Below are 288,358 nucleotides of genomic sequence, written 5' to 3' on the forward strand. Positions count from 1 at the left end.
TTTTTCTGTGTGTGTGTAGTGTGTATTTGTGTTTATGTGTACATGCATCTGTGTATATGTGTTTGTGTGAATGTGTTTATGTGTATTTGTTTCTATGTATGTCTGTGTGTATGTGTGCTTATGTGTAATGCATGTGTGTATGTGTGTTTGTGTGACTGTGTTTATGTATTTGTTTCTATGTCTGTGGGTCTGTGTGTAATGTGTTTGTGTGTATGCGTGTGTTTCCATATATATGTATGTGTGTGTATAAATGTGTTTATGCACATTTGTTTCTATGTCTGTGTAGTGTGTATGTATGTGTGTTTATGTGTAATGCATGTGTGTATGTGTGTGTGTGACTGTTTATGTGTATTTGTTTTCATGTATGTGTGTATGTGTGTTTGTGTGTAATGCATGTGTGTATGTGTGTTTGTGTGACTGTGTTTATGTATTTGTTTCTATGTGGGTCTGTGTGTAGTGTGTGTGTATGTGTGTGTTTCTGTATGTGTGTGTGTGTGAATGTGTTAATGCACATTTGTTTCTATGTGTGTAGTGTGTTTGTATGTGTGTTTATGTGTAATGCATGTGTGTATGTGTGTGTCTGTGTGACTTTGTTTATGTGTATTTGTTTCTATGTCTGTGTGTCTGTAGTGTGGGTCCGTGTGTATGTGTGTGTTTCTGTGTGTACATGTATGTGTGTGTGTATGTGTATTTGTGTTTCTGTGTATGTCTGTGTGTGAAACGTCTCCAGTTTCCTTAGGGACATCCGGACAGTTTTCTCTCTTGGCTGCCCTGCAGGCTTCTGATGAAATGCCTGGTGTTAGACCATGCTCCTTCACTTATCTGAGCACATGGGGTGCCCTTTCAATCTAGAAACAAGCTTTCCATGCCTGGGAGATTTTCCGAGGTCACTCCTGCCTGCCCCTGTGGTGACCTTGGGTGGTCCCTCCCCTGGGTGTGGGCCGGGCTTTAGTGACTCACTTCTGATGAGTAGAATACAGCAAAATGGCAGGTGTCACGGTTGAGTTTAGGTCATAGAAAGACTGTGGCTTCTGTCTTGGGTGCTTTTCCTGCTTGCTGTTGGGCCTCTTGGCTTGGGGGAAGCCAGCGGCTATCTGGGAGGCAATGCTATGGCAAGGCCACATGGTGAGGGACAAGGCCTCAGGAGTGCCCACCCCGTCAGGCCCTGGGACAAGAGCACAGCCTCAGTCACTGTGTGAGCTGCCTGGAGCCAGAGGATCCACAGGAGCTACACCTGTTCCCCGCCCACAGAAACTCAGATAATAATGCCTGTTTTTTTCAGGTAATAAATGCCTGTTTTTGGGGTAATTTGTGACACAGAAAAATGTAACTGATGCAGAGATTGGTACCTGGAAGTGAGGTGCTGCCAAGACGACCCCTACAATATAAAAGAACCTTTGAAACCAGGGAGTAGGTGGAAGGTGAGGAATTGGAGGAATTCTGGGGAGTGTACTGGTGAGAGCTGAGACCCCTGCACACACTCTTCATGGAATTCTGGACTTCCAAGAGGCAGCAGGAGGAAGCTTTCAGGAAAGTCAGGGAACTCTTATTTTTCTGGAGAAAGGGGGGCCTGGTTAACAAGTGGCAGACGTTCAGCGACAGCGCTGCCTGCTGCTGCATGGGATTAGAAAACAGGCAGAGTCACTTTGGTATGCCGAGGCGGGTGGATCACCTGGGGTCAGGAGTCTGAGACCAAACTGGCCAACATGGTAACACCTCGTCTCTACTAAAAATACAAAAATTAGCTGGGTGTGCTGATGGGCACCTGTAATCCCAGCTACTCCAGAGGCTGCAGCAGGAGAATCACCTGAGCCTGGCAGGCAGAGGTTGCAGTGAGCTGAGATCACGCCATTGCACTCCAGCCTGGGCAACAGAGTGAGACTCCATCTCAAAAAACAAAAAAACAAGAAAACCCCCCAAAAGACAAAAAAGAAAACAGGCAGAGTGTTGACAACTGACAATAGGGCTGCAGCTAAGGAGCCCTCCAGGAATGTGGAGTGTGCCTGCTTTGTTATCTGGCTTGGGGGCTGCAGCTAAGGAGGCCTCCAGGAGTGTGGAGTGTGCCCGCTTTGTTAACTGGCTTGGCTGGAGGATGAGGTTTCTTTCTCATTCGTCTCTCTCCTTTCTTGGGGAAGGCATGTTGGATGGAACTGGCTGCTCTGCAGGAAGGGTTCTGAGTGGAAAGGTGAGTGCCACTCTTGATCTGGCTTAGGGTTTTGACTTTTCATATTTCTTTCAAAGTCGGTGATAGTTTCATTGTTTTTTCTCTTGAGCAGCACCATCCAAGGACCCGATATTTCCAGGAAGCCTTTGGAACACCTAACCCCTAGCTGTCCCCTCTCTTCTCTTCGGAACCCCTAGCTGTCCCCTCTCTTCTCTTCGGAACCCCTAGCTGTCCCCCTCTCTTCTCTTCGGAACTCCTGTCCCCTCTCTTCTCTTCGGAACCCCTAACTGTCCCCTCTCTTCTCTTTGGAACCCCTAGCTGTCACCTCTCTTCTCTTTGGAACCCCTACCTGTCCCCTCTTCTCTTCGGAACGCCTAGCTGTCCCCCTCTCTTCTCTTCGGAACCCCTAGCTGTCACCCTGTCTTCTCTTTGGAACCCCTACCTGTCCCCTCTCTTCTCTTCGGAACCCCTAGCTGTCCCCCTCTCTTCTCTTCGGAACTCCTGTCCCCTCTCTTCTCTTCGGAACCCCTAACTGTCCCCTCTCTTCTCTTTGGAACCCCTAGCTGTCACCTCTCTTCTCTTTGGAACCCCTACCTGTCCCCTCTTCTCTTCGGAACGCCTAGCTGTCCCCCTCTCTTCTCTTCGGAACCCCTAGCTGTCACCCTGTCTTCTCTTTGGAACCCCTACCTGTCCCCTCTCTTCTCTTCGGAACGCCTAGCTGTCCCCCTCTCTTCTCTTAGGAACCCCTAACTGTCCCCTCTCTTCACTTTGCTCTCTGCCCCGTCCACTCTGGGGAAGCCTCAGCTTCCTTCTTTTCTCTTCAGGTCCCCACTCCCTTTTGGGCCTGCCTGGTGAGGGGGATGGGCAGAGCTGGAGGAGGAGCAGGAGGGAGGAGGGAGGCTGCCTCTCCTGTCCTCCTTCCGGCAGGCTTGCTCCTGTGCACACTAGGGCTCCCTCCCCAGTCTCTGGCTTCTTGGGTCTGCTTGAGTCTTTGCCTCTCGCAGGAGAGGCTGTCCTCAAATGTCTGGTGACTGCTGGTGTGTGCTCCTACGTAAGGGAGACAAGATGCCGCTGCTTGGTGGCTCTAAGTGTGTGGCGAGGTTTGTGGACCGAGGTCTTGCCATCGAGGAGCCTGGCTGCAGCGTCCTTTTGGGAATCCCATTGTCACCATCTTCACCCTGATCCTTTTGTGCCAGCTGGACCCGAGGAGCCTGGCTGCAGCGTCCTTTTGGGAATCCCATTGTCATCATCTTCACCCTGATCCTTTTGTGCCAGCTGGACCCGACCGCATCTTGGATTTTCCCTCTGCTATCTAAGTCGCTTCCTACTGCCTGTCTGCTTTCCAACTTGTGGAATTTTCTTGCACATTGTCTCCTTGTCTTTTTCCTTTTTCCTTTTTCCTTGTCCCTTTTTGCCTTTAAAGCCTCCTCACACTTGCTTCGCAGGCATGTTGCAGGGGAGGAAGGTTTGCACCCACCTCTCATCATTGCTGGGAGAAATCTCAATGTGATTTAGGTTCTTCTTTTGTTTCTCTTTAATTTTTTGATTGTTTTGTGTTTCTATTTGGCTTTGTGGGGGTTTAGTGAATACACATTTTTCTTATTTTGAACAAAAATAATAAACTGAGATATAAAACAAGCCCACTACTAGCTATTACCATTGTTCCAACTGCAGAGAGCACACATTTCCAATTTTCTGAATTAAAACATGCTCATTTCTCTCGATATTTTAGCACCTCTGAGGTGAGGGTGACTTAAAGACACTTGCAAGAAAGTATTGAGTCATAATTTAACTGGAGGTATTTTTTTCTTTTTGTACTGCTAGATAAAATAATGGCATTCCTACAGATTTTTCATGTATAGTCCAATATTTTACAGGTGGAAAATGAATTTGGAAAAAAACAGTCACAAAATGACCTGACAAATTCTTAAAATAATAACATAATTCTAAAAATGAATAAAGGGCTGAAAATTGCCTCCGATGATCCAAATTACCAGTACCGAATAATACACAAAAAACAAAATATCCCAATTATTTTGGCTACATAGTTCCAACCACACTTTCCTGTAGACCAGCATTGCAAATTATATGCAGTCAGAAGGGCCAAGCCTTCATGCAACCTGAGTCCCTGAATTTAACATGAAGCTGAGGAATAGACTGCAAAGATAATTGCATTGTCTAGTGTAAGCACAAATTTCTTTGCTATCCTTGAACTAAGCTGCCTCCTTCCAGGTAACAGAATCGAAACAGTCATGATTTTCTTTGCTCCTAGTGAGTCAAGGCATGCTTGCATGGAAGTCCTTCTCGGCTTTTTTTTTTTTTGAGACGGAGTCTCGCTCTGTTGCCCAGGCTGGAGTGCAGTGGTGTGATCTCGGCTCACTGCAAGCTCTGCCTCCTGGGTTCACACCATTCTCCTGCCTTCTTGGCTTTTTAATCACCTTTCCATGTGTCATGTGTTTTGCTGTATTGTATGTGGTACAGTGGTGTGATTATTAAACTTGGTTCTGTTGTTCAAAAAAGCACTTGGAGATGCTCAAGCATGTACAGGAATGAATAATGACTTAGGAGATAGAGGAAAGAGGTTCCAAGTGCTCAAACAAAGAGACTTACTGAGGGCAGTTAAGCCAGGAAGCAGCAGACAGGTGCTGTGTAATTTTCCACCTTCCCCTCTGCCAGCACCTCCAGCCATGCAGGGCCTGGCACGCCTGCACCTTCCTGTCCAGGGCCCCTGTGGCACAGACATGCTGCTCACCCCCCAGCCGTGCACATCCTACGTGCACCCTTGTGAGCTGTGGACACGTAGTGGGCATCTGGCGTAGCCAAGGATGCCCCTCTGTGAGCTACAGGAGAGGAGCCTGTGTGCACGGCATCCCTGGAGCTGGCCTCTGCAGAAACACCATTAGCTTCAGTGCTCTTGTGGCTAAATTACTTTACAGGCATCAAAGAATAAATCCGATTTTATTTGGGCAAGCATCTGGACATATAGAAATAGTAATAAAATGTCCAAAATAATGTAACTGAATCTCCACCTTAGGGCACTGTTTTATAGAGAGGAAAGGAACTAAGGAATTTGCCCAGGATGGGGGCAAAACTAGCCAAGACCAAGGAGATGATGGCTTCCCATGTGAAAGCCAGAGGAGGCTGCTGGGATTAAGAGGAAGCAAAGTCAGTTGATGATGGATGATGGTTCCACGAAGGATATAAAATCCAGTTGGCGCTGTAAGGTCAAGGGACAAATGTCTTTTTTGTTGCTGTTTCCATTGCTACGTAGCCCAGACACTGTGCTATTTGTCTGAAATACCTAAGGATTTTTTTCTTTGTATGATTCATTTTAATACTCAGCTTAGGGCTGAGGGAGGAGGGCAGAAGTGAAGGGTTAATGGCATGCCGTCCTGTCCTGTGTGTTGTGCTAGGGAAGAGAGGCAAGAGGAGGAAAAACTGCTGAAGGTGATCAAAGCTTTCTTTATTGGAGAATCTTCTTACGTTGCTTTCTGCCGGTATAAATTGTACCTGTGTGGTCCATACTGCCCCAGAGTATTCCTGGCAAGCTTTCTGTTGCCATTTTAAAACTTTTTTTTCTTTAAAGGTGGTCTCACACGAAGAAAGGAGGAAAGGATCCCTAGACTGACTTAACAAGGAGCAAAAATTCAAACATAGTTTAGATCATCTGAGTTTAGAATAAGATGCCTCCTATAAATTTTACCAGATCTCCTTCTCTTTCCATGAGCACATCTTGTGCCTTAATGAGCCTTGGCAGTGGTCAGCCTTTATTAGCTCTGCAGCTGATAGATTCTGCAAGTTCCATATGCTAATGAAAGTTGTTTCCTGAGTGGAAAGGCTAACATGGCCTCTGGATATTATTACAAATAGACTTCAATAAACTTGGGCTATGTATAACAGCAGTGGCAACACGTTTTGACCTGAGGTAAGATTGGTTATTTAGATAGACCATATCTCCAACACCAGAACTACATCCTTTCAGAATAGCACAAGCATCTCCCGTCAACTTTACAGGGACAGTTTTCACTGTAAATGTAGCAGTCTTGTGTCTGGCTTTGTGAAAAAGAGCTTTCTTTGGAAACATTATCTTGGGATTGAAGCATTACCAATAAGTCAGAACCAGCTGTGAAGGGCTTTCTCCTTTGGTCTGGTGGTGGATCTTAAACACTATGCAGAAGGCTGAGTTAGTGAATGAGTGTGTGTTTCTGTACATGTGCACACACACATTTCTTAGTGAAATGGCCCATGGTTTTCATCATACCTCAAAAAGGTATATGGTTTCAAAAAGTTTAAGAACTGATTATCTTGACATCAGGCAGGAGATTCTGGACCCTAAACTTTTTCTCACTCTAGTTCACGATTCTTCAATAGTTTCCGAGATGGAGAATATTGGAGGGTAGAGATCCTGGACACCAAACTGAAAACTGAGTTGAATTCTGCTCCTACCGCTTCCTAGCTGTGTAAATCCGGGCAAGTTCTGTAATCTCCCAGGATCTTATTACCCATCTGTAAAATAACCATTCTGTAGAGTTTCCATGAAAGTTAATTAGATAATGTGTATAAAACACCCATCACATTCCAACCATTTATTAAAAATTTCCATAAAGTGGAGACATCATATTACCTGACTTCCAACTATATTATAAGGCTACAGTAACCCAAAGAGTATAGTACTGTCACAAAAACAGATACATAGACCAAGGTACAAAATAGAGGACCCAAAAATACAGCTGCATACCTTCAACCATCTGATCTTCAACAAAGTCAACAAAAATAAGCAATGGAGAAAGGATTCCCTATTCAATAAGTGGTAGAATAGCTGGCTACCCATGTGTAGAAGATTAACACTCGACCCCGACCTTCACCGTATACAAAAGTTAACTCAAGATGGATTAAATATTTAAATGAAAGACCTCAAACTATAAAAATCCTAGGAGAAAATATAGGAAACACCATCCTGGATATCAGTCTTGGCATAGAATGTGTTACTAAGTCCTCAAAAGCAATTGCAACGAAAACAAAAATTGACAAGTGGGACCTAATTAAACTAAAGAGCTTCTGCACGCAAAAGAAACGATCAACAGAGTGGACAGACAACCCACAGAATGGGAGAAAATATTTGCAAACTATGCATGGGACAAAGCTCTAATATCCAGAATCTGAAGGCACTGAAACAACTCAATAAGCAAAAGAACAACCCCACTAAAAAGTGGGCAAAGGACATGAACAGACACTTCTCAAAAGAAGACATGCGAGAAGCCAACAAACATATTAAAAAATGCTCAGCATCACTGATCATCAGAGAAATGCAAATCAAAACCACAATGAGATACCATCTCCCACCAGTCAGAATGGCTATTATTAAAAAGTCAAAAAGCAACAGATCCTGCTGAGGCAGCAGAGAAAATGGAATATTTATACACTGTAGGTGGGAATGTAAATTATTTCAGCCACTGTGGGAAGAAGTTTGGGGATTTCTCAAAGAACTAAAAATAGAACTCCCATTCGACCCAGCAGTCCCATTACTGGGTATGTATCCAAAGGAAAATAAACTATCTACAAAAAAGACACAAGCACTTGTATGTTAATTGCATCACCAGTGACAATTGCAAAGACATGGAATTAACCTAGGTGCCCATCAGCAGCGGACTGGACAAGGAAAATGTAGCACATAGACACCACGGAATACTACGCAGCCACAAAAGAATGCAGCGTGTCCTTTGCAGCAACCTAGATGCAACTGGAGGCCATGATCCTAAGTGAATTAATGCAGGAACAGACGTGCAAATACTGGATGTTCTCAGTCCTAAGTGGGAGCTAGACACTGGGTATGCGTTGAGATAAAGAAGAAACGAGACACTGGGTACACAAGGAGATAAAGAAGGAACAATAGACACCAGGGCCTGCTAGAGAGGCAGGCCAGGAAACAAGGGCTGAAAGAACTGCTTATTGGGTACTACCCGCACCCTCTGGGTCTTTCATACCCCAAACCTCAGCATCACACAATATATCCATGTCACAAACCTGCACGTGTACCCCCGAGTCTAAAATAAAAGCTGAAATTATTTTTTAAAAATTTTCCACAAAGTGCCTGAAAAGTATTATCATAAAAATTGTCCTCAGGCATCTTAAGAAGGAAGAAGAGGCCGGGCTTGGTGGCTCACGCCTGTAATCCTAGCACTTTGGGAGGCTGAGGCGGGCAGATCACGAGGTCAGGAGATCGAGACCATCCTGGCTAACACGGTGAAACCCCGTCCCTACTAAAAATACAAAAAATTAGCCAGGTGCGGTGGCGGGCGCCTGTAGTCCCAGCTATTTGAGAGGCTGAGGCAGAAGAATGGTGTGAACCCAGGAGGGGGAGCTTGCAGTGAGCCGAGATGGTGCCACTGCACTCCAGCCTGGGCAACAGAGCGAGACTCCGTCTCAAAAAAAAAAAAAAAAAAAAGGAAGAAGAAACTTGTTTAATTATTTTGTTGAGCACAAAGTCCAAATTCTCTGTTACTTAAATATATCAAAATAGGAAGAAAGCCGTTGAGTCAGGCCCGAGGATCAAACACACAACTCTACTGTCCACTTTTCAATGTGGTGTGTCAATGCTGGCCCCATCCTGCAGCCGCCGTGACGGTGAGCTCGGCGGTGCTCTCTTCTGATTTTGTCAACTCTGCCGACGTGGTTTCCTTTCTATATGGCTCACAGGTTTGTGAAGCTGCAGAACTTGGGCTAAAAACCTGGGATTAATGTGGGGATCGTGCATCATTTTTCCATGGGTCCAAGGGAACAAGTTAAAAGGAAGATGCAAGCCGTCAGAATGAACAAGCCAACAAGAGGACAGAGACTCCAGAAACCTGGGGAACTACAGATTCTTGGGTCCAGCCTGGGGGTAGTCTAAAAGGAAAATCACACAGAACTTACCTAAGAAAGTCCAGGTGAACGGTGAAAACTCCTGCTCCCATGATTAAGTAGAAACTAGGAGAAAACATTAATAAAACAAGTGACTGGCAGGTGACTGATGATGTGGGGTGATTCTCAGAGTATGAACAGTGACCTGAGTTCAGTCCCAGATGATACTCAGAGTGATGGCAGAGGGGATTTCTGGAAGCCGCTGCATCAACAAAGAGATATTTGACTAAACTTATGCTTTGCATATTGAGATGGGAAAATAGCCGACAAAAAGTTTTCTGGCTAAACATGAATTAGCCAGAAATAATAACTAAATTATATCATGTCTATAATGAAAATAAAATCCTTTTGCAGTTTTAGCATAGTAAAATAAATAAAAAGGAAGCCAATTTGGCATTCAGGACACATGAGCTCCTCCAGATTTGAAAGGGGTTTCAAAGGCTCCAACCCTGCCTCATCTGTCAGAGTTTTGGACAAATGCATTTCATTTATCTTCCTAGAGTTCCCAGAGGATTCTGGAGTTGCTACATGAAAGACGTGTTGAGATTCTTGAATACAAGGCACGGAGGACCAAGGATTTTCTTCTGTTCTCCATATTGCCAGAGGAAGTGAAGTGGATTTGCCAGTATTGCAGGTTTTAACATCTGCATTCTGTTTCTGATTTTGCTGCTTAGGAGATCTGGCTAAGACATTTGGCCCCTTTGACTTTTGTTCCTCATCTGTAAAATGGGAATAATTAAGTCTACTTCTTATCTGCCATTCTCGCAGAGGATGATGGTGGATAAATGAACATGCTTTCAAACTTTTGAGTTCTGATGAGCAGTACTCAACAAAGTGGAAAGTGAAAAACAGGTTCTTTAGTAGCCAATACTTCTTAAAGGAAGTATGTCAGCTTCGAGTGTAAATTTTATTCTTTGGATAATCTTAGAATTAGTGGTATGTAGTGTTTATTTTCTTTTTACTTTAATTTTCACTGCAGTTCCCTAACAGTGATTCCTATTTACTTAATCATTTGCAGCTGCTCTGCTCACCTGTTTTTCTGGACCCAGGAGCAGTCCCTCGAGTTTTATTATAATTTCCTTCTAAGTCCTTAAACCAGGAGGAATGTGTTTAAGTACTTAATAGATTCCCTGGGCTTTGGAATTTGAAGGAGAATTCTGAGAGTAGCCCTCCTTCAGGAAAAGGTGCATTTCTTTCCCGTCTTTCCGTGGCCCAACGGACATCACTTTCCTGATAAAATTGTGTGGGAAAGGTTGCAATAGCATTGCCTTTGCCTCAGCAGCCAGTCCCAGAACTTGCTGATACAGCCCGCTCCCCCAAAGTTCATGGACAAAAGCAGTGGGCTAGACATCGGATGAAACCTCAGATTTGGATTTTCTGTGTTTTGTACTTTTCCCAATGCCCCTGACAAGTCAATCGATTCATTGTTCTTGAACAAATCTTCACTTTTCTGGCTTTCTGTGTGAGACAGAATTAGGGCTTTTTCCTGTAAAGTTATAAGCCAAGGCTAAACTATTTCAGCAATGTTGTCTGCGATGGATATTATCCAGAGTCTGGGTGTGTAAAATTTCCTTGGTTTCCAACGTAGTCGCCATGGGTGAGTTTACAACCTCCACGAGCCCTGTGCTCCCCGCATAAACACCTGAAATGCTTTGACAGAGCTGTTTAAAAACAGCCACATGTGTCTCTGAATGACGCCCAACCACATGCTCCCCCCACTTGCAGAAGATCAAGGCTACAGCCCAGGTCAGACCCCAGATCTTTAGGACCTAAATTCCCCGATCCCTGCAGTGGATAACCCGGTATAAAGACGCTAAAGGCGGGCTGCCCCGGGCGCAGCCTTTTCTGGACATGTGTTCCCAGCTGCCTTTGCTGGAGCGCAGCTGATCCTTCAGCACCTCTGAGAGGCGATGTTCTGGGCCGGACCAGGGGGCCTTAGAGGGCGGAGGTCAAGGAGAACCCCGGAGTCTGGGGACTGGCCAAGGCTTGGCGTTAACCCTTGTGGATGAAAAGGCCCGCTGGGCTGATCCTGCGCGGACCGGGCCTGGAACCTGGGGCGTGAAGAGGGCGCGGTGCGTCCCGTGGTTGTGCTTGGAAGCTCCCCGAGGGTGCGCGCGCGTGGGTATGAGTGCGTGCGTGTGCCTGGGTGTGCTTTTGTGTAAGTGTGCACGTGTGTGTGTGAGTGTGCGCGCGCGGGGAAGGAGGCACAGAGACAGTCCGGACAGGCCACCGCGCAGCCCTGGTGGCCGCCGCTCCACCTCTCGCTCCGCAGACCCGCGGCAGGGAGGCCTCTGGGCCGGAGCGGGCACCGGAGCGGAGCGGAGCGGGCGCGGCAGCGGGCGCTGGGAGGTGGGGCTGGGGGAGGAGAGGGGGAGGGAGAGAGGCGGGCGGGAGGGGAGGATCCGGGAAGCTCCGGGGTATTTGACAGGAGCGAGGGCGGACGCAAAGGACGCGGAGGACCTCTGGGTGCCTGCAGCGGAGCTGCTCCAGCCGGGCCGCCGGGAGCGGTGGAGAGAGCATCGCGGAGCCGCCCCTCCACGCGCCCGCCCGGCCGCGCTCGCCCACTGGGCTCTCCCAGCTGCAGTGCCAGGGCTCAGGGCGCGGCTGATCTCCCGCCCCCGCCACCTCCGCCACCATGCTGCTCCCCCAGCTCTGCTGGCTGCCGCTGCTTGCTGGGCTGCTCCCGCCGGTGCCCGCGCAGAAGTTCTCGGCGCTCACGGTAAGCCCGGGCCCGCGGGACCTGGCGCTCAAGTGGTGCCGCCTCTTGCAGCCGGCCGGGTTCGGGTCCCCGCGCCCGGCTCCAGGCCCAGGCGCCCGGGCACGGGGAGCAGGTGGCCCCGGGGGCCGTGGAGCCTTCGCCTGCCCGCGGGGCTGGAGCAGGTAGGACGCAGCGTGCGCGCCTGGGACCCGGCCGGGATGGGCAGGACCCTGCCCTCCGGGGTCCTGCCGCGGTTGCGACGGGCTCCTCGGGTTCCACCCGGCTGGGACCCCACCTGCCTCGGGGTCTCTGACCCGGCTGTGAGAGGATCCTGGGGTCCTGCAGACCCCGGACAAGTGGGAGCTGCGGGTGCGCTCGGGTGTCCCGCACTCACTGCTGGGCCTGAGCCTGCGGGGAACCAGGTCTGGGAGCGCCGGCGCCGCCCCGCGGACTGTCCCAAGGCCAAGACAGATCCGCCGGGACTGGGCGCCCACCTCGCCCACGGGGACCCGGCCTGGAGCGCGTTCTCCCGGCCGCTTTGGGCTTGTGCACCGCGCGGATTCCGGGCCTCTCGCCGAGTGAAGGGGCTGCCAGTTGTGGGCCCCACTCGTGGGTCTGACTCTCCCAGAGACCCTCGTAAGTGAGCCGAGGAAGAAGCAGATGAGGTTACATATGATTCTTCACGGGCCTGAGTGTTATTAGAGAAGCGCTTTCTTCCTTTCTCAGGACAGAACTGGAGGGAGGCGGCGGCTCCCCGCTCTGTGGGGCCTCTGGGTTCTTCCTCGTGGCAGGGATGCTGCGCTCCTGAGCGCGAGGGTCACCGCGGTTGACCGCTGTGTGTTTTTCTTTCTGAGCTGCAACTTCTATGCGACAGCCTTGGCCCGGCCAAGGCACACGGTGCCAAACGGGGAGCTATGTAGAGGGGGCCGAGCCAAGCCCCCACCGGCCAAGCCAACCCGCGGCGGCTGCTAGGCCAAGGCCGCGTGTCTGCAGCCCCCAGCTCCAGCCGACCTCGTGGGCTTGCAGGGTTTGCAAACCCATCATTAATGCAATCGCCAGAAACGAAAACATTCCACTTAAATGTGTTTTTGAACAAGTGCTTGAGAAAACACGAAGGTAGCGAGAACGCCTCTGGTGGACAGCCGTCTTTTTTAAGTGGCCGGGGACTTGTCCTAAAGGTGTTTATTGTATTGAAAATAAAGATGGTTGAAATAAGCTGTGGTCGGTTCTGCCTTTCAGCAAATTTAAAACAGTCATGTGGGCATCTTTTCTTTTTCTTTTACTTTTTCTTCATCTTCTTTCTTTTGCGTTTTAGCAGTGTGAAGGATGGTTTGTGAGTTCATTGCTCATACCTAAAATTCTTCTGCAGCAGCCCGGGGTCCCTGCCTTGTGTCTCACAAATGACTTGTAGATTAGAAACTGCTAACTGGGGCTCCAAGGAGGTTTTCACACACTCAGGCTTTCCCTGAAGATCCTTTATCTCCCCAGAGGGGGCCCTCAGAGGACACTCACTGGAGGCATTCATGTATATGCACATCTGTACATGCATCTAGACATAAATATACTCACGTATACACTCACAAACAGACCCTCCACACACTCTTAAAGCACACTAGAGGAGACAGAGAAACTAAGGCCAATTCTCCAAAGGAGATCATAGCATTTTCTTCCAGGACTGTAGCAGCAGGTACCTACAGTTGCCTCGGATTTTCAGATTTTCTGAAAGTGCAAAAAGTAGAGACTGCCATCTGCCTGCTACCCTGGGTGTGTGGGGGTGGGGTTGGGCCTGTTGGTCCCCCCCTGGAAGAGCAGAATCAAGGTAGTTAGTAATTAGAACAGTTTAAGACTCGGCAGGTTTTCTCATCTTCTCTCCCCTTTCTCATCTAACTGTTTACTTGAACCCTCTTACCCTTTGCTTCCTTGAGGTTGCCCCAAGGATGTCTTGGGTTGTGGTGAGACCCACTGCATGTGGGGTCTCTGTGCAGGAGCTGATACCCCACGTGGGCTTTGCCCTGTTGGCTGCATTCCCCAAGGACAGTTTGCCTGAAATTTACATTTGCAAATAAAATCAGTATCCCAAAGAAAAGATTAAAGCCATAACACATTTTGGCACACTTCTTCTCACCCCACCCCCAGTCTAGAAAATCAAGAAGTAGTTGAGTTACAAAGTAACTGAGGCAGGCCTGAGATCTGACTGGGCACTGGGAGATGTGAGATGTGCAGGATTTTTCAGTGTGCTGATCTCTTTTCCAATTGCCTTCCGGTTTTTGGAAATCTCTTTTGTCTCCAGAGGCCCTCATTCAAAGAAGGGCCTTCTCTCCCTACGACTTGCATCCTACCTACTTTAATAAATCAGAGGCAGGGTCAGTCCATGCAGTGGGTGGGACCCACAGCTTAGGGTCTCGCTGGATGTGTGACTTCAGGCAAGTTACTTAATTTCATAATCTTCAGTCCCCTTATCTGTAAAATGAGAATACATAATATCTTTCAAGCGTGTCATGAGGATTAAAGGTAGGGCTTTTAATGCGCCTACTATATGTGAGTTCTCCAGCTAACATTGTTTTGATGGTGCCCATGCCTTGGGTCCGTATAAGAGAGTGTTATCAATTGATACCATAATTATCAATGCATATAGCGTGGTGGCATTAAGGTGTGTGTGGATTCAACTTTGCAGTATTTTCGCCAGCCACAGATCCTCAGAGCACACCACTTGGCTCTGGGTGTGTATGTGGACTTTGTGGGAGTAGCCATGTGGGACTCTATAGACCAGGGAGGAAAGCTTGCCTGTCTGCTGCCTCCTACTCCATTCATTTCTTCTCATCTAGAAGCAGGGAAATGTGTCAGCCTCTCTGGGGCTTTCAGTTTGCCATACCTGGCTTCTCAGGACCATGCATTTGTCTTCCCCACCTATGGTGAGTGCGCTTTCTTGGTGGGCCCAGCATCGCTGGTGTGCTCACCTCTGCTACTTTATGTTTAAGATTGAGAGAATCCACTTTGCCTGGTAATGATCTCTCTTTTTTCCACCAAAGTCGTTCTTTAGAAATGGCACCATGAGGCCCTTCTGTGTCTCATTGTGACTTTCTGATGGCTTTGCACAACTTCCTGGTTATTGCTCAGACCCTCTCACCTCCAGTCAACAATGGCATTCTTAAGTGTGTCCAATGTGCCCTAATTTGGATGCAGGTCAATTTCTTCCTTGGAGAAGGAGGTACATTGAATGCCACACAGTGCCCATTTTCCTTTTTATTTCTGTGAATGACTGAGTTGAGGGAATGATCTCTAGTATAAATGATTTTTATTACACATAATTCTGTTTTCAAAGAGCAAACAGGCGTGATCACAATTACTCAACTTTATCATGGTTGTCATTATATGAATTTTGATGGACTGATCCGTAAGCCCATACCTAGGTGATTTCTTTAAAGGCAGAGAGAAGAACAATATTGCCTGGGACCCCCTTCCCAGAAGTTTTTGGTTAGAGCCAAAGTATTCATTCCCATGTTGACTAAATCATATTTTGCTCACACTTAGTATGTTGAAGTCACATTACCATCCTTCTCAGACTTCTCTTACTGCCAATACCTAACGCTCCCCTAAGGTCATACGCACGGCTTTGTTAAAGGTACCATTGTCTCCACATTCTAGAGATGAGGAAACTGAAGTTTTGAGAGACTCTGAAGGGCCCCTGGTCACTAAGCAGATCCGAATATTTCTCAAGTCATCCTGCCATTATTTTTCTTTCTTTGGGGGAGTTCCCTGCACTGTTTTTGCACTGTCTTCAGGAACTTTACAATTCCACACTGCCGTTTCACCTCTCAGACTGTAGTTGACTTTCACCCTGAATCCTTGTCTTCTCACAGAGGGTCTGGCACCTGGGAAATGCCTCTTACTGGTCTTGTGGAATGGATGACCACAGACCTGCAACAGTTATTTCCCACTCCTATTTGTGTTTATTTGCTTTGAAAGAGAAGAAAGGTGATAAGAAAACAATATTTACCCGTGTGTAATTTTTTTAAAGTTTCATTAGCAAGTTCATGAGATGATTTAATATTGATTTTGCTGAAACAGCCAAAATAAAAATGCTATTCCATTTCTGAGCAGTTGTGGTTTGGAATGCCTACCTCGTCCTGTTTTGATATAGTTCTCACTCAGCCTTGGATCTTCAAGCGAATTACTGTGATTTTTTTTCCTTTCTTCTTCCATTGCGAATGCCTTGAGTCCATTTCATGCTCTGGGAGGGCTTCTACTGCATTCCCCAGTAGAAGACGGACCACGAAGGTGGTTAAGGAGGAGAGAACTAAACATAATCAAAATTTTCCAACTTGGAAGCCCATTTACATGGCGTCTAAAAACCCAAACATCTGGAAGAATCACTTTAATTTTGCTGTGAAATCAAGACCGTAAATAACACTATAAGCAATTGCAGGCCCTAACAAGACCATGCAGCCAATGGGCATGGATGTAACATCAGTTGCAATGGCTCAGAACCGAACAGATTTCTCAGTAATTCTATACCAAAATAAGCCTTCTTGCCAATCCAGGATCTTAGAATGGGGATTGTTATTAAGATTGTCAGCAGAACATTGGTTTGGAGGTCAAAGGTAACATTTATATATTTTTGAATTAGAAGATAAACCGGGCCAGGCGCAGTGGCTCACGCCTATAATCCCAACACTTTGGGAAGCCAAGGTGGGCGGATCATCTGAGGTCAGGAGTTCAAGACCAGCCTGACCAACATGGTGAAACCCCATCTCTACAAAAAATACAAAAATTCGCTGGGTGTGGTGACATGCACCTGTAGTCCCAGCTACTTGGGAGGCTGAGACAGGAGAATTCATTGAACCCAGGAGGTGGAGGTTGCAGTGAGCCGAGATCGTGCCATTGTACTCCAGCCTGGGCGACAGAGTGAGACTCGTCTCAGAAACAAACAAAAACAAAAGATAAACTGTTCTACACATACAACACACAAACTTAGAATGATGAATTTCCAGTAGGATTTTGAAGTTAGAGGAGAAAATTTAAGAAATACTCTTTAGAACTGCCAGCCCTTACGTTTCTCCAATTGGTGGCATTGAGTAATAGAGTAAGATCCCAGCATTAGTCACTGTGTGTCTGTAAAGCATGTACAACAGTTAATATATTGGATATTTAACTGTAGGTCACAAGAGGGAAGATTTATAATATGAATTAATATTTTGTTGATTCCTAGTTTCCTATGGGCTAAAAAGAAATTGCTCTGAAAGTGAAAATAACAGACATTCTTATGTGGTTTTGCAGTTTCAGGCCAGATATCAAATAGCAAAGATTGTAATAAAACAAAGAGAACCAAGTAAAATATTAAATCACATTTATATGTTTAGGGTTAAAAAAATTACAAATGAAAATTTTATAATATCTGGCTTAATTTAATTAGATTTTTCAACACAGAGACAGTCTCAGAATGACTTCCTTTTGATGAACCACAATTTTATTTTGATTTTTATTATGTATGACATAATGTGGCATATCCACCAATTAAACTGTCACTAAAGAGAAGGCAGATGTCAATATAGCATGCCCAGGCTGTGTTCTCCTTCAGCACGTATCTCTGCCCACTTTATAGTCTTCTTCCCCCTGGTCATCTGTTTGTTTTCTTTTTTGAAACAGGGTCTTGCTCTGTCCCATAGGCTGGAGTGCAGTGGTGCGCTCTTGGCTCACTGTAACCTCTGCCTCCTGGGCTCAAGCGATTCCCCTGCCTCAGCCTCCGGAGGAGCTGGGACTATAGGCACATGCTACCACACCTGGCTAATTTTTTGTATTTTTTTTTAGAAAGGTTTCGCCATGGTGTCCAGGCTGGTCTTGAACTCCTGAGCTCAAGTGATCCACCCGCTGTGGCTGGTCATCGATTTTCTTTCTCTTTTATGCTTCTGCCCAAATTAGAAGAAACTTCCTTTGCTTCTCCTTTTACCAAGATACTGACCATGGATGCTGCTATTTCTATTTTAGCACCGGCTGAGACTCCCTGAAGGGTTTTCTAGTTTCTGTTCCTCACACTCCTTCCTTCTGCTAAAGTGTGGGTGCCCTGGGCCCTGCCCTGGAGCCAGCTGCAGCATCTCTCACTGTTCCTATCCCTGCCCGAGCCCCCAGCTGAGGGCAGACACTTTTGGGGGCAAAGGGGTAGGCAAACTCAACATTTGAGGTTCTTAGCAAAGAGTCTTCCAATAATAACAAAGTTTCTGAAGGTGGAAGAATTGTAGGTAAACACGATGGCCTGTGGTGTGTTTGATCAGGGCTTCAGAGCCCTTGAGCACAGGTCACCATTAGGCCCATCTGATTTTTGATACTGAGTCTGTTGGATTTTAGTCACTTCTTAAAGGACAAGTTCACCAGTTTGTTGGCAAAAAAAAAAAAAAAAAAAATGCTGTGGTATGTAAGTTGACCTTGCCTGAGTCAGGGTGTTTTGTTTATCTCTTACTCTATTCAGTAATCAATCAAGGCGCTAGAATCAAATAAATCCACCCTGCACACCAGCTGGCTGCCACCATGGACGTTTGATTTCTTCTTGGGATTAGGGACATTGTCTGACTCCTGAAGGCTTTCCCTGCCCAGGTCAGGGCTGTCCCATGTGTCAGCCCACAGTGGACCAGGAAGATGGTAGGCATTCTCCCAGATCAGGCCCAAACCGACCTGGGATTTGTGACTAGGATTAGTGGTGAGTTGATGATACTGAGGGCTGAGTTGTGAAACAGGAAAATCCTCCCGTGGAAGAGACTCTTTCGAATTCTCTGCCATGAAAGCAACATTGTGCTGGACTTGAGCAGCCCTCCTGGTGGTGACCTGGGCTTTCAGGAGCAGAGCAGAAGGTTTGGGGCCACTCCCAGGAGGCTAGGGAGGAGGACGGCAGTGGGGAGGACGGAGATGGGGGGGAGGACGGTGATGGGGAGGAGGATGGCGTTGGGGAGGAGGACGGCGATGGGGAGGAGGATGGCGATGGGGAGAACGGAGATGGGGAGGAGGATGGCGATGGGGAGGACGGTGATGGGGAGAAGGATGAGGATGGGGAGGAGGACGGAGATGGCAAGGAAGATGGGGATTTGGAGGAGGACGGGGATGGGGAGGACGGTGATGGGGAGGAGGACGAGGATGGGGAGGAGGACAGAACTGGGGAGGATGATGGCGATGGGGAGGACGATGATAGGGAGGAGGATGGTGCTGGCTACCCTCTCTCCAGTGAGGCTTATGCACATCTTTTGCTAAACTCCCTCTTCCTACCACGAGCCTCGTGATACATATTTACGTTTTAAAGTAAAGTACTAATTAACATATTCATAGCACTTTGAGCAAGGATGGAAACGTGTTGTTGGAGGGAGTAGACTAATAATTCTGATGTCTTTGGGCACGTTTTCAGTTTTAGAATGGTAGGGTTGATATTACCTTAATGGGGTCCCTGTGTTGGGCAGACACGTATCACCAAATATTTTCCAATTTTACCATTTTATGAGCCCTGCTTGCATTTGGTGTTGTGGGTCTAATGTGCCACTCAAAATCTAACCCCCATGTGCAGTTTTTTTTTACACCTAATTACCTTGTTTTTTCTTTCTTTGCTCACATGGAACCACATTTGTGGCCCATCGCCCGTCTTCAGAAGTGAACGCAGACCTGCCTGTGGCTCCCTGTGTCCAGCTTCTGTTGTCTGATTCCCAGTGTCTGTGCAGATTGATTCGTCTTCACATGAATCCACCCACACGCTTGCCCCCTTATTCCTCTGCCACGGCGTTTCTTATAATGTTGAGAAAAAAACGTAAATCTAAAGTCGTATCTCAGAACCATTGTGTACAAACTTTCCTCACATTTATAGCGGTCACTGTAATATTCTTCCTGACATTAGCAATCGAATTGAGGGAAAATGACTTCATAAAATATAGTCATCTTTTAAATAAGAGAATTACTTTTAAATAGGAGATAGAAATTTCAGATAACAAAGGAAATTCCATATGTACTTGTAATTTTAAAAATAATTTGAGAGATCTGAATGAAAAAGAATCAGGCCAACTTTAGGGTATATTTTTAGTTTTGGTTGTATATTAATTCATGCCACATGGGTTGTGGGTCTATGTAATCAAGAATTTTTTTTAAGTACAATTAAAACTAACCTAAAATGTACCTTGGAAAAAAGAAGTTAGTATCCTTTCATTTTGCGGTAGCTGGCAGCTTGGGACTGTCAGAGAAACCGTGCATGGCCATTCTTCGGCATTAAGGTTCTGGGCGGTCCAGCTCCCTGTGTGTGACAAGCACTTCCGGACCCTCTAGAAGGTTTCATTACCTTCAATGAAGCATAAAATAAACACGTGCTTTTCCGTCATCCCTTCATTTCAAAGGACAATTGAGTTAAATTTTGTAACATACATATCTTTAGAGGGACAGTCATATTCTTCACTGTGAAATGGCCGCATCGAAGAAGAAGCAGTTAGCAGCTTATCAAATCCCATTCCGACCCTGGTCAGGACTGCACCCTGCGGTCCTACATTCCCAAGGACAGTGAGTTTCAATCAGGATCCTGTCATTGCTGCTTCCTTGAGATGTGCTTATCCATCAGGAGGAGGAGAAAGAGAAGAGAGAGAAGAGAAAAAAGAAAACGAAGCAGAGAGAAAAGATGAAGGTAGCTTTTACTGGTGAATCAGTCTGGATAATATGACATTATGGCCCTTTCAAAGACAGTCTAGGCCTCTGTCTTTGGAATACAAATGTACATAAAGTTTTGAACACTAAGCAAGAAAGATAATGTGAGCATTCTGGTGACCTGCTGTCATGCCAGTCACCATAGAGCGAAATTTGTTCTAAGGGGAATTCCTCTTGGATCCTATATAAGAAGTTGTCAACTAGGAATGCTGAAAGGGTTTGTGTTTGAATGAAGGCTGAGAGTTGTGTAATCTTTAAACATTTGTCTCTTAATGAATCAACAGGAACGGACATCATCTATTTTCCAGGGCCCCTTATTTAAGTATTTAAACAAGATGCTTAGGTTGTCAGCAGATGGGACCCCTTCCCAGCCGGTCCTTCTCTTCCCTGTTCCTCTACCCCTTTCTTCTCAGGCCCTGGGTTCTCTCTTCCAGTATTTGGGGTGTTTGTGTAGACTAAATGAGATATTCATGTTGAAGTGCTGGATGCATGTAGTAGATGCTGCTTCCCAGGATGTAAAAGAATGATCTCGGGCCCTGACACTTTCAGTTCCTTTTCTCCACCGGATTCTGTTTGGAGCTTTGGTTCATTGATATCCTTTTAAGAATGTGGTCCCAACACCAGATATACTCTTGCACAAGCAGTTGGTCACTTAAACCCGAATCGTGACCTTGTGAGGCGGCACTAGTTGGTGATCGGATAATAATCCTAAGTGTCTCTAAATTTAAGATTCTGCTAAACCAGTTTCCACCACTCATTGTTTTTTGAATTTTTTGGCACCCCCACATGACACTTTACATATTATTTTTATTAAAACTAGATTTTCATCTTGATTCCATTATCCTAGGTTGGAAATACAGCCACCAGTTGATGCAAATGTGTTACATGGTCCTGTTTCTTCCTGTGAATGGGTTGGCCTTAATTCTCCCAAGCAATGGGTGTGGCTAGAGCTCACTCCCTCAGGCTACCTTTCCATTTGCTGCACTGATTTATTCCCCAGGGGAAAGCCCAGGAGAGCTGAATACTGAGCTTTCCCTCCCTCGGGTCGCCCTTGCCCACAGCCGGGGTCTTAGAAATCATCAGTAAAATGCTGAATTGAACTCCCAAGTACATGTAACTGGAAATGTTACTCTAAAAACTTACACTACTCCAATAATTGACACTTTGTGAAAAACGTTGTCCCATGAGCTCTGAATAGTCATAACAGCATGTTTTCTGCCTCATTCTACCACATACAAAGGCTATTTTCTGGAAACCTGGATACCTTCTCCAGAAACAGGATGAAAGCATCTGAAACATGGGATTAAGGTGCCTGTAAGAATAAAAAACCCACTTTACACTCTGTACCCTTCTCTCCTAAAACATGACAGAGCCCTCTGTGCCCTACAGACATGATCTCCAGTGTCCTCACAGAATCCCTGCCAGGCAGCTCGCGCTCTCTCTCTGTCTCTCTCTGTCTCTGTCTCTCTCTCTCTCTCTCTCTCTCCCTCTCTGGGTGTATATATTCTAGGTTTTTGTAAACATCTTTGGCTAAGGAAACTGAGCAATCTCTCTGACCTGAACATACACGTCCGTTAAGTTCTTTCTTTGTAGGATACGCAGATCTGTGAGTATGCTAATCAGTTCTCCATTCTTAAAAGATTCTCTTTTGGAGAGAGTTGCCAAAGATAGATCATTCTTTTCATTTAGAGATAAAATCCAGGTGGAGTCATAACTTCTTTTTTTGTACTCTTGGCATCTCTCCCACCTTCTACACCCTGCTGGAAACATCCAGGTGCAATCACCCAGCTGGTGTGAGGGGAAGCCCCTCTCCTTTTTTGGAAGAGGTGGAAGAGGTTGTCTCCCAGGTTCCCTGGTTCCAAGAATCCACCACAGGAGGGAGCCCCAGAACGGCTGAGCTCTGTCTTTTAGGGGACGGTCCCACGGTGGGGTCTGGGGTTACCACCACCAGCAAAGTTTCTGCCACCTTGCCTGCAAAAATACCCCATGGGCCTGCTGCCTCACGTGAGTTCAACTTTCCAGCTTTAAAGAATTGGCTCATGATGCAAAATGCTAAATTAGGGAATTAAAAAGCAGGGACGTTTTAGCCTGATGTTTCTACTGACTTTATTTAGAAGTCTAGGATATGCATGTTACATTCAGTATTACTACCCACATATCAGATAAGAGTATCATGTTATTGAAGCAGAATTTTGGTTTTAAAATAACCAGAGTGAGCGGGGGGAGTGTGAGGCGGGCTGCCTGCCTGGGGCCTGGACTGGCTAAATAGGGTGCTATTTTCTTTCTGCTATGAGGTCAGTCCACTTTGTGAGTCGGGTTTTATTTAAAGCAATCGCTTAACTTATTTTATTTGCTAAATGAATATTATATTTCAGTGTTCTCCAGTGATAGGATTCTCAGACATGTGATTTTCATGAGGGATTTTAACCCAAAAGAACAGTAAGTGCAGCAAATCAAAATTTCTGTGCTCATTATTCAAAACAGCACTTGCATTTTTTTGTACCCCAAAATCTGAAGGAAATTTAGAAAATCATTAGCAGCTGTCATTTAGATTCGTACACCGTTCCTAGTCCCTTCCCTCATTTCTACTACCTTTTTCTTTCTGTTTTGTTTTGTTAAATTCCAAACATATCTGTAGGTTGTCTGGCCAACTTTATTCTAGAAGGCAGCAGGAAGGAGGGCAGCCCGCCAGGCCGAGGCTTCTGTCCCACTCTGCTCCCTGGAGGCTGACACGAGGCTGACTCCCAGACCATGCTTCGTCAATTTCTGGGGCTTCCTCTGGGCTCCACGCAGGACGCCCTCCTCCCAGTGGTTCTGACAGCAGGGGCAGGACGCCCTCCTCCCAGTGGCTGTGACAGCAGGGCCGGGGGCAGAGTTCCCTGGAAGTCGGTCTTGGGAGGACACAGCCTCTGTTTCTGCACCAGAGTCCCCAGGGCCTTGGCAGGACGCTCAGGGCGATCCGCCCTGAGGAATTCAGGGCAGTGTGGCTTGAATCTGCTGTCGGACGCAGGCAGGTGCAGGCTGTTCTAGAGTGTGCTCAGGATGGCCTGACAAATGCGGGCGGGGGTGGGGGAGGAACTTGGGACCCAGGGCTGTGCCCCAAGAGGGTGTGGGCAGCCAGGGGGTGCGGTGGCCTCAAGGCTCCGTCACCCTGCGGCCCTGTCATTTTGGGCTGTGCCTTTGTCTCCGGGTCTCCTCCTCACTCTTCTCAGTCTACCCTGGAGTTCAACAAAAAGGAGAAAAGAATTTCCCTGGCAAAGCCAAGTGGAGAGTTAGAGGCTAGGCTGTCTCTTTCTCTCTGTGTGTGTCTCTCAGTTCTGTCTCTCAGTTTCTGCCATTCTCTCTCTCTCTTTTTTGTCTCTCTGTCTCTCTCTGTCTCTTTCTGTCTCTCTCTGTCTCTCTGTGTCTCACTGATTCTCTCTCTCAGTTTCTGCCATTTGCTCTCTCTTTCTGTCTCTGTCTCTTTGTCTCTCTGTCTCTCTCTGTCTCTTCCTGTCTCTTTCTGTCTCTGTCTCTCTAATTCTATTGATCTCTGCCATTCTACATACGACATCTCTGTCTCTCTATCTCTGTCTCTCTGTCTCCCTCTTTCTCTGTCTCTCTGATTCTATCTCTTGGTCTCTGTCATTCTCCATCTCTGTCCTCTATCTCTCTCCGTCTCTGTTTGTCTCTCTTATTCTTTCTCTGGATCTCTGCCATTCTCCATCTCTGTCTCTCTATGTCTCTTTCTCTCTGTCTCCCTCTCTCTCTGTCTCTCTGATTCTATCTTTGGTCTCTGCCATTCTCCCTCTGTTTTGTCTGTCCCTCTTTCTTTGCCCCTCTATTTCTGTCTCCATCTCTCTCTCTGTCCTTGTCTCTGTGTGTCTTGTTCTGTCTTTCTGTCCATCTCTGCACTATCTCTGTGTCTCTCTTACACTATTCATCTTTCTATTTCCCTATCTTTATTCATCTCTCTGTCTTTGTTACTCCCAGGCTCCACCCAGTCCATGATGCCTGCAGGGGGTCACTCTGTGTCCTCCTGTGACTCTGCCCTGTGGCCGTCTCTCCTGTTGGGCTGCCTCTGGGCTCTGTGTGTCCGGGCTCCCCCAGGAAGAATGAGGAGGCCTGAGGGCTCTGTGGCTCTGAGAGCTGAGGCATCGTTTGTGAAGAAGAATTGAACTAACCCAGAACTAACCTCAGCCAAAATGGGCTTTTTTTTTTTTTTCATCACACATTTTCTTCACCCTTTCTTCTTTAGATGCTTTCTGGGTTTTCCAGGTTCATTCAGAACTGAAAATAGCCCCTCGTAACTTCACAGCACGAAACCCAGAGCTCTCAGGACACGCACCCCCAACTCATCTCCCCGTCCGGGGTAGGGCTAGACTGCGGCTCTGACAGGTTCTGCAGGTGGGAGGCACCTGGGCGGTGAGACCAGGTGTTTGCAGGTAGACTGTTTGCCCTTCAGCCGATGCTTGATCAGATTGTTCTTGGGATTTTCTAAACACACATTCTAGGGAACAGAGGAGGCTTTGATGAAGAAAGGGAAAAGAAAACCCACTAAAATATGTGAAAAAAATCGTACCACAGCACTCAGGGTGTGTCTTGAGCTGGAGGTGAGCTTGTGACTTTTCCATGGGATGCATCCTAAAGCTACACCTGTACCGGCCATGTGCTGAAGACGCTGTTGGGGACAGGTTGTGCGTGGCCAGTGTTCCAGCAGATGCTACAGGTGCACGTCCTGTGACCGGGGTCCCTGTGGCCAGGGTCCCAGTTTGAGACTGGATAATGGTGTGGGGCAGAGGGTCGGCACTGGCCCAAAGGTGGCTCTCAAGCTGACTCTGGAGGGTCTTGGTGGCCGGGGTCTCAGACGGGATCTGTGTGTATTGGGTTCAGGGAACCCAGGTCAGGAGGGGAGGGCTCATTAGGGTCCCCTGCAGGGTGCCGGGGCAGAGTGAGGACGGGCTGCCATAAAGGGACTTGGGAGGAACTGGGGCTTTGTCCAAGAACCGGGCCAGCTTGAGGTGCAGCCCAGGGGTGCTGAGGAGAGCCTGGCTCTGACCCTTTAGTTGGCCCCAGACAGGACCAGGGGAGGGCAGCCGACTTGGGGTCTGGTCTATGAGTTTTCTTCTTTAAGATATAAAAGAATTAAATGGTGAACTTTGTAATCAACTCAGCATTTTCCCATGTTGTGTCTTGTCCCAATCGTGGTTTTCTCTAAGCAGAATCAGAAATGATGGATTTAGAGAGAGGGGCAGGAAGGACGCTGGCTCGGTGTTCACCAAGCCTGGGCTGGCCTGGCAGCTGGCTGTGGTGGGCGGCCCTCAAGTCCTGGCTTTGAGAGGCTGGGCGCTTTTCTTTCCTCATTCTCTCCTACTTAAAAATGTTCATGTTTATACTTGTTTATTGTTCCCTTCTTAAAATGAACTTTCTGAAGAACACTTGATACTTCTTCACCTTATAAAGGTTACACAGATTTTATAAAATGTAAAGAAAAAGGTACAGATTTCATTATTATCTCTGGGGTGTCACTCACAATTACTGATGTTGAATGTCACAGAAAGGGCATAGAATGAGCCGTTATATCCTGGAGGTCCGAAACCTTGGACTTAGAGGAAGACCTGAGGGGTTTAAAACAAACCGAACAACTTAGCCTCACTTTATACAAATGGGCAGCTCTGGGGAGAAAATTGCAAGTGACAGAATCAACGTGGATTCAAAACCTCGTATCTCAACAGCATTAGAGGACTAGGGTGACCCCCTCCATGAATCCATGCAAACGTCTGGGTGGAGTCTTCACCTCACTTCCCGATTTCCCGGTCTGTTCCTGTGAAAGGGCACGGCACTCAGGCCGGGGTGGAGATGTCCACAGCCCAGCCTCTGACTACAGACGCCTCGTACCAGGGCCACCCCAAAGCCCAGGGAGGGCAGAGTGGGCATGCAGGCACAGGCCTGCTGGGAAGGAGTCACCGCTCGGAGCTGGACGTGTGGGCCGACGTGTCTTCCCTGAGCTCTGCAAAGTCACTTCATCTGCTTCTGGTTCAATTGCTAGATAGTCTAAAAGAGGGTCCCACACACATCGTTCCCTAATGACGCAGCCTGGCTGTCGCCGTTGATGACTGCGATTAGCTGTGCAGGGGCAAGAGCAAGGCTCTGGGTTTTTGCAAGACTGAGGCAGGGTGGGTGGGGCGTAGAGGGGCTGCAGGGCTGGCAGGTGGCCGCGGCCATTCCCAGGCCATGGGTCTGCCCTTGAGTTAACCTCAACCAGGTCGGGCGGCATTGAAGCAGGCCACAAAGAGAAGCCTCACAGTGGGTTCCGTTCACACCAGGTACCTTCGGTGCTGCGAGACCCTCACGGCGCCCCAGCAGGGTCTCTCACGGAGACCCCCTGGTGCCACTTGGTGGCCACAGTGACTCTCCCACGTGGAGCTTTCCTCTTTCGGCAACCCCAGTGCCGAAGCTTGAGAAGGGAAGTGGCCTTCCCACGAGAACGTTCTGGCTAGTGCTGGATTTCAAAACACGCCCCAGGTCAGGCTGATCTCAGAGAAGGCTCGTTACATTTTTAGGAGGCTGCTTCCGGATTGTGGGACATCAGGTACTGTTAACAGGAGGAGAAGGTGGGATTTCCTGGAGAGGACTCTGGATGCATCGCTTTTGGTGGCAAGCAAAAGGCTTGTCAGTGTGAGGGCAGGAAGAAGCCTGGGCTGCCCCATGTGCATGACGGGCAGGTCGTCGTGTCCATCGAGGTGAATGAGTTCAGTCTTCATCCCTCTGCCTGTGAGGCATGAGCTCAGGGGAAAAGCAACAACAACAAGACTGGGGCTGCAGGGTTTTGAAGAAGCTGCTCAGGACAAGCATGCACACGCTCATGTGAAACGGCAACTCTTCCGCGTCGTGCTCCATTTTCTCCTTCTGGCAAACTGTGCACAACCTGGGAGAGATGGCAAAGCCCTGTGTCCTCACACTGCCTCAGGCACAGCGCGTCCGCCACGCCCCTCTTCAGCTCTCCCTTCCACGGTCACCTGGAGATGGCAGCTCCTCTGGACCGTCCACGAGGGCTGCCAGGAGGAACGTGCATTTAGACACTTTCAACAAAAACAAAGTGCGGCTTCCAGTGAGTGCCGTTCCACTGTCTGCAACAGAGGAGTCAGAACCCAGTTGAAAAGCTGCCCCAGCACCCCAGCGTGATGCCAGCCACGGGGATGCCACCCGTCCAACCCCACCTTCAACACAAGCAGTGCCCAAGGGGCTGGCTGACTGTGATGGACTCAGTGACAAATGGCACCCACCGACCCTGCACTGGAGCTGTAATGACTTCATCGCCTCGTTTTTCCTGTCGGGTGCCCAGTAATCACAAAGTGGCCTGGAGTCACCGTTTGTAAATACACAGGAGCCTGCACTGATCATATGTATGCGGCAGAGTAATCCTCCCAGAACATGAGCCCCGCGTCACGTCCTTCCAGCCGTGCTTGTGATCACTGCCAGGGTGGGAGCCTGGCCTCGTGCTCGCTGCAGCCCCGGCCCAGGCCCACCCTCCCCACGCCCTCGAGTGCATGTGGCACCACCTCCTCTCTGGGGCTGGTCCTAATGGAAATCAGCCTGACCCTGCTGAGCAGGATGGCAGGCCCAGCTCAGCGAAGCCTTGGAATTTTTCCAAGCCTGTTTTGTTCTCTCTCTTCCCTTCTCTTTCTAATGAGTCTAATGGAAACATTCCAGTTCTGTTTCTTTTTTCATGGTGGTATTTCGTGGTCAATTCAAGGTGGGGGGCTCTTGCAGCCTGTGTGCCATCATCTTCTGGCGAGGGGGACAGCACAGGGAGTGGCCAGTCTTTCCCACCTGCCACAAAGATGGGCCCTGAAGATCCTGCTGCACAACACACTCTCATGTGGAATCAACGCAACCTGGGCCTCTTGGGCTTACTCCAAAACAATTAAGCTCCTAGGAAGGCTGGGGGGACATCATGATAACATAATCCTGCAGTGTGACCCAGAGGCCGGGCTGTGGTGAGGCTTCAGGGTGTGGGGACAGTTCCCCTGGGGCCACCAATGTACCGGCTCATCAGCGAGAACTGGGATGCAGCAGCCTCTCTGGGAGGGAGACGGTCTCACCCTGCCCCTCCGGGGGCATCCTGCTGCCTGCCTTGGGGGTCCTGGGCTTTGGCGTCACTTACTGTTGTGAGTCCTGGATTCCCATTCCCCATGGGTTTGGACCAGCTTCTGAGTCTCAGTCTTTCATGCTGTAAAATGGGGAGTGCAGCCTCTTTGGAGTGCAGTATTTTGAGTTGTGTGTGATCTTGCTGTGTCCTTGACAACACCCTTTGCCTTCATTGCTAACGAAAGGGGCCCAGGCTCCTTAGGGGAGAAATGAAGGCTCCCGGGGCCTGGGCCAGCTTGCACCCCTGTCCAGGCTGTCTTCAGACTCGAGATGCGAAGTGCTTGTTCTGTCACGCCCCCCTGCCCTGCAGTTGTGTTTGTGCCATATTGCTGTGTGCCTCACACCCCCAGCTCTCCTTCTAGGAACACTTTCTGCACCCTGCAGTGGTCTAAATGCCCACTCCTCGGTGTAAAGGAAGCAGAGAGCAGGAAGATGTTTGCTTATACTAATTCTCATTGTATAATAATTAAAGCTAATTCATTGTATTAAGTGTGTGTTGGAAAATAGCGTAACATGGAAGTTTAATTTATGGACATTAAGTACTCCCTCTGTTGTCATCAACAGTGTGGAAACATGGTCATAATTATGAATAATGCTTACTATATCCAGGGCCTTGTTCAAAATGATTTACCCAAATAAACTCTATTCCCCACGACACCGTCGATGTGGTGGGTACTCTAATTTTTCCCATTTTGCAGATGAGGAACTTGAGACACAGATGGACGAGGTAATGTGATAGATTTAGGTCATAGGCCTGAGAAAGTTCCTGGAGCAAACGGTTTGACAGGAGTGATGTCATCAGTGCAAGTTCTGTCAACCTGAAGCTCAAAGCCGGGGTGTGGGCCTCGTGCTATGCGAGCATCTAGGGCTTCGTAGGTGTGTTTTGATGGAGGTTACAGACACGCCTGGGTCCATGCTGGAGAATCTGGGCCATCGGCAGGAAGCGTGACATTGAGGACAAGCCGGAAAGGGGGCATCTGCCGCATCGGGAAGGGGATTCTCCTGATGGGAGGAAGATGAGTTCCTTCGGTCATGCCTGGGTGATCCAAGTGAGTTGATGAAACAGGATCCTGGCACCCTCACGTGTGAAAATGAAATAGAACTTGGGTCTGTAGCTAGAACCCCGGGGTGGGTGAGCCCTGGGGTGGTGAGCACTGGAGTGGGTGGGCCCTGGGCTGGGTGAGCTGGGCTGGGTGAGCCGGGGTGGGTGAGCACTGGAGTGGGTGGGCCCTGGGGTGGGTGAGCACTGGAGTGGGTGAGCCCTGGAGGGGGTGAGCCCTGGGGTGGGTGAGCACTGGGGTGGGTGAGCCCTGGGGTGGGTGAGCCCTGGGGTGGGTGAGCACTGGGGTGGGTGAGCCCGGGGGTGGGTGAGCCCTGGAGGAGGTGAGCCCTGGGCTGGGTGAGCCCGGGGGTGGGTGAGACCTTGGTGAGAAGAGTCCCCAAGGCCGTGTGGTTGACACTGGCCCGATTCATTTTCTCTGTGCTTTGGTTTCCTCATCGCTCAATCACACGTTTCCTTCAAGTTATAGGCTTCAAATATCTTCCCTGATCAATGTTTCTCTCACTAGAATTTTGAACTCTTTGGAAACCTTTCAAAGATAATGTTTAATTTATTGTAAACAGGATAAAATTTGCTTTGATTGACTGATACCCCAAAAGATATTCTTGGTGCACTGCATTTGCTCACTTACATGGCTACACTCACACCACAATTAGCACACTTAAGACCTATGTATTTAAATGACCGCAAAACTCCTCAAATGAAATCCCCTAGACCCCAGTCCTCCAAGCAGTTGCTTAGAAAGAAATTATGGATTATCCTTCTAAGGTAATTAAAGGAATTCTACAAGCAATGTAACAACATAATAGACACTTTGAAAAGTAGTGATGTTCCTCCACAGTGGTACTACCCAACAACTTTGGGGCCTTTTCAAGACTTTCCTCACATGACTTTCTTAGAACATTGTTATAATGAGGACATAAACATTTTACGTCTGTCTTACTTAATAATATTTAGGGGTAGAATATTGTAAAGAAAATCAGTCTATTTTCCATTTACCTCCCTCACTTGAGCATTAGGAGGGGTTTGGAGGTCTGCCCACCCAGACCCTGAATTTTATAATAGGGCATCTGAACCGTGGGAAGCTTCAGGAACCCGGTGTGGGGCCAGGTGTCTTGTCTCAGCTTCACAACTTCCTGTCACACTCCTTTGCTGGCTTGACATTTAAAGGTGAATTAATGCCACGTTTTAACATTGAAGTTGATCATGATCTCTGTATCCAAACCCTCAAAGTATCTTACATCCATTGTGAAGAACTCATTTTGGTGGAAATGTGTTAAGAGACAAAAGCATCACTTGTGAGAACCAAAGATGCAAAATAATGTCAACATATTGTAGATATTCTTTGATTTAAATGCTTGTTTGATAATGAGTAATGATCTATGCACTGGGTCAGTGTGAGGGAGGGCTACAGGAAATCCTTGGACCTCAGCTCTAAACACAGAGGTTCTTGCCTGTGTCTGCAGAAGTGCCCAGGCTTTAGGCAGTATTTTGGTTGAAAGGTGTATTAGTCTGTTTTTACACTGCTGATAAAGGCATATCCAATACTGGCAATTTACAAAAGAAAGAAGTTCAATGGGCTTACAGTTCCATGTGGGTGGGGAAGCTTCAGGAGGAGCAAGTCCCGTCTTACATGGATGGCAGGAGGCAAAGAGAGCTTCTGCAGGGGGACTCCCATTTTTAAAACCATCAGATCTCGTGAGACGTATTCACTATCACCAGAACAGCATGGGAAAGACCTGCCTCCATGATTCAATCATCTCCCACAACATGTGGGAAGTATGGGGGCTACAAGATGAGATTTGAGTGGGGACACAGAGCCAAACCATATCAAAATCGTAAGAAAAATTTACTTCATTTTTCAATTGTGTTGGGTACACTCTGAATTGCAAGTGAATCACTTGCAAAATTTTGTTGGGCACCTTTTAGAGAACACCTAAAAATGAACTTTTATGACAGCTTTTTAGGTTTTCACCCTTTCAATTGAACCAGACTAAGGTTTAATCTTTTAGTAGTTTTCATTTGATTTCATGTTGATTTTCTTAACTTTTTCATTTAATATTTAGTAAGAGTCTGATACTAAGTTTTACTGCACTTAAAAGCATTCCAGATGTTAATTAAAATCTTGACTCTAGTAGCACATTCAATCGGGTCAAGCCTCACTATTTGACATAAATGGAGACATCTGGCTGTCACCCAAGTTTGGTAAGCTGACATATCCATGCAGATGAGGCGGCCGTGCTAGAAACACCACTCTATTACGTCCAGTGGCATTTCCCTACCCGTATTGTTACAATGGTGCTCATGTCCTATGAATTTTTTTTCAGGGCTGCTATTATTTGAGAAGCTGTGATATTTTAAGTCAAGGATGCGATGTGCATCACTAGGCTCACCTGGCAATGGGACGATGCCTTAGTGTTTTAGCCCGTCTGACTGTCACCAACACATTCTCTCCCCTTCTCACAGTTTCTACTGGAGGAGGGCTCTTTATTTTTTTATTTTTTATTTATCAATTGTTTTTGGAGGAGGGCTCTTTATGGTGGGCCTCCTTGTCCAGATCAACTGAGAGTAATGAGCTGTGCTCTTTCCCCGGCCTGCCCATGCTCTGATTTCTTCCCTTAATTTTGAGGCACACTTTTTCATTGCTGAGTGATTTAGATCCCTAGAACCCATCAATTTAGCTTGCTTTTAGGACACAGGGATTTCAATTCTGTGAAGTGTAATGAAGACTATGTCCATATTCTGAAGTTCATGCTAAGCTATGACAAATTGTCCTGGGGGAAGTTTGACTTTTGCAATGAAGCTGCAATGAGGTTGTAAACATGTCCTTGTTGGAATTGCTTGAGTCTGTATGTTGAATTATCCTTTCCTGGCACCCTGCTGGGGCTCGGCCTCCCTATCTTCCCAGGTCATTCCAGCTCAGCCCCCTCTTTAAAGTTTTCCCAGCTCTCGAAGGTCCGGCTGCTGCTCTAGGAGGGTGGTCCCCTGTCCTCCCAGCGGGTCCCATATGACCAAGACCTCGTCTCTGTGGTGCTGGAATTCCCAGACGTCTCATGGGCCCATTGGTTGCTCTCCAGTGGTGGCTTATGATGAATGACACAAGGTCACATGACTGGAATGTTCCTCAGCAATTCAGGCTGCAAACTTTGCAGAGATATTTAGGGAGGAAGAATAGTGACTTCGGAGGACTCAGGGAGAAAAAGGGTTTGCGCTGAGAGTCTCCATGTGTCGAGGTGGTGCATCTCTTTAGGAAGTGACTAACCTCAGGCACTTTGAGTTTGCTTTGCCAATTCTCTATGTAGAGCTGTGTGATTTAGTGAGAGGTGGAAGGCAGGACGGAGCCTTGGGAAAGGTGCTAAGTGGATGATCAGATGGTGAGAGGAGCTGATATTACTGTAGTTTCTAAGATTCAAATGACCTCTATAAATGTGGAAATTAATAATAATACACTAAAACTCTCCCAGTAGGAAGGTTTCCACATTTATTTGAGGACAATCTTTGAATCAAAAAGCGGTCCCATTCCCACAGGGAAGTTGGAGCCTGGCTTTCATGGAGCACTTGCTCAGCGAGCCGTGGTGTGACAGGGGCCCTGCTCCCACCGGGAGCTCAGGCTCACTGAACTTCAAATGCACTGAACAAAATGAAACACAGAAGATATTAAAGTGCAGAATTGTCTTCCTAATATTAAGTAATAGACCCCCTTTTCCCGTACTTACCCCAAGGAGAATCTCATTCTCAGAAGTAGAAAACACTGGCTGTGACGAAATCAAGGCGTTAGAAGATGATGCCTCTAGAAAGCTATCCTGAAACAGTGTCAGTAGCTGAGCTGGCACCAGTTGCTGGCGTATGTGCTGAAATATACGAGGCTCATTCCCCAGTGAGGCCTGGGAAGAAACAGTTATTTTGAGGGGTTTGAGAGGTTACTAAAATCTGCTAGTTTTACATTTTTCAAGTAATGCATGTCAACATTTAAGGGAATTTGATAGTCAGAATATGGAGGAATGTGAAGATGTGGGGAGTGACGTATCCCCAGGAGCCAGGCGAGTGTGAGAAAATGAAGTGAGATGTCTGGAAATGTAAGAAGGAAGATTAAGGTGCGGCTGGGTAACATCCTGTGCTTACAGAGAGCATCGTCCTGAGAGAAACCCTGTGCTTACAGAGAGCATCATCCTGAGAGAAGACTCTCCTAACACTTCCGGACTCCTCTTCAGAGGCAAGGTGCAGGCCCAGGTGCGTTGCTCAGGCATCATCTCTACGGGGGCACACTCCTAGGTGGGAAGAGGATTGCCCTGTAGAGACATCGGCTGAGATGATGTCTGGAGAACTTGGATAGACTTCTCCCTTTTATCACATTTTATCAGCAGGATTTGAAATCTGGCCAAGTGAGGTGGCTCACACCTGTAATCCCAACACTTTGGGAGGCCTAGGCGGGTGGATCACTTAAGCCCAGGAGTTCTAAACCAGCCTGGTCAACATGGTGAATCCCCGTCTCTACTAAAAATACAAAAATTAGCCAGGTGTGGTGGTGTACGCCTATAATCCCAGCTACTTGGGAGGCTGAGGCACAAGAATCACTCGAACCTGGGAGGCGGAGGCTGCAGTGTGCTGAGATCATGCCACTGCACTCCAGCCTGGGCAACAGAGCAAGCCTCTGTCAAAAAAAAAAGGAAGGAAGAAAGAAAGGAAGGAAGAAAGGAAGGAAGGACGGACGGACGGAAGGAAGGGAATCTCCTTCCACTTGGCTACTTGGATAATAGCTCTGGAGACTGGCTTTCTGATGACGCTCCATAACAGTTAGCTGACAGTGACGCTGTGCCATCACTATCTGCCAGGAGGGCAGCCTGTCCAGTGCCATTCCCGGATGTATTATTTCCACTGTGAAAGGGTAGACAAGTTCTCCAATAAGAAAAAAACATTTTGGGATCAAGTGATTGGTTCAGTTATAATCAGTTTCATGAATATTCAGTTAGGATTTTCATTTTTTTAAAACATATTTTCTGCATCTAAGGCTCAGAAACCAAAATGCCAGAATCAACTATGGTAGTATTTCCACTAACCCACAAATGGATAACTCCAAACATATCATGTGCCACAGCCTTTTAAACATTTTTATCGTTGAACGTGTAAATAGTAATGTTTTGAAGGTTTCCAGATTTCTCTCCAGATTGTATTAGTTAACTTCATTCTGCCATCATAGAAAAATTAAACAGAAGCATTTGGGAGAGGAATAAAAAAAGTGCCAGGGAGGAATATTGTAAGTCAGATGGCAGGTGCAGAAGTGCCCTGGAAACCTGAGGCAGAAATTCACCTGGCCACACAGTGCCTGGGCCTTCCAGGAGTGGCTCCAGGTGGATGGAAGCACCAGTGTCTGAGAAGCTCCGGTGGCTCCATAGACCGCAGGGCAGCCCTGCCCCAAACAGTGAGTGACTTACGTCCAGGAACGGCCCCACCTTGCCCCACACAGACCTTCTCGACCAGAGTTGGCGCCTGCCCCATGGAAGGAAGGGAACCTGCCCAGCGCTTGTCTGCTGCCTTGTTTAATCCGTCACTGGTTGCCAAGGCTTCAACACACACATTCCTTTCTTTTTTTAACAACAAAATGAATCTCTTTGTTTTTGTTTCTGTATTTTTCACTCAGTGGAATAGGCCTCCATCCTGCCGCTGCTTTCTGTGGTCTTTTCTTTCTTTTTAAACCCTTGGTTATAGATAGAATGTTGTCCTTTACACTTAAGCTATACATGATAAGAGAGCAAACTTAAGGCACTTTCGTTTCCTCCAAAATTTCTGGGCTCTTCATGAAGAGATTTTTCTCGAATGGTCAAGATTTAGATGAAATGTAGGGACATGCAGTTCTCTGCTAACAAGCCATCAGATCAGCCAGAAAAAAAAAGAAAGACTTCTAGAAATTGCTGTGTAAGACAGTAGGAATCATTCTGGGTGTATGTGGACAAATTACTGTATTTGTGATTGTTAAAAATGCGACTTCTTTTTTTTTGCCAAGGGATTTTACGAAAGTGACATATTTTGTGAAAGCCAAATAGGGAATCACATGAAACTGGGGAGCTCTGGATGAAGCGAGGTGCTGCTCTTAGAGCTGGCACTGGGGATCTCTGAGTGAGTTGAAGCGCTGCTTTGAAAGCTGGAACTGGGGAGCTCTGGATGAAGCGAGGTGCTGCTCTGAGAGCTGGAACTGGGGTGCTCTGGATGAAGCGAGGTGCTGCTCTGAGAGCTGGAACTGGGGGGCTCTGGATGAAGCGAGGTGCTCTGAGAGCTGGAACTGGGGGGCTCTGGATGAAGCGAGGTGCTGCTCTGAGAGCTGGAACTGGGGAGCTCTGGATGAAGCGAGGTGCTCTGAGAGCTAGAACATTGGGGGCTCTGAATGAATTGAAGCGCTGCTTTGAAAGCTGAAACTGGGGTGCTCTGAATGAAGCAAGGTGCTGCTCTGAGAGCTGGAACTGGGGGGCTCTGAGTGAGTTGAAGCGCTGCTTTGAATGCTGAAACTGGGGTGCTCTGGATGAAGCCAGGTGCTGCTCTGAGAGCTGGAACTAGGGTGCTCTGGATGAAGCCAGGTGCTGCTCCCACAGCTGGAGTCCTGCTCTTGTGCCCTGCTCCAGGGGTTCCTCTAGGGCAGATCAGCAGCTTCTGTGGGTTGGTGGTGGGGGAAGGGTTGAGAGGCACTTGGGCAGCATTGGAGGGGGCATTCATTGTCGGGCCACTGCCTGTTGGATCAGGAGATGAGGAGGTCACTTCCAACTTTCTCCCTTTGCTCTTCTCAGTTGTAGTGAGTTTCCAAAAATCTTATGAAAAAAAGCATATTTGTCATAGTATTTGTGCATGCGCTTTGTCTGGGCTTTCGGCATCTGTCCCAGAGGATGAATTCTTCAAAACCCCAGCTCCACGAAGGGCGCACCTGCAACATGTTTATTTCCATGTCAGCCAAGGCCGGTGGAGGGAGGAAGTGGGATGGGGAGAAACGCCAAAAGTCAAAGTCATCCTGGATGCTTGGTTTCTCCCGGGTGTTTCAGCGGGGCCAAGAAATGGTGCATAGCGCGGTGGGGCGGTAAATCCCAAGCCGCTCCTCCAACATTCCTTTTGGAAAAGGGAGCTGCGTCTTCCATTCCTTTGTCTACTCTGAGCTCTGCCCACAGGATGCTGGGCAGGGCTGCGCCATCGCAGCCACATCCTGCGGTCAGGCGAAAGGACGGGCTCCCCACAAGCAGCACCATGCTGGTCATTTCCTGGGTGGGAACCCCACGTTTTGGGAGTTGCGGCACTTCTGCCATCCTGACTGCAGTGGGAATGTGATTAACAATCAAATCAATGCTCTCTCTCTCTCTCACACACACACACGTTTATTTTGAGACAGGGTCCTGCTCTGTTGCTCAGGCTGGAGTGCACTGGCGGCAAAACAGCTCACTGTAGCCTTGAACTCTTGGGCTCAACACTTAGGGGACAGGCACCACCACACCCTGCTAAGGTTTTTTTTTCAGAGACGGAGTCTCGCTCTGTCGCCCAGGCCGGAGTGTAGTGGAGCGATCTCGTCTCACTGCAACCTCCACCTCCTGGGTTCAAGCGATTCTCCTGCCTCAGCCTCCTGAATAGCTGGGACTACAGGCGCACACCACCACACCCGGCTAATTTTTTTGTATTTTTAATAGAGATGGGGTTTCATCATGTTAGCCAAGATGGTCTTGATCTCCTGACCTCGTGATCCACCCGCCTTGGCCTCCCAAAGTGCTGGCATTACAGGCATGAGCCACTGCTTCTGGCCCACCCTGCTAATTTTTAAAAATGTTTTTGTAGAGATGGGATCTTACTATGTTGCCCAGGCGGTTCTCAAACTCCTGGGCTCAGGCAGTCTTCCCCCTAAAAATTACATTTTTGACCAGGGTGAATTTTATGATATGTGAAATAGATTTCACTAAAGCCATACCAAATTATATTTTTATATGAGATGTCCTACTGAGTTTATTTGGTTACTTTTCCTGTTGATCAATGATTATTTTCCTTTTGATACTCCTAGCATGCTATCCTTATATAGATTTTTAAAAATTTAATGTATTATTTGTTATGCAAAAGGATTTACAATATATGTACATATTGTATAGTTTCATATACTATAAAACTATAGCAAAAAGTTATCTGCAAATCTATCTACATTTCTCAGAAAGTACCAAGTGTTGTTTTGTTTTTAAAAAATAATGGATGCATTTCACTGATAATTACCCTGTAATAAAAGTAACTCAGTGGGGCTCTGAGGTTTGTACTCTTCTTTTCTCCTTGGCTCAACGAAGGCTTTCTTGTTGAGTCAGTGTCAACAATGAGCACCATGAGGAGCTGGAGACAGACTATCCTGCTGTGCACACATGAGTTTATATCGAGGGACACAGGGAGCTGCGGGTTCTTTGCTTCCCACGGTGATCGCAGCAGGTGAGGAATGTGTATGGTCAGGGCTCTGCCAGCCTTGCTGGAATTCCGGAAGCACGTGTTCTAAAGTGTTGGCAGGACTTTCAGGTCAGTGATTTTCAAAACTTTGGAGCCAAGGGAATCCCCCCATTCAGAATGTGCAGATGTTCCTTAAGGAAAACCTATAACCACTCCTGCCACTGCCCCCCCCCACCCCGTCCCCCACCGACTGCCTTCTCCCTGCCATGGGCAGTGGGCACCATTTAGAAATTCTTCTGAATGCTGGTCTTGACAATGAAGGTTTTTTGTTTTTTGAGACTGAGTTTCGCTCTACCGCCCAGGCTGGAGTGCAGTGGCACGAACTCTGCACACAGCAACCTCCGCCTCCCGGGTTCAAGTGATTCTCATGCCTCAGCCTCCCGAGTAGCTGGGATTACAGGAGCTTGCCACCACACCTGGCCAATTTTTGTATTTTTGTAGAGGCAGGGTTTCACCCTGTTGGCCAGGCTGGTCTCGAACTCCTGACCCCAGATAATCTGCCCACCTCAGCCTCCGAAAGTGCTGGGATTACAGACCTAAGCCACCACACCCGGAGGATTATGAAGGTTTTATTTGTAAAACTAATTTCTGCAACTCTCAGTAATGTCTTTAAATAGTAGTTTAATACATTAAGCAGTTTTATCCATAATTCTGTTTCTTTTGGTCTCAAGAAGAAACTCTAGAAGCAGTACACCTGCAGACATCAGGTGATACAAGCTGGCATTTTGGGATTACTTATCTAAGGCAGGTCTGGCTAACCTTGGCTGATGGATCCAATGGTGTTTCTCTCACAGTCACTTCTTCCTGTTCTTGTTTCTAATGGGTCAGACCCAGCTGTGGCACCAGCCAACATGGCCCTTCTGTTACTCCAAGAGTCCTTGCCCTGATGAAAGGGGCTGGTTCTCGTCAGGCCCCTCACTGGTAAAAAGAGATAAGAGCCAGTCCTTCCAGGGCCTTGCCACTGCTCCCTGAAGGAAACCTGTTGGGAAGGAGCGGTTTCAGTCATGGTGGAACCCCCGGAGGTTCTCAGATTCTTACTCTTTACAACTTCCCAACTGAGCAGTGCTTTCGCCCCAGGAAAGTTTGGCAAAACTGAAAGGAGGGACAGGCTTTGCTAGGGGTAATTTAGTGTGTTTTGTAAATGGATAGGAGTTCACTAGTTTATATAAACATGCAGACTTGGTTGGTTGAACTTCAGGGATCAATAGAATTCAGAGGCTTAGGGTTTGAATACAGAAGCAATTTTGTAAATCTTTCTGTTCGTAAATGGTGTCCTGAAATCAATAAACTTTAGCAATTCAAATCATTGTGCAAACCCAGGCTTGTACAGAAAGCCAAATCACAAGCCTCTGTGGTGAAACAAGCAAAGCCTCTGCTTCTCCAGAGCTGGTCGGAGCTGATGACATTTGCAGAGATTGACCACAAGGCCAGTAGTGCCAAGAGGTCCCACGTGCAGCCTCGTTAGGAGTGCTTCCTCACCGCTGCAGCCTCGTTGGGAGTGCTTCCTCACCGCTTCAAGATGTCCAGTGGAAATTTCCACTCCCTTCGGTGGTATTGTGCATTTGTCTTTCTTGTTGTCTTGGGCTGGAAGACTAAATTAGAAACAATAATTTTCTCTAAGTTTTATCTGCTCACAGAAAATACATATGAAATTTAAAATATATTCATTTTCCCAGAATTGGCCTTATATAAGTGACTGTGTGCTTCAGTGCAGAATTTCTTCTGCTGTGAGCCAAGGCTAATCTCCATCACAATTGCACACAGGGCTGGATAAAAGTGCGATTTGGATCCTCTCTTGACACCCTGCTCCAAAATCTACAGGGCGGAGCCAGAACATGCTTTGTTCTAAAGTGTGGCTTTGTGGTGATCCTCCTGCACTTCGAAGTCTCAGAATCACAGTCTCAGTGTTACTGTCAGTATCAGTCTCTGCTGTGAGGCCTTTTGGACACAGTTTCCTACTCTTTCCGTTATAAAGCGTCTTCACATTTTAATAAAAAAAGACCTGTTGGTTAAGCTATTTTGTGGTATATATTTGTAATAATTCATTTTCTTAAAAAACCCAGTTTTAAAACTGGGTCTCCTGGTCAGGTGCAGTGGCTCATGCCTGTAATCCCAGCAGTTTGAGAGGCCGAGTTGGTGGGCTGCTTGAGCTCAAGAGTTTGAGAACAGCCTGGGCAACATGATGAAACCCTGTCTCTACCAAAAATACAAAAAATTAACCAGGTGTTAGTGGCTCCTGTCTGTAGTCCTAGCAACTTAGGAGGCTGAGGTGGGAGGATCACTTGAACCCAGGAGGCTGAGGTTGCAGTGAGCTGAGATAGTGCCCCTGCACTCCAGTCTGCGTGACAGAGCAGGACTCCATCTGAAAAAAATAAAATTAAATAAAAATAAAATTAAATTAAATAAACTGGGTCTCCTGTGACATTGTTGTATGTTTAAACAAGGATAATTATGTTTTTAAAAAAGGATTTCTATTCCAGGGTTCCATGGAATAGAAATTTGTTTCTTAATGAAGTCACATTTGACACATCCAATGCCACAGATGCCAAAACATTGATAATTAAAGAGAAGTATAGATTTTCTCCACTGTCATTTGAGGCATTTCCAGAATAACTTTTACCCAAACATGAAACAAATAAGGAATATCAAATGTGAGATGCTGAGAGTTTATTACATATAAATTTTATTATGTCTGCTAAATTTTGTAATATTGTTGTAATTCATTAAATATTTTTAATTGAAGTAAAATACACATACAGTTTATCATCTTAACCATTTTAAAAAATCTTAAGTATTTTAAGTGTGTGGCTGAGTTCTGTTTTAAGGAGGTATAACTGTCTTACAACCAATATCCACAACTTTTTCAACTTGCAAAACCGAAACTTGACCCATTTCTCTCAGCCCAGCCCCTAGTAGCCACCATTCTACCTTCTGTCTCTATCAGTTTGCCCCAAGAATTCTATCAATCTGTCTTTATGAATTCTGCTCTAAGTACCTTGTATACGTAGAATCATGCAGTAGTGGTCTTTTTGTGACAGGCTTACTTCACCTGGCATAATGGCCTCAAGGTTCATCCATGCAGTAACATAGTTCAGCATTTCCTTCTTTTACAAGGCTGAGTAATATTCCATTGTATGCATACACCACCTTTAGCTTATGCCTTCATCTGTCCATGGATACTTGGGCTAATGCTGCTATGGACATGAGTATCTCTTCAACACCTTGCTTTCAGTTCTCACGGATATATACATGGAAGTTGAATTGCTGGATCAAATGGTTACTTTTACTTTTTCAAGAAACCACTGTATTATTTTCCATAGTGCCTATATCAGTTTATATTCCCACCAGAATGTACAAGGACTCAGTTTTCTTCACATTCTCACCAACACTTGTTATTTCTGTGTTTCTCTCTTTTTTCTTTTTTTTTTTTTGTTTATATATGTATGTATTTATTTTTGGATAGTGCCATCCTGATGGGTTGGGTGTGATCACTCATCGGAAGGTTTTCATCTCCCTAATGAGTAATGATGTTGAGCATCTTTTCGTATTCAAGTCCTTTGCCCATTTTTCAATTGGGTTATTTTTGTTGTTGTTGACTTGTATAAGTTCTTTGCGTATTCTGGACAGCAGTCGCTTTTCAGATACATGATTTGCAAGTATTTTCTCCCACTCCGTGTGTGCGTTTCCACTCTGATGACGGTGTCGTTTGATGCACAGAAGTTTTACATTTTGATGCAGTCCGCTCTATCCATTTTTCCTGCTGTGGCTTGTGCTTTTGGTGTCATAGCCAGGAAATCATTGCCAAAGCCAATGTCGTGATATTTTCCTCCATGTTTTCTTCTAGGAGTTTTATAGTTTTGAGTCTTAGGTTTAGGTCTTTGATCCATTTTGAGTTAATTTTTGTCTGTGGTGTTAGGTAAGGGTCCAACTTCGTTGTTTCACATGTGGATACCCAGTTTTCCAAATACCACCTGTTGAAGAGACTGTCCCTTCCCCCATTGAATGGTCTTGCCGTCGTTACTGAAAATCATTTGCCTATATATGTAAGAGCTTATTTCTGGCACCTCTACTCTATTCTATTGATGTATATGTTTATTTTTATGCCCTCTTCCACTATCGCATGGCCATTGCCCAACACTGCAATTAACAATTTTTAAATTGCTCCCTTAACAAAAAAATTTTTTTTTAAAGATATTTTTTAAAAAGTATTGGAGATTGTAGGGTGGGCAGCAGACTCCCATCTTTGAATTATGAGTGTAGCTGCTTAAGGTAACAATGTCTCGTGTTTATTCTGATAAGACTTTCCACGTTGCTGCAATATTAAAATGCTATTGCTTTTGGGCATCTTGAGTCTTTAGTAAAATTCTCATTGTCATGCAAATGGATGGGAATACAGGCATTTTTTCCCCTCCAAGGCATAATTAGGACACATTGCAGAAGAAAGTCAGATTTTTTAGAATCAATTTTTTTCTTTTCAAATTATACTAATACTATAGGGGAAATGGGGAAGTCCTATTTCTCATTCAAAAGCACTGCACTGGAGCATCGTGATGTTTCGAAGCTCTCTCCTCACCTCCTCCCACACTGTTTGGTGCTCAGTCTTCTTTCCATCAGAATCATTGCTGATGGGTGCATCTGTGATGCTACAGCACCGGGGAAGGCTCCGATTCACACAAACCCTCTTCCGCTATCGCCTGGCCATTGCCCAACACTGCAAAATCCTTTGTCCTTTGGCTGAGCAGCCCTTTGGTGTGTTAAGATGAAGAGTATGATTGTAAATTCAACCTCCATCCCTGAAGGTGACTACAATTTGGATGCTGCCCCAGGGCAGAATTCCAGTGGACAGAACAGTGAGTGGGATCAGGGCTGAAACCACTGAGGCCTTCCTGGGTGAGGCAGATGCCTGGAGCAGGGTGGCCAGAATGTGGATCCCCCTACATGTTTATAAGACGCTGGCGTTACTGAAGGGTATTGAATGGCTCGAAAGTTCAAGCTCTCCAGGCATAGCAGGGACTGGGGGCACTGCCAGGTGTCATGGCCTGATTGGCATTGCTCTGGTCTCTTGCCTGCAGCACTGCCCTTACCTGCCACCTGTGTGCCCTGTGGTCTTACCTGCCACCTGCGTGCCCTGAGGTGAGCCTTTGAAACAATACTGTTACCTTCTCTCACTTCCTTGATGCCTGTTGCTTCTTCTCTTGAAGGAGCATGGTGCAGGTCTGGATTCTGCCTGAAACGGCTCCGGGTGACTGTGTGGGCAGGACTTTTGGAAATGCGTTGAACTCCAGGTGACAGAGAAGACCAGGGACTGTCTTTGTTAGAAACAGACCAAAACTTGAGAATTCGGTGCAGGCCGTCCTTGTCATTCCTACTTGGGAGAGGAATAGTTAGGGCTGAAACAGGTCACCGTAACTGATGAGGGCACAGTCTATGCAAAGCCAGTGCTGCTATGGAAAGTGTCTTCTCACAAGCAAGACTCCTTCGGCACTAGTGTCTTGTGTGTCTCAGTGGGTGTGAGTGTGTGTGTGAGGAAGGAGGGCAGGGGGCTGCTGCCTGTTGGGACAGCACAGCATGTGTGCTGCGAATTAATGGGATCTGGAGCCTGGAGACAGAGTCTTGTCCCTTCCCGGGTATATGTCGTTAGGCAGATCACTGACCTTACCACATCTCAGTTGCTTCTAAATCCAGGACTTAGCATAACAACCCACTCGCCTCTCCACTTTCCACGCGGGCTTGTGTGAGGGCTCAGTGTAGTGGTGGGATTTTATTCTTTCCCCTGTTCATCCGTGCATTGATCGACTGATTGCTTCATTCAATAGTGAGCATTTAGCACAGGCGGAGAGGCAAGCCCCCCGGGGAAGGAGCACAGACTCGATCCTGGCTTCCTACAGCTCGTAGGTTCCTGCACGTTTTATGGGGGAGGCCGATACTGAGCATCTGCTCTGTGTACCTGCGCATAAGGGGAGGGACGATAAGGGCTGCATTGACCTAGAGCTGCCAGCTGGGCTGGGGCTTCCTGGGGCACCTTTCACAGTGCCCCGCTCCTCCTTCCAGCATCTCCTGCTGCCCTTTGCTGATTCCACCCTCTCGTGATTTTGTTCCACTGATGGGTCCATTTCAGCCTCCTTCCAGGCTCCAGCTCCTGCATCTGAGCTCTCTCTGCTGGTGTGATCTGGCCCCTTGGTTCTGGCCTCTCTGCCCACTCTCTACAAGCTCTCTGTCAGTAATGCCGCTATGTCCCTGCCTTTAAATACTATTTGCGCTTGATAATTTACAAACGTGTCTGTCCACTGAATCCTCCAGAGACATATACAACTCCTTCCTTGATAGCGCCACAGCCAAGACCACCAGGCACAGCTGCGTAGGCTGTGCACTACACAACTCCAGGGGCATCGTTGATACACACGGTAAAGCACAGTGATGAGCCCAGCAGAACAGGGCAGGACACGACAGTTATTGCTGCTGATGTTCTGTGTAGAAAACGTGTAACAAATGACACTTCCTTAACCTTTTGAGGCATTTATATTGCTCTGTATTTGGATACTGAAGTGCCATAAAGAGGTTTTGACTGCTAAACTACAGTTTCATAGTTATGGGGATGCATTTGTGATTCCTTTCTGTTTGTAAGTGATACCATACTGCTGACTACCTAGAAAGCTTCTCATCTAGAACTAAGGATTCCGATACATTTTTGAGGAGAAAGAAGAAAAAAGAATGTAAGGTCGTTGTGGCTGTAGCTTCAGATCAGATCCCTTTATGGTAGGTCAGCACTCATGCCATACACTCTTGTCAGCTGGTTTCTCATTTTAGGAAACCACGGTCTAGTGAGGAGTTTGGAATCGGGAAGATGAGTTCAAATGCCAGCCCTGCTGTGGGTGATCTGGGGCTCGTTGGCCTCACCCTTGCTTTGGAGAAGCTAAACTTTGAAGTGTGTGGAAGGCAGCTTGGATAGTCCTGGCATGTTTGATGGATGCCACATTTCAGTGCCTTTCCTTCCTCTTCTCTGTGGACGTAGATTAAATTCACTCTCATTTATTCCTGAAGCATTTGGAGAGCAGGTGCCAATGTCCCAGGCACAGGTGGAAACACGTGGTGTGTACAACATTGCTCAATTCCTCCCCTACCCCACCAGCTCATGATCCTTGAGGGAAGCATGGTCTCATGCGGGCTCTGAGCAAGACGGGTGAGATGTTCTGTAAACCTGTGGCAGGCTGGGGAGAGGAGGCCATGGCCAGCCTTGCCCTGGGGGGCAGGGCATGAGGGCACATGGGTCTGGAAGGCAGTGTCAGGACTGAGACAGGAGGGTGAGGCCAGAGCGGGGACGGAGGACAAGAACTGAGACCTGGTTCCCACACGTCTGTGGCCCAGGGAGGCCACGTGTGAGACCTGGTGTGGGTCGAGGACACTGCTCCACGTCAGAAGAGGAAGTAGTGAAGGGAAGTATTGGTGGAATAGGCAGGAGAGGGAGACAATGTCTCCAGAGCCAATGGATGGGAGCCGCAGGGCTGGGCAGTGGGCACGGGTGCCAAGGGGAATGGGGTCAGGGTTCTCCAGGCGTGGGCTTCATGGGGGTCTGTGTCCTTAACTGAGGGGCAGGCAGGAGCAGGTGGACCAGGAGGCGTGGAAGGGCTGGGGTTTGCTCACCGTAGTCCACTCGGGACCTTCCCACACGTGGTCTTCCAGAACCATTCCAGTCTCACAGATACAGAGATGAGGTTGCAGAGGTTTTAGTAAGTCACCCAATAACACACAAGCATAAAAAGATACAACTAGGATTTAATATATTGATTTCTGATTCAAACTCTATTTTTATTTTAACTGTCTTCAACTGTACAGAGGAAGTTGGGAAATATATGAAAGTCTTGGCTACACTTTAGATTTGGGAGTTAACAGATATGGCGGAAATAACTATGATGGGAGTGTTTTTGACCCACAATTTTCATGATATATAGTTAATCAATCACTCAGTAGTTAATCACTTAGTAGACGAGAAAGTGATGTCTAAACCTATATGAAGAGAACATGGCAGTTTCTATTTTTCATTGGATGTTTGGTGTATTTACTTTTTGCTATTGTTTTTCTGTAATATCACTACTAAGAGATTAAACATTTAGAGTTTTGCAGTACTGAACAGTTTGCAATCTTTTATCCCGTGTGTGTGTGTGTCTATGTATAGTGTATATAAAATTGGGGTCATATTCTATATTTGTATTTTAAAATATTTTGTTTGAAAATAGATAACAAATATTTTCTATGGTTTTTACATGATTTTAAATGAACTGGTACTTTTATATATATAGATGTGTGTGTGTGTGTATATACATACATATATATTTATAATAATTTATTTAGCCAAACTCTTATTGTTGACTTTTAATTTTAAAATTTACTTTACTACTAAAAATAATATTGCAGAGAACAACATTGTACGTAATAATTTATGTGCATTTCTGATTTTTTCTTCACATATATTTTGGACGTGAAATTGTTGGGTCAAGAGTTATCAACACTTTAAGGGGTTTTAATACATATTATAGAATTAGTCAGAGTTTCTGCATTTATGAAACATTTGGAACTACTTGGAGCATGTCACTCCTTAAAGTTCAGCATCAGCAACTTTATTTTCCTTGGTTCTCAATCTAAGAATCTACATTCATTATAGACTTTTGTGTGCAATAATACCAATGGTTCCAAACCTTTAACCAAAGTTGGACGAAATTAGAATACTTTTGAGTCCCAATTAAGGTTGGTTAACTTTAAAAGCTGCAGTCGATGTAGTTTCATTTTCATGTGGGTCTGCACTTTTCAAACCTTGGTGTCAACTAGGAACAGATGGGCTCAGATCCTGAAAGAACAGCCTTTCCTGTGGACACTCCCGCCCACGCTAAAGACAAAATTGAGAATTGCTCAGATAGATATCCAAACCTCAAGCCTGTGTGAGGACTGCACATTTGAGATCAGCAACCGCAGCCTCATGCCCACGCTGGCTGGCCCTGCTGCATGTCTCTGAGATCCCAAATCTTACTCTTTACCTTTTCAGTTTGCAGAGCATATTTGCAGAGTATATTTGGGCTTGTAACATGGTCCTGAATCATTACATGTGTGTTTAAATGGACTCCTAATTATTTATCTCTTTCTTCTGGAAAGTATGACCAGTTGGTATTTTTTATAACCTCTATTTTCTACTAAGAGAATTGACAAGTACAAAGGAAAGTTCTGGACATATAACAGAGCCCGTTCTCTTTCTTTTGTGGACAATTCAAGTCCTAAAAGGAAAATGATGATGGAGCGAGAGAGATGTGTGATGAAGCAGGGTTGTTTCTCATTGTCTGTGCGCCCTCACTGTTTGCTGTTGTATAACACCTTGGTGTGTGTGTGTTGGGGTGGTGGGTGGTGGGGGGAGTCAGAACAGGAGGTGGGGAAAGTACTTTGGATGCGGTGCTCTAAAGAACCATCCCCTAATGTGCTTGACTTTTAGGGATCTACTGGGGATGAAAGCCAAAAATACATAACAAAAGTAAAGTACAGTTCTGCAGCACTGCATATTCTACAAAGCATGTTCACATTCTGAGACCCACTGGATTCTTCTTACGACCCAGTGAAGGTGGGATTATTGTCCCCAGCTTCTCCAGGAGAAAACTGCTCATAAAAGTCTTCTCCTTACCCTGCTACTTCCCTTTTATCCCCCAGAGGAACCCCTGAGCATGTAGGATATTCATTAGTCTTTGTTGTAAGGACCTAAGGCATGCCATGCTCTGATAGTCCCCTTACCCATGAAGGGAAGTGGGGCCATTTCATCTTGACACCTTAAATGCCAGCTGTGAGCTCATTCCCAAATGTTAGGGTGATGTACAAGAGTCCTGGGCCATAATTCCTGGCCTTAAAGACCTAAAGTCCTCTTGGGAAGGTAAAGCATAGAGACTTGGGACCACAAGAGGACAGTCCAAAATGAATAGTCCAAAATGTCTCCTGGTGTAGCCAAGAAGATGATGGTGGTAGGAATTTGGCTAGAGAAAGAATAATTGTTACTGGAGTGGTAGATGATGGTATACTAGAGGCAGAGTTTTAGGGAAGTCTTTAAATGTATGGAGAATCTGCACCTGTAAGAGGAGGTCAATGTGGGTAAGCACGGCATTGGGAAGTAAGGTTGGAAAATGGTAGTAAAGTAAGTATTCATAAAAAAATAAAATGAGATGAACTGCCTGAAACAAAGATCTCCTTATGCCCAGACTTGCAGCAGGTGAGGTTGACAAGTAAGGGGTTCACTTGAGGTAGAGAAATTTCAACTCAATTTCCTCAAACAGTATAGCTTCCCAGCTTCCTTAGAGTCCCATGTGCTGCCATGGGAGAGAGAGAAGTTGTGCTGGATGTTCCTAATCTCTGTCTCCCCTGTCTCAGGGAAAGGAGTCAGGAACATTGAATGATTTATGGTATCTGGTCTAGAACAGCCCTGGTTGTCAGACCCTGTCCCGGGGAAAGGAGTCAGGAACATTGAATGATTTATGCTGTCTGGTCTAGAACAGCCCTGGTTGTCAGACCGTGTCTCAGGGAAAGGAGTCAGGAACATTGAATGATTTATGGTATCTGGTCTAGAACAGCCCTGGTTGTCGGACCCTGTCTCGGGGAAAGGAGTCAGGAACATTGAATGATTTATGGTATCTGGTCTAGAACAGCCGTGGTTGTCAGACCCTGTCTCGGGGAAAGGAGTCAGGAGCGTTGAATGATTTATGGTATCTGGTCTAGAACAGCCCTGGTTGTTGGACCCTGTCCCGGGGAAAGGAGTCAGGAACATTGAATGATTTATGGTATCTGGTCTAGAACAGCCCTGGTTTACAGACCCTGTCCCGGGGAAAGGAGTCAGGAACATTGAATGATTTATGGTATCTGGTCTAGAACAGCCCTGGTTGTCGGACCCTGTCTCGGGGAAAGGAGTCAGGAACATTGAATGATTTATGGTATCTGGTCTAGAACAGCCCTGGTTGTCAGACCGTGTCTCAGGGAAAGGAGTCAGGAACATTGAATGATTTATGGTATCTGGTCTAGAACAGCCGTGGTTGTCAGACCCTGTCTCGGGGAAAGGAGTCAGGAGCGTTGAATGATTTATGGTATCTGGTCTAGAACAGCCCTGGTTTACAGACCCTGTCCCGGGGAAAGGAGTCAGGAACATTGAATGATTTATGGTATCTGGTCTAGAACAGCCCTGGTTGTTGGACCCTGTCCCAGGGAAAGGAGTCAGGAACATTGAATGATTTATGGTATCTGGTCTAGAACAGCCCTGGTTTACAGAGAATGTTTCTGCTATTGATCAGCAATTTGAGATACAATGTTTGATTTGTACTTGTGAGCAATGGGAAGACTACGTATAGCAGATCTTTTGGAAACCTGTTAAAATGTATGTATAAGCTATATTTATAAGGCATCTCTATTTTACAGCATAAAGGGAATTAAGAAATTAAAAGTGTTAGTAGTTTGGCGGAAATAGTGGAGAAGGAAACATCAGAAATCTATATTCCCACTTAGATAACAGTGGCACTGGCAAAATCTTTCTGATGTAACTATTTTGGATCTCTGGAGTTCATTGAAAGCTTGCAGTTTCTAGATAAAGGCTTGGACAGTAAAGTGTGGTTAATTTGGGTTAATTTCGGCTCTAGCACAGTAGCAGCTACCCACTCTCCACCCCAGCCTTGTGGTGAAAGCTGTACACATGTTCCTGGAACAGCCTGCATGCAGTTTGTGAGAACCAGAGTGGGGAAAAAGACCCTGTTCTTCAAATATGAGGAAGCTGTGCTGTGAATGTTGATTGCAGCTGTTGATAACAGAGGTGCAGACGAAAAGGTGGTGGCTGATACTGTTGCATCTTTCTCATCGTCCCAACCCTTGCCTCCCACCTCCACCAGTGGAAGTGACTTCCAAGGTATTTAAAAGGCTGGCACACTTCACCCAAAACCCTTTATTTTACTTTTTCCTCCTAGGAAGCCAGACATTAAAGACTAGGACACTCAAAAGCAACTTAATATATGGAGAGAATTAGAAAGTGACCACACATGTTCAGGGAAAGATGCAGACTCAGAAAAGACCTGAGAGGACCTTCAGTTTACAGCTCAGTCTCATCCTTGGTACAGAGACAGCCCACAATAAGAAAAAAAAAAAAAAAAAAAAAAAATATATATATATATATATATATATATATATATATATATATAAAAATTAACAACAACAAACCCCAAGCAAACCCTGGGAAAAATGAAGAATCTGATTTCGAGAGTTATCACAGTATTAAATTCAAATGTCCAGTTTTTAACAAGAAGTTACAAGGCATACAGAAAATGAGAAAATGTGGCATATTCAAAGGAAGAAAATGAATCAACAGAAAACTGTCCTTGAAAAAGACCTGATAGCAGATCTACTTGGCAAACATTTGAAAACAACTGTCTCAACGATACTCAAAGAACTAAAGAAAGATGTAGAGAAAGTAAAGAAAATAATATATGAACAAAATGAAAATGTTGATAAAGATGTAGGAAACCTAAAAGAAATTAAAAAATTCTGAAGCTGGAAAGTAAAATAACTGAAATTTAAAAAATTACTGGAGGGATTCAGAGGCATATTTGAGCAGATGGAAGAAAGAATCAGCAAACTTAAAGACAGGAAAATGGAAATCACTGAGTCTGAGAAATAGATTTTTTTTTTAGTGGAAGAAAAGGCAAAAGAGACTCAGGGACCTGTGGGACAGCATCAAGTGGACCAACATACACGTTATGGGAGTCCCAGAAGTAGAAGTGAAAGAGTAAGAGCAGAGAGAATACTTGAAGAAACATGAATGTAAAGATCCAAGAAGCTCAATGTACTCTAAGAAAGTCACACAGAGACATTATGACCAAACTTTCAATAGACAAAGAGAATTTTGAAAGCAGAAAGAGAGAAGTAGCTCTCACATACAAGGATCCTCAGTAAGATTAATAGCAGATTTTTCCTCAGAAACTTTGGAGGCCAGAAAGCAGTGGGCAGATAAATTCAGGGTGCTAAAAGGAAAATCAAAAACAAAACAATCAAACTATCAACTGAGAACTCTATCTCCAGCAAAGCTGTTCTTCAAAAGTAAGGAACAGTTCAAAAATTAAGATATTCCCAGATAAAAGCTAAGGAAGTTTCTTACCACTAAACCTTTCCTGTAAGAAATGCTAAAGGGAGTCCTGTGAGATGAAATAAAAGACACTAAATAGTAACTCAAAGCTGAATAAAGAAATGAAGATCTCAGCAAAGGTAAATACTTGTCAGTTATATAGTATTATTGTAACATGGTTTAAAACTCTACATTTTGTTTCCCACACAATTTGAGACTAACACACTTAAAGAAATTATTACTTAATGCTTCGATGTACAGAATGTATGAAGATGTGATTTTGTAACATAGTAACAGAATGAATAGGGTAAAAAACATGATCTCAAATAGAAATAAAACAACAGTTGAAAGCTAGGAACAGAGCTGCTAAAAGAACAGAGTTTTTGTATGTTATTGAAGTTAAGCTGGTATAAATTTAAATAAAAATGTTCTTATTTTAGGATGTAAAATATAATCCTCATGGTAACTAAAAACACACAAACAGCTGTAGAGTATACATGAAAGGAAGTGAGAAAAAAATTTAAATGTTTCACTACAAATAATTAACTAATCAGAAAACAAGACAAGACATACAGGAAATGAGGGACAAAGTTGTTATAAGATATGTAAGAAATAAATAGAAAAATGACCAAAGTACATCCCTTTTATCAGAAATTAATTTAAATGTAAATAGATTAATCTCTCCAATTAAAAGACAAAGACTGTCAGAATGGATAAAAAATTTAACTATATGATGTCTACAAGAGACTTGTTTTAGATCTTATGTAACTTGTGTCTAAAGACAAAAGTAGCTTGAAAGGAAAGAATGGAGAAAGATATTCCATGCCAAAAATAACCAAAAGAAAGTAACCAAAAACTTAGGAAATGCAGTAAAACTAGTTGTAAGGGAAAAATGTATAGCTATTAATTCTATCCTTTAAAAAAATAAGAAAAACAACCTAACTTTACAACTTGAGGAACTGAAAAATAAGAACAAGCTAAACCTAAAGCTAGCAGAAGGAACTACATAATAAAGATTAAGGCAGAGATAAATGAAATAGAAAATAGAAAAATAATAGAGGAAAATTAGTGAAACCAAAAATTGGTTCTTTGAAAAGATCAATAAAATTGATAACATTTTAGCTACATGGACTAAGAAAAAAAGAGAGGTTTCAAATTACTAAAATAGAAAGTGTGTTTTCCTAAGAAAAAGAAAGAAATAAAAGTGGGAATAGTACTACCAACTCTACAGAAATAAAAATGGATTAACAGAGATTACTAAGAATAATTATATGCTAATACGTAGGATAATCTAGTTAAAATGGACAAATTCCTAGAAAAATAAAACCTACCAAGGCTAACTAATGAAAAACTCTAAGTAAATTTATAACTAATAACGTGATTGAGCCAGTGACCAAAAATCTCTGGACAGAGAAGACCTGTGGACCTCATGGCTTCACTGGTGAATTCTACCAAACTTTAAAAAATGAATACTAATCCTTCTTGAATGATTTAAGAAAAGGAAACACTTTCTGACTCTTTGTATGAGGCCAGCATTATTCTGATTCCAATGCCAGACAAAGACACTCTAAAAAAAGGCAACTAGAGGCCAATATCCCTTATGAACATCAATGCCAAAATCTTCAACAAAATGTAGCAAACTGAATTCAGCAGCGTATTCAAAGGAAGATACACCATGACCATGTGGGATTTATTCCTGGAGTGCAAGGATGACTCAATATATAAAACCAATCGGCGTAATACATCATAGTAACAGAATGAACAGGGTAAAAAACACAATCTCAATAGATGAAGAAAGCTTTTGAGAAAACTTCACACACTTCCATGTCTAAAAACTCTCAATAAACTCAGACTAGAAGGAAACTACCTCAACATAATAAAAGCCATATATGAAAAACAAAACCATTGTAAACATTATATTAAATGGTGAAAGACCGTAAGCTTTTTTCCCTAAGATCAGGAATAAGGCAAGGATGCCTGCTTTCACCACTGCTATTTAACACAGTACTGAAAGTTCTAGCTAGAACAATTAGGCAAGAAAATAAAACAAATTGGAAAGGGAGGCATACACATTGGAAAGGAAGAAGTAAAATTATCTCTGTTTGCAGATGATATGATTTTATGTGTTAAAAAACTCTAACAATGCTGTACACACACATACACACACACACAAAAAAAACTTGTTAGAACCAATAAATGAATTCAGAAAAGTAGCAGGTTATAGAATTAAAACACAATCAATTGCATTTCTGTACACTAATGATGGACACTCTGAAAATGAAATCATAAAAACAATTCTGTTCAAAATAATATTAAAAAGTAAAATGCTTTGGAATAAACAAATAATGTGACAGATTTGTACAATAAAAATTATAAAACATTGCCAAAAGAAGTTAAAAAAGAAGACATCAACAAATGGAAACACATCCCATGTTCATGGATCAGTATTAGTACTGCTAAGTATTAGTATTGTTAAGATGTCCATACTACTCAAAGACACATACAGATTTAACTCAATCCCTATCAAAATTCCAAAAACATTTTTTTGTATAAATAGCAAAATTCATCCTAAAATTCATGTAGAATGTCAAGGGACACTGACTGGACAAAATAATTTTTAAAAAGAACAAAACTGAGTACTCTCGCTTTGTGATTTCAAACCTCATTACAAAGCTACTGTAGTCAAACAGTATGGTACTGGCATAAAGACAGATGTATAGATCAACAGAACAGAGAGCCCAGAAATAAATCATCGCATCTATGGCCAAATGATTTTTGACAAGAGTTCCAAGGCCATTCATTGGAAAGAGGACAGTCTTTTCAACAAACGGCATGAGAAAACCAGATATCTATATGCAAAAGAATGATATTGGACCTTTGCCTAACATCAGATACAATAATTAACTCAAAATGGATTAATGACCTAAAGGTAAGACCTAAAACTGTAAAACTCCAGGAAGAAAGCATAGGACAATAGCTTCACATCATTAGATTTGGCAATTACTTCTTGGATATGTTGTCAAAGGCACAGGCAACACAAGAAAAATTATACAAATTGGACTTTAAGAAAAATTCAAAAATTTGTGTATCAAAAGACGGTATCAACACAGTACAAAGGCATCCATGAAATGAGAGAAAATATTTGTAAGTCATGTATCTGACAAGGGATAAATATACGGAATATATAGAGAACTCTTAAAATTTAACAAATTAAAGAAGATACCTGATGTTTAACTTATGCAAAAGATTTGAATGGATATTTTTTTAAAAAAGATATACAAATAGCCACTAAGGACATACAAATAGCCACTAAGGCAGATATACAAATAGCCACTAAGAAAAACTACAATGAGGTGCCAACCCACACCCATTATAATAGCTACTGTTTTAAAAACAGAAAATAACAAATGTTAGCAAGGATGTGGAGAAATTGGAATGTTTGTGCACTGTTGGTGGTAATATACAATGGTAAAGCTGCTGTGGAAAACAGTATGGTTGTCTCTCAAAGAATTAGAAATAGGATTACTGTATGATCCAGCAATTCCACTTCTGATTATGTACCCAATAGAATTGAAAGCAGGTTCTCAAAGAGATATTTGTATACTCATTTTTATAGCAGCACTATTTACAATAATGAAAACGTGGAAGTAACCCAAGAGGCCACCAGCAGATGAACAGATAAATGAAATGTGGTATATATACATAAAAGGGAATATTATTCATCCTTAAAATGAAGAAAAATAATCCTGACACAGGCAGCAACTTGGATGAACCTTGAGGACATGATGCCGAGTGATAGAAGCCAGTCACTAAAAGGCAAACACCGTGTGATTCCACTTACAAAAGCTACTCAGAGTCAACAAAGTCATAGGGACAAAGTAGAATCTGGTGGCCAGGGGCTGGGGAAGGGGAAATGGGGAGTGAGTGTTTGATGGAGACAGGGGTTGAGCTTTACAAGACGGAAGTGGTTCTGGAGACAGATGGTGGTGATAGTTATACATAACATGATGAGTGTATTTCATATCACTTAACTATGCACTTAAAGATAGTTAAGATGGTAAATTTTATGTTATATGTATTTTACCATAATACAAATAATTGAAAAAAACACAATGAAACAGAATTTCATACGCACTAGAATTAAAAAGTCAGAAAATAGCAAGTATAAACAAGGATATGGAAAAACCCTCATATAGTTTGGAGAGAAATGTAAAATTGTTCAAGTGCTTTGGAAAACAGTTTTCCAAAGTTTAATCAGAGTTCTCGTATGAACCAGTAATTCCTTTCCTAGGTGTATACCAAAAGAATTGAAAGCAAAAGTCCTCAAAAAAAACACGTACATAAATGTTCACAGCAACATTATTCATAACAGCCAAAAGGTGGAATCAACCTGAATATTCATCAGCCAGTGAATGAATAAGTAAAATGCAGCCTAGTCACACAATGGAATGTTATTTGACTATAAAAAGGAATGAAGTGTTGATACATACAACAGCGATGAACCTCAGAAACATTATACTAAGAGTAGTTAGTCACAAAAGACCTCATATCATATGAGTCTCTATATAAAATGCCCAGAATAGGCAAATCTATAGAGAAAGAAAGCAGATTAATCATTTACTAAGGCTGAGGAGGTTGTATGGAAATAGGGGCTGTGACTACTAATAGCTAAGTTTTACTGGGGGGGGGGGGAGATGATGAAAAAAACATTTTAATATTGATTGTGTTAATAGTGTTGTGGAACTCTGAATAAACTTAAAACACTGGATTATACAATTTGAATGGATGAATTGTATGATAGGGGAATTGTATCTCAACATGCATGGATTAGTAATAAATTTCTAAACTCTCCCTTATAGGTTCCTATGACTTCATCAAATTCAAAAGTATTCTGTCTAATAGATTTATTTTGTAATGTTATGAGAAATTGCAAACATTTAACTGAGTCACAGGAAATGATGAGAAATAGGGGCAAGAGTTATGCAATTCCTTCCTCTTCTGCTTCTCTTTTGCACCGATATGTACCCTTCCTACGGTTCCTGTGTGTGGTATCATAATAATTTATCTTCTCTACTTCTTACTGTGGGGACTGTTTGTCTTAGTGTCCCTGGTTCAGCATGGTTTCTGGCTCACTTAATGTCAGCTGAACAAATATTTGTAAGTAAAGGAGTTGCATAGATATATAATATTGTTCCCCAAATCACTGAATACAAAGTCTAGTGGCAGAACTGGAAAAGAAAATGCTAGATGTCTAAATTCTCAAGGCAGCACTTTATCCATCCAACAGCCTTGTAGATTGAGTACTCAACGTCATTTCCTTCTCTACACACTCTACACTGCTTAATGGAAGCTTTGCACTCCAACATTTGCAAAGGACCCACACATTCCCTTGTGCAATTGAACTCGAGAGAAAAGAAATAAAAATCATGAAAGAAATGCACCGTGTCTTCTCTTTGCTACTTCTCCCCCAAAATTTGTAATAAGCCATGCAGCAGAGATAGGAAGTTTGATTTGGCATATTCTTACAGGGAAGAGAGCTGCTCTTTATCACATTAATTTTGGAGTTGGCTCTGATGACCTCCCTTCCCCAAGCCAGCATTGGCTGTGAGCGCATCCAAACCAACTGTGATTCACCAATGGATCAGTAACTGTTTTGGAGGCTGATGATGTGAAAACCTATCTGGCTTATTCTGTTTGTTCATATTCTATTGTGGTTCAATGGCATTTTATAAAAAACAAAAATATTCTTAGTTCCAACTCTCTGCTATCCAAATCCATGTCTTCTGACTTTTCATTACCAAGTAAAAGTCCAGGGTAAGAGCTTAGCCTCTATAGGCTTGTCACTTCTTGGAAGAAAATCATAAACCAATGCATTAGTTATCTTATGCCAAGGGCTGGGCAGCATGCAGAGAGACATACTCCGTCCCCTCACTCTTTAGAAGGGCCTTTGCAACCTCTTGGCGTAATGATGTCTGGCCAGGGAACTGCACATAACACGAGAATTAAGTGACACGGCCCCCGCTGGCCTCTGGGCTCCTCTCCCAGCCTCTCCTCTGCCCTGCGGCCATCTCAGCACTCAAACGTCCCCCTGCTTCTTGTTGCTGGTTGCTCTGAAACCTTGGATTCCAGACAAATCTTTTTCCCAGGCAAAGCTACACCTCCATAGGGCCCCTTAAAATTCTACTTTCCCCCGTGTTCTGATCTCAGCTGCGATGGGGAAAGCGCCAACTTAAATGAACTCACAGTGGACAGGAACGACTGATATTTGGCTTATGAATTAGTCAAGTTGATTGACTGTTCATCAGGGTGATGGGCAAGGCAGTCTTCATTTCAGAATATAAGAGATGCTGTGCCAACAGTATTTGGGAATTGCTTCTATATGGTGTATTTTAGTATTTATTGAGCTATCTCATGCACCGAAAATTATCATATGTAGGAAAGAATTAAATATTGACTTAATTTAAAAATTACCTTTTTTCTTTTTTTGAGACAGATCTCTCTCTGTTGCCCAGGTTCTGGAGTGCAGTGTGCGATCTTGACTCACTGCAACCTCTGTCTCCTGGATTGAAGCGATTCTACTGCCTCAGCCTCCCAAGTAGCTAGGATTACAGATACCCCACCATGCCTGGCTAATTTTTGTGTTTTTAGTAGAGATGGGGCTTCACCATGTTGGCCAGCATGGTCTCAAACTCCTGACTTCAGGTGATCCACCTGCCACAGCCTCCCAAAGTACTGGGATTACAGGCATGAGCCACTGTGCCTAGCCAAAAATTACCTTTTGATTAAAAAACATACATGGCACACAATCTATACATCAATGTAGTTCCCTTTTAAGTTTTTTTTTGGCAATTTACATGCATATTTTATATGTAAAGCAGTAAAATGCTATAATCATTCTGATTGGGGAATTTTATGTGATGGCATAGTTTATTAGTAATGGTGATTTCTAGAGTAATATTTGAGGAGGAGTATTTTACTGCTTTTCTCTCCGGTTATAGAGCAAGGCAATACATCTGCAATAGTTCCTAGGGCTACCCTATCACAGCACTACAAAGGGTAGCTTAAAACAGCAGAAACTTATGCTTTCCCAGTTCAGGAGGCCAGCAGTCCAAAATCTGGGTGATTGCAGGCCTGCACTCTGGGTAAAATCCCACTGGTCTCCTCCGGCCCCCGGTGCCTCGATGCCTCCGGCACTCCTTGGCATTTCTCGGCTTGCAGATGTAGCTGTCTGCTCCCATGGCCGCTTCCCCCCATGTCTTCACATTGTCTTCCCTCTTTTCCATCTGTGCCCATCTGTGTCTGTTTTCTCTTCTTATGAGGGTGCCAGTTGCATGAGTTTGCTGGACTGCTGTAACAACATACCCAGACTGGGTGGCTCAGACAGAAACTCAGTTCTGGAGGGTGCAGGTGTGAGATAGGCTGTCACAGGGCAGCTCCTCCTGAGGCTGTGAAGAGCACCTGTTTCTGGCCTCTCCCCACTCCTGGCAGTCTGTGGGGTGTGTCCATCTGCTGAAAGCCAGGGCACTGTGGGTGGGAGGCAGAGAAAACTGACATTTTCGCAGGAGGCAGAGATCAGGACCCAGGTTCTCAATCAAATCGTCTGGGTCCCCTTGGATCACACTGTTTTAGAGTGAAATATATCGAATCGTCTGGGTCCCCTTGGATCACACTGTTTTAGAGTGAAATATGTCGAATTGTCTGGGTCCCCTTGCATCACACTGTTTTAGAGTGAAATATATCAAATCGTCTGGGTCCCCTTGGATCACAGTTTTAGAGTGAAATATGTCAAATTGTCTGGGTCCCCTTGGATCACACTGTTTTAGAGTGAAATATATCAAATCGTCTGGGTCCCCTTGCATCACACTGCTTTAGAGTGAAATATATCGAATCGTCTGGGTCCCCTTGGATCACACTGTTTCAGAGCGAAATACATCAGGGAGGAAGACAGAGACTGCAGCCATCATTCTTTCTTTGAGGGTCATGATATTTTCTTGTGTCTCGTCAAGGCGCGCAGCATACAAGGCATTGTCACACCAGGTGGGCTCCAGAGGGGACCTTTCACTGGGCAGCTGACTCTCATTCACCCCTTGATGGCCTGCATGCCCACCCATCTTCAGGTTCACAGTGGCATCTCGGAAGCAAAGTGGTGTGCCAAGTGAGATTTCAGGATTTAGCCTTGGTGGGATCTTAGAAATCGCTCCTTGCCAGCCCCTAGGTTTATCAGTGGATTGAGGAGTAGAATTGAGATTTTTTAAATGTCATGTGGACACCTTGGGTGTTTTGAGACAGCAGGTCAGTGCACCCGCCGTGATGCCAGGGCTCAGGGCTCCTTGGAACAACCTTGACATCTGTTGGGACGTCTCCTGTCTTCAACGCCTTCCATCCTGACCACACGCTTGCTGTGGCTGAGTCTGGGCTGAGGCTGCATTTGGGATTTGGATTCCCGCTCAGCACTGAGTGGGGCAGCAGGTGGAGGTGAGCCCTCTGTTGCTGCTCAGGTGTGGCCATGCATGACTTGAGACACGGCAGGGCAGCTGGGGGCAGCGGGGGTGGCTGGTCTCTCTCATTAAAAGGTGACCCTGTAGGACTCTGGAGAGGTCATTCCTCTAATGGCAGGAAATATTTCTGCATCATCTTGTGCAAATCACTGCACACGCTGCTCATGCCAGCCTTGCTCTCATGCTCCTGAGTAATGCCGTGTTTTTGATCTTGGTCTTGTGGAAGCTGGAGAATTTGAACTGTGAGGATGCAAGAGACAGATGATGCTGAACAGACACTAACTTTATTTTTATTAAAATCACAAGTTAATTCTTGCAGGTGAGATTTTGGATGCTAAGATAATGCGAAGATGTTAGTTTCCATAACATCTGAATCGTGGGATGAGAGTCAAGACAAGAATTAGGAAAGGAGGTCTCCAAGACCTCACGGCAGTCTGAGAAGTTTCTGGCGGCTGGAAGGTGAAGACTGCTTGGTTTCATGGTGATGTCACCCATGGAGCATCTTTTAAAATAAGTATTTGGGATCAATTCAGCTGTAAGATCCTCGTGGGCAACTCCCACCAGTCAGCCAGAGCTTCCTGTGCGTATTTAAAGATCAAAAACATTATTGATAATAACAATAAAATATTTAATAAAAATGTAAACCAAAACATTAATTTGATACTCTATTTAAAGTATCTGCATGAGCTGTGGGAATATGTCTAATCTTGTCAGACACAGATACAGAAGAGCCATTGAGTTTACTTAATTGTGATTTTATTTTGTTATTTTTAAAGAGATTGCTTGTTGGCCATATTGTAAGTTAAAATTAAGCGGGAACCTTAACTACAGAAATTATAAACCCCATGGAGAGTGAACTGTGCTGTTCAACATCTTAAGTTGTCTCTGGAATAAGTCTAGGTTTTGCTAACTACATTGAAATATTATTTTTAACCATTTTCGAGCCACCCACACATTCTCCCCCATTCTTCTTTTTGATAAATTTCATTTTCTCACTTTAGAAGGAATTCTCCTAATACTGAATTTCTTTGAACATGGCTCAGTCTTACTGGTCTGCATCTGGCATTACTAATGTGCTTAATTAAACAAAATCATGTCTCCCCAATTTTTTATTCATGGAAGAGAAATTACAGGTTGTATCTGAAGGGAATATTTCTCTTGAAAGCAAAAATATAGGACTTACCTATCTAAATGAGAAAAGTCAGTTGTATTTAAAATGGAAGTTTCAGTTTGCCAAGCACATGAGAATACCGTTGGCTGGCCCCATCCTCTCCAAGATACAAGGCACACACACACATGCATGATGCTCATTTTTAATCCACAAGATACCCACCTACCTTTCCATAGTTTTCAGTTCACCTTCTATTTTCAAAGCAAGAACTATGCAAACATGAAGGAAGCTCTTCCACCTCTCAGCTTGCTAGTCCTAGGCTAAGGGATAAATTCGCACAACAATGGGTTGATCAAATCTGACCAATCTCAACTTGACAAAGTCACTCTTACAGGTGTCACTCAAAACCAACAACTCAGTCCAGTGATAAGGGTGAAAAAGTGTGGCAGAAAATATACACACGAGCATCTGTTACAAATTTCATAGTTATTACCACACGATTAAATAAAACGTAGTGCGAGGTAGGTTTCTCTAAATCGACTTTTCTTTCAGTCTCAAGATGACGTGACCTATGAGGTTGATGACATTTTAGAGAGCACTATCTCACAGGACAAAATGTGGACGGTGACCAGAGGCATATACCTGTCCTGACGCCCTCCCACCACCACAAAATAATTTGTCACTCTGAGCAAGACATTGCGTTTCTCTGGCTTTAATATTGTCATCTATAGAGTATGGAAGTGTGCCTTCTCTTCCTTGTGTGCTAGGTTTGTTAGGATCGAATGGGATCTGTTTCAGCATCACTGCATGATGTCATAAGGCTGACTTTCCTTGAGCTCTCCATACATTGTGAAGAGTTCACAAATTTGAATGAAGACTAAATTGTTAGAGTGTTTAGATATGCTCAAAAGTGATTTTTTTTTTTTTTTGAGACAGAGTCTTACTCTGTTGCCCATGCTGGAGTGCGGTGGCAGGATCTCAGCTCACTGCAACCTCTGCCTCCTGGGTTCAAGTAATTCTCCTGTCTTAGTATCCTGAGTAGCTGGGACTACAGGTGCACGCCGCCACGCCTGGCTAATTTTTGTACTTTTAGTAGAGATGAGGTTTCACCATATTGGTCAGGCTGGTCTCAAACTCCTGATCTCAGGAGATCCACCCGCCTTGGCCTCCCAAGGTGCTGGGATTACAGGTGTGAGCCACCGCACCTGGCCACTAAAGTGATTTATTTAAAGAACGGACTTGAACATTGATCTGCGTAAGTATGGATTTGTTAAAAACTTAATTCCTTTTCCTTCATAATCTTACCTTGTACAAGATCTTCTGTAGCTTTGCATGATGATGAAGGCAAATGTTTTGTGAATGATATATAGACAGCAAAGTAAGTGATAAGTTTCCAGAAGCGAAGGAAAACTGTTACTGTTCAGAAAGTGATGTTCAAAGTACAAAGGCCAAGATATCTTCAGAATGGAAACCACTGTGATAAGATCTGGCTGTCTAATAGTATTGCAACTTAAAATTATATTAATTTGATATATTAATATCAACATTTTAGGGATGTTAAATCCTAGGTAGTTACAATTAGCTTTTGACAAACAAGTTGACATTGCGGACATGATTTTATTTTTCAAAAAAGTGTGTAAGTCCTAGTTTTTCTTTTCTTAGTTAAATGACAGAGAGCCAAGAAAATCAATTTCATCTGAATATTTATTTCATGAGACATATTAGTTTTTAACTGTCTTTATTTTTTCTATTTTAATTGGTTCTTGCTATTCAGTGTCTGCCAAGAATAACTTCCAGAGGAGTTGCTCTTCAAAAAACAAAATTAGATTCTATGTGGTAGCCACCTTTCATAAGTGCATTTGGTAACCTTAAAATATTATGAGTGTGGGATCATTCCGATGCCATTGGAACAATCCTAAATTAAAGTCTTGTCTCTGTTTCCATCATAAACCTCATTGTTTTCTTGGTTTGACATTATTCCAGGCATATTGGTCTGAATCTTGGCAAGTGTATTAGATGGTTATTCCAGATGTTACTAAGAGCAGTTTTCCTTCTACACACTCTGAGTGCAAGCATTCTTTATGACATGGCAAAGCTAAGAGCAGCTTTCCTTCTACACACTCTGAGTGCAAGCGTTCTTTATGACATGGCAAAGTTTTGGTCTGGGCTTAGGTAGCTCAGTGGTAGGGCAGGCATGTGATAAGCTGGTCTCTTTAGGTTTCAGCAGACACGCACCTAATGCGCACCCAACCAGCAAATACGTGAAAAGAGTGAATACTTTGCCTCTCTTCTTCCTTCTCCTCTTTTTCTGAATTTAACACCTAGATAGACTTCTTCTTGGCTTTAGCTGAAACACTTTACTAGGGTTAAAGTGCCCATCAGAATCTTTTTGGATAAATGAACACACACAGCAAACGTTTTCTTCTATGCATTTTCACAGCCAACAAGATAGGGGATCACTTCCTAAGCGCGTTGAAAATGAGCGGGCAGTGCCCCTTGACTTACTCTGCTTAGAGTGTCGCTGATTTCCTGGGAAGCCTGAGACTTGGAGGAGACGTGAATGGAGAAATGCACCTCTCCTCATACTGGGGTTTTGCGATTATTTCCCAAAGGGCTGGGAGTGAGAGTGAGCCCTCGTCTGGAGCAGCCCCATCCCAGCAGCTGAAGGGCAAGGGAGGTGGCTGGGAAGGGCAGGCACCACTTTGCTCCCAGCTGCTGGGATGGAATCACAGCCTGGTCTAAGTGCACTGGGCCTGGGAGGGCTGGGATGGACCATCCTGGCTGAGGCCTCCCTCTGCCTGCAGTTCCTGGGGAACAGGGAACCTCCCTTGGGCTGGGGTGTGCTCACCTCGCTCGGCCTTGCCCCTTCCCTCATGCCTGCATCCTCCAGGCCCCGCCCCTGGCACCTTCCTGAAACCCGCAGGGAACCTGCTCACACCATGACCCTTCTCAGAGGGTCTAAGGTAAGAGCAAAACAGGATGGGCTCAGGACACAGACACCTCCTGGCTCAGAGTGTTTCCGGGAAAGCCATGCTCCTGCGCCCTACGTGGGCTCCTGCAGACCGGGCTTAGTCTTGCTCTGAGTGAGTCAGAAAGGAGGGACCTCTGGCCAACGGAAAGGTTCCTTGTGGCCCAGGTGTAGGTCCCTCTGCGGGTCCACCCCCCTCTAACCGAGGCCCTGTGGAAAGCCCACTGTGGCAGGTGGATCTTCTCACTTCCTCTCTCAGCCACCAGCTGACGCCAGCCAGGGTGACTTTGTCCGCGGTTCCCAGTGCCCACCGCTGGGGTCGCTTCCAGAGCTCCATTTTCCTTGGAAACCTGAGTTTTTAATTCTGTCTCTTTGTCACATTTAATTTTTCTATAAAGTACAGATCGTAGATGTGGGATGCTGTGAGCACCTCCCGAACGATAAATGAGCGTGTGTTTACTGTGGTGACAGCCCTGAAATTCGCAATGCCTGGGAAGCGTTTGGTGAAACTTTAAAGAAAGCCCAGGTGACTCCTCCTGGGGAGCAGGGCTCCTCAAACCCCTCAGGCCTGCGCCTGCCACTCCCACACTGCCTGCCCCTGTTGGCCACAGGACACAGGCGTGGCCCGGGTCACAGGGCTCTGCTAGCTCATGGCTTTACTCACCTGCGCGGTTCCCTAGCAGCCTCACCCACCTGCAGGGTTCACCTTGAGGCTCCACCCACCTGCGCGGTTCCCCATGGTGGCTCCACCCACCTGCGCGGTTCCCCATGTTGGCTCCACCCACCTGCGCGGTTCACCCACCCACACTGCTCGCCCTGCCCTCCTCGGCCTCTTCACCAATGAGCGCTCAGGGCCAGGCCGAGCGGGGAGCTCAGGCCTCAAAGCCTATGGGTGCCCTGCATGCATTTCCTCTCCCCTGCCGCCTCCTCGCTCTTTTCTATTAATGTCTAAAATACCTTTGAAGTCCCTCGAAATCCTCTGTACTCCCTCCACAAAAGTCTCCAAGCTTCTCATCCTCCTGTAATTAAGGTGTTTCTATTTTCTCTGTAATTAAAAGTGTGACTTTCAAGACACTTTTCTGAAGTTACTCTGCTTGGCATTTAGGATTCGTTCGATCGGTCACAGAGCCAGGAAGCTTTTCGGTGTTCATCTTGTTGCAGCTGTTTGTTTCTTGGGCATTTTGTGGAAGACGCTGGGGTTTGGGAAGCCAGGGTGGGGAGTGCTTGCCCTGCAATCCCTGTTTCTAGATAACACTGTCTGGAAGAGCTGTCTGCAGTGATGGAAATGATTTGTGAGCTGCCTTGTCCCAGACAGCAGCCACTAGCACAGGAGGCTGTGAGGATTCAACACATAGCAAATGAGCAACTGTCTTCAGATTTTACTTCATTTTAGTTAATTTAAACGTGAATAGATTCACGCAGCTAATGGTTTGTGTGTTGGACTGTCCAAGCCTGGGGGAAGCCTACCCATGCTCAGGGGTGATGGTGGAGTTGCAGACGGGACCAGTCGCCTATCGACCCAGCCCTCGAGTTCTGTCCCGAGAGGTCCTTTCTTTCTGAGAGGTTTCTTCCTCGGCCAGCACCTGGATGGGGCTGCGGCCTGAGAGGTGTCAGGTGAAGGACTGCAGGAGGCAGCGGCGAGGGCCCCCACCCTGGGGCCTCCCGAGCCCTCCCCTGCCCATCTCCAGGACTGCACTGTGCACCTCAGCGTGGGGACCCTTCTGAGTGGGGTGTGATGGCTTTTCAGCTGTTCCATTTTAGAGGACTGTAGGGAGAATTATCTTGGGAGGATTCCATGTCTGGGCTATAGCATAGTGTAAACAAAGGCTGTCGAAAATTCAAAGAATCTGTTCTAATGCGTGACCCAAGGTGAGAGGGGAACAGGAGCCTGACCGGAGCCCCCACTGCCTCTCCTCCAGGCGAGGGGAAGATGCGGCCCCGGAAAGCATGGGGAAGGCTGAGGAGAGGGCTAGAGGGGGCTCTGTGGCCCAGGCCCGCCTCTTCCTCTCAAAGCCTGTGAGTGTAAAGCTATGCGAGAGCCCTGGGGCTGCCATCCTGGGGAAAGAAGGCCCAGCCCTGGCCCTGTGGTTAAGGGCCCTGGTTGTAATGGAGGGCAGGGCCCGGGCCCCAAGCCCATGACTGGGTTCTCCTTCCCTTGCAGAGGAGCCCGGTGGTCACTGGGAGCCTCAGCTGTTCGTGGTCAAATGAGGTGCTTGGGCTGGCATCTTCGTGTGTTCATGGGTGACCCTGTGAGCACCTCCGTTTAGCCTCCAGCCCTGACAACATCCCTTCCCAAAGGGACAGCCTCTGCACCTGCCCCCAGGTGTGGGCAAAGGGGATCCAGCTCTTTTTATTACAGAGAAAAGATTTCACCCTTCCTTTCACAGATATCTGGGGCCTCCGTGACATGTGGTGGTGAATGTGGATGGAGGTGGGGGTCTTCTTGAGTTCCCTCTCTCCTCCAGGGACCCTCCTGCCCACCCGGGCAATGGGCACACAGATCCCTCAGTGACGGGGGAAGCAGGTTCCTAGGAGTCCTGAGTGGGAGCAAGAGGCCTGCCCCAGGAACGTACCGTCCTCTGGACATTCATGGGACAAATCCCCGTTAGGAGCCCATGGTCTTGTCAGGAAAACCCGGCTCAGATGAAGTGAGAGACAAACTCGGTTTTCGGGTTATTCAGTCATGGCCCTGCATTGGCAACTAAGCATTCTTAGTTTTGAGGTCTCCCTACATCCACGTTTTGACCCCCACAAAGCAAAATAAATGGACACAGTCAGAACTGTGATGATGGGGGGTGCTGAAGGGCTGTGGGTGACATTTAGAATAAAATGAGGTCTCACTGCCTTTAGATGGAGACACAGGGCTGGAGGCTGCCTGGACTTTATGCGGAGATCAGAGGCCCCTGACCTTTACACGCTGGGTCATTTTGTCGTACTTTTAACCCACGGGACTGCACGGCCACTGCCCATGCAGGGGAGCCGTTTCTCTTCACCAGCGTGAGTGGGAGACAGGTGATATGTGGAACTGCCTCTCAGACATATTGTTTCCAGCAAGGATCTGCCTTTCTGTTTCCTATTTTAAATCCTTCAGTTATGCCTCTCAGTGGAAATGATTTCACCGAATAACACAGTCTCCACTGAGGTTTGGCTAAGAAACAAATTATCTGGTATCTCGGCGTTTGGATGCATTTCCCTGGCTTTCCAGGTTACTCTCATATTCTCTAACATGTATTTTAGTGTAATTTGCTCTAAATGCTTTGAAATGAGCAAGAGCCTCAGAAAAGAAACTCTGGCTGAATGCCTTTGAAAATGTCACTTCATCAGCAAACGCATTCGCTATTCCAGGGAACCCTAAGGACAGAGAGGGAAAGGGTGGCTGTCCGGCGGGTAGTTCAGCTGTACCAGAAAATGTCGAGGCTATCAGCGAATTTGTGAATTATATACTGTAATAAAAACAGAGCTACTTTTTCAGTAAAAGAGGTCAGGTCATTGGGGTTGTCTGTGTCCCTGGAATGGCAGGGGAACCGCTCTTTTCTGATCGCCCTTCCTGCTGCGGGCTGAGTGGTCAGAGAGCCGCAACATGTGACTGTGTTTCATGAGGACGGCCAGGGCCCATAGCCTGTTTACTACAAATGGAAACCCTGGGTTCTTCCAGCCCTACGAGTCAGTCTCTGGGGGTGGAGATGGGAGTCCACTGCCCGGGAGATGGTGCTGCACGCCGCCGCTGAGAGCCACTGCCCGGGAGACGGTGCTGCACGCCGCCGCTGAGAGCCACTGCGATTCCGGGTGCCGTTGGGCATGTGGGAACCGCAGTCCAACGTGTGCTTCATACTTATTTTCATGGTTGATTTGTACTTTTATTTTCAGACACTTCTCATTTAACCTCTGTAATCTTGTCACTGGGTAATCACTCCCCAGGTAGCATATTTGCTTTTGCTATCAGTAAAGGTCGGAGTTTATCTGATCTTTTGTGAGTTGCAGCCCAGAGACCGATGAGCTATACATGAGCTATGAAGTGTACCGCAGATGGGGCAGTGATGAGAGTCAAACCTTCAGGTTAGAAGTCAGATCAGTTTTTTCCCTATATGCCTACAGCAGAGAATTCCAACTGTGCGTCGCCTCCCAAAGTTTTAATTGTCTTCTACATGTGAAGGAAATAAGTTTACGTATTTCCAGTGTGTATATTTTTATGTTAATTGGAAACTACTACTTCATATCCAGTTATCATGTAATTTTCCACTGGGAGCCCATGAGGAGCTACACATTTCATTTTTTTAACCAGAACCAATAGGGGACTGTGGAGCAGACTGGGCCCTGGGGTCCCACGCTGACCAGCAGTGCAATCAGGAAGGAGTGAGTTAATTATTCACTCTGTTTCCATGTTCTTCTCTGCACAATTGGACTAATGATAGCATTTAATGCAGAAGATTGTTAGGTTAAAGGTACTAATGCAGTAAAGTGTTTAGAACAATGCCTGGCCTGGGTGCTCAGTGTTCAAGCTGTGAGCAGGGAAAGAGGCTAACAGAGATGAAGTCCATGCCGGGTGCAATGGCTCATGCCTGTAATCCCAGCACTCTGGGGTGCCAAGGCAAGTGGATCACCTGAGCTCAGGAGTTCGAGACCAGCCTGGGCAACATCCCAAAATACAAAAATTAGCTGGGCGTGGTGGCGCCTGTAGTCCCACAGCAACTCGGGAGGCTGAGACAGGAGAATCACTTGAACCCAGGAGGCAGAGGTTGCAGCAAGCCCAGATCGCTCCACTGCACTCCAGCCCAGATGACAGAGTGAAACTCTGTCTCAAAAAAAAAACGAAGAAGAAGAAAGAAAAAGGAAAAAGAGATGACATCCAAAGAGGGTTGAGCCAGAGAAGGGGAGACTGAAGTAGGAGGGGAGGGAACTCTGAATGCTGGAGGTGTTTTGTACTTGGTGTTGGCGGGTCTCCTGTTGACTCGGGTGGAAGGAAGGCGTTCACGCATGGCACCTGACGGGATCCCTCCCGGAGGTGTTCCAGGGTCTCCGCGTGGTCATGCCCCGTGTTCTTGCACTCGTTTTCTCCAACACCTTCTCTCGGCCCTGCTACTTGCCCCGGTGATTCTGTAGGGACCCCGGGTGGCTACGCGAATGTGGCTCTGAAGACAACACTCTTCACTGAGCCGCAGTGCTGGCCAGACACTGCTGGACTCCAAGGCCATGTGGGTTCACAAGCGTCTCTACCCCGGAGGAGGTACCATCCATGGGCTTAGGAGCACTGGGCTTAGAGTCTATGCCCATGCATTCCGCATCTACAAGGGTACTGCTTCACAGGGGCGGCTGAGGACGCACACGAGTGCTTCACACTCATCCAGGGGCATCTTGATTCTCACCAGGACCCTGGATAAGAAGCACTTTTGTAGCTAAAGCAATGAGGATGGTGCCTGAGGCTGCATGAACCCCCTGGAACACTTTTAAGTGACCAAAAGCATGACAAGACTCTCCGATAGAGCGGGCATTGCTTATGAGAGGGGAAGTTCAGCTGTGTTACAGTATTTCATAGGGGACTTGTAGAATCTACCTTGTGCCTCTAAACATCTCTGACCCATAAGAATCGTGGCCGGATGCTAAGAATAATCTTTCGTTGTCATTGCCAGAGATAATTATTGCATTAAGGTAACACCATCCTCATCTTATCTTATTAGGAAGAATTTTAGAATAACAGAGCTCCTACTGAATCTCAAATAAAACTGGATTGGAACAATGAATAACCTAAGAGATTTCTTAAATTGTCTCAAAAATCACTAACAAGGAGGAAAAACATCCATTTTCTTCATTGAAATTAACATGGATGTGGAGACAGGGAAGGAAAATAAACACAAAATAAACGTTTTGGAAAAGGAGAAGAGAGTTGCAGAGCAAAAAGTACAATAAAGCATTGTCCGTCCCTCACTGTGGGGCCAGGAACCTGCATTGTCCATCCCTCACTGCAGGACCAGGAACCTGCATTGTCCATCCCTCATTGCGGGGCCAGGAACCTGCATTGTCCGTCCCTCGCTATGGGGCCAGGAACCCAAAGCCCACCCTGCAGAACGTGAGGTGGGGGGAAGATGGAACCAAGAGCTCTAGGAAATCCTGGGTCAGGGGACCAAAAGCCACTAAAGTGTTGGTAAATGCACTTATAAAAAGTCCCAGGTCCACTAAAAAACAATAAAGGCAGTGTGGTAAACAGAGAAACAACCACGGCCTTGGGTCTCCTGCTTTCCTCTGGGATCTCCGTACCCAACAGCGTCACCCAGGGGTGGCTGGGGTTCAGCCTCGCTTGATTGTGTGTGCATCGTGAGAGGCCCGTCTTGGTTCCCCACAGAAGGTGGAAGCGCCTCCAGGCGTTTGGTCCTGAGAGGGGCTGCCTCGCCCTGGCCATGTCCTCCTGCACATCCCTTGGGTCTTCCCACTGGCTGCAGATACCTCGCTCTGGCAGCTCTGCTGCAGGGCTGAGCCCCTGCCCTCTTTCCTGCATCTGCCTCCATCTTTCCCAGGCTTCCTGAAGAAACCTGCTCTCTCTTCTTGAACTTCTAATTTAGCTCCCTTTTTACTGCACACTTCTCATTTTCTCTTTGAAAATGATCACCAGCAAGAGGGTCCCTTAGTGCTCACACAGTAGAGTTGAAATGGCAAACATACCCTCTATTCATTTAAATGGTAGATAAGCAGGACTTCGCTCCAAGGACTTCTTGCAAATAACATCTTCATATCTTTTCCAGACACTTTCTTGTGCACTATCACATTTTGTTTTCACAATCATCTTTATGAAACAGGAATCATTGTTATCACCTCCATTGGACAAGTGAAGAAACCAGAGCTCACATGGCTCCATACATGTCCCTGGTCACTTTGCTCTGCTGCCATCACCAAGGTCAGCATGTTCCCTTCGACCACAGAGCCTTGCCAGCCCGATGGCCCTTCATGCCCTCATCTGCCCACAGCCACCTTCTGCGTATTTATTGGGTTTGTAGCTGTAATCTAGTCATGCAGATTAAAACAAATTCGTCTCATTCAATCGTCTGCTCTTGGTTTTAAGGTCCGATGGGTACCCAATAAATAGAACAAAACGGCAAAAAGGGGTCAGGAATGCTGATGGGACCTACATTATCACCACTTTCTTAACTCACTGAGTTATTTCACTCAGACTCTTAAACTTACTAAGACAAGCTGCCTTTGAAAAGCTGATGCCCAGTGTCTCTGATTCACACCTCACTTACTTTTTTAATTTTATTTTATTTTATTTTTAGACAGAGTCTCGCTCTGTCACCCAGGCTGGAGTGCAGTGGCACAATCTTGGCTCACTGCAACCTCCACCTCCTGGATTTAAGCGATTCTCCTGCCTCAGCCTCCTGAGTAGCTGGGATTATAGATGCGTGTCACCACGCCTGGCCAATTTTTTGTATTTTTAGTAGAGATGGGGTTTCCCTGTGTTAGCCAGGATGGTCTCGATCTCCTGACCTCATGATCTGCCTGCCTTGGTCTCCTAAAGTGCTGGGATTACAGGTGTGAGCCGTCGTGCCCGGCCTTTTTTTTTTTTTTTTTTTTTTTGGAGACAAAATCTCACTCTTGTTGCCGAGGCTAGAGTGCAGTGGCGCAATCTCTGCTTACTGCAACCTCCGCCTCCTGGGCTCAAGTGATTCTCCTGCCTCAGCCTTCCATGTGGATGGATTACAGGCACCCACCACCACGCCCAGCTAATTTTGGTATTTTTAGTAGAGACGGGGTTTCACCATGTTGGCCAGGCTGGTCTCGAACTCCTGACCTCAGGTGATTTGCTTGCCTCAGCCTTCCAAAATGCTGGGATTACAGGTGTGAGCCACCATGCCTGGCCACTTTGCTTGTTTTCTAAATGAGCAGAGAGCACTTATGTCACATCTCCACAGTGAGCTCCTCCTGGTGAGTCTCTGTGCTCCTGTGAGGCACCTCCGTCAGCAGGGCTGTGCCGAGGCTGGGAAGCAAATGCCCTCCCCGCATGGTGGTTTTCTTCATGGTACTCGTCCACATGTGGAAGAGCTTGTTATTTTATCCTCACAGCTACCTCAAAGGTGACAAGGTATTATTACTCTCATTTACAGATTAGCAAATTGAGTGTCAGAGATCGCACAGGTGGAAAAATGCAGAACCAGCATTAACTCTCCACTGTTGGTGCAGAGCCCAGCGGCACCACCTGATTGTGCTAGGAACATGATGCTGGCTCAGTGTCCCGCAGAGGCTGTGGTGGCCAGAATCCAATGTTAATGCCCCCAAACTGAGCATCTGTGACTCAGTCTAGTGCATCAGGGAGGATCAAAAAAACGCACCACAAAATTGGTGAGATCCTGTGCAGAGTTTGAGTGCTGTGACTCAGTCTAGTGCATCAGAAAGGAATGAAAAACCGCACCACAAAATTGGTGAGATCCTGTGCGGAGTTTGCTCGTTGGCCTCATCTGTGTCATGTTGAGGACAGCACGCTCCTCAGAATCCTCTGCTGGAGGGAGGAGCCCAGCACCTCCTTGTTTTCTGTTTGAACCCTGGTCTCCTCAGGCCCTCAAGTGATGCCAGCGCATTGATTTGAGAGGCACTGGCCACCACGATGACACACGAGGCCTGCTTTCAGTGGCATCCTTTCCGATTTCTTCCTACTGCTGACCTTGACACATCCACGTCTGTGGATTTGCCCTGGGATGCCAGCTCACATGGCTTCTCATCCAGCTTCTCTGGGTTCCTTAGATCAGCGGTCCCCAACCTTTTTGGCATGAGGAAAGTTTGACATTTTTTCCATGAACTGGTGGGTGGGGGATGGTTTCCAGATGATTCAAGCACGTTACATTTATTGTGCACTTTATTTCTATTATTACATTGTAATATATAATGAGATAATGATGCAACTCACCATAATGTAAAATCAGTGGGAGCCCTGAGCTTGTTTTCTGGCAACTAGATGGTCCCATCTGGGGGAGAAGGGAGACAGTGAGAGATCATCAGGCATTAGATTCTCATAAGGAGACCACAGCCTAGACCCCTCACATGCGCGGTTCACAATAGGGTTCACGCTGCTATGAGAATCTAATGGTGCTGCTGATCTGACGGAAGGTGGAGCTCAGGGGGTAATGTGAGCAATGAGGAGTGGCTGTAAATACAGACGAATACAAGGTTGGGGACCTCTGCCTTAGATCATCTTTTAGGAAGCAGCAGATATCCCCCCAAATCAGCTTTGACTGATCTTCCCTCTGAGCCACTCAGGAACCTGTATTCTTCCTTATATAGCATGGTCATTTGTGGATGTATATTTCTGCCTTCTGGATTTTCAGCTTCACTAGGGAAGGCTCTTCTTCAAAATCCCATCCTCCTGGAGGCCGGTAGAATGCCTTTTACAGAGAGGGGTTACTTAGTAACTATTTAATATGTTCAGTTCAAGCTGGGTCTGACTTTTGAGCTAACTGGAAACATGAGGCTTTATTCTTAAAGACTCGGAGCAAGAAGGCAAAGACAATAAAATACTGAAGTTAAGGGTTTCTAAAATACATATAAAGTGGTGCAACTAACTTCCATCAGATGCCAGATGAATAACTGAATGAAATGCCCATCTCTCAGATGCCAGATGAATGAGTGAATGAAATGTCCGTCTCTCAGATGCCAGATGAAGGAGTGAATGAATTGTCTGTCTCTCAGATGCCGGATGAATGAGTGAATGAAATGTCTGTCTCTCAGATGCCAGATGAAGGAGTGAATGAAATGTCTGTCTCTCAGATGCCAGATGAATGAGTGAATGAAATGTCCGTCTCTCAGATATGGGATGAATGAGTGAATGAAATGTCCATCTCTCAGATGCCAGATGAAGGAGTGAATGAAATGTCCGTCTCTCAGATATGGGATGAATGAGTGAATGAAATGTCCATCTCTCAGATGCCAGATGAAGGAGTGAATGAAATGTCCGTCTCTCAGATGCCGGATGAATGAGTGAATGAAATGTCTGTCTCTCAGATATGGGATGAATGAGTGAATGAAATGTCCGTCTCTCAGATATGGGATGAATGAGTGAATGAAATGTCCGTCTCTCAGATGCCGGATGAATGAGTGAATGAAATGTCCGTCTCTCAGAAGCCGGATGAATGAGTGAATGAAATGTCCGTCTCTCAGATGCCGAATGAATAACTGAATGAAATGCCCATCTCTCAGATGCCAGATGAATGAGTGAATGAAATGTCTGCTTCTCAAATGCCAGATGAATGAGTGAATGAAATGTCTGTCTCTCAGATGCCGGATGAATGAGTGAATGAAATGTCTGTCTCTCAGATGCGGGATGAATGAGTGAATGAAATGCCCGTCTCTCAGATGCCGGATGAATGAGTGAATGAAATGTCCGTCTCTGGGAGAAAACGTCCGTGGAAAGTTGTGTTTTCCTTTAGCATTTAAGTTTTGCATTGTGGGCTCTACAACAGGATTTCCATATTTGCTTGGAAGATTTAGGTTCTCTGTTCTAAAAGAGTAGGACCCTGTTTTCTGAAATCTGAGAAAGTCCAGGCTTTAAAATGGAGAAATGATTCTTTAAAACAGGCTTGAGTCTGTAACCCCTCTCCGACCTGTCCCCAGTGACTCAGAATTGTGCAGGCTCTCCACGCACTGGGCCTCATTGCCAGTGCTGCCCTGTCTTCTGTTCAACCTCATTTCTTCCTGTGTGCACCTCCCACTAAGAGAAAGCAAACACGTGGATGCCATCTATTTTCTCTTGGCCTATTATTTAGAAAGTGTGTGCTTTTGAGAATTTTTTTTTTTTGAGACAAGGTCTCACTTGCCCAGGCTGGAGTGCCCTGGTGCACAGTCATAACTCACTGCAACCTCCAGTTACCCGGGCTCAAGTGAGCCTCCCCCTCCTAAGTAGCTGGGTCCACAGGTGCACATTTATTGTGCACTTTATTTTGTTACACCCCCACACCTGGCTAATTTCCCCCCACCCCTGATAGAGACAGAGTCTCACTGTGTGGCCCAGGCTGGTCTCAAACTCTTGGCCTCAGCAGATCCTTCCGCCTTGGCCTCCCAAAGCTCTGGGATTATAGGTGTGAGCCACTGCACCTGGCCTTGCAAGTCTTACAGCTACAGAATTACGTATTTCAGAGGCAAAACTTCCCTAATGTCTTCTCATGCCATGTGTTACCTCATATAGTCAGAGACGTATTTAATCAATATTATAAGGAGAAATTTTAAACATGTTAAGATTTGAAGAGTGCTTTTACCTGTTTTGTAAACAGTTTTTGTTCTAATCTTTTTCTTCTGGCCCAAACCCAGTAATTTATTAAGAAGAAACATAGACTATGACTTTGATCCATTGAGTCTGTCTGACTGGTTTTCTAATGTGTGAGCTACTTGGTGTCCACAAAGACACTTCCTGTGTCCTCCCCCCCTCCCCACTTCCTTACCCCGGGCTCCTTGCACCTGTGCAAATAGCACTGCTTCATGGAAATCAAAAGAAATGAGAAACCCCTGCAATTGTGAGGGTTTTTTTTTTATAAAGTCACTCGATGTCCAATTGATTGCATTCTAAATTTAGCAGAGTACTTTTTATCTTGAATTAGTTTTAAGACTCTCAACTGAGTTCTTTTAACACATAGTGAATTCTTTGGAATAGGAATATTTATTTTTCTTGAATGGGCTGTTTATTAATGAACACAACTTAGTTAAAAGCTTATTTTCTTACATGCACTGTCTCCCCTGAAATTTAATTACTATTAAACAGGAGGAAGGGGAGAAACATGTCCATAACCTATGTGTTCTCTTATCCCTGAGAAAGAACACTTCCATTGTTAGTTCCGCACCAGTACATTATCAAGAATTATGGTCAAATTCCAAATGCCTGGATGCTGGGTGCTTTTATTTGAGAAAAAATGTCGAGGCTGTCTCTTTTCCTTCAGAGAAAATGATAATTACAGTGTCTTACCTAAGTCCTCAGCATCTCCTCACTTAGGGTTTCAGGAAATACATAGAGACCACACCTTAAACATAAAAATGAACAGGATTTAGGTTATTCCATCTTTTCATCTACGGTAGAAGACAGCTATTAATAGGGCCGGCCCCTGTTTGAAACGAAGGCACCTGGGTCTCCTACTGAACACACTGCAGGTTCATGTTTTCTTTCTGTTTTTTTTCCCTCTTTCTCGGGTGCAAAGCTGCGCTGCCCTGGCCAGCTGTGTGCTGCAAGAACGAGGCTGTTGAGATCCTCAAGTGCCTGTGAGGCGAGGAATGACTCGGAAACATTTTATAAGATCCAAGCAGTGTCTCAGCGGCTGGAGGACCTTCCCAAGGCACAGCACCCAAAGGTCATGTCTCCCAGGAGCTGCCTGCCCCTGGGGCGCCCCCCACTGCTGGAAGAGCTCAGTGAATGTGTGTTGGTGACGTGAAAAATGTGCTTGAGGCTCATCTGTGGCAGAATTCAACAGAATGTATTTATGTGCCGGCTCTGCCCTCTTCAAGTAAAAGCATACATATTTGCAAACCCTGAAAGGCAATGATTTGTTTTCACTTGCGTCTTAACTAAAATAAACCTGAATCATTTCAGCAGGTGAGCTTATTCTCAGGAAAATTAGAGCATGCTGTTTGAAATGGAACAATTGTGAAAAATAGCTCCTTCTAAGATGGCAAAGGCCCCATCACCTCTGGGTGCCACTCATCTGTCCCTTGGCTCCAGCCTTCATCCCCACATCTGGGCAAGGCCACTGCCAAGTAGCTTTGTGAGCTCCAAAACACACAGGCTTACCTGTTCTTAGCCACACCTGCCGCTGTCACGGTCCTCAGGTCGGGAGCTCTGAGGACCCCGCCTAGATTTCTGGTGAGGTCTGGGGCTCCCCACGGGCCATCTGGCCCCTACAGCATCTTGTGTGCCCTCCCTGGCTTTGAGTCCAGCTTCAGCTTCTGGCTAATCTCTATTTTTAATTCTTTTATCAGTGTGAAGGTTTAAAAAAATTGTATGTGTAATATTGGGCCAATTATTTAAAGTTGATAAATTTCCATTCAAGAAATCACAGATTATGATTCCTTCCACTGCCCATCAAGGTCACCGTAGTTCCTGCAAAACTTGGGTCAAGATTTGTCTTCAAGATAGCAGAGCAGCCCTTTTTAAAAGAACTGAGACTTAACCCACAGTGGTGCTGACAGCCCTATGTGACAATAATATAAAAGTGAGTGCAATTTCCACGGCCAGCCTTGCCAAGTTAGCTCCACTGACACAACCCACCTGGTGATCCACAGCCAAAGAGGGTTACAATGCTGATTAGCTGGGCAAAGCTAACCTTTAAACAGAGCCAGCTGAGATGCAGACTTCAAGGGGGAAAGTTTTGTTAACTTCTCAAGGAATGCAGCATCCTGAGTTGGTGAATTTCTTTTTCCTCTCTTACTGGTAAAGGAGCATGTAGATGAGGGCCCCCCAGCTTCTGCTGAACCTCAACCCTATTTTCCCCCTGCTCAAACTGGAAGAGGGATTGGAGCAGCGCTCTCTTTATCTCCGCAATGTCCCTGGGTGAACAATGCCACAGAGCCCGGCTCATATGCACACCACGCCCAGAGGGCCACGTACTACCATAGCCTATCCTCTGCCAGCCACAGCTCTGTGCGTTTCTTTCTTTCTTTTTGTTAATGCATTGTCTATGCTCTGAATCAAGGAAAGCACCCCCTGGGGCAGGTGATAGTCCGGGGACCAAAGGCCTCTGACAATCCTGTTTGTCCTGGAGCACAGACGCTTCCTCAGGGTCACTTTGAGCTTCACCTTGGTGTCTGGTGTTTCGTCTGGCCTGATAGAGGCCTGGACAGGACAAGTGGCCGGTCAGGAAGTGGCAGGACACTGATGACTTGTCCAAGGAAAACACGCGGGGCCAGCATGCCCAGATCGGAGGCTTCCCTGGGGTCTGGTGAGCTCTGAAGTGTGTGTCAGGCTGTAAAAGAGCAGGAGGGAGATGAAGGGCCTGGGGCCGCCGTGGGAACTGCGGGGCACACATGGCCATTAGGTGATCTCTTTGGCCTGCGGAGAGGATTCCTGGGCCTTAGGCGTTTTCAGAGAAATACACAAGCTTCCTCTGGGCCATGAGGTTGCTCATTCATTCAACAAACATTTATTCAAAGAATAGTCCAGTTGAGGGCATTCTAGTCCAATTGAATATAGATTTCATCTACATTCTCCAAATGTAGATGAAATTGTGTGGCACCATTTAAATCAGGAAGGATCCCTCCCATTTCCAGACAGTGGACATTCCTGATACTTGTCACTTCCAAAAGAATGGTACAGTGTGGTGAATGTGGAGGCAGATTAGTCAATGAATTCACAAATTAAAAGGAAAACATTGCTACTCAGACTTTTAGGGGTAAACTAGGCACACGTGCATCCCCTTCAAAGATCAATGATTCACATGTTTTTCTGTGTCAGATGGCCGATATTGATGTACAGAACTTCCAAATTACCTAGGCTTTTGAAACAGATGATGGCTAAAATGTTCAGAGGTGCACGTGACGCTTCTGGCAGGGGTGAGAACCGGGTGGTGTTATCCCTCAAGCTTTCATTCCCTGACCGTGAAGTGGCCTGAGGCAGCTTTCTGTTTTCTGCTGCTCTGAAGAATGTGTCTTTAAATTTGTCTGGCTTCTTTTTTTCTCCTTTAAGTTTTTGAGAGTGGATCAAGATAAAGACAAGGATTGTAGCTTGGACTGTGCAGGTTCGCCCCAGAAACCTCTCTGCGCATCTGACGGAAGGACCTTCCTTTCCCGTTGTGAATTTCAACGTGCCAAGTGCAAAGACCCCCAGCTAGAGATTGCATATCGAGGAAACTGCAAAGGTAAGCTGCTGTTTGATCATTCGTCCAAAGATGGGTACATCCATCATGAAAACAAATGCAAACATATTTTCGTACTTGATAACTTTTTACATTTACAAACTCGAGTTTATGTTGACATTTTTTTCACAGCATGTAAGGAAGAAGAGTAATTTCTATGAATTTTAAGAGCAGTCTTTTTTCTACTTGTCTAATATTCTTTTCTTAGAATGCCTCATTCCACCATGAAAGAAATTTATCCAAATATTTCAGTTTCTTTCCCCAAAGTCTTCTAAAATTATTCTCAATAAGATTTCTTTCTTTCTCATTTTTCTTTTTAGCAAGTGGGATGTGTACAATAGCAGTTGTGCAGTTTTCAGCAATTTTTTGGTGTTGATTTTATACTTTCAATTTTCCCAATTTAAGAATTCGATTCAGAGTTAAGAGTCTAATGCTTAGAGCCAAGGATTGAAATGCTTCCTACATCAATGAAGGGTTTGATTCAGCAAAAGATGCTGATGTTTCAGAGTTATTTTCAGAAAGAGATTTACCTTCTTTGTCATAGTATCTAGGAAAAAAGACCACAGAGACTAAAAATCCCTTTGAGATGATGTTCTGCATCATCTGGCAATTAGCTTCAGCAATCCTCTTAAATGAAACAAAACAGCAACCACACTGCAGACCAGCACTGTGAGTGCAGTGTCTAGGTCCGTGCTTACCCAGGTGTTGAATAAGCTTGCTCTTCCTTTCATGATGCAACATAATACCAGGTAAACAGATTTCAGTTACTTTTGCAGACGACAAAGGCAGAATTTTGCCATGTTCTTTAGGCCTGAGAGTTCTTCCTACTGACATTATGAAGACGTTCCTATATACAGTCACAAGGATGTTTTGCTCCATAACAGACCGCATGTCCAACAGTGGTCCCAGAACGTTATAATGGAGCAGATATAGAAACCTGTTGGATGGCGCTTGATATTGGCATTGAGATCAAGTAGGGGAAATGACTGATGTTCAGTAATGATGCTGGGACATTCTGTTTTCCATATGAAAAGATAAGTATATAAACGAAGATGTATCTATCATCTAAGTGTGTGTAAGTACACTCTATGATGTTCACACAATGATGAACTTGCCTAAAGGTGTGTATTAGTTTGTTCTCACACTGCTAATAAAGACATACCCAAGACCGGTATGTTTATAAGGAAGGGGGTTTAATTGACTCCTAGTTCTGCACACCTGGGGAGGCCTCAGGAGACTTACAATCATGGCAGAACGGGAAGCAAACACATCCTTCTTCAAATGATGGCAGGAAGGACAAGTGCCAAGCAAAAGGGGGAAAAGCCCATTATAAAACCATCAGATCTCATGAGAACTCACTATCACGAGAACAACGTAAGGGAAGCCACCCGCATGATTAAGTTACCTCCCACCAGGTCCCTCCCATGACACGTGGGGAACTACAATTCAAGGTGAGATTTGGGTGGGGACAGAGCCAAACCATATTGGGGTGATTTCTCAGAATGCATCCCTGTTATTAAGAAACACGTGACTTTACCCAGATTTAGTGCTCTGAAAACAAGGAACAGCATAAACTCCCTCTGGAGCCTTGGTCTTTGCCTGGTGGCAAACCCAACCCCTATGCATTTATCTGCCAGCGGTGTGCACAGACCCCTGATTTAAAGGCCAGACTCCTGTCCACATGCACCTGTGGCTTAGCCCATGACAAACGGCTATTCATTATCAAGGGTTTTTTTTGTTGTTGTTGTTGTTTTTTTTTTCTGAAATTACAGTTTGTTCAAAGTCAGAGTATTTCAGGATGCAGCATTTAAAGGCTACACAAATGCCAGGTATGGGGCACAGTAGGTAGGCAGGTAGATTCTCCAGTAAGAGTCCCTGGGAAGATGATTTCATTATACATCTGAGGGCACAAGAGAGAATGGTGCTGTGGAGCTTAAAGTCCCGTTCTGGTTTTGCAGTCAGATGCTGTTTCTAAAGTGTTTATCACATGATGGTGTTATCCTCCCCTCATGCTGGGGGAGTCATGAAGACCCCAGGACAGAAGCCCACTCAGAGGGTCCTATGAGGACCGACAGGAGGGCCCAAGAGGGAAGTAGGTGGAGCCGGGCTGGCAGGGCTGAGTGCTGGATCCCGGAGTTTGCACTCTACTGTGGGAAATGGAAAGATACAGGAAGTCGTGGGTAGAACAGGGATGGATGCAAATTGCTGTTCTGCATGGCGCATGCTTCCCTGAGCTCACCAGGCTGCCCCATCTCAGCACCCGCCTTGTGCCTTTGTCCAGGGGTGCCAGGCCCCAGCATCACCAGCACGATTGCAGTGAGTCTTGCTGTGCTGAAGCCCTGGCATGCTTTAGAAAGGACCACAATGGAGGGGTGAGCTACTTTCAAAGGGAAAATGGAACTTTAATTCACTCATTAACCTCAATATACTACTGAGATTGCAAGGAACAAAATGCAGTAAAAAATTATTTGATTCATACTTTAAATAAATGAAGTGCAGTGGCAGTATCATAGCTGAATCCCAAACACAAAGTTTAAAATGCTGACATGAACTTAGTGGGACAGGTTTGGCAACCACAGCGTGTGGCCTGGGATGGTCGCTGCCAGCTCATGGAACCCACCCCAGACCTCAGGATCCATTTCAGAGAGCTGGGCTCTGGACACTCATCTGTTTGAAACAGCTCTCGGGGACTCTGGAAAACCACTTTCTATGGCCTGAGGGAGTGCCAGCCCCTTCTAGAAACAGCTAACATCTGGTGATGATGCCACACATTGACCCTCCAGTGTACCAGTGCGCTGAGACGCTGACTCCATCTAACTTTAGCCCAAATAATAGCTGGTGATGAACGTACACACTGACCCTCCAGTGTACCCGCACACTGAGGAGCTGACTCCATCTAACTTTAGCCCAAATAATAGCTGGTGATGAACGTACCCATTGACCCTCCAGTGTATCCGCACACTGAGGAACTGACTCCAACTAACTTTAGCCCAAATAATAGCTGGTGATGAACGTACCCATTGACCCTCCAGTGTACCTGCACACTGAGGAACTGACTCCAACTAACTTTAGCCCAAATAATAGCTGGTGATGAATATACACACTGACTCTCCAGTGTACCCGCACACTGAGGAGCTGACTCCATCTAACTTTAGCCCAAATAATAGCTGGTGATGAACGTACCCATTGACCCTCCAGTGTACCTGCACACTGAGGAACTGACTCCAACTAACTTTAGCCCAAATAATAGCTGCTGATGAACGTACCCATTGACCCTCCAGTGTACCCGCGTGCTGAGGAGCTGACTCCATCTAACTTTAACCCAAATAGATAACAACAACACTTGGAAAATGTGTGAAAGTGAAAGATCTATATATATACAAATTTCATTGTGTAGAAAAAATAGTTTAAAGTTATTTACAACACAGATGTGAAATATCTTTCTATAAAAAGTCCCCAAAAGTAAAGACAACATGATTAAAATTGAAAGCACTTGACATTCTTTCACTGAATTATATACTTCTATGCACTATTTACATTAAAACACACATTGAAACTTTGACTATAGTAGCAGCAATAGCTGCTCCAGCTTTCTTTGTGGTGCAGGGAAAATAGAATATGCCATTTAAAATAAATGATGTTTTGTAAATGACTGATTTATTTTTTTTCTCTAAGCATCTATTCTTATCTCAAGGAAAAGGAAAATAATTTGTTGAATCGAATGTACCTGAAGTTCTACAGTTCTATATCACTATTTTGTCCTTACAGGTTTTTTTTTCTTAGTAGACATTTAGGTTTCAGTAAACTGTACATTATTTTAGTTTTAATTCCCTTGGTGAAAACTTGGATGAAATATCTTAGATTCATACAATGGGAGACACTCACACACACAAATACACACACATATACACACTCACATAAACACACACAAACTCTTAGTTTATTCAAGTGGACAACTGATATTTACTGAGCAGCTTGGTTCTATGTGATTCTAAAACTTTATGATCAATTTGCTTCAACCTGATTCTTTCAATAAGTCCTGACATTTACTTGATATTAATACATTCGGTAAATTGGCGTTTTCTTCTTACTGAATGATTCCTTGAAGAGCGCTGAGGCTGCGAGTGAGTCCGTGCTGTTCTCCATCAGATAACCTCTCAGGGAGCTCGTCTCTTTATTTGATTCAGTTCAGCACTGGGTGCCCCATAACTCAGGGACTCTGTAAAAATCTTTGTCCCTGGCAGCATCCTCCAGATGGGAACTGACTGGCCTGCTTCTAGCACTGGAAACGGTTTCACATGAGATTTTCAATAGGATCCCGGATGCTCCCAACACCCGGCCTGTCTTCAGACTCTCCTATGAGGTGGACGGCTGGGGCCCTACGGGGTGGCAGGACACCTCCCTCTACACAAGGGCCAGCCATGGGGCACACAGCAGGGTGCACAGGGGGCCCTCATGGGACTTCTCCAGAGCCCGGTGGTGCCTACTTCGTGGGGTCATAAGCACAGGACCCCAAAGTGCTGACCCCACCCAGCTTCCCTAGCCTGCCCCAATGCTGCAAATTTGTTTACTCTGCATCTGAGAAAGAACAAGTCAGTCTGTTTCTTTGGAGACCAGCTACTCCTTTAAGAAGCATCTTTCAGGCTCAAGGACACACGTCACCCACCAAGAACCGTGTGTCTCCTTCCACGTTTTGCCTCCTTCCACTGCTGATACTCTACTGCTAGAAGTCTTGCTTCATTGGCTAGGAAGGACAGTGGTGCCTTGGACAACTGTCCAGGGATAACGTGATTTCCAGCATGCTTCGCCCGGGAAACCGCATGGCCATGGGTTATGGAAAGTCGGCGTGGAGCCAGGTACATGGCTTGAAGGAAGCATGTTCTTCTTTCCTTCGTGTCTGACCGATGTGTGTGAGACTCACACTGGAGAAAGACTCAGGTGTGATTTGATGCCTTGGCTGTAGTTATAAATCTCAGCTATCTGTGCTGAGAACAGAGAAAGAATTTAAGAATAAATTTAAATATCAGATGATGTACTCTTCAGAGAAGTTTTTACCAGTGATTGCCTATGAAGTCTTAGCTTGTGGAAACAAGCGCTATAGAAGTGGGGAGGTCACAGCACCTCATTAAACTTGGAATTTCATGTTCCCTTTCCTTGCTGTGTTCCCTAGATAACTCCAGTCGGATATTCCCTTGAAAGGCTGCGAAGAAGCCTCCGCTTTAGCCGCAGCCTTTGAGATGAGCATGTGAGGGATTTCTTAGACAAAGGAGGGAGGATGGTCGGTCCATCTCTCTGGGTGGAAGCTCGACACCTGTGGTCCTCTCTGGCTCATGGGCTTTTCAGGTGTCTCCCCAGCATGTGACTTCGGATCTTTGCCATACCCAGCTGCAGGGTCACAGTGACATTCTCTTTGGACAGGGAGAACAAATGTCAATTAAACACAGATGTCCTTTTTGGTAATATCCTTGTTAGTTTACTTGTACCTGCATCTAAGCTAATTTTTCTGGATGATTATTTCAATAGGAATTCTCATTTATGTTACTGAAGAAGTTTTATACCATAAATTATGACACACAAACAAATATAAGGGAGAAGTAGGCAAAAATAAAATGTACCTAACCAAAGTAGGTCTCACTTAAATCTAAAGGATTCTATTGGAAAGAATGCACAGACACCTGTAGTCTTCAAAATCTCGTGTGTGTGGTGCTGCAGCTGCCAAGGCAGCAAACGTTAAAATCAGTCTGAGGAGAGTGCTCACCGTGCATTATAGATCTTGAAATAACTGGGTGTCATGGTCCTCTGATAGTCTAGATTTGGATGTGGGGCTGGGCTCGGAGAGGCTCCATCTGCTTTCCGCCCACGTGTTGCCTCCAGTTAAGTCTGTTCCCTGCTGGGGGCTGCCTTTAAAAAGAGGCTCCTGCCTCCCGTCTGCAGTTGGAGTTTTCCTAAAGAAGCAGCCTTGCACCTGCATCCTGGCTTGTGGCGGAAGACGGGCCTTGCCCTGAGGGGCCGACTCCTTCCTAGGCCTCGCCCTGAGGGTCCTGCTCCTTCCTCTAGGCTGTCACACTGTTAGTCACTTACACACTCATCCCAGCATCCAGCTTGTCCCAGTGCTGCAAACGCAGCAGTAGCGGCTCCCGGGGAGCAGGAGCAAAACACTGAGCCCAGGACGGGTGAGAACAGACACGGGGCTTGGTGTCTACTCAGCAAATTGTGCTTCTGTTTCCCTCTAAGAGTATAAATATTGCACATTCCACAACAAAACCCACGTTGAGAATTTTCTTTCCTGAAGGTAAAAGAGGGAGCACAGGATTGTCCCTTTAGATCATTCATGTAATACAAAGAAACCTCCAGGTTTTCTTGACGTGATTCCTGGAGTGGGTGTTGGCTAGTGTAGCACAGTGTCGCCTCAGCACATATGAGCCTGCGTCTGTCTTTAGCATTTTGGGGGCATTTTTACATTTTTGGTGGGTGATAGTTCTATAGGCCTGTCTCTTTTGGATGTACTATTTGGAAACAACAAATAGTTTAGTCCATGTTCGATTAAATTCGATTTAAATGTTTTGCACACTTCACATTGTGATCTAACTGTTGACCTTGAATAGAACTGCAGTGGTTTACACTGATGCATTTTTCTCATATTTTCATAGAAATTAGTGGAGTTTGTGTTTTCAGAACTCTGCACACACATTAATATTTTTCTTTTGATCTGAGACTTTTAGGGCTGTCTTTCTTTTCAACAAAATCTCTGGCATTCCATAGAAAAGCCAAAAAAAAAAAAAAAAAGTCAAATGCCAGGAGAACTTGGAACTATTTTGAGATTTCTGGAAACAGATATTGGACAAAAGCAGCTTCCTTGGAGATCTGAGGACCAAGAGCTTCTGAACAGGCGAGTCCAAGTGAAGGGAACTTGGTGACAAAGGCTCTAACATCCACCCGTCACTCTGGGCATCCGTCTCCGAGGCTGCACAATGACCTCAGCAGCCCTCAGCAAAGCGGGTGGGACTCAGCCAGCATCTGGCACACATGAGGCCCACGGCGCAAGAAGTCCACAGGTATCACAATCAGATTCGAATCTCCACAAGATGAACACACATGCTGTTATTAAGATTATTAGGCGGGCAGATCATGAGGTCAGGAGACCAGCCTGGCCAACATAGTGAAACCCCGTCTCTACTAAAAACACACACACACACACACACACACAATAGCCAGTCGTAGTGGCGGGTGCCTGTAATTCCAGCTACTCAGGAGGCTGAGGCAGAGGAATCCCTTGAACCCGGGAGGTGGAGGTTGCAGTGAACCGAGATCGTGACATTGCCCTCCAGCTTGGCGACAACAGTGACACTCCGTCTAAAAAAAAAAAAAAGGTTACTGCCACGATGAGGTTTAGAGACTGTTCTTTCCGCTGGTGAACCCCTGGAGTGATACACTCAGAAGTTTCCTCCCAAGGCCAGGTGGCGATTGTAACAGGAATCTAACTGTCGGTTTTGGGGCCGCTCATCCAAGTTCTCTGCGCCATGACAAGGCGTTTCGTGTCAGCACTTCCCGGGAAAAGCTCCTTTCTTCAAGATTGCCCCAGACAGTCGGCTGTGAGGCCTGGCCCTGAGGCCTGTCTGCGGCTGTCTCTCCAGCATTCTCTGCAGCTTTTGCAGAGCTGGGGTGGGGTGGGGATCACTCTGCCCCTGTGGCCGGCGGCGCCGTGGCCTGGCTGTGAGGCCCAGCAGGCGTTTGGGGTGGCACCTTCCCAGGTCTTCTCAAGCCTCCTCACGCCTGCTCCTGATGCTTCCAGAGAGGAACAGCGGGCAGGAGTGTCTCCGGGAGGAAAGCCAGGTGGCTTCACGCCTGATGTGGGTCGAGGTGCGGCTCCTTCCACTTCCCAGCGTGGACCTGAGGGGCTGCCCCTGCCGGGGGAGCAGCTTTACCATCCTTTGAATCAGCAGCGAGAGCTCTCGGGCTCCGAGGCCAGGCGCTGCCTAAGAAGCCGGAGCCGTGGGCGTCTCACACTCCAGAGGAACCAGGCCTCCCCGTGGGGCTCCGTCCACGCGCTCTGCTCCTTCTGTTGCAGTTTTCCTGAAAGCACAGCATTAGCCCCTGCGGCCCGCGGCTTCTTCTCAGCACCTGTAGGGAGGAGGACCCTGCCTTTTCCTCAGCTGGGGCTGGGCAGGCTCTGCCGGGTGAGGCGCTGGCAGCACGTGGGAACCCCCTGTGGGGGTGAAATGCAGGGGCCTGGGCGGTGGAGGGGCCTGGGCAGTGGAGGGCGGGCTCTGCAGGTGTCCCGATGCCCAGCCCAGCTCCAGACTCTCAGGGCCACAAGCTGAGGGCGCCGCAGCGCGAGCCCGGGCCAGGGCGCTCTGGCCTCCCGTCTCTAGAACAAGAAGCCGGCTCAGAGAAACCCAAAGAATTCTTTCTCTCTGGAGGTTTTCCCATCACATGAGTGTTTCTGTCGAGCTCTTCCTCGTACTCAGTGGCCTAGAAACAGGCCAGAGAGCTCCGCACCTGCCCGTTCCTCGGAATTCCACGGCCTCGCCTTGGAGGAAGCGGGAGTCGCGACGTCCCCATGAGGCTCCTTCACCCCCGCACAAGCGCCCGGGGCCGGAGTGTCGCCCGGCTATTAGGCAGCATTGACCTGTTCCATTTTCCTCCGAGAGACGGGCATTTCCACGAAGGAAATCTGTGCGGGGGTGTGAGTGTGAAAATGTGAATGTGTGAGAGGGCGTTTCTGTTGCATGTGTGTATGCGTGAGGTGTGTGTGCATGAGTGTGAATGTTCATGTGCCTTGAGTGTGCATGCGTGATTGCGTGTATGCTTGTGTGTGAATGTGTGCATGAGTGTGCATGTGTGACTGTGAGTGTGAATGTGAGTGTATTCATGTGCCTGTGAGTGTACATATGTGTGAGTGTGCATGTGTGTGAATGTGTGTAAATGTGCATGAGTGTGGATGTGTGAGAGCATGTGTATGCTTGTGTGAGTGTGCATGTATGTGACAGTGTGCATGTATGTGTGTGAATGTGTGTTCATGTGTGTGTACATGTATGACTGAGGGTGCATGTATGAGAGTGTGTATGCTTGTGTGGGTGTGTATGTATGGAGAGTGTGCATGTGTGTGAATGTGTGAATGCATGAGCTTGCATGTGTGTTATGCTTGTGTGAGTGTGCATGTGTGTGAGTGTGCATGTATGCGACTGTTCATGTGCATGTGTGCATGTGTGAAAGCATGTGTATGCTTGTGTATGAATGCATGTTTATGTGTGCATGAGTGTGCATGCGCGTGTGTGTCTCCTTGTGTATGAATGTGTTCATGTGTCTGAGCATGTGTGAGTGTGTGTATGCGTGCATGTGAGTGAGCATGAGTGTGTGTATGTGTGCATGTGAGTGAGCATGAGTGTGTGTATGCGTGCATGTGTGTATGCATGCATACATGTGTGAATGAGTGCATGTGTGAGCATGCCTGTGTGTGTATGCGTGCATGTGTGTGTATGCGTACGTGTGTGTACCCATGCGTGCCTGTGTATGCATGCATGTGTGAGCATGTGTGTGTATGTGTGCATGTGAATGTGTGTGAGTGTGTATGCATGCATGTGTGAGCATACATGTATGCATGCATGTGTGAGCATACATGTATGCATGCATGTGTGAACATGTGTGTGAACGTGTGTGTATGTGTGCATGTGTGAGCATGCGTGTGTGCATGTGTGAGTATACGTGTGTGTATGTGTGCATGTGTGTGCATGTGTGTGTATGCATGCATGTGTGAGTGAGAGTGTGTATACGTGCATGTTCATGTGCGTGCATGCATGTGTGAGTGAGCATGAGTGTCCGTGATTCTTTCTGTGCCCTGGGCTCCTGGGCCAGGTGCTTATCCCTGGCTCCACCCTTTCCAGGTTGGATTTCCTTCTTTCCACAGACACGGTTATCAGAAGCAACTTCAATCAGATTTGTGCTTGTGTCTTGCAGAAACTCTACCCAGAGTATGTTTACCTTAACTCACTTACGGTATTTTAACACGTCTGATGTTTGGGAGCACCCTTCCTCACAGGCTGGGGTAGACATAACAGGAGGTTCAGGGCCTTCAGTCTCATGTGCAGCCGTGATCAGAAACACAGCCGGACGTTCCTAGAACATTGCACATCCAAAGGGCCTCTCCTCGGTTTGCTTTAGCGGCACCACCAAACCGAAGGCACCAGCTCATCAGCAGAGCAGGGGCCTCTCCGCACAGCCTAGGGAGCTTCTGCCCTCTGGAAGGTTCTAGTCAGCCTTCCTGCAAAGGATTTAGTGACCATTTACACAATCATCCATTTCGATCTGTTGAAAATCACTGTTATTAATTTTCATAGAGATGGGCATGATCTGTGGTTTCTTGTATAAATATTATAAAGGCTGTCTGAATACTGTAATATAGTCTTGCAATAGTTTGCAGTTTCTCTTAACTTTTCTCTTTACAATTTGGCAATCTCAGTTATATATTTAGGGATTTCCTATATAATTTTGTTTTTGCCTTTATGCATTTAAAAAGAGAATACTTATGTAAAACGAAAATGTTGTTCCTGTCTCCCTTAGCTCTGAAATAGTGTCGTTCTGATCATGGTTGAGGGAAGGTTGGACGGATGCGCTAGTCTATTGCTGCGGGGATGAAAATGTTGTTCCTGTCCCCGTTAGCTCTGAAATAGTGTCGTTCCGGTCATGGTTGAGGGAAGGTTGGACGGATGCACTAGTCTGTTGCTGTGGGGATGAAAATGTCGTTCCTGTCCCCGTTAGCTCTGAAATAGTGTCGTTCTGGTCATGGTTGAGGGAAGGTTGGACAGATGCACTAGTCTGTTGCTGTGGGGATGCATTGTGCTGCTTTTGCTGGCCAAGGGCTGCAGATCACTGGGGTTGGGGGCGCTTATCACAGCACTTCATCTACATTAAGATATCAGGATGGAAAAGAATACTTCAGTTCTGCTGGAGAGTGTTGCAGCACGGCATTCTTAGTTTTTCTGACTCTGGCCTTCAAAATTACGGGTGGGTAAAATACTACAACTTTTAAAACACAGTGTCTGCCTTCATTTGATGCCAAAATCAATAAAAGCCATGCCACTCTGAGGGCTATCATTGCCGTGGCCACTACAAAGGCACCATATGTGTCCTCTGCCTGGCTACCATTTGCTCGTTCAGCCCATGGCGTTCCCACACCAGCCCCGTCCCGGCCAGCCCTGCACTGGGTCATGGGGAGATGGCAGTGCAAGCTGAGCCTGAACCTGAAGAGTTTACATGGCGGTGGCCATAATCACAGCCATTCAGTGACCTTGTGAGATCCAGAGTCAGAGCATCTGTTGACCAGAAACATATCCAGCTAGCTGCTCCTTCCATATCGATGAATGAGACACTACAGTCCTTACCTGTGTCCCAGAGTTCTCTGCCTATTGCAGTAGGAAGCTGAGCAGCATCAGTCTTGAGATACCATCTCTGGTGTAGACCAAAGCATCTTGGAAGACCAACAGGAAGAGTTACTTTGATTCACTTTTGCCTAGCTTAGTGTGTTTATGTTCTTCTATTCTGTTACCGAAAGGAGTCCCTGAGAGAGGAACTCTCTGGGCTTAGGACTACCAAATTCAGCATCACCTGTGAAGATCACTGTTTCATGGCCCTGTTTTGAAAAGTTTTCTCAAAGATCCCTTTTAACTGTTCCTTTTAATTGTTGCTCTCCAGAATTCTCTGTAAAATGTTCAGCAAAGCAGTCTCTGCTGATTCTTGCCTAATCCTGTTTTGAGAGATTCTAGCAAAGTAGGGAATTATTTGCTTTCCGTTTAAAAGAAAACACTCATCATAAGTAACCATTATAAAACACTGCTATTCATTTCTACTGTGTAGTGAGCATCACATTGTAATGGTTTCCATGACATACCTTTTTTTTTTCTTTTAAGACGGAGCCTCGCTTTGTCACCCAGGCTGGAGTATGGTAGCACGATCTCAGCTCACTGCAACCTCCACCTCCCAGGTTCAGGTGATTCTCCTGCCTCAGCCTCCTGAGTAGCTGGGATTACAGGTGCCCACCACCAAGCCTGGCTAATTTTTGTATTTTTAGTAGAGATGGAGTTTCACCATGTTGGCCAGGCTGGTCTCGAACTCCTGACCTCAGGTGAACTACCCGCCTTGGCCTCCCAAAGTGCTGGGATTACAGGCGTAAGCCACTGTGCCCAGTCTCCATGACATATCTTGATACGTAAACAAGCTTGTAATCTGATTGGAGCCTATTTTGTTTTGTAACTGAGAGAGAGGAAATATCGCCCAACAGGTAGAAATAAATTGCTTGCAAAATTAACTATCATTAACCAAAAATTCATCAAAATATTTCTGTTAGGGCTGGGCGTGGGGGCTCATGCCTGTAATCCCAGCATTCTGGGAGGCAGGAGGATTGCTTGACACCAGGAGTTCAAAACAAGCCTGGGCAACAAATCAATACCCCATCTCTACAAAAATTAAAAAATTAGCCAGTCATGGTGGCGCCTGTCTTCCCAGCTACTGGGGAGGCTGAGGTGAGAGGATTCCTTGAGCTCAGGAGGTTGAGGCTGCAGTGAGCTGTGATGGCACCACTGCCCTCCAGCCTGGCTGACAGAGACCCTGTCTCTAAAGCAAAACAAAACCTGTTGTTAGTGATGCCTTGCTAAGCAGTGATGAATTCTTTATTTACAAAGTCCCGGCTCTGCAGGTAAGAGCAAACATTTTCTAAAAATATATGACAAAATTCACATCAGAAAGTTTTTATTTGGTCCAGTAAAAAGTGACTAAATTCTTCAATTAGAAGGAGATTGACAATTTTATTTAAAGTGTTAATATTATAATTTCCAGCTAAGATGTTTTTCTTTGAGGTAGATATTGATTATAGTAATATAATACTATGAGCGAAAGTACTATGAAACCATTTCATCCAAGTCAGATGGTTACAACAATTTAACGAAGACAAAATAAATTCTGAGTGGATGGGGGAATCAAAACGCTTGTCTCTGTTGGCTGGACATACAGCGGTTTAGCACTGTGGCAGACAGCAGGCATTCCCTCCCTAAGTTAAATGCAGAACTGCCATGTGAACCATCATTTCTACTCCATCATTGGCTGGACATACAGCGGTTTAGCACTGTGGCAGACAGCAGGCACTTCCTCCGTAAGTTAAATGCAGAACTGCCATGTGAACCATCATTTCTACTCCATCATTTCTACTTTTTACCCAAAAGACTTGAAAACAAGCGTTCAAACAAAAATTTACATCTGAATGTTTATAACAGCATTATTTACAATAGCCAAAAGATCCTAAGTGTTCATCCACGAGTGAATGAATAAACAAAATATGGTCCATCCATTCAATAGAATATTATTCAGCCATAAAAAGGAACATAGCTCTGAAACATGCTGTAACATACATAAACCTTGACAACATCACGCTAAGTGAAGGAAGCCAGACACAGAAGGATACCTTGTGTGTGATTACATTGATGGTGTAGACATGCATGAACATACGTACATGAACCTTGAAATCAACATGCCAAGTGAAGGAAGTCAGACACAGAAGAATACCTCATGTATGATTACACTGATGCACCATCTCTGGTGTAGACATACATCAGCACACATACATGAACCATGAAAACATCACGCTAAGTGGAGGAAACCAGGCACAGAAGGATACCTCATGTATGATTACACTGATGCACCATCTCTGGTGTAGACATACATCAGCACACATACATGAGCCATGAAAACATCACGCTAAGTAGAGGAAGCCAGGCACAGAAGGATACCTCGTGTGTGATTACATTGACAGGAAATGCCCAGAATAGGCAAATTTGTAGAGACAGAAGGTAGATGGATAGTTCTAGGGGTTGAGGTGAGGGGGAAATGGGGAATGGCAGCTTAATGGGCACAGAGTTTTCTTTTGGGAATGAGGAGAATGTTCTGGAACTAGGCCGAGGTGGCAGTTGCCCAACACTGTGAATGTGCTAAATGCCACTGAATTGTTCACCTTAAAATGGATAAGATGGTAAATTTTATGTTATGTGTAGTCATACAGTAATTGTTTTTTTTTGAGACAGAGTCTTGCTCTGTCCCCAGGCTGGAGTGCAGTGGCGCAATCTCGGCTCACTGCAACTTCTGTCTCCCAGGTTCAAGTGATTCTCCTTCCTCAGCCTCCTGAGTAGCTGGGAACACAGGCGCCTGCCCCTACGCCCGTCTAATTTTTTTTTTTTTTTTGTATTTTTAGTAGAGAAGGGGTTTCACCATGTTAGCCAGGATGGTCTTGATCTCCTGACCTCGTGATGCGCCCACCTCAGCCTCCCAAAGTGCTGGGATTACAGGCATCAACTACCGCACTCAGCCATCGTACAGTAATTTAAAAAATTATGTTGCTTATGTTCTGGGGATTTAATAATCAAACAGTTAAACATAAAGTGTTCAGAGTGGAATCTCAACAAGGCCGTTAAACAGTTAGGGCTCTGCTTAATTTTTAACTCAACCAAAGAATCATACAGAGTAAAAATATGTTAAGGAGAGAAATTTATCATCATCTGTAATAAGTTTTCCAGGGGACAGTGTTGAAGCATCCTATTCCATTCTTTCAAAGCGATTAAAAAGTTGGAAAGTTGGAAATAGTTTAATTTTGAGGGTGTGTTTAATATTTTGATTTTTATAAAGAGGGGCATTTAATTCAGTCTAAGATGTGTCTGTATCAAGCATATAATGGCTTAGAGTGATATTGAGAACACACGGGGGCCATGACTATTTCTGAGCCCTCATTCTCTGGCAATTTTGTGCCTCTCGGTAGAATGGACCTCGTCGGATGCTGTTCAGGCACTTCTCTGTAGTAAAGATCTTGAACCTGATTTAACACGAGATATCCAGAATAAGGAATAGCAAATCTGTGGAATAAGCCGCAACCCTGTAGCAGTTTTACTTCATAAGATGACTGCAGGTTTATTTTGAGTGAGGATTCATGCAGGCCTTGTAATTTCATGCTAAGTCTTAATTGTTTCCTATGACTAAATAGTCTGCCAGAGGCTAGATGTAAACTTGGAATTTAATATTCTATTAAACCCAAGAGCTGCAGATTTCAGAACTATCTGACCAGTGGCAAATGTGAAGTCTTTAAAAGAAGTCCACGCCAAGAATGGAGCCCACAGGAGTTTGGAAAACTTAGCTTTCTTGGCATGTTCCGTGATGGCTCAAATATTAGACCTAATTTATAGCTCCATCTGTACCTCGTGGAGACCTCGCAAGCTGGAACTAATATCACTTTTCCTTTTTAGACAGTCAAAACCACAGGTTATACTAAAAAACGAGGACAGAAGTCCAGCAAAGCAGTGATTTCTCCTCAGCTGAAACACAGACTGCATTAAAACCACATGTTGCTGAGTGCTGGCTGGCCAGGCCAGACTTTAGAATAAAGCTGAAGGCACGAAGCTGGGATGGATGGAGGAGCGTTTGCTCAGATGTGTAGGCCCGTAATGCTCCATGCAGCATGTGGCCGGTGGTTCTGCAAAAGCCAGAGAGGCCCTGGAGCATTGTTAGAGGCAGAGCCTGCAGGAGCCCGCTGTGACGGGGGGAGCCCAGGGCTGGTAATCGGACCGCATTTTGCCATAGCCAGCACTTTAACTACCAGGGAGTCAAAAAGTCACCATCTGAAGACGGAAATGAACAACATTTGAAGAAGAGTCCTTGGAGTCGAGATGGCCTTTGTGCTCTCTCAAGATGTAGGCACTTGTGATTGAAATCTGGAAATACTTTTTTAAAAAAAGGAAAGCCATTTTTTCAAGTTTTAAAATTCAAATGAGCTATATCGTGTGATGGTCCCAAGAAGTAAAGCATGCACGTGTGTTCTGCTTCCGGGTAGGCGGCCCATGGCAGCCAACATGACGTCCTCTCCTGTGGTGGGAGGCTGTTCTTAGGACAAGCCTTTTCCCCCTGGGGGCACCGAAAGATGGGCCTGGTTGGTGCTGGGCTCAACAGCTTTCACTCCCTAGGCTGGAAGGCTGAGAGTAGCTTCAGTAAGCAACCGACTTTTTGGTCCTCACGTGTCTTAACCCGGCCCTGATTGTGCAGGTTAGGGAGAAACAAGGCCTGCTCGTGGCACACACGGATCCTGCATTACTGCCTTTCATGTCTCTGTATTTCCGAATTAGTTTTTTTCCACAGTGAGCTCAGTATGCCTGGAAGTCTAAAGACTTTTCCAGTTTTGCTCATCCTTGGGGTGTCTTCTTAAGTAGTAGCAGTGACATTGCGCCTTCTGTGAAATCTGTGTTGTTGGGACAGTGGGATGTGGAGCATCTGGGGCAGAGGACGAGGCTTTCTAACAAGACCTGACCCTTTTATCCACCTGACAGTCAGATTTCCATGTGAAGATGGAAGAGGCAGGACAGGAAACAGAGAAAAGGGATGAGCCACACTCTCCTCTCAGGCTGGTCTCAGTGGGACTGTGCCCTGGGCTGCAGCTGTGGTTGGAAGTCCCACCCCGTGCGTCCCCTCGGTCAGTTCCCTTTGGTCTGTTTTTAACGGTGGCATCTAGCCCTGCCCACCCTTTGCCCCTGGACTTGATCCTGGTGTGTTCAGGTGGACATCCTTGAATCTGAGGACAGCCTACCTGCGTCCCACCAGACAGCTGGCGTTTTCCCCATTTTCAGGAAGCAGGGGCCACCTGTTTCCCCAGGGATAAGCTAGGAGGCCTTCCTGGGCCTCAGTGTTCTTACTCACTCAATGTGGAGAATGGTCCTGCCCTTCCCGCCCCTGGGCCTCGCATCAGATAGGACCAGGCCTGCATGTGACAGGCACCTGCCCTTCTTCTGAGGCTCCCTTTGCTGAGAGCTCAGCTGCCTACGAAGCCCCTTCCAGCCTCCAGGTCCTCAGCACTCCTGCCTGACTCATGCCTTCACATCTTTCAATGTTCCTATCTGTTCTATCTTCTTCCCGTTGCATAACCGCTCCTCTGCCCTGTTCTTCCCTACAGATGTGTCCAGGTGTGTGGCTGAAAGGAAGTATACCCAGGAGCAAGCCCGGAAGGAGTTTCAGCAAGTGTTCATTCCTGAGTGCAATGACGACGGCACCTACAGTCAGGTTACCAGCCTTGCTTGGGAGGTTCTGCACCTGCGCAATTAGGGAGGGAGATGTGGAGCGGGTGTGGGGAGAAGGCAGGTGAGGGGGAGCCGAACAGAAGAAGCAGCGGGTTTGTTCTCTGGGGAAATCAGCCTTCTGCATTTTAGAAGTTAATTCATAATGAGCCTACTTGGCCTAAATAGACACATAAATGAAGGTGTGTGTTTATTTCTTAGTTGGTGCAGGCATTTATATCATTGCTGCTGTCATTCACACTTTCATTACTATGAATTTAGCACAGGAAGCTTCCTTAGTGAGGCCAATTAGACCATGCTAACCTGGCTTGCAGCTTAGAATTTAATTTTAGTTTGATTTTCATTACGGGGAGCACACACTAAAAGTTGTGTCTGTGCCAAGAGTGAGCTCCTGGATCATTCATTCCAACCTGACGGGCCCACAGACATGGAGCTGAGCCAAGTCAAATTCATGTTGTCAGCCAAAGGCACTGTTGAGAAAGTCAGCCAGCTCTCCGTTTTGAGTGTGTCAATGCTGTTAACTCCTTATTAAGGAAAAACAAAGTACTAACATACAATGCTAACTGGCACAGCAGCAGAAAGAACAGAAAAAACAGCACGGGTTCTGCCCTTTGACATGCCTGGGGCCCATTGGGTGATGATGTTAGTTCTGTGTGTTTACATCATCGTTTGGCCTTTGAGAGACAATGAGGGAGAGAACAAGAGAGAGAGGAACTGGAGCTGAAGGAACAGGCTGTTCTGGCTGTGGTTGCAGGGGGAGCGGGCGGTGCAGGCTGCAGAGTGAACACTAAAGAGGCCAAGGTTGCTCTCCTGGCTCTACAGTGGGGAGCTCCTGACCTTCCCGGGCCTCAGTTTCCCCATTCATAAGATGAGGGCTAGGGCTCCATCTGGAAGGTGGTGAGGATTAGTGACTTCACAGGTAAGGTGTCCAGCACACACTAGCAGTCAGTAAAGTGCTGATTTGGGCCCCTTTTATCTCTAAAACCCTGGGGTCAAGACCTGCACACTTTCTATACCGAGGACTGAAATGCAGCCACAGAAGTAGCTCCGGGTATCCCAGGACCCTGTCTGAGCCACTGCCGCAGAAAGCAGAGTGGGCCTCGCAGCCATGAGGTGCTGCGCCACGGGCCCGGGAGGGCTTACCCGTCCTGTGCTCTCTCGCAGGTCCAGTGTCACAGCTACACGGGATACTGCTGGTGCGTCACGCCCAACGGGAGGCCCATCAGCGGCACCGCCGTGGCCCACAAGACGCCCCGGTGCCCGGGTAGGTCTGACGTGCCTTTCCAAGTGGAAGGCTTGAAGGGAATTGGTTTGCCATTTCTTCTCATCATCTTCCCTGGGTTTACTCATCATTCAGAGGGAAATCCAGTTTGGCCGGCATTGTGAGCCACAATGGGAAGAGATCTCGTCACTGACAAAGCCTACGTTTTAGGGAGCCCTTGTTTTTAAGAGGGGAAGGGCGAAGCTATGTGAATGTATGCATATGGCTGGAGGCCAGCTTACTAAAGGAAGATAGCACTGCGTCTGATCATGATGGGTTATGATGATTCAGGTCCCTTAAGTGTTTAAAATAACCACAAGGACTCGGAGTCACCAGTGGAAATGGCCAAATGTTTTCTTTGGCCAAAAAAGTGAAAATTGCTGGTTTTGTATGCATATGTTTTCAAAGAAAAATGGATCTTTCTTCATAAGTCAATTTCAAAATGGTTTGTGTTATTTTATTACTTGTAAGAGGGCCTGATGTACTAAAAGTAATAAAATTAGAAGTTTAAAAATCTGTAAAATATTCTCTTTCCCATAATTTTTTTTTTGCCAATGGTGCTGTAAATGATTTAGATCATTTTTATTTGAAAATAATCTGCAGCCCAAGTTTGATTAATTTGTGGGGGAGACTTATCAGACCATCTATGAAGAAATGCCATGATCTAGCCCTCCAGATTCCTGGATCATATGTATTAAGATAGTCAAAACACATCATTATAAAGCAATAATAAACTACAAAATGTCTCTCCCTGTTTCTCATGTACAATCTTGAAACATTTGCATTTAGAGTTTACCTTTAGATTTATTTTTCTGTTTAAGGGACAGGTATCTTTTAATCTGGAATTCTGTTTATTATTCAGTTGTTTTTCAAGCTTCCTGAGCCATGGCTCTGGCCAGAACTCATGACCTCTGTGGGTTCCAGGAGAATGAGGGTGTCCACAGTCAGCGATGACATAAGGCCTAATGTTTCCAGTGACTGGCCATGGGGATGCACGATGTGGAATTAAAATACGTTTATTTGTAAAAACTTTTTCGCCAGAGCCTAAATAGTGCTGGAAATATATCTTTAGTTAAGCTAACATGTATACCTAATAGTTCTGTTGCAAACTCATGGAGGAAATGAAACAGAAAAACATCACCAAGATTAACTGGGTCTGTGTGTGTCCCTCTTTGACTTTGAGAGACACTTTCACGTCCTATTTCCTTCATCCACAAGCAGCATTTTGAGGTGAGCCTTGTTTTACGAAGGGGAAAGCAGTGGGTCTATTTCTGTTGCTTTAGTGATATCATCTGATAATTAAGGAGTGTCCCAAAGAACTTTCTTAGAAAACATGTGCAAAATTGGCTGAATTTTGTGCGATCTACAAATAGTGGCTTGTTTCTGGAATCAAATCAGTGTACCATCTACTTATGTTGTTGCTTCCAACTAGGTCTCAGTATCGTTTCACTGTATAGAAATATTCCTTTTTTCTAATTGCCTACGTGGAATGTTTGGTCCAAGGAATGGACTGGGGAAGAAAGTAGACGGCCTTTTGCATATGGAAGTCTGGTGTTTATTGGGCGGCCCATGCTCTGGGCAGGAAGCCAGGCATGCGAGATGAAAAGCTTCGACGCCGAGGGGCAGTTTCCTTGAGAAGACGGTGCTGTCTGTGATGGGGGCAGTGTTTCCATGTTGGGGCAGGGTTCCGCTGGCTGCACCCTTGGTGCTGGCAGGGCAAGCGTCCTTCTACCCCTGGTTCACCTGGTCGGTGCAGCTAGTATATTCCACAGGTCTACAGAGTTATGGAAAAACTCTCTTAATCCCCGGCTGTGTTCCAGGCTTCCCCTCCACACACATGTGGGCACGGCGGAGCCAGTGTCCATGCCAGGGTCACTTTGGAAACTTTATGGAGTCATGGCAAATTGTGGAGAGAATTTTGAAATTGAAGGGAGAATTATGGAGGCGAGAGGTGTTGAGTATACATACCCCCCAAACACAGAGAATTTATCATAAATCTTTTCATACTGGAATTTAACTTCTTCCTGAAAGTTAAATTCTTCCTGAAAGTTAAATAATGCAGAGAAGCAGGGAAGTTAAATAATGCAGAGAAGCAGAGAAGTGGGCATCACTTGTGAGATCGTGGTCAACAGCGTGGGCCACAGCTGGGCAGTGTCTTCATCTGTAGACTCCAGGGAGCTGGACCTCTGGGCACACCCTTGGGGGTTCACGGAGAAATCAGCTCATACACAGAATGGCTAATCTGCAGTACCCACTGTCTGTACGTGGCGGGAGTACTTTTCATCGAGTTTACTAAAATTGGGTAAATTTCAGTATTTAATAAATGTTTTTTGCCCTCAAGTTTATACCGAGGTTACCATAGAAGTCGACTCTATAAAAATTTGAAAATCAGACAATGAGATTTAAAACGAGCCGTAGATAGGAGCTGTTTTTCAGAAAGTGCATGTGTGTGTGCTTATGAATAATACATGCAAACGTAACTTGAGGCCAGCCACAGTGGAGGGAAACGGGGGTCCACTGACTGGCATGATTCCTGGAGAGCAGAGAAAGCCCTTGCCCCAAAGCCTCCTAGCTCTTCAGTTATCTCAGAAAGATCTTTAATAGGAAATGGATTCCTTTATTTCATAATCATGTATTCTTAAAGCCATGAATGCAAAATATCTAAATTCCTATTAATCCATAAATTCCTATTAATCAGATAATATAATGAGACAATCTAGCAGAAAAATGGCCAAAAGTCTCAAGCAGGCAGCATTTTATTTATAAAGGAAAAAATCCTGATGACCAGTAAAGGCAGGAAAAGGTGCCTAGGATCTTCAGTCCCAGGGAACTGCAAATTACAGTCACAATTAAAGTCACAGTGCAGCTCCCCTCCACACCCACTGGTCGGAAATGCAAATTAAAGTCACAGTGCAACCACCCCCCCCCCGCCCCCACACCCACTGCTCTGGCAGAAATGAAAAACCGTGATTCTATGACTTGCTGGTGAGGACAGAGCTGCGGGTGTGGTGGGAACTGGTACTGCCCTTTGCAACATCAGTTTGCCCCTTTGCTTGTGGGTGATTAAGATCCCAGCTCTTCCATTCCAGGAGGGAACCCAGGAGAAATGCATTCACCTGTGTGGGAGGAGACCTGGGAGGGCGTTCCCAGCAGTGTTCACATGAGAACCAAAGCCTGGAAACAGATCTGTGTCCGTTGGCGTCTGACTGGGTGAACGTTGTGGTTCGCTCGGTTCGTCCTATAGAGCAGTGAGCACTGATGAAAAGGTCCAGTGCCTTCCTCAATGGTGCCATGCGCTAATGTCCTCCTGAGTCATGGAGGAGCCCCACATGGAGGCACCCCAACCACAAATCCTCCCACAGCTGAGGGTCAGAAAACTCAGCTCCAGCTCTGAGGGATGCGTCCAGAGGTGGCAAACCATGAAGAGCAGCAGGGAGCGATGGCCACGCACGCAGGGCCGTGGTTGCTTGCGTGCGGTGGAGGGTAAGGGGGTTAATTTTGTGATTGCGGTGGGGGCTGACCTGGGGAGTCCTTTTCCTGCTCTGGAAAATGTCTTCACAGGTTTTGGTTGATAATAATTCATTACGTGTACATTTATCTTTTGTGCACTTTTCTGTACGGGTGTCAATATTTTAGGAATTTAAAATGTTAAAACATGCAACGCCACTGAAAGAGGTAACGCAGGCTGAATTCTCCCCACATGTACACATTTCTCTGGCGTCCTTCCCTGAGGATGTTTACAGAGGGAGTGGGACCAGATGCTTAGGAGCTAGTGGAAGGAGAAGACAGGAAAAGACACATCCCTGAGCCTGAGGGAGGGCTGGGAAGGAGAGACCCAGGGGGGATTTGGGGAACAGGAAAATTAAGGTTTGCCTTTGGGGATGCTCTGGAGAGCTGGAGAGAGCAGGCTGGGCATTGCGGCCCCCCACTTGGCCACGCAGAAGCGCCAGACACAGGCTCACATTCGCCAGGACCGAACACTGGCTTCCTCATAGCAGCCTAAATTGTAGGGGTTAAACCGACTCTTTTACAGGCAAGAAAACTTTCCAAGGTGTCTGTGCTTGGAAGTGGCAGAGCTAGGATGTAAACCTACATCTTTGTCTCCATTACCCATGTTTCTCCCCCAAATACCAAAGTATCAAAATTCTTGGGGCCTTGAATTCCTATTTACACTTGGCTGGAAGTCGGGCATAGGAGAAGGTGGGCAGAGATGGTCAAGGGTTCTGGAGAGTGGGGTGGGGTTGGTGGCAAATGGCGTGGTGCCTTGGATGTGGCAAGGACAAGAAGCTGGCTCTCGGAGACGTATCCAAGTCCACTTCACGTTCTGCGCTGCTGAGAGCAGTTGTTTCTTGCTCACAGTTTAGAGATGTATGTGCTTCTCAGAGCCCTGCTGATGTTGACCTGCGGGGTCTGTAGATAGCTTTATGCTCAGGGAGTGCCCTGCTGCTCCGGTGTTCAAGGAAGGCACAGTAAAGGGCAGGGTTCACACTACATAACAAGCCTCTCCTGTCCTTCGTCCTGGGGTTGGGGGCCGACTCCACGTGTCTCCTGAGAGACAAAGTTGGTTCTTATTTCTTCTGTAGGGATTTTCCTTTTGTTTCTTTCTTTTCTTCCTCACCACCCCCCCCCCCCCGCCCCCACAAAGATTTGAAGCCTAACATTGCTGGGGGCAGGATTAGAGGTTGAAAACAAAGGCCTTTTTGCCAAGAGAGGGTGTTTGTAGCCCATTCTCCAGTATTCGGAAATAGCTTCAGGCTTTTAATCTCGTCTGTCCTCTGTAACTGTGCACCCTGACCAAGAGCTGCTTCCTGGCATGAGTACAAAGTGGGTTAAGATATTGTAAGCTGAACCTACACGCAAGATTTTTTAATATTACAATATTCAAAGAATCTTCATATATAGCTTGGTTGGAGTTATGTGTTTGAAGGAAGCTACAGGTTTCAAGTTAAAGAAGAGGGTAGACACAGCCCATGTGCAGTAGCTGGTGCCCATCTTGAGACCCCCAGCCCACCCCTGCCTTCTAAAGTAGGGACCAGGCCTCATACACTGCAGCCATCGGCCTGTTCCGACAGAGTGGACATCTTCCTGTTCCACCTGACACAGCTGTGTCTGGCGTAGAAGGAGTCCTTTCCCATAGCATGGGGAAGAAGACATCTGTTTCTTCCCATTTATTTCCTAACAAGCTCTGTAACATGCAAATTTATAATTTGGTTTTAATTACTAAAGTCTGTGTGATACCTGCGACAGGCAGGAGTAGGTCAGTGGCCTTCTCTAGGAATTTCCTCTCTGCGGTCTGAATTTCCTCCCTGCTCTAGGAATTTCCTCTCTGCCGTCTGAATTTCCTCCCTGCTCTAGGAGTTTCCTCTCTGTGGTCTGAACATGAATATGCGCCCATCTTCACTGTGGATGCTCATCCCAGAGATTTCTGAATCTGGGTTTGGGGAAGGCCCTGTTATAAATGATGGATGATCTTGGAGTCACATGAATCTCAGTACATGATATACATTAATTTAACTATGACTTCTGCATTTTTCTGCAAGGCCTAAAGTCTTGTCCTCCATCTGAAATGGTGGAATTCCATGTTTGTAGTAGTAGCCTAAATGATTTCAGAAAAAAATACACTTCATAAGCCAAAGCTAACTGAATTTTTAATTTTTCACATGAATTTCCCTGGCACTAAGTTAAGGACCCTACATAGCTGAGGGACTTGAAGGGATCACCCAGAATAATTAAATTCCCAAATCCTGAGATCAACGAGGCAGCTGCGTTTGGTCTCCAATGTCTCTGAAGTGCTTCCTGGTAGAAATCATTCAGGGCCAGTGTGCAGTGGCTCGGTTTGACCTTGGAGAGCTTGTGCCTTGGAGAGAATCCGGCTTGCTGTTTGTCTCCACCTCAAAACGGCTTTTTCTTTAGCCTTCATAGATCTTTTCTTGAAAAGTGAAAGTTATTAAAGTAAAATATTTCAATACTATTGAAAGAAATGTGAAAGAAATTTAAAAGAAAATGTAAAAACAAACAACCTTAAGGAGAAGTAGGAAATGCACCGAAAATTGAGGCCTCTTCCTAGATGGCCGCGAAAACAATGAGAGGTGGTCACTTCAGCAGTCAAGCCGCAATATCAAATTATAAATCTGAATTTTATCTGTTTAAAATACTTGTAGGCAGGGAGTAGTGTCTCATGCTTGTAATCCCAGCACTGTGGGAGGCTGAGGCAGGGGGATCACTTGAGCCCAGGAGTTTGAGACCGACCTGCGCAACAAAAGTGAGACCCCCCACCATCTCTACAAAAAATAAAAATTTAAAAATTTAAAACAATTAAAAACTTGTGAATTTTTTTCAGAGAAAAATATGTTACATTTACTCTGTAACACGTAAATTTATAACACCTTTTATAGTATTGAGGACATTTATTTTACATCCATGATGAGATAAAATAGTAATTTGATACAGGCAACACAAGATTTGTAAAATTTTCAATAAAAGATTCAGATTGAATTCTGAAAGTGTTCAAATGATACTAAATTTAAAAACATGATAATAAATAAAATGTTAAAGAAAAAGACCACAGGGTGTAGGTTTAGTCTGACAAGCAGCTTCAGGCCAGCTTGGGAAGAGTGGGAGGTCCCTGCGTCTGCCAGGATCCCGACTGGAAGTCAGGTTCCTCTGCGTCCTGCCCTGGCCCTTCCCTGGGTGATGACTGCAGAGGCCCTTGGGGCTGAAGCTCCCATCTGGGCCCAGCCTTTCCTCTGATTCACTTTTCTTTTTAAAGTTGGACTTTATGTTGAGTTATTCACAACTCTTCTGATAGACAATATTTTGGTGTAACTTTCTCTATTCAGGAAAAATATTTATTACTTTTAACCTCAGGAAAAAGTACTTTCTGGTGTCTAATACTTGTGTTTTTTAATAATCTGCTCCTCTGTTGTACTTTAGTGTACATTTAATTTGGCAGCTAATTTGTACTGGAGCCTCACATGAGTTGAGAACAGTATCCTGTAAAATGGCCCTTTGTTGCACCTCATCTACAAGTGGCTTTTCTCTCCTATTTTCTAATAGTTAATAAAATGTTCTCAAAGAAATCAAGAGGTCTTTGGAAGTAAATGGCCCCAATTTGTATAGCTCTATTTAAAGAATAACGGCTGTGTGCTTCTAGAGATTATTTATTTATGTATTTATGTATTTATTTATTTATTTATTTATTTTTGAGATGGAGTCTGGCTCTGTCGCCCAGGCTGGAGTGCAGTGGCGCAATCTCGGCTCACTGCAACCTCCGCCTCCCAGGTTCAAGCGATTCTCCTGCTTCAGCCTCCGGAGTAGCTGGGGCTATAGGCACCCGCCACCACGCCCAGCTAATGTTTTGTATTTTTAGTAGAGATGGGGTTTCACACGTGTTAGCCAGGATGGTCTCAATCTCCTGACCTTGTGATCCGCTCACCTCGGCCTCCCAAAGTGCTGGGATTACAGGCAGGAGCCACCGTGCCCGGCCTCCAGAGATATTTTATGTATATAAAAACAAGTATATTATTTTTTCTTCTAATTATTTTTTGGACAAATGCTAATTATTTTACAGCACCTTTTTCACTATATGCAGCTACAACAGTTAAATGTTGTAAAGATTTATGAAACTATTAAAATATTGTGTGGCCCTTTAGCAAGAGTGATACAGCTGTACTCAGACATTTTTCTCCTGCCATTGAATCAGGGTCTCAAATCAGAAATCAGTAAATTCAGAACATTCCTTTTATCAGATGCACCTCAAATCAGGAATCCCAACTGTTTAAAGAATCACTAGGATAGAAAAAGACCCGCGAAGCATAAAAGCCTGTGCCACAAAGTCCTCCGAAACCCTCCTCCAAGTCCATAAATAACATAAAGGTTCACTGAGCAAAAACAAATGGATTGCGTTTGGTTTCTTCATCCACAGAAACACCGAAGTGGCAAAACTGAGGTTGAGCTGGAGGTGAGGATGGCAGGAGAGAGGCGGTGCCGCCGGGGGAAGATGGGAGGGAGACGCATGCGCAGTGACAGTGATCCTGGGGACACATGAGGAATAACGCAGCAGTGATGCAGCTTCACGGCACAGGGCCGCCGCCGGGGGAAGATGGGAGGGAGACGCATGAGCAGTGACAGGGATCCTGGGGACATATGAGGAATAATGCAGCAGCCATGCAGCTTCACGGCACAGGGGCCCGGCTGTTCTCTCTGGATTCTGGCTCGAATTTTCACATGGGCCAGCCTCACTCGGAGGGCCTGATGGGCCCAGGCTGTGCCTGCTCCTGGAGTTTCTGGCCTGGCAGCTCTGCCGTGTGGCCAAAGTTTGCTTTCTGCCGAGTTTCCAGGCAGCGCTGGTGCTCGTGGCTGGCCCCACACTCCAAGCCCTGGGTTGAGGTGAGGGGCCTCACTCCAGAGGAACACAGGCCCACAGGGCAGCCATCCATGACCATCTCAACACGAGATCCTAGGATGGTCAAGGGACCAGTGGGGGAGCCTGTGGCTGCCAGGGCCCCTCCTGATCCCAGGTGAGGGAGGTCTTGCCTGCTTGGGGTCCTGGCCTGGCCATGCAGCTCAAGGCTGAGACGAAGAAGGAGTACTTGGGAGCAGTGCCCTCAGAGGCTGACGGGAGCTGGCGGGTAAGGAGGTGGGTGGGTCCCAGGGCACGGTGCCTGTGACTCTGAATGTCCCGTGTGGGCCAGCGGGTGAAGCTCAGCCTCACAGTGACCCAGGGCCTCCCTGGCATGAGGCAGGAAGGAGATCCTGCCACTTCCAGTCATGTTGTCTTGAGGATTATTTGACCATGGGCACTCAAGAAAATCGAAAATAGGTGATATTCCTCCTGTGCAAATTGCTTCTCCACTAAGCCTCCCCCGGACTCAGTGTGGAGAGAGGGGAGATGAGGTGGGAGGAGCTAAGGGCAGTGTGGACCTGGGCTGTGCCACCCCTGGGGGTACTGTGGACCTGGGCCGTGCTGTCCCTGCTCCAGAATGCCCCCAACAAAGAGTGCGTACAAGTCCTGCTTGGCCCCAACCTGTGGCCACAGTGAGGCTCAGGGATGGGACCCAGTGAAGTCGGATAGAGCAGAGGCATTCCCTGAGTTCTGGCAGCAGGACTGCAGAGGACAGGTGTTGTGTGTGTCTGAAGCCTAGGGTATACAACCTGGCAGGGTCAGGGCGGCAGGGTCGGGGCTCCTGCCAGTGTCAGGACAAGAATGAAAATGAAGGTGGCAGCTCTCAGCGTGCAGGGGAGACAAGCCCGTGGTCACCTCGCTCAGCTGGACAGTGCCGGAATTCTGGCTCATGACAAGGAGACCCCGACTGGTCCAAAGGCCTTGTCTATTTCTTAGCTGTAAGCCGGTCCTATCTAGGGAGAGCAGTGTTCATCCTAATACAGCACTCTGCAGGCTTGAGAAGCACTTGCTTAGCTGAAAGCTGGTCCTGTTTATAGGGAGCAGTGTCTGTCCTAATACAGCACTCTGCAGGCTGTGAGAAGACTTGCTTAGCTGAAAGCTGGTCCTATTTAGAGAGAGCACTGTCCATCCTAATACAGCACTCTGCAGGCTGTGAGAAGACTTGCTTAGCTGAAAGCTGGTCCTATTTAGAGGGAGCAGTGTCTGTTCTAATACAGCACTCTGCAGGCTGTGAGAAGACTTGCTTAGCTGAAAGCTGGTCCTATTTAGAGAGAGCAGTGTCCATCCTAATACAGTGCTCTGCAGGATGTAAGAAGCACGTTCTGTTCTTCGCTAGGACTCACCCCAGGAGGCCGAGTGGCTGGTTGGCTTCTCACAGGCCTGGAGCCCCTAAGAACACAGGATCGCTGCCCTGGGGCCGAGAGACATGTGCCCTCGGTCCTCTGGGAGGACACCCTCCCTGCCACGGCCAGTCTTGCAATCTAAGGAGTGCAGAGGAGTCTCAGGCGGCTGGAGCCCACAGGGTGGATGGATGCAGTTCCGTCAGTACGAAGGGGAAAGGGTCTGGCCTGGAGTTCACCTCCCCTGCCCTCAGAGGGGCACCTGGGGACAGTTTCTCAGCCTTCCCAAGCCCACCTGTGTGACATGGCAGGGAAGCCCAGAGGCACTTCCTCACCCTGGAATCTGGGGAGTGGGGTGAGCTCTGCTGGAATCTGGCGGAGTGGGGTGAGCTCTGCTGGAATCTAGGGGAATGGGGTGACCACTGCTGGAATGTGGGGAAGTGAGGTGACCCCTGCTGGAATGTGGGGGAGTGGAGTGACCGCTGCTGTAATCCGGGGAGTAGGGTGACAGCTGCTGGAATCTGGGATGTGGGGTGACCCCTGCTGGAATCTGGGGAGCGGGGTGACCCCTGCTGGAATCTGGGTAGTGGGGTGACCGCTGCTGAAAACCGGGGGAGTGGAGTGACCCCTGCTGGAATGTGGGGGGCGGGGTGACCCTGCTGGAATGTGGGGGAGTGGGGTGACCCCTGCTGGAATCTGGGGAGTGGGATGACCCCTGCTGGGATGTGGGGGAGTGGGGTGACCGCTGTTGGAATCTGGGGGAGCTGGGTGACCCCTGCTGGAATCTGGGGAGCGGGGTGACCCCTGCTGGAATCTGGGTAGTGGGGTGACCGCTGCTGGAATCCGGGGGAGTGGGGTGACCCCTGCTGGAATGTGGGGGTGGGGTGACCCTGCTGGAATGTGGGGGAGTGGGGTGACCACTGCTGGAATCTGGGGAGTGAGGTGACCCCTGCTGGAATCTGGGGAGCAGAGTGACCCCTGCTGGAATGTGGGGGAGTGGGGTGACCCCTGCTGGAATCTGGGGAGTGGGATGACCCCTGCTGGGATGTGGGGTAGTGGGGTGACCGCTGCTGGAATCTGGGGGAGCTGGGTGACCCCTGCTGGAATCTGGGGAGCGGGGTGACCCCTGCTGGAATCTGGGGAGCGGGGTGACCCCTGCTGGAATCTGGGTAGTGGGGTGACCGCTGCTGGAATCCGGGGGAGTGGGGTGACCCCTGCTGGAATGTGGGGGGGCGGGGTGACCCTGCTGGAATGTGGGGGAGTGGGATGACCACTGCTGGAATCTGGGGAGTGAGGTGACCCCTGCTGGAATCTGGGGAGCAGAGTGAACCCTGCTGGAATGTGGGGGAGTGGGGTGACGTCTGCTGGAATCTGGGGAGTGGGACGACCCCTGCTGGGATGTGGGGGAGTGGGGTGACCGCTGCTGGAATCTAGGGGAGCTGGGTGACCCCTGCTGGAATCTGGGGAGCGGGGTGACCCCTGCTGGAATCTGGGTAGTGGGGTGACCGCTGCTGGAATCCGGGGGAGTGGGGTGACCCCTGCTGGAATGTGGGGGGCAGGGTGACCCTGCTGGAATGTGGGGGAGTGGGGTGACCACTGCTGGAATCTGGGGAGTGAGGTGACCCCTGCTGGAATCTGGGGAGCAGAGTGACCCCTGCTGGAATGTGGGGGAGTGGGGTGACCCCTGCTGGAATCTGGGGAGTGGGATGACCCCTGCTGGGATGTGGGGGAGTGGGGTGACCCCTGCTGGAATCTGGGGAGTGGGATGACCCCTGCTGGAATCTGGGGAGTGGGATGACCCCTGCTGGGATGTGGGGGAGTGGGGTGACCCCTGCTGGAATCTGGGGGAGTGGGGTGACCCCTGCTGGAATCTGGGGAGTGGGGTGACTGCTGCTGGAATCTGGGGAGTGGGGTGACCCCTGCTGGAATGTGGGGGAGTGGGGTGACCCCTGCAGAAGCAGGTGTTTTGGTGCAGATAAAAAGGCCCTTTAGAGGAGAGGGCTGCTGACCACATCCCCGGAGTCCTCAGCAGCAGAGATGAGCCCCAGGGTCAGGTTTTCTGTTGTCCCATCCCAGGTGGTTCAGGGACGCCGGCAGTCAACCCAGGAAAACCACCAGGGGACTGAGTCGCTTCCTCCCTTCGCTTTGGGCAGTGCTCAGTAACTGTGGCTCGTGCTCCCTGACACTGACGGGACCTGGACGGCCACACGAAATGCCTGCATGTCCCCTCTCAGTCTTCATGCTGACTGAAGCATGAGATTGCAAAAAATGTAGATGGCTTCTCTATTTCCTCCCCTGATTTTATATATTCTCAGATCAAAAAACTTAAATTTTATTTATAAACATGAAAGTCACTGTGTGTAGAAAACAATCTCTTGTCTAGCCAGAGAGGCACCTGTTTGAGCTGCCACTGACAGAGATTCCCCACGGGGCTGGCTGGCTTTCTTGAACTCCGACTCCAAGGGCACCTCCATGCCAGCACCCAGACAGGCGGCTCCGTCCCACTGCACCATTTCACACACCACCCTTTTCCACCCTTCTCACCACCCCTTGGTCTGTTCATAACTGGGAAGGGTCCTGAGATCAAATCATGGATCTGATGCCAACCTGTGAGCCCACAAGCCTCACAGGCCACACTGTGCATGGTGTCCAGGTTCCAGGACAGTGGGCTCAGGCCCTCCACACCGGCTCCAGCAGGCTCTGGCCTGAGAGAGCCCTGCCAGGTGGGCAAGCCCAGTGGGGACAGAATGCTCCTAACAGGTGGGGCTTGCAGGGGGCACTTCCAGCATCCGGAGCAGCTGCGCGTCCCTGTGGTGGTGGATGGGCTGTGTGCTGCTCTCTGCCAGCCTGTGCGTGGTCTCCTGGCCCTCCCGGTCCACTCTCCCTTTTTTTCTGGCCCATGCCTACTCACCCCTTCACTCTTCCTCAGAGAGGCCTTTCTGCTCAAAGTCAGCTCTCCTGAGGACTAAAAAAGCAGGCCCTGGATCCTGGCTCTGCCGCTTCCTAAGTGGCCCTGGGCCAGTTACTTACCCCTTTGGTCTCACTTTCCATGTCTGTATAACAGGCATGATGGCAGTCCCACCTCCCAGGGCTGGCATCTACATTAAATGACTTCAAGTCTGTGAAGGACATAGCAGGGATTGGCACACAGAGCTATATAGACATCAGCTGTGTACACAGTTGCAATAGACATTGCTTGAGTAAATTCTGTTTAATGCCCACTTCCCCAAACTGGACTAAAGTGTGTAGTGCTGCGTCCCTGCCATCGTTTCCTGTGGACACATGACGGGTGTGTATGAGGGGGTGAGCCCAGGAATGAATGAATGCACATAAGGTGATGGCGGCGAAGGCCTGAGGGCTGCAGGCCAGTTGGTGCCCTCCTAGAGGCTGCTGTGTTTTGGATGGCTTGGTCTGAGTGGGGAGCATTGCTCTTCCGGAGGGGACCTCTCCCCAGCTGCGTGTCCAGCAGAGCACGTGGAGAGGCAGCTTCTGATGGCGCACACAGCACATCTTTGGTGAATGTTCATTGTGCACTCCTATGTGTGGGTTGCTCTGCTACATCCATTCATCTTTGGTGAACGTCTGTCGTGCACTCCTATGTGTCGGTTGCTCTGCTAGGTCCATTCAGCTGTACTTGGTGGGTTTTCACCACACTGCCCACTCCAGAGATGAAGAAACAGAGGTTTCGAGTGGTGAAGGTGCCTGGCCAGGGGCACAGAGCTAGGAGGGAGGGACGTTTGTTCTGCTGCCCATGCCCTGTCTTCTCCCTGCAGCGCCACATCCTCAGAAATTGGCACCCTCTTTCCTGTCACCCTCATGTTGTCCTGATAAGAGGATGGGAGGGCAGGAACCTTGAGAAAAGCCCGATAGCACAGAGACACCATCTAGACCAGAGAACGCAGCCCTTGCTGTTCCCTTTTCTTTTTCTCTCGCCTCCCTCATCTGATGCTGTAAACCTGCCCCCAGGATGTGAAGTTCTCGGAAGGGGTGAGCCGCAGGCTTGTTTAGCTGCTCTGAAGGAGGACTCCCTGCAGGGAGCTGCCCCCTCACCCCTCTCACGTCTGTGCCACAGACCTCCCTCTCCTCACTCACGTGGGAAGGGCGTCTAGAAGGAGCTTATGCAAACCACTGGCTCCATCAGCATAACACCGTTCCCTCCACTGGGCTGTTCTGGCAACACGTTGTTAAGGCTGAGAGCAGCTGGATTTGAACCAAGTGCTTAGAGCTACAAGACTTAAGAGCTATTATTCCTCCCTTAAACCAGAGACGTTTCCTCACATTGTACTTTGTGGTTTCTTCCACCAGAAATTCATATCCCCATTACCACAAAACCCGCCCCTTTAGAATAGCATTTAGATGGGATGGGATCTCACAAATGGGAGCAATTCAGCTGTGTCCTTTGGAATCCAAGCTGAGGTGGGTCGCTCAGCAACCTCTTTGTGTCTGTGAACAGCAAGCAGATTGGTGAGGTCCAGCCTCCCGCCCAGGGTTCACAAGGTGTTCACCGTCTGCAGACAGTGGGCGTGTCTGTCAACCCTTCTTTCTCAACCCCCTTTCTGCAAGTACAGCCTGCAATCTTGCTTGTTATAAACACTTGGAAGTTCAGCAAATCCTTATCTCCAGAAAAATGCAATGACAGCATCAGAGTTGCTTTCTTGGGTCTGGATTTGTGTGTTTGCATGGCTCTGCTGGCCTGTGGAAATATGTGGAGCTATTTTCCCATCGTGCAGGCCAGGATCTTACAGGAAGGCAGGGGCAGGAAGGTTGGGCGTCATCTTTTCGTCCCAAGGTAGTTAAAAGGTGAAGTCAATGCACTATCAGGATCTCCTCCGATTTCTGTCTTGTAAAATATTTGAGTCATGAATCACAGAGCAGGTTATCAAGGGACACTTGGTTCTGTCTTAAAATTATCTCTTACATGTGAAGAACAAGATCAAATTAATTTTTTGTGGATTTATTTAAGTAAACACTGATTCAATGGAAGGGCCTGATGAGAAAGCCACAGTGCTGGTTGGCTCAGAGACAGAGGCTGTCTGAGGGTAGAGAATGTTTAAATGTTGGATTCTGACCTCAGCCGAAATTTTGAATTTGCAGCCTGTACCGTTCTGTCTGTACAGTGCAAACTATTTTCTTATTTCAATTGAGAAACTCTCTCATGAAAGATATTCTAATTATTAGCATATTTACATTTTCCTTACGATATTAAAACCTGCACAGAAATATTCAGAAATATTATCAAAATATGATCATTTCCCGTCAAAAGTAGAAAATACTTTTTGCCTCTTTCGGGAACACATGATAAAAATAAACTGATGACTAAGAAGCTTAAGCTCTTTAAGAAATGTGGATTTGTAAAGAGATGGTCCAAAAGGGAGAAACAAGCAAAGGAGGATTTTGAGAGCTTCAGGAGGTGGCCACACAGTGAGGTTAGCTTTGTATCCTAGGGGATTCTTACCAAGAAAAACCTTGTGTTGCAAGCCCTGGAAACAATGTAATATGTAACCAAATGGTAACAGTAACAGCTGGGAAAGAGAGAAAGGCTGGCTTTGGCAGATGAACCAGGAGAATTGTGTTCCTTTTTATCCCCTGGGGACACTAAATTCCCAAATGCGTATTATTTAGTTATTTTCAGATATGCAGCCTGCAGGGAAACCGCTGAGAACATTCCCGTGTAAATCCTCATTCAGCTTTCTGAAGTCAGCATTGTCTGATGAGTACCTGTTACAGAGGAGGGTTTGGGGTGGCTGCGCTGTGTTCCTTCATGGGAACCGTTGTCATGTGTTTAGGGGTATCTGGGCACTGCGACCTCGAGGCAGCGTCCGCCGAGAGTGCCAGAGGATGGATGGCGCCTCAAAGTTACTCCGTTTTCTCTGCCATCCAGTGAATTGCTTGTAAATTTCCTGCCACATTACTGTTGCATTTCCCAAAAATAAGATAAACATCCTCAAAATGTCATAAGCTATATTTTTAATGTGAATGTTGGTCTGTATTTCTGCCATACTCAAAATTGAAAGAAAGAAAACAAAAACAAATAATTTCAAGTTCTAAGATGTTTCCGCTGAGGAATTTTACTGGGCATGTGTATGGCTATGGGAATTCCAAGTTAATTCTAAACAGAATATTCAACTGCCAGTAAACTCTGAGAAGAACTATTTTTATTTCTCGAGTAGGTATTCTAATGATGAGGGGGAAGTGGATCCATATAGCGGCTTCAGTCTGTTGGAAGAGAAAGAACTACACTTTCTATTTGTAATATGCGTCTTTCAGCATCATATAAACATTCAAACTTGGTCACACATTAGTTAGTAGATTTTCAATACTCCACCAAAAGGTAGTTAGTTCCTCGCCATTCTCCTCTATAAATCAGAATCAAGCTGAAATCAGGGTTTTTAGTTTTCTTTGGTTGTGTAATGTCTTAAGATTTTAAAAACGTTTCCTTTTTTACCTAATTCACTTCAGTACCCCAACATGGGTATGTATGTTATGGCTATGATGACATTTTTCAGGTTAAGAGACTAATATATTGGGTTTTAAGGTCTTATATACATGTGCAACCCCTTAGCACCAGAAGTAGAAAGTAATCTTTTGTTTCTGAGTCCAGGGTCTGAGTGTTTAGGTGACAGTGTCCCCTCAGGGTACTAGACAGCTTACAGAATTTTGGTAGAACGTGCCAAAGCATGGCAAATTGGTCAAAATGGAGCAAAACTATGTACATAACTTAATTTGTGATGACCATTCAAGAGTCCAAAATAATTTCATTTCACTCCTTATTTTCCTCTTTTAGGTTCCGTAAATGAAAAGTTACCCCAACGCGAAGGCACAGGAAAAACAGGTAACTATCTTAGAATAAACGTCTATGATGATATGTAACATCTAACTTCGTGAAATAACTTCTCAAGTTAAAGTTGAAACATCCACTAGTGATGATTATGAGAGCCGAACCAGTTTGTTACTTCTGTATTCATTCAGCAATGCCATTCACTCACAATCACCAGCTCTGTTGGGCCTGTGTTCCGCTGGGGTTGCTGGTGTTGGGCCTGTGCTCTGTGGCTTGTTTTGGGACCATCAGCAGATGCTGTTAGGACCCCCTGGAGCCTCCCAGTCTGTGACTGTGGAGAGGGCTGAGGCTCAGTATTTTGGCTCCCTGTGGGATTCTAAACCATTGCAGTTATTGGGGACCCTGATAAAGATGCCTCAACTCCTCCCTACAAGGAGGAAGAGGAACAGTTTTTCTACGTACAGCAGTTCCTGCCTCTGAGACTGGTACAAATAAGAGCTGAACAGAACCCTTAACCTTAAACATCATGTCGCAGCCTGCAGATCCTGTTTCGGGTTCTGCGGGGTCTGTCACATGGCCACCATGACCCCCCGGGAAAGTCTCCATCCTCTTCTCTGCCCTTGCCTCGGCCAACAGCCTTCAGTACCAGGACACATTTCTGCTTTTCTCTTACATCAGCCTTTAAAGTCAGACGTTGTTTTCAAGATGAGAAGAAATACTTTAGTACCAAAATTTTAGGTACTTTTCTTTTCTAGTGTAGGTTACAGTGTAATGAACCAGTAACAAACAAAAATAATATAAAGACAGACCAGGCTGAGGCAGGCAGATCACCTGAGGTCAGGAGTTTGAGACCAGCCTGGCCAACATGGTGAAACCCCGTCTGTACTAAAAATACAAAAATTAACCAGGTGTGGTGGCGCATGCCTATAATCCCAGGTACTCAGGAGGCTGAGGCAGGAGAATTGCTTGAGCCCAGGAGATGGAGGTTGCAGTGAGCCGAGATCACACCACTGCACTCCAGCCTGGGCAACGGAGTGATACTCTGTCTCAAAAAAAAAAAAAAAAAAAAAAAAATCGGAGCTTTATTCAACCAATCCCTTCTGCATGTGTGGAAACTGTAGTGGGGCCCATCCCTGCCCTGGAAGATCCTTTGCAAAAAGAGTTCTGTATTACTAGGACACAGGCATTTTGGAGGGACAAGCTGGCATGAAAGTAAATGTCAGGCTTTCTGTCCAGAGGGTGCCTGCCAAGGATGAGGCAGGACTGGCTTCCTGGAAGGGGAAATATGTAACAGGTGTGAGCTGGAACAGACGAAGCCTCACAGTCAAGGAAGATAGCTCATTTTCCAGCTGAAAAATGATGACAGGCATAATGGGGACACTGGGTTGGGGGAGGGTTTATGTTCGGAAAGGAAGGGGTAAAGTTGCATAGAGCAATAGTGTGAGCTGCGTGAACTGAGTAGAGAAGATAAGGGGGTGGGCATGTCGACATTTGTAGAGAAAGGAAGGGACAATCTCATGATTAGAAAAATTAATCAAATGTGGAAAGGGAGAAGGAGATGGATCATCGTCTTTCAGAGGGCATTTCTTAATCCTGTTTATTATGATATTTATTGTACCCACTGTAAAAAAAAAAAAAATCTAGAGGAATTATTACATGGCCATGAAAGTGAGTTAAGGAAAGAACACCCCCCCCACTTTAGGCCCGAATACGCAGAGGGGATACCTGGATTAAGCAACAGAGCTGGTTTCCAGACACAAATAAGACACTTCACACACTCTGATAGAGGGAAAGTAAAAAATGCACAGCTCTTCGAGATTTTTGTTTTATTTCCTTAAGGCTGACTTCAGCAGCCACCAGTGGCCTTGTTTGCTGGGACAGAGCCACCCCATCTGTGAGGGACGGGGGGCATAGAGTAGGGCCTATGATGACCGTGCTGAGGAGGGAAGTGTGGACAGGGCAGGAAGAGGAGTGGCCTCTGGTGCCCAGAATCAGGGCTGGGAGGAGGAATGGCCAGTGGGCCCATTACTCACCCTGTCCTCAGGTCACACCTGCCCTCCCTGCCTGCCATTCAGGCTGAGCTTTCAGACTGGTCTGGCCCCAGTGACTGGGGAACGGGCTGGTGGTCCCCGAGTGGTGACTTGGTGAGGCCTCAGCAAAAACACACAACAGTAATAATGTATTTGATTGTCCTCATTCCAAAAAATTTCAAATATGTTCTTTTAAGACTTTTTGTAGGTTCTTGTGTTTAAAATATGTTTCCCATTTTGTTTTATTTTCTTGGAAGAAGATTGTAAAATATTCAACCACAAAATATTCCTAGTTTATTGTTATTATCAATGTTAGACTTGGATATTTCAAATAACTGATGTTACATTTTTGTCAGTATTTTGATAGCTAGCAAACTGTTTTTGAGAGATTGCTCAATGTTAAATTTTTTTGAAAATCTGTTTTGATTTTCCCCCTAAAAAGTCTTATAAGAAACTTTATTCTTTAGACCACTGGGAAGTTCATGACTTAGTTATCTACATAAGCCTTGTATCTGGCCCTCATCTTTGCCACTTTTTCCTATATTTCAATCCAAAAGTTATTTAACAAAATGGTATAAGCAAGCTTCAGTGAAAAAAAAAAAAGGATGATCCTGAGGGCACCACAGTGCCTTGTGATTGCCTCCTGGGTGGGGCCCTGAGTGTCTGGAGAAGGACTCCTGGCTCACGGGCCCCACCATCCTGCCAGGTCTCTGAGCCATTTAAAACCTCTTTCTTTACCAGGGAGCCCAACGTGTGTGTGTCAATTAATTAAATACAGATTATTCACTTGGAAAATGCGAGTCTATGGGTGGTGCAGGGGCCTGTGACACCCCAGTCCGCCCTTTCCTCTATTTTCCGATCACTTTCGCCCTGTCCCCTCCACCCCGTGCCCCACTCACATCCTTACTTAGATTATTCCATGGCAGCAGTGGAGAGAGGGAGGGCCAGAGGTGTAGAAAGGGGTCCAGGATTCTCCAACCCTTGCCTTTCTCTTGGGGAAAACAGAGGGTGTGTTAAGAGTACAGGGCTCTGCTCAACCCCACCCCAGTCCCTGCCAAGCCCTCTTTTGTAACCTCCAGTGGCCTGAATTTATGACTTCTCTTTCTCAGGGCTAGACTTTCTTTACTCTAATTACTTTGATTCCTTCCTCATCTGCCCTATGGCCTATGATTGGTTCTGATAGTTTAGAACTGATCGGATATTTTCCACGTGGAAGTTAGGTCAGTGTCTAGCCTCGAGCATTTTAAGTAGCAGCTCACTCAAGACTGGTGTAGTCATTTCAGCCGCAGCCGCAGGCAGCGTCGCGTTGGGTCTGTGTGGGGTTGCTGTTGTGGTTGATCTGTGGGGACTGAGTGCAAGTCCTCAGCATCCACCCGTATGCACACTTACTTAACTTACTCTCATAATTGTAGTCTCCTTGCAAATCTTTTCCGTTCTGAATTCAGATGATGCCGCAGCTCCGGCGTTGGAGACTCAGCCTCAAGGAGATGAAGAAGGTGAGCTGGGGCGGGGATTGCACAGTCTGGGTTGGGGAGGAGCGCGAGGGACGTGGAGCTGGGAAGTGGAGCGAGTCATCTTGTTAGAGCTCCGTTCAGTATGGAGTGTAACATGCCAGACACAGAGAGAAAAGACCACATGATCTTACTTATATGTGGAATCTATTTAAAAAAAAACAAACAAAACTCCAACAGTGAGAAGAGGGAAACAGCAAGCCGAAAGGTGCTCACCCAGGGTAGGGTAGGATGGAGAAAATAGAGAGATGAGGTCAGAGGCTGCAAAGCTGCAGTTATGTGGGATGGACAAGTCCACACATCCAGCGTACAGCACGAGGAATCTAGTTAATGATGAAATGACAATGGATGGCATACCATACATCCAGCACATAGCACGAGGAATATACTTAATGATGAAATGGCAACGGATGGCATAGTAAACATTTCCTAGCCACACACCCGTGAAGTAACTGTGAGATGCTGGGAATGTGAATTGCTTGGCTGTAGAAATAATTTCACTGGGTAAATGTGTATCTAAACATCATGATGTTAGACAGGGATAAGAGAGCAACCTCAAGCAGAAACGGATTGTGTGTGGCCATGTCCAGCCTTATGAGGGCACCCACTGTTTTTCCTGATGTCTTTGGAGCGAGGGATTTTCAGATATTGCCATGGCGCATTCTCATGAGGGTTTTGTTAAATACACATTTCTAAGTTGAAATTTTACAGTTTGGATAATATAAAATGTACGGCCATTTTCCCCGTTTACATTTCACGTCTTTACAAGTGGTCATAACAAGGATAGATTTCCTGTTTTTACCTTTAATACATTGTCTTAGGTATTTACCAGTGTATAAAAATTATCAGGTCAAAGGGGACCAGGGTTTAAAGGCAAAGTGTAAGGAACACACAGTATGAATTAACAAAACCTTAAAATGTAGAACTGCATTATGCTTTGCAAATAATAATAATGACTAATGCTGCGTGGTCCTAAGCGCTACACAATGTGTGATCTGCTGCCAGGAGTCCCTGGACCTTCTGAGTGCCCTTCCGCAGATGAGAGCCCTGTGGCAATTGACCCAAGTCCATCTGGGTGTAAATGGCAAATGGCATTCAAACCCAGATGTCTTCTTCAGGGTCTGTGCTTTCAAGCACTAACAGTGACCTGCACTACATTCCTTTTTTTTTTTTTTGTGAGACAGAGTTTTGCTTTTGTTGCCCAGGCTTCTGGAGTACAATGACGTGATCTCAGCTCACTGCAACCTCTGTCTCCTGGGCTCAAGCGATTCTCCTGCCTCAGCCTCAGGAGTAGCTGGGACTACAGGCACTTGCCACCACGCCTGGCTAATTTTTTTTTTTTTTTTTTGTATTATTAGTAGAGACGGGGTTTCACCATGTTGGCCAGGCTGGTCTTGAACACCTGACCTCAGGTGATCCACCTGCCTCGGCCTCCCAAAGCGCTGGGATTACAGGTGTGAGCCACCATGCCCGGCCCATTCAATATTATTTGTTAAACAAGATTACTACAAAATGGGTGTTCCTGAAAAGTTTCAGGCAAAAGTTATACTTCACATATTGCATTTTATAATGAATCTTTCAACTGAGTAAAAACATTGTATGTTATGTGAATAGCCATTTTAACTACACAAGGATATATTTTTGTACACTGGGTATTTTTCTAAAATCTGATTCTTTTAAAGTGAATTCTGTCTAGACCCAAAGAGCTTTTAACTATACTTTTGGATAGAGAGAAGAATGCCAAAAATATTTTAAATGTATATTATGATTTCCTTTAGTCTCAGGCATATAATCATTGTAACTATTTCTTTACAAATGTACAATGTGTGTTATGTTTATTTATTTTGGCTGTTGGACTACTTGCTGCACTATGTAACTAAGGAACATTGTGCTTTCATGATGAATTAAAAATGCTTGTCATTTCATTTTGGTTCATAGATATTGCATCACGTTACCCTACCCTTTGGACTGAACAGGTTAAAAGTCGGCAGAACAAAACCAATAAGAATTCAGGTAAGATGCTGCCTGATGTCACTTTGTAAGGAGTGATTTAATAGATCTAGAAAATGATGGGTTTTTTTGGAGTTAAGTGTATTGTACAGTTGACCCTTGAACAACACGAGGGTGAGGGGTGCAGTCCTGGCACAAACTTCTGAGGATAACTTTCAACTCCTCCCAAAATAATAGCCTCTTGTAGACTGGCAGCCTTACCCATAATACAGTTAGTTAACACATAGTTTGTATGTTATGTGTATTATATACTGTATTCTTACAAAAATAGAGAAAAGAAAATGTTATTAAAAATCATAAGGAATAGAAACTTTATTTTACTATTGATTACATGGAAGGGGATCATCATAAAGGTCTTCGTTCTCCTCATGGTCTTCACGTTGAGTGGGCTGAGGAGGAGGAAGAGGAGGAGGGGCTGGCCTTGCTGTGATGGAGGCAAAGGATAAATCCTTGTAACAGTGGACTCATGACATGAAAACCCTGTTGTTCAAGGGTCAGCTGTAAATATTTTCACTTGGTTACTCAGTCATGAAAATAATTCTTATTATTTGATCACCAGCATATATTTTAAAATTTGGCATTTTAAAATTAAATTTTCTAAATTCTTTAACAGATTTCTCTGTAGATATCAAACAAACTATAGCTTTAGTTAATAAGTAAATAATTATAAATTTGCTTTTGACCTAATTTCAGAGATGTTAAAACACTTTGCTAATTTAGTTTAAAATCCTCCAAATTGTGTGCATTTTGTTCGCTATAAAGCAGTGTTTGAGAGAAGTTTCTCCTTTTAAAGCTTACTATTTTGACATTTTGAAGACCAGTAATGGGTTGCTTCATCTTTGGTTAATGATTTTGACTGTTTTCATGGAAGCGGGTTTGTTCTGTAATTTTCATTTAGGCTTTCAGTTGATTGCTTGTGTGTTTCTCATTGCCTTTTCAAATAAGAATTTCACAGATTCTTACTGAAGGGAAGCAGCTATGTAGGTTTAAAGTAGTTCAGCTGCTGAGGAAATACAGCGTTAGTAACAGCTTGAATTTTCTACGATCAGCTTTGGGTGAAAAAATTGCAAACATTCACAGAGGCTGCTTATGCATTAAAACCTTATCTGTGGTTATGCATCCATATATTCTTCTGCTTACAAAAAAAATCAAAAGGTTTATTAAAGTTCAGGATACTAAGAGTGGTTCGATTCTCCCTTCACCCACCTATGCCTCTTATAGACCCAACCTAAAAAGGACCCTTGAGGGAAGTGCCTGAGTCCCCTTAAGCCAGCAGCCACCTCAGAACCCCATGGCGAGTCTATGGTAGGCCCGTCCACTGATTTTCACCTGCAAAGCTAGCGCGGTGCAATGCCAGATGAGCTGGCACAGGTCCAATGTCTAATTTCTGCCTCATGATGCTCTGAAATCACTGCCTCCAGCCCCGGAGTCTTAGCTGTGTGGCATCTTCTTGTTACTTTACCCTTCTGGGCCGAGATGAGGAAGGGCAAACCCCAAAGGCCCCCCACCATCTACAGGCACACATGGCAAAAACATTTAATACCTATTCATAACATTTTTCTCAGAAATGCTTGTTATAGATGAGTTTTTCCTATTATATGGAAATATTAATCTCTTTACATGTCTCATGAACTTTTGACGCTGGGTTTTGTTCAATTTTGTCACCCCATTTAAAAAAGTTATTTTGATTTATTTCTGTTTCATACAAATTTGTATATGAGAGATTAATTAAAACACTGTATGTTTCAGGTTTACTGGTTGATATGGTTGGGCGTTGTGTCCCCACCCAAATCTTATTTAGAATTGTAATCCCCATAATCTGCACATGTCAATGGAGAGAGCAGGTGGAGATAATTGAATCATGAGGGCGGTTTCCCCCATGCTGTTTTCATGATAGTGAGTGAGTTCTCACGAGATCTGATGGTTTTGTAAGGGGCTCTAACCCCTTCGCTGGGCACTTCTCCTTCCTGCTGGCTTGTGATGAAGGTGCCTTGTTTCCCCTTCTCCTTCTGCCATGATGGTAAGTTTCCTGAGGCCTCCCCAGCAATGCTGAACCATGAGTCCATTAAACCTCTTTCGTTTATAAATTGCCCAGTCTTGGGAAGTTCTTTATAGCAGGTTGAAAATGGACTAATACATTGGTAGATCTTGAAAACCATTGAAGAATAAATATGTTAGCACCTAAACTTAATTTGACATTCTTGTAAATGATTTTACTGGAAATATACTTTATTTTATTTATTTATTTATTTATTTTGAGAGAAAGTCTTGCTCTGTCACCCAGGCTGGAGAGCGGCAGCGCAATCTTGGCTCACTGTAACCTCCGCCTCCCAGGTTCAAGCGATTCTCCTGCCCCAGCCTCCTGAGTAGCTGGGACTACAGGCACCCACCACCACACCCAGCTAATTTTTGTATTTCTAGTAGAGACAGGGTTTCACCATGTTAGCCAGGCTTGTCTCAAACTCCTGACCTCAAGTGATCTGTCTGCCTCAGCCTCCCAAAGTGCTGAGATTATAGGCGTGAGCCACCATGCCAGGCTAAGAAATATAAATATACATTTTTTAAGCCAATGTAACCATTTCAGCCTTCAGCAGATTAAGCTCCATGTAAACCTGTGGAAGAAGAGCATTTCTGTGTCTCACCTCTCACTTGCCACTTGCAGATTTCCAAGACTTCAAGTGACCTGCCAATTATAATTAACCAGTAAAAACTGAGCAGGCTTTTGGTATTTAGTGGGACTGAAAATAATGTTTTAGGAAATTCCAGTTTACAGAAGTTACCCTACACTATAATTTGATTTAAGTCAGCCAAGATGAGTGGAGCATGAAAAGATGGCATTGAGTTGATTTACAGACACGGGGCATGAAGCTACTGGACTATGTTTGTGTTTAATACCAGTTTTCTAGCTACATGTTGTTTCTGAGGGCCTGAAGAAACACCTAGTTGGTATTTTAGGACACTAAAAATAATATTTAATTTATTAAGTTTTAACAATGAAATGACAATCATAGGATATATATAATGACCACTCTTATTGAAATTTCAAATATCAGAAGAGTGTCATTTATACTTAATTTTAATTTTTAAAATACACTTTTACTTGTAATCATCTTTGGTAGACGTAGACACATTTATTTGAGAAAATGTAAATAATTTTTGATAATAATTTGGGTATTTAAAAAAATTTATCTAGCTTGTCAGTACCTTGTCCTGTTTTTTTTATTAAAAAGGCCAAACTGAAAATGCGTTGCTTTTTGTTTCTCTGATGTTTCTTTATATCAGCTAAAAGTAGTATTTTCCCATGAATTTGTATGAAAATAATGTGACTTTTGTTACCGCAGACATAGAATATGGTTGCCGTGCACCCAAATGCCCATGTGCACACTAGCAAGATGTGGTCACATATGCTTTGGAGCATGTAATGATAGTAGTTTTTTAAAAGGGACTATTTTTACAAAGGAAAATAAAATACTTCTACTTTGAAAATTTGCACGTGGTAGCAACACAGTAAAATCATGCCTCCTGTGGGGTTTGAACCAAATTGGGATCTGTAAGTCAGGCAGAATTCCTTCATACCCAGGCCAGATTGGATTTAGATTGGCAAAGACCCCCCTCCACCACCACCAGCCTGTTGCTCACCCCAGGTCCCAGGTCCCAGCAGAGAGCCCACTGAGGGTGGCCCCTCACTGTCCTCTGAGATGCTCTGCAGGAGGTGAGTGAGGGCACTTGAAAACTTGCACATAGTAGCTACACAATAAATATGCATTAAATTAATAAAGATTTGTACCAGCATATGTTCCACGGGCCCTACTGTAGCATCATTACTCTTTTTAAAACAAGCTGAATGAAACAAACAAAATAACCAAATTGATACATAACTGGAAAAGAGAATCTAGGCACCCCTAGAGGTTGCCTATTAGACTTATATTAATTTAAATTTAATAAATATATAAGTCAAACATTCTCTTGGCTCATTTAGTAAGAAAATCATCACTTTCATCATGTGAATCATATACATTAAATAAACGAGTAAAATCTGAAGTCGCCTGTTACTTAAAAGTGCATTACTCAGTTTTTCCCATCAATATAAAATTGTGTTACTTCTTTTACTGTCTCAAATCATCTTTGTTTTATTACTCTTTTCATAGAAGATACATAAACTAGTTACAAGATCTTATCAGATAAGACATTTTGTAAGATACAGTCTTTTAATTATGTAAGATTTAAACAAATGTAAATCAAATTAGTACTCTTCCCTACTGGCATATTAAGTACTTTCTAGATTTCTGCCTGATTTCCTTTAAAACCAATCTAAAATATTGAAGAGGAGACTGCAACTTCTTTTCTTACTTGAGCCAGCTACTAACGTCTTCACAAAATAACAAACACTCTTCATGAATTACAAACACTAAGGTGCTTAGGGTTCCATGACCCATTCATAATAAAACACATCCCCTCTAGACAGAAAAGCATATGATCGTGGCATGTCAAAGCCAAGGAGGGCTCTATCTCTGGGGCAAGGAGGCATCCAGGCTCACGGGACGATTTCCGTATCACGGTTGCCATTTGCCACCATTTGCCATAGTGACGTGACCCATGGGAAAGAGTGCTCAGAAATAATGGGAAGACAGAGAATGTGTGGAAGGCCAGCTGTCTCACATTTTGGTAGGACGATTATTCAATGGGACGAGTCAGTTAAAACTCGCGTTTGAACTGCGTGTGCTGTGCACAGTGCCCCTTCCCCACCAGGTATCAGCTTTTTTCACATTTTGGTAGGAGGATTATTCCATGGGACGAGTCAGTTAAAACTTGCGTTTGAACTGCATGTGCACGGTGCCCCTTCCCCACCAGGTATCCGTGTCTTTCACGCACAGTGAGGCTGCCATCATGTTGTTTTCAGGTGCCATAGTCTCCCACAAGACGGGGGACCAGATAAGCCCCATCATACTATACTTACTCTATGCAGCTTTCTTAAAGTCATGCTGAAAAACTTGTCTTGATTTCCATCAGTTAATTACCACCTTGGGGTATCCTACTACTATTATACAGAGCACTGAAGAGAACATGGAAGAAAGAAGAAATAGGTGCAGGAGCTCAAGAAGCTTCTTTTAAGATTCTGCAGAAACTTTTTTGTACTTAGGAAGTTAGAAGCATTCTGCTGGGCTCCTGGGCTCCTGGGCAGCCTGCTCCTGGAAGGGGTGGGGGTGGAGGGGAGGGGCACGGAGGCCCCCGTCTCAGGCCTGCACAGGCCGTTCTGGGACTGCGTGTCCTGGAAGACCTTTCCTGATTATCAGGACACAAGGCCAGACGTGGGACCACACACAGTCCTCGGAGCTGGCAGCCAGACTTTGTGGCTGGCAATTAAAGGCAATTTGGTGTTCGTGGCCCGCTGGCAAGGTGAATTTGGTTGCTTTCCTTAACACCATGTGCCCAATTCCTGATGGAGCCATGCTGCCACAGGGCTTTGCCACGTGGGGAGACGCTCAGGTCGGCTGCTTATCTACATTCTGTGTTTTGGGGACCTCATTTGGTTCTGAAATGGGTCTCACTTTGCCCAAGATGCCGGGGGCATCTGCTGCTGGGGCCCCTCTCACCACAGGGCGTGTGCTCCCTCGGGCACGAGTTCTCTCTGGCATTTTTGAAAGGCCTTTTACTGTGATATCAGTGAAAATGAAAGCTGAAGCAGTGCCTGATAAAGGGGGGAAGTGGATTTCGCCAAGTGGGCCTAGCTCCTCCCAGCGTTTGCACAGCGCTCGCCTGCAAGCACAGCGCAGGGCTTCCCTGGGCCAGCTCCTGGCTACTCTTGGCCTCGCCCTCAGGTCGGGACTTTCCTTCTTCGGTAACATGTTTCCACCGGGCCTGCAATCATTAGCCAGCCGGGATGAGACTAAGTGGTTAAAGGCTATTTCATGTTGGAGATTTAAAAAAACACATATTGCAAAAGCGGTTCAACACGCGGAGAAATTCACCCACTCTTGTCTCCACCCGTCAGATATCCGGGGTCCTGTGACCTGGGATCCTGGGGTTGGCTGGTTGCGAAGCAGAGTGACGAGGAAGACGGAAGAGCTATGTTACCACGCAGCTCCCACCCCACCAAGCTTCCCACCAGGGGCCAAGCAGGGAAGCCCTTACCTTCCCGTCGCCTGCACAGAGAGGCTGGGTGCTGGCTCAGCCAGCCCAGGGAGCTCCTTCTCCCTCTGCCAGCACCCTGCTCCCCGTGGGATTTGGGATGGACGTATGGAGTCCAGGTCCGCATGTTACAAGGTCCCACTCATAGCTTGCACTGTGTAACCTAAATCATGCCTCTTGCGGGGTTTGAACCAAATTGGGATCTGTAGCTCAGGCCGAATTCCTTCAGACCCAGGCCAGATTGGATTCAGATGGGCAAAGACCTCCCAGCAGCCTGCAGCGGGGAGTGGCCGCCCGGACACACCTTCGCTTTAGAGGAAGGGTGGAGGCCCCTTGAGCTTGATCCTCTCCGCCCTGAGCACCTGTCTCTGTTGACCCCTCTCGGCCCTGAGCCCCTGTCTCCTGCGCGGTCCTCCTAAGGCCGCGGCAGCACCGGGCAGTCCCATACCAGCAGGGTGGGCGGCTGCTGGGTGGGTCGGGTCCAGACACCGCTGGGGGCAGCGTGTGGACGAGGTGGACGCTGAAGTCAGGGCCTCTGAGCGACACCGTCCTCGCTGTGGCGGGGTCCAGGCAGGCCTGGGGCCTCGGGCCATGCGGGTCTCAGCCCGAGGCGTCGTCTTCAAGTCCAGGCCTTCCCCTCCCCACACGGGGACGCTGAAGTGTTCCCGGGGGTCCGCGGCTGTACGGGAGGGAAGGAGGGACTCAGGTGGGAGTCCCAGCTCCGAGGGCGTCCGTGGCCTCTCCCGGCTGGGGTGGGGCTGCCCACAGGACTCTCCCCACGCCCACACTCGAGAACCAGGGGAAGCTGCGGGCTCCTTTCCTCCAGCGTCCTTGAAGCCCGCATGGGGTGCTGGAGCGGCCTCGGGATGATTAGCTTTTAAGGGGAGTCCGGCTCTGCACTCTCGGTCCCCAGCAGCCCACCCTGCGGCCCCCGCGCCTCCCCACGCGGGAAGCTGTTCCTCGTGGCCTCGCAGACTGTGCGGGCCCCGGGCGCTGACGCCTCATCTCCTTTATTTCACATCCCACGCGGGCACTGGAGGCGTCTGTTTCCTGCCTCCTCCAAAGCTCTCCCAAAAGCCCAGGGCTGTTTGAGGCCCCCAAAATGCGCCTTGGGATCTTTTTTTTTTTTTTAAATTATACTTTAAGTTTTAGGGTACATGTGCACAACGTGCAGGTTTGTTACATATGTATACATGTGCCATGTTGTTGTGCTGCACCCATTAACTCGTCATTTAACATTAGATATATCTCCTAATGCTGTCCCTCCCCCCTCCCCCCACCCCACAACAGGCCCCGGTGTGTGATGTTCCCCTTCCTGTGTCCATGTGTTCTCAATGTTATTTATTTATTTATTTATTTATTTATTATTATACTTTAGGTTTTAGGGTACATGTGCGCAATGTGCAGGTTAGTTACATATGTATACATGTGCCATGCTGGTGTGCTGCACCCACTAACTCGTCAACCAGCATTAGGTATATCTCCCAATGCTATGTGTTCTCATTGTTGTGTTAGTTTTTTTTTGTGAGCTGGGGAGAACATAGAGGCCTCCAGTTTTGTCATCTGTGAAATTCCTCCTCCTGCTTGGGAGAAAAATGCCTTCCTCCCTAAACCATTAAAAACAGTTCTGTTCAATGTCCAGGAAGAGCCCTTGATGTTCAGGACGTCCCGCAGTTCATGGAGCCCCTCAGCGGAAATACTTCTTTGCTTTATTTAGGGATGATAATTTTTGTTTTATCGCACATATATTAAAATTAGTGCCAAAAGATAATTATCTTTTGATTCTGCCTTAAATCATGCTAAAATGCATTCCCCATGGGAAAATGATACAAATTATATTTTCTTTTTTTATTTCTAAGTTTTTCATGTTTATTCTGTTTTTCAAATATGACATTACACACACATCAAGACACCAATTAGATTTGTAAGTTATTAATTTTTGGTCATTTGAAGAGATTAAAAAATGCTAAATTAAAGCAAATACCACCTCATAAGTGTAGACTGTAAAGTGTATTGTTTAAAAACATTAATTAACTTACCAAAAATATGCATAACTAAATGTATCCAATTTTCATAGTTATAAAAGGTTTTAATTTCAATCATATTTGATTCTCAGATTTCAATATTCAATCACACTGTGGTTAAGTAATCAGAATGAAGCTTTTCAACGTAAGTACAGAAAGTAGTAATACAAGCAAACCCTATCTGAGTGGTTTGGAAACACACACCAACACGTGTACTTGCAGGCCTTGAGCTCTCACCATGAAAGGAGGGGTATTTGCCTTACTTCGTTTTCTAAATATAAATGACATTCAACTTCTCCTTGAACTATTGAGGTCTGATGTTGACCTCATTAGTGCTCATGGGTCTGATATTGACCTCATATGATGTTCATGAGGTACCAGGCAAAGCACTGTGTGTTCTAATGCATCATAGAAGCTGATTCTTAGAATAGCCATGTGAACTTGGAGCTGCTTGTCTCACAGGAAGTTCATGTTTCAAAATCTCTAAGTGGCTGAGGCCAGGATTTAGCCCAGAGTTGTGATTTCCAACCTCCTCCCTCGGCATGCAGGTTGACAGGCACACTCAGTTCCAGAGCTGCTGGCCTCTGGGGCACCTCTGAGGCTGACAGTCTGGGAGAGGCCCCATGGCACACACCTGTGAATGCTCCCACTCCCAGTGATACTCCACCAGGCAAGGGACGTGGCTTCAGAAGCGATCTCATGGTAAACAGCACCAGCAGAAGCTCTCTCACGCTCACAGATGGGGCCTCCAAAGTGAGAACCAGGAGAGCAGCCGTGTCTCCACCCTGGACCCTGCAGGCAGAGCCGCAACCTTCTCATTTTCTTATTTAGGAGGGACCACGTCAGGCATGGGGAGGAGATGGGAGAGTGGTTGGCGTCATGTACCGTGAAGGTGCATTAGGACACTACCTGCCCTAGGAACCATCTTTTCTGCACGAGGGAACACAGTGGCTGGAGAGATATTAGGTGTGCTCACTCCTCCTCCTGCATGCCGTCAGTCCCCCTGGAACCTTTCTTCCCATCGAAGTTATTGTTGCTGCTGCTTGGAACCTCCCTGGTCCCTGGGAAGGACAGAAGGGGGGCCTGGGCTGGTTCTTGGCCCCCACTGTGTGATCCTGATCAATGCATTTTACCTATCTGGGTTTCAGCATCTCATCTTTAAAATGGTAATGGTCAGACCAACCTCCCAGAAAAGCCCCAGAGCTCAGTCTGGTTGGATGCACCAGTGTCCACTTGGTGTCTAGGAATGGAATTAACTTCCAGGTGTGCACATCGAGCTTGGTACTGGACTCGGCAAATAGGAGGGATTCAGGGCATCTCTTGAGGCTCTTCCCTGAATGTGTGTGTGTTTGTGCGTGTGTGCGCACATGCGGATGTGTGGGTGTGCGTGTGCACATATGTGTGTGCATGTGCGTGTGCGTGTGTGTGCACATGTGTATGCATGTGTGCATGTGCGTGTGCGTGTGTGCGTGCACACATGCGTGTTTACTGTAATAGTAACTAGTTTTTTGAGAAATCAGGTACTGGAAATCGTAATGACAGGATTAATAGGACCAAGATTTACCTGTTGCTATGAAATTTGTGTCTTGTCGTGATTACAGATTTGGCTTGAAGCATAAACTGAGTGAAATATCTCTTTTTGCTGTTCACACTTAAGAACAGTAACTTAGGGCCAGGTGTGGTGTCTCATGCCTGTAATCCCAGCACTTTGGGAGGCCAAGGTGGGTGGATCACCTGAGGTCAGGAGTTCGAGACCAGCCTGGCCAACATGGTGAGACCCCATCTCTACTAAAAATACAAAAATTAGCTGGGCATGGTGGCGGGTGCCTATAATCCCAGATACTCAGGAGGCTGAGGCAGGAGAATCGCTTGAATCCAGTAGGCAGAGGTTGCAGTGAGCTGAGTTTGCGCCACTGCACTCTAGCCTGAGCGACAGAGTGAGACTCTGTCTCAAAAAAAAAAAAAAAAGAAAGAAAGAAAAGAAAAGAAAATAGTAACATAATAGAAGAGATTTCACTGTGATTCTGTTTCCATATGGTCTTCCCATCACTTAGACCCACAGATAATTAATATGGCCCATGAATAATATGACCCTTTGGGAAATGACTCATGTGGTCGCACTAAGATGAGAATTCCTGCCTGCTCTTGCCTGCCAGCCAAGGTGCACCCACCAACAGCGTCTCCTCCAACTGCATCTTGTTCTATCAACAGCAACCCTCTCCCTAGCTGTGAGCAATTAACGATTTATGTCGGGTGACTAGTAAAGAATTTTACCAGCCCCCCTAATATTTTTACCAGTCCATCCTCCTTTGAGAAAGGACAAAGTTCATACAATTAATGAAATCATCTTTCTCTGTAGTCACTCTTATCAAGTGCTGATTGATGAGGACTTGTTTGCCAAGCACGATGCATTACTATAGTTACAATCAAGGCAATGACTGCACTGAGAGTTGAAAAAATGTGAATGCATTTGCTGAGGAATTTTATTCATTCCCCAGGAATGGTGTGGTGCATGAATGTGCACATGTGTATGTGTGTAACCACACATGTACTTCATAATTATTTTTCTCTAAAAAGACAGCTTTATGTTTTTAATAGAGGCAACCTTTTTCCTTACCTCTGTTACTTTATATTTATCATCTTTCCCCTTTTATGTACCTGCAGCCTACATTTGTGTCTCAGATAAAATCTAGTATAGACATGTATCTCTCTGCTTTTGCCTGAAAGTCACATTAGTAACTAATGCCAGAATACGTCACGTCGGGCTATTGTGTTTCAGATGAAAGGGCAAATGAAGAAGTCATTTCAAAAGCATTGTAAAACATCTTCTTCAGTTATATGTTGCATCCGCATCAAAACACAGAACGTTTAAGTGATGTAACAGTTATGTTTACTGACAAACAGTCTTGAAGGTAATATTTATTTTTTAAAACTCTTTCAATAACTGAAGAAGAATGCGTCCTCTGTGCCCACCTTTTTGGCCGTGAGACATGAGGCTTTCACTGCATTCTCGGAGGAGGTGTCATTTTCCTGCCCTGAGACACGAGGCTCTCACTGCATTCTTGGAGGAGGTGTCATTTTCTGGCTCTGAGACGTGAGGCTTTCGCTGCATTCTTGGAGGAGGTGTCATTTTCATACCCTGAGACACGAGGCTCTCACTGCATTCTTGGAGGAGGTGTCATTTTCTGGCTCTGAGACGTGAGGCTTTCGCTGCATTCTTGGAGGAGGTGTCATTTTCATACCCTGAGACATGAGGCTCTCACTGCATTCTTGGAGGAGGTGTTATTTTCCTGCCCTGAGACACGAGGCTCTCACTGCGTTCTTGGAGGTGTCATTTTCATACCCTGAGACACGAGGCTCTCACTATGTTCTCAGAGGAGGTGTCATTTTCATACCCTGAGACACGAGGCTCTCACTGCATTCTTGGAGGAGGTGTCATTTTCTGGCTCTGAGACATGAGGCTCTCACTGTGTTCTTGGAGGAGGTGTCATTTTCATACCCTGAGACATGAGGCTCTCACTGTGTTCTCAGAGGAGGTGTCATTTTCATACCCTGAGACACGAGGCTCTCACTGCATTCTTGGAGGAGGTGTCATTTTCCTGCCCTGAGACACGAGGCTCTCACTGCATTCTTGGAGGAGGTGTCATTTTCTGGCTCTGAGACATGAGGCTCTCACTGTGTTCTTGGAGGAGGTGTCATTTTCATACCCTGAGACATGAGGCTCTCACTGTGTTCTCAGAGGAGGTGTCATTTTCATACCCTGAGACACGAGGCTCTCACTGCATTCTTGGAGGAGGTGTCATTTTCTGGCTCTGAGACATGAGGCTCTCACTGTGTTCTTGGAGGAGGTGTCATTTTCATACCCTGAGACATGAGGCTCTCACTGTGTTCTCAGAGGAGGTGTCATTTTCATACCCTGAGACACGAGGCTCTCACTGCATTCTTGGAGGAGGTGTCATTTTCCTGCCCTGAGACACGAGGCTCTCACTGCATTCTTGGAGGAGGTGTCATTTTCTGGCTCTGAGACATGAGGCTCTCACTGTGTTCTTGGAGGAGGTGTCATTTTCATACCCTGAGACACGAGGCTCTCACTGTGTTCTTGGAGGAGGTGTCATTTTCATACCCTGAGACACGAGGCTGTCACTGCATTCTTGGAGGAGGTGTCATTTTCATACCCTGAGACATGAGGCTCTCACTGTGTTCTCAGAGGAGGTGTCATTTTCATACCCTGAGACATGAGGTTCTCACTGCGTTCTCGGAGGAGGTGTCATTTTCCTGCCCTGAGACACGAGGCTCTCACTGTGTTCTCGGAGAAGGTGTTATTTTCATGCCGTCATCACTTTAGGGATGAGGAGGTACTGTTTTCCTCTTTACATATAAAAAAATGCAGACGTTCACCCAAACAAGAGGCGAGGGCCAGATGACCCGCCTGAGCTTCAGCTTGCCTTGTTTATCATCAGAGGGTGTGTTTCTGATTTACGCATCCGGGGTTATCAGGTAGGGCGGCTTAAAATGGTGAGAGAAATGCACTCACATTTCAGAGGCTCAGCAGGTCGGAAGTGCAGTGTTTTATCACGTGATGGTCCTGCCCTGGGAGAGCGTTGCCCGTGGAGCTGTTTTCCACGTGATCACGCAGGGATCTGGATCCCTCCAGGCCGTATTTTCACAGATGACCGTTTCAGGAGGGGGTGGATCATCAGGAGGAGGCGGAATCTTTCTCCTAAAAGCTCCAGCCTAGAATCGAACCAACCCTGTTCCCTCCATCTCACTGGAGCAAACACAGTCACGTAGGCATGCTCCCCAGAAAGGGGGCTGGGAGTGGAGACTTGCTGTGTGCCTGCCATAATTCCGTCTGCGTCGAGGAAGGGGGCGGCTTGGGAAGCAGCTGGGCACCTCTGCCACAGCCGCCACAGACTCAGCCTCTGCTGTCATTTTAGGAAAAAGCAAGTGTTAATCGCGATCTCTCTACATGAGGAGATCACACTGATCACTTGTTCACTTTTCATTTTACAGCATTCCTGAGCTTAAGCACACACGTGCATTCATACACAATATCGATGTATATATGTATGTGTTTAAGTTTTATGTGTGTGTATATATGTGTGTATGTATATAAAGTTTATATATACGTGTATGTGTGTATATATATGTGTGTATATGTGTACCTGTGTATGTATATAAAGTTTATATGTATTTGTGTGCGTGTATATATATATATATGTATATACACATACACACACAGGTACATAGATACACAGTCATACATACCCACACATACAAACTTTCTTTTTGCTAAAATATTATGTGTGTGTTTCTTGTCTCCCTGCTATGGTCTAAATGTATGTGTGTCCCCAAATTCCTGTGTTGAAATCCTCACCCCCAGGGTGATGGTGTTAGGGGCTTGGGCCTTTGGAAGGTGATGAGGTTATGAGGGCAATGGGATGAGTGCCTTATGAAAAGAGGCCCGGGAGACCCTTGCCCCTCCTGCCACGTGAGCTCAACCAAAAAGGCGCCATCTGTGAACCAGGAAATGGGTCCCCAGCAGATGCTGAATCTGCCAGAACCTTGATCTTGAGCTTCTAGCCTCTCAACTGTGACTAATGAATGCCTGTTGATAAGCCACGGAGCCCACAGCACTTTTGTTACAGCAGCACAGGCCAGCACCAGGTAAGACTCCTCCCAACCGGAGACATCCTCCGTAGAGCAGTCAGAGCTCTGCATCTCGGGGGCTTCATGGGCCTGCAGGGGGCGGGGGCAGGTGCTCACCTGCCTCATCTCACCTCTAGTCCTGGTTAAAGCACACCCTGGAGTAGAACGTCTGGGGTGGGTGGGGCCTTGGAGACGCAATTTAAGCAGCTTCTCAGGTAAATTGTTTTATCTTAAAATGTACAGATCACTGTGATACATGGTAACTATTATCAATAAGGTTTTGTACATATTTTAATTTTTCCCATAATTATGTATGTGCATAAGACAAAACACGAAGTTTCTTGAAGGCATTTGAGTATTAGACTCCATTATGTATTCTACATGAAAGTCCTTACTGGATTTATGATTCACACATATTTTCTTCCACTCTGAGCTGTTCTTTCACTCTCTTGGTGGAGTTCTTCAAAGAAGAGTGCCTATTTTTTGCACTCCCTCTGCATGCCTGGGTGTGTTTATACACCACTGCACAAGTCCCCATACAGTACATGATTCTAGGGCACTGTCTAATCATGTATACTGCATATGAAATATAACAGTTCAGACTTTATGAAAAATCCTTGCAGTAGGTTGTTTGTCTTTAACTTGTATGTATGTGGATTTAATGTATTTTCAGAGGTAAACCTTTTAGCTAAGCTAGAAAGCCTGAAAGGAAGTTTCAGGCTTTATTATGGATATTGTAGCATTTCTAATGCAGAGTTAGACTTTGTAAAGTGTAGTGGATGGCACATTCCGTCATACTGGAAACACACAGTGTTTTTAATTTTGGTAAGGTCCAGTTTACCTATCTTTTCTTTTGTGGCTATGCTTTTGGTGCCATGTCTAAGGAACTAGTGCCTCACCTGAGTCCCCCTTTGTGAGCCAGTGTCAAGCCCATGACAGGAGGCTGATGATGGGCAGCCGCTGCCACCCAGGGTGACACAGGGCTCACTACCCCTAAGGCAGCGGGTCTCACTGCTGTGCAAAAAATGCACTCTGATGCATTCCGCCGACGTAAGGTTAACCCGGACCTGGAGGGTAGGGCTTGAAGTTAATCCCACTGGGTAATTTTCTCCTTCGACCTTGAGCATGTTTTTTTTAAGCTAGTGAAGCTGGTAAAAGTGGCATCAACAGCATCTCTGAATGGGGAAGAATAAAAAGCAATGCTGTTTTAAAAGGTATAAATTTTGCAGGGGATGTTTGTATACCGAAAATTATTCCTTATTTATCTGAAATTCAGATTGAACCTGGCATTTGCATTTTATCTGACAACTCTGCCTGTAAATAAATGCAGTTCCCTTAGTGAATCTGCAGTTAAGGAAATTTCCTTGGGCTTTCTTTAAAAATCAAATGTGAATACAGTGTATTAATCAGCTAGGGCTGCTGTAACAAGTAGCACAGTCTGGTGGTTTGAGCAGCAGGAAGGGCTCCTATCACTGTTCTGAGGGCTGGAAGTCCAGGCCCAAGGTGCTGGCAGGGCTGGCCTGGTGAGGGCTCTCTCTCTGACCGGCCTCCATGTGATCTTCCCTCCGTGGTGTTCCCTCCATGGTCTTCCCTCCATGGTGTTCCCTCCATGGTCTTCCCTCCGTGGTGTTCCCTCCATGGTCTTCCCTCCGTGGTGTTCCCTCCGTGGTCTTCCCTCAGTTCGCTCCTTAGATGTCTCCATCTTCCTGCAGGGACATCAATTATACTGGATCAGGGCCCCACTCTTACGATGACCTCATTTATCCTTGATTAACTTCCTAAAGGCTTTATCTCCAAATACACTCAGATTCAGTTAAGCCTTCATCCATGAATTTTGGATCCATAACAAGCAGGATAGAATTATTTCTGTCAGTGTGGCTTGGATTTGAATTGCTTGCATTGAAAACAAAGCCTATCAATAAAAGGCTCAGCATGGAGCTGAAACTGCCCCTGCTCCGTCCTGAGGTCTATCGATGGCACCACCAATGCCATCACCCTTCTTTCTGCAATCACCTAAGGTCCCAGCTATCTTCCCAGTAAAAAGCCACTTTACAATAGGAATGCTTGTGAAGTCTAGTGAAGAAAAGGGATACTAGTGAAAGAGGTTTGGGAGAGTCTCGCCTGACCTTGATACAAGTTTCCATTGTGAACTGGAGTGAAATTTCTCCCGGTGTGTCAAATATTGGCTGAAGACGAAGTGAGAATTTCCCCCAAATTTATCTTTTGTTTTCATGGCCACAGATATTTTATATAAAATAGTTATTTTCAATTGGTGATTCTTTTTTTACTATTTTTATGGGGACCATCCAAGTATAGTTGAAGTGAACTAAAAAAAAAATCCAAGTCTTTTATGAAGCTACAGCAATGCGTCTGCCACTTTGGCCAGCAGGGAGGTTTCTCTTGAAAGAAACCTCTATGCTATTATTTATCCTAGAATAAATAATTCTATCTTATTCTTTGCGCCGCCCCCCCTGCATGCCTGTGTGTGTTTATATACCACTGCACAAGTCCCTGTATAGTACATGATTCTAGGGCACTGTCTAATCATGTATACTACATATGAAATAGTTCAGACTTTATGACAAATCCTTGCAATAGGTTATTTGTCTTTAACTGGCATGTATGTGGATTTAATGTATTTTCAGAACTAAAATTTTTAGCTAAGCTAAAAAGCCTCAGACCAATTTTCAGGCTTTATTATGAATATTGTAGCACTTCTCTCTTTTTTTTTCTTTTTTTTTTTTTTAGACGAAGTCTTGCTCTGTTGCCCAGGCTGGAGTGCAATGGCGTGATCTCAGCTCACTGCAACCTCCACCTCCCAGGTTCAAGCAATTCTCCTAACTCAGCCTCCAAGTAGCTGGGACTACAGGCACATGCCACCACACCCAGCTAATTTTTTGTATTTTTAGTAGCATTTAGTAGAGAGTAGAGTATTTTGTATTTTTGCGTTAGCCAGGATGGTCTTGATCTCTTGACCTCATGATCTGCCCGTCTCAGCCTCCCAAAGTGCTGGGATTACAGGCGTGAGCCACTGTGCCTGGCCTACTGTAGCACTTCTAATGCAGAGTTAGACTTTGCAAAGTGTAGAGTGGGTGGCACATGATGGAATCATATTCGAAATGCACAGCAGTATTTGGCAAACTGTTTGGAAGACACTATAAAAAAAGACAGGACGATACACGGAAAATAGGAGACAGGCCTGCTATCTTTATTTATAATTAAATCCTGACCACGAAGCATTCTCTCTAACCTCGTGTTTTTACAGCCCATAACTCTTTGAAGTTAACTTGGGAAATAAATTTTCCAAGATTAGTCTCAACTAAAAGGCATTTTCTCTTTTGTTTGGAAACTTGGAAATAAGTTTGTTTTTCTGTTTTGGTATGACTTTGCATCAGAATAAAGAAGGATACTTTAATTGTATAAGTCAATATTTAAAACAAAAAATGAGAAAATTTTCTTAAAAATACTTCTTTGGGAAGAGAGATTTTATTGGCTCAATAATTTTTTTAAATGTTAAGCATTTTCAATCATTATGTTTTCTCATGAATGCTAAAATACTTTATCTAAAGCCATTACTTCAAATTTTTGAAATAGCAATGTGTTACAACCAAAATGTGTAGGAAGTTAAATTATGAGTACATACAAAATTTTAGGTTGAAGCAGATGTTAGTTGATAAATTACTCAAGATATTTCTCTTTGTTTAATGCTTTACCTTTGTGTTTAAAATACTGCCTTTTATTTGTGTGTGTGTGTGTGTCTTTCTATAATTTGTAAAGCCACGTTGAATATCTAGTATATGCTCAATAAAATATTGAACACCTCTGAGTTTTCAATGGTATCTTGTAACATTTTTAGTCATTTTCAGAGGTGGCAAAGCAAATATTTGGAGTCTTGAGCAAATAAAAGGAGAGGGAGAAACCAGAACCATTTCCGAGACTAGAGGTCTTGATTAGGTCCAGAAACGTTATCTGAAGCCCGATGAGGAGGCACAGGCGAAGACCGGATGGTGTGAGTCGGTGTCTCATATTAGAATTTAGTGCGTCTGCTCTTCAGATGAGGAGCCACAGGTGAAGACCGGATGGTGTGAGTCGGTATCTCATATTAGCATTTAGCGCGTCTTCTCACGTCTTCTCCTCAGGGGTGGAACAGTATTTACTTTTTCACAGACTTTATTTTTAGAGCAGTTTTACTTTTAGAGAAAAAAAATTATGCAGAAAGCGCAGAGTTTCCAGGTACCTCCTGAGCACCCACACCTCCACCGCTTTTCCTGGAATGAACATCTTGCATTAGTGTGGTGCATTTGTTATGATTGATGAACAAATATTGATACATTATTATTAACCAGCTTCCATAGTTTACATTAAGGTTCACTCCTGATGTTGGACATTCTATGAGTCATGACAAATGTATAATGACAAGTACCGCCCATCATAGTGTCATACAGAGTTGATTGACTGCCCTGAAAACCTAGAATGACATGTACCCACCATCATGGTATCATACAGAGTTGTTTCACTGCCCTGAAAACCCTCTGAGCTCCACCTACTCATCCCTCTTTCCCCCTCACCCTTGGAAACCACTGATCTTTCTACCATCTCCATAGTGTTGCCTTTTCCAGAATGTCAGAGAGTCTGACTCATACAGTATGCAGCCCTTAAAGACTGGCTTCCTTTGCTTACTGATATTCATTTAAGGTTCCTCCATGTCTTTTCATGACTTGATCACACATTTCTTCTTAGTGCTGAATCGTATTCCATTGTTTGGATGCTCCGTAGTTCATCTGTTTACCACTGGAAAGGCATCTTAGTTGCTTCCAATTTTTGACAATTATAAATAAAGCTGCTAGAAACACTCATATGTAGGTTTTTGTGGACATCAGAGTTCAGCACATTTGGCTGAATACCTAAGAACACGATTGGTGGATGGTACAGTAAAACTCTGTGTGTCTTCATAAGAAACTGCCAAGCTGTCTTCTGTGGTGGTCACGCCATTCTGCAGTCTCAGCCTGCTTTGCAGCCTCCCCAGCAGCTGATGTTGTCAATGTTCTTCTTTTAGGAATTCCAATAGGTTTGCAGTGGTGTCTCATTATTGTTTTAATTGCAATCACCTAATGACACAGGGTATTGAATGCCTTTCATATGCCTATTTGTCATCTGTGTATCTTCTTCGATAGGGTATCGTTTCAGATATTATGCCTGATTTTTAATTAATTGTTTTTTTATTGTTGAATTTTAAGTGTTCTTTGTAGATATATTTTGGACGTAAGTTTTTTGTTCATTTGTTTGTTTTTTTGAGACAGGGCCTCGCTCTGTCACCCAGGCTGGAGTGCAGTACTGCAATCATGGTTCACTGCAACCTCCACTTCCTGGGCTCAAGCCATCCTCCTGCCTCAGCCTCCTGAGTAGCCGGGACCACAGGCGCACATCACCACACCTGGCTAGTTTTTATTTTTATTTTTGTAGAGACAGGGTTTGGCCATGTTGCCCAGGGTGGTCCCCAACTCCTTAGCTCAAGCTATCTACCTGTCTCGGCCTTCCAGAGTGCTGGGATTACAGGTACGAGCCACCATGCCTGGCCTGGACCTAAGTAATTCATCAGATGTGTGTTCTGTAAATATTTTCTCCCCGTCTGCAGCTTGTCTTCTCATTCTCTTAACTGTGTCTTTGCAGAGCGGAAGTTTTCCACTTTGAAGAAGTCCCATTTATCAATGATTTCTTTCATATATTGTGCCTTTGAGGTTGTCTTTAAAGAGTCATCACCGAATCCAAGGTCACCTAGATTTTCTCCTGCATTACCTTCTAGGAGTTGTATAGTTCTGTGTTTTACACGTAGCTCCATGATATATCGGAGTTAATTTATTAAGGGGGTAAGATCTGTGTCTAGATGGCATTTTCTTTGTATGAGGACGTCCCGTCATCCTGGCACCACGCCACCTTGCTTCACTCCTTTGGGAACCATCAGCTGCCTCTGTGGGGGTTGGGGGGGAGGGCTCCTACTCAGCCCTGGAACTGGGTTAAGGTTGAAAAATATTCAGAAATTGGCCATGAGCTGAGCAGCCGAACGGGAATAGAATTAAAAGTGACTAGAAAAAACGTCAAAGAAGTTAGGAAATGAGAGATGTGATGTCGTACGGAAGACAGTGAGAAGATGTGACTTCTCTGTGGGGGTCTCTTCAGGAGCAACCAGAGGAGCCTTGCCAGAATTGTCAGGCTCACGCCCACCACGGGGGCCAACTGTGGGAGGAACGTCCCACCCTAGAAGACTAGGAAAGAATGCTGGAAATAAAAGCACCCGATGGCCCAGGGCGCACTCCTGCTAATTCTCCGCGCTCAGCTAGGAGGGAGCCAGGTTTTCACAGGGCCCTGTGTTGTGTGTGGGATATGTTTCACCTCTTTTGAAAAGTGACCCTCTTTGAAAGCAAATTGGAGGCACTGAAGAAATTCTAAGAGAGTTGGAAGCATCTACAATGGGCCTTGTTTCCAACAAGATATTTGGGACATTTTTCACCCTTAGGAGAGGGATGCTAAATGCTTTTGCGAAGAATTTAAAGAGAAAACTTGAGGAAAGGGAAGAATAGAAGATTACGTAACTTTAATGACTAAGAAGCGAATTTAAACATTCTATGGTAGGTGGAAAATGTAGATGTCTAATTATTTTCAGGAACATCTCTAATCCTTTCCTGCACTTATTTCTGTTTTATTTATTTGTCTGGGGGGCAGTGTATTCTTTAAACATCTTGTTTTCTTTTCTCTCCTCATCCCTTCATCTTTTCCAAGAGCACATAACTCATAGTGAAGTTTTTAACAACCAATGGGGCGTAGCTGTCTGAGCGGTGCAGGATTATCTGAAGGAGTGGAGTTCAGGGTTTCCACGACCCTCTTTGCAGTGACAGTGGCGCATGGCCTGACCTTCGTAACAATGCGTTTTTGTTGTCAACCCCCGAGCATGAACCGCTGTGTGTATTACCTGAGAATTGGTTCTGCTGAGGTACAAGCTTGACTATGTTCAGAATGGCAGTTGAATATATCTTTTTGCTTAGTAAAAAAGGTTTATTGTAGGAGATATTAACAAGCAAGGAAAATAAAGTAAAATATCTTGTGAATTCATAATCCAGTGATGACTGCCTGTGGAAACACCGGTGGGTGTGTGAATACTGTATTCTGTTACGCAGTGCTGCACCTGTGCCGCCGTGCCTGTGCCGTCAGCAAATGTTACTCCACCATGTGCTCCATACATAACCATCTCAGGTTATTGGAAAAATGCATCCTCCGAGCCAGACGTGCCGATGGGACACAGGGATCCTGAACGTGTCTCAGCAATCCCGGTGATTCTTCGGCATGGTCGTGTTTGTGAGGCCCTTTTCCACAGCATGGTGTGTATGGTTCTGTTTAGACGATTGCATGATGGAACATAGTTGACCGAACCGAGTTCTGAGGAATGGATTCGTATACTGTGTTTAGTATTTTGGTATGGACACTTCCATGAGGAATACTTCTCTATGGATACGATTTTCTGTGCTTCTGTGATTGTGTCCAGGGTGGATTTCCTGGGGACTAATGGAGGTGCCCTGCCGAGGGAGACTGATGTTTCCGACGTTGAGTCCTTGTTTGTTTGTTCACTGAACGCAATGTTCATTTCCTCCCCACATCCCCGGGTGCTGGGACCAGGGCTGTGTGCTCCTTGAACGCGATGTTCATTTCCTCCCCACATCCCCGGGTGCTGGGACCAGGGCTGAGTGCTCCCTGAACGCGAAGTTCATTTCCTCCCCGCATCCCCGGGTGCTGGGACCAGGGCTGTGTGCTCCCTGAACGCGATGTTCATTTCCTCCCCGCATCCCCGGGTGCTGGGACCAGGGCTGAGTGCTCCCTGAACGCGAAGTTCATTTCCTCCCCGCATCCCCGGGTGCTGGGACCAGGGCTGTGTGCTCCCTGAACGCGATGTTCATTTCCTCCCCGCATCCCCGGGTGCTGGGACCAGGGCTGCGTGCTCCCTGGGGACTTAGCTGAAAGGCAGCTCTGCTCGGGCTCCCAGGCGAGGCTGCTCCTGGTGTTGCTGGTCCCGCTGTGTCTGTGTGTCCAGCCTGGGAGGAGGCGCAGGGGCTGGAGTAGCCTCTGCCCACACACATGTGCAGGCAGCGAGTGCCTGTGACAGGGCAGAGAGCAGCATGCATGGGGCAGGCAATCTTCCTGGGAACTCCGTGGCCCCTGTGTGCCCTAGTGTCAGCTCCACACCACAGCCTCAGGACCCTGTCTGTCTCCTCACCCTGCAGACTCATCTCACCAGCGTCCTTCTCAGGCAGGTGCCCCCGACGTGGGGGCCCACAGGTTTTGTTGTCCATCCCACTAACGATCCAGTGGAGGTTTTTTGTTTTTGTTTTTAAATAAAAGTCCCAGATCTTATTTCCAGTGATTGTCTTAGGTCACACATCCACCCCTGAACCAATCGCTGTGGCCAGTGGGGTAGGATATGCTCTCTGGCCATGCGGGGCACGTGCCCTTCTCTGGAGGGGGAGGGATGAGAGGACCCGGGCCTTGCGCCCACCGCAGGGGCTGACTGTGGGGAGGAATGTCTTCCCCACCCTAGAAGACGAGGAAAGGAGGCTGGAAACGAGCGCACTCAATATTTCCTGCAGCTGTCTTTTCCCTGCACGTGTGATCTCTGTGGCCAGAGACCCTCCTTTGGGGACTGAGCGGTGCACGGGCACCTGTCGTCCAGCACCGGGAAGACGGGAGTGGTGTGGCAGCACTGGGAGGGGGACCAGGCCCCGAGCATGCTCATGGGCAGGGCAGGTAGGCTGAAGGCTGCTCCAGGGCCCTGCAGGCCTGGCTTCCGCGGGGCAGGTCAGCAGCCATTCTGGAACAGGGCTAAGGCAGCAGGCCGGGAGGAAGCCCCCGTCCTTAGGAATGAGCTTGGAGAATGCTGCGAGGATCCTGTGGGCATCACAGGGGAGAGGTCGCCTGAAGCCCTGGCAATCCCTGGGAGAGTGAACCTTCCCACCAGGCCTTGGGGAGTTGGAGAATATTCTGATACAAGTCACATCACAGAGGTAAAGGGTGCAAGAGCAGCTCTGGAGAAAGATGAGGAGGGAGGTTTGCCTGGAACGTCTGCAGATGTATTTAGAGCTCGGATTTCTCCTGAAGGGCCTGAGCAATTCTGCCTGAGTCAGGAGGGAATCCTGTGCTGTGTGTGTAGGGGGTCCGGTGGGTGACAGCACAGGATGAGGTGCAGACCCATCCCGAACTGCTGGACTCGGCGCCCTGTCTTTCCCGACCTCCCTGAAGACCGGCATATTCCATACTGGTCTCGCTTCAGACAGCCAGGAGGGCCCTCCTTTCTCCAAGTCAAAACAAAAGCACCACGTAGGCACAGAGGGTGACATGGGGGCCGGCCACCGCCCTTTGCATGAACCAGAACAAAATGTTGCCTTATTAGGTGACTTCGTGCCGGGGTGCGGGGGCTGCTTCCTGTGGTGCTGCTGATCTGCAAAAGCTAAACATTTAGACTCTGCTCCACTCGAACACTCCTGCCAAGAAGTCTCGTTAGGTATTCTCTCTTTGTCAGGAAGGGCTTCCAGCTTAGCAGCACCCTCAGTCTGAGAGGCAGGAGGAAGTGTGTCTGTGGGGAAAGGTTTGTGCGAAGCGCTGGGCGGGCGTGGACTGGGTCTGCCTTTAGGAGCTCCACCCCTCCCAGTGTTAATTTTCACAGGGAAGAGCTCTGCACTGAGTGGCTCACTTTTGTTGCTGAACATTTAAGGCTGTTATTCTGTGGCTTAAAATGACAGTAGGTTATAAAGTGAGCACTAAACATGCATTTCTGATGTTTCCTTCAGATATTTTTTCCCTCCTTAGATTCCCCCCCCTTCTTTATAAGCCCTATAAGGATCAATCTCTTACTCTCCTAGCATATCTAGTAAAATATTGTTGGGAAGATAAATGCATGGACAGCCCTTTACTGTAGTGGGTGGGGAGCCCCTGTGAGCAGGGTGTGGGGACCCTGCAAACAGCCAGAATGAGGAGCCTGGACACAGCAGAACCTCCCTTCAGTTCCCTGATGGAGAAGACAGGGAGCTCTTCGCAGGGCGGTGGGTATTTCTGTGAAGTTTGAGGGCGGAGCCATGCGAAGGGTCTGTCTTTACTGTGGGATGCAGAACACAGGCAGAGCCATTTGAACCAGCCAAAAACATCCGAAAAATAAACCATGCTAAACAGCACCCACACTGCTGCAGCTGAGGGACTCGCCCCAGGCTCCCAGCCCCAGCTGTCCCCCTGGCTCTGTCTTATTCAGGTACATGACAGGACACTAGCCAATTCCAGTGGCTGCTCCAGACTCTCTTGGCTCTGCGGTGAAGATGACTGACTTCCTTGATCATCACTCAGTTCTTCTCTCAGGATCATCCTCCGTCATTGTGACTTTACTGACTTGGGTGCCCTCCCAAGCATCCAGCTGAAGGCCAGTGCACCCCTGCCTGTCGGCCACATGCTGGCAGGAGGCAGTCCGCCATGAGACACAGAGGCAGGGTGGCTGGGGTTAGAGGCAGGACCCTGGAGCCTGGTGGCCTGGGTCTGAAACCTGGATGTCCCCTCCCTGCCCTAGCCTTGGTCAGGTTGTGGTTGCTCAGATTTAGTTGTGCCAAGTGGTGAAGACTGGGTGAGGCCATGCTGGGCAGGTGCTCCAGTCAGCCCTGTGTAGGTTTCCTCAACTCTGCTCATTCAAACAGATAAATACATAACACACAACCCTTATTCTCAAATAGCTCAAGTTTATGGCCTAATTCAGCAGCTCCCACACTTTTTTGATATAAAAATTCTTTTGTGCTGTTACAATTTGTCGAGGACCCCAAAAAGCTCTTCTAATCTTGGGCTATAGCTACTGACATCAGTGAACATGTTTGCACTAAGCACGTTGTGATCTGAGACACGTCCAGTCGGGCAGCAGATGGTTGACATCGCAGATCACCTAGGCTCACACGCTTCCAGAGTGCAAGGCCAGAGAACACCTTAGCAGTTTATAAAAGTGGTTCTGACCCCACGGATCTCCTGTGAGGACCTTAGGGAGCCCTGGGGGTCCCTTTAGACCTCGCTCTGAGAATGGCTGGTCTAACAGCAGGGACACCAAATGGACGCATCACAGGCAAACTGGCGGGCCTCGCTCCATGGAGCCCCCAACCATAAGGAGCTCTAAGTGCAGTGGGATTCTCACGCGATCCAAATCCTTGGGGTGGAAGGAATGAGGGAAAGTTTCCCCGAGGAAGCAAGGCAGAAGCAAAGTAGAAGAAAGGTTTTCTGGCAATGTCATGATCGTGTTCAGGGATCACCTGCCAGAGACTCATCCTTGATGTCAACACACATCCCTAAATCTAGTTTACATGCTTAAATTGAGCACTTTGCTCCTCAGTTGCAAACATCTACACACAGGCATTTAGATTTTTCCCTGCAAGCACGCATGAGATTTCCTTTATACCTGGAGAAAGAAGGGCCCATCCTGGAGATTTTCCCAGAAGGAATCCCTAGAAGGTGAAGTCCAGCCACCAAGTCTTGGGTGACACTTGCTGTTTTGAAATGGCCCCTTGCCTGTTGAAAACTATGCACGTTTCAAAAACATCTTAAAACCAAAGTTCCACCAGGATGACTTATTCCATCTAAACACGCTCTCTCTTCTCATCTCTGTAAGACTCTGCTGGACCAGGATGCCTTATTCCATCTAAACACGCTCTCTCTTCTCATCTCTGTAAGACTTTGCTGGACCAGGATGCCTTATTCCATCTAAACATGCTCTCTCTTCTCATCTCTGTAAGACTCTGCTGGACCAGGATGCCTTATTCCATCTAAACACGCGCTCTCTTCTCATCCCTGCAAGACTCTGCTGGACCAGGATGCCATCTAAATATGCTTTCTTCTCATCTCTGTAAGACTCTGCTGGACCAGTATGCCTTATTTCATCTAAACACACACTCTCGTCTCATCTCTGTAAGACTTTGCTGGACCAGGATGCCTGTTCCATCTAAACACGCTCTCTCTTATCTCATCTCTGTAAGACTCTGCTGGCACCTAAACTCTGAGATGTTTGGTTCTTTTTCCTTGACTCAGTTGCAGATGAGGGTTCTGGTTTCCATTATGATGGTCATGTTGCATCCAGTGATCAGGCTGAAGGTACCTGGAAAATAGCAGAATCTCTCCATGTGGCCGGTCTGCATGGGAAATGTTTTATACACATGTCCCAACCTTGCTAAGATCACCAGTGGCTGCTTCTGGGTGACACGCACCCTCATCCTGGACTGGCTGTATCTGGTCCTGCAGCCTCTCCCAGCAGCGATTCATTCACTCCTGTTTCATCTGCATGAGAGTCACGCACTTTCGAATCTGGTTTAGGGACAGGACCCTGCAGTGCTGAGGGCAACACATCGACAGAGCCCTGTTGAGACCTTGGAGGTGATGAGACAGCAACGCATGGGGCCTAGAGGTGGCCACTTGGATGTTCCCTGAGCTGAGTCCAGAACTGAGAGTTTGGCTTTGGAAGAGACCTGCCTTGATCACAACTGATCCCACTGAATCCATCTTTTTCTAAGTTTTGGGCTTCTGAAGAAAATGGAAGTAGCTGCGTTTGACTCTGGAGTTTGAACCCTTGGATTGCATTCTGCTTCTACCATAACTTGTTGCAAAACCTTGGGGAAGTCACCTCACTCTCCTACATCTGTGTCCACAGGGTTAAAACCCAGGTACAATGACACCAGCTTCACAGGGTCCTGGGATTCTGTGAGAACAATCACCATGCATTTGCACGTAGCTGCCCGGCTGCTGTGTGTAGCAGCTCCAGGCAGCAGGAAGCTTGGCCGCGCCCTGCAATCTTCTGTCCTTTCTCCCCTCGTCTGTGAAGTGGGGGTGATGGGAGTCCTTTGCGAGCTGAAAGTCTAAGTAGGTAGCTCATGGAAAGTGACTGGCATTGTGGCTGGCACATCCTAAGCCTCAGGAAGTATTAGCAATTATACTTGAATGAGGTCATGAATGGGAAGTGTTTGGAGCTGGAAAGTGCTGTCAAAATGTTATTGTTTCCTTTAAATTACATTGAAGTAGGAGACGGGGGCAGACAGTCTCTGTCCTTTCTGCTGTCATTGAATTTGAGTTTGTTCATCTCTGAATAATTTCCTTACAAATCTAGCACATGCCTGACCTTCCTTACCCTTGGTGCAAAGGGGATCAGCACTTGTTCAGGGCTGAAGGTCCCCAGGGCTTCACGTAGAGCAACATTTTCTCCTAAGAACAAGCATGGCTTCGTTCTGGGGTTTTCTGAGAAGAGAGAAGAATTCTACCCATGGGCTGAGTTATCTCTTGGGATTATCTAAAATACCAAATGGCAAAGACCTAACGTAGCTGCTTTCTAACCTCATGTCATGAATTTGCTGAGTTCTGGCTCAGCAAAAGTGCCTGTTATGAAGAACTGGACGTGGGTGGTGGAGTTTGGGGCATGACAGTCCAGGGCTTGTGGTATCTTTTCTTCCTTGTGTTGAAGGTTAAGGATTTTCAAGTAGGGATCGCTGCATGGTAAAATGAAATGCAACACTCCTGCCTCTGATGCACGCATCTCTCCTGACCGGCGTTCTGGGCCCTCAAGTCATTTATCTGCACCCTGAAGAAGGGGGCTAACGGCCCTGAGTGCCCACCACGGACAGGTTTCAATTCTCACAGTAATGCAGCACATAGAAGCTGTTATTCTCATCCTACAGATGGGGAAACAGGCTTTAAAAGGTCAACCCGAGAACACACGGCTAGTGAGAATTCAAACCGGGTGACCCTTATCCCCAAGTCACGCCGTGTCCCGCTCCCCTCGGGGTGGACAGTGGCACTGGGTTCCCAAGCATCTGCTGTTTTTATCAAAATGCTATTTTGATGTTTCCTTTTTCTCATCTTAATTTTTTTAAAGCCACTATTTTCTTTTATACACATGAAAAGTGCAGTGTTAAAAAGTGGCCCCCTCTGGCTATTGGCTTATGCCGCCTATCACAGCCTATTTTAAAGTGGGATTGTCAGCGTCGGTTTTATTTGTAATCAGCTGTATTAGATGAAACCACTGGCCCTAAGACAGCACTTTTGGAAAATGGAAAGTATTCTGATTGTTTTTGTAAGGCTTCCAAATATAACATCAGGTGACTTTTATTAACTTCCTTTAAATAGATTCAGTGTCCGAATTCTACAGAATCTTACAGGGAATAAAGTCACATTTCTGTAGCACTTTTCTGGCATAGCTGTGTTTGCACCTGTCCCGAGGGGAGCTGGTGAGGGTGTTATCATTACTGATAACAAAGCATCAAGAAACTTCATGAGTAGCAACCAAGTTCCAGTCCTTGGGGGCATCACGCAGGGAGACTCGCCGTGGCCTTGACTGTGGTGGGTGGAGGCGGCCTTTGCAGCCCTGGGGGTCAGGGCTGGGGACCCGGGGATGGGGGGGAGGGAATTGAGGAAATACCATAGAAACTTAGACTAAACAAGTCCAAGGAGAGAATGGAATCAGGGCTAACACTTGGACTCCGGTTTTCAAAGCTTATGTTGGTGTGATTGTCACTGGTAGAAAAATGTGGAAAGTTGGCCTTTCAACACAGGTAATTCCCCTGCAAATACTGAGGACACCGGGGAGGATACAGAGAGAGGTAGGAGGTTAGTGTGGGAGGCAAATGGGACTTGGGAGGCATTCCCATCAGGGGCCCTGAGATGCGTTCCGAGATGGTCTGTCTTTGTCATGGCTTAAGATGCAGTTTTCCCTCCTCCGCCAGGGCCTAGGTCTCATGTTTCAGAATGGAAATTAACTTACAGGTCTGTGGTTACTTTATGTCTGAGTTTGTTGCTATGGGAAATACATGTGAAAAGAAATAAATCAGAACAGATACCTGTGGTCGTTACTTTCTCTCCAAAGAAACTGGATCCACCCATTTTATCCAAACCCTGTTTTTTAGAACATACATTTGAGTATGAACTTCCTATAGTATCTAATTTTCCTTTTCACGGGTGTTCCTGGAGAGGGCCTGGTCCTCAGACGCCGAGGCTGGGAGAGGCAGGGGTGCCGTTTTTGGGACGGAGGCACCTGTCACTGGTGTGAATTGAATTCCCATGCGGCCTTTCCTGGCTCTGTGATCTTGAGGAAGATAGCAGCTTTTTCTGAGCCTCAGCTTTCTCACTGACAAAACACAGGTTTTGGTTTGTTTCTTTGTTTTCTTTTGAGACAGGGTCTCACTCTGTCACCCAGGCTGGAGGGCAGTGGTACAATCATGACCTCCACCTCCCAGGCTCAAGTGATCCTCCCACGTCAGCCTCCCGAGTAGCTGGGACCGCAGGCACCGATCACCACATCTGGCTGATTTTTTTGTTTTTCATAGTGATGAGGTCTTAGTATGTTGCCCAGGCTGGTCTCAAATTCCTGGGCTTAAGTGATCCTCCTACCTCAGCCTCTCAAAATGTGGGCAAGCCACCATGCCTGGCTTAAAACACCATTTTAATGCATAATTTTAAAACACAATTTTAATGCTCTGTTGTTATGAGGATGAAAGGAGAGCACGCAGAGCACCTACAGTGCATGTAAATGTGATGGCAAGCATCTTGTATTTAATAATTGAAGGTGAGTTTGCAAGTATTCCTTGGGAATTAAAGTATGCAGCCAGTCATAAATGAATGCCTGTCATAAGCACAGCCTTAGCATCTGAATCCCCCCTGGTTTTTATACCAAAAGTAAACATATGAAGAATTTTATTCCAACAGAAGTATAAGTTTCAAGGTCTCCTCCCCCCGCCCCCACACCTGGTCTGCCCTGTCTAGCAAATCACATACTAAAGGGGCACTTTTTAAATTTTATATTTTATTTTATTTGATCATCTTATTTAAATGTTGTATAATTAAAAAGAGAACCACAAAATTTCCATGACTGATGAAGACAACATGCGTAAAAATTAAGTAAAATCAATTCTAAAAAAAAAAATGAAAACCCCCACGGGGACATCTGTGACAGGTGAAAATGTGTGCCTGGAATGGGCATTATCTGGAAACTTGTTAGACAAGAGGATGAAGGAGCTTCGCCCAGACCCGCTGGCCAGGGACCTGCAGCCAAGCTTCTGCCACCTGCAGCTTCAGAAGCCCTGGACGGGTCTGACACTGACGTTTGAGAATCGCTGCCCTAGCCACATTCTTGCTGGGCGCATTTCTTGCCATCACTGAGTTTTGGGCAATGCAATCATTGCACAGCTATTAACAGATGATTATCAATCATTACCTATTAAGAGTTACCAGGAGTGTGAAATTCACTTTTGATGAGAAAGGGAGAACAATTATTAATGTCGGATGTACCTGTGGACACACAAGCTCAAGCCGATGTTTAGGTGGGATGGGTGATGCGAATGATTCCACTGAAAAGCCGCAGACCTGCCTGGGACCCTGCTGCCTCCTGGCAGCCCCCCTCCCCTCCCTTCCTCATTGACCGGGGCTGTGTGCAGGTGTCTTTCCCACACACAGGGCCTGCACTCAGCCGCCTGAACGCTGGCTTCAGCGTCTCCTTCAGCCTCAGCTCTGAAGTCTCCTCCATGCAGAGGCCTTCTCTGACCCCCCTTTCCGAGGTGCTCTGCCCTACCGTCCCCCAAACAATCAGCATTAGCTTGCCTGCTTGCTTCATGGAGTTCTTCTGAGATTATCTGGGTCGTTTGCCCGTTTCCTGGTTTCTTCATTACATCTCAAGCTCCAGTTTGGAGACTTTCTCTGTCAACACAGGACCAGGTTCCAGGCACAGAGCGGGAGCTAAACGCATGGTTATTTTGTTGTAGGGATCCCATGGATGGGTTTTGGAGATGACTTCTTTATGTCACAGCTCTGCAGTCTCAGGCTGAATCCATGGTTATTGTTGAAGGGATCTCATGGATTGGTTTTGGGGTGACTTCTTTGTGTTACAGCTCTGGAGTCTCAGGCGATCCTGCTAACAGCAATCATAGCTGGAGATGTGTGAGACCGTTACTAGCTCTCCCCACTTTGTTGTGAATGGGTGAGTGTGAGTGCGTGTGTGAGCACTGAGCCCTCCTCAGTCCAGAGGGTCCCAGGACAGCAACTGAGGGCTGACGGGTTCTTGGGGTCACTGCTGGGCAGGAGAGGATTAAAGGTAGCAAAGGAGGCGGAGGGAGTGGCAGTGCCCGAAATGCAGGCTGGGGTGGGGCAGAGCCAGAGAGAGTAAGCAGGAAACCAGACAGCTGGAGGCCAGTTGTTGACGATTTTGAATGTGGCCTGGACCAGCTCAGCTGTTGTAGGCACCGGAAGCTTTCTTCAGAGGGTCCACCTGGAGGGACATGTGACTGGAACACCACCGTCGAGAGACGCAGGCTCCCGCCACCTGGGAGGAGTGCGTCACGCGGTGTTTCCACCTGTTTGGAGCATGTCTGACCTGCTGGGAACTCAGAGCTTAGTAACATTCAGAAGACTCAGCTCAAACGAACCGACACGCACAGGGAAGACCCGGGGGCTGAGGGTCTTTCCTGACAGTGGCCTCGCCCCTCCCGGTTTTTATCTTTCTTGAACCCACTCTTTCCACATGGACACTGTGGCGCCCTCTCACCCCCGCCTCCCTCAATCTCCCCCTCCTTCAGGACTCACACCAGACTCATCCAGGATCCGGCCTCCGTCACCTTCGCAGAGGCTGCCCAGTCACAGCTGAAGTCAGTGATTCTGAACTGTTTTGAGCAGGAGGAGCCATGTTACTTACTTAAGAAAAGTTACCATTGCTTGCTTTTTCTCAGTTCAAAAGTAATTGATGCTAGCCATAGAAAATTCAAAAAATACAGGTGGAAGGAAGAAAACTAAATAACCTGCATCCAGGCAGAGCAGCTGAGGTGGAGTCGCTGCCAGTGTGGACTGAGGAGCCCATGCCTGGCTCAGCCCTGCCCTGCCTCACCCCTTCCCAGCTCCACTGGGCTCAGCCGTGCCCTGCCTCACCCCTCCCGGTCTGAAGCTTAGGACAGAATGGCTGTTGTATCGGAAACTATTCCTTCACAGCAGATAAACGCACAATGTTTGTGTATTGGGTGTTTGCTTCTCAGGCATCTGCTGGCCTATAGGCTCTGCTGGGGGCTCCAGACTGCAGGAGTGTGGGTCTGACCCCCTGTCTCTCATCTTCCTTGCACTAATCAGCAAACTGGGGATGTTCTTCTCATAGCAGCAGCAGAGGCACACAAAAGCTGGGGCTCACACACAAGCAAATTTGGAGCCTCCCCCGCCTCTTGCTCCCCAACCTCCTGCTGGCCATGCTAAGTTCACAGGCTTGGGCCCAAAGTCCCAGGTAGGGAAGAGCACTCAGCCTCTATGGGAGCACTGCAGAGACCCTGGCGATACGGAGAGAGTGGCCCCTACTGCAGTCTGTTCTTCCTGGAATAAGGGTGTCATTGTCCTGAGTGAGACAAACTGAAGAAGGGAGGAGGGCAGAGGAGGGTGGAGGAGGGCAGAGGAGGCTGGAGGAGGGCGGGGGCCCTGCAGCCACTCCGTCAGGGTTGAGGCTGTGCACAGGCGAGGAAACCAAGCATTTCCAAAACTTCCAGGCTGTGGTTGCAACAGTAATTGGGACTTGGCAGAGGCCATCAGAGGTAAACAAACTCTAGTCCCTACACGTCAGAGCAGCACAGCAGCAGGCCAGCAAAAAGTGGGGAGCCAGGCCGGCCAATAGTAGCAAGAATTAGGGTGGGCAAAGGAAATGGAGGCAGGTGATTAAGAAGTTCACCCAGGAAGCTGAGATGAGAGAGAGAACCACAGATGGCCATGCAGGGTTGCAGGTATTACAGTAGGCTGGACGTGAAGACCACTTGTGAGATAGCTCCTCCTGCGGACTAGACTCACACCAGTGGGAATCTGAGTTCTTCCGACGTGGGACCTAAACTGAATTGAGACATTCTGGTGGGTTTATTCACACTTTCTAATGAAAACCTCCCCTTGCCAATAAAGTCAGCACTTCAAGGCCCACAAGTGTTCTTATAAACAAAACAAAACTTGCATAGATAAAGCCAAACTTGGCAAGAGTTGGGAATGCTCAACTCCTGTGGTTTAAATCACATTAGTGGTAAGAGGTCTCTGTTTAATCGAGTGTACACTAATGGAACACCAGGTCTTCTTAAAAAAAAAAAAAAGCATTCATTAAATGCAATTTTCTGGGAAGTGGGCTATGTACTTTTGCCTATCATTGAGTCTGATATACTATTCATTTTTAAGACATACCAAACAGGCAAAAAATATGTTGCCAATTACAATGCGAACAATATTTTCTCATCTCTTAGAATTCCTATTTTATGCTTACTAGGAGCACTTTTTAAGGCTTATTTAGGCATAGATGTTGTTTATGGAGAGCATCGATGTAGAGTGAGATGCACAGATGGCCGTGCACAGTGGGAGGAGCTTTGCCCAGTGCTGGTGCTCAGGAAACCCAAGCACCTGTGGAAGTCGACAGCACATCCATCGCGGGACAGCCCCCCAGAGCCATCTCCCAGTTGATGCCCCCTCACTCTTGGAAGCAACTGCTCTTTTGATTCCAATCACCACACATTACATTTTTTTTAAAACAAGGCATCCCTCTGTTGCCCAGGCTGGAGTGCAGTGGTGTGATCACAGCTCACTGCAGCCTTGGTTACCCAGGCTCAAGCGATCTTCCCATCTCAGCTTCCAGAGTAGCTGGAACTACAGGAGGGCGCCACCACACACAGTGAATTTTTGTGTTTTTTTGTAGTCACGGGGTTTTGCTGTGTTGCCCAGGCTGACATCAAACCCCTGGGCTTACACGATCCTCCTGCCTTGACCTCCCAAAGGGCTGGGATTACAGGTGTGAGCTGCTGTGCCCAGCCTACATTACTTTGGTCTGTTCTAGAGTTTCATGTAAATGGAATCAAGCATAAGTACCCCTTTGTTCCTGTCTTTTTTTTGATCCAGTAATGGTTTTGAGCTTCATCCTCTCCATGTGCATTACCCATTCATTCTCTGCAATTTACATGAATGATTGTAGACTGTATGCAGATACCACAGCTTATTTCTGCATTTTCGAATTAATGGATATTTTGTTTTTCTCTTTAGGTTGGGGCTACTACAAATAAAGATACCAGGTACTAGTCATTGTACTAGTCATTCGTGAGTGCATGTTTTCATGATGCTGAGGGTAAATACCTGAGAGTAGGTTTCCAGAGTAGCCCCAGCATTTCACACTCATGGGAGGAATGTCTGAGGCCTCCCACTGCTCCTCAGCTCAGCTGACCTGTGGGGTGGGGTTTCTGGTTTGGGTTGTTCTAGCAGGCATGTGGTGCTGCCTCATGGTGATGTTTTACCTGCATTGTCATGATGACGGATGATGTTGGACAGTTTATTTCAAATACTTATTTTTCAATCACACATCTTTCATTTTGTCATGTCTGTTTTCACCTTTGTAAAATTTGGATAAGGCTGTTCACCTTTGGTATTGATTTGCAGACGTTGTTTATAGCACCTGGAGTCTTTGTCAGTTGTGTATATTAGGGATCTCTTTTCCCAGTCTGTGGCTTGCCTTTTCGTTTTCTTAATGGTCTCTTTTGGTGAGGTCAGTTCTCAATTTTAATGAAGTCCACTTTTTTTTGTCTTTTGTGCTTAGTGCTTTCTGCATCTGCCCTAGAGATCTTTGTCTAACCCAATATCTCAATAATAGTCTCCATATTTTCTTTTAGAGTCTTTGTATTTTTAGCTTTTATGTTTAGATCTCTAATTTATGTCAAATAAATTTGTGTGTGTGGTGAGTTAGGCTTTTCCATCTTTAATTGTCATGTAGATATCTCATTGTTGTAGAATTATTTGTTGAGAAGTCTTCCCTTATTGAATTGTTTTGGTGCCCCATCAAATATCAATTGAACATATACATATATTTTTTAATTTACTTATAAACTTTTTATTCTTTTCCAGTCATCTACTTAGCTGTCCTTTTTCCACTAACATCTGGTCTAGATTACTGGCTTTATAATGATTTTTCAAGTAAGGTAATATTAGTCCCCCAACGTTGTTCTTTCGGAAGAAAGCTCTGAATATGTTAGGTCCTTCACATTTTCCTATTTGTTTTAGAACCATAATGTCATCGCTTCTCGGCCTTTTGGCTAAGATCAAGTGTAGTATCTGTTTTTATCAGTTTAATATTTGATACGTCCTCTATCCAAGGACAATATATTAAATGGATTTTTGGAGCAGGGAGATGGAATAGGAGCTTGCTCCGTCCACTCCACGCATCGACCTGGTATTGCAGAACCATAATGTCAGTTTCTACTATAGAGCTTCCTAGGATTTTGATAGGAATTATATGGGATCCACCAATCAAACTGGGGGGAGTTAAAGCATTTCTGAGTCTGCTTATCCATTAACATGGTACATCTCTTTATTTAGGTGTTCTAATTTTTTCAGCAATGCTTTTAGTTTTCAATGTATTGTACATCTTTGATAAAATTCTTTCTAAGCACTTTTATATTTTTGATATTATAGCAAATGACATTTAATTTTTTTAATATTCCAATTGTTCATTAGCAGTATATAAAAATAGAAGTAGTTTTTGTAGATTGAGCTTGTATCTTGGGACTTTGTCATTTTCACTTATTAATTTTAGCAGCTTTTTCTTTGTAAATATGAAAGAGTAGTGAGATTATTACTAATCTAAAAGTGAAAGTGTTCAGTCTTTTGTCATTAAATGTGATGTTAGCTATAGACTTTTTAAAATATGATCTTTATCAGACAGAGAAAGCTTTTCTCTACACCTAGTCTACCAAGAGTTTTGCTATTTAATTATTGAAGTACTTAATCTTAATAAAAATGAGCAACTAAATTTACTTGTCTAAAGACTGATAGTTTTGCTATAGCTGAAAATGTTTGCATTTAGGGTATAATGCTATTGCAATGTCTAAAAGAATTGTTGGTTATGATTTGTAGTATTTTAAATAGTCCCTTCAATTTTGCAAAATGCTTTATCTTCTTTCTAAATACACTCATATATTCTTCCACTAGCTCCTCCCGCCCACCTTGTGAGACAATTAGACAGGTTTGACACTGTTGTGAACCCAAAGTATCTGAGACAAGTCTCAGTCAATTTGGAAAGTTTATTTTGCCAAGGGTATGGATGTGCCCATGACATGGCCTCGGGAGGTCCTAACGACACGTGCCCAAGGTGGTCAGAGCACAGCTTGGTTTCATACATGAGACATCAATCAGTATGTGTAAGAGGTACATTGGTTCAGTCCAGAAAGGCGGGACAACTTCTTAAGTAGATATGAGACAAATGGTTGCATTCTTTTGAGTCTCTGATGAGCCTTTCACTTAATATACAACGTACATCTGAGAGGAGGATAGAGGAACAGTCGCTTCTGCCCTAGTCTGGCTCAGTGAAGCAATAGGGTGGAGGAAGCCATCAGATCTGCACCTGTCTCAGGTGAGCTGCTGAGGGATGACTGAGTTCTGTCTGTCCTTGGTCCGTGGGAATTTCCTGCAGGCAAACAGTGAGGGAGGTCTGTAGCATTTTTTTACCTTTGTAGCCCTCTTATTCAGGAATAAACTGAGAGGCAGGTTTGCCGAACACAGTTCCTGGCTTGACTTCCCTTTGGCTTCATGACTTTGGGGTCCTGAGATTTCCTTTCCTTTCACACCGTCTTAGTCTGTTCGGGCTGCCATAACAAAATCCCTTCCACTGGGTGGCTTATAAACAACAGAAATTCATTTCTCACAGCTCTGGAGGCTGGAGGTCCAAGATCCAGGCACTGACAGATTTGGTGTTGGGGTGAGGGGTGAGGGGTGGGGGTGATTCATGTTCTGGTTCATAAACGCTGTCCTCTTGTTTCCTCACATGGTGAAAGGAACAAACCAGATCCCTGGAGCTCCCCCACCTTTTTTTTTTTGTTTTTTTGAGATGGAGTCTCGCTCTGTCACCCAGGCTGGAGTGCAGTGGCATGATCTCGGCTCATTGCAACCTCTGCCTCACGGGTTCAAGCAATTCTCCTGTGTCAGCCTCCTGAGTAGCTGGGACTACAGGTGCGCACCACCACACCCAGCTAATTTTTGTATTTTTAGTAGAGACAGGGTTTCACCATATTTGTCAGGCTTGTCTTGAACTCCTGACTTCACGTGATCCACCCACCTAGGCCTTCCGAAGCGCTGGGACTACAGGCGTGAGCCACTGCACCCAGCCGGAGCCCCTTTTCTAAAGGCTCATCTCATTCCTGAGGGCTCCAAGGCCCCCCACCCCCAAATACCATCAGCTTTAGAGAAAAGATTTCAACACAGGAATTTTGGGGGGGGGGGCACAAACATTTGACCAGTGCAGATTCTATGTGACAAGTGATTCCCAGCATTTACATTACAGGACTGAAGCAGAGTGGCCAGGTTGGGGCTGAACTGAGACTTAACCCTATTTATTCTCCTCTTGTTTTATTTTCTCCATTTTGCACTGTGCAACCTGCCATATTTTTGGAATGACTACTACAGACTTAAATATAAACTCTTTGACTTTGAACATTAAATTTGCTTAACATAGAAGTAAATACTGGCTAGGTGTGTTGGCTCATGCCTGTAATCTCAGAACTTTGGGAGGTCAAGGGTGGATCACTTGAGGCCAGGAGTTCGAGACCAGCCTGGCCAACATCTCTACTAAAAAAATACAAAAAATTAATTGGGCGTGGTGACGTGTCCCTGTAGTCTCAGCTACTCTGAAGGCTGAAGCAAGAGAATCACTTGAACCGGGGAGGTGGAGGTTGCAATGAGTCGAGATCGTGCCACTGAACTCCAGCCTGCATGACAGAGGGAGAATTCGTCTCAAAAAAAAAAAGGAGTAAATAAGAAGATGGGAGTAAACAGAAAATAGCACCCACCAGCCTAAACTAGACGTGAATTAATGTCATTATGATGTTTATTTGTTTAATAGTTAAGGCCCATTAGGGTAATGTGTGGGCATACTGTCAATACTTGTAATAATTCCTGAAGAGCTCTTAAGGTGTTGGCTGACACTAAATAACAATGTTATGCATTTCTTTAAAAACAAGGTATGTCTGGGGCAGCATAGTGTTCCCAGAGCAGACTGGATGTGGAGAAAAGGGATTCAGAGTTCCTTGACAATAACAGCAATGGCATCCAGTCAACCACGCAGCTGCCAGCAATGGGCTCAACAGCCACAAAACAGATCAGCAGCAGAGCCTCCAGGCCAGTGCACAGATAGCTCAGGGAAACATGGAAAAGCTGGAACTGGGCAGAAGGAACCTGCGGGTTCTGTCTCTGTGGCATTAGTTTCGGGGGCAGCCGGCCTGGTGGTGGTCAGGTGTGGCATTAGTTTCGGGGGCACCCAGCCTGGTGGTGGTCAGGTGTGGCATTAGTTTAGGAGGCAGCCGGCCTGGTGGTGGTCAGGTGTGGCATTAGTTTCGGGGGCAGCCAGCCTGGTGGTGGTCAGGTGTGCCATTAGTTTCGGGGGCACCCAGCCTGGTGGTGGTCAGGTGTGGCATTAGTTTAGGAGGCAGCCGGCCTGGTGGTGGTCAGGTGTGGCATTAGTTTCGGGGGCACCCAGCCTGGTGGTGGTCAGGTGTGGCATTAGTTTCGGGGGCAGCCAGCCTGGTGGTGGTCAGGTGTGGCATTAGTTTCGGGGGCAGCCGGCCTGGTGGTGGTCAGGTGTGGCTGTAGTTTAGGGGGCAGCCGGCCTGGTGGTGGTCAGATTGACACTTTCAAGTACTTCTGGTTTTCAAGAGCTTCGCGGGATCCTGTGCCTGCTGGAAGTTGAGCAATAACTCTCCAAATGTTAATGCAAAGCCCCTAAGGGTGTGAGCTTGCCAAAAAACTTAACATCTGCAGCATACGATTTCTTGAAATATGGCCAAATATGGAGATTTCAGTTTTAGAATGGATGTGATTTGTTCTTGCTTTCTATAAAAATGCTTTAGGCGTCGTCATACTGAATCAAGTAGACTTCATTTAATGAAATAATTATTTAAGAGTTTTTTTAATGTTCATAAATGTCTGGCAGCTGCTTGTTATCATCTAAAAACTCCTCTTGGTTGTCAGATTATTTGAACAAACTGTCAGACACATTATAAGTCACAGGCATCTAATGCTAGTTTGGGAAATGAACTCATATTTTTTTAATAGATCTTCTACCAACTTTACAAAGGTAGATTTCTACAAATTTAAAAAAAGTTGTTACATGGTTATAAAACTTAAAATTTATAGAAGTAAATTGGAATGGGAATCATGTTTCTATAAAACTTAAAGTTTATAGAAGTGAAATTGAAATCATATTTCTGTAAAAGTTAGAATTTATAGAAGTAAATTGGAATCGAAATCATGTTTCTATAAAACAACATTTATAGAAGTAAATTGGAATAGGAATCATGTTGCTAGCCTAATATTTAATGAGACAATATGGAGGAAGACTGTCTTCAGTGTGCTAATTACTTTTCAGGAGTGTGTTCAGGATGGGGCGCACGGCCCGCAGGCCACTTTTCAGGAGTGTGTTCAGGATGGGGCGCACGGCCCGCAGGCCACTTTTCAGGAGTGTGTTCAGGATGGGGCGCACGGCCCGCAGGCCACTTTTCAGGAGTGTGTTCAGGATGGGGCACACGGCCCGCAGGCCACTTTTCAGGAGTGTGTTCAGGATGGGGCGCACGGCCCGCAGGCCAGGGATCTGAGTCACAGAGGGCAGAAAGCTGTCAGAGAAGGGAGCACACAGGCAATGCTCATGGAACTGGAAAAGCACAAACCACCCAATAGAACTAGCTATGAAAGACAGCACCATGCAGTCATATTTATACGACAGAATTAATACATTTCCTTACGGGTTCTCAGTACCAGCAGGGTGTCACTGACTCTGGTAAGAGCAGAAAACCTTCAGGTTGAGGCAAAGCTAGAGGTTTGAGTGAGAATGAACTTAATACACTAAATGGAAGGCTATTCTTTGGTTAAAAATGTAACGTGGGAGAATAATAAATTATACATATTCTATATTGTTAATATAATATATAATTAATATAATAATACTATAAGTAATATAATATATATTACATATATATGTATGCGTGTGTTAAAAGTCAGCCTCTTGAATGCCTTCATATCGGAATTGCTTCTATTTGCATTTTTTTCAGATTATTTTTTCTTTATATATTAACTCCTCAAAATGTATTATATGAGAAAATGATGTAGTTAAGGGCCTTCTGAATAGGAAAGAAAAGTGACATATTTTCATCTAATATATTAAAATGGAATATTGCAATAGGGATTTTGTAATCATTCATTATTACTTTTTTTTCCGAATTATTTCCAGAATTTCTAGCTTTATTTTTCTCTATCGGTGGTCATTTTTGGAAGCTTAGCCTACTCCATCTGGAATCAAACATAACTTATAGTAATATGATTAGTTGAAAACTTGAACTTTGGTTCCCTGTCCCCACTTAACAGAACCAAGTGTCTCGGTCTCGACATTTCCACCTTGGTATCATGTGTCTACCGGTCCCTGTGTGGTCCTGCTGGTGACTCCACCATGATCCTTGGAGCAGCCTGTCCTTCCCTATTTCCTTAGTTCTCTACCTTTGCCATCCTGCTTCTCTCAATCTTCAGTTTCACTCAGTTCCCTTTTTCCTGCGCCGTTCATGCTTCCTAAGGCCTCACCGGCATCTTTCTAGAGGACCGCCGAGCTCCTCCTCCTTCCTAAGGCCTCACGGGCATCTTTCTAGAGGATCGCCGAGCTCCTCCTCCTTGGGTTCCTTCCTGGAGTCACGGCCCCGTGCGGCTCCCCAAGACGGAAATCTCCCGTGCTGTGGTGACACAGGACCTGTCATGTGCGAATTCACCCCTCCTCGTTCCCTCCACCAGCGTGATTAAGTCCTTTATAGAATAAGGACTTGTCTCCTGCCAGAGAGAACCACCCCAGTCAGCTCTGCCTGCAGAAGGCTGCGTTCTGGGATGCCCCAGGAGGGAGGTGACAGTCACATGTGGAAATTATGCTCTGTAGCCTTCTCTTCCCAAGGGCCATCATCAGTTTGTTTAAAGATCTTCTGCCTCCGCCGTGGCCCTTACTGAAAGAAAATGGAATTGCATTTCTCCAGTGAGTCTGAGTTTCCCGCATGGAGCCAGGTTTATCGGATAAAATCGCATGGATTAACAGCCCTGGTCAACCACGATGTTTATATAAACAAACATGAAGTTTCTTCTGACTCTGCTGTAATATCTTTAATATTTTATATCATGCCCATCAAATTTTAAGAGGTTGATTTAATCCATCTTATTTTGCTTATGATAAGCTTTCAAATATAACATAAAATCCTCAAGAGAGACGTTTCAAGAATTTTTGAGAACGATTTCTATAGATGCAGTATGTCCCTGGATAGAGCGCAGAAAGTGTCTCGTGTCTGGATCATCAAACCATAAATTCTGTGCACTAATAAAATTTCCGAAGAAGGGCCGCAGCGCTACTGAGTTTCCAGAGTGCCACTGGAGAGGAATGAGCAAGCGCCACGTGAACACGGCAGTGCTGAGTTTCCTGGGTGCTGCTGAAGAGGCATAAACAGGCACCACGTGAACACGGCAGTGCTGAGTTTCCTGGGTGCTGGTGGAGAGGCATGAACAGGCACCACGTGAACACGGCAGTGCTGAGTTTCCTGGGTGCTGCTGGAGAGGCATGAACAGGCACCACGTGAACACGGCAGTGCTGAGTTTCCTGGGTGCTGCTGGAGAGGCATGAACAGGCGCCACGTCAACACGGCAGTGCTGAGTTTCCTGGGTGCTGCTGGAGAGGCATGAACAGGCACCACGTGAACACGGCAGTGCTGAGTTTCCTGGATGCTGCTGGAGAGGCATGAACAGGCGCCACGTCAACACGGCAGTGCTGAGTTTCCTGGGTGCTGCTGGAGAGGCATGAACAGGCGCCACGTCAACACGGCAGTGCTGAGTTTCCTGGGGGCTGCTGGAGAGGCATGAACAGGCACCACGTCAACACGGCAGTGCTGAGTTTCCTGGGTGCTGCTGGAGAGGCATGAACAGGCGCCACGTGAACACGGCAGTGCTGAGTTTCCTGGGTGCTGCTGGAGAGGCATGAACAGGCGCCACGTGAACACAGCAGTGATGAGTTTCCTGAGTGCTGCTGGAGAGGCAGTTCCCGCCATTCTCAGCTGCTGCTCTCCGGAGGCACAGTTCCATTGAGTGATGCACCAAGTGCTCTGAGGATTTCTGCAAAGCAACAACCTCCAGAAACATTTAGCGCAACCCCTGCTGTTCTCAGTTTCTTCCATGACCTAAAGTAACTTAATGAGCAATTCAGAAAGAAATGCAAATCATTGTCCTTTTTATTTCTTACCAGTTTCCTCGTTGTCGTTGGGGCAAAAGCCTCTTTACTATAACCCAGAGGTGGGTTTTATTTTATGCACCTGTGCATCTGCTGAGCAAAACCTGGAGCCCACAAAAACAGAACTTACAAGACACAATCATATGAAATTTCGGTCATTGACAAATTTCTTTCTGCTTCTTCTCTTGTTCATTAAACCGATTTTGAGCACCTACTGTGAGATTTGAATGATCCATGAGTTCTGAGCTTATTCTAAAAAATGTCGATGAGAGCATTGTTATCGTGAAGACACGATGACTTCACTTTAATGTTTATCATCCACTCCTTCAAGTGGCTGAGTACAGCCTATGAGGTCTCCAGGGGAGAATAATTGTTAGTCACTTTGGAATAGAAATATAGGGGAGAGTCTAAAAGGTAACATTTGTTTTTACATTCTTGCAGTGAAGACATAAAACTTATATGCTTTTACAAAATCTAATAGCAACATTTGGTAATATAGTCAGTAATGGACTAATCATAAAATTACATATCTGATTATCCTCAGATGTTAAACAGAGTTGCTAGATATGCTAAAATCAGGGTGGTTTCCATTAATGCCATCACAATTATTTATTATCTCAAAAGAAATTTATTGAGTGCCTATTATAAGCCAGGCATCCTTTTAGCATTGGAAAAATTATGCAATAGCTAACATTTGTGGAGCTGTGTCAATATGCCACACTGCACCTATAATCGCTTTTAATCCCCAGAACAATCCTTTCTGCTGGGCTGTGATGTGGACGCACCACACCAGCTATGGCGGCGCTGAGCAGCTCTTTATCAGCTTCGTAATGTGTCCCACCTGTCTGATATCACCTTTAGGGTCATAAAAGCTCTATAAACTATACACTGTAGTTAATCAGCTTCAAAGCAGGCTTAAAGCACCATTTATGGAAAATCACTTCCAATAGGAGAGATTCGTGATGTCCCAGCCCGAGCTTCCTTCAGGCTGAGCCAGAGAGGCTGCCCCTGCCACTCCACCTGCGTGTTCCTGCTGCAGCCACCAATAGGTCACATGGTCTTTCATTCCTAGATGCTACCACTCTCCCCCCAGGTGAGGGCCAGTCAGGAGGGGGTTGCCAGCACACACTCATTCTCAGGTATTCCTGGCTTAACTCTTTGGGGCAGAAGATAGATGTCAGACATACATGTCTAAACACAAGGAGAAACTGAGTTTATTAACAAAAAGAGACCAACCTTTGCACGTGGCAATGTAAGGTCCTAGAATTTTTAAGTCATTGTTTTATTTGCATATGAATGGGTGTCAGTATTCATGTAGCAGAATGCCTGGTGCACAGGCTGAGTATGAATACCTCTCATTATTATTCTTTACCAGTTTTCAGTAACAAAGCTTGTTTTGGAAAGAGTGCAGTGGAAATTTTCACGATTTGGGGCTGAACAACTTTTAGATAGCGTGCACCTGTTCTGCTTAGATTTCACCTAAGTCAGACCTTGGGGAGGCCCCAGGTGAGAAAGTGGATTTTCTTCCAGGTCACCCTCTCGCTTGGGGATGGGGGGTGAACGATGAACCGCACGTTGAGAATGAGGAGAGAAGGGTCACACAGGGAGCCTTGGAGTCTAAACACGACCTTGCCCTGGGGCCCGCTCTGAGGAGTCTCCAGCCTCAATGACAGGTGGCTCGGAGCAGGGACTGGAGAAGACTTCCAGCCACAGGGCTGGTTCTGCCTCGTCACATTCAGGAGTCCTGTGGGCATCAGATCTGCTCCTGGATCCCCTCTCCCAGGCAACTGCCCATGCTGACTTGTGAGCTGTGCTGCGTGTTGAGCAGGAATGTCCATCGCTGCGGGGATGCTGTTGACAGATCCGTGATCACAGCAGCATGCCAGGCTGCGGGAAGTGGAGCCGTGTGGGGTTCTGCCTCTCCTGCTGTGCCTCCCACGCTGGCAGGCCCTCCTGCTCCGGGGTGAAGGAGGACCACATCGTTCTTGGCAGTTCTCTGTGGCCTCCCAGGAGCTCTGCATGTGGGACGACGTCCCTGGATCCTGCTCACCTTTTGCCTTTTTCTTCCCCGCAGTGTCATCCTGTGACCAAGAGCACCAGTCTGCCCTGGAGGAAGCCAGGCAGCCCAAGAACGACAATGTGGTGATCCCCGAGTGTGCGCACGGCGGCCTCTACAAGCCAGTGCAGTGCCACCCCTCCACAGGGTACTGCTGGTGCGTCCTGGTGGACACGGGGCGCCCCATTCCCGGCACATCCACAAGGTAAATAGGGTGCACCCACCCACCCCCTGTGACCATGGGAGGCTTTGGGGCGTGGAAGCCAGGAAAGCAGAACCCCCACTTCCCCCAACACATACACACACACCCACACACCACCCACACACACACACTCGCATACCCCCCCAACACACACTGTCATACACACACTCATACCCACACACACACACTCACACAACACTCTCACATACTTATACCCACACTCACACACACTCATACCCACATTCACACACATTCATACCCCCACGCACCCACACACTCACACACACACAAACACTCCCCCCACACACTCCCCAGCACACACCCACCCACACTCACACACACTCCCCAACACACACACACACTCACACACACCCATGCTCACACACTCACCCACACTCATACAATACCCCAAACACCCACACACACATTCCCCCCATGCACAATCTCTCACACACTCATACTCACACTCACACTCCCCAACACACACACACTCTTACACACACCCACACTCACACACACTCACACTCACACCCATACTCGTAGAATCCCCCAAACACCCACACTTACACACCCACACCCACCCTCACACACACACCCACTCATACAATCCCCCACCCATACACACACCCACACTCACACACTCATACCCACACTCATACCCCCCACATACTCCCACACTCACACACTCCCCAAACACCCACACTCACTCACACACACTCTCAAACTCTCACACAAACTCATACCCATACTCACACATTCCCCCCCACACACTCACACACTCATGCACACTCATACACACATGTCCCCATACCCACAGTCACATACACTCTCATACACACATCCACACTAACTCCCCCAACACATCCCCACACTCACACCCACTCACACACCCCCCACACACACACACTCATACACACCCACACTCATCCACACTCTCACACACACCCCAACACACTCCCACACTCACACACTGCCCTCCCACACACACCCATGCTCACACTCACACATCCACACTCACACACACTCACATACTCTCCCCACACACACACTCACACACAGTCTGTCCCTCAGCTGTGGGTGTTGCACCTCCTCACCTGGATGGTCTGGGACTCCAAGTGGTGGTCACCCAATGCTGGCTGATCCTCTGCTCTTGTGCATGAGCTGCCTGTAAAAGCCAGTGGCTTGGCCGGGCGTGGTGGCTCACGCCTGTAATCCCAGAACCATGGGAGGCCGAGGCGGGTGGATTGCCTGAGGTCAAGAGTTCGAGACCAGCCTGGACAACATAGTGAAACCCCGTCACTAGTAAAAATACAAAAAATTAGCTGGGTGTGGTGGTGGGTGCCTGTAATCCCAGCTACTCAGGAGGCTGAGGCAGGAGAATCGCTTGAATCCGGGAGGCGGAGGTTGCAGTGAGCCAACATCACGCCATTGCACTCCAGCCTGGGCGACAAGAGCGAAACTCCGCCTCAAAAAAAAAAAAAAAAAAAAAAAAAAAACAGTAGCTTCAGCTGTTGGAAACTGGAGGAAACCATTTCTTTGATGGCCTCTAAAAGCACCCGAGTGGCAGCTGGAAAGCAGCAGTAGCTTCGCCTTCACAGGCAGCGCTGGCTCTTCTGCCCCACTCACGCCGGACGGAATCTGAAAGGTGGCTCTGGGGCCCAGTGCCAGGGTGGAAACGTGGACGGCATCCAATACCAGTGGCAGCTTCCTTCTGCTCCTGGTTTTGGGAAAGGGAGCTCAGCATTTCATAAGCCGAAGGAACCAATTGTCCAAGATGGCTTTTTATGGTATTCACATATGTGTGCCCCGAATTTATCACTTTTAGAAAAAGTGAGACTGTGCTAAAGACAAGGGCAATGAAAGTTATTCGAAGGTCTGAAATACAAAAACAACTTGTTCACTGGAGTTTGTTTTTTTTTTGTTTTTGTTTTTGTTTTTTTTTTGAGATGGAGTCTCACTCTGTTGCCCAGGCTGGAGTGCAGTGGTGCAATCTCAGCTCACTGCAACCTCCGCCTTCTGGGTTCAAGCAATTCTCCTGCCTCAGCCTCCTGAGTAGCTGGGATTACAGGCACCCACCACCATGCCCAGCTAATTTTTGTATCTTTAGTAGAGATGGGGTTTCACCATGTTGGTTAGGCTGGTCTCGAACCCCTGACCTCGTGATCCACCTTCTTTGGCCTCCCAAAGTGCTGGGATTACAGGTGTGAGCCACCGCACCCGGCCGAGTTTTGTGTGAGTTGGAGCAACGTGAGGGTTTTCACAGTAGCACCTGAAGAACAAGAGCTGTGTGTTCATGGAAATTGTACAACCATGAGTAGAAATGGTTTTGCAGCTCTTTGTAAAATGAATTTGACTTCAATTTGTCCTAGATTTATATAAAAATAGTTTTAAAGTATATGAAAATATTATCTGTTAAATGTTATCAAATGTAGCCACTCATGTCACCTTTAATGGTTAGGCATGAGCATTTGGACGCTTCCTAAATTATTTTCCAAATTTGTCATCAAGTGTCACCAGTAGACATTTGTAGGGGAAACTGTGTAGTTTCCAGGGGCTCAAGCCGACTAATGCCTGTTTCACCAAGATCGGGTCCACTAATCACCGTCTGGCCCGGTGGGAGTCCTGCTTTGGGGAGTGTGATGACGCCGGGGCATGAGTGCCGCCCCTTCCTGGCCAGCACTCCACCGTCCGGCTGCCCTGGCTGACCGCCTGCTCTCGACACCCCACTCAGCCGACACTGCACCGGGGTGCTGAGGCCAGCGGCTGAGGCTTGGCTTCTGCGGGGCTGATATGGGGGATTGGTTCAAACCCATGTGCTCTGCAGGGCTTGAAGAGAACATAAACCTTTTCAAGGTTTTGGTATGAGAATTTTTTTTTTTAGTTTCTGTGCCTAGGTATATAGGGAGTACTGTTTTCTAAGAAACCTTTCTTGGAAGCAATGTTTCTGCGTATCTTAGAGCTCTGGCTGGTTTACTGTGCATATAAGTTGGGGCAGCCCCAGCCCCCAGTGAGGCCCCTGTAGCAGAGGTGGAGACCGCTGGCAGACGCTGTTTTACACACGCCGATGAAAATCTTTAAGCTGTCAAACCCAGAGCTCCTCAAACTGGCTCTGAAATTATGAGATCAGCATTTACAACGCTGTGCCTGAAGAACCTGCCAACGTCCAATATTGTGATAGGCTAGAAACACAATAACCCCTCTCTTCCCGTCCATCGATGCTGGTTTCATTCCGCCTGGGCTTCACCCCACTTTTGTGGCAGAAAGAAAAGTCTCTGGCTCTCCTGTTTCCTATTTCTGCCTACAGAAGGGGGCAGCTCCGTCTTTTTGGAGTTTCAGAAAGAACATGAAATTAAACAAATGGAGACAGCTCCTTAGATTCTGCATGTAATTTTACCTTTATTATTATTCATTCATTCATTCATTCAGCACAAATACTGATTGTCAACAGCATTCAAACCCTCTTCCAGGGACTGAGGAAATAGCGTTGAATAAGAGAGCAGAGGCCCCACCTCTCCTGCAGTTTACATTCTGCCAGGGGGGCGTCGGACCCAGAACTGCCGTCCCTTGCTGCCAACAGAAAGCCCTCAAACTTACCTAGTCTCAAAATGTACTTCTCACTCGACTCTCTGGAGACAGGGAAGTTCTGGATGATTTCAGCGGTTCAAAGACATAATTGTTATAAGTCGTTGGTGGGGGCAGTTGTTGTTTTGTTCTGTTCTGCCGTCTTCCTCTTCCTGGTGTGCTTTGCGGCTTGTTCATGTCATAGCTGTAAGGGCATCATAGTGATAATGTATTTTCCAGAAAGAAAGACTGTTTTTCTTTTTGTCAGCAGAGAAAACCCTTCCCCACCCACCTGCGGTGGTTTCCCCTCACCCTAATTGGCCGGAATATCACTGAACGCCCAGACCCAGACCTGCCTTGGGCTGGGGAGAAAAGGGGAAGGGACCTGTTGTGGTTCCTTTTTCAGCACCCAGGGCAGGACTAGGATTACCCCCTTGGCATCCACAGCCACATGGAGCAGGGTCTGTGGCTAAGAAAGTCTTGGTTTTGTTACAAAAGTGGAAGGGGAGGCAGCCTGCAGGGTCTGGTTCCTCATGCAAACAGTTAGACAGGTGGTAGACACAAAGATGGTAGAGATGGTGGGGCAAGACCAGGGCTGGGCCCAGTGAGGGCAGGTCAGGGTGCCAGCACAGGCCTCTCTGGGGCCGAGATGCTGGAGGTAGTTGTAGCCACAGTGGCTGGGGAGGGTTGTTTCAGGCAGAGGGCAGGGAGTGCAGAGTCCTGGGAGAGATGAGTCTGGGGTGTTTGAATGGGGAGTGACAGGGTTTGGCTGTGTCCCCACCCAAATCTCATCTTGAATTGTAATTTCCATAATCCCCACGTGTTGTGGGAGGGACCTACCCTGTAGGAAGTGATTGGATCATGGGGGTGGTTTCCTCCTTGCTGTTCTCGTGATAGTGAGTGAGTTATCATGAGATCCGATGGTTTTATAAGTGTCTGACATTTCCCCTGCTTGCACTCACTCCATCCTGCCGCCCCGTGAAGAGGTGCCTGCTTCTCCTTTGCTTTCCGCTATGACTGTAATTTTCCTGAGGCCTCCCCAGCCATGCCAAACTGTGAGTCAATTAAACCTTTTTTTTTTTTTTTTAGAAATTACCAAGTCTCAGATATTTCTTCACAGCAGCATGAGAACAGATTAATACTGGGAGTGTCATAGGGGAGGGGCAGATGGGGAGCAGCTAGAGAACTGGTGGAAGCCAGAGAACAAAGTGGGTCCACTCACAATGGGGTTGGAACATCTGTCACGTCCCAGCTCCCCTGGGAAGCTGCTGGGACAGTTTAGCAGAGGAGTGATACAATCTGTCAACAATCCTGAAAAACACTCACATTTATTCATTCACCTTTTATTCAATAAACATGTGAATGCCCTCAATGTTCCAGGCTTTGTATTGGGAGCTGGGGATACACCAGTGAACAAAACAGGCACAGTCCATGCTTCAGGGGGCCTGCATGCTAATGGCAAGATGCAGATAATAAGTCAAACACATCACACTTAGCAGACATGAGTAAACATGTGGCTTAGCAGACATGGGTAAATGTGGTATAATGTCAAATGCTATGGAGGGAAAAAAAACCCCAGTAATCCACAAGAGGGACTTGGGATGGGGCACAGCTTGAAGGAAATGGCAGGGGCGACTCCCTGAAATGCTGACATCAGAGTCAAGACCTCAAGAAGTTGGTGGGGGAGCAAGGAAGCCTGCAGAAGGCCAGCCCGGTCAGAGGTGGTGAATGCCACTGAGGGCCCAGCCCCAGAACCCAGTGCAGTTTTTATCAAAAGATGGGGTGTATCACTTAGAAAGCTTTTGGTTTCATGTAGTGAGATGAGAAACTGATGAATGAATATAAATGACCAGAGACGGCATGATCTCCCTGAGAGGCACAGCAGTGGAGCAGGCTCAGCCTCTGTTGAGGCTGTCATCTGGCAATGTTGCCGAGGACATTCCCTCTCCCAAATCTTCCCTGACACCCTCATTCTGTTTTCTTGGCCATTAGGCAGGTTCCCCTCTTGGTCACAGGATGGCTGCAACAGATCTGGACATCTCATCCAGATGCCACAGTGCTCCGAGGACACAGGAGCCCATCTCTTTGTTTCTTTGGAGCCAAAAATACCTTCCCTAGAATTCTGCTAGCAAATTTAACTCATGGATCATTGGTCAGAATTAGATCATATGCCCTTGGCTAAACCCACTGCTGGCAAGAAAAATTGAGTTGGTTTAAACTGGTTTGAATTGATCACCTAGGGAGACATGGGTACTGGGCACCAGGCAAAATAATCAGTATTAGGCAGTATCTGATAAGCCACAGCCAGCTTCACCATTCCTCATCTCCCAGTGATTCTGCCATTATTGAGTAACAGGTCACATTTCTATTTAAATACCCTCTGTTCCATCAGTGCAATTTTCTTATTAATTTTCTGAAATAAGCAGCCCCAGGGAGATACTTTATAGTTTTAATTTATACCTGGGTTGGCAATTAAAGTGTTTGTTTTCTTTAATCATCCTCTAAATTTCCTGATGGGGAAGAAACATTTAGTAATCCAATAACAGTAAGAAGCTATAAACATAAATTGCATCGTCTTTAATATGTGACCTCTCTTATCCTCATGTCACCATGCATGAGAATTAAAAGGCATTAGTTTTGTGGCAGACTCATCCCAAGGACCACAGACACACGCCACTCTGCCCAGATAAGGCAGGGCCAGCTTGCTCTGGTGCAGTTTCTAGTTGGAACCATCACTTAGAAGGAGATATGAGGAGGGGCAGAGGCTTCAGCCCTTCCTAGTGCTCCTGACTTTTGTGTCAAAATTGGCATCTTCGTCATTGTTTGCAGATCCCGGAAGGAGGGGTCCAGGCACCTGTCATGAGTGCAGGCCCCCATGAATGGTAGAGTCCAGGTGGGAGCCAAGGGGCAAGTTTCCCCTCAGCCACTAACAGTAGTGACGAGAGAGTGGGAAGGGGCTGTCAGACTGAGCTGAGTCAGGCTGATGGCCAGATTCTGCATTCATGCCCAGAACAGAGGGGCTGATGAAGCATTTGTCTGTCTGCCATCCAACTGCTGGCTGTTCCTACCTCACATCTGGGCAGCCTCTGTTCCCCAGCCCCGGAGCGTGTCTTTCAGTGGGGTGTGCAGGGGGTCGTGTGGGCATGGGACTGCATTTCTCCCTGGCAGAGAACCTGGTATCTGATGGGCAATGAGAGAAGAGAAGTTTGTGTTGTTCCTTATACAAATAAGTTAAAATAAACCTATTGAAAAGAATGGTGATGGATGACAAGGCTGAAATTAAAGGACTTATTTCTCCTTTTTCTCCTCTCTTGAGATTGTCAATTCTGCAAGTCATGGGCGTTTCACACTACTCATTAAAAGAAGCAGAATACTGTCATTTAAATATGTATTTTTATATTAGCATCAGTGATAAGATTTGCAACACACCTCTATCCCAAATTTGGAACAAAACCGAAATGCCCATCCAGGGTGGCTGGCTTCCTGATTGCTTCGAAGCTAGGAGATTCGGAATGAGGGTAAGAAATGATCTAGTCTCATGCCACCCATTTGAAGGATACAAGTACTGATCCTGAAGGGCTTCAGGGACACAACAGAGTTCATGTTAACACTTCCTTTTTCTAACACTACAGAGCAGTCCAGGGCTCCAAGGAGGTGTGCCCTCTGAAACTCAGAGAAGCAAGATGGCCCCTAAGGGCTGGGACTCTATCCTCAGAGTCTACTTCATCCATTCTGAGCTGGGACATTTGCCTGGCTTTTTGCAGCTCACCCTTCATGAGCCCTCGGGTAGGAAGGGTCCATTCTAATGTAGGTCTCAATTCAGTCCCCAAGACACTGACCCAGAGCTTGAAGTGAAGATCTTTCAGCCCTGAGAGTGCCCTAGTTCTACAAATTTAACATGCATAAGTAAAAATAAGAGCTTACTAATCCCTCAGGAAGCCAGCTTCTTGTACACATCATCTCTGGGTGAATGTTTTACTTCTCACCTGCCGGCCGCAGCCGCAGCTGCATTTGGAGATACCTGGCTGGGTAACAGGTCCTCACCTGCCGGCCGCAGCAGCAGCTGCATTTGGAGATACCTGGCTGGGTAACAGGTCCTCACCTGCCGGCCGCAGCAGCAGCTGCATTTGGAGATACCTGGCTGGGTAACAGGTCCTCACCTGCTGGCTGCAGCAGTACCTGCATTCAGAGATACCTGGCTAGGTAACATGTCCTTTACTGAGTTCACCTTTCTTGTGACCTCTTGGGGCTGACCCCCACCCCCACATTTTCAAAGAATATGAGTTAATGGCTTTCGGTTAGAATGTGATAGCTTAACTGTTTGCCAGAGTGTGTCAGAGACTTGAATTTCAAAAACAATATTTCAAAAAGATATATTAAGTTTGTGTGACTGGGGTGGCAGGTTTTCTGGTATCAAAGAGGCTATTCAGGGCCAAGGGCGGCAGGAGTGTGCAGTTCCTGACTCTTATGACAGCTGGATGGGGTCCTCTCACTGGGACTGCTGGACTTTCTGGGGCCTCTGTTAGAATACTTTAAATATGTCCCTTTAGAGAGAAATTTCATTTTATTTTCTATGGCTGAAAAGCATGTAAGCAATGAAAAAAATAGAACCTAAAATAATCTCTGTGAAGTAAATAGGATCTTGTAGCCCTTTCTTTAAGAATGAAAAAAGAAAATAGGGCAGAGAGAGGATGAAAACTGGTGGAACTCTGGACTCCTGACAACCTCAGGGCTCTGGGCCGGCACATTCCTCCCACACCCCCTCTCGCTGGCCTCCTGCTTGTCTTCTTCATTTTCCAAAGAGTCTTTCCAGAGCCCCAAGACTGCACCTGTGCCCCATGATGGTGCTGGCGGGCACTGCGTCTCCCAGTGTGTCACTTGCCAGGGCCTGAGGAGGCCGCCACGAAGGATTCCACTGCCTGACACTCATGGATGGGGGGGCAGGGGGCTGGGGAGCCGCCACGCAGCGTGAGGTCAGCTGAGCGGAGGGGAAGCGAGGAAGGTTGGTGTGGGCTGTCTGGGGTCCTGCGAGTCCACGGAAAGGGGTGGTGGGTGCGCTGACCCAGGAATCTCCCATCTCCCAGGAATGCACCTCCCCGGCGTCTCCTTCATGCCAGTGAGAAGCCCCACTTCTTGGTGAAAGCCACAGTGAAGGACATCTGCGTGCAGAAGATCGTCCTCCTTGGGGGTGGGGACTCCGGGAGGCAGGTTCTCATGGTGGCCCGCACTCTGTTTAAACGTCCACCTCCTCCACTGGATGAGGCTGGTGGTCTGTGTGGGAGGGGTCTCCTTCTTGCCATACACCCAGGACAAGGATGAAACCCAGGCAAAGCAGGCCTTGGTAAAGGGCTGCTGAACGGCAGGCATATGGCAGTGTTTATGAGCTGTTCACCGGATTTGAATCTGACACCCTTAGGGACAGGCACCCTGGTTCCTGCTGCCAATTCAGTAGTACCATGGAGCCATCTGCTCCCACGAGCTCTGCAACTGCAGCAGCCAGGGCACCTGCCCTCTTGGATGTCAGCCCCGTCTGTTCAGGACTTAACCTGCAGTTTGTCATTGATGCTGAGTGGGACCAGAGAGTCGGTTTTTTTTTTTAACACTGAGGCAAACTTTCGTAGCTTCACGAGGTGGATTGGAAATGAGTTGGCCTTTGGTGCTACAGGAATCTAAATCCTGAAGTCCTTTGCGTCCTTTTCTTGGGCAGGGTGGGGGTGGTGGTCACACCCTCTGTCCTCGTGCACACACTCCTGCTCTGATGAAACAACCCAAGTGCTGCTCCATCCAACCCTGCAACGGGAGGAGGGGGAGGTGTGGGTGCTGCTCCATACAACCTGCAACAGGAGGACGGGGAGGTGTGGGTGCTGCTCCATACAACCTGCAAAAGGAGGACGGGGAGGTGTGGGCGCTGCTCCATCCAACCCTGCAACAGGAGGACGGGGAGGTGTGGGCGCTGCTCCATCCAACCCTTTAATAGGAGGAGGGGGAGGTGTGGGCGCTGCTCCATCCAACCCTGCAACGGGAGGAGGGGGAGGTGTGGGTGGTGCTCCATCCAACCCTTTAATAGGAGGAGGGGGAGGTGTGGGTGCTGCTCCATCCAACCTTGCAATGGGAGGAGGGGGAGGTGTGGGCGCTGCTCCATCCAACCTGCAACAGGAGGACGGGGAGGTATGGGCGCTGCTCCATACAACCTGCAACAGGAGGACGGGGAGGTGTGGGCGCTGCTCCAAACAACCCTTTAATAGGAGGAGGGGGAGGTGTGGGCGCTGCTCCATCCAACCCTGCAACGGGAGGACGGGGAGGTGTGGGCGCTGCTCCATACAACCCTTTAATAGGAGGGGGAGGTGTGGGCGCTGCTCCATCCAACCCTGCAACAGGAGGACAGGGAGGTGTGGGCGCTGCTCCATCCAACCCTGCAACAGGAGGACAGGGAGGTATGATCGCTGCTCCATACAACGCTGCAACGGGAGGAGGGGGAGGTGTGGGCACTTGGCAGCTGCTAGATGAGATTCGTTTCAGAAAGGGGATGGAAAGATGGCCCTGCCATGTGATTGAAGTCACAGTGTGCTTCTTCCTACTGACTGCAAGCAATAGCTTTCTATGCCAAATGTCCACAAAGGTGACAGAAAGGAGTGAGCTCATGGGTGTCACAGCATCAGAGCCACAGGTCACGGTGTATGCTGGGGTAGGACACTCCAGAAATGGAAGACAAACCACAGCCGGTCTCAAGCCCGTTGTTTTCTCTCTCCTTCCCCTGCCTTCCCCCCGCCCATAGGTACGAGCAGCCGAAATGTGACAACACGGCCAGGGCCCACCCAGCCAAAGCCCGGGACCTGTACAAGGGCCGCCAGCTACAAGGTGAGTAGCACCCGTGAGTGTGGCCCGAATCCACAGGCCCCACCATGCAGTTTCTTGCAAATTTGGAGTGAAAAAGACTTTATCTGACTCTGTTTCCCAGGGGGCCTGTCTGACTCTGAGGCCTCCTACCTCCGTGCAGAGGGCCCTGAATCCATGCAGGGGGACAGGGGGCCAGGAGCCCACACGGGGAGCACCTGGGGGGCTTCCTCCCTGCTGCTGTGTATGGAAGGTCAGACATGGAAGAGAAAGAAAGGGCCCCTCACAAATCAGATCAGCACACAGCACCCCAACCTCTCTGGATGCTCCTGAACGCCACAGCCCAAAGAACCCTTTATTCATTCTACCTACGTTTTACTGTCATTTTCTGACATTCCTTTTGCGCTGAATCAACAGTTCATGAAGCTAAAGTTTAGGTTTTAAGAAAACATGAGTTGAATGTATGTATTGAGTTTAATTACAAAGAAATATTGGAATTAAACAGAGGTGAATTAAAATTTATAATAATTGAAAAATGCAGTCACAAAAAGACATCATGGGGTGAATTTGATATCATTAAGAAGCTTCAAAGCTACTTGCCATTTGTTTCATTTTGATCTTTTTTTCTAATATCTCCAGATTGTGTATGTTTAACCAGCGTCTCAGAGACATGAAAATCACACTACAGTGTACTTTGTTTAGAGTGCGTGCTTGATCTTGTCTCACACAGAAACTGGATGAATTCCTGATTAGTAAACTTTTGTGGTTCCTGTACTATTTGTACTGTCAGTTTTAAATTGTAAAAAGTAAAGATGTTCGGCTTATAAATGAGGACAGGGTAGAGCAGAATATCCACAGTCTATACATTTTTCATTGCCACCTGTTCATAGCGATTCCACAACCTGAGTAACGAAAATGGTTGACACAGGGAAGCAGAGGGCGGAACGTGGTTCCGGGGACACACAGCATGGCGATTCTGCCAGCTCTTGGTAAACACGGTGCAGCTCACTGGCCTGGCTTGTTAGGAGCTGTCTTTGTCTTAGTTCTTCATGGTTTCCCAGCCCTGTACCTCCCCAGTGTCTTCCTTGTGAGGCAGGTTTGAGGAATCTGTTGGTTCTAGTATATATTTTTTTTAATCAGAGTATGGTCCTTGTGTGAGCAATCTACTTGCTTTCTGTTGAATGAATCAGCTTCTTTCTGGATCTTGCAGGTGAGGGCAGGGGAAGATATCATGATGGTGCAAACACGACACCCGTCCGTGCGCACACCTAGTGGAGGGCGTTTTGCCTTTGACCCCGTGTCTGCAGGCTGTGCTCAGCTGCTGGCTGAATTCCATCCCCCTGATGGCCCTGTCAGGAGGGAGTTCTCCTCCTCCGTTGTCTGGTGTCATCTCTTGTCTCTGAAGTCCGATTTTAATATTGGTGGGCAAGATGTTTCCTTAAAAGACGTAATGAACTTCTCACGTGCTTGCTGCATGGAAAGCCCTCAATAAATGTTTGCTGGTTTTGGTTGGTCTTGACCTTGTCACATACACTTCAATGTGTCTTTGGCCCCTAGTGTACTTCTTGAAGGGTCCAAGACTCTTAATTTATTTTTTTTTTTTGATAGCACAAAGTTGCATCACTTCTAAGCCAAGCTGCACTGTGGTCTTCACACATGTGATACGAGTGCAATTTATGGAAATCAATTTTCCTTCTCATTGGTAAAAGGGACCGTGACAGAGGCTGGCTTCTGCTGCCTCTCAGGAGTGCACGTGGCAGGAAGACCTTTTCATGGTGGTATCTAATCTGTTACACTCTAGACCCAGACTGTTGATTTAAAGATGACACAGTCATTTGTCCAGTGAGAACAACTGGTCCTTGATATTGAGAAAAATGAAATGATGTCATTGTCTTCTCTGAGTGTCAGACATACCATTTGGAGAGATAGCATCCCACACTGTGAGGATGGGCACGTCAGAAGCCATGCTCCTCTCTGCTAAAACAGGAGGAGAAGGATGGTTAGATGCCCAAGATGAAGACGGCGTTTCCTTGCCCACACCTCAGACGAAAACCAGATTGCTGAGGCATCGAAGCCACGTGACACAAACTGTGCAAAGGTCAGCTTGTGCTGTTGCTGTAGATGTTTGGGAGTGCACTGTTCATGACCACTTAATTATTTTGATTATTGGAGATAATTATCCTTATTAGGAAAAAACAAGTGGGTCTTAAAATAGCTCCAGGATAGAGACTGTTCCTGGTAGAGAGGAGAAACCTATTTCCAAAATAACCGGCAACATTTGAGTAGGAACATCTTTCAAGTCCCATGTAGGCTGATATATTTTATTCTTAAAAGGTACTGTTTTCTTTTGAAGTTGCTTTTCTAAGGTTTTGCCAATGAAGGTCCTTTATTTTCCATGTAAAGCTGATAATATTTTCACACAAAATTCACTTGTTTGGGGTGAGCAGTTTATTCGTCACCAAATACTTATTCACATCTTATGTAGGACAGTTAGCAGGTGTTTGGCAGCAAACGATCATTGATCTTTGGAGGCCATCATTTTATTATATGGCACAAGAGATCTAGGTCTGGATTAAGGGGCTACATAGTGACGACTGGGTCACCGTTTTGGCTTTTGAAGGTTCTTCTTTCATTGCGTAGTTTCCTCCTGGGACTATCGCATCCTGTGTAGCAGAAATTCTAAAAAGAGGCACAAAACCACACCTTCTTAAACCACACCTTCCTAAACCAACCCTTCCTAAACCAGATCTTAAACCACACCTTAAACCGCACCTTCTTAAACCACACCTTCTTAAACCAGCCCTTCCTAAACCAGACCTTCTTAAACCACCCCTTCTTAAACCACACCTTCCTAAACCACCCCTTCCTAAACCAGATCTTCTTAAACCACACCTTGTTAAAACACACCTTCTTAAACCACACCTTCCTAAACCACCCCTTCCTAAACCAGATCTTCTTAAACCACACCTTGTTAAACCACACCTTCTTAAACCACACCTTCCTAAACTACCCCTTCCTAAACCAGATCTTCTTAAACCAGACCTTCTTAAACCACACCTTAAACTGCACCTTCTTAAACCACGCCTTCTTAAACCAGCCCTTCCTAAACCAGACCTTTTTAAACCACCCCTTCTTAAACCACACCTTCCTAAACCACCCCTTCCTAAACCAGATCTTCTTAAACCACCCCTTCTTAAACCACGCCTTCTTAAACTACTCCTTCTTAAACCACACCTTCTTCTTGGACAGGTTCACCTCAGTTTATTTTGCCCTGGCATCTCTGATCACACTCTGGTTGGTGTTTTAAATAACAGGCTTACTCTGTCTCTCCAGCCTCCCCAGCCCCCTGACATCCTCCCAGGTCCTCTTGTGAGGCTGGAGAACCATGCACTTGCATTGAGCTGTGGGTCCTGTGTCAGGGCCATGGTGTGTCTGTTGGGCTGTATGTGGCTCCCGTGTCAGGCCTGGCTGTGGCTCCCTTGTCCATGCCCCGCCATGGCTCCTGTGTCCAGGACCCACCGTGGCTCCCGTGTCAGGCCTGGCTGTGGCGTCCATGTCCGGCCCTGCAGTGGTTCCCATGTCCAGGACCCACCGTGGCTCCCGTGTCAGGCCTGGCTGTGGTGTCCATGTCCGGCCCTGCAGTGGTTCCCATGTCCAGGACCCACCGTGGCTCCCGTGTCAGGCCTGGCTGTGGCGTCCATGTCCGGCCCTGCAGTGGTTCCCATGTCCAGGACCCACCGTGGCTCCTGTGTCAGGCCCAGCTCTGGCTCTCTTGTCAGGCCCTGACGTGGCTCCTGTGTCTGAGCCTTGCTGGAATTCTTCCCTCTGCTTGAGCTGCATCTCTCTTAGCTCTTGTGGCTCCCACACATCCTTCAGGACGGCTTCCTCGGGATGCCCAGGCAGCCAGCCACTCACATGCACTTGTTCAGCGTGTTCCCACCTGGTGGGGCACAGCGTATGGTGTGGACTCTGCCCCGTGCCTCACAGGGTCCCTGGGGAGGTGGAGACTGCACCTCCATGTTCCCAGCATCTGCAAGGTGGAACGAAGGACGTAGGCCGTTTTCTTTTCCTACTAGACGACTTTTTGGCTAAGTGATACTGGTAAGCTTTGACTTACTAGCCATGTGGTTTTGCTTATCTAGGGCCCCGCAGCACTGGTCTTGAATGGGCTTTCCAGTGTGGGGAGAGGGTGACCCCAGCCTTTACTCAAACAGCAGCGCTGGGTTCGTGATCTCCATTGGGGAGAGGGTGACCCCAGCCTTTACTCAGGCAGCAGTGCTGGGTTCGTGATCTCCATCGGGGAGAGGGTGACCCCAGCCTTTACTCAGACAGCAGTGCTGGGTTCGTGATCTCCATCGGGGAGAGGGTGACCCCAGCCTTTACTCAAACAGCAGCGCTGAGTTCGTGATCTCCGTCAGTCCTCAGGGCCCCTCCTGCTGAGTGAGGGGGGAAAGAGCCAGCACAGCCCCTTGCTCACTTCAGCTGCAGCGCCAGCTCCATTTGTGATTCAGGCTCGCAGGCCCTCGGCGCGGCAACGCAAGAAGCCATCGGCACAACCTTGGCAGAGAGGAGATGCAGGTGAAAGACAGAGGTGCAAGGAGATGCACCTGTCCAGAGCAGAGCAGGCCCAGTTGCTGGCGGGTTCAGGGCAGGACATCGGCCGAGGGGAGTTGGCTCAAAAACTTACAATGGAGACTTTGATCTAAAGCGAAGTCAAAATAAGTGATTTCATGGCCTAGAGTGCAGGGCTTCCTCTCACCTTTCCTGATCATGCAATTGTGTCTTTCACTCTCGGATACGGTTTTCCGGCTGACTCATTCTCAGGAGCAATCTTAGATGAATGAGCAGACTGGCTTTCCTCTGGGCATTGCTTCATTTCAGTCTACACTGGCAGAGAACACTCCCGTTTTCATCATTGTGACGATCTGTGCTGCGTGCAGTCTGATCTCACTCTCAGGCACTGCGGTCCAGGCCACCCCGAAGGCAGCACGGGAGCTGGGCCCTGGGGGTCAGGAAGGTTCAGGGGAAGTCTGACATATCCTGGGAGCCGTTCCTTCCTCCACCAACTCAGGTGAAAACAGCACTGTCTTTCTGTGGGTGTCCTGGTGTTGGTTGTTCAGCAATGGCACCAGCGTGAGGACAGAGGGGACAGCATGAGGAGCCCCTCGGGGAGACTGGGCACAGCCCCTCTGTTACTGCCCCGTCCCCCAAGCCAGGGTCCTCTCCTGGGTCCCCAGAGCTCCTCTGCCTGGCACACAGTCTAGGAAATGGTCTTTATTTTGGTCAAACAGCCTCTCACCCAAGTATCTCTGGAAGTTCTGTGGACCCAGCAGACTTCATGAATGGTCAAGGCCTCTCCCTAAAGGGCATGGCACAGGGCCTCTTCACACCTACAGCCAGCCAGCACATGGAGCCTCTTCACACCTACAGCCAGCACAGGGCCTCTTCACACCTACAGCCAGCACATGGAGCCTCTTCACACCTACAGCCAGCACATGGAGCCTCTTCACACCTACAGCCAGCACAGGGCCTCTTCACACCTACAGCCAGCACATGGAGCCTCTTCACACCTACAGCCAGCACATGGAGCCTCTTCACACCTACAGCCAGCACATGGAGCCTCTTCACACCTACAGCCAGCATAGGGCCTCTTCACACCTACAGCCAGCACAGGGGGCATCTTCACACCTACAGCCAGCACATGGAGCCTCTTCACACCTACAGCCAGCACAGGGCCTCTTCACACCTACAGCCATCACAGGGGGCCTCTTCACACCTACAGCCAGCACAGGGCCTCTTCACACCTACAGCCAGCACAGGGGGCCTCTTTACACCTATAGCCAGCACATGGAGCCTCTTCACACCTACAGCCAGCACAGGGCCTCTTCACACCTACAGCCAGCAGAGGGCCTCTTCACACCTACAGCCAGCACAGGGGGGCTCTTCATACCTACAGCCAGCACAGGGCCTTTTCACACCTACAGCCAGTACAGGGCCTTTTCACATCTACAGCCAGCATGAGGGCCTCTTCACACCTACAACCAGCACATGGAGCCTCTTCACACCTACAGCCAGCACAGGGCCTTTTCACACCTACAGCCAGCAGAGGGCCTCTTCACACCTACAGCCAGCACATGGAGCCTCTTCACACCTACAGCCAGCACAGGGGACCTCTTCACACCTACAGCCAGCACAGGGGACCTCTTCACACCTACAGCCAGCACAGGGCCTCTTCACACCTACAGCCAGCACATGGAGCCTCTTCACACCTACAGCCAGCACAGGGCCTTTTCACACCTACAGCCAGCAGAGGGCCTCTTCACACCTACAGCCAGCACATGGAGCCTCTTCACACCTACAGCCAGCACAGGGCCTCTTCACACCTACAGCCATCACAGGGGGCCTCTTCACACCTACAGCCAGCACAGGGCCTCTTCACACCTACAGCCAGCACAGGGGGCCTCTTTACACCTATAGCCAGCACATGGAGCCTCTTCACACCTACAGCCAGCACAGGGCCTCTTCACACCTACAGCCAGCAGAGGGCCTCTTCACACCTACAGCCAGCACAGGGCCTCTTCACACCTACAGCCAGCAGAGGGCCTCTTCACACCTACAGCCAGCACAGGGGGGCTCTTCATACCTACAGCCAGCACAGGGCCTTTTCACACCTACAGCCAGTACAGGGCCTTTTCACATCTACAGCCAGCATGGGGGCCTCTTCACACCTACAACCAGCACATGGAGCCTCTTCACACCTACAGCCAGCACAGGGCCTTTTCACACCTACAGCCAGCAGAGGGCCTCTTCACACCTACAGCCAGCACATGGAGCCTCTTCACACCTACAGCCAGCACAGGGGACCTCTTCACACCTACAGCCAGCACAGGGGACCTCTTCACACCTACAGCCAGCACAGGGCCTCTTCACACCTACAGCCAGCACATGGAGCCTCTTCACACCTACAGCCAGCACAGGGCCTCTTCACACCTACAGCCAGCACAGGGGGCCTCTTCACACCTACAGCCAGCACATGGAGCCTCTTCACACCTACAGCCAGCACATGGAGCCTCTTCACGCCTACAGCCAGCACATGGAGCCTCTTCACACCTACAGCCAGCACAGGGCCTCTTCACACCTACAGCCAGCACAGGGCCTCTTCACACCTACAGCCAGCACATGGAACCTCTTCACACCTACAGCCAGCACATGGAGCCTCTTCACATCTACAGCCAGCACAGGGCCTCTTCACACCTATAGCCAGCACAGAGCCTCTTCACACCTACAGCCAGCACAGGGGACCTCTTCACACCTACAGCCAGCACAGAGCCTTTTCACACCTACAGCCAGTACAGGGCCTTTTCACATCTACAGCCAGCAGAGGGCCTCTTCACACCTACAGCCAGCACAGGGGGCCTCTTCACACCTATGGCCAGCACAGGGCCTCTTCACATCTACAGCCAGCACAGGGTCTCTTCACATCTACAGCCAGGAGCATCTTTTTTCTTGGCGCCCCAAGCAATTGCTGGCATAATTATAGTCTTTGACTCATGTAGAAACCTTGGAGGCAGCCCCTGGTTTTTCAAACATGATTTTAGCACTATTCTAATTTTTTTCAAGATTAATTATGGTTTTCTGAGAGAGCATAAAATGATCCTTACCTCACCCTAAGTGGAGCTTAGGACATTTTCCAAAAGGTAATTAGACCAGGAGCAATACGTTCCCGCCAGGTATCATGTGACATGTAAGGACCTCGGTGTTTACCTTTTCTACAAAGCAGACAGGAGCCAGCCAGGACCTTGTTTGGCGGCCTTTGAGAGCCTCGCAAAGGTGGCAGGAGGTGTCAATATTCTGCCCACTAAAAATGTCAACTTCTGTGATCCCTGCTGTCAGATCAAAGACTGAATTTACAGACACGAGTCTTCTAAATTTTAACTGAGCTGGGAACAAAGCTTCAGGCTTCAGAAACATAACACTGGAATCCTGGGGATGTGGGTAGCTTGGTGAGCTATCTGTACTCTCTGTCCATACAGGCTCATGCCAGAACCAGCTGCTCAGGACACAGGCTCAGACGCTCCGTGACCCATGAGGCTGGGACGAGGACTGGGTATTGAGGAGGCTGGGGTGCGAGGCTGTCTGTGAGAGAGGATTTTTAACCTGGCATTCTGCTTTTAAGAGCTGTCTGGTGGCATGATACCTAAAGAACATCAACTCAGCCTCATGGGTATGGGTGGGGAGGCCCAGATACGGCAAGAGACCGTTCCACACGGCACCACTTGGAAGAGAGAGCTGAATCTACATTATTTTATTTTTTGACCACTAAGTTTGATGTCTAAATATGATATTTGTAGATGAATAAGATTAGTAACACTTTTGAAGAAAATTGCAGTTTTTAGGAAGCATAACAGTGAAATGGACCATTAAATCAGTTTTATTGAGAAAAGACAGCTGCAAATAAAAACTCAGAAAAATCACACATATAATTGCCATCCCAGAGGCTCTGTAAGACAGGAACAGCAGGGACAAGGGGTGCCGAGGAGTCAAGCAGTTGGGAACAGGTGGTTTTCAAGAACCGGTGTCTGTGGAGCATCCTGAGATGCTGCTGCACCGCGGGGGTGTTGCAGGGAGCTCCTCCAGCAGCTGAGGGAGCCTGAGCAGGTGCAGGGGATGCAGGTGAAGCGAGCCTTTCACTCAGCACTTGCCTTTTCTCCTGGGAAAAAAAGTGGACAGGATGCACTCTGCAGAGGGCACAGGAAAGATGAGAACTAAGAAGGAGCGATGTGGCTACTCTTGCAGCAAGGCCGGCGGAATTCTCAGTGGGGTTTTATTACAATATTTCCTTTAGCTGATATTTTGTCTTCATGTTTGAGAGTGAGGAGACATTGGAGAAGGCTTGAGGGAATGTGGGAATTCATCATTCTCAAAAAAACAAGAACAGGAAAAGAGAAATTAAATAAACAAAGGCGTTTTATTTTTCTCAACATGTAGAGGAGAGACTAACAAATGTCTAATTATGTACGGGAGGGTGCTGGGTGCTTTTTCTGTCTATTAATTGATACTTCGACGGCTGGGTGTGAATAACTGAGCGGGGTGGCTGTTTCTCACCGACGTGGCTGAGCAGGAGCTTTTCTCACACACAAGGACGGGTCTCCCAGGGGCCCAGGGCACTGCATTTGTGGACTCTGAAGACGGGGCTCCAGCAGGAAGCTGGAGCCATGGTTTCTCCCACGACCTTTCAAGCAAAAGTTTAGGACTCTGATGAGCCAGGGGCACTCCGCTCTTGTCCCGCACTCACATCTACTTGGACAAGTCCTGCCTCTGCTCCAAGCTCTCTTGCATCTCACTGGCTGCCCAGCTGCTTCCTCCAGGCAAGTTTCCAAATAGACTGTAAGTAGATTCTGATCCCCATCCATGCAGCAAGAAGAGGTGTCTGGAAACCCCAGATCTGGCCTGTGTTGCTTCCCATCGTCAGGGTCTCCTTGCTCCAGATTAAATGTGAACTGCTTATTGTGACCGATGGGGCACCTCCTGGCCTGACCCCAGTGCATTTTCTGTTTTCTTGTCTCCACCATGCATGGGACTGTGTCTTGCCTGATTGGATGGCCTGCTTGGAGAGGCGGGGCTGGCGTCCAGCACCTCGCTGAGGGGCCACGCCTCCAGCACACAGGACACAGGTCATTTCCCCGAGAGGCATGCTGACACGGATTACCAAGTTTATGGGGTCTGCCAGAGATAAAATAATCTGAGATTTTTAACCACCCATTTATTTCCCATCCAAGAAAACGGATCTGTCCTATGGCGTGTTATTAGCCGCAAGGCTGGCTGCATGGGTGTGGCCTGGACCATCGCCCCAGGGCCCAGTGCTCCAACAGGACCCTCGCTTTATTGCTGTGCTATCACCACTATGAAATAATTCATTTTTAAATGCGAGGCCCCCATGCTCCATTTTGCACTGGGCCCTACAAACAAGCTGATCATGATTAGTAACAACACACAGCTTGCAATTCACTGGGCATCCAATGGCAAAGAGCCAATGTAGTGGCATTAAGCGGCGAGTCGAGGAGAGGTGGGTGAGTGGCATTAAGAGGAGAGTGGAGGAGAGGCGGGTAGTGACATTAAGAGGAGAGTGGAGGAGAGGCGGGTAGTGGCATTAAGAGGAGAGTGGAGGAGAGGCGGGTAGTGGCATTAAGAGGAGAGTGGAGGAGAGGCGGGTAGTGACATTAAGAGGAGAGTGGAGGAGAGGCGGGTAGTGACATTAAGAGGAGAGTGGAGGAGAGGCGGGTAGTGGCATTAAGAGGAGAGTGGAGGAGAGGCGGGTAGTGGCATTAAGAGGAGAGTGGAGGAGAGGCGGGTAGTGGCATTAAGAGGAGAGTGGAGGAGAGGCGGGTAGTGGCATTAAGAGGAGAGTGGAGGAGAGGCGGGTAGTGGCATTAAGAGGAGAGTGGAGGAGAGGCGGGTAGTGGCATTAAGAGGAGAGTGGAGGAGAGGCGGGTAGTGGCATTAAGAGGAGAGTGGAGGAGAGGCGGGTAGTGGCATTAAGAGGAGAGTGGAGGAGAGGCGGGTAGTGGCATTAAGAGGAGAGTGGAGGAGAGGCGGGTAGTGGCATTAAGAGGAGAGTGGAGGAGAGGCGGGTAGTGGCATTAAGAGGAGAGTGGAGGAGAGGCGGGTAGTGGCATTAAGAGGAGAGTGGAGGAGAGGCGGGTAGTGGCATTAAGAGGAGAGTGGAGGAGAGGCGGGTAGTGGCATTAAGAGGAGAGTGGAGGAGAGGCGGGTAGTGGCATTAAGAGGAGAGTGGAGGAGAGGCGGGTAGTGGCATTAAGAGGAGAGTGGAGGAGAGGTGGTAAAAGAGTTAAGACAGGACCAGGGAATGACGATGGAAGGGCTGGGAATGTCCCCCATGGGGTGAGCACAGATGCAGACAGGAAGACGGTCACTCAGGACATCAGTAGCCCAGCTTAGGCGATGGGGAAGGTGCCATTGTCTGCTGCGGGGACTATGGGCTCTCGGCACAGCAGGGACACGGGCATCCGGTCTGGGAGAGACAGTGATGGCAGGAAAGCTGGAGTGCCCTTCGGCCGCTACTCCACAGACTCCACTAAACTAGGAACCAATTTCTGAAGTTATGGGCTTTATTTTATTTGTTTTTTTCAATATAATAGGACAATAAATATCTTCATCTTAAAATACCCAGGAATTTGCTAGAATATCAGAGAACCAAGTGTTAGATGACCTGTGACCTGACACAAAATGACCCTCAGCATGGATCAGAGAACTTGAGTTCTGAGCAGCGCTGGTGACTGCAACAGCACATTGTTGAGTTATTTTAGAAGCAATGTGGCTTGTGTTCGTTTATGGTTTCCTTTAGAGCCAGATTTTTAAAGATAAAGTGCCATTTAAACAACTCCCAAAGACAGCAGGGAGCATTCTGAATGACAACAGGACAGTCAGGTCTGGCCAGTTTGGCCTGCGTTACTTTGAAAGTTATGATTATGCAGAAGAGAGATGGAATAAAGTTTAGATTTACATTCATCATGAAAAAGGCATCTGCCAGACAAATTAATAGTGTAAGCAATATTTCAGAGACAGTTTAAATAACTTGAGAACAAATTGGTCTCCAACACTATCAAATATATTAAATTAATTTCTAAACAATTGTTATTCTATTGCAAATAATTCCTAACTCTATTAAAGCAGTTTATCCTAAATGATTAACTACTTTAAAAGCCTTCCAAGTACGGTATACACTTAAAAATAACAAGTATGCTTTTAACTGGCCTACAGTGATTAGTTTAGACTTCCCTCCTATCTCTTCTGAATTGATTGAGGCTCCACTGTAATCAAATTAAAATCTCCTATAATGCAAGTCTCACTTACTTCACGTTTGCCTCTGACTCAGGCAGGAAACCACCGTGGCACTCCTGAAAGTGCCCTTCTTTCTCGGAGGCTGTGCGCTTCGGGTGAGACCACAGTGAGGCCAGTCTGGACAGAGGGGACTCTGCCTGGAGTCGGAAGGTCTCCATGGCCAGCTGTCCCTTGTGTAGCCAGTGCCTGCCATGGTTAGAAAGCCCACAGCTCCAGTTTACACGCTCTGTGTCTTGTGGCCCTTTTACTGTGCGTACCAGTCATGGTCACTGTGCACCTGCGGGCCGTTGTCCAGCTTGCTCTCAAGGTTCCTGACACAAGGGCTCTGTGCTCCCTGAGGTTGGCGGTCACCACCTTCAGGCCTTCAGATCCCAGGTTGCTCAGGCATGAAACACGCAGCTCTACCTGCGGTCTCTCCCTCCAGCAAATCAAGCAATTCAGATGCCTTGAGCGTTCTTTAGCTATCTGTATTTCATCTCTTCACTGAATCATGTTTATTGTTTTCACCTGGAAACCCTTATCTTCCTGATTCCCCTGTGTCTTTAAACCCAACGCTGGCAGAATACTAAGACTGCGTGGTGCCTTCTCTGCTTTACCTTCTCATGAGAATTACAAATCCCTTTCTTTTCTAATTTTGCGAGCAAATATTTATCACATGCCTGTTGCATAGGCAGTGCTTGCCAATGTTCTGGGAGATGCAAGTCAATAGAGATCCAGCTCCTGTACTCTGGAGCTGAGACCTGGCTGTGAGGATTGCAGGTTTATGACCCTGGGATGAATTCTCTTGAACAAGAAAGCCACCTTATTTCAGTTTGAAATGTTGGGAAAATGGAGACTGATATATAGGAAAATTTTCCCTATGTCTAAAAATATTATGGTAGAATTCTTGTAAACTCTTTTCCAGACTTGTGCCAATGTCAAGAACATTTCACCCTCACCCCAGATAGCGCCCTTTGAGTCAGGGAACCGCAGACAGCATGGGCAGCACTGACACTGTGCAGAGCGAGGAGTGAACGTGAGAAATCACTTCTGCAGGAGAAATTAATTCCGAGGGGGATCAAGACAGGGAAAATCCAATTATCCAGATTGGATATTGGCCAGAGCACTGCGGTTATTACTTCTAGAATAAAGGCAAGACTAATAGAAATGGCCCAGCTGATAGGAGCAATTGAGTTATGTTCTTCCTGATAATTCCTTAAGAATTTAATTGGACAGACTAAGGCTGCAGTGCCCTGATGCATAAGCCGTGTGTCAAACTACTTAGACACCCTGGATGACCAACCAAGGTAGAAAACTTCTCAGAACCTGGCTTGTGATGAATAACCACAGGCTATGGAAACCCCTAGGATGTTTTCTCAGACAGCATGATTTACTTTTTGTCTTAGTTCTCTTCTAACTTGTCAAATTAAGGACAATCTTTCAGAAATGTCAGAGGTTTCCCTCTGACAGAGAAGGATAAATGGACTGCCCATTAGTTGTTAATTCACTTTGAGAAATTCCTGAGATAAATTGTTCAAGTGTAAATTTCAGCAGACACACTTTAGTGTTTTGAGTTTCTGTCCTATTTATGCATCTTTTCTCTATGCTTTTCCTGATGTAATCAACTTACTTGAAATGTATAATCTCCTTATTTCCAGAGAATAGTATTAGTCCCAGTGTCAGATTTCTGATTTTAAAAACGTCTCCTAAGGAACATACATTATCTGCCATGAAATGCTACTTTTTGGAGCATTCTTTGATATGCTCTTTAAAAATGTAGTTGAAGTCCATGTTTTATTTACAATTTTGCTCTGTTAAGTAGTAACCCACATGTACTAGTTTGTTTTCATGCTACTATGAAGAAATACCCAAGATGGGGTAATTTATAAAGGTAAGAGGCTTAACTGATTCACTGTTCCACATGGCTGGGGAGGCCTCAGGAAACTTATAATCATGGCAGAAGGGAAAGCAAACCTGTCCTTCTTCACATGGCAGCAGGAGAGAGAAGGGGAAGTGCCAGATGTTTATAAAACCATCAGATCTCACGCGGACTCACTCTCTATCTAGAGAACAGCATGGGGGAAACCACCCCCATGGTCCAGTCACCTCCACCTGGTCCTACCCTTGACATGTGTAGATTATGGGGATTACAATTCAAGGTGAGATCTGGGTGGGGACACAGAGCCAAACCATATCACCACTCATTGCCTTACACAGGGGTAAAATTGTTTATTCAAAGGCAGCAGAATAGCATTGTTGTCTTTGGAATTTCTCTAATGGATTAATCTTTTTTGTTTTTTCTTGAGATGGAGTCTCGCTCTGTGGCCCAGGCTGGAGTGCACTGGCGTGATCTCGGCTCACTGCAAGCTCCACCTCCCAGGTTCACGCCATTCTTCTGCCTCAGCCTCCTGAGTAGCTGGGACTACAGGCGCCTGCCACCATGCCTGGCAAATTTTTTTGTATTTTTAGTAGAGACGGGGTTTCACCGTGTTAGCCAGGATGGTCTCGATCTCCTGACCTCATGATCCACCTGCCTCAGCCTCCCAAAGTGCTGGGATTACAGGTGTGAGCCACTGCAGCCGGCCTCTAGTGGATAAATCTTTTTGAAGCAAAGAATGGAACAAAATGAATCTTCTTCCACCATGGGGCTGCGCAGGAGTATCAGAGCCTATTCTGGCTTGGGAGGCTGCCTGATTCATGAATTGTTCATTGTTCAATTAAACTCCTTTACATTTAAAAAAAAAAAAAGACAAGGATAGGCCTGTGCCTCTCCTGGTGCCCTGCAAGTCTCCCCTTTGTTCTCGCCATGGCATGTTGTGTGTTGACATTACTCTTTATTGTTTGGAGCCCTGGCTTTTCTTGCACGTACTGTTTCCTGACAGGCAGCCCTAGAGTCCACGTGTGCTTGGTTTCTTCCTGGCCACTTAACTAACTCAGCAGAGGTGAGACTGTTGCCGTGTCAAGAGAGCGACAAGAGCAGGGTTGCCTGTCTTGTCTTCCCACCACTATTTCCAAGCCCTTTCCACCCTGAGATGCCATTTCTCTAATCCACACTTCCACAGAGAGCCTCCTTCACAGGGGGGAAGCTGAGGTACAAAATGCTTTACTGCAAAAGTAGATGCCTTTTATGCCTGTTGCCTGGCGTCCATAGAAGGGACAAGGTACAGGACGTGCAAGGCCACTCTCGGAGACCGACACCATGCCCACATTTCTCCATGGAGAGGACAATCTGTAGAAAGCCGGATGCACTCGGGCTGAGCGTGGGATTGAACTTCCGAGCAGTCAGCCTTAGTGCACACTGGGAAGGGCATGCAGTGGCGTCTTTTCTGGAAGCCCCTCTGGGTAGGGGAGTTTCTGACCTCCATAGCTCATCCATCTGGACAGTGAGTTAGCTCTGCTGCTACATAAATGTAAATAAGTGAGATGATCCATTTAATGCTCTTCCTGCTCTATTGTCCAGGGTATTTCTATAGAAATGCTGTAAATATAGGAAGCCCAAGAAGTTAGCAGAGATTGAGTCATCAAACCAAGGTCAACATGCAATACTCTAAAAGGACAGAGCAGGCTGCAGGGCTGCAGGGATTCCAGTCAGGCCCACTAAGCCATTTGGACCATATCCTGCAAGGGTTTTGGCTGAGACATGGATAATTAATTTTTTTTTTTTTTTTTTTTTTTTTTGAGACGGAGTCTTGCTCTGTGACCCAGGCTGGAGTTCAGTGACATGATCTTGGCTCACTGCAACCTTCCCGGGTTCAAGCAATTCTCCCGCCTGAGCCTGCGAGTAACTAGGACTACACACCACCCCACCTGGCTTATTTATTTATTTATTTATTTATTTATATTAATTTATTTTTTAGTAGAAACAGGGTTTCACCATGTTGACTAGGCTGGTCTTGAACACCTGACCTCAAGTGATCCACCCACCTTGGCCTCCCAAAGTGCTGGGATTACAGGCGTGAGCCACCACACCTGGCCAATAATTATTATTTTATTTTTGATAAATCATCTGGGTGCAGTGGCTCATGCCTGTAATCCCAGCGACTCAGGAAGCTGAGATGCTGGGCGGAAGGATTGCTTGAGCCTAGGAGTTCCCATCTAGTCTGGGCAACATAAAGACCCCCTATCCCCCCAAAAAATCACTTCAACAGCCTCCTGGACAATGATTCAGAGATGCACAAGACTGGGGCAGCCAGAGTGGCTGATGCATGCTGAGGCCTGGGCTGTCTGTGTGGTGGCTGTGGGGATGGCAGAGGAAAGGAAGAGGGAGAGAGGCGCGCTCACCTGCTCAAGGTCACAGAGCCTGGAGGCTGGGTGGGGCATCGCCACAGAGGAGGCTCCTGCAGCTCAGGGGTGCTGACCCGAGTGGCTGCACGAATGCACAGAAGCCCCCGACTTCCCACAGGGCCATTCTTAGGACCAAATGGAGAGAGTAGCAGAGTCAACAACCACCACGACAACATTCAAAATGGCAAATATTTGCCGAGAACTTAAACGGTGTCAGCCTAGGTGCTTTTCCTATATGAGTTCATTTACGACTCATGACAGTGCTGTGAGGAAGTGTTACTGATTTGTTCATGGATTAGTGGATTGACATTAAAGACACCACCCTCTGTAACTCAGTTTCACTCAGTGCTGTGGTGACCTATTTAACCCACGTGGAAGCTAATCTGAGCTGCATGTGAACACGCGCATATTTAGATGAAGCTCCCTAGAGAAACATTCTGTATAATAAAGCACTCGTTGAAAGGCAGGCTTATGTGGAGTACCTTCTGCAATCTATTATTGAAGGAACTAGAAGAGAATTGTTATGAAGTTGTCCTCTCGTGTAATGGAGCACAAAGACACACAGAAACAGATGACAACAATACAAATTCACACATAGACACAGACACATGCACACACACACTGACATACAGAAACACACACACACAGATACACATAGACACAGATGTGCACAGACACACAGACACACAGAGAGACACAGACACACACAGACAACAGTACAAATTCACACACAGACACAGACACATGCACACACACAGACACAGAAACACACACACATAGATACACATAGATACAGATGTGCACAGACACATAGACACACGGAGAGACACAGACACAGACAACAGTACAGATTCACACACACTCAGACACATGCACACAGACACACATTGACATACAGAAACACACAGACACACAGATACATACAGACACACAGACAGACGCACATTCACAGAAACACACAGACACAGACACACAGATACATACACACATATGTACACAGACAGATCCCCACACACAGACACACACAGATGGACACAGACACACAGACACATGCACACACACACACACACGCACATCACCACCACCATCACCAACACCATCTGGGTAAATTGGAATGGGGCTCAGATTCCCAAAATGAACACAGTGATGTGGACCCCGCCCCTGCCCCCTGGACGCTGTGAATCGCTGCCTCCACCATTCCTCCCAGGGGCTCCTGCTTCGCATTTGCTCCCCAAGGTCATGAGATGCCTGGCGCTCCAGCAGTAGAAAAGCACTAGGGCTGGTGGGGCACGTGGGTCGTCCTCACCGTGAAGACCTGCATCAGCTCAGGCACTGGAGATGCAGCTTAGGATGCTGCCCCTTGGGAAGAAAGACACTGGATCGCAGCGCTGCAGAGTCCCCTTCCTGGAGCCTGCTGGGGTTTCAGGCCCAAGGCAGACAGCAACTTCGATGTGGGAACACTGGAGCAGGTTGTGAGCAGAGAGCACCCTGTCCAGCTCCTCGCTCTGCAGGAGAGGCCCGGAGAGGTTCAGGACTCGCCCAGTGTGGCCTGACAGTCAGCTCAAATGCCCTTCATGGAGTTCTTGGGATTCGAGTTTCTTTTTATCATAGCATTTGCTTTTGGTGGTTTTCTTTCTCACTTGTTCTTTCTTTATTAAAACTAAATAGCATAGGCTCAAATCCAGGGAGCAAACACCTAGGCCTCAGTCTTCTGCCACGTTTTGTACACTTGCTCTCAGAAAGCCTAATTTTTCTTTACAATTCTTTGAGGGCGTATACACAGTCAAGCCAAGCCAAGTGCCTGTGTCCGTGTGAGGCCTGGGCCCCAGGAGCAAATGAAAGTAAATGTGCTTGTCCACATCCAGATCTGCTTCTTCCCTTTGCAAGGGCAGGGCAGCCGCTCCAGCTCCACCGCTCAGCCAGGAAGGCCGGCCTGCAGGCCCAGAAAAAACAAACAGACCAGCTCTGGGCTTTCTCAGCCTAGAGGCGAGGGGCCTCAGAGGAGGAAGCGAATTCCAAGGTTACGCATTTAATTACCTGGCAGGAGCCTTGTTGGACACCAGAGTGAAGGTCTTGATCTGGCTCCCCTATTCTGCAGTGAGCAAGGCAATGGTTAAGACGAGCGCTGTCTTGCTAAGAAAGCTAGGAGGCCAGCACCTGTTTCCTCAGTCACTGGAGAAATTATTCAAGTAGCCCCAACATGAAGCAGAGGTCTTGCCACATGAAGGAGGCAAGTTCCTTAACACTGCTTAGGAAAAGACAATCTACATTGTGGAGGAATTAATTTTTTTTACTTTTAGGTTATGTGAGACAGACCTGTCTCACTCCTCGCACAGACTCAAGTCCGTGCCCCCATTTCTGCTCCCTGTGCAGAAGGAAAGCCTTCGCCACTGTGGCTTGGGGTGCGAGGAAAGAAGGTAGAAAAATCTGAATTCTGATGCCAGCCTCTGATTCTCCTCGTCAGGAATAATTGACGATGTGTGCAAGATTTCTGCAGGCACAGCTCAGATTGCTTGAGGTAGTCCAGAGAAGGGGAGACAGCTGCATTTTTCTCTGTGTTTTATGAAGAAATCAGAATTGATGTAGTTAATAGGAACACCTGGCCATGGCGTTTCCGCAGACAGGCCTGAGGCACTGGGGTTCCACCGCGACACTCCACATTCTGCTGCAGCCTGCGTCTCCTCTGCATCACTGTGGGCCACAAAAGGCAGTGGGCCCTACTCTCTGATTATCACCCAAAGGAAGGGCTGTAGGTCAGTCACTCTAAAGCCAAACGTCATTTAGCAAAAGTGCGTGGCAACTTAACGTGTTCTGTTACCTAGGCCTGTGTTTAACGGCCTGTGTATCTTGGAGAGTGTGCCAGGAAGTGACATCACTCAGATTCCGGGGGTCTTTACCAGAATTTTAGGTAACGGCTGAAGGAGATGTTGGGCTACACCTGCTTGAATTGTTTATAGGCTGAAAATGTGGTGATAGAGACCCAGGGCCCTGACAGCCCAGTTCTCTGTTGCCTGGTTTGGCCTGGGTTGGCCTGGGTTGGCCTGGGTTGGCCTGGACCTGCTGGGAGGGTCGTTCTTCTACCTGCTGTGTTTGATTATGGACATCTTAGTTTATGTGATTCTCAAGACAGGGAGCTTCTCATTTAACCAGCTTTAGAGAAGAGACACACTCCAGGCCCCATAGCCTTGGAGGAGCTAGATATTTGTAAAAATCTAGCCCAAGAAAAATATGTATAGAAAATTACCATGAAACACACCCCCAGTTCCTGATAGGCTGGCATGTTGACTTTGGGTTAGCTGTGAGCTGAATGTATTACAGACACCCATTTCTCCTATAGTAAGACTGATTCTACCGACTGCAGGGTTATGCCAAAGGCTGACAAATGAAGCACCTTATAAAAATTGCCCTTTGAAAAGTGTGAAATTGTTCGTTGAGATTTAGGTGAGTGCACTGTTAGCTGTTATGTCAGAGGCACAGGAAAGATTTCTGTCTTGTTTTAATATCAGGAATTGGTATTTTATCTCCTGATTGCTTGCTTCATGCTGAGTTTTTAATTTTTATTAGATTTCCCTCTTCTTCTTGTCTGTATTACTCTCTGTGGGCAGGATGTCAGGAAGAAAAATGATGTGTTCCTTAATGAGAAAACAACTGAAAACTACAAAATCCAGTGACTCTGGTAGTTGCTCAATGTGATCCAATTCAAACAAGAAATCAATTATAAACTTCCATTCAATGGAGTGATATATTGCTTTGTCACTGGTAGATTGAAAATGGCCTTCAGCTTTGAGCCTGTGGTCCTCATCTTTGGGACAGGCAGCAAGAACTCAGTATACAGTAGGAGCCACTGTGCCCTGAGATGTGGTTGTAATCAGCCCGCACAGGGGTGGACTGTACTGCACAGCGTGAGGGCACGTGCAAGGGTTCCTTTCAAACTGTGCCTCCACTGGAAACTGAAAATTGTCAGAATTCAAATGGAGTCACTTATGCCAAGCCCAGCTAAGCGGAGGAGAAAGGCCCACAGGAGGGGCCCTCACACACACCAGTGGGGAAAACCACAGCCTTGCACAAAGGCACTGCAGGCTCCCACGGAGAAGCCTTCTGTGTGGACATCAGCCAGTGACTGCCCATTGAACCCTGGACAAATGCCACTCTTGGCATCCATCCTTGTCGAGGAGGCGTGTTTCACAACCACCTTCCTCACCCCACAAGCCCTTGCCTTCCTCGGCCTCCCTGGGTGCACCTGTGGCCCCCTAGGTTTGCTGTGACTCACGGATTCTGGGGTTGCAATTCTTTGTTCATTCCCGGATAAACACACAGTTTGGAGAGCCTCTCTTTCTGTTGATATTTTAGCTTGCCAAAACAAAGGGCCTCGTCGAGACATACACGTTCTTAAAAACAAAACAGTAACATCCCATTGTCCTCTGTGTGGCTACCTCCCAAATAAAAACCGAGGGCTGGAGAACATCGTGCTGCCATAAATTAATATCACCTGGAAAAATATAAGTAAACACTGAGCTTTAAGTGAAACACTTCGTTCCAAAATGGAACTGGATTTCTGTTTGCTGTTTCAGTGATGATTTGTGACAGTCTGTTTAAAAGACTGCGGGCCAGGTCTCCGGACACTCTGTAGTAGATACTAAACACGGCTTCCACATTAGGAAACGGGAGTATGTAATTTGGAGAAATAGTCTAAATTGGAAAATGCGAAACTAGCAGCATGTATCCAACATAAATTATACGTTTATTTGACCAATTCCTTCTCCTAAGTCCCCACGTCTCACTCTTGTCTGCCTATTTAACATGGATTCTGGAGGACCTGCTGCAAGATTACTAAACTGTGCGTGGTACAGTAGGTGGGACTGTGCTGAAGGCATTACCTGCTTTCCGTAGATGCCTGCCTCTGAAGGCCTTTCCTTCAGTCACTTGGCCCTGCTTTTGAGCGTGGGGCCCCGCCGGAGAATGACCTTTATCCAGGCCATTCATTGCTGCAGAGACCACTCTTCTCGGAATACACAGTTTCCAACCTTGGGCCGGTCACGGAGGCGTGGGTGGAGGGCAGTCCGGTCCCTGAGAGGGAAGGGCAGGGGGCCCAGGACACGGGCTGTGCAGGGGTTCCACCCTCCGCATTGGCTGGCGGGCAGGCGAGGGGGACTCACGGCCTCTTTTCAGCTCTCTTCTCTGGGGAAAACTTGCTCTTGACAGCCCTGCTTGCTACCTTGAGCTCTGAGAGGAGGCTTCGCAGTCAATGGAACAGCTGTGCTCCTGCCTTTGCTGTTTCTGGAGTTTTATGCACACAATGTGTGACACCACTGGTTCTCCAGAAGGAGCCACCACACTGTTGTTCCCTCACTCAAGCTGCAAGGTGCAAGCCTCGGCTTCAGGGTCTCTGACGGGTCCTCGTCGCCCTCAGATGCCCCCAGTGCTGTCTTTTGATTCTTCCCACATGGGAAGGGATCGAGATAAGGCGGTCCCCCAGAAACCCCATTCATCGACCTCTTCCGACGGGCCTGCTGCTCTCCCAGTGCTGCTGGCTGTCAAAGGCTCCAGGTCCCGGGCAGGACACCTGTTGCTGCAGGACAGGCTGATTGGGTGCCGGGCTGCCTGGGCTCTGGACCCCAGGGATTTAATTCAGGTGGTCTCTTGTCATCTGGGAAATTTTAATCCAGCTGGGATTACGGTCCACAAATCATTTGTCCAGAATTTCCACAAGAAGGAATCCCCGTAGCTAGGTATCACCTTTTCTGTTTAAAAGCACCCTCCTCAAGTACAGCCTGGGGAAGCCGAGAGTCATCAAGGAATGAAATGGACTGTTCAGGCCTTTAATTAAGCAGATGTGCAGCTGAGTGGGCAGCTGACTCTGTGAACAGATGAATGTGCGTGGGGAAGCTGTTCCCAGAGCTGTCTCCATGCAGCGTTCCCATCACTGGTCCTCAGTTTAATAGAATAGTATGTTTTTAAAGCTCCACTGAAGTGTAAGCATTTCTGGTGCTTATGAAGCTGACTTGGTAAATCCTTTTGCCATCTTACTTACGTTCCCTTTTAAAGCTTATTCTTTTGCTTGAAACACCGGGGTGGGTGGCTTGGTGGAGGCTGTCCTGGGAAAGCACCACTGTGCTGTGAGCTTCTGCCCCATTCTTCAGGGGAACCCTCATTTCTCAGGGTTCCGGGGCTGCCTGTCCTGTCATGGGGCATCTGAAGAAACCTTGAGATGGTTGCAGCATCTCGTTCATCTCCAACTCAGGGTGCCACACCAATGCTCTCCCTCTGTGGCCACTTCTTGTTAAAGATGTGTGAGGTAGAAAGAAGACAGGCTCTCTTAGCTTGGTTTGATTCCCTAAACTCAACAACAAAAGCCTGTCCCACAAAAGTCAGGCCTTAGAGCATCAGAGATGACCCCTAAAGCATTTGGCAGTGTGCTGGGTTTGAAATAGGTACACACTGGGCGCGAGAAACTTAGAGGACAGGAAAGGTTCAGCTCTGCAGGACTAGGCAATGAGTGTTCCAGAGAAAACGGGCTTTGAACTAATTTATTAACAATGAGAAAGATGTGAGTAGGTGGAGAATAGATGATGTTCCTAGGAGGGTAACATGGGCTGTGCTGCAGACATGAAAACTTAAGGACTGGCAACTAATAAAACTAACGGTATGTGCTTGGGAAAAGCTTTTCTTGAAGGAATGCAGACATTGGTTTGGTGAGCTTGTTTCTGGTTGGTTGTGTTTTCGTATTTCCTCCTCGTCTTGAAGGAATGCAGACATTGGTTTGGTGAGCTTGTTTCTGGTTGGTTGTGTTTTCATATTTCCTCCTCATCTTGAAGGAATGCAGAAATGGGTTTGGTGCACTTGTTTCTAGTTGGTTGTGTTTTTGTATTTCCTCCTTATATTACATGTTTTCTAAGGAGGGTGGAGTTTCCCATTACAGCCTTTGATTATGGGTCCAGGTGAGAAGGTGCATGAGGTCTTTCTTCAGGAATTCTCCCTGAAGAGCAGAGTGAAGGGTTCATTTCCTGCACACCGCAGCTGAAAGCTCAGCCTTCCAGACCAGGCTCATGATGATGATGACCTGGAGGAGGACAGGGCTGCTCAACCAGGGATCCGAGCGGACCCTGCATTCCACATGCAATTCCTAAAGATCCAGACCTATCACAGTCATCACATGTGAGCTCCGTTCCCCTCACTCAGCATTTCCAGACCTGATGCTTTGTAAATATAAAATTGCATAATAATTCCCAAATCTCACAAACATCTTCATCTGAAATTTTTTCAATGATAGGAGGTTTTTGGTCACCTGGTTGATTAATGGTTGGTTGAGTTGGTTAATATTTAATGGCCTAACTCAGGAACATCAGAAGTGACATTCGTATTAACCATCCATCTCAACGGCCGGAGCTTCCTTAATTAGATCACTTTCCAAAAACTTTTGGCCATACACAATCGTAGAACAAGTCATCAGAACATAGTCGTGCCAAGAATCAACAACTTTGCTATCTTTGACAAATTTTTGTGAGATAATTGCCTTTAAAAGTACAAAACCAGAAACCATGTATGAAAATAATCACTCTCCCCTTATCAAAGGAAGTGCTTTCACTCTGGAGAGTTGATGAAATTATCTAAGCATCTGTTTTTTACTGAATAGTTTCAAATCAGTGATTACCTGATTGTTGAAAACACTGCACCTCCAGTACGTACACAACCCAGGTGCATGACTTTGGCTTCGTTATATTTCATATTGTAGGTGTTGGCTCAATGTTGCAGCCACCATAATTTTGAGCTATGATTTTTTGAAATTTTGCTATCCAGCCTATTATAAGCTATCCTTGTGTTTATGCGATTTCTGTTTGATATACAGATGGTTAATGTCCTTCTTCATCCACGACATTGTAACTGGTTTTGGAAAAGGAGCAGGCTAAGGACAGAATTCTGTGGCTCATCCTCAGAAGCTCCCAGAGACTGTCATCAGCCCATCCTTTTGATGCGTTTTCCCTAAAGCTGTTGAACCAGATACGAATCCACTGACCTCTATTCAGAGATGGGGCTCCTGGGGAAGCCTTGTGGGTCCCACCCATTCCTCTCAGGTCTGCAGGTACAGAGCAGCTTCCCCCTTTCCCAGGGGTCCTTGGATCAGCTCCCAGGAGCCCCAGCTGTCTCTCCAGCTTCAAGCCACAGGAGTTCACTCTCTGTCAAGTATTGATGAGAAACCAGGTAAACCCAGTCTGCACTGCTGTTTGAGGATGTAGGGCTGAGATGACTTCATTTTCCTCCTCTGTGTCTCCTGCCAGGAATGAGTAAGGGGTGGATAATCTGCAAAATAAACTTCGGAAAATTTGCTGTATTCAGATAATCATTTGAACCTTGAGGAATGTATACATGTGAAATGTTTTGCTATTTGAAAGCTTCAGAAAATGTATCAGACGTGCCCCACCCCCCAGAGGTCCTGATCTGCATTTCCCCATTTCTTAATTTCAGTGGACAAATCCCCAGAGCTCTATAGATGGTCCAAGATGTGCGGGAGGGGAGCCCAGATGAGGGTGGGGACAAGTAAGTGCTCCCTGCACATGGCTCGCTGCACACCTGCTTTGCCACATGGACTCTGGAGCTGCAAGGAAATAGGCCCTTGGCCCTCATGCACAAACATTTGAACTATTGTAAAGAAAGAGGAAAACAAAATATGAAAAACTCTATAATTTAAGAATTACCCCAAACAACAAAAAAAAAATACAGAAGCTGTCACAATGCAATGCTTGGCCACTTGTCATTGAGGCAGAAGAAGAAGTGAGTGAGTCCTCCTTGCAGGAGACACAGAAGGGCCAAGGGCATGGAAAAAAATAACAGGTCAAAGTGTGAAAGCAGGAGGGTGTTCTTGAAGCACAGACACTGTCATTTTGGGTTTAAGTTGAATTTCTGTACAGAGAGAGTATGTGGTTATGGCACGGTGCTATGGTTTGGCTGTGTCCCCTCCCAAATCTCATCTTGAATTGTAGTTCCCGTAATCCCCATGTGTCATGAGAGGGACCTGGTGGGAGATAATTTAATCATGGGGGTGGTTACCCCTACACTGCACTTCTCATGATAGTGAGTGAGTTCTCAAGAGATCTGATGGTTTTATAAAGGGATATTCCCCCTTCACTTTGAACTTCTTCTTCCTGATGCCATATGAAGAAGGACATGTTTGCTTCCCCTTCTGCCATGATTGTAAGTTTCCTGAGGTTTTCCTAGACATGGGGAACCATGAGTCCATTCAACCTCTTTCCTTTATAAATTACCCAGTCTCGGGTATGTCTTTATTTAACAGCATGAGAACAGACTAATACACACAGGCTTTGCAGTCTGGCTAGGGGATTTCTAGAGCCTGTAGTCTGTCATTGAACTGGCTACTTCACAGCTGAGCCTCTGTTTACTCATTAGGAAAAAGAGAATGATACTAAGTCCTGAGATTGTTGGGTTACTGTGAGATTTGGATGAGACTGTGTCTGTAACTTTGCGTGGCACAGGACTTGCGATAATTGTGCATCAAGAGTTGACTGTAATTGAAATGAGCATATTTATAACCTTTTTATGGAGACGTTCTCTCCAGGTGGTCAATAGATTTAAGAGTGCGTCATAGGTCTCAGGACCCTACCACTTCATGCCCAATTACTCCGTGAACAGCCCTCACTGAAGAGAACATTGTTTCAGAACATTAAAAGTTCATGGTCCTAAGAGAGAAGTCCAGCAATTGAGATGGGAGCTACAACTTTTGCATAGTGCAGCTGGTTTTCCAAGGGCTAGGCTACAAAACCAAAACTTGGCAGACATCTGAGCAACATAATTATTTTGGAGAGTTTCCTATAGGAGAAGCTGTGTTATTTGAATGTTTTCCAGTTACAGAAATGGGCCATCGTAGACACTTTCTCTGTGTGAATACAGGGACAGCAAACATTTGGGAGCTCTCAGCCTGATTTCTGATTTCCTTTGACTCTAAAAAATGTGTGTGGCTTTTAGTCACTTTCTAAGCATTATTTCAACATGACTTTATTGTGGTTTCATAAAATAGGCTATATTATATTTGGCTCAAGGGATACATTACTTTCAGAGGCCAATTTTCAGATGCTCATTTAAACAATGAGTTAGCAGCCTGCAAGTCTTCAAGGATGCTTAAGTGACTCCTGATGCCACGGGATGTAGAACACAGCCTTGCTGAAAGGGTCAATAAACAGATCCCCAGGAAGAGCCTTCTCACGCCTCAGGAGCGCTTCACGAGTTCTCTCTTATTTCAAACTTTAGAGCTATTTTATGGGGGTGGTCAAAATCTATCAAGAATTTTATTACACTCTAACTGTGGTTCCTACTCTAGGTGATAAATAATTTAAAAAGCAGGATAAAGGGTATTCACCAGACGTACGCCTGACATCGAGCAGTTTATCATCTAGCTGTGGAGGTTTAACATGTACTAAGCTGGTGCTAATGCAAAATCCCATGAGGAAATAAAGAACGTAGGGCAAAAATAAACCCTCAGATCATTCCACTCTGTGGGGGCAGCGCTTTCAGGGGTCCTGTGGCCCTGCGTGGGGCCACTGAAGCCTCCCTGCCAGCATTTTTATTTCATGTCTATTTTAATTAGCCTTTTATGTTTAAGAAACACTTTATTTTTGGAGGAAAGTATTTTTTAGGTTCATCTGTCTAAAGGTCGCTTTGAAAGCATAAATCTTGCTGAGTCAAAAGTTTACTGGGGCTGGGGGTGGTGGCTCACGCCTGTAATCCCAGCATTTTGGGAGGCCGAGGTGGGTAGATCACTTGAGGCCAAGAGTTTGAGACTAGCCTGGTCAACATGGTGAAACCCCATCTCTACTAAAAATATAAAAATTAGCCCAGCGTGGTGGTGGGTGCCTGTAATCCCAGCTACTTGGGAGGCTGAGGCATGAGAATTGCTTGAACCCAGGAGGCAGAGCTTGCAGTGAGCTGAGATCGCACCACTGCACTCCAGCCTGGGCAACAGAGCAAGACTGTGTCTCAAAAAAAAAAAAAAAAGTTTACTGTTTACTGGTTTAACAAACAGTTTTCTTGGTGAGACTTCTATAGGACTCTCACTTCAAATCATTCCGGGAAGCTTATAAAAATAAACATTTTGCTCACTAATTAATTTATATCCTCCTAATTTGAAAGCAATTTTACATAAAATTGAAATCTGGCAATGAAGGAGGAATAGCATGTCTGTTGTGTGACTGATGAGGACAGCCTCCAGCCTGTGAGAAGCATCTGCACTCAGAGCTGCTGTCTCCTGCAAAGACTTCTACCGTGAACATTTTCAACCCAGTATGTGATTCAGTGGTTCTAATGCGGGTGTCCTCATTCCTGGGAGTCTTTTATCAGCTGCATTCGGTTAAGGATGAGTGGCATGGTGCTTGGCACAGGTGGTCACACCAGCTCATCATGCCAGCACAGTGCACTAAGAACAACATAGACTCTAATGTCTCAGAGCCTGTTTCTTAGGACGTGTCTTCCCATCAGGAGCCATATAGTACAATGTGAACAGTTACAATCAGCCTTCTCCTAAATGTATGCACTTTATTTCCTGATAATATGTGTTGGTTGTAGATGCCAGTGTTGAGGTCAGTGACATGATTAGTTGATCACATGCTTAATAATGTTGTTCTGGATAGGCTTCTATATTTAAACATGTACCAGACAGTAGAGCTAGAAACCTCTGTAGTTATTTCAGGCACACAGGGACTCCCCACGAAGGAATACAGACTCACAACATTGTTGGAGGGACAAAGTGATAGCGGTCAAACCTGCTGCTAGGCTACTGCAGACGAGGGTTCCTCTCTGTCACTGTGATCCTGAGATCAGGAATTGGTTCACCCTGCTGTGACTGCTGCCTGAGAACTGCTTGCTGCTCACCCTAAAGACAGCTGGTGGCCGAGGCTGGTGTTGCAGCTGCCCCTGAGGGCACACATGCCTGGCTCTGGCCAGCAGTGGGGAATATACCTCCCTCCTCCCACCTCCCTCCTCCCTCCTCCCACCTCCCTCCTCCCCGCGTCCCTCTTCCCTCCTCTTTCCTCCCTCCTCCCTCCTGCTTTCCTCCCTCCTCCCGCCTCCCTCACTCATTCCAAGTCCTCTCTGTGCATCCTCTCAAGTCAACTCAATCCAGAGGTAGATGCGAGGAACACGAGGAAATGGAGTCTATTTATTTTTTCACTTTTTTGATCTTTCTATCTGAGGCAGTTGGACCAGAGGGTCTAACACTGAGTAATTTGAAAGCCAGTATGTTGGGAATAAAAACAATAGCATGTTAACCACGCCTGAAGAAGAAAGTGTGAATGAAAACCATGGAGTGTGAAGCTGGGTGTGGTCCATTAATAAACCCAGATGACGCCTGTGTGCCAGGGTGGCCACGGCCTTCTTGGGAGCAGGACTGTGTTTGTAGGGAAGGTCGTCACTGTTTCTGCAGTTTCCTGGACCTGGAAGTGAGTTGTGGCGTCCACAGCACAGCTGAAATCCTGCATGCTCATCACCTTATCGTGGTGACAGCAGCAGGGAGGTTGTTTGATTTAATGGAACACGCTTTTCTACTCCTTGTGTCTTCTTACACAATTCTATCACAATACTTTTAAGAAACGAATGCTGCCCAGTTTTGTGGGCGTCGACTTGCTAGAGGATCCCGGAGAAGCATACAGCTGAGCTGCCGAATGTTTGCGTTTTCCTTTGTGAGGAACATTTCTGTTGCCGGCCTCCACCAACCAGGCTTGTAACATTTCATAGAGTCCACTGATTCATCCATTTCCTAAGTTAGGTATAATTTGTGAAAGAACATGACATTTGCCTCCATTTAAAAACTGCTTCTTCCAAACAAAACTGCAAAACCAGTGCCTGAGACCCTGAGAGGAAAGAAGGATTCCTGTCTGTTTGTGCTGCTTGCAATTCAGGAGCAGCCACTTTCTCCCCTTCCCTTGCCTTTGGGCCTACGGAGGCCGCAGGTGTCAATGTGTTTCCCAGGGCGTGCTGGATGCTGAGCTGGAGCTGGATACTGAGCGGGAGCTGGATGCTGAGCGGGAGCCAGGTGTGCCCCTGCCCCGCCCCTGCCCCTGCCCCACCCTGCCCCGCCCAGGGAAGGATTCCCTCTCCCTGCACATCCGTGCAATCCCTGGCCAGTCCCTGCCCTGGCACAGTTCATGGGACACCGTTCAGCTGATTGGGCCACAGACTTTAGTCCTCAGATAAATAATGCTCTCTTTAAATAACATTGTTATTATTATGATTATGTACAGAAATAGAAAGTGTAAAGACAGACTCTTTTGACTTGGTTTTCACCACTAAGAACCTACTTCACACCATGAGAACCTGAGTCAACTCCATTTTGTTAGGTTGGGAACATAACTTTAAGAGCGAGTGTCATTAAGTTAGACACAAAGCAAATGTGTCTTCCTTCATGTTTCTTGTGACGGGGTAGGAAAGCAGCCCTGTTTCACTGTTATCTTTAGTTCTACTTGGTGGGAGGTGGGTTTTAGCCACGGAGCTGCTGGAAGTGGGGTCTGGAGGGAGGGTGGGCAGAGCACACCGAGCTCCCGCACAGATAGGAGCTCAGCTGGGGAGGAGGAGGCCGGGAAGGCCCATCAGGAGGGACAGCCGGAATTCCTGCAGAGTGGAGTCTTGCTCCCAGCCCTTCCTAACTGAAAAGACACTGCAAAGGTGCCCTGGGCTGGGGGCCTGGGGCGGACTGCTGACTGGTGTAGGGTCTGGAAATCCAGTTGAGTCTCTAGCTCAGGAACAACTATGGAATCAGAAGCGCTGTGCTCCTGCTCCTCATTCTATTTGAGATTCAAACAAAGAAAAGAATTCATTGTTAGACAGAGGGCTGAGCTGATGTAAGGAAGAAACAAATGCTCTTTTAAAAGGAGAAAATCTCCAGTGCCCAGCTGCCCCATCCGTAGTGCATGAGCCCTGAGAGGAGAAAATGATTCCTGCGTGTTTGTGTCATATGCATTTATTGTGTGTAGACCTGGCTTCGTTACAAATCTAGATGAAAAAAAAAAACAAATTTAAAACAAACAGACCATAGGATTCTACAGGCTTGGTTCCGACATCCTAGCAATGTTTCAGAGGCTGAAATTGTCAGCACTGAGCATCCTTTGTTCAGATGCAGCCATAGTTTGGCGTCTCATTCATTGAATCGTCATTGGAGACCCGCGTTTTGACTCTGGGTGGCATGTGTAGATGTAAAGAAAATCCTTGCTTAAAGTTACTTCCAAAATGTAGCCAGACCTTCTGCTTCCATAAGACCCGACCTTCTGTTGCTCAAATTCGGCCAAGGCTACTATTGCAAACTTGTTTTCATTCCATAGTTTGCAAAAAAGAAAAATCAATGAGGCAAACGCTTTTTAAAAAGTTTTAATTGAAATATGACCGTTGTACATGTTTTTGAGGCATGTGATATTTTGATACCTGAGTAGGATAGGGTATCTGGGGTAACCGTCAACTCCAATATTTATCTTTCCTTTGTGTTGGGAACATTCCAGATCTTTTGTAGCTGTTTTGAAATATACAATAAATTATTGTTAACTATAATTTTTCTATTGTACTTTTGAATATTAGAAGTTATTCCTTCTATCTAACTGTAGCTTGTCAATCTTTTCATTGAAAATTGATGAAAATTAGGAACTGTTTTTAAATGAAGACATTCAGGCAAATACTCAAAATGCGTTCGATTCCATCATCAGGTGGACCAGAGTCTACCAGGCAGGTACCTGGGATGTCAGCATAAGAAAGCGTTTCTCAGACTCGCTGCTACTTGCATCCCTCATTTCAGAACAAACTCAGTCATAAGATAACAGAGACTGCACAATGGCCCAGTTCCCAGTCCTGTTTGAATCCCTGGTGTGATCCCGGAACACTAGAACAGGGGCCAGCCACAGCCTCCTGAGAGGGAGCCCTCGGTTCATGGGCAGATCTCTCTGAGGAGCTACGGGTGTCGGCTTTCTCTGCCATCACCTTTGCCTGCTTTGGTTTGGGGGCATAGATGTGCTTTTGTGTTTGGGTTTCTGAGGAGGTCATTACTCCATGTATTTGGGTAGTTGAAGCCTCTGGGCGACTCACTGCTCCCTCCTGATGGATCACTGGTCAGCCCTGGTCAGCCCTCCAGTCTTTGTTCCCTCCAGGTCCTCGTGGATATCAGCACACGGTCTTGGTGTTGGTATTGGTGTTGTATTGTGCTTGTGTTGTGGTTGTGTTGTGGTAGTCGCTGTGTGGTTCCCAACTCAGAAGGATTGGCCGCCCCATTTCCATGGTAGGGTTCATTGGTGGTGGGGAGCCTGACTGTCAGCTGGATAAGGGAAGGGGAAGCATGGAGAGGAAGCATGGGGCAGGCTGTGGCGGGGGGCTGCTGCATTCCTGGGGGCTGCTGCAGACGCTGAGGGGCCCAGGCAGCCAGGCACCAACCCCAGAGCTCACGCTAGACTAACTCCTCTGTGGTGGTAGTGTTGCTGATTGGCCCTTGAGGAGACAACGCAACATCACAGTGTGCTCAGAAAACACTTGCTCTAAGTATTTTGAGTTTAGTAAAATGTAACCTGACTTGAAATCAATCAAGGATATTGGAGCTACGAAATATTTACTAGTACATGGAAGCTTATTTCTTAACAATACATGAATTTTTAGAGGTTTATGGTCTAAAAACATAGAGTCTATCTTGTTGTTAAGACTGACTCCTTAAGTTTCTCATAAAAGATACAAAAGAGGGAATGTTGTAGAAAAAAAACTATTGGAAGTAAAAACAGATTAGGAGTCTGGAAAGAAAAGTTTCTCTTTTGACTTGAAAGCATTTCCTAAACTACATATGCGGGGAAAGAAAGAGACAAAAACGCTAGCCTGAGCCTGAACATCTAGACACCTTCAGTGCTTCCTGGCAGCTGGCTTTGCATATTTGGTGTCCTCATGAGGCTAGAGCAACCTGCAGGGGCCAGTTGTTTTGACAGTAAACAGTTAAAAGTCATTCCTAAGAATGACTTAGTTCTACCTAAGAATTTCATTGTCCGTTGGAAATGTTCCAAACATTTTTTTTCAGGAGAAAATTCAAGCAGAAATAGTTGTTTTGTCATGCTGAGTAACACTGAGAGTGAGAATACAGTCTTGCAAATCAGGAAGGCTTTGACACCAGAAATAATCCTAATGCTTGGCAAAATATTGATTGCACAGAACACCTCCTTAAAACATGAGCGTGCCCTGAAATGCTCGCTCCTCCCCGGATGGCAGAGGACGTCAGCTTGATCTCCCCTCAAATGCTAGATCCGTCCTCAAGCCTATGAAACCTGAGGAAATCCCACGCACTCTACAGCATTGACATCAACCTTACCTATATCACCATCAACCCTCCATGCCTCTTCACCAATACTTTCATTTAAAAGCTCCTTGAGGGCAAAATTGGTGCTTTTTACCAAGCATTTTGTTAATAAGTAGTTTTCAAAAAATGGTTGAATGACATAACGTTGTCCTTGAGAAATGTAGGAAGACTTTAGAAACACACACATAGGTCTTTAAGATAAATATTCAGAGTTAACTTATTAGCTGTGATAAATTCCAAGTGCACACCCTGGCCTTGGATGACCTGACCCGAAAGAGAATTAAAGTCAAAGGTAAAGAATTTCTGGAATGTTATGGTCAGAGGAACCTTGGGGAGTTTACGGCAGCACTCAGTTTAATGGATGAGCTGAGGCAGGGCCAAGACCAGGCACCTTCACCCAAAGCCTTGGCTTTCCCAGTCACATCTTCACTGGAGGAACTTCCTAATTCTTTTCAGGAACTGACTTCTAACCAAGTGCTCACTTCTATCAGTGTATTAGTTATCAGTGTTAATTCATCAAAGCACTACCTAAAGCCTATGGACCTCTTTGTCTAGAATAATGAAAAGATATAGTGAAAAATCAAGAATATGAAAATAAATATAGAAAATATGTGATATAGAAAATATAGAAAAGTAGAGTTAATGCACAAAAGTTGTAATTTTCTTTTCAGCTTAAGATTGTGAAGTTTTATGCTTTTTCTTTAGTGTCTTTTTTAAAGTATGAGTAGTCATGAGCAAATTTCATTGGATAAAAGAAAAACTTCAGCTGAATTAAATTTGAAAGAGTTTAATTGAGCACTGAACGATTCATGAATAAGGCAACCGCCCAAGCCGGAGTGGGCTCAGAGACTCCAGCACAGCCACAGGGTGGAAGAAGATTTACGGACAGAAAAAAGGAAAGTGATGGACAGAAAACAGAAGTGAGGCACAGAACCAGCCGGTTTGGCTACAGCTCGGCGTCAGCCTCATTTGAACATGGTTTGAACAGTTGGCTATGTTGGATTGGTCAAAACTCGGTGACTGGCATGAGTGTAGGCTACGGTCTGTTGACGCCTCCACTTGTTACAGTTCACGACGTACACAGAAACCTTTAGGCTGAACTTAAAATATATAAGGAGGCAGCTTCAGGCTAAACTTGATTTCACACAACTGGTGTGCTCTTAACCACTGGCCAGGACCTCTTTCTCTACTGCGTGGTGGTTAAAGCGCGTACCTGTCGTGAGGAAACTGCATCTGTCTTGAATCATCCTAAAGAGGTGCTTGATGTTGTCAATGTTCCCCATATCAGGGGCTGTGCGGGCCCAAGGCCAGGCCCTTGAGGATGACGCGCTGACCAGGTCTCAGTTTGGAGGGGGGTTTATCAAAATAGACTTTGTATACCTTTTATAAGCTGCAGGCACTTTATGAATCTCAAAATCAAAGTGCCTGAAGAAACTTTCCTAACACAATACTATTTTTTCTTATGTTTAAACTGCATAGAAAGTTAAAAGTTGGAAAGCCAAGTGTTAAATGTAATGACAGGCGTCAAATGCTTAATGGAGCAAGTGGAGTACTTGGGAAACATCTCGCACTCCTTTCTGTGGCTGTAGAACTAGATGGTGGGAGTTGAATTAAATCCCAAGATGAGGGATGACGTCAAAGCTGTGTTCCACTTGGAATATCTCTGTGTACTTGTTATGTTCCAGAGGCTCTGTTTGGCCCTGGTTATAACCAAACCTTCAAAGCCCTAGGCCCTCTAACTCCGTGGTTTCTTCTGAACCTATTCACAGGCTCTCCAGGGTCCCCGCTCCGAACTTTGCCTCACAGCCCCTTCCCTGGACCACACAGCAGACTCAAGCTGGGCTCCTGGGCCCTCCCACAGCTGGCTGGGACCCACAGAGGGAGCACTGTGACACTTTAAAACAGAAACGAGATTGTGTCACTTCTCAGATTCTCCCAACAGCTTCCAGTTTCCTTTCAGATAAGGTCCACGCTTGTTTCTGGACTCATAAGACCCCCTGGGTTTTGGGCCCACCTCAGTTCCTCAGCGTTGTTCCCTAGGACCATCCTTCCTGCCCTGCTCGACACACCCTGGCATCCTCAGGGCCTCAGGTATGCTGCACTGCCTGGGATGCAGGGTCTTCGTGGGCCTTCCCTGTGCCTCCAGCACTGTCCTCCTGTTCCAAATGGCTCACTCCACACCACTGCACCTCTGCCTGGCAAGCAGAGGTGAACGTGACACCAGTGCCCACCCTGCCAGGACAGGCATGGCAGAGGGCAGGGGCCTGGGCTGCTGTTCCTGGCCTCATCGTGGCCGCGGGGCAGCGGGGAGAGCTCCACAGCCGCTCCGCACACATTCACCTGGACGTAGGATGCACTCCTGCCTCCACCCCCGGTGAGGTCAGGGTTCTTAGCACCATCCAAGCCTTCAGTCTCCCACTGAGTGTGACTTGGGCCTCAATTTCTCCCTCAGACACTGACGTGCTGGTTAGTTTCACCAGGCAGTCGTGAGGCCACGGTGTGGTGCTGAGTGTCTCCCTCAGACACTGACATGCTGGTTAGTTTCGCCAGGCAGTCATGAGGCCATGGTGTGGTGCTGAGTGTCTCCCTCAGACACTGATGTGCTGGTTAGTTTCACCAGGCAGTCGTGAGGCCACGGTGTGGTGCTGAGTGTCTCCCTCAGACACTGACATGCTGGTTAGTTTCGCCAGGCAGTCATGAGGCCACGGTGTGGTGCTGAGTGTCTCCCTCAGACACTGATGTGCTGGTTAGTTTCACCAGGCAGTCATGAGGCCACGGTGTGGTGCTGAGTGTCAGCTGCATGAGGGTGACGTGCACACGGCCCCAAGCATAGATCAGACAGGAATGCTGTGGTCCTGCCTCTGTGAACCCTGTCACACATGTGACACTCCCTGGACCACACAGCCGGGACATGCTCGTTGAAGAGTGCTGGAGGAAAATCTGCGCTTGGAATACAACAAAGAAGCACAGCATTTAATAAATGAGCATTTACTATGTAGAAAGAACAGTCTGTTTCGGCTGGGGATGGAGCATTGAGATTGCGGTGCTTTTTAACTCTGGCAATGTCAGGATTTAAAGCGGACTTTTCAAGTTCAGCAAATGTCGGTAATCCAAAGCTGCCAAGTGTGAGAGCACACGTGTTTATGGACATGGCTTCGGGACCCCTCCACCCTGGGAGTTTCCCCTTTGCTTCTCTGATGCCTTTACTTCAGCAGGGCTGTCACTCGGAGGCTCAACATCTTCCCCGCTTTTCTGTACCAGGTCGGTGTGTTTTAAACTGTAAGAATTAGTAGCCATGACATTTTATTTCTAGCTGTTTGTGAAAAGACCCCGCCAAATGCAGGCGCTGTTATTGGCACCCTCTTTCTCCCTCCCCAGCCAGATGAAAAGAGCTTTTTTCTACCAGAAGACAGATGCCCCTTATTTGGTGCACACAGTGGAACCTTCATTGTTACCAGTGATGTTCAGGGTCAGGGACAAACTACCTGGTACCCAGAGCTCTTTCCAGGCACCCAGCTATGCACAGAGAGAGGACCAATCAAATGTTGGGTCGATGTGAATGCCTTTCTTTTCTTTTTTTGAGACAAAGTCTCACTCTCTCTCCCAGGCTGGAGTGCAGTGGTACGATCTCAGCTCACTGCAACCTCCGCCTCCCAGGTTCAAGTGATTCTCATGCCTCAGCCTCCCAAGTAGTAGCTGAGATTATAGGCATGTACCACTATGGCTGGCTAATTTTTGTATTTATAGTAGATATGGGGTTTCACTATGTTGGCCAGACTGGTCTCAAACTCCTGACCTCAAGTGATCCACCCACCTCAGCCTCCCAAAGTGCTGGGATTACAGGCGTGAGCCACCAGACCCACAAGTGAATGCCGGCTTACAAGTAAAGATAATTTAGAAAGAAAATTATAAACTATTTGCTTTTATATAGTTTGAAATAGTGTATAATCAATAAAGGGACTTAAAATCCTGGTTCCTAACATTCATCATAGTTAGTAAATGTAAAATTGTGTTAGTGTCAAGACAAAACTGGATTTAATAGCAAAGGAGAAATTATGAGCGCCTTTCTTACAAATTCCTGGAGAAGGAGAGAAGGAGTCCCAAAAACATCTTAGTAACATTATTTCCATTTCTCTCAACCCTTAGAAGCAATAAAAAGTCTCATTTTCTGTCCATTTTTAACTCTGCGATTAAAAATGTATTTCTATTACCTTGGGGAAATGGCACAAAACTAGAGCACACTCAAAATTTTCTATGATACATTCTTAAAATGCGGAGGAAGTGTGCCTAAAACCCGCGGGGAAGGGCTGCTCCGACAGAGAAACCTCTGCCTTATTCCAGTGTAGCTGGGGCCTGTGCGAGTTAGCACCGGACAGAGACTCTTCAGTTCACCTGAGGTCCTCTCCTTGGGCCTTTTCTCCTCTCAGGGCTCCACACAGGCTTTGAGAATGCTCAGTTCCTACCTTAAAATTCTGACCAAATCTTCAAAAATCCAAGCCTGTGGGCTTTCTCCCAACCCACATGTGGCAGCCTGGGCTGTGCCACAAATGCCACAGCATTTGACTGCCACCTCCACGAAGTGACCCTAAGGTGCCCAGCAGGTGTTCTCAGCAGACACAGCACATGTTCCTGGCCCAAACCGAGAGAAGCGGTTTCCCCCCAGGTCACCACGCAGGCCCCCAATAGGAGATGAGGACAGTCTTTTCCCAGGTGGCTGACCTGACCCCCTCACATCAGGCCAGCAAAGGCATTCCCGGGGTCCATGGCTGGCGAATCGGAGCACGGGCAGATTGCTTGACAGAAATTATTGGACTTCCAAGCCAGAGGAGTTAACACTGTGAGTGGTTAAATAGACAATGATGACGGCGTGAATACCTGTGTGCACACACCACTCCTCAGAAGCATCCGAACAACTTGAAGAAAGCTGCTTTGTTATCCATTCTTTTTTCTTCATTTCTCATCTATACCAGTTTCCTAAACATTGGAGCTAAACATAAAACTAAGAGAACCGATTTTTAAGCCACTGCTAGATACTTAAAACCAGAAGAATGAGTCTCATTATCCCCAGACACTTCATGCCTGAGGAGCTAATAATGTTACTTAGGTGTGAAATCTCTGGCCCCTGTCTGTACACCTGCCTCCCTCATGTTCCCGCTCCAGACCCTGCAGGCCTCACTGGCACAATCCAGACCCATGATTGTGCCAGTGTGTGGCTACGGTTATCCAGTGGTCTCTTTCTTGATCAGTGAGTGGGGAAACCACTCAACTCCACTTTCTCCTGTATTTGATTTCCTTTAGGGGCAGAACTGAGTGTTCCAGTTCTGGAAGGAGGCGAAAGTTAATTAGTATCCAGCCAGGAGAGGACTGAGGGAGCAGCTGGGAACTTGTATTCATTTGTATTTAAAAGACAAAGAGAAAAGAAGAAACGACATAAACTTACTGAAACAGGAATTTTTGTACAAAAAAGGTTTTTGTTTCTTAAAATAAGGATGTTTCATAGAAAGTGCAGAACACATTCATTTTAAAAGAGCGAAAGTCAAAAATGCTTTTAAAGCATCAGAATATTAACCCAGTTCCTGCAAAGTCCCTGGTCCATAGGCTGGGGTCTCAGGGACCAGCCAGTTCAGCCACTTTGTTGACTGGATGGACTCCGGGGTTGACAAGGGCTCAGGGCTTTGTAAGGTGCAGCACCTTTATTGTGGGGCAAAACCAGAATAGAACCCAGTGTTTCCACAGAAACCTCACAGATGTCAAGGAGTTGGATTCTGCAGATCAACTGGAGCATCTGAGTGTATTTGGGCTAAGCTACTCCCTTCATTGTTTTACCACAGATTGGAAATATATTGGTGAACTTATTCTGTTTCTAGCTTTGAAAAGAACAATCCGGTTTTCTTTCTTGAATTGGCTTATTATTCCCCCAGGAGCCTGGGCGTAGGACGCTCCCACACGGTGTGGGCTTTGAGAGGGCCTGGCACGTCTAACCCAGGTGGGAGTGTGTATGGGGTGGCACCTTCGTGCTGTGCCTCTGGTTGACCTGAGACTTCTGAACTCAGTTCAATGGGTGGTTGGAGAACTTACTGTGAGTGGAACTGTCCCAAAATAAAGAGTGACTTTGGGTACATCACTGAGCCTGCACATGGCAGTTTTGATGCCAACCGTTCCATGACGCAGTATTTACAGGGGCCATTAGACCCCACCGTGCAGGCGGCTGAGTGAGAAGAAGGCCGGGGGTGGAGTGTGCTAGAAAGGACCCACCAGAGCACCAGGCTCCTCATACAGGTTCTCAACGGGCAGCTTCCCCGGGCTGAATCACAAACCGCAAAATGCCAGAGCAAAGGGCGGCTTTGCTCTCAAGATGGGCTGGAGGAGTTACAGCAAGGGTTGGCGGAGGCCGGCGCCCCTGCGAGGGACAAGGGTCTCTGCGGCCATCGCCATGCCGGACACAGCTGTCATGGGAGAAGCGGAGTAGCTCCCTGTGGGTAACAGTGGGGAAATCCCAGCTGTTCTGGGGTCATTTCTCTTTTACCTCAAGCCTCGTTGCTCCTCTCATGCATTTGCTAGATCTGGGACATTTCAGGGTGATGAAATTTTCACTTCATGGTACTTCTGTGATTTCTCATGCAGTGAACATTCACTTTAACATAATGAAAGTTAGTTTTTTTCTTCTGATTGCTTGTACTCTTTCATTTTTGTTCGCCTTTTTTCTTTGGAAGTAGTTTTGAAGTACAATTGTCCGTCATCAGTAACAAGCATTATTCCAGGTCCTGGGGTGACTGTGACACGGGAGAAGCAGCCAGGATTGAGCAGGATTGATTTGCTATTTCTTGTTTTAGAAGTACATTATGCTTTTTATGTTCAGTTTTTCTTTTTGCATGAAAGAGTCCTGCAGCTTTTATGTTAGTCATGTTTCGTGATGAACATCTATTATTTTCTCATTTGAAATATTGTGTTGCTTTATCTCATTTGGGGAATATGATTAAATTAACAGCCAAAAAATCCCCCTGGGTATATCCCTATTACTACACCAAATATCCACATAATTCTTTCTTAAAGCTGTTCAGTACTGAGGATTATCTAAAATGCCTTTTCTCCCAGATAATATTCTTCTCCATCAAATCCATATTCCTCTCAGAATCTCTGGAAGCCAGTGGAGGACTGGGAATTCATAGAGAGCAGCCCCGGCAGGCAGATGCCCGAGGTCCCGTGGATCCCAGCCTCACCTGCCCCAGCGCCTGCCTCCTGGCCCTGGACAAGTTCTCCGGGACGGCTGGCCTGGCAGGGCTTCTGCACACGTGTTCCCGAGCCTGTGCCCTGGAGGCATTTTCAGCCCTCCAGGTTGTTTTTCTCATTTCCCTTCCTGGTTAGTCCTGCAGCCGGGGAGCTCAGCCTTCTGTAGACTTGGAGGCCCCTCCCAGGGAGCCGAGGCCGGGTGGGCTGGGCAGCTTTGGAAGCACCGCAGCCTCTGCAGCCTCAGGTCCTCTGCCTTTCTGAGGGGATGTTTGATGAGATTGTTACTTCTTTCTTGGAAAGTAGCATTTGCCCCGTGGCCATGACGCTTTTTTCTATAGATTTTGATCTCCTTTTTCAGTTGTGTGCAAAGAGACTAACACAGACCTTTTTGCACTCTCAGAACCCCCCTGGTGAAGGCTGCACATCTGTTTTCTGACGTGTGTTTAATGAAGTGGAAGCCAGCATGACTGGAGTCCTGCTGTCGGCAGCTCACATGTGCTTCAAGAGCAATCACACAAAACTCCAGTGTCAAAAAGAGACCTAGGAAAACCAGGGCATCTCTAACTGCATAAACATGCTGGTCTCCAAACGACTTGGCTGCTGTCCACACCACGGCCACGTGGTCCACGCCAGCATGCCCTCGACCCAGGGGCCTGAGAAGCACGTGTGGCACTGCCTTTCCTCACGGCACCCTCAGCCTGTCCTGTTGGCTGAGGAGTCCGGAGAGAGCCCTTCTCATCTCAGACAATCCTTCCTCCGAGGGCCGTGGGGAAGGCGGGGAAGGGGCCGTCCTCAGTCCCACTCGGCTTTCTGCCTGGGCTCTGCAGCTCTCCGCGTCTTCCACTTACTGAGTGGGCTCCTGAGATTCCCTTTGGCGGGGCCATCTAAAACTTTCCTTAGTAAAAACCGGAATCTAAATTGGGCAGAAGGTGTGTAGTGTAAACTCCCTTCCTGCTGTGGTGAGGACGGTCCGAGCTGAGGTTCTAATGCCCGAGGTGCTCTCCAGGCTCAGAAGTCTCCGTGGGGTGAGCGTCCCCAGCCCCAGCAGAGCACCAGGGAGAGGCAGCCTCCCAGGCAGGGAGTCTGAGAGCACAGCGTGGCAGGGAGTCTGAGAGCACAGCGTGGCAGGGAGTCTGAGAGCACAGCGTGGCAGGGAGTCTGAGAGCACAGCGTGGCAGGGAGTCTGAGAGCACAGCGTGGCGGGAAGTCTGAGAGCGCAGCGTGGCTTGGTGGGGACGCTGTCCCTCCAGGGCTGGTGCATGGCTTCTGTCTTCTATTTTCTCCTCAGTATCTTTCTCTTTCTACTGAACTCTGGAAGGGCTTTCTTCAGAAAAATTTAACAAAATGTAAATGGTAACAAGCTCCATTTGTCACCTCTCCCGTAGATATTTACACACAAATAGACCCAGTTGGAATCGGCAAATTTTGCTCCCTGCTTGTGAAGCTCTTAAACCCGCCGATCTCATCGGGGAAACAAGGGTGGGACTTCCACGTCTTGCATTTGCTTATTGATCCAGCAAGCGTGTATTGGGCAGCTGAGCGGCTTCTCTATGCCAAAAAGGCATCCAGAGCAAGGAGACCTACATTGTCCATTGTCCATGCCGCCCTGGGCATAAGGACACGGGATACTGCCTGTGTCCAGCTACTGGGGCAGTAGCACCGGGAGCGGTCTCAGGAGAAAAGACTCCAGAGAAAGTGGACGGCTTCTTTCAAATGTTATCTTGAATTTGGGGTGGGACGAGTGTCTCAGGCGTGGTGCTCAGGGAATTCCTAACCGGTGTGAGAGGAGAGTGGTGTTAAGGGAAGGATGGAGGGGAAAGGCACGCTGCAGAATGTTGGGTGCCTGAATTATTCCCTGACCCCAGAATCCATACACAGTCAGCTCTGGGTTCCAAAGCTATGAGCACTAAACCCTGCTGCGGACTGTTCGCGCCAATGCCGTGGTGTGGACAAGTCCCCAGGAGATGGGCGTTGCGGAGCTCCTGCTGTTTGCCCTACTGCCTCCTTTTGCTCTGACAAGGGAGGTGGCTCTGGACAGGGTGGGGGTGGCGGTGAATCACAGGCCCTGGCCTCGTTTGCCAGGATGGCCAGCCTCATGTGCTCTCAGCGTGCACTCCGTATGTCCCATGTCCCTAAGCACCTGGTGCCTCTGCTGTCACACTCGCTGGGTGAGTGACATCGCCCACCTCCGGTTGCAGTTCTGAAGATCAGTGAGATACTAATGCCTGTGAATTTTAGTCTCACATAATAATTCAAACAATACAGGAATTAATAATAGCTATGGCTCAAAATCAATATATATAATGCAATGTGTTTGTGTTTAAACTAGCTCGTGAAGATTAAGGTAGCCCAAAATACTCATTTCCAAACAGTAAAACAACATTTCCCTGTATTTTAGAGGAAAATCTGTTATGCTTTATGAGTTAACTATGAAAACATACACATGTTTTTCAGGTTGCCCGGGTGCCAAAAAGCATGAGTTTCTGACCAGCGTTCTGGATGCGCTGTCCACGGACATGGTCCACGCCGTCTCCGACCCCTCCTCCTCTTCAGGCAGGTACGCTGTGTTCGCCGTGGGACAACAAGTTGGCAGGGTCCCAGAATTCTGGGGAATCTGGAAAGTCTGAACATTACATATTGGCAACCTTCTCAGCTTATTTGGACACAGTAGGGCCTTAAAAAGGAGCCTTCTGCAAACACAGGAAGTTGCTTAGCAGGTTTTCTTGTAGCAAGACTAAATCACTGAAAACGCTCCCATAGGGGTACATGGCCCTGAGCCGTGACTCCTGGGCCTCTGCGGGGTAGTGGGCTCTGGCCCTGGCCCTGTTGGTGCAGAGTAGGGCAGGGGGAGCACCTCCTGCAGAGGGCTTTGTGCTTTGAAATTGCACTTTAGAGTCATTGATTGGATTTTAAATACTTTGAATGACAGTGTTTAATCTGAAGTTCTCAAAATGTGATTATGTTTATTGCAGTAAAATGTATAGCATATACATTTGCCGTCCTAACCACTTTCAGGCGTATGATTCAGTTGCATCAAAGACATTCACAGTGTTCAAAATAGGATTTTTGGAACCCTGGAAATGTTCCTTGAGTACATGGTAGGCATTCCCGCACTCCTGGACCTGGGGCCTGGAGCTCGGTGGAGTGGCTTTCGGTGAATTCTCCAACACTCCTCTTTTCCACCCTCTGTAGATCAGCCTCAGGAGACCAGAAGAGCCCAGGGTTTTACTGCGATGGCATCTCAAGCATCAGATATTCCCCCTGATCTAGCCATAGTTTATCTGTTTCTTTCAAACAAAGTTTTGATGGAGATTTTCTCTTTTTTCTTTCTTTGGAATGTTGGCCTTTCTCCCCATAGCCCCTGACACCCAAACCCTTGATTATCTCAGCCACTTTAGATGATTTTTTTGGTCTCCTGAACTAAAAGCCTCTCCTCTCACTGTCTCCCTGCTAAAGAAGACTTAAGGAAATAAAAAGGCAATACTAACAGAAAATGTCATGAATGCGTAGGAAATTAAATTTAATAGAGCAGGCCGGGCACAGGGGCTCACTCCTGTAATCCCAGCACTTTGGCAGGCCAAGGCAGGTGGATCACCTGAGGTCAGGAGTTCGAGACCAGCCTGGCCAACATGGTGAAAACCCATCCCTACTAAAAATACAAAACTTAATCCAGCCTGGTGGCAGGCACCTGTAATCCCAGCTACTCGGGAGGCTAAGGCAGGAGAATCACTTGAACCTGGGAGGCAGAGATTGCAGTGAGCCAAGACCACACCATTGCACTTCAGCCAGGACAACAAGAGAAAAACTCTGTCTCAAAAAAAAAAAAAAAATTTAATAGAGTAAAACTTTATGTAAATTTCAACTTTACGTCTTCTATTCTTGGAAAGATTGTTTTTGCAAACTAAACTAAACTGCAAACTAAAAATGAAGGCAGTAAATGAATTGCTAACTAAACTAAACTGCAAACTAAACTAGATGCAAACTAAAATTGATGGCAGTAAATGGATTGTTATCTGAAAATCCTCTGAAAGTTTGAGAAATTGGCGATGGTGTCAGAGTTCACAGTGTTCTCATACCTGGGAATGTGCAGCTCATCCCAACAGGCAGAATCCAGGGGCCAGCACCTCCAGGAGGGCCAGCCCATGCGCACACACACACCCTCCATCTCAAGGAGAAGGTGCATTTCTGCCATTTGGTGCACTTTTAAAGATCCGGACCTTCTAGAAGAATTTTATTTATTTATGCCCTAAAATATTGAACCTAACATAATCCAAGGAAAAATGTCTAGTCCCAACTTAAAATGTTTTTGATTTGCATCATCCGTTATTCCTATGACATAAAGGATGTGTAAAAGAATCACATTTACAGGGCTAGAAAAGCTCAGGGTTCTGGTGTATCGGGCGGGTATAGCTGCATGTGCTGACCTGCCAGTCCTGTGCACACAGAAGCCAGGATAAGGGGGCTTTTGTCCTTCAAGTGCATCTTTGCTGGGCACAAATTCACTGCATCATTTGCAATTTTGAATCCAACCTGAAAAATCTTTGCTAAAAATGTTCTTCTAAATTATTTCTTTAAATTGTTATATCTGATTACCAATGCTGCAGGCTGAGACACCAGGACCATGAGAACTACCAGCAGGGGTTATGGGTTTGATGGAAGGACAGTGGTGAGGAAGGGGCCGCCCAGGGGTTTAAGCATCCTGACGGCATCTGTGTTCCTTCCAGGCTCTCGGAACCCGACCCCAGCCACACCCTAGAGGAGCGAGTGGTGCACTGGTACTTCAAACTACTCGATAAAAACTCCAGTGGAGACATCGGCAAAAAGGAAATCAAACCCTTCAAGAGGTTCCTTCGCAAAAAATCAAAGCCCAAAAAATGCGTGAAGAAGTTTGTTGAATACTGTGATGTGAATAATGACAAATCCATCTCCGTACAAGAACTGATGGGCTGCCTGGGTGTGGCGAAAGAGGACGGCAAAGCGGACACAAAGAAGCGCCACAGTAAGAGCTTTCCCACCCCCAACCCTGGGCAGTGGTCGAGCCCTGAGACCTGGGAGGTCCGCTTCTCACAAACAGTTACAGATTGTGTTTATGGCCTGGGGGAGCAAAAAAACCAAATATGCTGTTTCATTGTAGGTCATCTGTTTGCAGGAATAATAATGATGATTGGCAACTCGTCACTTGCCACCTGCCCAGGAGAGCCCAGGCTCAAAGGGCATGAACTGCGTGTTGGTTTGCAATGAGCCTTTTCACTGTTCAGACCATGGTTGGCTTCCCCCAGAATGGATTGTCTTCTGGTATTTGAGGTGCAAACCTGAGAACCATTGGAATAACTCAACAACCCTGTACCTGAGCTCCAGCCAAATGTTAGCAACTCACCAACCCTGCACCTGAGCTCCAACCAAATGTTAGGAACTCACCAACCCTGTACCTGAGCCCCAACCAAATGTTAGGAACTCACCAACCCTGTACCTGAGCTCCAACCAAATGTTAGGAACTCACCAACCCTGTACCTGAGCTCCAACCAAATGTTAGGAACTCACAACCCTGTACCTGAGCTCCAACCAGATGTTAGGAACTCACCACCCCTGTACCTGAGCTCCAACCAGATGTTAGGAACTCACCACCCCTGTACCTGAGCTCTAACCAGATGTTAGGAACTCACCAACCCTGTACCTGAGCTCCAACCAAATGTTAGGAACTCACCAACCCTGTACCTGAGCTCCAACCAAATGTTAGGAACTCACCAACCCGGCACCTGAGCTCCAACCAAATGTTAGGCCAGTTCACAAGCCGTAAAATCATTGCTGTGGCCCAGACCAGTTATTCCAATGGTTATAGCAGTTTTACCAATTGAAAATGCAGTTTTACCAATTGAAAATACTTTTTTTTTGTGGGCCTGGCCTACCCAACCAACTGTGACAGGAAGCAAGAGAAACCTATGGTGGCCAGAGCCCAGATGTTCTTAGGAGGCAAACCAGGAAAAGCCAGGTCTGACTCTTCAGCTCAGAGACAGCACTGTGAGACGTACACATGCCCTAGATCCCACTGCACATATGTGCTAGATACTCCTGCATGTGTGTGCTGGGTCCCACTGCATGTGTGTGCTAGATCTCCATGAACATGTGTGCTAGATTCCCCTTCACATGTGTGCTGGATCCCCTCACATGTGTGTGCTAGATCCCTTGCACATGTGTCCTGGATCCCCTGCACATCTGTGCTAGATCCCACTGCACATGTGTGCCAGATTCCCCTGCACATGTGTGCTAGATCCCACTGCACGTGCGTACTAGACTTCCCTCACATGTGTATGCTAGATCCCTTGCATGTATGTCCTGGATCCCCTCACACATGTGCTAGATCCCCCTGCATGTGTGTGTACTAGATCCCCCTGCATGTGTGTGTGCTAGATCCCCCTGCATGTGTGTACTAGATTTCCTTCACACATGTGTGCTAGATCCCTTGCACATGTATCCTGGATCCCTTCACACGTGTGTGCTAGATTCTCCCGCATGTGTGTGCTAAATCCCACTGCACATGTGTGCCAGATTCCCCTTCGTGTGTGCTAGATCCCCCTGCACGTGTTTGCTGGATCTCCCTGCCCACTTGTGCTAGATCTCACTGCACATATGTGCTCGATCGCTTACACATGTGTGCTGGATCCCCCATATGTGTGTGCTAGATCCCACTATACACGTGTACTGGATTCCACTGCATGTGTGTGCTGGATCTCATTCCACATGTGCATTAGCTCTCACTGTCCTTGGGAATCCCTGTTTCCTGATTTGTATAATACTTGCTGGGTAAGGCTAGCAGAGACCTCTCAAATCCCTGTCATTTATGACTCTTTTATTTGTTGCCAACTCAGTAACAAATGTGGAAGAGAAAACAAGCTTGAGACTGTGTTGTGGAGGGCTGATTCACCGTGGTCTTTAAAATCCTCCTGTCAAGGCACAGTGGCTCACACCTGTAATCCCAGCACTTTGGGAGGCTGAAGCGGGTGGATCACTTGCGGTCAGAAGTTCAAAATCAGCCTGGCCAGCATAGTGAAACCCCATGTCTACTAAAAATACAAAAATTAGCTAGGCATGGTGGCTCATGCCTGTAATCCCAGCTACTCCAGAGGCTGAGGCACAATTGCTTGAATCTGGGAGGCAGAAGTTGCAGTGAGCTGAGATCATGCCACTGCACTCCAGCCTGGGTGACAAAGCGAGGCTTCGTGTTTAAAAAAAAAAAAAAAGAAAAGAAAAGAAAAAGAGAAAAGGAAAAAAAAACCTCCCATGTTTGAAGCTCAGCTGTGAGACAGGGGCCCTTTGATCTGACCTGGACTGAGGGTTCCTGGAGGAGGCAGTGATCGTCATCTGCCTCTTCTTCCCAATGTCCTAGTGCTTGTCACGATAGTCACTCAGTGCTAGTCAACCAAATTAGGGCCAGCCTAGATCTGTGTCATGGCGAAGCACTTCCTGCTAATTTCTCTGTGAAAAGTCAGCTCTGAAAAATTAAGCTTTATTTTGAAGCTTTTTGTATAGGGTCTTTGTGGTTAATGCACATCCTGCCGTCCTGACGATGTCTTCAGGGGAGAGCAGATGGCTGTACCTATGGCCGCCTCCCTTCACTCTGTGTGCAGGAGGCTGCCCTCTGTGCTGGCCCGGCCATCCGATGAGGTCAGAGAGAATCCTCAGTTATGTTCAATGTTCTGTCTCCATCAAGGACTCTTTGGCAGGTGTGGGAGGAGCTGGCCTCTAACAAGACGAAAAAGAAAAGAAATCACTCTGGGCTGCTCAATTCCGATGCACGAAGGCAGAAAATGCCCACCCACTGCTGTGGGAAGAGGGTACTAAGTGTGCCGCCAAGGTCTGGCAAGGCTTGTGATCCAATATCCAATCCCACTTCCTGGCTCAAGACCTCATTTCATGTTCACAGCCATCCTGAGGGGGACGCGGTCATGGACAGATGCTGCCATCCCTGACGCTTGCAGACAAGGACACACAGGCACTGCAGTCATCAGCACTTTGATCTGAGTCTTCCTCAGCAGTGCTGCATGCAGCAAGGGCAGTGCTGTTGGAAATCGTCCACTCTGCTGGGCTACACTTGCTGTTAGGGCTCCTTCACCCACACTGGCGTACACCTGCAACCCTCCAGGCATTTGGATGGAAAACCAAGAATGCCCATTCTCAGTAGTTGCCCATGTGTGATTTCCCCCTTGCTTCTCCCTTTCTCTGTATTCAGCACCTGCCCATTGGGTTTCCTGGGCACTTCTCTCTTACTGCCGCCCGATACTGCTTTTGGCTTCTTGGACTGGGACTGTGTTTTAGTCCATTTTGTGGTGCTATAACAGAACACCATGGATGGGGTACCTTATGAACACAAACGTAGTAGCTCATGGGTCTAGAGGCTGGGCAGTCCAAGATTGTGGAATCAGCATCTGGTGAGGGCCTTTGTGCTGTGTCATCCCCAAATAGAAGGGCAAAGAGAGGGTGAGAAAGAGAGAGAGAGCAAGGGGGGCCAAACACATTCTTTCCTAAGAGCCCACTCCCAAGATAATGGCATTCACCTATTCGTGAGGGCAGAGTCCTCATGATGCAGACCTCTTAAACCTCCCAATGCCTCTGTATTAGAGATTGAGTTTCCAGCACATTAACTTTGGGCTCAGCTTCAGACCATAACAAGCTGCTTTCCTCACTTCCTGTGCGTTTTCTCTTATTTTAGTCCCTGCTCAGGATCCCAGAAGACAAATGGTGTTTTGCTCTTTGAGACTTAAAACCTACCAGCAGGGTCCTCATGGGAGGCCTGGGGGAGTGATGGGGAGATGGAGAGCAGGTGGCTGCCAGATCTGCAGCTGGGGCCAGGGAACCATGGTGTACCTCACCCCTGATAATTCCACAGAGAGGGAAGATGAACACCCACCCAGTGATTCATGAAGGGAGCTGCTCACATTCTGCTGTTGCCCCATCTGCATGTGATGAGTGACACCTTGTGGCACCCGGGGGCTTCCTGTGTGGCTCCTCCTCCGTTATGGAAGCCAGTCTCTGCATTTCTATAGAAGGCTAATTTTTATGGTTATAATGAGAAAATTAAGGATGGGCAGAGCCAAGTGTAGATCTGTTTCTAACTTTTAATCTTCTTCCATTCCTGGATGGTGCAGGCTGGTCTTCTCTTTGCAAGGACTCCATCCTGTTAGCCATTGTTAGGTGGCTTGAGTAGCACCTGAAACTTAAGCCACGCACGGCCTCTGCCCTCCTCAGCCTGGTGCTACAGGGTCATGTGGTCCATGGCCCTTGCTGGGGCAGATTCCTGTCTACTAATTTCTTCAATTAAACCAAAGTGAATGTTGACTCTTTGTAAGGGGGGTGGATGAGTTCCACCAATTGGCGGGTTTTCAGGTAGAGTAATTGGGCCCAGAGCTGTGATTACGGTGACAGAATTTTGAACATTTCAGGATCAAACGATTTCAAGATGGATCCACAGCAGTTAAGAAGATGTTCTCCTGGAGGCCCTGCTCCTAAGCCACCCTTCCAGAGGAACCCATGGCTCCCCTCATCCTGCACCACCTGCAGGACACAGCTCAGACTGTGTGTGTGTGGTGTGTGTATGTGTGGTGTGTGTGGTGTGTGTGTGTATATGGTGTGTGTGTGTAAATATGGGGTGTGTGTGTATATGGTGTATGGGGGTGGCATGTGTATGTGTGTGTGGTGTGTGGGGTGTGTGTATGAGTGGTGTGTATGTATGTGTATAGTGTGTGGTGTGTAAACACTAACATTGGTGCTCTGGGCTGGATCAAGCTCTGTTAGGGCAAATGTCTGGCATTCATCTATGTGTCCTACTATTTTAAAACTTAATGTATTGATAAGAAATTTGAGGTGTCATTTGGCAAACAGATCAGGAGAGAATTGAAAAGATAATTTGTTACTCACAGATCCCAAGGAGTAGAGGCCATGCTGTGCTGTCGGGGGCCACATGTGAAGCACCAGCGTCAGCCAAGAGACAGAGGGAGCAAGGGACTGGGCCCAAGCCCTTATGATTTCCCAGGCAGGCTTGCCTGTAAATGAGGTGGCCAGGTTATAGGCTGGGTGAGGGTGAGGTTGTAGGCTGGGTGAGGGTGGAGGTTATAGGCTGGGTGAGGGTGAGGTTGTAGGCTGGGTGAGGGTGAGGTTGTAGGCTGGGTGAGGGTGAGGTTGTAGGCTGGGTGAGGGTGGAGGTTGTAGTCTGGGTGAGGGTAGAAGTTGTAGGTTGGGTGAGGGTGGAAGTTATAGGGTAGGTGAGGGTGGAGGTTGTAATATGGGTGAGGGAGAAGTTTGTAGGCCGGGTGAGGGTAGAGGTTGTAGGTTGGGTGAGGGTAGAGGTTGTAGTTTGGGTGAGGGTGGAGGTTGTAGGGTTGGTGAGAGTGGAGGTTGTTGGCTGGTTGAGGGTGGAGGTTATAGTATGGGTGAGGGTGGAGGTTGTAGTATGGGTGAGGGTAGAGGTTGTAGGTTGGGTAAGGGTGGAGGTTGTAGGTTGGGTGAAGGTGAAGGTTGTTTGCTGGTTGAGGGTGGAGGTTATAATATGGGTGAGGGTGGAGGTTGTAGGCTGGGTGAGGGTGGAGGTTGTAGGCTGGGTAAGGGTAGAGGTTGTAGCTTGGATGAGGGTGGAGGTTGTAGGCTGGGTGAGGGTGGAGGTTGTAGGTTGGGTGATGGTGGGGGTTATAGTATGGGTGAGGGTGGAGGTTGTTTGGTGATTGAGGGTGGAGGTTGTAGGCTAGGTGAGGATAAAGGTTGTAGGTTGAGTAAGGGTGGAGGTTGTAGGTTGGGTGAGGTTGTAGATTATAGGCTGGGTGAGGGTGTTGGTTGTTGTCTGGGTGAGAGTGGGGGTTGTAGACTGGGTGAGGATGGAGGTTTTAGGTTGGATAAGGGTGGAGGTTGTAGGTTGGGTGAGGATGGAGGTTGTTGGCTGGGTGAGGATGGAGGTTGTGGGTTGAGTCAGGGTGGGGGTTGTAGCTTGGGTGAGGATGGAGGTTGTAGGCTGAGTGAGAGTGGAGGTTGTAAGTTGGGTGAGGGTGGATGTTGTAGGCTGAGTGAGGGTGGAGGTTGTAGGTTGGGTGAGGGTGGAGGTTGTTGGCTAGGTAAGGGTGGAGGTTGTAGGTTGTGTGAGGCTGGAGATTGTTGGCTGGATGAGGGTGGAGGTTGTAGGTTGGGTGAGGATGGAGGTTGTAGGCTCAGTGAGGGTGGAGGTTGTAGGTTGGGTGAGGGTGGAGGTTGTTGGCTAGGTAAGGGTGGAGGTTGTAGGTTGTGTGAGGCTGGAGATTGTTGGCTGGATGAGGGTGGAGGTTGTAGGTTGGGTGAGGATGGAGGTTGTAGGCTCGGTGAGGGTGGAGGTTGTAGGTTGGGTGAGGGTGCAGGTTGTAGGTTGGGTGAGGGTAGAGGTTGTAGGTTGGGTGAAGTTGTAGATTATAGGCTGGGGTGAGGGTGTTGGTTGTTGTCTGGGTGAGAGTGGGGGTTGTAGGCTGGGTGAGGGTGGAGGTTGTAGGTTGAGTCAGGGTGGAGGTTGTAGGTTGGGTGAGGATGGAGGTTGTAGGCTGAGTGAAGGTGGAGGTTGTAGGTTGGGTGAGGGTGGATGTTATAGGCTGAGTGAGGGTGGAGGTTGTAGGTTGGGTGAGGCTGGATGTTGTAGGCTGAGTGAGGGTGGAGGTTGTAGGTTGGGTGAGGGTGGATGTTGTAGGCTGACTGAGGGTGGAGGTTGTAGGTTGGGTGAGGATGGAGGTTGTTGGCTGAGTGAGGGTGGAGGTTGTAGGTTGGGTGAGGGTGGAGGTTGTTGGCTAGGTAAGGGTGGAGGTTGTAGGTTGGGTGAGGTTGTAGATTATAGGCTGAGTGAGGGTGGAGGTTGTTGTCTGGGTGAAGGTGGAGGTTGTAGGCTGGGTGAGGGTGAAGGTTGTAGGTTGGCCTGAATAGGAAAGGCCGCTCCTCACTGTCTCTGGGGATGGGCTAACTCTGAGAGGGCAGCCTCTTCAGCCTCTTCAGATGTCAAAGCATTAGATAAAGAAAATGAAAGTCATGGTTAATACACCCACTCTCCAAGGAACTGGCCCATGGATTGGGTTCTGACAGAAGGATGTTAGTCCCTCATGAGCAAGCTAAATCCCCTAGACAGTCTCTCTGGAAGGTGGCAGCACCATACAGATAACTGTTGTGAGCCGCATATCCTGATTTCAAAAGGTTGTCAGTTCCTTCTAGGACTGGTCCACATTGCTCTCTGCTAAGGCTGAGCAGGACCCTGGTGTTGAAGGATACATGGAGTTCTCAGTAGCGCTGGGAGAAAGCTCTGGGAGGAAATGTTTTTTCATTGCGTGTATTGATAGACCAAAATGAAGGTAACTTTTATGAGTCATGACCTTCCATGGGTCGTGCTTCATGCAAGTGACTGCAGAATCGAGGTGGCTTAGGACCCAAGCATTTCCTTCTGGTTCACATAGCATAAGGGCTGTGGGTTGCCTCCATGCCGCCCTGGGTGGGAATGCAGGTTCAGCACAGGTCATCACAGGTCAGCACAGGTTCAGCACAGGTCAGCACAGGTCAGCACACGTCTTGGGGAGGTGTGGCAGAGAAGCATGAGAGGCTGAGCCACTTGCACAGCCACAAGGGAGGTGGATGCTCAGAGATGGAGCCTCTCAGCCTCTCACCTTCCAAAGGCCCTAGCCGCAGTGTGGAGCAGGAAAGGGGCGTGGACGGGCTGGAGTGCTTAGTCCCTGGCGAGGAAGAATGGATGGATGGTGGAGCACAGCGCGATCTCTTCTGATGCCATCGTCTTAGGTGAAAAGTTTAAGTTGCTGCAGAAGTTAGAGTTCTCTTCTTTAGATCCCTCTGAATAATCTGATATGTCTCGGTTTTACTGTCTTCTTAGTAATCAAGAAGAAAGCATATGATCGTTCCTAGCAAAATAAACTGCAATTTGGCAAAAGAGGCAATTTGGTCATGGTCAAAAATGAACATTGTGGTCTCGGATACATATTTAGCTGATTTTGCAGCCCTTTCATTTTCCTTACAGAATTTTTCTTTTTTTCTGACTTAAACAAATTCATTATCAGTTATATGTTTTCTACCCTGTATAGTTTGTAATGGCGAAAAGTCAGAAAAACCTAAAGATCCAGGAAGAAATTGGTGAGAACATTCTAAATATCCACATTGTTGCTAGTTTTTTTTGTTTGTTTGTTTCCTGTATTTTTGCTCACTACTGAACAATGCGCTTTTTATTCTAAAAAAATATGAGAAATCAGCCGGGCGTGGTGGCTCACGCCTGTAATCCCAGCACGCTGGGAGGCCGAGGCCACAAGGTCAGGAGATCAAGACCATCCTGGCCAACATGGTGAAACCCCGTCTCTACTAAAAATACAATAATTAGCTGGGTGTGGTGGTGCGAGCCTGTAATCCCAGCTACTCAGGAGGCTGAGGCAGGAAAATTGCTTGAACCAGGGAGTTGGAGGTTGCAGTGAGCTGAGATCGCACCACTGCACTCCATCCTGGGTGGTAGAGTGAGACCCCATCCAACCCCCCGCAAAAAAAGAATATTAACTTTTTTTTATAACTTTAATTTACAGCTACTTCTTTTTATAACTTTAATCTACAGCTACTTCTAACTCCCAGGGAGAATTCTATTAATCAGCAAGCAATCCAACAAAAAAATGACAATTGTTGAATAGCCAAATTGGCTCAGAATAGATTCAAAGTATCACTCCAATAGTATTTGAATTTGAACCGTTGGCTGAAAAGCCTATTTTTTTTTTTTCCTGTAAAGTAGTCATTTCAGGCAAGACAAGTAGATGAGCAGCGGCACTCATTTTGGCACTTAGACCATTAAAACCAACTATTTTTAAAAAATCATAGATTTAGCCACAGCTTGATGTTTTTGCAATTTACCTAATATGCTTGTTTTTCACCTTTTCACACTGTGTTTCTATTTGCGTTATGGCAAGGGAAGACAGTTTGACAATAGAACAATTTTGCTCTTTACTCCATGTTTTTTATTGAGTGGATCGAAATCAACAGTTAATCAAGGAATATGGGATGAAGGATGCTTCCCTCATCTATTGATTCATTTGAAAACTATTGACCAAGTGCTTTCTGCTCTAGATATTGACAGAATAACAGTAAACACACAGGAATGTGTGTCTCTTTAAGGCTTCCACTTTGGTGTGGAAGCGAGTCATCAGATAAATAAGAAACCACACAGCATGATAGGGGTTGCTTGTGGAGGAGGCAGAAGGGAAGGTCAGGAGGGCTAGAATGTTAGATGGGGGCAGGGAGGAGGCCCTGCAAGGTGCGATTAAGTGGAGACTGGAAGAGCAGAGGAGAACCAAGGGCCATCGGGTAGAGTGCAGCCTGCAGAGGATGGCAGGAACGCCATGCCCAGCAAGCCCCAGGATTGGGGAGAAGTCGGGCACTGGAGAGGAGCAGGCGTCTGGAGTGCTGCGATGCCACATGGGTGGACGGGGCAGAGCCTACCCCACCTCCAGCATAGCCCAGAAGCCTCTGGCTGCTTCTCTGAGTGAGGCCATTGGAAGGTTTGGGTGGAATGTTTTAGAGGACCCCGGTTTCCATGTTTGTGTGGACAACAGATGGGAAGGGCTGAAGGAGGAGAGTGGTGAGGTGTCTGCTCGGGTCCACGTGGGAGAGGTGGGCGGTTCTGGCCACGGAGCAGCCTGTGCTAGGAGTGTTGGACTCTGGATAGACTGGGTGTAGAGCCTGAGGGATTTGCTCCCAGGTGAGATGAGGAAGGTAGGAGAAGAGAGGCGTGATCATGACTCCAAAAGTTTGCCCTGAGCAGCTCAAGAATGGGGTTACTGTGTCCTGAGAATGGAATACGTCAGAAAGTAGGTTTGCAAGGGAAGATAATGAGTCCAGCTGGGTCCTGTTTCTTTTGAGCTGCCTGCTGAATGAAACTCCACATGGAGATAATGAAGTGGGATCTGATAATCTGGACTGAGGAGAGAAAGAGGTCCATGCTGAAGATTTCAGCAATTTGTATCCTTGGGAGCTGTCAGGAAATAGTATTTAAAACCCTGAGGCCAACTGAGCCCACCAGTGAGTGGGGGAAGATAGGAAAGGGATGAGGATGCTGGAGCCCCTGGGGTGCTTCCCAGAGGTTTCCATGGAGACGCAAGCGTGGAAGCTCAGCTGAGAGCAGGAAGGAGACTATCCCAGGAAGCTCTGCTGTGCAGAGGGCAGTGAAGCCAGGAGACAGACGGCACAGCTCCCTCCGACTTTGACTCTACTCGAAGCTTTGGAAAAAACTATTTTGAGCCAAACACGTTCATTTCTTCTGATTTTAATATAGAAGCAAAAGACTTCAAATAGCTCTTGTTGGGGCATTGCTGATGGCTTCGCTCCTGACACCCCAGGCACGCGAATCCCCCGCCTTCTGGGGAAAGGTTGAGAAATATCTAGAATTCAACTCTCCAGGGAAGGTGGATTTACCTTAGAGTTTGGGATAAAGTAAAACATTCTTCTAAGGCTGGACTAGAGAATCTGTATTGTTAGAAAGTACTTACATAGTAACTTTCATAATCCACTATTCATAATTTATGTTCAATGTATATATAGCTAGCTCTTCTGTGGATTCAAGCAATCTTGCATCAAAAATGCTCAGAGAAAGAAAAGATACAAATAAAAAAAAAGTAGTATAGCAACTATTTACACAGCATTTACATTGCATTAAGCATTATAAGTAGTCTACAGATAATTTAAAGTATATAGGAGGTGTTCAGATTATATTAAAATATTACACGATAATATATAAGAAACTTGAGAATTGGAGGATTTTGATATGCAGGGGTTCTGGAACCAATCCCTTCTGGATACTGAGGAATGACTGTATGCGGTTTTTTCCATGTAAATGAGTTTGCCAATTGATAACACCTTCCTAAAGTGATGTGGACTCCTTCCTGAAATTATGTTGAACCTTTCGTTAAATAATGAGTCTCTGATTTTTAATAATATCTTTTTTTTTTCCTGTTAGCCCCCAGAGGTAATGCTGAAAGTACGTCTAATAGACAGGTAAGTATGTTTATATTTTACTCTTAACCATTTCCTTTTTAAATTATAAACAATAAAAATTCAGAGTTATATAGATTTGCAACGGCCAGTACCTTCCAAGAAAAGAAATAATTCAAGGAAGGCAAGCTTACTGTCTACACCCTGTGGGGACTAAGGCAGCCTGGCAGAATTCTGTCCGAAATCACCAACTTGTTTGAAAAAAGTTTATTATTTGAACTTTCATTTATTAAGAAAAATTTCTGAGTTCCCTTGTTTGGTAGATTTTTTTTTTTTTTTTTTTTTTTTTTTTTAAGAGAAGAGGTTTTGCCATGTTGCCCAGGCTGGTCTCGAACTCATAGGCTCAAGCAATCCATCTGGGATTACAGGCGTGAGCCACCGTGCCCAGCTGAATTTTTTCAAGCAATTGTCTGAGTGTTTGTAATTTGGTTCCTGCATTTTGTCAGGGAGATTGCAGGAACAGGAGGCATCCTCCATAAGCAGGTGCATTTCTGTTTCTTTTGGGGGTCCCAGCAAGACAAGTGTTGGGCTCCAAAAGGGACTTTCAGCTCCTGCTGTGTGTTCACAGACATGTGTTGTGTTTCTGGCTCTCCCTCTCAATTTGCAAGTAAAGGATGCAATGGTGGTGTCCTCCAGCACCCAAAGCCACAACCCATCGCAAGTCAAGAACATTTTCCAGAAGATAAACATGAGTGGGTTCATGTCTCTCTCCTTCAAAGCCGGGACAAAATCCCCACTTCTTTGCTGCCACGAGTCAATTTGTGATTTATTTTGTCTGCACCTGTTTGATGCCAGGTCGACATTTCCTAAGGCAAGCCCCTGTATTTGTTGTGGGTTTAAGTGGACGTGGCCAGCACACACCTTGGATGTAATTTAAAACCGTTTCCTGAGGAAAGATGTGTGATACGCTTTCCTTTGTTTAGCAAATGTTTATGGTTTTAACTTTAAATCTCACCGCAAATCACTTACACTTTAAAACAGGGCTGGTCTGAAAGTAATTACCCTCCCTGAGTGCCAAGACCTCCAAAAGTTGTTTTCATTCGCAAATGGCAATCACTGTACTCATGCGCTCCACGCATCTTAAATAAACTCAGTTCAAAGCACACGCCTCCTGCTTCAGCTCTTTTTTCCAAAAAGAGAAACAGAAGCAGTTTCCCCCTCCTTTTATAGTGCCTGCGTGGACACGCGGACCTCCATGCCGTTCATGCTGTGGCTATTTCAGCAAACTACAGTATTGGGATGATCCTAACGGGCAAGCCAGCTGTGGCTCCTACCGGCCGTGGCCACTGAAGGCCACCATGTTTCTTTGCAACATCTCAAAGAATAACATAGTGCCAGCCAGCAAGGGTTTCACTATATGCATGACCCAGACAGGAACTATCAAAAGAAGGGATCACAGGAGGGCACATGATGCTAACGTGGAATCCAAAGGAGCTCTTTCCTGATCTCTTCAGCTTCCGCTGCCACTCCAGAGTCATCAGAGCTGATATTAAATAAGCTAAAATGTTAGTCCACCGTCTCCTCCCACAATCTCGATCATCTTTAGAGACTGTTAAAATACTTTGACGGGTTGTCTTTATGTACACCTAATTTAAACCTCAAGTGTAGGAGATGGGTTTGTCTTCTCATCTCTTCAGATCTTTATCAAGGGGAATAAAAGCCAACCCAGAAACCTCCTAAACTTTAAAATTTGATTATTTGAAATAATAAAACAGAAGAAGGGATCAACATTTGTCAGAATTGGCACTCTTGGAAAACTAAGTCTAGGAGATCATATATTGCTTTTTTTTTCATTCTAAATTACTTTTAATTGAAAGTCAAGGTGCTGAGTTACAGTTGTTTATCGTTATAATAAGCAAACTTTTTAAGTTGGATTTCTTCTTAAAGAGGTAAAATAGTGAACAAAAAAGATAAAAAGGAAAATTAAGAATCAGCTATGTCTTTATCAAATTTGAAGCTAAGTTATATTATTTAAATTATTTTTGTATAATCAAGGTGATAAGACATTCTGCAAAACATTTAATGTATTTAGTACTTAGAATATGTACAGCGGATGTTACTTTTTTGAGATGATATATTTTTCCCAATGTTTCTATCATGTCGAGGAAGGAAAGTGTTAAGAAGTTACCAGTGTCCAAAATGTCTTCATCGTTTCTTATTCATCCTTACACCTCACATGACTTGCCCAGCCCTCTTTGGTTCAGTTCATTCCTGGAAGCCAAGCCTTAGTCTTCACAGATGAGCGACACACACCTCTGAATATAATGTCTCTTTTTTGTCTTTCCTTTTCAGCCAAGGAAACAAGGATAAATGGCTCACACACCGAAGGCAGTTCCTAGACACGTGGGAAGTTCCCTCACCAAAGAGCAATTAAGAAAACAAAAACAGAAACACATAGTATTTGCACTTTGTACTTTAAATGTAAATTCACTTTGTAGAAATGAGCTATTTAAACAGACTGTTTTAATCTGTGAAAATGGAGAGCTGGCTTCAGAAAACTAATCACATACAATGTATGTGTCCTCTTTTGACCTTGGAAATCTGTATGTGGTGGAGATGTATTTGAATGCATTTAGGCTTAATTTCTTCGCCTTCCACATGTTAACAGTAGAGCTCTAGGCACTCTGGCTGCAATATGGCTTTCTCTAACCCTTGCAGTCACTTCCAGACGCCTGTGCTTACAGCATTGTGGAATCATGTTGGAAGCTCCACATGTCCATGGAAGTTTGTGATGTACGGCCGACCCTACAGGCAGTTAACATGCATGGGCTGGTTTGTTTCTTGGAATTTTCTGTTAGTTTGTCTTGTTTTGCTTTCCAGAGATCTTGCTCATACAATGAATCACGCAACCACTAAAGCTATCCAGTTAAGTACAGGTAGTTCCCCTGGAGGAAATAATATTTTCAAACTGTCTTTGGTGTGATACTTTGGCTCAAAGGATCTTTGCTTTTCCATTTTAAGCTTCTGTTTGAGTTTTGCCCTGGGGCTTGAATGAGTCCTAGAGAGTCGTTCTGATGGTGGGAGGCTGCCTAGGAGGCAGTAAATCCAGTCACAGTGCCTAGGAGGGGCCCATCCTTCCAAAATGTAAATCCAGTCACGGTGTGACCGAGCTGGCTAACGCGCTTGTCTGCCTGGCTTTTCTCCTACACGTGGACATTATTCTCCTGATCCTCCTATCTGGTCCACCCCAGGGCTACGGGAAGGTAAAATCTTCACCTGAACCAATTATGAGCAATCTCCTTCCTGAAGGTACAGCTGGATACATGGTGCCCCCGGGGCTGCAGTTGGCAGCCGGGGGGAAGTGCCTGAGGGTCCCCACGGTTCCTTTCTGCTTTTCTGAATGCATCAAGGGTACGAGAACTTGCCAATGGGAAATTCATCCGAGTGGCACTGGCAGAGAAGGATAGGAGTGGAATGCCCACACGGTGAGCAGCGGAACTGGCCTGCATGCATAGCCAGCTGCCACCCTCAGGCCGGGGCCCAGAGCTCAGGGCACCCAGTGTCTTTAAGGAACCGTTTGGAGGACAGTCTGAGAGCAGGAACTTCAAGTTGTGATTCTATCTCGGCTCAGACTTTTGGTTGGAAAAAAATCTTCATGGCCCCAGATCCCCTTAGACATGCCTTGTGGAATGATTTTGTGATGTTGTGATGCTTGTGGAGCATTGCATAAGGCTTCTTACTTATTTAAACTGTGCAAGGTAAAAATCAAGCCTTTGGAGCCACAGAACCAGCTCAAGTACATGCCAATGTTGTTTAAGAAACAGTTATGATCCTAAACTTTTTGGATAATCTTTTATATTTCTGACCTTTGAATTTAATCATTTTTCTTAGATTAAAATAAAATATGCTATTGAAACTATATTAGTCTTTTTTTTTCCGGCTAAATGCAGACTTTGGCAATTGCTGAATTGTGCAAGTGTCCTCTGTAAGGGAAAGAAAGGTGAGGGCTCTGGGAAGAAAGAATTGGAATCCTGGCTGTGTCCCTGAGTGGTGCGTGACTTTAGACATGACCCCACAGCTCCCCCTCTGGGATGCGGGGATGCTGGTGGTATGAATGAACCTCCTCCTTCCACACATGGGAAGAGAATTATGTGAGTTGTTAATGTACGTAAAGGGCTTGGAACCTGCACACCAGGTGTGCCACGTACACGTGTTTGCCCTGACTATGTGAAAGGTCATCTGTCCGTGAGTCTTAACTCCACACTGCTCAGTGCTGCTGACGTCACCCAATGCTATGGGAAACTTCAGAAGAAATAAAAAGGGTGCATTATTTTGATTAAAGCTGGTGGCCGGGCATGGTGGCTCACACCTGTACTCCCAGCACTTTGGGAGGCCGAGGCGGGTGGATCATTTGAGGTCAAGAGTTTGAGACCAGTCTGGCCAATCTGGTGAAACCCCATCTCTACTAAAAATACAAAAATTAGCTGGACATGGTGGCGGCTGCCTGCAATCCCAGCTACTTGGGAGGCTGAGGCAGGAGGATCGCTTGAACCTGGGAGGGGGAGATTGCAGTGATCCGAGATCACGCCACTGCACTCCAGCCTGAGCAAAAGACCAAGACTCAGTCTCAAAAAAATAAAAAAAAAAATAGAAAAGCTGGTGCTTTTCTCCAAGTTACACAACTAGAAGCCTGAGGATGCCTTGATCTGCCCCTCTCCCACACCCTGCGTCCCCCACACCCTCATCCCCCTCCCCCACACCCCACAGCCCACGTACCCCCCACTCCTCACATTCCCCTCCCCCACACCCCACACCCCACGTACCCCCCACTCCTCGCATTCCCCTCCCCCACACCCCACGTACCCCCACTCCTCGCATTCCCCTCCCCCACACCCTGTGTCCCCTCCCCCACACCCCAGGTCCCCCCCCACACCCCAGGTCCCCCTCCCCAACACCCTACATCCCTGTCCCCCACACCCCGTGTCCCCCTCCCCCACACCCCACAGCCCCCATGTCCCCCTCCCCCGCACCGGCATCCCTGCCTCGCTTAGGCCCTCGTGTTTTCCTTGGCCTGTTGTGGTAGCATCTTAACTGGACACACTTCCTCCAGGATTCGTTACTGCCTCCTGGTCCTGGTAAGTTCTCCCAGCCCACCCCAACCCCACACACAATTTTCTCTCTATTCAGAAAAAAAGTGATCTTTGTAAAACTGTCTTAGCATTGGCGATGACAATTGTGCAGTAAAGACAATGTTGTGAAGGGCATTAGCAGAGGGCTGCTGTCAGGGAGAGCTCTAGCGGAGGTGGAGCTTGAACTGGGATTTGAAGTAGGTAGGAGAGGATGAAGTGTCCGAGAAGTCTGAAAGAGCTTGAAAAAGACAGGAAGGGAAAGGGAGTGGGGCGGCATGGAGCCGGTGCGGCTGGTTCTTATTGCAAAATATTAAGATTGCAAATCCAAACCAGAAATCTGTTTCTCTTACCTAGGCCATGTGGCTGTTTCTAGTGAAAGATGCCTCCTTCCCCAAACCATCCCCCACTCTCCTCCTTATGTCTGAAAAGGCTTTCCTGCATTTTTGTCAAAAATATCTTGGTTGGAGATTTATTTTAGAAGCATTCTGATCAACTCATAAATCATGCCCATCATTGCCACACCAGAAATTTTTTAAATGATCAAGGTGAATGTTTTCAGCTTTTTTTTTTGGAATCAATGTACAGAAATGACTGACATGGTCATAAGCTGCCAATTGGACAATCGAGTCATGCAAACAAAGCTACTCAAGAAAGACAATATGGGCTGGTGTGGTGGCTCATGCCTGTAATCCCAGCACTTTGGGAGGCCGAAGCAGATGGATCACCTGAGGTCAGTAGTTCGAAACCAGTCTGGCCAACATGGTGAAACCCTGTCTCTACTAAAAATACAAAAAATTAGCCAGGCATGGTGACAGGTGCCTGTAATCCCAGCTACTTGGGAGGCTGAGGCATGAGAATCACTTGAACCCGGGAGGTGGAGATTGCAGTGAGCCGAGACCATGCCACTGCACTCCAGTCTGGGGGACAGAGTAAGGCTCTGTCTCAAAAAAAAAGAATAAAAAAAAAGTGTGAATATATAATTATACAATGCTCATTTGTCTTTGTCTTTATCCCTGTGTGTTGTCTGAGGTTGGTCAGTCTAGTATGGGTCTAGTATGGTAGTCTGTGCTCTGCTGAACTGGCCGTGTACTTCAGGGTGGGCACGGGTGGGCTGGAGTCTCAGCCTTCTGGGACTCATGGGTCATGAGGGGCAGGCTCTTGCACAGCTGCGGCTGAAATGCAAGAAAGTCAGCAGGACTGTACAAGCACATTTCAAGCCTCAGCTGTGACCTGTCTGCTAATATTTGCTGGCCGAAGTCTGTCATGTGGGGTCAGAGCAAGTCACAGGGCTATGGCAGGGAGTGGATGCAGAACGCCCCTCACAGTTATGAAATCTCACCACTCAAACTCCCATCGACACACGCTTGTCTTTTGAACCTCCTTCTGACAAAGCAGAAAGGCCGGGGAAGGGCGTGCACGCTGGGGCAGTGTCAGGCAGTGGGAAGTCGCAGATATAGGGGTTAAACTAAAACGGAACAGGGGCCTCCCAGCTTACCAGCAGCATGACCTGCAGGCCGCAGGATCCCAGCCTCCTCAATTTCAGACCCTGGACCAGAAAATGGTGTCATTGACATCTCCCCCTCAGAGTTACTGTATGTGGAACAGGAGATTGTACGTGTAAAGCCTGATGTGAAACAGGCACTCAACACAGGCCGTCAGGAACTCAAATATAGGTGTCAGAACCATTTTGTGTCAAATGATTCTGAATTTTCCTCTTGAAAGAGAATAAAGGATGGGGAAAATTGAATCCACAAACCTCAGCAATACACATCAGGCCAAAATTGCAGGTCTTAACCACCTACAGAAGGAAACTCTGCAAAGGTGATAGGGGAATTTTATGCTGACTCCTCAGAAGTGCTAGCAATTGACTTCTCTTATAAGAAATAGAAAATGGAAAACCAAATCCCAGCGGCCTAAGTCCACGAGTTATTTTTCTCGGTTAACAAGAGGACAGGCAGAAATGGAACCTGTGTGCTGATGCAGCCAGCAGCGCTGCCCCTCCGTCCTGGTTCCTCCTATCCATCCTGCATCCCCGCGGGGAGGCTTCGCCCCTGCGCCCTGGTCCCTCCTCTCCGTCCTGCATCCCCGCGGGGAGGCTTCGCCCCTGCGCCCTGGTCCCTCCTCTCCGTCCTGCATCCCTGCGGGGAGGCTTCACCCCTGCGCCCGGGTCCCTCCTCTCCGTCCTGCATCCCCGCGGGGAGGCTTTGCCCCTGCGCCCTGGTCCCTCCTCTCCGTCCTGCAATGCTGTGGGGAGGCTTCGCCCCTGCGTCCTGGTCCCTCCTCTCCGTCCTGCATCCCTGAGGGGAGGCTTCGCCCCTGCGCCCTGGTCCCTCCTCTCCGTCCTGCATCCCTGCGGGGAGGCTTCGCCCCTGCGCCCTGGTTCCTCCTCTCCGTCCTGCATCCCTGGGGGGAGGCTTCGCCCCTGCATCCCGGTCCCTCTTCTCCTTCCCATCCACGGGGGAGGTTTCACCTCTGCAGTCTGGTCCCTCTGCTTCTGTGGAGAGAGTTTTCACCCCTGCACCCCAGTCCCTCCGCTGCTGTGGAGAGAGACTTCACCCCTCTGCCCTGGTCCCTCTGCTTCTGTGGAGAGAGGTTTCACCCCTCCGCCCTGGTCCTTCCACTTCGTCCTCACGCTGCCCACAGGGCTCCTGTGTCTTTGTGCATCTGATCAGACAGGACCCAGGGTGGAGAGCAAGGGCAGGAAGCAGAATATGGCACATTTCATGATTTTAGTTTTCCCCTCTCCCATCTAGTGGAAGTCTGCTGGATTTCATTGGCCACTGACGTCTCTTCTTGGCGTCTCTGGCTTCAGAGTTTTAACTGGACATTTGCTGCTCAGGAAAGAATTAGAGTTCTGTAAGCCAGGCGGAGGAGGGACCGTGGTTATGGGCAGGCCGCGGGCAACGCGAGCCACAGGTGCCAGTGGTTCAGGCTTAATGGTACATTTGACACCTAATGATTTTTATTCCAGCTTTTATACAAAGTAAATGCCTCATTTTCTACTTACTTTCTCTGGACATCTGAATGCTTACTAAGTACTGACAAAGTTGACTCAAAGTTAATTCAATTCGTGTGTGTTACATGGAAACAAATTTTATATATCTTGTTATTAATGTTTAACTTCAGAAAAAAATATTTTGCTTCCTTATGTTAAAGTTGAAATCATGCTCAGTACAAAGATTGTGTCTTTGTTGCAAAAGCTGGAATTTTTGTAGTCCCCAGCCTGCTCTTACATTGCTTTTTCAATCTCCTGCGGCTACTGTGGTTGAGAGGAAAGGTGTCTTTTTATTGCTTCTAGAGACTTTGAAAGTGTGACCTGAGATAAGGCTCTGAATGTTTTAGTTCAAATGTACATATTCATGATTCTCTGAGTATATGTAATAGATGTAAGTTTTATTATTTAAAATATATCAACTCACTTGCTATTTCATCTAAGAAAATGGTCTTTTTCATTTGGTAAGTAATTTTATTAACTGAGCCCTGTTATAATAAAAGAAATGGATTTTTAAAAGTAAAATAAAATATGTAATGTTTTTTGAGACGGGATCTTGCTCTGTTGCCGAGGCTGGAGTGCAGTGGCGCCATCTCAGCTCACTGCAACTTCCACCTCCCAGGTTCAAAGGATTCTCCTGCCTCAGCCTCTTAAATGTGTTTTCAGATGGAGTGAGGAGGTTGACTTGGTAGTTAGATTGTTTTTTAATGTAAGAAGGAAATAGTGGTCAGTTCTGGCTTCTCCGAGCAGACAGGTGTGACCTGGAGCGTGCACGTGCCCAAGACTGGCTTCGCCCCACCTTGCATCTAAACAGCTTCTTCAGACCCTTCCAGACGTTCCGACCCTGGGCTACCCACTGAGCCCTTCATTAAATGCCTTCTCCAGCTTGGGAAAGAGGAAAAATGTAAAAGCAGAACGTATTGATTCTGATATTCCAACCCGTAAGGAGAGGGAGCCCACGACTCTTGCCATTGTTTAATTTGGAATGAACTAGAAACCCTGCACCTCTGGGGAGGAAATCCTTCCTAAGCATGCACACGTGTGTCACAAGGTCCTTAATGCAGAGCCTACAACTTAAGCATTTTCTATCCCCACAGCACCTCATAATCATGTGAAAAAGCCACTCAAAAACTACTGTTTGAATGGATGGATGAAAATAACCTCCGTATATTCTACGAAGATGTTTAATAATAAATAGGTTTCGTTATAAGAGAATGTGTGTCACTTCGTCTCTTCCCTCACCCCTGAGACTTAGTGACAGTTATTTTTGACTTTTCCAAATATATTATTTGCCTAGAAAATGTGTCTATTAAATAACATATTGAGAAATAAGTTATATCCTGCCATTAATTACCATTATCAAGACATATCCCAGGCAAGATAATAACAACAACAACAACAACAGAAGATCATGGAAGCCTCAGCAAGGAAACTTTTCAAAGTCGCTAACCTCGTGGCCCAGCAGGGAGAAGCGGTGGACAGCTTACCGCTGTGAACCTCAGCTCTTAACTCATGGATTATGTTCTCACTATCACGGATTCCCCACTCTGACCTCAGAAACAGTGTCCACGTGTGTCAGCCACTTGGATTATTCCTTCACCCAGAGTTTGAGCAACAGCACCTTTGTTTCATACCCCAAATCAACCATTCCTAGAACTCACTGTTTTTGTTTGCTCACTTGAGTCTTAGTTGTTTGCAGTGTGTTGGTGGAGCTGAGCTGTAATGCACGATTGATCCATAGGGACTGATGAGAATTTCTTTGCTTGAAGGTTTGATGTGAATAAACACATCACTGTTTTACCAGCTTTTTCTTCTTTTGAGAATACACATGCCAATATTTAGAAAGTATATTCTTCTAGATACCATAGGGTATATTTTTGACAAATATTAATTACTTTCAATAAATGAAGTCATGATGGTCACCATTTCAAAAACCTTGGATTCAACAAAGGATTGTCCAGACCTCATGGCTGATATCAAATGAAGATCTTCTTCATAATTAAATGAATATATTTTCTTCTTAATATGCTTATTTCCATTGTCTTTAATTATATCTGTTAGTTAATAAAAACTCTTCTTCTAAGATTTCTGTTTTTCATATTCTGATGGTGACATGGAAACGTCATTTGATACATTTGCATTGAGCATACTATTTTTCATGTTCTCTGAACTTTTGTGCCTGAAAAAAAAATGTAGAACTTATCTTTTTGTTAAATACTAAACACCCACAAGTTTTACAAAGCTTGCTTTTTTGCAGAGTAAGGCATAAAGGCTGTGTTCTATCTTGTTGATTAAATGCAGATTGAAAATTAAAAGGAAAATCATTCACTTATGTACAACTTGGATAGGAAGACCTTCTAGCAATCCCAGCTGGTTGCCTTTAGGGTGCTGAAAAACTCTGGAGATTAATATAGTCTGGCAGTGAGCCCAAAGTGTTCCTTTTTTATTATAAATCGGATGTATTTCCAATCAATTAAAGCAGGCTCCTTTTTGGAATTTTTCTCTTAGAATCAGATGCACATGTGCTCACAGCGAGGTGGACCTGGCCGTAATACTTCTCTGGTCACTCTTGTAGTTCCTCCCAAGGTCTGGCTGCCAGTGTTCCTGTATGTGCAAAGGACATGGGAGACACTCCTGGCCTTTCTTTCCCTTTGCACCCATTCAATCTTCTTCTCTGAGACATTTTCTCTATTTCTAGTATGTGACCAGTAAACACAAGGGCCCCGGCCAGGTGCACTGAGTGCTAATAAGTGAATACAGGAAGAAATAATGCCAGATTTAAAAGAAGATAGGAGAAGTTGTGCAGGTTTAAATTGATTTGAGAGGGAGTGTTTAACCTCATGGCATGCTCTACTAGTTTGTGATCTTGGGCAAATTATTTAGGTTTTCTGAATTCCAGTCTCTTGCCTGGAAACCGAGACCATGAATGCCTGTCTGAGGATTGCAGGGAACCCGGCTGAAGTGGAAGGCTCAGTGTAGCTCTTGTCCTCAATGTCTCTTCCCTCCCCCCCACCAGCCTCCCTGCAAGGAAGCCCCAGTGGGTCTGGCCTGCCTTGGTCTCCCCCGTTTGCCAGCATCCGTGCCTTCCTGGGCACGTGCTCACGTTCCTGGCTATTTCAGCATCTGGCTCACAGCTTCCCTCTCCACCCAATGCCTGTGTCATTCTTGGTTATTTCTGCAGTTTTTCATCTTATTTATGGGAACAGTTTTCCACTCAGCTTGAGTCCCCCTCTCCCAAAGGCACCCCAAGACCTGGCGTCCCCATAGACAGCTCACCTCCAAGGACACCAATCTGTGCCTCTCACGCCAAGCTCCTGCTCCTTCCAAATCAGCCGCCCTAAGAGATGACCCTTCAGTTTCACGAACACATAAACCGTGAGCAGTGAGCTGCCTTCCGTGTGTCCGCCACGCCACCCGGACTTCCTCCCACTCGGGCTGCTGCCCGCAGCTTATCAGGAGTCCTCACTGGATCACGGCGTTCCCCATGAGCCCTGTTGGGCAAAGTCCAACACTGAGTTGAATCCCATAACCCTTCCTGCTGGTTTTGCACCTCTCCAGGTGAGCATTCCTAGAGAAACAGTAGAAAATTATGTCCATTCATGTCACTCGTAATTTGTAATTTCCACTTCGAGAGTCCGTTGGGGACCATCTGATGGGGCCAGAACACTCAGCTTTCACCCTCCTCTCATTTTCTCCAAGATGACTTCACCTCTGACTCTGGATCCAGGCCTCTCCTATCATACCTCACCTACTCCACACTTTTGGGGCGCCTCAGTCTTTCAGGCGGGATCACCCTCATTCTCCTAACCCCACACATCTCCCAGGAGCTCCTTCTCCCTCCAATGTCTATGGAGAGGGTGAGGCTTCTCTTCTTCCTTTTGCAGCTTGGCTCAGATCCTGTCCCCTTCCCTGCACCTGCCATTATTGGCTTGAGGGTCCCGCCCTCCTGCGACCCTGGCCCCCTCCCCACCTCTTCATTTCGGTCATCTGCCCAGTCGCGCCAGTGTGTCCCTGCTGAAAGAACAGCCTCTCCTAATACCCTCCTCTTTTTCAAACCATGAAACTGAAACCCTCCGAGTCCTGCCCGGAGGAAGCGCTCATAAGCCTGGCAGTCTCGGGGTCAGATGCAGGGGAGGTAAAGTCAGTCTGTGTGGCTTGGGTAGGGGCAGGAGGGAGGCACAGCACTGGCTGAGAAGCAGGTCCTGCAGGCCCCAGAGCCAGTTTTGGAGCCAGAACCGGCTCCCCGAGGGTCATGATCACCTGGAGGGCAGCAGGCATTGTTCCTGGGTCCTTCCAGCAACGCTTTCTGGAGCTGGTGGCTTTCTGCCTCCCGGGGCTCCACATGAGACACAGAAAGGAACCCCAAGGAACTCCCTGCTCTCGGCACCTCCTTTATTTACTGTGCTTGAGGAAGCTCCAATCAGACCTGACTGGGGTCTGTGAGTTTATTTTTACCATCTGTGTGGACGGTCCAGATGGGCCCAGCTCCAGGCCTGAGGAAGAGTCCCTCTTACAATCTGTCCATACATCTCATGGTTTCTAATTCCAAAGCATGGATCTTCCATCATGTAACTCCTTCCAGCATGACTGACTGACGCGCTCCAGCACCACAAGCCATCAGCATGGACTCAGCCATGCCAGTGTCCCTCCCATGCCCAGGCCTGCCCGCCCACCATCCCTTCGCCACACAGCCTCCTAACCCATCACGTCCTGTTTACATTCCCCTCCTGAGCGAGGCTGTGTTTTCTCACCATTCTCTCCAGTTGGCCCTGCCTGGATTCCATCTCGGGGAGACCATCCCCTCCCTGCAGGGCAAGGCATCTTCACATTGACTAATTGACTGCCTTGTCCTTGTCCTCTATACCCTCTGCCAGTTCAGACAATGAGGACAGGCATTCCTCCTCCTGAGCTTCTGAGAGCTACCAGCTCTGAATGCATGGGTGGATGAGTTTGGATGCATGATGCTTGCTTGGTTGGTTGAACAGGTGCAGGTGTCCAGCATGGTGCCAAGGGCACCCCAAATGTTCAACACGTGGGGGTTATGAGTGTCAAGCGCATCCATGTGAAGAGACCACCAAACAGGCTTTGTGTGAGCAACAAGGCTGTTTCTTCACTTGGGTGCAAGTGGGCTGAGTCCAAAAAGAGAGTCAGAGAAGGGAGATAGGAGAGGGGCAGCTTTATGGGACTGGGGTAGGCAGTGGAAAGTTAGAGTTAAAGGAGGTTATCTATTGTCAGCAGGGGAGGGGGTCACAAGGTGTATGGTGGAGAGATGGTGGGACTCATTGTCCAGGAGAAGAATGTCACAGGGCCGATTGACCAGATGGGGCAGGGCAGGAACAAGTCATGATGGTGGAATGTCGTAAGGTGGGTTAATTAGTTAAGGCAGGAACTGGCTGTTTCACTTCTTTGTGTTTTTTCAGCTGCTTCAGACTTCTTGGCTCCTGCAGGCCATCTGGACGTATATGTGCAGGTCACAGGGGTTATAATGGCTGAGCTTCGGCTCAGAGGCCTGATATTCCTGTCTTTTTACTTATAAAATATAAAGTTATAAGAAAAGATAAAGAAAATATAAGTTTTTACTGGGGATTATCGGGGTAGGGCGATGTTTCTCAGGACTGCTTCAGGCGTGACCAGGGACTGCGTGGACACCTTAAAGAAAATTTTATGATGAGTTAGTCCAGTAAGTTTCAGGTCTAGGGTGCATTTTTATGTAGCTAAGAAGCTGCCAGTTAGCATATTTTTGAGCTTGGAATTGTCCTAATAGAATAAATTCTCTAAAAATAGCAATGAAGCGTAATAGCTTTAAGGTAGCTGGCAGTGAGTTTTTAGGCCAAGGTAGGAATAATGCTTTGCATACCAAGGCCTTTTGTCCCTATTTTCCATCATACGAATAGGACCCCCTGGCGTCAAGCCAAGAGTCTATTATATTACCTTTTCCCCAAAGGCGTGAGTGGCGTTTTGAAAGGAGGAGTTCAATAGTCCTGATTGCAGATCCTATGCAAGAGAGATAATAAGTAAAATAATCTTTGTCTCCTGGTTTAAGCTCAGGCTGGCAAAGACAGAAATGTCCTAAGCCCTCTAACAACCAACAGCATACTTTACGTTGTCCTGGATGCTGGTCTGGTTGCCAAATATGGGGAAGGAAATGAGGGGCTATTGGAGGCGAGCCAGAGGCTTATATCCTACATGGATATGGCCATGAAGGGAAGAAAGACTCGACTGGGCTTGGGAGGCAGGAAGAATGAATTTTCCCTGATCTAAGAACCACTTGCCCTAAGTTGGAAAAGACTGCTAGAGCAGGTTTTCAGAAGAGGAGTAGGTGGGGGCGATAGAGAAGAAAGAAAATACTGGCCTTTTGGAGTCAGGGCTGGAATATTTGCGGGTGTGGAGGCATTTGCTATCATTATTATTATTATTTTTATTTTATTTCTTTCTTTATTTTTTTGCTGTTCCGTTGGCATAAGCATTTCCTTTAGCAATAAAATCAGTTGGTTTCTGGTGTCCTTTACAATGAATGACCCCAGCCTTGGCCGGCAGGAAAGCAACCTTAAGGTGGGCCTCTGAAAGTATTAGGGCAGCAGCAGCCACCGCACGCAGACATGAGGGCCAGACTAAAACAGTAACGTCAAGTTGTTTGGACAAAAAGGCTACAGGGTGTGGTCCTGGTCCTTGTGTAAGAATTCCAACCACACAGCCCTGCATTTCGACTCTGTGTAATGAAAAGGGTTGGGATGAATCAGGGAGAACTGTGTGAGAACAGTTTCTAGACCTGTTTTCAAGGAACAGAAAGAGGAGTGGGGAAAGGATTTAGGATCCATGGGGTCAGCTAAGTTTCCTTTTGTGAGTTTATATAATGGTTTTGTTAGGATGGCAAAACCAGGTATCCAAAGGTGAAAGTATCTAACCATGCCCAGGAAGGAAAGGAGTTGTTTTGTAGAAGGGGTTGGGGTTTGAGAGATCAGCCAGACATGATCGGCAGGGAGAGCACGCATGTTTTTATGAAGAATTATGCTGAGGTAGGTAACAGATGGAGAAGAAATTTGAGCTTTGGAGGGGATATCGAATATCCCTTGGAGAATAAATGTTGGAGGAGCAGGAGGGTATCTTGCTGAGAAGATTCAAAGGAGCGGCTATAAAGTAGAAGGTCATCAATATATTGAATAAGGTAAGAAGCAGAGGGGTGGAAAGAAAGTAAATCATGAGAAAGTAACGAGGGCTGTACCTGAAGCCTTGAGGCAGTACAGCCCAGGTAAGCTGCTGGGACTGATGGGTGTCAGGGTCAGTCCAGGTAAAAGCAAAGAGAGGCTGGGATGAGGGGTGCAGGAGAATAGTGAAAAGGGCATCTTTAAAATCAAGAACAGAATAGTGAGTTGTGGAAGACGGTATTGAGGACAAAGGAGTATATGGGTTGGGCACCACAGGGTGGATAGGCAAAACAATTTGGTCGATAAGGCGCAGATCTTGAACTAACCTGTAAGGCTTGTCCAGTTTTTGGGCAGGTAAAAGGCAGAACTTGAATTATGTAAACCAAAAATAAAATGCTAAGCCCCCCCACTGACTGAATGAACCACTTCTTGGCCAATAGGATCCCAAAGAAACCTGACAAACTAGTTCAGGCTTTGATGGGAAGTGGGAGAAAATCTTCAAATCTATACATGCAACAAAGGACTAATATCCAAAATCTACAAAGAACTCAAACAATCAGAAAACCAAACAAAACAAAAAAACAATCCCATCAAAAATTGGGCTAAGGACATGGATAGACAATTCTTAAAAGAAGATATACAAATGGCTAACAAGCATAGGGAAAAATGCTTAACATCACTAATTATCAGGGAAATTCAAATCAAAACCACAATGAGATACCCCCCCTACTTCTGTAATAATGGCCATAATAAAAAAATCAAAAGATAATAAATGTTGGCATGGATGTCATGAAAAGGGAACACTTTTACACCGTTGGTGGGAATGTAAACTAGTACAACCACTATGGAAACGGTGTGGAGATTCCTTGAAGAACTAAAAGTAGAACTACCATCCGACCCAGCAATCCCACTACTGGGCATCTACCCAGAGGAAAATAAGTCATTATATGAAAAAGATACTTGCAGATTCATGTTTTCAACAGCACAATTCGCAATTGCAAAAATATGGAACTGGCCTAAATGCCCATCAATCAATGTGTGCATAAAGAAAATGTGGCATATATATATGTATACACACACACACACACACACACACCATGGAATACTACTCAGTCATAAAAAGGAATAAAATAATGGCATTCACAGGAACCTGTATGGAATTGGAGACTTTTATTCTAAGTGAAGTAACTCAGGGATGGAAAACCAAACATCATGTATTCTCACTCATAAGTGAGAGCTAAGCTATGAGAACACAAAAGCATAAGAATGATACATTGGACTTTGGGGACTTGGAAGGAAGGGCAGGAGTGGGGTGAGGGATAAAAGACTACACATCGGGTAGAGTATATACTGCTAGGGTGATGGGTGCACCAAAATCTCAGAACTCACCACTAAAGAACTTATTCTTGTAACCTATTGAAATTAAAAAAAAAAAAACTATTGAAATAAAAAATAAGTTAGAAACCTATTGAAAGAAAAAATAAATTAAAAAAAAGAGATTAACTAAGAGTGTATCATCTTTTAAAGGCCTAAATAGGAAACTATTGGGGTTTTTTTTGTTTTTGTTTTTGTTTTTTTGAGCCAGAGTGTCACTCACTGTATTGCCCAGGCTGGAGTGCAGTGGTACGATCTTGGCTCGCTGCAACCTCTGCCTCCTGGATTCAAGCAATTCTTGTGCCTCTGTCTCCCAAGTAGCTAGGATTACAGGTATGTGCCATCATGCCTGGCTAATTTCTGTATTTTTGGTAGAGATGAGGTTTCACCGTGTTGGCCAGGCTGGTCTCAAACTCCTGATCTCAAGTGATTCACTCACCTCGGCCTCCGAAAATGCTGGGATTACAGGCATGAACCAGCATGCCTGGCCAGAAATGTATGTCATCTATCGTCTCTAAGGACATGACCTATGAGATTTCTTCTACATAATAAGAACCTTGGTCTCCACAACCCCTTCTCTGAACACAGACACTCCTCCCTATGGATTCTGGAGTGTTAGGTAATAACTCAAGTCTTTCAGCCAATTGCCAATCAGAAAATCTTTGTAATCTTTGAATCTACCTATGACCTAGTAGCCTCCCACCCTTGCTTCGAGTTGTCCTGCCTTTGGTATGGAAACAATACACACATTGCGTGTATTGATTGATGTCTTGTGTCTCCCTAAAATGTATAAAACCAAGCTGCCAACCTATAACCCAACCAAAATGTATAAAACCAAGCTGCCAACCTATAACCCAACCACATTGCACACATGTTCTCAGGACCTCTTGAGACTGTCTCAAGCCAGGGCCACCCATATTTGGCTCAGAATTAACCTCTTTAAATATTTAACGGAGTTTGATTTGTTTTCATGGACAATTCAAATCTAGTCTGTCTGATCAAGAAAAAAAAACCATGCTGTGCTAGGATCCTTGCTGGCTGAAATCGGGGAGCAGTAAGCCTATCAAGAAAGAGCTCTGCCTCTCCGGACACCCCAGTGGTGCAGCCCAGCAGGACTTAGCTTCCTTGGCCATGGCTGAGCTGCTGCAGGTGGGCTCAGTTTGCAAGGCCACCTGAGTCGCAAGGCCATTGGGGGGACACAGCTTTTGTGGTGCTTCCTCAAAGTCCACTGTGGCTTATTGAACCTACAGGAAAGGGGGTTGACAATCACTGGAGGGAGGACGGATTCTGGAACAGAGTGTCTGCCAACCCCCAGAGTGGTCATAGGATCCATAATTTTCCAAAGAAGAACGAAATCAAGAAACAAAAGGAGGGAGGAAGGGGCTAGAACGGAGATGAAAAGAGGAAGGGGAAGGGGCCAAAGAGAGGGGAAGGTGTGGTGGAAGGTGAAGGCTAAGCTCTGATTTTTTATCTTGCCCAAATTCCTATCTAAGGTCTGGGGAGTCATGTCCTAGAAATAATAAATCCTCAATGGATGGGTTTTATTTAACCCTATATATTATGACTTATTTTCCAACCAGACTCTGGCATAACATTACGAGACAAGGAAGAAAATCAAAATATTTTATGCCAAAACATTATTTTTTGCCGTATTTTGAAATGGCCCTGCAAAACTGTTCTTTGTGGGGGAAATTTGCATCTGTAGAGAATCTCTGTTAACATACTTGGATCTTCTTCTTCCAGAACCTCCAAATCCTGAAGAGATTAACTAAGATCTGAATAGGAAACACTTGTCATCTATTGTCTCTAAGGGCAGCCACCATAAGACTTCAAAAGAACTTTGGTCTCCACAATTTTTATCTTAACCTGAACATTCCCTTTCTATCAATCCCAGGTCTTTAGACAAACTCAACTAATTGTCAACCAGAACATGTTTACGTTCATCTGTAGTCTGGAAGCCCCTGGTTTGAATTGTCCTGCCTTTCTGGACCAAACCAATCTATTTCTCAAATGTATTTGATTGATGTCTCAGGCCTCTCTAAATTGCATAAAACCAAGCTGTGCCCAACCACCTTGGCACATGTTCTCAGGACCTCCTGAGGGCTGTGTCTCGGGCCATGGTCACTCATATTTGGCTCAGAATAAATCTTTTGCAATATTTTATAGAGTTCGGTTCTTTTCATTGACCAAGGGATGAGCCTCGCCTTCCTCCCCTGTACCTGGGCTTGCTGGCAATGCTCCCACCAGGGCACCCTCTGCTGTGCCACTGCTGCCCTTTGCCTTAAAGCACATCCCAAGCCCCATCTTCTTCTGTGAAGCTTTCAGCACCACCAGAATCAGAGCTTTTCCTTCCCTCAGCGTCTGGTGAAGCCGGTGGCCACTGTTGCTGAACTGAGTGGAATGACTCCGCCTGTCCCTGCTCACTCTGGGAGGAATGTCCCGGGTCATCTCATCACGGTTACAGCAGGGCATTTTCCTCCTCCCCTCCAGAGACAGTGCCAGACTTAGGTTTGTTCATTCTTACTGTACCAAAAGCCTCCCCTGCACATAACCCCACTGAGGCTCAGTCACGTCTAACTCAAAACAGTCAATGAATGCAAGCTGAAGGCAGGGGGACGTCAGACCAAAATGCACATATTCCTGTGGGTTATATCAAAGGCTAACCAGCATCATGGGATCACAAAAGAAAATGGTTAAAAGACAATGACTTCCACATTTCCCTACCCTGGAATACTTCAAAACAAGCAAATGCGGAATGAATGCTCATTGACAGCTGTGATTGTTTTCCACATAATTTTGCTGTTGGTTAGCATCAATCTTACATGCAAAACCTGAAGCACACGGCTTGAATTATCAAGTGAATGTGAATGTGAATGTGTCTTTTTCTGAGGTCTATTTTCGTATTTAGCTGCTCTTCCAAAATCTTCATGTCCTGCTAAAGACCCAGGGATGAAGTGGTCGCTGTGGCTTCCCCTCTGCCTAGGCATTTTATGGCAGTACTGGCGTGGGAGGCAGCTGCCAGCACAGTGATGCGGGGCGGCCGCAGAGGCAGGCTGCAGTGCTGTGGGTGGAGCACGCTCCACACAGCGCTCAGCTCCCTGCGGCCTTCAGCTGCTGCAGATGCCACAGGCCTGGGGATGTGGAATTCCCAGCAGATGGCAAGAGTGAATGTTACAATTAGCTTTCTTCCAAGTAGATGAAAGGGATTAAGGATGGGAAGGGTCTATTAGGTAATTTAATCCATTCTTTTGTCGTTCTGGCATTTGTCTTTAAAGAACGTCTTGGATCTCTCATACTCTGTAAGCCAGTGTTGGAATCAATGTGGTTAAGTGTCATGTATAGTTATGTAGAATTCAATTATGTACTCATCAGAAAAAGTGTGTTCAGAGAGAAAGGGATAGATGGGAGTGACTGAAGGGCATTTAAAGGTCTTCACGCATAGAGATCAATGCCTGTTATCAATGAGCTGTGAGGGGCACCTCTTCAGTTAGGCTAGATTAGACCCAGTGGCTGTGGCTGGTGAGGCTGGGGTCCATGTTCTGTCCCCCGAGGCTCTGAGGTTCGTGGAGGAGGAGAGTGATGTTCTGGAACCCACAGTCCTTCAAGGGTGCAGAAGCCATGGCTCCCCTCACCCATCGTCTCTTCCCTTCACTTGACATTTCCAAATGTCAGGTGTGAGACAAAATCTGTGTCTTCCCTACATTTTTGATCCCATACATGTTCTGCTGCATGGGATCATCTATATTTTTGTGTCGTGTTATTGCACATTTCAAATAAGATAATTTCCATGGACAAAATCCCGGGCAATGGGCCCTCGTGGGCTGGTGCCGCACCTGCTGGTGGCTCCTGCCCCACAGCCCTAGGTCCCCTCAGCCGAAAGGGAGGTCGCCCTCATGTTAATGGGTTCCCAGGAGCACTCCCAGCTGCCTGTATGGAGTGCAGGACCTCTCCACTTCTCTGCCCCAGCGTGGCCTCCTGAACCACAGATGGCATAGCCCACGTGCAGGAGGCGGGAGTTCCAGCTCCCAGGTGAAGCCAGGGAGGACAGGTGGGTGCCCAGGCCCTCCATACAAAGCAGGGTGGTTAGAGACACCATTGAAAAATCCCTCATCCGGTTCTCAGAGCAACCTCATCTCCCTGCACTCTGCCTTCCTGCGGTCCCTTTGTCAGCACAGTCACGGGCGGGTGCTGGTGGGGTCACTCCTCAAGGAAATCTGCACCCATGTCCTGGTTTCAGGGTCTGCTTGAGGAAATGCCGCTGAAAGCCGTGGGGATCTGCATCGTATGCCTTTATTCAATCAGCAAATTGACGTTAAGCATCTTCTGTGTAGCGGGCACTGAGCTGGGCACCCACTCCTGGGCGTTAAAGATGAACAAGACAGCTGTAGGCTTTTTCTCATGGAAGCAATTGAACAAGGAATATGAGCATGAGATGTTCGTGTGTGTGTGTGTGTGTGCATGCCACCTGGAAGGAAAGGGAGAGAAGGGGCTTATTACATAAGAAGCCCAATATCTGCACTGAGCTGGGGGATGTGGCTCAGGAGCCCATGTTCAAACGCTCCAGGTAACGGGCAGCCCCGGGACCAATGTCTTGTTCAGTCTCAGCAGCTTACAACAGGCTGAGAGTCGCAGAAGTCATTTCTTTAGATGAGATTTTCATCTATTTTTTACTCATTGTATTAGTATTCTCTGGAGAAACAGCTAATAAGATGTGTATAAACACACATACATACACATATATACATTATATACACACAGACATATGCACATTATATACACACATACATATATAGATTATGCACACATATATACATTACATACACACATACATGCATTAAATACACAGTCATACACAGACATACACACATATATGTTATTTATTATACACACACATCCATGGAGAGACGGGGAATAGAGATTTGCTTTAAGGAATCGGCTCACGTGGCTGAGGCTGGTAGGTCCACACTCTGCAGAGTGGACTTGGGGGCTGGAGCCCCAGGAAGCCTTGGTGTCACTCGAATCCAAAGGCTGTCTGGAGGCAGGATCCCTTCTTCCCCAGGGGCCCTCAGTCTTCTCTCTCCGTGCCTTTACCTGACTGGATGAGGCCCACCCACCTAGTGGAGGGAGATCTGTTTTACTCAAAGTCATCTGATAAGTGCCCATCTCATTTAAAAAATACCTTCACAGCAACGTAGAGATTGGAGTTGCTGGGTACCACAGCCCAATCAAGAGGGCACAAATCTAACCACCACACTCATTTCTTAATTCCTCAGACATCGAACACAGCCTCTGTACGAGCCCCTAAGGAAACAGAGGTTGGCTTTGCCAAAAACTACCTTAATTTCTAGATTTAACACACTCAGCTTCTCGTGGCTAAAGACACCGACCCCAGTGCTGCCTCTCCAGGATCAGTGACAGACTCCGAGGTTCTGGAGCCGGGAAAAACCATGACATTGTGCAGGTAGATGAAATGCCCCATTGTGCGGGTGAGGACCCCGAGACTCCGAAATGGCATGAGGCACATCCCGGCTGTACTGCTCATGCCTGGCCCCTTATGGAGACCCCGGTCCAGGGTCTGAAGAGGATGACCGTTTCTGGATATTTTGCACTTTGCCCTCATTTTGGACTAACAAGAAGAGGTTCTTTCTCTCAGGAGGCTGCCAGCATGGAACACTTGGGAGGACGCCCTCACTGAGTTTGTGGCCCTGTCCAAACTCCAGCCACCTGCACGTCTCAGACTGCAAATGTCACTTTTGTCATCCACAGAGTGGCCCTTCCAGTGGGATGGTCCAGTGACACTCATCTTGAGATGGGGAGTCGGTGGCTGTCACTGGCGCTCGGTGTATTCACAGCTTGGCGATGCAACCAGCCCTTCTGCTCCACTGCCTTATCTGTCTCTGGCGAGCTCACCGTCCATGCCGAGGAGTCCCCACATTGGCAAAGAGGATGCAGACGCAGAGCAGGGAGAAAGCGCTCTCTCCAGGGAAGCCCCTCTGCTTCCCTCTCCTTGAGCTTTTTTCCCTCCACGTTCTTGTTCAAGGCTGATACAAAGCGAAGTCTTTTAAAGCACAAGCACTTCTCACATTTTGCATGATGCCACGCTCCTCCAGCACGGTGTGATACCAATATGTTAGGAATCATGCTCTGTGGATTTCCTTCCAGCTGAAAACAGGAGCTTAAGAAAATAAAGAAGATGTAAAGACACTGGATTGCAGCCTCCCTTCTGAGCGCTAACTGGGGCTTGCTGGGAACCTCGGCGGGGGAAACAGACCCGGTCAGTCATGCTCTAGAGAATTGTGTCTTTAAGCACTAACAAGGGCTTGCTGGGAACCTTGGTGGGGAAACAGCCCCCCATATACGTATACATATGTATATATGTGTGCATATACACGGACCACAGCTCCTGTCCTGTGGTCCCCTCTCTAGGAGCCTCCCTCCTCCCCTGCTGTGCTCCCCTCCCCAGGGGCCTTGCTCCTCCGCTGCTGTGCTCTCCTCCCCAGTCAGGGCCTCACTCCTGGCCCCTGGCACCTGCACAGGCGAAGGCCCTTTTGTTACTTTTCACCTCTGGCCTCTGCCGCTTGCTCTTCTGGTCCTAAGTCAGTTTTTCCCAGCTTGCTTCATCATTTCAACTCCGTTGGTTCAGTACTTAACATAGTGCCTCTGAACAGGTAAATTAACAAAAAATTTGTTGACTGAATGAATGAGTGATTGTGTGATTCCACCTGACTTCCTACCAGCTTCCATGGATGGCTCTGACTCAGGGCTGTGCAGCAGCTTCCAGGACACCTTTGTGACCCTTGGCCGCCCTGAGATGAACTCCTCTGCCATCTCTAATCCTGGGGGAATGTGCCACCAGGCAGGTGGCTGGGGGATGGGGAGAGCTGTGTGTGCAGATGACAAAAATAACTACTAACTTTGCATCTGCAGAATACATGGGTGTACTCCTTCCTTTTTCAAATACTCTTATCAAATTCAATCCGGACTCAGGCCAGGTAAGGACCTTTATTTGCATTCTTCAGTGAGAACACCCAGGGCTTGCACGCTGGACTTATTTGTCCAAAGTCGCAGAGTTCATAACTGGGGTCTCTAGGACTCAAACTCACATTTTCTTTCTTGACTTCCTCTGCCTCTGGGTGTTCAACTTAAAAGACAGTGCTGCCTGGGGTGCTGGGTTCCAGCATAGATGCTACCAACCTTGTAGATACCTTCGCAGCTTCTGAGCTATTTCACCTTTTCATAAAAGCACAGGCCACTCAGAGTTTCCACCAGAGAGAAACGGCAGGGGCTCACAGGGACCCCCCACCCCCCCATGGAGATGAGAGAAATACACTCACTGCATTCTTTATTTGAAGTTAAAATCAATTTGCAGAAAAGATAAGAAGAGAAACAGCACCTTTATATACATTGTTGCTTACCTTAGTTTTCTACTTCTAAATGCAGTCATCCCTGAGGAATTCTGGGTAAAGGGCAACTGAGAAGGAAGGCTTTCATGCACTCCCAGTGCCTAAGGATTTGCTCCCCTTTCTCGCATTTGGGAAGAAAATAGTAAAGTGTCTGGCTGGGGAGGAGCGTGAGCAAAGCTCCCCCTGCACCTTCATAACATTTCACTGGCCTCCCTTTGTGTAACCCAAGCTCTTGCTTCCAGGAAAACAGCGTCTTTCCTTCAGACAAAACTAAAGAGCATCTGGAAGCACCATCATTCCCGGAACACGGTTCGGGGCTGGCTCCTGGGTCTGCACCCTCCTGGATGGCCCGTCACCATTCTAGGCCCAACGAGATCACACGGAGTAGCTCAAACTACTCTCTATTTTCTTTTCACCCAAACTACTGCAATGTCTTAAAACAAAACTAATAGGCCCTCTTCTTCCTCTGAATCTCTTCTTCCTTACCTACTGCCATGGGGGGAAAAAAACGGAATTTATTGATTTAATCCTCAGCTATTTGTAGAGAATGGCATTTGCTCATGTAGAAAAGTCATCTCAAACCTCAAGAGTTCAGAGTTGAAATACGTAGGGTTTAGAGCTCATTGTTTTTCCAAACATAAGATCCTGACTTTGAGAAAATAGTTAAAATTTCAAAAGCTTTTGGGCATCAGATAACTATTACAAAGCAATATTTAGATACATTTCAGTAAGAATAAAGGAATTAGAAACATATGAATCACAATTTCCTTTGAAACCCACTTGCATTTAAAGATTAAGGAGCAGAGAGATGCTGCCTAATGAAACGTGTGTGAGGACTTAATGCATTCACAATGCTCAAAACATCATGGGGACATTTGAGGGAAAGCTGGTTGCAATGTTTATTCAGCCCCATTTAGGCCATGCAAATAAAGCAGTGTTCAGAGAGTTCTTAGACATCATTCATGACTTAGCGTTGCTTAACCTGGGCCAAAGTGAGTCATGAAAATTTGATTTGTGAAAACACGCACTAGCTTTATAAGTCTTTCCATATTTTCTCTTAGAAAAGTTATATGAAGATTCTCAGAGGTAGCAATTAAAGGTGCTGATAACTAAAGAATGAAAAATAATGTGAGAGGTTATTTGATCATTTCCTGACTAATTAGTGGGGCTCATTTGCATTTAACAAATATTTATGGGGTACTTTTCTGTCAAAGTCACATTTTTTTCCTCAGTCAATGGCAGTCTCATATAAAGCTGTTTCATAGCTTACAAAATAGCCTAGGATAAAAACAAATAAATTAGAAAATCAGTACAAGTAGAACAAGAATTCGGAAGAAAAAAGATAAAGCTTAAGCTGCTGTTGGTGAACAAAATGTGTGCAGAAGGGACCTGTCCCGCAGGAAAAACACATGTAGGCTGAGCTGAGAAACCAAGGCAAGGAAAGAAATGGAATATTTGCATCCCTATCAGACGAGATGTATGCGCCGAAGCCTCCCTGCCACAGTCTTGTTTCTGTTCAGCATTGCTGTCAGAAGCTAATCAGATGATTGAGGAAAACCATCTATTTTTTCCAATATTTTTTTCTTTTTTTTTTTTTTGTGAGGCAGAGTTTTGCTCTTGTTGCCCAGGCTGGAGTGCAATGAAGCGATCTAGGCTCATTGCAACCTCTGCCTTCTGGGTTCAGGCAAGTCTTCTGTCTCAGCCTCCTGAGTAGCTGAGATTACAGGTGCCTGCCACCACACCTGGTTATTTTTTTTTGTATTTTTAGTACAGATCGGGTTTTTACCATGTTGGCCAGTCTGGTCTTGAACTCACCTGAGCCTCCCGCCTCAGCCTCCCAAAGTGCTGGGATTACAGGCATGAGCCACCGCACCTGGCTCCAACATATTGACATGAACATTAATTCATTTCCCACCTGCCTTCTTTTCCAATAGATACAACAAATGGTGCTCATTTTCCTGTGATTACCTCCTATTTGCACTTTACAAATTTTTTGTTTTGTTTGTTTGTTTTTTGAGACAGGGTCTAGCTCGCTCTGTAACCAAGGCTGGAGTGCAGTGGCTTGATCATGACTCACTGCAGCCTCAACCCGCTGGGCTCAGATGATTCTCCCACCTCAGCCTCCTGAGTAGCTGGGACAGCAGGTGTCTAGCACCATACCTGGCTAATGTTTGTATCTCTTGTAGATATGGGGTCTCACTGTGTTACTCCGGCTTGTCTCAAACTCCTGAGTTCAAGCGATCCACCTGTCTTGGCCTCCCAAACAGAATCACAGGCGTGAGACACCACGCCCAGCCCACAAATCTTGATAGCTAGAGTTTTCAGTATCAATCAGTTATAAATGTTTTGTAATTCACTCTGTACTTTCTTCTTTAACCAATGATTAACTCAGAGATGTGTTTTCTTACTTTCTGAACATTTGATGTTGTTTGGTTAATGTTAATATCCAGTATAATTTCACTGTAGCTGACAAATATGGTTTGTATGATATATTATCTTTGGAATTTGTCAAGACTTTCTTTTTGGCCAATTTCAATATTCTTTTTACATTAATTTTAATGTTTATATTATATTGTCTTATTATTTTGTTGCATTTAATTATTTGACTTTTTTATTTGAAATAATGTCTAATTTACAGAAAAGGTGAGAGGATGGTGCATAGAACTCCTATATGCCCATCTTCATCTGTTAACTTTTCACCACGTTTGTCTCATCCACTGGCTTTCTCTGATGTGCATACGTGCACTCACACAGCACATGCACTCACACAGCACAGGCGCTCACGGCACACACACATTTCATTATTCTTTTTGAACCTTGTTAAACAAAAATTATGGGAGGTCATTGTTTTGGAATGAGCCCCTACACTTGGTCCCAACAGACCAGATCAAACCAAAATGGAGTCACTCACGCTAAGTTAAGCTGAAACGTTAAGGAAGCATCTAGATCACAAAACAGTCCAGATTTTCCTGACCACAGGAGATTCCAGACCCGAGTCAGCACAGTAAGGAAGCCCCTTCTGCTTTTCCCTGTAAGGGAAAGGGGAACCTGAAGTAGCCTGAGGTTACCCGTCAGCTTTGTTTCCTATTGTTCTGTTTCCTGGTCCCCACCTTACAAAACCCACTGTTCTGCCAGCGCCCAGTGGGAATCTCATTCTATTTTGTAGAATGGAGACTTCCTCAGAGCAGAAAACCAAACACTGCATGTTCTCACTCATAAGTGGGAGTTGAACAATGAGAACACATGGACCCAGGGAGGGGAACATCACACACCGGGACCTGTCGGTGGGTGGGGCAAAAGGGAAGGGAGAGCATTAGGACAAATATATAATTCATGCGGGGCTTAAAACCAACATGATGGGTTGACAGGTGCAGCAAACCACCATGGCACATGTATACTTAATGTAGCAAACCTGCACGTTCTGAACATGTACCCCAGAGCTTAAAGTAAAATTAAAGAAAAAAAAAAGAATGGAGGCTGCCTTGGTTCATGACTTGTGAATAACAGCCAAGGGTTGTAGATGTGACGCTCATTTCTAAAACCTGAACATACACCCACATAATCCCAGTACCCCAAAACAATCAACATGGATGCAATACTACCATCGAGTCACAGGCCCTGCTGGCATACCGTAGGCGGTTTCCATAGCACTTATAGGGAAACCCGAAACCCACCAGGTAACCAGACCTGCAGCAGCCGTCGGTCCATCCCCTTCTTTCTGCACAGCCCCTGACTCAGGACTACGCGTTCCGCGTCTTGTCATGGCCAGTTTCCTTCTGCCTGGAATGGTAGCTTGGTCTTCCCTTTCCTCCCGTGACCTTGAAATGACCTCTGCTGGGGCTTTGTTCTCTGACAACCCCAAGCAAACAGACGTGAACTCTGCAGTTGCTGGCATCTCAGCGGTTTGCAGGCCAGTTCCGGGGTCAGCTTCCTCTCACCCGCGCACTGCTGATGTCCTGGTGTTAGATCCAGGGGACTGAGACTGGTGCAGAGCCCTTGGCACACCCCACAGAACCACATGGTGTCCATATGGCATGCGAATGTGACTGGTCAGTGCTATCACTCGGAAAAGGGCCTACAGGTGCGAAACGGCTATCAAGTGGCTTGAGACGATTTGAATACCTCGTTTCTCGTGAAACTTTCATCCACTAGGTTTTGCCTCCATGGGTTTCTCTTGCCCAAGTCACTGTCACTGTGAGGCATTTGCAAGGGCCGTTTAATAGACCGCGTGGAAACTGTGTTCAGTGTCTACTCATGCAGACACCTGCCTTCTGACACACACACATCATTCAATCAAGCTCAGAATCGTGCTGTTCAGCCATACCTCTTAATTGTTGTTGTTAATTTGCAATTTATGTTTTTGTGCAAGAAGTTATATGTAAACCTTCTCCCTGTGTCACCTCCCGACTTTTGCAATCTGGAGTTTGCCTCTGCACATTCTGAGGTGATGCTGTTAAATAGACGCATCATACTGATCTCTGAGCTGGCTTCCTAATGCTGCCAGAACAAAGCACCACGAAGCCGGTGTCTTCACAGAAATCTCTTCTTTCACACTTCCAGAGGTCAGAGCCAAAACCCAGGTGCTGCGGGGCAGGGCCTGGCTCCCTCCGCAGGCCCGGGGCGGGGTCTGCTCGGGCTTCTCTCCAGCTCCTGGTGGTCCCGGTGACCCGCTGCCTCCACATCCTCCTTCCGCAGCACCTGTTTGCACCCACGGATTCTCCCTTTCTAGTGTAACATTGAGCCGACCTACTGGACATACTCCAAACGTGTCGTGATTTTAGATTTTGTATAAAAATATTCTCAAAGATACAACCTCACTCAAAGCCAGGATCCACCTCCCGAGGACTGACAGAGGGAGGACGCCTCCGGCCGAGAACCCAGAGCGGAGGCCTCACTCTCGTGCGCTCTGGGCCAGAGCAGGCCTCGGGCACTTCAGCTCCAGGGAAACGGGCCAGCAGGGTCGGGTATTTGGAAGAAGCGCAGGAAGGGTTCCCCTGCAGGAACCCGAAAGCAGGAGAGACACAGAGGGGCCGGGAGATGGAATCGGAATCTGCAGCATTCTTCAGGGGCGGAAGCCCCAAGCCGTCCATGTGAGGCTGCTGGCCAAGGGGCTGAGGGGAGGGCACGAAGTAACTCACTAGAGATGAGACGCAAGTGAGCCCCCCGGGCGCCTGCTCACAGGAGCAGCATGAAGGTCAGCTTTCAAAAACTTCAGTAATTTAAAAAGGATTTGAAGAGGACTTTAAAAATATCTAAGATCCTTAAAGGAATCTGGTGGGAAGAGACTCCACAAAAACACACAGGACATGATGAGGTGAGGAGTGCAAATCAGGGCCTAAACTGCTGATGACTCATCTGCAAAAATAAATACGTTTGTCACGCTGAATCAGGACACACACGTGACCCCGTTTTAGCTTGGTTATCTGTGAAAACTCTATTTCCAAATAATAATATAGTTCCAAACAATCAAATACAATTTTAAATATTACCACGTTTTGAAGTACTGAGGGTTAGAATTTCAACATATCCTTTTTCTGGGAAAGGGGACACAACTCAACTCTTAATACCCTCTTGCCTGTTAGTGTGATTACCAGATATTTTAGTTATCTGATATTAATATTGGTATATCAGCGTTTTGCTCTCATTTCCCTTCCTCTTAGTTTCAAATTATTTTGTTCCTTTGTTTTAAGAATGTCCCTCATAAACAGCATAAAACTGGATTTTAAACTTCAATGTCCTAGCCTCTGTCTTGTACAAGGTAAGATAACTCTCCGTGTATTTATTGTGACTATTGATGCAATTAGAATAGTTTTAATTTGCATTCTGTTCTTACTTTGCTTTGTTTTTCTCCTCTTCCCTTCTCCTTCTGGCTTGTGTTGGAACAGAAAAGTTTATCTCTTTAGCTCATTCCCTTTGAAGGATGTTTGGACATTTACAGTCTTACATCCTATTAAAGATTACATAAACATCTTAATATGCTATTCAATTTTATATTATCTTACAAAGTTTTGAGTTATTCGTTATCTCTGCTCTCCTCTCAACAAAGGGTCTTGCCACCGTTTAACCCTCCTCGGACCCCCTCTGTCTTCTGCACCTGGGATGCCTGAAATGTACGTTCCCCCTTAACAAATAAGACATAGAAATCAGCGTTGCCAAGAGCTTCCAAGGCCATTTTGCTGAGAGCTTCTGCTGTTTTCCCTCTTATTCCTGAAGGCTGTTTTCTTCTGCTGAAGTACGTGTATTAATAAACCTTTCATCAGTACTTGCAAGTTGTAAATTCAGTTTCCCTACCCGAAAATGCTGCAATTGACCTTCTCTACTGGAAGATATTTTATGTGGGTATAGAATTCTAGGTTGAGTCATTTTTCCTGAGTACTATGAAAATACTGTTTCATTGCCTTTGAGAAAATATTTATTTTTGCAGATGAGTCATCAGCAATTAGGCCCTGATTTGCACTCCTCACCTCATCATGTCCTGTGTGTTTTTGTTGAGTCTCTTCCCACCAGATCCCTTTAAGGTTCTTATATATTTTTAAAGTCCTCTTCAGATCCTTTTTAAATTACTGAAGTTTCTGAAAGCTGACCTTCACACTGTTCCTGTGAGTGGGTGCCTGGAGGGCTCACCTGCATCTCGTCTTTAGTGAGTTACTTTGTGCCCTCCCTTCAGCCCTTTGGCCAACAGCCTCACATGGACGGCTTGGGGCTTCCGCCCGTGAAGAATGCTATAGATTCCTATTCCATCTCCCGGCCCCTCTGTGTCTCTCTCGCTTTTGGGTTCCTGCAGGGGAACCCTTCCTGAGCTCCTTCCAAATACCCGACCTTGCTGGCCCATCTCCCTGGAGCTGAAGTGCCCAAGGCCTGCTCTGGCCCAGAGCGCACGAGAGTGAGGCCTCCATTCTGGGCTCTCAGCTGGAGGCGTCCTCTCTTTGTCAGTCCTTGGGAGGTGGATCCTGGCTTTGAGCGAGGCTGTATCTTTGAGAGTATTTTTATACAATATCTAAAATCACAACATGTTTGGAGTATGTCCAGGTAGCTTGGCTGAATGTTACACAAGAAAAGGAGAATCCCACGTTACCGCCCTCCCTGGGGCATGTAAGTAACATGCTGCTTTCCTTCTACAAGATGCAATTTCTCAGGTCACCTGGGGCAAGATGTGGGCGGTGAGAGGACATTTTCTGCTTGTCGTTACTTAGTTGTCTTCAGTTACAACAAAGGTGTTTCCTGTATCATAGATTTTGCTTCAAAAGAATGAGCGATTCAGTGGACATCTGAAGACACTAACTCACTGATTAGCCTTCAGCTTATACACTGAAAATACCTGTGTGGGCCTTTTCTTTATTTTGCTTATTTATCTCTTAAGACTTTTGTGCCTTATGTAAACTCACAGGGTTATACAGCAGCCTTGTAGAGCACTTACAAACTAATGAAAAGCATTGATGGATTAGATGTTAATGAAAAGTGTTTGCTAGAACCACACAGATTTAATAAATTTTTATCTTTACATTGAATGCCTAGACTAGCAGAAAAAGGCCTTAATTCCTATGGTCCTCTGTTTCTGGGGATTAGTGTATGTCAACTCTGGCCAACACACTTCATAAGAATTTGGATTGAAATGTGCCCCACGTCGACGCCCTGGATTTGCGGGTCAGGTGGGTACTTACCTGTTGATGACAGAATAACCTCAATGGCTTGCATTGTCCTGTGGGGGGAGGGAGGCTTTGCAGGTGTAATCCTGGAACAAGGGCTCTCAACGGATCCCCAGGTGGGCTACAGCCATTCAGATCGTATTTCATGGAGGCCAGGTGTGCTGTGGAATGTTCCCCTTCCCTGCTCACAGGCATGGGCTGGCAGGACTTCCTATCTCAGGCTGGCTCTGGCTTTTCATAATTTCCCGCCACAGCCAGCATGATTTATTCCCACCCTCAAACCCTCTCTACCACTTGACCCTCCTTCTCAAAACAGAAGTGAATTGATCAGTCCAAAAAGCAAGGGAATGGAGTTTAAAGAGTAAAAAATAACTAAAAATACTAATTAGTAATGATTAGTAATGATTATATGAGAAACATTTTGGATAGAATTTAACATGAATTTGATCACAGGGATATTTACAGCTGTTATAGAGACTCCATTTATTAATATGAATTTTATAAGAATTTCCATCTCTTTGGAAAATCCTTATTATTTATAACATGCTTTTATTTTGTGGGCCCATATCAAATTATATTTTAAGATACAGTTTTCATCTGTTTTTCTTTTGAGTACTATCGTTATGGTAAAGCTCATATGTGAAGTGGATGGTACAGGAAAGTAAAGTATGGGGGAAGGCTATCCAGTTCCATTTCTGCCACTTACTAATTTATCCCAAATAAGTCACTGTGTTGATCTTGCTTCACTCAGAAAAATAAAATAAACGAGTACAATTTCCCATGTACCTAGTTAGTGCTCAAAATGCTGCAATTAGGTACTCACATACCTGGAAGACACCACCATTAAGCTAGACCAGTGATTCTCCTTCAGGCGAATACTTGTTCAAAATTCTTCCCAGAGTGTGGCCCGTAGGCTTTGGAAAAAGAAAAGGAGTCTTAAGATCTTGAAGAAGAATTGAGCTCGATTTTTGGTTAAATTAAAAACTATAGGTAAGCAAATATGAAAGCAGCCATGCAACTAACTAAAGGACAGAAATAAATTAACGGTGAAGTCAGAAAACTAACAGAATGAAAACAAAACCTATCTAAAGAATAGCTGCATTCTCTGTCGTGGTGGAAAAGTTTTGTATGCTGATTATGGTGGAGTTGATATGAGCTTGTACATGTGATTTAATGTCGTAGAAATATAGATGAGGATATATATTTAAAAATTATGGAACTATACAGAAAGGCATGCCAAAAATAAAAATAAAAATGAATGCCTGAAATAAGTGGAAAAATCCAAGAAAAGCTGTAGTCTAGTTAATTGTACGGTACCAACATCAACCTCCTGGTTTTTCTTTTGTCCTAGCGTCATTACGGACGTTACCTTCAGGGAATCTGAGTGAGGGGCACATGGAATCCCTCTTCACTCTGTGGACATCCTTCTGTGAGCTGCACATCCTCCTGTGAGTTGCGCATCCTCTGGTGAGCCTCTACTTACCTCAAAATAAGAAAATTGTAAAAAGTAGCTGCATGGTATTTCATAACATGTTGAATCACTATTTGTATTTGTTCAACCTTTTTATGGTGGGAACATATTGCCCAATTCTGGCCACCTGGGGCCACGTGGGTTTGCTTTTCTGAGACTGCCAATTGAGCTCCATATTCATTATTCTAAGGGACGCCCACTAAGCTTGACGTTTACTGTTCCAGGGGACACCCACTGAGCTCCACGTTTATTGTTCCAGTGGATGCCTATTGATGTCCGTGGAACTCTCTGTTCATTATTCTAGGAGATGCCCACTGAGCTCGATGTTTGTTATTCTAGGGGATGTCCGTTTTTTTTTTTTTTTTTTTTTAGATGGAGTTTTGCTCCTGTTGCACAGGCTGGAGTGCAATGGCACGATCTCGGCTCACCGCAACCTCCGCCTCCTGGGTTCAAGCGATTCTCCTGCCTCAGCCTCCCAAGTAGCTGGGATTACAGGCATGCGCCACCTCCAGCTAATTTTGTATTTTTAGTAGAGACCGGGTTTCTCCATGTTGGTCAGGCTTGTCTCAAACTCCCGACCTCAGGTGATCTGCCCACCTCGGGCTCCCAAATTGCTGGGATTACAGGCATGAGCCACTGCGTCACACTGTCGGTCTTTTTCTTATCTTATTTGAGGAGCTCTAAGCAGTGTGGGGGAATTATCCCTTTGTTTATCCTGCAACATTTCATCCAGCAGGATTTTATTTCCAATTTTACTTTGTGTATGTTTTTTTCTAAATATTCTTTCTTTCTTTCACGACAAGATTCACTAAATCTATAAGTTGTTTCTTTACAGGAAAATTATTGTGTCTTGAAAGAGTCAGATTATGTTGTTGATGAGGTGGACGTTCATCAGGTAAGTGATAGTGATGTAATTTAAAGACATAAAATGACTTAATTGGTAAATTCATCAAGTAAGAATTTTTGGATAAAAATTTATATGAGTTTATTTTCAATGTCCTCTCTAGGTTGAAATTTGAGTTCTTTCACTTACTATTCATGTGATTTTTGAACAGGTTATGTAATCTCGTTAAGCCAAGATCTCATTCTTCAAATGGGCACTATCATAATGTAGTCATCCTAACACTGTTGAGATGAAGATAAGAAATCAGATGGTCCTCAGTGGGTACCCAATGACTAAAAATGCCTTTTCATTTTATGAAATAAGCCTGGTAAATTCTATTTGGATACCAACTCAAATCTTCCAAAGATCTTGTTACACCACCCTTAGACTGACTTACGTTTTGTGCTACTAACAGCATAGCAAGCCTCACAATCAAATGACCTGCACCTTGCAAAATAGCATTATATAGAAGGCTCGAGTGTAGTATCTAGTTCTCCCTTCAATCAAAAAAATACTGTCACAGGCCTGAGCACATGAAGGCCGTGTGTCCTTTCTTCCAGAGCTTGGAGGCACAGGACCTGAAGGGGCTGGGCCGGTGTGTGGGGCATATGCACCCTCGCACTTTTGGTGGTGAGATGGAAGCTGGCAACATCTCTCACCCTGCATTCCAGCATCAACGCCGTGTCCAACCCTGGCATTTGCTTGGAATAACTCATCATTGCTTCACAAACCTGCCTTCTGCATGGGAGTGACAGAGTGACGTTTGATAGCCCAACCAGTTGTCCTCACGAGTGCCATGAATGGAGCCCTGCCAAGACAGGAGACAAGGGACCCAAACCTTGGAGATGGCTCAGATGCTGCTAGTTATAGGGGCTGCAGAGCAACAGAGCAACAGGCTTTCAAGGGAGGTAGCTTAATACTTGGCAAATTGCCCTGTGCTTGCTACAAGGAAACCAGATGGCATTTCTCTAGAGTCCCAGGGGCCTTCCAGTCTCCTCTTCCTACCTGGGAGCACTAAGCAGAGGAACCAGAGGGGGCTGGGGGTGCAAGATGTGCAAGGAGCTGAATCACATTCATCCCATGCATTCGCTCAGCAGACTAACTCATACTAAAAACATGAAAGCAAATCTCACAAAGACTGCTGTTTCTTTTCTATTATTACAGAAAAATCAAGGCACAAAGTATTCAGCCAATGGTCAACTCACGCTAAGTACTGGTCTTCTCTTTACTTTGAATATGGGAAGAAATTCCTGCATCCTCCATGGGTGACACTTTCAATGGCTGTTGGTTTGTGCAGGAGACAGACACAGCTTTAGTGTTGCCATAGGAGCTGGCCAGCTGGAGAATATTAGGCTTAATTAGCACTTTGACATTTCCCAGGAATTTAAATACACTTGACTCTCACTCCGTGTGTATTTTGCTGACCCTGGGGAGGCTGGATGCCAGTGTTCTCCAGCAGACGCTGGTGGCTCCAGGTGGCATGAGCTGGAGCAGCCTTCAGCACCCTGCCAGGCGCCCAGCCCGGATGAATACATCTTTTTGAGCCGCTTTTTGGCTTTTAGAGATTCTGAGGACACCACCTCTCCCTGTTCTCCTGAGTTTTCAAGGAGAGGGTTTTTACGTGGAGCCAGGACAAGAACACTGCTGCGTCTCAGCCGTGCCAATGAGAACCACATGCAGGAGGCGTCCTGGAGAGCAGCAGACTCGCGGCCTCCTGGCTTCTGGCCTGGCAGCTCCTGAGATGGAGACAGCAGTGCTGGCTGATCGTCCAGCACAGCGTGGGGAGCGGGGCAGGAGAAGGGGCAGGAGGGCTTGCTACTCCTTTTGGTGGCTGTTTTTGAAAATTTTGTAACGCTTTTTTTGAATTCCTGTAAAATGAGAAATGAAAATTCCATTCATTTTCAGTTTTTAAATGGGGACTGTAATTCTCTCCTCTGATGATGTAAAAACTAATAATTCATTAAAATGGGACGGGAAAATGTTGCCGCCTCCTGATATTTAATCCATTTTTTTTTTTTGAGACTGAGTCTTACTCTTTCTCCAAGGCTAGAGTGCACAGTCTTGGCTCACTGCAACCTCCACCTTCCAGGTTCAAGTGATTCTTCTGCCTCAGCCTCCCAAGTAGCTGGGATTACAGGCACTCACCACCATGCCCAGCTAATTTTGTATTTTCGTAGAGACGGGTTTCATCATGTTGGTCAGGATGGTCTCGAACTCCTAACCTCAGGTGACCCGCCTCAGTCTATCAAAGTGCTGGGATTACTGGCATGGGCCACCGCACCCAGCCTTCCGTATGTATTTAGTTCAGAAAATGTATTAGGATGGAAGTTTCAAACAGGCTGAGGGAGGGAAAATGGAAAGTCACTGGTGGATAAGGTCAGACACCATTGTCATTCCACCACAGGCTCTTGGTGGCAGGGGGATTGAAAAGGGGGTCCCCTGCCCTCTGCATCCAGGAACAGCACACCCGGGTGGTGTGGGCAGTGTCGGGCATGCAGGTGTGTCAGAGGCTGAGCAGGTGAGCAGAGATGCAACTGTGCCTTTGCACACCGCCCACGTCCATTGCCCTGGCCTGCCGCCCAGAGCCCTTCCCTTGAGCACAGCAGCCCTCCTGCCAGCTCCCTGGACCCAGTGCCCTTATGGCCTAGAAAGGAAATCCGTCACCCCTCTTGCCAAGCAAAACACCTCTCCTCTCCTCAGTCATGCTCCCGAGGTGTCGGGAGGCCGGGACCGAGTCCAGTCATGATCCTCCCCCCAGCACCGCCTTCCCCCCACTGATGAGGGCAGAGTGGTCTCACAGCTTCTCCTTGTTCCTCTGCTTTTCCTCACTCCTGAGCCTCTCCCCATTTCTCCGCCTCTCCCCTGTTCCATCTGGCAGCACCATGACATGGTGGAAATAATGCTGGGACAGGAGACAGGTGGTGGACCCCAGGCCTCTCTCTGTGTGGACAGCCTGGAGCCCTGGCTGTGGGCAGGGAATAGACTGGGGCCAGACTCAGCACAGGTGTGAGGCTCAAGGCAATGGGCCTTGGGAAGTAAGCAGGGAGGGCATCATGGTGGTGGCTACCAGCCTGGGCTGGCATGGAGAGCTTGGTCACTGCATCCGAACCTGTCTTTAACACAGAACTATCTCGACATCCATGGTGCTGCACCTTAGAAACCAGCCTTTGCTAGAACAGGTAGACTGAGTCTGCCTTCTGTATGCTCTGAGTGATTCCAGAGACTGCCACTCTAGGCATTTTCCTACTCGTGGTCCAAAATTGGTCTTTCAGGTGAGTCTAGTTAGGAGACAGCAAGGTGACATGAGGGGTTAGGGGCTCTGTCACTCCAGAACTCTGACCTCCTCCACATTTAGTCACTGTGTAACTTGCTAAATGTCTCTCCCCGCATTTTCTAACTACTGAAATGGAGATGAATATCCACCTGTCAGGGTGCTGGGTCATTTACCTGGAATTGGGTGTGGAGTGCTTAGCGCTCAGCAGGGGCTGGGTTAGTGCACCGAACTCCAGTTCCTCCTCCACCACTAGTGCCCTTCCCTGCTCCAAGCCACCAAGCAAACCATCGCCTGGGAGAGGCGAGCTGGGCTCCTGCCCTGCTGGGGCCCAAGATTCGGGCAGGACAGAGGCTCCTGGACACCCTTCCCCATCAGGCCTGCTGAGAAGACGACCTACGAGGGAAAGCCCACGACCACACTATGTTCTCCAGTGTTGAAGTGACGGGAAACACACCTGGGTATAGAATGGGCATTCTCCCCACATCTGGAGGGTGCGCTCACTTGGAGGCCGGCCCTGCTCAACGGCCTCATGTCCTGCAGCTTCTCCCCAGCATAGCCAATGTGGCATGGCTTCCGTGGTGTTCCTGCTGTGCCTCTGCATGTTTGGGTGAGCACTGCTGCACCCCTCCTATTTGTCTCTCCTAGATTTGGAAGACAGCGCTGTCCACACTCCTCTCTGTCATTCATGGATTTGGGGGACAGCACTCCCCACCCCCCTCTTCTGTGTCATTCATGGATCTGGGGGACAGTGCTCTCCATCCCCCTCCTCTGTGTCATTTGTGGATTTGGGGTACAGCGCTGTCTACCCCCCTCCTCTGTGTCGTACGTAGATTCGCCTCCTCTAGCACGTACCTTTCTTAAGGGCAGGGCCTGAGTCTCTCACACACAGTCTTGGTATCTGGTGCAGTTAGTAATTAATATGCACGTGGCCGGAGCGACTAGTTCAGCCTTAGGCCATCGCCAGTTGAGAGTCCAGGTTGCTTTCAACAACAATTCCAGAGCTTCAGGTCTTTTCCCCAGAACTTAAAGATGGGAAAAACTGTCTCCTGTGAAACCAGTTCCTGGTGCCAAAAAGGTGGGGAATGGCTGCCTTGCGTGGTTCCCTTTGTCTTTTTGAAGAGATGATATTTTCCCAAATTACCTCATGACTAAGTGCCACTCTAGTTTATTAGGATTTCTGCGTAAAATGCTCCTGAACATGAGGACAAAAGGGCCTCATGAAGCCTCAGTAGGACAGAACCCCTTCTCCCAGGAAACGCTGGGATGCGAGCAGATCTTAGTGCCAGCCCTAGCCTTGGTCTCCTGTCAAAGGGCACGCTGCCTCACCCTGAGTGGGGGACAGGTGGTCTTTCCTGCATTGCTCTTCATTTTGGTAGCTTTCCGTTCAGCCCTGAAGGCCTTGCCTTTTCTCGCCATCTTATCAGTGTAGCTGATAACCCAAGACCTCAGCCAGGCCTGCCCCCATTGACGTTCTCCTGGGTTAGCTGATGGCCCAAGACCTCAGCCAGGCCTGCCCCCATTGATGTTCTCCTGGGTTAGCTGATAGTCCAAGACCTCAGCCAGGCCCTGCCACCAGTGATGTTCTCCTGGGTGCCCCTGGGCTTTTCATACTTTCTTTCCCATCCTTCGCTTGAGTGCAGAGGGCTCCTGGCTTCACTCCTGTGACCGCATCCTCTCACACTCTCCTCCCATGACTGATTCCATTTGCCATCCGCACCCCAAACAAGCATCCGGCACCTTTCAGCCAAATGTCCTTCTGGCGATATTGTGACCCTGGTAAGAGTGGAGAAATAATAATCCAGCCACAAACTCTCACCATCCAGGAGAAAGAAAACTATCCCTGTCCTCCTTCTAAACATGCATAGAATACACACGGAAATCACAAGGGTTTTTTTTTGTTTGTTTGTTTTTGTTTTTTTTTTTTGGAACCAAAACATGAAGCAGACATGTTTTCCTTTTCCATTTTCCTTTGGCCACAACTATTGAAATGAAAATGACAACTGAGCTCTAAATGTAAAACCCACCAAGAGGTGGTAATAAACTATAAAGCATTAGCCTTCAGTCTTCAAACTGAGAGTTCAGCCTTTCCCTGTAAGTTCAGCCCCACGTGGGGTGCAGGCCTTCCCTGCACTGGCAGGAAACTGAAGTAGGAGCAGATCTCTTCATTGGGCTGTGAGATGGGGCCGCAGGCTGTGGGTGCTGGTAGATATTTAACAACCGGCCCCTCTCTCGCACACACCTCTCTCCACACATACACAAAGAAGACAAGGAAAAAACAAGTCCTGGTTTTCAGCATTTACCAATTTCAGTGGTGTAAATACTTCCACGTTGGTTGGTACCAAGCCTCCAACATGGCGTCAATCAACACACAGAGTTCCTTAGAACTCGACCATTGCCTCTGGGCCGCTGGCGTGGGCCTGCTGCAGCCCGGCGAATCATGGGCCCATCCAGGATAAGGCTGAACCTGGGAGTCTTCCACGGGCTCCTGTGTTTTTGGCGTGTTTCCAGGGAAGGGGCATCCTGGCTCTGACCTCATTTTCACGCTTGGCTGTCAGCTGAGCTGTGAGTGGAATGAAGGGCGGGCCCGCCACCTGGGGAGGGCAATTGCTGTGGCCATCTGGGCAGTGGCTTGGGTCACGTTTGCAGGGCTAATAGAATCTCATAGAATGCAAAGCTTGAGGAGAACTTGGTTCGTTCTGGCCCCTGGTTAGATCCCTCCGCAGGCACAGACTGTTGGTGGTGCCAGAGACGCTCCTCTCGGGGGACACAGTGAAGCCAGCAGCGAAACCAAACAGCCTGAGCATCTTTTCGGGGGGCTGGGATTGAGCAGCCCTGGTGTTGCTGCGCTGCGATGATCAGCTTCCACGCACAAGGCCACAAACATGGCTTTGGAGCCCACCATACAGTGACTCATTTGACGTAGAAGTAACATTTATTAAGGAGAAGAACACTGGCTCTGTGTATTCCCTCAGTCAGTGGCTTTTTCACCCAAGACCCTTAAGGAATCCTCTAGGAACACTCTGCCATGGGCTTCTCTCTTCATGACAAAGTAATAATAACTGCACCTCACAGGCAAGTGGACAAAATAATCTCAACTGCACCTCACAGGCAAGTGGACAAAATAATCTTAACTGCACCTCACAGGCAAGTGGACAAAATAATCTCAACTACACCTCACAGGCAAGTGGACAAAATAATCTTAACTGCACCTCACAGGCAAGTGGACAAAATAATCTTAACTGCACCTCACAGGCAAGTGGACAAAATAATCTTAACTACACCTCACAGGCAAGTAGCACTCTGGCACTGGCAGAACACTTCTTATCTAATATGTCCCATTTCGCGTTTGCAGCAAGACCGCAAAGCTTACAGTACATTATGCATTTGGAGACCAGAAGTGGCCTGAACCCTACAGGGCACTGGACTGGAGGGTGGAGCTCCCATGTCAACCTGGAATCCCCCTCCCAGAGGCTCCTCCCAGCTCCCCAGCCCTCCCCACTGTGACCAGCAGGGCAGAAACGGGGACAGAGGAATGGAAAAGAAAACACAGTCTTTTTTTGTTTTTATGTATTCTGGAGTAAAATGTACATCCAGCTCTTATTCTTAATAATTTGGACTAAGAGGCCTTAAAATTATCCTCTTGGTTCAAATGCACAACTATTTGCTAAACTTGCTTACCTACAGCAAAGCCGACCCTCACCCCATCTCTGCGTTCTACTGCATTTCACCACCTCTGCTAATAACCATCACTTGGAGTTAACACAAGTGAATAAAAGCAAAGGTGGCAGCTTCTTTCCTGAAGGCAGCTGAGGACACCACTGACCCAAGCCCATAAGACTGGAAGGCTCCCCATGGCCTGGGAACTCGAGTGGGAGCACTCGGGATGCCTGGGGCCTCTGCATGCACTAAGTCTTCAAGTCCGTTTGATGCACCTCCAAGAGGAATATTATTGGCCATATTTTGCAAATGAGGAAACTACTAGAAAGTGTAAGGAAAGTAAACGTACACAGCGCCCCAGGGCAGATACGGAGTCCTCTAGCAAGCAGCGCCCCAGGGCAGGCACAGAGTCCTCCAGTACGCAGAGCCCCAGGGCAGGCACGGAGTCCTCTTTAGCACACCAGCACCCCAGGTGGGGCACGGAGTCCTCCAGTACACAACACCCCAGGGCGAGCACGGAGTCCTCTGGTATGAAACACACACGCTCTGAGCTCAGAACCACGTCTCGGATTCACACACCCCGTTGCCTGGATGACATGCCCTGTGCTCTTTCTCCCATAATAAACCTGACATTTTAAGGATAATCAGGCTGCTTTTTATGGTAAGTGATGCAGAAATGGCACCTGCCTTCACCTTCATAGCTGCTACTAAGAAGGAGATTGTTTTATTGTGATGATGATTTTAGAAGGTGTTGATTTACAAACAAAAATAGCACAGCCAGATAGACCTGAGGTTTTCATGGGGTACCAATGATACATCCCATTAGCAGGCAGCACGATGCAGTTGGTGAGAACTACAGTGCAGCACCTGACTCGCTTGGGGTTGAGTCTTGGCTCTTACTGTATCCTTGGGCCCGTAGAGCAGTCCCTCAGCATTTCTGGGCTTCCATTTCCCCATCCATATTAAGACATTCCTAATAGTTTGTCACAGAGTTGTCAGGAAGATGACAAAACCCACAGCCTTTGGTCTGGAGGAATGCAGGAGCTGGTGAAGGGCAACCCGTGTTTGCATTTTTGTAGATGATTGCCATGAGGACCACTTTCTACTGCATGAGCAGGCAGCATTCTAGCAGCTGCTGGGTGTTTTGATTCTTGCATAACCCTCCCTATGCCTTTAATTATTGAGTTGAGGATATTTATTCCTCAAACTTGTACTGGAGCCAGAGTCCTCAACAGATGAGGAGCCACTGGCGTTTTGCTGTCGTGAGTGTTCTCGGTTGCTCTGGGCACCTGTTGGGAGATGCTGCCCATTGACTCCGCAGGACACTCCCCTTGGGATGTGTTTTCAGAAAGGAGAAATTAGCTAATGCTGCTGCCGCATGGCCCCATGACCGGCCTGTGCCAAGCTTTCCTGCTGATCAATTCCCTGAGGATGAAGAACCCCAGGTGAGCATGGCAGTTCAGGGCAGTTCTCGGTTCTTAAAACACGTGTCTTCTCAGTTCAAGACACATTCTTGAAACTTTCTAGGGCAACGAGGGTTCCTGTGTTAGCAACTGCAGGGCTCAGGGAGCTTGCTCTCCAAATCATGGCACGGAGCTGGGCTGCGACACGTGCTCAGTTCCTGGGAGCACCTCTCCAGGCCAGGAGGGTGCACACGGGGCTGCTCCCCACACCCACCCATGAGGATCCCCTGAGTTCCCAGTGGGAACTGTGCAGACCACTCCTGGGTTTTCATGCCTGTCCCTTCAAGATGGCCCTTCTGCTGCCAGATCTGCCCTTGGATCCCTGAACCTTCCTAACTCTTTACAGACACAGCGAATGTGAGTACTTCGAAAGCTACTCGTGAGTCTTTTTGAATGTGCATTCCTGTGTTCTGCTGCTTGCTGTGGGCAAGAATTTTCTGACTGATTGTTGTGAGCAGCATTTATCTTTGAAGCTACCATTTTACTTTCTGAGACATAAAGTGGTAATTTCATAATGGAATTGTATTAGATCTTTATACCTTTCTTTTTTTCTTTTTTCTTTTATTATTATACTTTAAGTTTTAGGGTACATGTGTACAATGTGCAGATTTGTTTGTTACATATGCATACATGTGCCATGTTGGTGTGCTGCACCCATTAACTCGTCATTTATCATTAGGTATCTCTCCTAATGCTATCCCTCCCGCCTCCCCATTTACTTCAGTTGCCTCTGCATCTGTGCAGGGAGCTTTATAAAGACATTAAGGAAATACTGCATTTGCCATTTGAAAAGTCTCAAATGTGCAGATTTGAGATGGGTTCAAAGGTGCAGATTGGAGATGCTGACACAGTTTCTATGCATGGATTCACCTTCATGAAGGTACTTGTTAGAGCTTCCTCTAGAAGTGTCAGGGATGCCACCATAATGCAAACTGTGGTTTTGATGATCTCACAAATTCATCCCACATCTAAGACAGGCCAAGTAAGAGGAGATGTCAGGTTTCCTGTGGAACACAAGCACGGTGGTATGGAGAGCCTTACTGTTTGTTTTTCCCCAGATGGAATAAAATTCCCGGGAGTTTGAATTCTCAGAAGTAAGGTGTCAGATTCCAACCCTTTCGTATCCCCCAGGGCCACAATTTTAGAGACAAAATATGCTTAGCTTCTGGGGTAGAAGTGAGATTTAGCCACGGTTCAGTGCGTTTGAACACGCATGCTTATACGTAGCTGTGGCCGCGGCTCAGTGCGTTTGAACATGCGTGCCTATACGTAGTTGTGGCCTGGCTTCCTCTGAAGAGGATCTCACCTTAGCTCCCAGAGATGAGTTAACTGGACATAAAACAGAAGGTGCAAGAAGACAGTCGTTCTTGGCGGCATGAAAATACATTTTGTCTAATGTCACCTTTAAGTCATGACAGAATAGGAGAGGAAATCAGAGGGACCATGCTGTCGTCCTGGGCGCAAAATAAAAGTCGAGTTTCATGGGTCCTGGCCATTTCTAAGACCAGTTTTATTCTTGATGAAGCCACACTGGATGTTAAATAAAGTACATCCTTTGCTTATTTCTGGGTAATGGATCTGGAGGGATTGGAATACATTTTTTTTATTGTTTCAAAATATTACCACAGGCATGATAATTTTTAGCAAGACTCATTGAGGTAATTAAAATGAAAACATTTTGTGCTTTATGCTTTTCTAGAAATTGCCATTTTGCTTGTCAACCCTGTGATGTAATAACTGAATGCTTGAATGCTGCTGGGTGATAATGAGGGAAAAATGGGAATAGGAGACAAGTTTGCCATTGGGTATGGAGTGCAAAAACACAATTGTGATTTGGCCAAAGAATAGCTCACTAGCAAATATCTCCCTCAAAGGAAAACTGAGTTCACTTGCTCTAGCAAAGCTGGCTTCATGGACTGTTGTGAAGATTAAGTGGTTAATTTCCATAAAGTCTGGAAGAGTGCCTGGCGTAGCTTAGGCACATCAATCAATGTAAGTTATGCTTGTGGTTATTAAAATATTGACATAAAAATAAGAGTATGCATTCAATGTCCTCTTTATTTTTAATCTTTCAGTGTCTAAAGTAATGACATATTTCCAGTAATAAATTCAGCATGAACACTCACTACAGCCATTATTTAAATTCATGATATCAGTTACATAAATATTTTTGCGTTTTCACTTAGTATGGTCTTTTCACTTACTAAATGCCTCTCTGGAATTATATTTATGATTTGACATTTCTGTTATGAGGAAGAAGTTGTGGAGGTCAGTGTAGGGCAGTTAAGAGAAGGACTCTGAGACAGAACACTGATGATAAGCATGGGCCACCCAGGCAAGGATTTTCCATTACTTTTGGACCAGTCCACTGGCAATAGCATCGCTGTGGCAACTTTGAGGTGACATCACTTTGTCTCTTGTTCTCTGCATTTTCCTCTTGACATTTATTAGGGCAGTGGACTTCTGGTTGACATCGTCTTGAAAGTCTAGTCTTGTTATATTGTGTCATAAATAAATATAACTGCTATTTCCAGAAAACAGAGACACAGTCAGTTCAAAAGTAGAAATTGAATGGAAGCTCCATGGAGAACCAGTGAGATGTCGCCATGATGTAAAATTTGGAAGGACAGGTTCAGCCACAGGGAGACAAAGTACGTGTGAGAGCAAAGGAGCCGCTGGTTCCTGAAGTCAGGGTTGCAATCTTCAGGGAAATGTGTGGGTGGATCCAGGCAAGGTGATGGAACCGGGAGACCTGGCTAGGTGAGTGGGAGACTCTCTTAGAGCCGTGCACTTTGATGGAAAGGGGCGTGGGGCACGAGGCGGTGGACAGAGGGCAGGATTGGGAGCATCTCAGGCTGCTACATGGAACGCTGGCTCTGTGCCATCTACCACCTGTGACCGTTTTCCATCTCTAAACCCAGGTCTGTCATCTTGCAAGGTCCCTGTCACCAGCACATGCCACAAGGTCCTGGCCCCTGCCCTCTCGCAGAGGCTGAGATGGAGACGCAGAGCCCCCGTCTGCTCAGAAGAAGGATGCAGAACATGACTTGCTTTGATGGTTTCCAATAAACTTCCTCGCTGACTTTCCTCTCATCTCTTCCCCTCCCTCCTTCATTGTATCCTTTCTCAGTTGAAAGCAGGAAAGGGAGGCAGGGAGGGGTCTTCAGGTGGGGCCCTGGGAGGTGGCCGGTCAGGGGTCAGGGAGGCATTTGCTTTTGAGTTGGAGACTGACGCTCACTGGAAAACTTGCCTTTGAATCTCATCAGAACTCTTCACAGGGCTTCAGTGGGTGCAGGTGAAGGGGCCTGCTGGGGAAAGTAAGGGAGCACAGAGAGAATTACCCAAACACCACACCTGCAGATGTGCTCCGTCCCTTAGCCAGCCTGATTCCTGCCCAAGGTAACAGAGAGCTGGCAGGTCCTCATCATGGTGCCATGGGGACGTCCGCTGTCCTGCCCACCCCCACGCAGGTGCTGTGTGTCCCAAGTTCACCCTCTTCACCCTGGGATGAAAGAAAGGCTTGCAGGAAATTCAAGGGGCCAGCTGGCTCTGAGGCATCATTGCTGGACACTGTTTTTATAACAACCACTGAGCAAGATGGTTGAACGCCAGATGCACAGAACTCCACTGGCTGAATGGTCTGTGGGATGGGATTTGCATCCAAGTCCCATTTCCTCACAGGAATGGGTGAACTGAGTTTCATAATCCAAGGCGACCTTCTCAAGGAAGCTATTGCCTTTGGTGAGTATCACCCTGAAAACAGTGCTGGGTGTTTGTCTCTCCTCTCTCGCTGCTTGGCTCGGCAAGTGCCCTTTGCCTACAGGGAGGGATCTGAGCCACACGGGGCTGTGAGGGACCCCATCTCCAAAGGGCTCCAGTAACTGTGTTTTTATACTTCTCAGAATATTGATCAAACCATAGATTTTCTGTAGTCTCACAGCAAAGCCTGCAATTCCACTGGCAACCGCGTGGCAACCTCAAGCCAGTCACCTTTCCAGACCCAACAACTGTCCTGTGAATACAGAGTGCTCGCGGGAACGGCTCCATCAGCCCCGCACGCCAGCCAGTGCCGTCTCCAAATGGTCATTTGGTCTCAAGTTTAGCTTCTGTCTTAATTTCTATGGTTTTGGCTGAAGTCATATGGTGTTATTGAAGCCGAGAACAAAATCAGCAGATTTCATCTGACATTATTGCATATGGGTTCATGAGGTTTTGTGGTTTCTTCATCAAACATGTAGTTAAATGTTATGAAACGGAACCATAAAAACCTTGTCTAGGAAAAATCTATGTGTCTATTGAGGCACCAAATGTGCTTTCAAGCTGAATTGTTGGCAGGGCTGGAGAAGGTTAGCCTGGAGTTTAGTAAACCTGCTCAGGTGAACCACTGAATCTTGCAATTAAGTTGCTTCTAATGATTTCACATTTTGGAACAAAAATAAACTTTAAAAAGAGAACTAGTACCAAAAAAACAGTGTCCTTCTGAATATTCTAACACCCCAGAGGTCAGATGTTGAATTGCAGCTTTGACCAATTTCCATTGGATAATTGCACATTTAAAAAAATAAACTTCTCTTCAAAGCTAGTGAGGCAGAGGGAGACACCTTCATCTCCCTCCCGCCCTTGTTAGCTCCGCCAGGGCTGGCCGTCCCATCTGCAACGCGGATTCTCCTGCATTTATCTTAGCTCCTCCAGGGCTGGCCATCCCGCCTGCAACGCGGATTCTCCTGCATTTATCTTAGCTCCTCCAGGGCTGGCCGTCCCATCTGCAACGTGGATTCTTCTGCATTTACACATGTGACATTTACAGTGAATGAAAGCTTTATACTCATTATTCATGATAACAATATCAAGTGCCTCTTAGTTCCAGGAACTGTTTCTCTTCATTGCCCCCCTTTTTAAGTTAACATGCAGGGAAAGAAAGAAAGAAAAGAAAAGAAAAAGGTTTCCACCAGATGGGAAGCTACAGTGAGAAGGGTTCTGCCAGCAGCCGCGTTCCTCAGCCCAATTCATTAATTCTGTGCCCGCGAGTCGCAGCCGCCAGACAGAGCAGAATCTCTCCCTGGAGGCATTTCTATGCCAGTGAGAAGGACGGTGGCACCAAACACGCAGAGTGCACAGTCACTGGTGAGCACCAGGGAGGGCAGAGCAGAGGGCTCCCATAACGGACCTCAGGAGGGATATCTGGGTTGTCCTGCTGCTTGTGGGACAGACACCCTCTGGGCACAGGGGCAGTGCCTGCAAAGACCCTGAGGCCGGCACTTGCCTGGCCTGTTTTGGGAACAGTCAGGAGCCCCTGTGGCAGTCAGGGAAGGGGGATATTGTTCCAAGACCCCAAGGGAATGGCCCTGATGATGAGGAGGGGAGAAGGTCTCAGGCAGACGACGAGATGGCAGGCACTGCCCTAGCTATGGGAGGAGATGGGCCAAGTGGCCGATGGACACAGGAGTCCACAAGGATGCAGGACCAGGGTAGTGCAGTGCAGCCTCAGAGACAGCGGGGCAGTGAGAATGACTGGCCCTGGGGACCTTGGCAGGTGAAGGTGACACTCACCGGAGGTTTGTGGCCTTTGCACCTGGAAGATCAGAGCTTCTCTCTCTGAGATGAGCTGACACAGCGTGCCAGGCAGAGACAGCCTCGGAAGTCTGGAGGTCCTGAGACTCCCCTGGAAGGACGACACAGAAATGAGGTGGGAGATGTCTGGGGGCCTTGGGGTGCTGGGTGTGGGGGAGTCAGGGGACGAGAGGGCAGGCGTGGGTCACTTCTCTCATAGAAAAGCCATTTTGGAAATGCCATGTTTGAAGTAAGTATGTTCTAATATTTCAGAATAGACAAATCTCTATATTCCTAATGACTTTCTAACTTGTGCAGATAACCAGAGCTTCTTGGAGTGGCCTGGGATTTTGCTGCAAGTGTCATGAGGAATTTAAGACAGGAAAGAGGGTGAATGCCCATCTGTCTTCTGAGAAGCCCTTGCCAAGCTCTGCCTCACTGGAGCAGGTGCCTGGGCCTCATGCCCTGCAGTGGGAGTCACTGGCCCAGTGTTGGGAGAGCTGCAGGGCTGGAGACCCGATTGGGGTCACAGTAGCGTTAGAGCAGAGGACGGCTTGGCTCCAGTTTCACTGATTTAATGCCTTGACTCTCACCACCACATCAGGAAGCCTCCACTGACATTTGCCTTTTCTGATAGCTCACTGATGACAAACTCCAGTCTCCTGTAGGGATGAATCTGAATATTGATATAGAAGCTGGACCCTCGGGAGAAACTAAACTCAAAAATCTGTTGTCAAAAATTGCTTGCCAATCACTTTCTGATGGTTTGAAGTCATTTTGAAGACTTTCAAATACACAGTTTTGTTCAACAAGAATGCAGGTTATTGTCCTTAATTGTTAATACTCACTTGTTTGCTGCACACTGGGCATCTAGCAGGTGTCAGGCTGCATTGTGGTAGCCCCGAGAGGGTCAGAAGGGAACAGCACAGGCATGCACAGTGCACATGGCAGAGGCCGTCCAGCTCAGTGAAGAGAGGCACGTGTGTGCAGAGAGCTACAGCACAGCAAGGAGAGACACGCACATGCAGAGAGCTACAACACAACGTGGCCAGGATGTGGGGAAACTGGAGGCACAGGAGAAGACAGAGCCGAGGATTCCTCAGTGGACAAACTGGCCTGTGAGCAGAAACAGAAAAGCTCTAAGCACGTCCACTGGGCTAATGGCCAGGAGGAAAACCATCCTAGCAGGGTTCATGCAGGAGCAGGACCGAGCCAGTTGCCCATTCATGGTGGTGAACTGCTGTATCTGGTCTGTCTATGCAATCTGCAATTCTAAGCTCATTCTATTAAAAAATGTATCTCTTAATTTTAAAGACCACCTGAAGGTTTACATTTTCTAGCTGCACATATACTATGGAGGGAAATATTTATTTCATCTCTCTGGGATTTTTCCAGGTACTAAAACCTCAGGTACCATCTGCACTCCACCCGGGGGCCTCCTGTCAGATACAGATTCTGCAGCTCTGCCCTCTGGCTGTGCACACCATTGGTGCTGCACCAGAGCTGACCCTTCACAGCTACTTAGTGGTTACTTGGAGTTGGTAAAATAATGGATACTTGGACCTAAATCAAACTTTTTATATATCAAAATAAAAAAAAAATGCCCTTAAAGATCATCAGGTTTAGTAGCTTTCAAACATCTTCACTATGGAATCTCTGCTCCAACTCAATCTGACAAGGAAGCCTGGAGCATAAGACACACATCACACTGGGGCTGGCTGGGCAAAGGGTATGGAGGCTGGTTGCTCTTACCAGCCTCCTGCTTCCCATGCCCAGCCCCATAGTGGCCAGGGACACCCTGTCCAGTCCCTGGGATTCAAAGAAGCCCAGCTTTAAACGACACTGCAGTTTAATGCTGAAGCCAATGACGGGACCATCTCTGCCTCAGAGCCTGGCCAAGTGCCCGTCCAGTCGTCTGTGGTCACGCCCATGCAGGGGGGTATGCTCCTTACAGATGCCATTGCACCCACAACACATAATTGGGCTGAAAGAAAAGAGAAGGCCTCTTTCTCTGGCACAGGGAACCTTCTCCAGGACTGTAGCAGCATGGCAGGATAGCCGATGACACAGGTTGGGCATCTCAATCTTGTCCTGGGTCAGGCCTTAGCAGCTGTGGAACCTTAGTAAGTTACTTGGTCTTTCCAAGCTCTGATGTTGGCTTCACATGGAGCTTCTTGGGGCTCGATTACCAAGTGACCTGCACTGATTAAGTGCTCAATAAATGTTTGTGATGAGGAGGATAATGATGGTGATGAAGATGATTGATGATGAGGATGATGGTGAGGAGAGGGAGGATGAGGATAATGATGATGGTGATGAAGATGATGATGAGGAGGAAAGTGATGAAGATGAGGATGATGGTGAGGAGGAAGAGGGTGATGGTAATGAAGATGATGAAGATGATGGGGAGAAGGAGGATGTTGGTATTGGAGATAATGAGAATAATGGGGAGGAGGAGGATGATGGTGATGAAGATGATGAGGAGGAGGAAAGTGATGAAGATGATGAGGATGATGGTGAGGAGGAAGAGGGTGATGGTAATGAAGATGATGAAGATGATGGGGAGAAGGAGGATGTTGGTATTGGAGATAATGAGGATAATGGGGAGGAGGAGGATGATGGTGATGAAGATGATCATGATGGCGAGGAGGAGGATGGTGATGAAGATCATTGATGATGAAGATGGTGAGGAGGAGGATGATAACAGGGATGAAGATGATGGTGAGAATGATGGGGAGGAAGAGGGAGATGGTGATAGAGATGATGATGGGGATGATGATGATGAGGAGGATGATGACAGAGATGAAGATGATGGTGAGAATGATGAGGAGGAGGGGGTTGTGATAGAGATGATGAGAAGGATGATGGGGAGCAGGAAGATGATGACAGGGATGAAGATGATGGTGAGAATGATGGGGAGGAGGAGGGAGACGATGATAGAGATGATGATGAAGATGATGGGGAGAAGGAGAAGGATGATGGTGATGGAAATGATGGTGAGGATGATGGTGAAGAGGAGGGGGATGGAGAAAGAGATGATCATAAAGATTATGGTGAGGAGGAGGGGGATCATGGTGATAAAGATGATGATGAGGATAACAGGAAGGAGGAGAATGACGGTGATGAAGAAGATGATCAGGAGGAGGAAGATCGTGGTGATGAAGATGATGAGGAGGATAACGGGGGGTGGAGGAGGACGGTGATGAAGAAGATGATCAGGAGGAGGAAGATCGTGGTGATGAAGACGATGAGGAGGATAGCGGGGGGTGGAGGAGGATGGTGATGAAGACGATGGTGAGAATGATGGTGAGGAGTAGGAGGATGGTGATAAAGATGATTAATGATAAGGATGATGGTGAAGAGGAGAAGGACAATGGGATGAAGATAATGATGAGGATGATGATGAGGAGGAGGACAATCATGATGAGGATGATGGTGAAGAGGAGAAGGACAATGGGATGAAGATAATGATGAGGATGATGATGAGGAGGAGGACAATCATGATGAGGATGATGGCGAGGAGGAGGATGCTGATGGATATGATGTTCGGGATAGTGAGGAAGAGGAGGATGGTGTTGAAGATGATTGATGTTGAGGATGATGGTGAGGAAGATGAGGAGGATGGGGATGAAGATGACAGTGAGAATAATGGGGAGGAGGAGGATTGTAAAAGAGATGATGATGACGATGATGGAGAGAAGGAGGAGGAGGATGGTGATGAAGATGATGGTGAGAATGATGATGAGGAGGATGGCGATGAAGATAATGGTGAGAATGATGATGAGGAGGAGGATGGTGATAGAGATGATAATAAGGATGATGGTGAGGAGGAAAAGAATAGTGATGAAGATTATGATGAGGATGATGATGAGGAGGAGGAGATGGGGATGAAGATGATGATGAGGATGATGGGGAGAAGGAAGAGGATGGTGATGAAGATGATTGATGATGACGATGATGGGGAGAAGAAAGAGGAGGATGCTGATGAAGATGATGGTGAGAATGATGATGATGAGAAGGATGGTAATGGAGATGATAATAAGGATGATAGTGAGGAGGAAGAAGATGGTCATGAAGATGATTGATGTTGAGGATGATAGGGAGGAGGAGGAGGATGGTGATAGAGATGATAATAAGGATGATGGTGAGGAGGAAGAGGATGGTGGTGAAGATGATGGTGAGAATGATCATGATGAGGAGGATGGTAATGGAGATGATAATAAGGATGATGGTGAGGAGGAAGAGGATGGTGATGAAGATGATTGATGATGAGGATGAGGATGATGAGGAGGAGGAGGATGGTGATTAAAATGATTTTGAGGATGATGGAGAGGAGGAAGAGGATGGTGATGAAGATGATAATGATGAGGATGATGATGAGAAGGAGGAGATGAGGATGAAGATAACGATGAGGATGATGATGAGGAGGAGGAGGAGGTGATGATGAAGATGATGAAGTGATAGGGATGATGACAACGATGCAGCTGCATTTCTTCAGTTTTCACACCATGCTCTTCCAGGTCCCGTCGAGCTGAGCTGCTGTCTGAAGGCACAGGGGTGGCAACTCCTGTGGCCGCCATCCCAGGCTCCACAGAGCCGCACATGCTAGCAGAACTTGAGAAGGCTGAGAGCCGGGCTGACGGGTTTTAGGTTTCATAATTCTCTTGTGTGAGCTCATTAAATCAAGTGTGAAAAACTAAGAAGGCACATGAATTCTATTTTTAAAATAGAATGCCCTGGTTCTTGCATCATGGTTTTTATTTTTTTAACTTCATTGACTTAGAGTTGTTGGGGATGTGGCTAAGCAATAATAAGGCAAAAAACGTGAACTGGGAATTGGCTGCTTCCATCACCGCCGGCTCATCCATCCTCCCTTCAACAGGTGCACTCACCCTCCTGGGGCCGGGTTGCACACACAAGCTGGAGACTCCAACCTCACGGAGCTGACCCTCCAGTGGAAAGAGGCAGGAGCCACACCACCCACAGGTGGATAAGTAATCTCGGATAGCGCCAGGGGCTGCAATGGAAATTAAAATGGAAACAGGACCAGCAGCCGTGGGGCCCGGCAGCCCAGTGTTTTAGGCAGAGGGGTGAGGAGGCAGCCCGGGCTGACGCCTGGGTCTGAAGAAGGAGTGAGCTGTGTGAGATTTAGGGAGTCACGCCAAGTGGAGGGAACAGCAGACTGAGTGGCAGCCAGAGGAGGAAGCGGTGTGGGGAGGCGGGCACGGTGAGGTGGGCAGTCTCTCCATGGCCTGCCTTGAGAAGGAGAGGAGAGGACGAAGGCAGGGCATCCTTGTTTTTAAGGCGGGAGCTTTATTATTATTTTTTAACGTAGAAGAGGTTAAAGCTTGGTCTCTGCTGTTGAGATAATATGTCTGGCAGGGAAGTGGAGGCTGTGGGAGAGACAGATTTCAGGGGCACGACTCTGGAGTCCTGGAAAGGGATTCCGCCATGCCTGGTGTCTGTGCAACGCCCAGAGGGGTGGCCCTGGGCTTCAACAGGAGTGGGGGTGTTTCCATCTGTCAGAGGGAAAATTGAAGATGTTTCAGGAAGCTTGGTGGCTTCTGCGTTTTCCCCAAAGCAGGTGCCGCGTGTCACCAAGAGGAAAAGCCATCAGCTGAGAACTGAAGGTCTCCGAGGGCATTTGGGGGGTCGAGGAGGAAAGAATGAAATGTTCCCTTGGAGACATATCCTGGGATTTTGGGGAGAGTGGAGTCCAGAGAGAGAAGGAGCAGCACCTGGAAGGAGGCTGAACGTGTGTGCGAGGGTCAGTCAGTGCTCCCCTTGCATCCACTCGTATGCACGGCCTGGTCTCTGCTGACCTCCTCCAGGCCCCCAGCCCTTCCCGGGCTATCCTGCCTCCTGCCTCACAGAGGAAAATCACACACGCAACCGCAGCTCGTACAGCAGGTGGGTCCATGGCCACGTTGATGTTAAGACGTTCATTTCTGGAAGGCCCAGAGGCCAGAAGACAGCTCAGGCAGCCTCCCCACCGCGGCGCACGCTGTCAGAGGCGACCCAGCCTCACTTAAAACTTCAAAGACACGCGTTTCAAGGTGGGCCTGGAGTGCTGTTTTTTTCGCTGATTTTTCTGTTTGTCGTCTGTTGAGCGGATTCGGAGCTCTTTCATCTGGGCGGTCACATCATCCACTCATCCTGCAGAGCCAACAAAAAGCCACAATTGCACTGGACGGTTTCCCGCCATTTTTCCTACGTGTGGCTGTCAGAAAATGACCCATATTTACTTTGAAATAATACTTCCCGCCTTTGTTCCATGTAAATCTAATTTATGTTTACTGTTGATTTAAGGAAGTGCAGGCAAGGATATGGAAGAAATTTAAATAACTTCTGTTTCTGCCACCCAGAGAGAACCTACTGTTAACATTTTCTGTCAGGCTTTTTATACACATATTTATACAATTGAGATTATTCTGTATACACAATTTTAGCCTTTGTTCCCTCCCGCCCCACCCAGTATTACTTTGTAAGTAATGGAGCCCAATCTGTGGTTCCCCCACGATAAAGTTATTCTTTACTCTCACTGAACATATGAACACTTTCTTATTTTTAAAAATTCGTATTCTTTAGTACTACAAATAATACTGTGACAAAACGTTTTCTATGTTTTCCTGAAATGGCGATTTTCTTGAGTCCTATGGGAAGTTTTACCAGGTCAAAGCTCAGGAACTTAAGGTTTGGGCTTGCAATGACACCTCACATGAAGTGCTGCTGGAATCAATATTTTTGGAGACTTTTCTTAATTCTTTCGTTTCTTAAGGATAAAGAGTGGCAGAAAAAATATACTGTCTTCTGTGATGGTTCTCTGTGATTTCATTTTGAACTTGGGGATTGGTGAGAGTGCAGTGTGTGTGACACGGTGTAAATGACACAGTGTGAGTGACACAGTGTGACACAGTGTGAGTGACATGGTGTGATTGACATGGTGTGACCCAAAGTGGGTGGAACTGTGCTTCCTACAAAGGTGTGTGGGATTTGTGTTATTCCTAACCCCGAAACCTGTGAACGCAGCCCCATTTGAAAACAGGGTCTTTGCAGCTGTCATCAAGCTGAGTCATTAGGGTGGGTCCTGGTCCAGTGTGACTGGTGTCTTTATAGGAGGGGAAGAGATCCAGACACTGGGGAGGAGGCTGTGTAACCATGGAGGTGGGGTGGGAGTGTTGCATCCACAAGCCGAGAAACCTCAAGGATGGGTGCTACCCCCAAAGCTGGAGAGACTTGGAGGGGCCCTCCCTTAGAGTCTTAGAGGAGGCCAGGGGCCTCATGGCACCTTGACGTCAGACCTCAGTCCTCCAGAGCTGTGAGAGGACACATCCCTGTGCTCTCAGGCATTCAGGCTGTGGCCTGCTTCGGTGGCAACCCTGGGAAGCCAATGTGGTATCCAGACACACTGCTGCAAAGTCTCCATGCTTTCTGGTCCCAACACCTGTGCGGCAGGCTCCACACCTGCATGAGTCCCCCAGGGGCCCATGTGGCATCCAGACACACTGCTGCAAAGTCTCCATGCTTCCTGGTCCCAAACCCCATGCGGTAGGGTCCCTACCTGCATGAGTCCGTCGGGGGCCAACGTGGCATCCAGACACACTGCTGCAAAGTCTCCATGCTTCCCAGTCCCAACCCTCATGCAGCAGGCTCCAAACCCACATGAGTCCACCAGAGTAGGGTTCCCACCATCCTGGTTTACACGGATGGGTCCACCAGGAGAGGGTTCCCGCCATCTTGGTTTACACATATGGGTCCACCAGGGGAGGGTTCCCGCCATCTTGGTTTACACGTATGGGTCCACCAGGGGAGGGTTCCCGCCACCCTGGCTTACATGGATGGTGATGTGGGCTGACATTGTGTTCACTTTTGCATAACCTGTATCTCCTAACCTGATGTCTACACATAGAATATGCTTCCAAAATGCCTGTTTCATTAAATTGAGGGATTTCAAGGTGACAGATATGGTGTTTGAGGCATGGTTGTTCTTTGAGAATAAAAAGTCATGAAGAAGTTCCAGGAAAGAAAAAATACAATTATGTTATTATGTTGTTGTTGTTGTTCTTCTTCTTCTTCTTCTTCTCCTTCTTCTTCTTCTTCTTCTTCTTCTTCTTCTTCTTCTTCTTCTTCTTCTTCTTCTTCTCCTTCTCCTTCTTCTTCTTCCTCTTCCTGTTCTTCTTCTTCTTCTTTCTTCTTCTTCCTCTTCCTCTTCCTCTTCTTCTTCTTTCTTCTTCTTCTTCTTTTTTGAGACAGAGTCTTACTCTGTCTCCCAGGCTAGAGTGCAGTGGCCTGATCTCAGCTCACTGCAACCTCCGAGGTTCAAGCAATTCAATTCTTGTGCCTCAGTCTCTTGAGTAGCTGGGATTACAGGCATGCACCACCATGCCCAACTAATTTTTGTAGTTTTAGTAGAGACAGGGTTTCACCACATTGGCCAGGCTGGTCTCAAACTCTTGGCCTCAAGTGATCCACCCACCTTATCCTCCCAAACTGCTGGGATTATAGGCACGAGCCACCGTGCCAGGCTCAATTATGTTTTCAAAGTCTTCCTGAAGTGCTTACAACTTGATGAACCTCTAGCTGGGTAAGAGGTGCACAAAGATGGGTGAGACCTGGGAGCTGCCTCAAGGGCTCACTGCAGACAGGAAAAGAGACACCTGGACATCCCCCCACCCCAGGTGTGCTGAGCAAAGAAGACAGCCCCAGCCAGTGTTCACAGAAGGACAATGCCATGGCATAGGTGCAGGAAGCAGTGGGGATGCCCTGGTATGAGAGAGTGGGGCAAGGGCGAGGCAGAGAAATCTTTCCATAATTACTCCGGGAATTTGACATTCACTGAATGTTTATCCTACACAAATCTCAATTTGAATTGTAATCCCTCATGCCTTGGTGCTGTCCTGTGAGTGAGTTCTCCTGAGATCTGGTTGTGTGAAGTGTGTAGTGCCCGCCCTGTCTCTCATTTGCCCCTGCTCCCGCTTCACCTTCAGCCATAAGTAAAAGCTCCTGGAGGCCTCCCTGGAACCAAGCAGATGCCCGCGCCTCACTTGCTGTGCAGCCTGCAGAACTGTGCACCAATTAAACCTCTTTTCTTTATAAATTACCTGGTCTCAGGTGTTTCTTGATAGCAGTGCAAGAACAGCATATCATACACATCTTTTACTCTGATAAAATCTGGTTTGATCAGTAATAAAGAATGTGAAGACATGGATATAGAAAGAATTCAGAATCACTAAAGAAACAAATATTAGTCCACGTGTGTATAGCATTCTCTGGGAACCTTGTTTTTGAATTTCTGCTCCAATGGTTCATGCAGGGAAGATTGGAAATGTGGCTGGAGAGGGATACAGACGCTCATTGTGTCATCAGCTGTGGGCTTTGCAGACGCCTTTGGGTTGAGCAGCAATTAGGCAGAAACCTCTTGTCTGTGCCTGCCCTGCATTTAAAGTGTGGAGGATCCTTCTCCTGTCTTCCATCTGATTCAAGGTCAGGGTTGAAATTGCCTGAGTTAATTTTCTTTTCTTTTCTTTTTTTTTTTTTTTTTGAGGATGGGGATGGAATGTACAGCACCTGACATGAAGACCGGGCTGTCACGTTTACACATCAGGTAAGTCTATCTGCTTGGGCTGAACGGTGTCCACATAGAGAAAGCAGAATCTTTTCTGTACTTCCACCCAAAGAGAGTGCCTTTCTCTAAGTTGCAAAAAGACTCTCTCTGATGTAGAGACCTGAATGTTGGAAAGATATTTCTTTCTTGCTTTCTTTCTTTCTTTTTTTTTTTTTTTTTTTTTTGATAGAGCATTAAATCCCTTCCAACTTGAATAGCCTATGAGTAGACAGCTGCATGTTACAGAGAACACAGACTCTGAGGTTAGACAGGTAGGGTCTAGGGCCTGGTTCTGGAGCTTAGGAGCTGCATTGACTGAGGACTTGCCTAAACATACTGAACCTCAATTTCTTCATCTATAAAGAAGAAGAATCCCTACTGCTATGGGAAAAATTATGTGCCTCCAAAATTCATATGTTGAAGTCCTAATCCCAGGACCTCAGAATAGGAGTCTATTTAGAGATAGGGTATTTACAGAGATAACCAAATTAAGTGGTATTATTAGATTGAATCCTACTTCAATATAACTGGTATCCTTATAAAAAGGGGAAGTTTGGGCACAGAGAGACACACACAGAGGGAAGGCATTGTGAGGACAGGGAGAAGATGCCACACAACTGGAGTGGTGCAGCCCCAAGCCAGGGCACAGCCAGGGTCCCCGGTAAATGCCAGAAGCTGGAGGCAGCCGGGGGGATTCTGCCCTGGAGCCTTCGCAGAGGGCGTGGCTCCGCCCACACTTAGATTTCAGAGTTTTAGCCTCCAGAACTTTAGGCAAACACACTTTGGTTATTATATGCCACATGATTTGTGGTGCTTTGCTAGGGCAGCCCCAGAGACACACACATCCCTGCTCACAGTGCTGTTGTGAGGTACGGGAACACCACTGTGTGCTTGGGGAGCACCCAGTTCCCAGTGTCCTTTCCTCACTAACCCTAAAGTTCTTCAAAAGGCCAAGTGCTAAATAGTGACCAAGAGGATGGGGTCTGTGAGAATGTAACATCGAGCATTTTTAAATGTGGAAAATATATAGATCTTCTCTGCATTTCTCTGAGGATACATAAGAAGCAGAAGTTTAGCCCTCAAGGATACCGTTTAACTACACGTTTTCACTGTAGAAAAAGTTTTGTCATCATAACTAGTAAAAGTAATTAGGTTTAGATTAGCATAAAAATAAAAATACAGTACTAAAAAATTGTGCTAGGACTTTAGCCTCCTAAGAATACTATTAATGTAGTCCACGTTTGAAAAACAAAAACACTGGACTAGACGTTTTCTACTTCAACTGGGCAAAGACAGGAGGAATAGATGCAGGCCTAAAGGATAGGAAGGAAATGAAGACAAAATTGCTCATGGAGTACAAAAGTAGGATGATGGGAAACCTAATGCTTGTTAAAGTGGAAGG

General features: G+C 46.7%; 1 protein-coding gene and 1 non-coding gene across 3 annotated transcripts; both read left to right on the top strand.

Annotated features, from left to right (window-relative positions):
- The first annotated feature begins 11,468 nt into the window (after nucleotides 1-11,468).
- Nucleotides 11,469-233,284, top strand: SMOC2 (SPARC related modular calcium binding 2). Of its 2 annotated transcripts, none has more exons than XM_054491950.2 (13): nucleotides 11,469-11,783; nucleotides 78,388-78,559; nucleotides 95,529-95,635; nucleotides 96,814-96,913; nucleotides 113,439-113,486; nucleotides 116,908-116,958; nucleotides 118,912-118,986; nucleotides 163,163-163,349; nucleotides 173,683-173,765; nucleotides 215,863-215,965; nucleotides 218,133-218,407; nucleotides 229,391-229,428; nucleotides 231,718-233,284. In XM_054491950.2, the coding sequence occupies exons 1-13, from the start codon at nucleotides 11,700-11,702 to the stop codon at nucleotides 231,733-231,735; spliced, it is 1,341 nt and encodes a 446-aa protein (XP_054347925.1). In that variant the 5' UTR covers nucleotides 11,469-11,699; the 3' UTR covers nucleotides 231,736-233,284. The 2 variants fall into 2 exon arrangements, with proteins under 2 accessions (XP_054347925.1, XP_063522935.1); XM_063666865.1 differs by having other exon boundaries at nucleotides 11,475-11,783; nucleotides 116,875-116,958.
- LOC134739801 (U2 spliceosomal RNA) lies at nucleotides 153,873-154,063 on the top strand. The gene has a single exon (XR_010126846.1). It is a non-coding gene; the product is annotated as a U2 spliceosomal RNA (small nuclear RNA).
- Nucleotides 233,285-288,358: the final 55,074 nt, after the last annotated feature.

This window comes from Pongo pygmaeus, chromosome 5 (genome assembly GCF_028885625.2).
Source record: "Pongo pygmaeus isolate AG05252 chromosome 5, NHGRI_mPonPyg2-v2.0_pri, whole genome shotgun sequence".
NCBI lineage: Eukaryota > Metazoa > Chordata > Mammalia > Primates > Hominidae > Pongo > Pongo pygmaeus.

Bases quoted from the DNA above. Each gene is read 5' to 3' on its own strand.
- SMOC2 (XM_063666865.1), top strand. From the start codon at position 11,700: ATGCTGCTCCCCCAGCTCTGCTGGCTGCCGCTGCTTGCTGGGCTGCTC. The intron at 113,487-116,874 runs GTAACTATCTTA...TCATAATTGTAG, and splicing joins CGAAGGCACAGGAAAAACAG to TCTCCTTGCAAATCTTTTCC. The intron at 215,966-218,132 runs GTACGCTGTGTT...TGTTCCTTCCAG, and splicing joins CCCTCCTCCTCTTCAGGCAG to GCTCTCGGAACCCGACCCCA.